At 45.7% G+C, this 288,358-nt stretch overlaps 2 protein-coding genes across 11 annotated transcripts; both read left to right on the top strand.

Moving 5' to 3' along the window:
* The first annotated feature begins 56,081 nt into the window (after nucleotides 1–56,081).
* Nucleotides 56,082–162,632, top strand: ZNF532 (zinc finger protein 532). Of its 10 annotated transcripts, none has more exons than XM_041739432.1 (11): nucleotides 56,083–56,353; nucleotides 57,980–58,061; nucleotides 58,146–58,255; nucleotides 105,273–107,635; nucleotides 120,364–120,545; nucleotides 124,678–124,854; nucleotides 131,016–131,178; nucleotides 134,777–135,058; nucleotides 156,734–156,846; nucleotides 158,915–159,062; nucleotides 160,577–162,632. In XM_041739432.1, the coding sequence occupies exons 4-11, from the start codon at nucleotides 105,290–105,292 to the stop codon at nucleotides 161,069–161,071; spliced, it is 3,906 nt and encodes a 1,301-aa protein (XP_041595366.1). In that variant the 5' UTR covers nucleotides 56,083–56,353; nucleotides 57,980–58,061; nucleotides 58,146–58,255; nucleotides 105,273–105,289; the 3' UTR covers nucleotides 161,072–162,632. The 10 variants fall into 10 exon arrangements, with proteins under 10 accessions (XP_041595368.1, XP_041595366.1, XP_041595364.1 ...); XM_041739430.1 differs by lacking the exon at nucleotides 56,083–56,353 and adding an exon at nucleotides 56,420–57,145 and having other exon boundaries at nucleotides 57,414–58,061; XM_041739429.1 differs by lacking the exon at nucleotides 56,083–56,353 and adding an exon at nucleotides 57,154–57,572.
* A 9,245-nt stretch (nucleotides 162,633–171,877) lies between these two features.
* LOC121481888 (O-acyltransferase like protein-like) lies at nucleotides 171,878–242,459 on the top strand. Its single transcript, XM_041739486.1, has 15 exons — nucleotides 171,878–171,958; nucleotides 190,733–190,872; nucleotides 192,244–192,322; nucleotides 202,481–202,622; nucleotides 203,769–203,977; nucleotides 207,999–208,178; nucleotides 209,146–209,248; nucleotides 216,096–216,197; nucleotides 222,563–222,728; nucleotides 224,330–224,409; nucleotides 231,888–232,001; nucleotides 234,376–234,508; nucleotides 237,424–237,610; nucleotides 242,077–242,219; nucleotides 242,445–242,459. Coding segments are annotated over exons 1-15 (1,794 nt in total). The 5' UTR covers nucleotides 171,878–171,957.
* The last annotated feature ends 45,899 nt before the right edge of the window (nucleotides 242,460–288,358 follow it).

Here is a 288,358-nt window from a genome sequence, read left to right on the forward strand (position 1 = left end):
CCAAACCAGAGCCTATAGTTTTTTGTTTTGTTTTGTTTTTTTACCCATTTATTTGACAGAAAGAGAGAGAGAGCACAAGCAGGGGGAGTGGCAGGCAGAGGGAGAAGCAGGTTGCCCACAGAGCAGGGAGCCTGATGTGGGGCTGGATCCCAGGACCCTGGGATCATGACCCGAACCCACGTAGCTGCTTAACCCTCCGAGCCCACCCAGGCACCCCCAGAGCCTGTACTTCAAAGCACCTTCTATATGGTCCTTACAGTCCAGAAGGTAGCGTTCCTCTGCCCCAAGTATCTCACGGCCTAGGGACCAAACCACTAGTGACAACCCCGGTGCTCCAGAGCCCATGGAAATGTTCAAACGAGCCAATCCTAAACCTGCCTACCATGCTTACAGCTGCCCTCACCGTTCCTTCCCAGAAAACCACAGTACAGGCTCTCATCCATGCTTTCCCCTGCCCTTTCTGGCTCCTGACCACCTCTGGGGCCTTCTGTGTGGCCCCATGTGGCCCCATGTGGCGTGGTATCCCTCCTACTTCTAGGGAACAGCAAGTGACATGCTGTCTCTTCAACGGCCATTGTCTCCTCATCTTCTGGCGTCATCCTCCCTAATAGTCACACAATCCACATTTTTAAAACACCAGCACTGCTCTCAGACCCATTCACACAAAGTAAGAAAGAAAGAGAAGGACAGGTAAGACCCCTAACAACCACTTCGACCCAGAAGGCCAGAGATGAGGGGAATCTGTGCAGGAGGAGAGGGAAGGTGACCAGTGTTTTCTGGCTCTGGTCATGGTCCAGGTCAGCTTCATCAAGAGCTTGTAAACTGACCGTATATCAACCTCATTTTGCTGATGGGTAACTAAGACTCAGAGAAGGTAAATAATCTGTCCAAGGCCACGAAGCCACTCTCGTAGGCAACGAGGCCATGACTAACTCATTTTTGTTTCATTAATACTCAATGCCATTGCCAACTCAACCCCGAGCTTTTTGTCTCGGGCCCTACCATTCATGCTCCCCACCTTGTGTGGGAGCTTCTTTGGGGTTCTATCCCAAATAACTTCACTGTTCACCAAATCCCCTGAAATACGAGGATGAAGATTTATGGCACCGTGCTTCCTTCTGAAGGTACTTCAAGCAACCAGCCAGGGATATTTCTGAGTATCTGCCTACCCTCTTCTCTGAGCTCTATGCAATAGAGTGAGGACAATCCTGAGCGTGATGTGATCTGCACCGGGGCAGTTTACAATCTAACCTGGGATACACAGCTAACACGAGGACAGACCAGACAGCACAGGGGATAGTCAGCTGCCAGATTGTGTGGCACACGGAGTGCAGGAGAAATCGAGGATTTCCTGAAGTGGGTAAAACTTGATTAGTACCTTGAAGGATGGGGAGCAGTTGGGTAAAGAAAAATATAAAAGGATTGTTTTTTAGACAGTATGGCAGTTCCTAGAACATTAGAAATAGCATTATCACATAGCCAGCGATCCCACCTCGGGGTATGTCCCCACAGGAATCAGAAGTAGAGACACAAAGAGATATTCATTCATAGCAGCATCGTTCACAATCACCAAGAGGTGAAAGCAACCCAGGTGTCCATGGATGGAGGAATGGTAAATGTGGCGTATACTATCACTCAGCTTTCCAAAGGGAGGAAAGTCTGACACGTGGGGGAACCTTGAGGACATTATGCCAAGTGAAATAAGCCAGTCACAAAAGGACAAATATTGTGTGATTTCATTTATATAAAATAGTCAAATTCATAAAGATTGGAAGTGGAATGCCGGGTTGCCAGGGGCAGAGGAGAGAAGAAAATGGAAATTTAGGGGCACCTGGGTGGCTCAGTTGGTTACACCTGAGCTTTCAGCTCAGGACATGATCTCAGGGTCCTGGGATCGAGCCCCATGTTGGGCTCCCTGCTCCATGGGGAGCCTGCTTCTCCCTCTCCTCCCTGCTCATCTTCTCTCCCTCTATGTCTATTGCTATCTCTGTATCTCTCAAATAAGTAAAATCTTTAAAAAAAGAAAGAAATAGAAGAAAGAAAGAAAGAAAGAAAGAAAGAAAGAAAGAAAGAAAGAAAGAAAGAAAGAAAGAAAGAAAGAAAGAAAGAAAAAGGGAGGGCAGCCCCGGTGGCACAGCGGTTTAGTGCCGCCTTCAGCCCCGGTTGTGATCCTGGACACCCGGGATCGAGTCCCATGTCGGGCTCTCTGCATGGAGCCTGCTTCTCCCTCTGCCTGTGTCTCTGCCTGTCTCTCTGTGTGTCTCTATGAGTAAATAAATAAAATCTGAAAGAAAGAAAGAAAGAAAGAAAGAAAGAAAGAAAGAAAGAAAGAAAGAAAGAAAGAAAGAAAAAGGGAAATATATTGTTTAATAGGTTCAGAGTGTCTATTTGGGGTGACAAAAAAGTTCTGAAACAGATACTGCCGATGCGTCCCCAACATTGTGAATGTACCAACTGCCACTGAACTGTACACTTAAAATGGTGAAAATGGTAAATTTCATGTTATATATATTTTACCACAATAAAAAGATTAATTTATTTTTGTTAATTTTTGAGAGAGGGAGGCGTGAGTGGGGGGTAGGATTGCAGAGGGAGAGGGAGAACCTCAAGAGGCTCCGGGCCCAGCACTGAGCCCTATGTGGGGCTCGATCCCACGACCCTGAGATCATGACCTGAGCTGAAATCAAGACTCCATGCTTCACTGACTGAGCCACTCAGTCGCCCCCAAAAAATTAATTTTAAAAAATATTTGCTCTGCCCCTTTAAGTGTCAAACCTTGAAAACATTTGTTTTCAATAAAAATTTTCTCAGACGGCACATGTCCCTGCTCTCTTAAACAGAGCAGAGCAATTGTGACCTAAACATCCCCTGAGGTTGGTCCACTGTGGGCAGGATGGACACCAGCCGATCTCCGACGTGGTTGCCCCGAGTCAGTTGGACGAGTTACGAAACTCCCTGGCACTGCCCCGCTGTCTGCTGCTCGGTCTGTTTGCCACTTTCCCCCGTCTCCTTCCAGGTAGCCTGCATCTAGCAGGTCAGCACTTCCTTTCACACTTGACTTTTTATGTTTTAGATCTACAGTGAGCTGGGAAAGCAGAGAGGCAGGTGTTTTCCAATGAAGTGCGATCTAAGCATTAGTGGGCTCCTCACCAAGTGGGTGGGAGCTCCCGTGCAGGCCCCGGACCAGCCTGGGTGCTGTGCAGGCACGACGGCTGCAAACCCACACCCCGTGACGGCACAGCACGGGTGGCTACTCACTGCCATGGAGCAAGTCCAAATTCACCTCATGGTCTGACCCCAAACTATTGAGCCAAATCACCACCTGCCCATCCGCCTGCCCTCCAAACCCTTACGTGATATTTATGGTCACTTGCGTGACCCCAATACTCCAGCATATCTCCAAGTAGCATATCTCCAAATTCTCACAAAGGTTTCTCGTTCTTTGTAGTATGTCCTTATGAAACGATGCGCTCCTCGAGACCAAATTCAAATATCACCATGGTTGGCCCTACACTAACCTCCACCCCAACCTCTCCCCCCATCCTAAAATCAATCATTCCCTCCTCGGGACCTCCAATGTATTTGTTCATATGTCAGGTGATTTTTACATTAAGAACTGGCTGCGGGACACCTGGGTGGCTCAGTGGTTGAACGTCTGCCTTTGGCCCAGGGCCTGATCCTGGGGTCCCGGGACTGAGTCCCACATCGGGCTCCCTGCATGGAGCCTGCTTCTCCCTCTGTCTGTATCTCTGCCTCTCTCTCTCTCTCTCTCTCTCTCTCTCTGTGCATGTCTCTCATGAATAAATAAATAAAATCTTATTAAAAAAATAATAACTGGCTGCTTTCTCAGAAGGAGGCTGTGGGCAGCACAGGCATATAGAGGGCCATTCTCAGAGCACTGAATTCTGGTGAACTGCCTGACTCCCCTGCTATAAGACAGTGCCTTGGTTTTGTATCCCAGAGCCTTGAAGAGGGAGACATTCATTAACTGTTTGCTAAACTGGCATGAATTACGGAGAACACATTACAGATTAAGCACCTACATCTAGATGAACAGAGAAAAGGAGATAGATAAGAGGAGATTTTATTGGAATCAATGAGAAATGTAATCAAATTCATATTTATGAACTTAGAGATCCCGTCAGTATGTGAAAGTCTAATGGAAAGATATTTTGAGGCAGAAGTAACACCCATGGCCCTTGCCTATTGTCAGGCATGCCCCTTCCCACACGTCTAAGCCCTTTGTACCCATCCCAAATAGGAACACACATGGAGTCTGTAGACTTGAAACTCCCTATCCATGAGTTTTTCCACTTTCCTATCTTCATAAAGTGCAGGGGATCCCAAGTATTTCGAAAGCAAAATATCCTGCATGTATCTCTAATGTAGCCCTCATCACCTTGGATTATTACTACTATTATTATTTTCAGTTGAAATTTCTTTCTCCCCAGCCTAACTAAACTCCTTAAGAGCAGGGCATTGTGCCTGCCACATGATAAGTGCTCAACATTTCAGTGAAGAATCACATGGATTGATGGATGGATGAATGGATGGATGGATGGATGGACAAGTATTTTATTTTCTGCCTCCCTAAGTATATCTTCCTCTTAAAAGACATCAGCCTTTGCGGGTAAAGAAAAAGGCAAGGAGGAGATCATTTTGCTCAAAGTTTCCACCTGTTCTTTCCAAAGTAGTATTTGTAAGCGTATTTCTAAAGTGTAATTTCATTTATATATTTTTAAATAGGTAATATGCTCAGAAGATATAAAATTGATTTAATAAAATTATATGTTTGAAAGACACGCAACTGAAAATTTCTACCCGGTTCCCATCCTCAACATAAACACAGACAACTCTCTTGGGTGGCCTTCTAGAGATCATCGTAGCTTATGAAAGGAAACCCTTTTTTTTTCTTCTTTAAGCAAATGGAAGTGCACCACATACCAGCTTGTCTCAACCTTGGCTGTACATTAAAATCACCTGGGTAAGCTTTTCAGAAAGCTTAAATCAGAATCTCTAGGGGAGGGACCCAGCCATCAGGATTTTAAAAATTCCCCGGGTGATTCTGATGTGCATCCTGAGTCAAGAAGTGCTACATACACATTGCTCTGCAGACTACTTTTTGTGCCCTAACAATATGTCTGTCTTCAAGATCCTTTCACACTGATACGTAAAAATGCCTTTTCTTTTCTTTTTAACTGCTATGTAGCGTTCCACTGAAAGACAAGGGCATTTATGAGGTTCAGCTTGTTTCCAATATTTTGCTCTTCCAAGTGTTATAACAAATAACATCTTACATCTGTCATTTCGCGTGTAGACCTATATGTCATATATATCGCCAGTGATGGATACCTGATATGTGTTGGATAGAGTTATGCAAGTGACATCACTGGGTAAAAAAACAAGGACATTTGCAATTTTGCTAAATATTTGTGATTTTGCTCTTCGCCATTTTACTGAACATTTTGTCCTAAAAATTTGATAGGTGTTACCAACTGCCCTGTGAGGATTAATCATTGAACCAGGTTCACAAAGAGTTTTTAAAGTGGAAAAGCGTGATTGCATTTTAGAGCCATATACACCAGGGTATACCTACTGTACTTGGGTTTCCATTTCAAAAAGTGAGTAGAGATTGAGGGAAGCAGATCATTTTGTTGTTGTAGTAGTTAGGGTTACCAGTGTCTTTCCTGAGAGGGAAGGTCGGCTGCTCAGGTTCTTGTTCTTTCTTGCCATTAAAGAGTTTTGTTCTCAGAAAGGAAACAATATGTGCTCTTTGATGTGGCTCAGAAAAAAGAGGCCAACACCACATTTTAGAATGCTTGGTGGAAGAGCATCCAGAAGCGGCTCTTCTGAAGCAGCTCACAGAGCTATGGCTCAAAGAAGAGAAGTTTTTAGAGCACTTGAAGAAGTTCTGACTCCAGAGGAATTCTCTCATTAAAAAAAAACAAAAGCAAAACAAAAACAAAACCACACACACACACACACACACACACACACACACACACCACAAAAGCCAATAACGGAAAACACAGGCACAATTATTCTCCCTCTAAAAAAAAAAATTTTTTTTTATTCTCTAACAGGAATAACTTTCCAACCCCGGTGGATCTTAACTTTGAGTTGCTGCCAGAAGCCGAAGACAGTAAATGAAGCCTTGAATCAGAAACACACTCTTATCTAAAGGCGTGTGTTCCTAGGAGCAGAGAACAGCACCCTTCTGGAACTTTCCACGGTCTCCTTCAGTTGAGGAGTCTGCCCTGTAACCTCAGTCCCTCCTGCTTCCTTCCTTAGTCTTCCTTTCTGCTTTTCCTCTGAGAGACAGACAGACAGGCACCGAGGGAGCCGGAGATAAACACAAAGAAAAGGATGTGCAGACACAGAGGGAAACAGAGAAAGATTTTCCTTCGGTTAGGACATGCTTTTATTTTATTTAATATTTTTTAGGATTTTTTATTTATTCATGATAGACACAGAGAGGAAAGCAGAGACTGAGAGGGAGAAGCAGGCTCCCTGCAGGGAGCCCAATGCTGGACTCCATCCCAGATCCCCGGGATCACGACCTGAGCCGAAGGCAGACGCTCAACCACTGAGCCACCCAGGCGCCCCAGGTCATGTTTTTAAAATGGCTAGCAGGACAGTGCTCAAAGAAATGGACCATAATAAAATAGGTCATGTTCATATCAAATTGGATTCCATGCCACTCCTATATTTCCTGAAGAAATTCAAGCATCATTAGTCTTTGAATAGTCTATCAGTTGAAGTTCTTTGATAGAAAGCACTAGAAGTTGACTCATGAACTGAAAACCAAAAGGAGAAGGTTACTTGAATGGTACTGAGCTGCTCACAGTGTTAAAAGCAGGAACCAGGACAGATCTGGGGACCACGGCAGCAGAGGCTCATAATGAGCTTCTGTTGGAGATCTTGCCATCAGATGAATTTTTCAGATTCCTAGGAACATAATCTGGCTGGCTTGGCTTCATCACCTGCCCACCTCCTGTGGTCAGGGGCTGCTTGGTCTCGTATTGGAGAGGGGGTGGGAAATTGGGGGACTATGTCAGAAGGGCTGCCAATAGCCACCCCCAAACACTCAGTCCTTTATTCCCATGAATATTTGGTCTGGGGGTAATAGCGAGTCAACACTGAATTACTATCACAGCTTATGACTTAACTCTTCCTGGAAATGCATCAGGAGTAGGACTGGACAAAACATTTCCAAATGCCCCTCATGAGGATGAGGGTGTGATAACATGCCTTAGTCTTCTGTACCATCCTGATCATTTCTTTATTTTTTTAAAGGTTTTTTATTTATTTATTCATGACACACACACACACACACACACACACACACAGAGAGAGAGAGAGAGAGAGAAAGGCAGGGACAGGGGCAGAGGGAGAAGCAGGCTCCATGCAGGGAGCCGGATGTGGGACTCGATCCCAGGATCATGGGATCATGTCCTGAGCTGAAGGCAGACGTTCAACTGCTGAGCCACCCAGGCATCCCTGATCATTTCTTTAAAAGTGGGTGCACAGTGGTGCCTGCGTGGCTCAGTTGGTCAAGTGTCCAACTCTGGATCTCAGCTCAAGTCTTAATCTCAGGGTCATGAGTTCAAGCTCCACATTGGGCTCCACACTAGGCATGGAGCCTACTTTAAAAAGATAAAGATTGCTTCTCCCTCTGCCTGTGTCTCTGCCTCTCTCTCTTTCTCTCTGTATGACTATCATAAATAAATAAAATTTAAAAAAAAAAATTATAAAAAAAAAGGGATCCCTGGGTGGCGCAGCGGTTTGGCGCCTGCCTTTGGCCCAGGGCGCGATCCTGGAGACCCGGGATCGAATCCCACATCAGGCTCCCGGCGCATGGAGCCTGCTTCTCCCTCTGCCTGTGTCTCTGCCTCTCTCTCTTTCTCTCTGTATGACTATCATAAATAAATAAAATTAAAAAAAAATTATAAAAAGATAAAGATAAAGATAAAAATAAAAATAAAAATAAAAATAAAAATAAAAATAGGGAGGAGGGAGGGGGTTGGGGGTGAATGGGTGATGGGCACTGAGGGGGGCACTTGACGGGATGAGCACTGGGTGTTATTCTGTATGTTGACAAATTGAACACCAATAAAAAATAAATTTATTATTAAAAATAATAATAATAATAATAAAATAACAGGGACACCTGGGTGGCTCAATGGTTGAGCGTCTGCCTTTGGCTCAGGGCGTGATCCTGGAGTCCCGGGATGGAGTCCCACGTCAGGCTCCCTGCGAGGAGCCTGCTTCTCCCTCTGCCTCTGCCTCTCTGTGTCTCTCATGAATGAATAAATAAAATCTTAAAAAAATAAAATAAAATAAAATAACAAGTGGGTGCATAAAAAGTAGCATGCTGATATTTGTACACCCTGTTCACAGCAGCATTCTTCACAACAGCCAAAAGGTGAAAACAACTCAAGGGCCCGTGGACGGATGAAGGGATAAACAAAGTGTGGCATTCACATACAGTAGAATATTATCCAGCCTTAAAAAAGGAAGGAAATTCTAGCAGATGCTACAACATGGATGAAACTTGAGGACATTATGCTCAGTGAAATAAGCCACTTACAAAACGACAAATATTGTCTGATTCTACTCACGTGAAGTACCTACAATGGTCAGATTTACAGAGGTGGCAAGCAGAATGGTGGTTACCAGGGATGGGAGGTCTTGATTAACACGGCCAGAGTTTCAGGTTTGCAGGGTAAAAGGAGTCCTGGAGCCGGAGGGAGGATGGTGGTGCCAGTTGCACTACAATGGAAATGCCACACGTGTGCTTCACGCCATTATCCGTGCACTTAAAGAAGATTAAAATAGGGGCGCCTGGGTGGCTTAGTAGTTGAGCATCTGCCTTCAGCTCAGGTGATGATCCCAGGACCCTGGAATCGAGCCCCATGTCGGGCCCTCTGCTTAGTGGGGAACCTACTTCTCCTGCTCCCCCTGCTTATGCTCTCTCTCTGTCAAATAAGTAAATAAAATATTTTTTTAAAAAAGAGTAAAAATAGTAAATTTTGTGTTTTATTCAGCTCACTACAATCTGAAGAAGGAAAGAAGCAGTGTCTGAAAGCCGAGATGCCAACTGCACAAGTCAGGAGGGTATAAAAGGGAGTGAAATTCAAGTCTGTTTCCAAACAGGGCTCCCTTGGGCGTGGCTTTCTGCAAGGGGTTCCCTTGGCTGCTTGCTTCCAAGTATTGTCCTTGATCATTCTTTAATTTACAGAATAAAAAATTCATGAGTTTTAAAGAAAGATTTCAAAGGCAGAAAATGACTTCTTTCTTCTATACGTTACTCGTCTAGCTGGTAATCCAAACCCCCTGCATTGACACAGGCTTTTCTCACTGGATGGCTCTGCAGAGCCCAGGAGAAAAGATTAAAACTTCATGACCAAGAGCACTATTTCATTTCCTTTCTAAAGTAAGCCCAGGGAAGGCCACCCATGCAGGCTTGTGTAGAAAGAGCAAGCATATTGCCTGCCGGAGCAACCATATTGCTACTCCTTCTATGTTGAAAAAAGCCAAAGAACAAAAGTGCAAAACAAAACTGAATACAATTTAAATACATAAAAATTGCTGGTTTCCTTTTTCTTTTTTTTTTTTTTTAACAACTGCTGGATTTCATCTTAATAATTCACAATTGATGAAATGGTGAGGTTATCAATAGCCTTTCATGTGGTTAGTTTCAAAATGTTATTTATTATGCTCTCCAGACGGTGGCCTTCTGGTTTGTTCACTGACTTCCCCACTTACTTGGCTCTTCTGCACTGAGGATCCCCCAGCTCTCAAACGCCCTCCCTGTTCTGAAAAATATTCACATCTATCAAGATCTTCTCAAAAGTCTTTCTATAAAAAAGTTATTCCTTTAAAGTCATCCTGGCCCTCGTCAGCTCCGGTGAATAGCTAGGACACTAATAACTTTTTTTTTCTCCTAGTGCATAGGACTTTGGGTTATGAAAGTATAATTTTCAAAAAGCAAAAATCAAACAAACAAAAAAGCAAAAAACCCGACTCTCAGACAAACATAGAATGAAAACATGTCAATTATTTATGTAGCTAATTCATGAGGGTGCCAGGAGGGTGGTAAAGCTGGTTCAAAGGAGAATTTGATGAACAGATGTCAGGAAAGACATCCTAAAATAAGTTTTCTAAGCTACCGACAAAACTGGTTAGTGTCCTATGGGACAAGAAAACTATAAGCTGTGGGCTTATCTGCCCTAGTCTTGGAAATCTACTAGTTAACATGTAACATCAGAGAATTTGGCCATTGGTCACTAGTACATGGCAAGACAAAAGTACACCTCCTAAAGAATTAAATAAAATTTGGGATGTCCTTGGGCTGGACAGTGCTCCCATATGATATTGAAAGGACACAAGGTCATCCTTTTGCCTATACCAAATATTTTGAATGAATTCTCCTGGCCAGGGATCCCTGGATAGCTCAGAGGTTTAGCACCTGCCTTCAGCCTAGGGTGTGGTCCTGGAGGCCCGGGATCGAGTCCCAGGTCGGGCTCCCTGCATGGAGCCTGCTTCTCCCTCTGCCTGTGTCTCTGCCTGTCTTTCTCTCTCTCTCTCTCTCTGTGTCTGTCATGAGTAAATAAATAAAATCTTAAAAAAAAAAAAAAAAGAATTTTCCTGGCCAGGTCAATCACTCTTATTTATGTATGTATGTATGTATGTATGTATGTATGTATGTATGTATTTATTTATTTATTTATTTGAGACAGAGAGAAAGAGAGAGAGAGAGAGAGAGGCAGAGACATAGGCAGAGGGAGAAGCAGGTTCCATGCAGGGAGCCCAATGCAGGACTCAATTCCAGGATCCCTGGATGACACCCTGAGCCAAAGGCAGACACTCAATCCCTGAGCCACCCAGGTGGTTCACTCCACTGTATAAGAGGAAACAGAAGTCTGGAGAGATTAGCTAACTTGTCCAAGATCACACCTAGTGAGAAGCTGAGCTGGAGCTTGAAACTAAGTCTGCTTGACCATAGCACAGCACTTCTCCCAAAGCACCACCGGTGATACACAAACAGCCAAGAGCCATAGAGCTAGTTGGTCTTCGGTGCCATTAAGCAAAGGGTTCTATGATTCTACGCTTTATTTCATCAGTTGGATTGTAGCCTCTTTGAGAGCAGGTGTTCAGCACTTATAGATATACTCAAAAAGTATTTTTTGAGCTCCACCTACATCTGTGTCAGATTATATGTTCCATAGAAAGCCACACTTCCATATTTATCCTCTTATGCTCTTCCTACAGTGGGACCATCCCTCCTTCCACCAGAGGAAGCAGGTTTCCCCCAGAACCTTTTGTCTGGATGGTGGCAGAGGCTGCTCTGACCAATGGAAGACAGCAGAAATGATGCCATTGGGACTTCTGTGGGTAGGTAGTAGAAAGTGACAGTGTCCACTTGGTTCTTTCTCTCTCTCTGCCCCTATCCCTCTCAAGATGCTTGCCCTTTGAACCCAAGCACCATTTTGTGAGGAAGCCCAAGCTATGTACAGAGACCAAGTGTGGATCTCTTGCCCCTCCAGCCCCACCACCCACCAACAGCCAGTGTCCTGGGCGTGAATGCCCAGACATGAGATGATTTTAACCCACACGCTTCCCAGTCTTCCGGCTGAGGCCCAGACACTGTGGAGCAGAGATCCATTATCCCCACTGTGCCCTGTCTGAATTCCTTACCCACAGAAACCAAGAGCAATAATAAATAACTTGTTTTGTCTTAAGCTACTGTATTTTGGACTCATTTCTTATGTAGCCATAGGTAATTAATATGTTGTCTTCTGGGGCCCCTGGGTGAATCATTACTTCTGGGGCACCTGGGTAGTAAGCGTCTTCCTTTGGCTTAGGTCAGGATGCCCAGGGTCCTGAGATCGATTCCCACATCAGGCTCCCTGCTCAACAGGGAGTCTGCTTCTCTCTCTGCCCCTGCCGCTACTCATGCTTGTGTGTGCTCTCTCTCTCTGAAATAAATAAATCTTAAAAAAAAAAATGTTGTGTTCTTGCACTATAGCACTAATAGTTTCAACTTTTGGGGATCCCTGGGTGGCTCAGCAGTTGAGTGCCTGTCTTTGGCCCAGGGTGTGATCCTGGGGTCCTGGGATCGAGTCCCGTATCGGGCTCCTTGCATGGAGCCTGCTTCTCCCTCTGCCTGTGTCTCTGCCTCTCTCTGTGTGTCTCTCATGAATAAATAAATAAAATCTTTAAAAAAAAATAATAGTTTCAACTTTTCATTGTTGGCTTGAGTGTAAATGTCGTGTGGTTCTTCCTCACTTCACTGAGCCACGAATTTGCACCTGGATCACTAAGAGCAGGTGTGCTGTGTTCCATGGCTGGTGATCAGCCTCTTAGCATCTATGTCTCCTTCAGTTTTGGTGGTTCCGAGTTGGCTTTTTTGTTTGTTTTGTCTTAATTAGGCTCCACACTGGGCATGGAGCCTAACATGGGGCTTGAACTCACTACCCTGAGACCAAGACCTGAGCTAAGATCAAGAGTCCTATGCTTGGGATTCCCTGGGTGGCTCAGCAGTTTGGCACCTGCCTTCGGCCCAGGGTGTGATCCTGGAGACCCAGGATCGAGTCCCACGTCCGGCTCCCTGTATGGAGCCTGCTTCTCCCTCTGCCTGTGTCTCTGCCTCTCTCTGTGTGTGTGTGTCTCTCATGAATAAATAAATAAAATCTTAAAAAAAAAAAAGAGTCCTATGCTTAACTCAGGCACTCTGTTGGTTCCTATTTGTAACTGGATGTACCATGACTCATGTGAAGAGAGAAATACTCAGAGCCCTGAAAAAGAAAAAAGCCAGTGTTTTTCCAGGTGGTGGAGAGAAATTGGGCATGTTTCAGGAAGTAATGATATATATGTTTTTAATATTGTATTTACTTATATGACACTGAGGGAGAGAGTACAAGCAGAGGGACTGGCAAGTCCCTGCCAAGGGTCCCCAGGACTCTGGGATCATGACCTGAGCCAAAGACAGTTGCTTAACCGGCTGAGCTACCCAGGTGCCCCAGAAGTAATGATTTCTGGCTAAAAAGAAACAGAAAGTTTGGATTAAGCTATAGAGTAAAATTCACTGGAAGTCAGGTGAGATGTGACATGGGGTTGTCCACCATGATGTTTAGATGATGATATTTCACGACACCTGGCTGGCTCAGTCCGAAGGGTATATGACTCTTGATCTCAGGGTCATGAGTTTGAGCCCCACGCTGGGTGTAGAGATTACTTAAATAAATTTTTAAAAATATTTTATTTATTTATTCATGAGAGATACAGAGAGAGAGGCAGAGACATAGGCAGAGGGAGAAGCAGGCTCCATGCAGGAAGCCTGATGTGGCTCGATCCAGGGACTCCAGGACCACACCCTGGGCTGAAGGCAGCCACACTTAACCGCTGAGCCACCCAAGGGTCCCTAAATAAATTTTTTAAAAATGATATTTCAAAAAAAAATGATATTTCAGCAAGTACACCGCCCAATGCATAAGTATATTTACTGGAGAATGTTTTGCTGGCATGAAGGTGTGCATATTTGTAGCCTTCTGAAGGTCTCTGGATGTATTCTCCCAAAACCTCAGAGGTCAGCTGTGCTTCTTGGTTTTTTCCAGCACGTAGCGTAGAAGTTCCCAAGTTGTGAGCTATGAGATTTCTCAAGTTCTCTGCCAAAGAACTCAGTTCCGGAGAAAAATAAATTAAACAGGCCTCCGATTAAAGCAGTCATTAGTGCAGGCTGACTCAGAGCGTTTGACCTCAGGGACACGGAAGCTGATGAAGTGGTTATCCCAGGAAGAGGCCTCATTTAGATAAAGTACACTTCCAGGAATATTCTTTAAGAGCATGAGCACAATAAATTACTATAAATAGTGTATTTTAAAGATTCCTTGATTTATACAATTTGCCTCCCAACCACTGGAGGCTGTATTTTAAATAGTGAAACAACAGCAGAAAGGGCAGGCAGCTAAATGTAGCCACTAGGAAGTCAGGGTCTTGTTTCTGCCATTGCCTGCCACCGTCCTTTCCCTGAGTCTCTGTTTTCCTCCTCTGTAAAATGGGGATAATAATAATCTGCCTCTGGGGTTGCTCTGAGGATTGAGTAGGAAAAAGCATGGAAAATCCTTGGCACAGTGCCCGTCACACAGTGAGATAGTGAGAACTGTTTTCATGACCATTTTCTTTTTTTTTTTTTAAGATTTATTTATTTATTTATTTATTTATTTATTTATTTATTTATGAGAGACACAGAGAAAGAGGTAGAGACACAGGCAGAGGGAGAAGCAGGCTCCATGCAGGGAGCCCGATGTGGGACCCGATCCTGGGACTCCAGGATCATGCCCTGGGCCGAAGGCAAGTGCTCAACCACTGAGCCACTCAGGGATCCCTCATGACCACTTTCCTATATCCTCCTTCCTTTTCCTTCATCCATGAGTTTCTTGCCTGATTCCCTCACCAGAATTCAAACTCCAGACCAGCAGGAACCTGTTTGGGTTTGTTTGTTGTTGTTTTTTAAAGATTTTATTTATTTATTCATGGAAGACACAGAGAGAGAGAGAATGAGAGAGAGAGAATGAGACAGAGAGAGGGGCAGAGACACAGGCAGAGGGAGAAGCAGGCTCCAGGCAGGGAGCCTGATGTGGGACTCGATCCCGGGTCCCCAGGATCACACCCTGGGCTGAAGGCGGCGCTAAACCGCTGAGCCACCTGGGCTGCCCTGTTTGGTTTTTTTTAAAGATTTCTGGGGCCCAGATTCAGTGCTGAATAAATAAATAAAGGACCCATTTTTCTTGACTTCTATATCACTATAAACAACCTGTTGTTAATAATAAGATGTATAATAATAACTGCTAAATTAATTTAACAAGGAGACCATTAGACTGAGCTGGCTCTAATGTCATGGGCCCCCCATAAGCAAACCAAAATCTTCGCCTCTAAGTGCCTCAAGCTTACAAAATTGAAACTTACAAACAACTAATCACAAACAGCCAATAGGCTATAGCCAATGAATAATTTTTTATTAGTTTTTTTGCTGATCTCTTACTGTGCCTAATTTATAGATTAAATTTTGTCATTGGTATATATATATATATATATGTTTATGTTTCATATATATTTATATATATATGAAAAAACCTTAGTATACATAGGGTTGGGTACTAACCATAGTTATAGGAATCCACTGCGGGTCTTAGATATGGAGGGGAGACTCTCTATGTTTCTTGGCTTTTTCAGCAACTTCCTGTTGATGGATTTGTGTAACTGCCAAAGTTCAGAAGATCTGAGGAGCTATTATAAAGCAGAGACTCCTAGTTTCCTGCAATATGTATTTTTTGCATCTTTCCTCCTAATAAAACCTTTATCGGAGGACATGGCCATCTGTAATGATTACATTTGCTGACCTCCCTAGCAGCCAGGTGTAGCTAAGTGACGAAGTTCTGGCCAATGGGATGGATGAAGCTATGAAGCTTGCGTGGCTCCCCACCCTTCTCTTCTCTCTTCCTCATCATCCCTTTCGTGTCCTGATGTTGGGAACACTGACGCCACCGTGTTGGCCCATAAGGATTGGTCCCTGAAGACTTCTTGAAGCAGATTGCTTTCGTCTTCAATTTGTCTATCTTGTTAAGCAACTGTTATTTGGGGTTTTCTATCACACAGACAAACTGATTCATTACTAATTCAGTGGCAAATGTTGTAAGTCAAGCACTCGAGGAGGTGGCATTTAGTGACAAAATTGATAACTACATAGCTGAGCTGAGATTGCATCCTAGGGACAAGAAAAGTGGTAATGATGACGACTTGCTTTTTATAGTGCTTTATCATTTCAAACATATTTTCCCTTTTGATCCTCATCATAAACTCCTGGGCCAGAGAAATAAAAGGACTTGCGGGGGTAGCCTCTAAATGGAAAGTCATCCTCTCCTGGCCCAGAGGGCACAGCTTTTTCTGCCGTGTCTCACCATCTGGTCTGACTCGACAATACAATGAATGGCACGTAGAGGGCTGATGTTTTACTTTTCAGTTTTTTAAAACCTCTCAAATGCATTTCAATTATTTTTATAGTGATAAGGCCCAAGCTTTGAGGGTCAGAATTGCATCTCCCACGAATTCATAGGTTGAGGCCCTAATGCTCATTGTGGCTGTATTTGGAGAAAGAGCCTTTGAAGAGGGACAATTAAATGAGGTCCTGCAGGTGGGGTCCTAATCCAATATGGCCAGTGTCCTTAGGAGAAGAGGAAGAGACACACACACAGAGGAGGAGAGGCCATGTGAAGACGACCATCGACAAACCAAGGAGAGATGGAAACCACACCTGTCAGCACCTTCATCTCAGAACTGTGAAAAAAATAAAGGTCTGGGGGCAGCCTGGGTGGCTCAGCGGTTTAGCACTGCCTTCAGCCCAGGGTGTGATCCTGGAGACCCGGGATCGAGTCCCACATCAAGCTCCCTGCATGGAGCCTGCTTCTCCCTCTGCCTGTGTCTCTGCCTCTCTCTCTCTCTCTCTCTCTCTCTCTCTCTCTCTGTGTATGTGTCTCTATCATGAATAAATAAATAAATAAATAAAGTCATGAATAAATAAATAAATATATCATGAATAAATAAATAAAATCTTTAAAAATTAAAAAAAATAAAAATGTCTGTTGCTAAAGCCACCCAGTCTATGGTATTCTGGCAACCTTGGGAAACTAATATGAGGACCCAATAGTTCTCCCAGTGTCAGAGTAAAGATGGAATCCAAGTGTGTCAACTTTGAATCCAGGATTGGAGAGTATCTGGGACTCCCAGATCCTAGCTCATCCCTGGGAAGACAGACCTGCCTAGCCCATAGCCGTGTCCTGGCATTTAGATGTTTGGGGGCTGTGAGCACAGCTGTGAGTACGCAAGGAAATGCTTTATTGTTGACGACTACTTATCAGAAACAAAATTTTCTGCATAAATGGCTGTTTTCAAGATGTTTTTGTAAGTCAGAGAAAATGTCAAATTGAATGGAAAACAAAAAGAGCATGAGGGGAAGTACTCTGAGAGATCACTTCATGCCCACTGGGATAACTACAATTAAAAAAAAAAAAAACGGAACAAGGAGTGCATCGCTGGCTCAGTTGGTTAAGTCTCAGTTGGTCTGCCTTCAGCTCGGGTCATGGTCCCTGGGGTCTTGGGATCGAGCCCCGAGTTGGGCTCTGTGCTCAGCGGGGAGTCGGCTTCCCCTTCCTCATCTGCTGCTCTGCCTACCTGTGCTTGCTCTCTCTCAGCAAATGAAGTCTTTAAAAATAAAAACAAAAATGGAACATTATAAGCATTGGCGAGAATATGGAGAAACTAGAATTTGAAGTGTGTTCTAGCTCTATAGTGGAATATGATTTACTCCTCAAAAGGGAATGAAGTCTGGATGCATGTGGCAATGCAGACAAGACTTGAAGACATACGTCAAATGAAAGTCAGGCCACATAGTGTATGATTCCACGTGTATGTGACGTCTAGAATAGGTTAATCCACCGAGATGCAGCTTCGTGGTTGCTGGAGGCCAGCAGGAGTGGGGAATGGCAGCAAACTGCTCATTGGGTACGGGGTTATCTCTCAGTGTAATAAAAATGTTTAGGAACTTGATAAACGCCGTGGTTGCACAACATTGTAAAGGTTCTCAATGCCACTGAATTGTACACTTTAAAATGGTTAATTTTATTATGTGTGTATTTTACATCAATTTCTTTAAAAAAAAAAAAAAAAAGCACGAGCTAGAAGAGAGATGTACTACAAAGCTAAGGGAACTTAGCCTTCAAAGCTCTTGATTGCCTGAACCTTCTGGGGCCCTGAGAGGAACCTTAGTAACAGGTTCCCATGGCTATATATATCCAGAATTTTCTTGAAGAGGACCCCAAATTGTTTAAGTTCCAGACCCCGCAGAACCTGGCTCTACCCCAAGGCAGGATCGGAGCCCTACAGATGGCCGAGGGAGACAAGTCAGTTTCACCTACTGTCCACTCAGATCTCTTTGGAGGCCTCAGGGAGGAGGGAAGCCCAATTCTGAGCAAAAAGACTGATCCTTGGGCCTAAAGGCTCTGAAAATAAGCCCAAGTCCCTCAGAAACATTTTTCATTGGGAAGTATCAACTCAGCTCAGTAGGAAGCCTCCTAATTCTAGCTCCCCCTAAACCTCTGGGTCAAGCTCCATTCTTTGGCAGAGCCAGCTAGCTAAGGTAGGGTGACCAGTTGTCCCAGGTTGCTTGGGCCTGAGGGATTGCCCAGGATGCAGGATTTTCAGTGCTGCATGGCAAGTCCCAGGCAACCCATAGCTTCCCCCATTATTAACATCCTTCACCAGAATGGTATTTTTTCTTTTTTTTTAAACCAAGGATGAACCTACATTGACAGATCATAGTTACTGAAAACTCATGGTTTACTTTAGGGTTTGCTCTTGTTGTATATTTATGGCTTTGGGCAAATGTATAATGGCATATACACATGACTATAATATTATACATAGTATTTTCATTGCCCTAAAACTCCTCTATGTGGGAGTTTGGGGTGTACTCACCCTCATGAAGGTGAGAAGTCTGAATACCTCAGGGGTAGACAGGATGGTAACCACCATTCATGCCCTCCAGTGGCAATTTAGTGAAGGTCTTTTAAGGGACCAGATGCTCTGCCGAGCACTGGTTCTTTTTTTTTTTTTTTTAATTTTTTTTTTTTAATTTTTATTTATTTATGATAGTCACAGAGAGAGAGACAGATAGGCAGAGACACAGGCAGAGGGAGAAGCAGGCTCCATGCACCGGGAGCCCGACATGGGATTCGATCCCGGGTCTCCAGAACCGCGCCCTGGGCCAAAGGCAGGCGCCAAACCACTGCGCCACCCAGGGATCCCTTTTTTTTTTTTTAAATTTTCGAGCACTGGTTCTTTAAAACTGAATGAAAGGGACGCCTGGGTGGCTCAGTGGTTGAGCGTCTGCCTTCGGCTCAGGGCATGATCCTGGAGTCCTGGGATCGAGTCCCGCATCGGGCTCCCTGCAGGGAGCCTGCTTCTCCTCTCTCTGCCTGTGTCTCTGCCTCTCTCTCTGTGTGTCTCATGAATAAATAAATAAAATCTTTAAAAAAAAAAAAACTGAATAAAAGTACTGTGTGATTCCATTTACATGAGGTATCTAGAGACATTCATAGAGACAGAAAGTTGAATGGTGGTTGCCACGGGCTGGGGGCAGGGCAAAAGGGCACTTGCTATTTAATAGATACAGAGTTCCAGGGGCTCCTGGGGGGCTCAGTGGTTGAGCATCTGCCTTTGGTTCAGGGCATGATCCTGGGGTCCTGGGATGGAGTCCTGCATCGGGCTCCTGCAGGGAGCCTGCTTCTCCCTCTGCCCATGTCCCTGCCTCTCTCTGTGTCTCTCATGAATAAATAAATAAAATCTTAAAAAAAATACAGAGTTCCAGTTTTGCGAAATGAAAATGTTCTGGAGTTCTGTTTCTCTACTGAACTGTACACTAAAATGATGGACACGAAGATGGTCCGTTTTATAGTATGTGTATTTAACCATGATAAAAAAAAATAGAGGAAGGAGAATGAGAGCACGACTCTGCCCTCCAGCTGGTCCTGGTTTCTTGGGGGGGTGGGGGAGACCAACGGCAGGATACTTAGCGCTCTTTACCAAGAACTTGGGTCCACAGGGTTCCAGGTGATGCTCAGAGCGGTGGGCCAGGTAGATGGCATCATCAAGTGTGTCTCAGGGATGAAGGGGGCTCCACAGGCCATGGCCGGGCTCACGCTCTGCTCTCCGGAGGGGGGCCCTGCCTTCTGCAACGTGGGGTGCTTACCTCGGTCTCCTCTCGGGGACTTCGATTCTGGAGAGTTACCTGATTCCTGTATGACTCCCATCTTCGGGGGACCCCCAGACTTGGAGCAAGCTGGCACTTAGGCACAGCGCCCCGTGGACCTGCTGGCCCGGTGCCGGGGTGACCGTGTCTCCTCATGGCCCTCTTCTCTCCTGCCCAGCGCTGGCCAGCAGCCACCCAGGAGGGCCAGGACCCGGGGAGGGGGTGGCCCGGCCAGCAGCGTTGGGCAGCTCCCAGGCCCCGACGGCCGAGCCCCCCACCAGCAAGAGCTGGGACAGAAAGGGGTTCGGGGACAGCACTCACCTGGCGACAGGAGCTCTGCCCTTAAGTAGCGGCCTAATGAAGCCGCTGGGCTGGGCTCCAGGGTCTCCGGTTTTGAGGCCCCTTGTCCTGAGCGCTTAGCTGAGGCTGTTCGGGGCTATTAACTGGTTCAGAGCTGAGTGGTTACTCATTTGGAGAAGCAGGCCCTTTCCCATGAGCGGTTCTTGGAGAAGGCCAGGCCGGCCAGGACTTTGACCGCAGCCCCTGTTAGAACCACACAGAGGGGCACCGGGGTGGCTCTGCGGGTGAGCACCTCATTCTGCTCTTTTTTGAGACTATATAATACACATAAATTCCGAATTGGAATATATGAATTTCAAAAATGCTTTTAGTCTGGAGCAGGACTGGACTGCATATAGTTTGTAAATAATCTCCAGATTCCAACATCTATTTTTATTTTCTTTTATTTTTTTAAAGATTTTATTTATTTATTTATGAGAGACACATTGAGAGAGAGAGAGGCAGAGACACAGGCAGAGGGAGAAGCAGGCCCTCTGCGAGGAGCCTGATGTGGGACTTGACCCAGGACCCCTGGGATCATGACCTGAGCTAAAGGCAGATGCTCAACCACTGAGCCACCCAGGCGCCTCTATACCAGCATTTTTCATATGCTACTCTTACTACTTGCTTCTCCTTCAAAATTGTTTCGGATTGTAGAAAATAGCAAACACATAAAAAAATATGAAGAATTTTCTGTTGAATCTTCATGTACCCATCATTGGCTTCAGAAATTATTAACACACGACAATGATGTTTTAAATACGTCCTCCACCCACTTCCGCCTTCCCTCAGGATTATTTTAGAACCAAACCCAGATATCATATCATTTCATCAGCAAATATTTAGCATATATCTCTCAAAGATAAGGATAATTTTTATAACTATCTCTTTACATCTCTCTGACCTCCACAGTTTACGAGCTCTGTGAGAGCCATTCTTCACTGTCTTCCTTGTTGCTTGCCAAGAGCCAGAGCCGGGGCTGGCTTCATGGGTGCGTGACCCATGCATTTGCACAGGACCCTGCAGCTCAGAAGGGGGGGTGGGTCCCCTACTTGGATTAATGTTCTATCACCTTGAAATTTGTAATCGTTTTTGAACAAGGGTCCCTCGTTATCATTCTGCATGGGCCCCACAAATTATGTAGCCAATTACGCCTACATATAGCTTAACGGAGCATCAAACATCAGGTGATGGAAAAGAGGCACAGTGCTAGGTTCTACAAGGAATATTAGCGTTACTTGAGGTCCACACCCTAAACCGGCCCTCCTTCAGCATCCCCAGCTCACGGGATGCCACCACTAACTTTCCTGCTCGCAGGCCTAAAGCCGAGATGTCATTGGGGTGTCTGGCTGGCCCAGTTGGTGCAGCGTGCAACTCTTGATCTTGACGAGTTCTGGATTCATGTTGAGTGTAGAGATTGCTTTAAAAATAAATAAATAAATAAATATTTTTATTTATTTTTTAAAAAATATTTTATTTATTTGAGAGAGAGAGAGTGAGTTCAGAGGGAGAGTGAGAGGGCTGAGTAGAAAGCCTGATGTGGGGCTCGATCCCAGGACCCTGAGATCAGGACCTGAGCTGAAGGCAAATGCATAACCGACTGAGCCACCCAGGCACCCATAAATAAAAATGTTTAAAAACATTTTTTTAAAATAGGGGAACCCATGTAGCTCAGTCTGTTGAGCATCCAACTCTTGATTTCAGTTCAGGTTCTGATCTAGCGGTCATGAGATCAAGCCCCACTACAGGGTCCGAGCTCAGCATGGAGTCGGCTTGTCCCTCTTCTTCCTCTAGTGCCCTCCTCCTCCTCTTGCCTGTGCTCTCTATCTAAAATAAATATAGGTAGGGACGCCTGGGTGGTTCAGCGGTTGAGCGTGTGCCTTCAGCTCAGGTCGTGATCCCAGGGTCCAGGGATCAAGTCCTGCATCAGGTTCCCTGAGAGGAGCCTGCTTCACCCTCTACCTGTGTCTCTGCCTCTTTTCTCTGTGTCTCTCATGAATTAATAAATTAGGGATGCCTGGGTGGCTCAGCAGTTGAGCGCCTGCCTTCGGCCCAGGGCGTGATCCTGGAGTCCCGGGATCGAGTCCCACATTGGGCTCCCTGCAGGGAGCCTGCTGCTCCCTCTGCCTGTGTCTCTGCCTCTCTCTCCCTCTCCATGTCTCTCATGAATAAATAAATGAAATCTTTAAAAAGATTTTAAAAAATAAAGTTGTCAGTGGAATCTGTCCAGTTTCTTTCTTCTTTCTTTCTTTCTTTCTTTCTTTCTTTCTTTCTTTCTTTCTTTCTTTCTTTCTCTTTCTTTTCTTCAGAATAGTTGACACACAATGTTATATTAGTTTTAGGTGTACAACATAGGAATGCCACAGCTCCATAGATTATGCTACGCTCACCACGGGTGTAGCTACCATCACCTGTCACCATATATCACTATTACAATATCATTGACTATATTCCCTATGCTGTGCCTTTCATCCCGTGACTTTTTCACCCATATGGAATCGGTCCATTTCTTTCCACCACCACCACCCTGGACCCAGCCACCATCTCTCTTCTCCACTTGTCAGTCTCTCATCATCCTCGTTTCCCTCTTGCAAGTTTGTTCTTCACCCCACAACCAAAGAGATCATTTCCAAATTCAAACCTATTCATACTACCTTCTTGCTTAAAATGCTAGGGTCTTCTCACGGCTCCTCCAATAAAGATCAAAACCTGGGAGACCCTACAAGGGTTGGCCCTGACCTGCCCTTCAGCTCTATTAAGCACAGGAAAAACAGCTTCCTATTTTCCGCCATGTTTCTTTGATATGTTGTGTTTCCTCTTTCCACAGGGCCTTTGCACAAACTGTCCCCTTTTCCTGGAAAGCTTTCCCCAAACCCGCAGCTTTTTCACAGTGCCTCAGCTCAGTGAGAAGTTCTTCAGAGAAGTTTTCCCTCAACTCTAAGGTTAGGTCAGCTCCAATATCCTATGTTGTCATAGCACCAGATGGCTCTGCTTGTTAGCACTTATTGCAATCATAATGTCACAGGTATTTTGCAATGAATTGTTTGTTTCCCCCATGATGGCAGAGTGTCCCTTTCATTTTTACATTCTCACCATATCCTCTGACACTGAGCTCAGAGCCTACCTGGTATACAACAGGTACTTAACAATATTTGTGGAATGAATTTGAAGACATATGTTTAAAAGGGAGGCAAAACTTAACAAAATATGATAAGCACAGAAATATAATAGCATAAGTAAACAGACATATCTTTAACTGCATGTACTATTTGTAATTTAAAAAGCTAAAAGCCTAAAATTCTATAAACATGGGAATACCTAAATAAACTATGCTATATTCATGCTATGGATACTCCACACTTCTGATATAATGACATAGAAAGATGTCACTGATAAGAGGGGCACCTGGGTGGCCAGGTTGGTTAAACTTCTGACTCTTGGTTTTGACTCAGGTTATGATCTTGCTGTCATGAGATCAAGCTCCTCATCAGGCTCCACTCGTGGTGGGGAGTCTTTTCAGATTATTTCTCCCTCTGCCCCTCCGCACTCTCATTCTCTCTCTCAAATAAATAAAAATCTTTTTAAAAACAGCACTGATGGAAATAAAATATAAAAGCAAGTAGTAGAACAGTATATATAGTGTGGGTCTGTCAAGTGGGTCAGTGTGTACACTTGTGTGCAGGCACTTGACTTGAATAGAAACTATATGAAAGGTGACCCAAGAAATAGGAGTGATCCCTGGGGAATGGGAGTGATAGGAAGGATAATTGTACCTGCTATGTTTTTAACACTTGCACAGTTTACTTTTATAATAATTATATCATGCTAGTGAGGTGAATTTTAGGCATCCATAGGGGTGATTTCCTTTTTGAATGGAGACTATTTCTCTGTGTCGGAAAAAGGCCAGTTGTGTTTACCCTCCAGGAAATGTCTTCACTTGTCAAAAACTCTCATAGGATCCAGTTATGATGCTATTAGCTATGTACCCACCAATATGGAGGAAACATCAATATTTTGAAACCTTTTGTCTTATTGAAGACTCTGGGACATTCCAATATTCCATTTCTTTTTATTAAGAAGAAAATTGCCAAAGGGCACCTGCATGGCACAGTCTGTTAGGCTCAACTTTTGATTTTGGCTCAAGTCATGATCTCAGGGTCATGATATTGAGCCCCACATAGGGCTCCATGCTGAGTGCAGAATCTGCTTAAGACTCTCTCTCTCAAAAAAAAAAAAGACTCTCTCTCTCCCTGGGCAGCCCGGGTGGCTCAGCAGTTAGTGCCGCCTTCAGCCCAGGGTGTGACCCCGGAGTCCTGGGATCAAGTCCCACGTCGGGCTTCCTGCAGGGAACCTGCTTCTCCCTCTACCTGTCTCTCTCTCTCTCTCTCTCTCTGTGTGTGTGTGTGTGTGTGTCTCTCATGGATAAATAAGTAAAAATCTAAAAAAAAAAAAAAAAAAAGACTCTCTCCCTGTCCTTCTCTCTGCCCCTATTCTCCAAGTTCTCTCTCTCATTTTTTCTCCCCTTCTCTCTAAATAAATAAATATTTTTTAAAAAATGGTCAGGAGGTTTTCCTACATTTGTTCATTTTCAAAGTAAGCACAGCATTTAGCTGGAATACTCTGCATTTAGCAGAAGACAAAAATGAGACAGTGAACCTGCTTTGGGTTGTAAAATGTTTTTCATACACTAAGTTAAAGCATCACTTTTCTGAACATCAATCACATTGCTAGATTCAGTATTTAATTTAATTCATGCTTTTTGAAAGTCAAAGCACCTATTACACTATAAAGCACATGGGGAATCAACATAGTAGAGTTGGAATTAAATCAACACATCTTGAATTAGATCAGGGTCCCTCACTTAAAAGCAGTGTGATTGATTTCTAAAAACCTAAATTTCTTTATCTGTAAAATGGGAATACCATCTATCTCATGGAATTGTCTTAAGGAGAAATATATATATTTCCACATTGAAGAAATTCAAATTGAAATCATAATGAAATACGACTTCACACCTATTATGATGGTGGACTAAATACTAATGGATGACTAAAATAAGAACAAAAAACAGAAAATAACAAGTGTTGATGAAGATACAGAGACATTGGAACACTGGGTATTGCTGGTGGGAATATAAAATGGCAACTATGGAAAACTGTATAGAAGATCCTGAATAAGTCCAACATAGAGCGACCACATGATCCAGCAATTCCACTGCTAAGTATGTATCCAAAAGAATTGAAATCAGTATCTAGGGGATCCCTGGGTGGTGTAGTGGTTTAGCACCTGCCTTTGGCCCAGGGTGCGATCCTGGAGACCTGGGATCGAGTCCCACATCAGGCTCCCTGCATGGAGCCTGCTTCTCCCTCTGCCTATGTCTCTGCCTCTCTCTCTCTCTCACTGTGTGCCAATCACAAATAAATTAAAAAAAAAAAATCAGTATCCATGTTCATAGTAGCATTATTCACAATAGCCAAAAGGTGGAAATAACACAAATATTCCACTGACAGATTAATGGATAAACAAAATATGGTGGATACATATAATGGAATATTATTCAGCCTTCAAAAGTCATAATATTCTTTTGTCATTGTTAAGACTTTTTATTTTGGGTGGGCACTTGGGTGGTTCAGTCAGTTAAGCATCTGACTCAATCTTATCTCAAGTCTTGATCTCAGGGTCGTGAGTTCAAGGCCTGCACTGGGCTCCACATTGGGTTCTGGAGACTACAGTAAAAAAAAAAAAGAATGTTTTAAAAAGATTTTATTTAGCTATTTTTAAATATTTTATTTATTTATTTGACACACGCATACACACACACACACACACACACACACACAGAGTACAAGCAGGGGGTGCAACAGGCAGAGGGAGAGGGAGAAGTAGGCTCTCCATTGAGCAGGGAGCCGGATGCAAGGCTTGATCTCAGGATGAGGGGATCAGGGTTGGGGGATATCCTCCAAAGCCTATGGAGTGCTCAACCTTTGTAAGTTGAGGACTTTTATCATCTTATCCAAAGATGACCAGATTGACCCCAGTCAGATCTTGTAAAACCAATTTTTAAAATTTAAATTCAATTTGCCAACATATAGTATAGTCCTCATCACACCAAGTGCCCTCCTTAGTGCCCATCACCCAGTTACTCCACCCCCCCCAACCACCCCCTCTTGTGACCCTCTGTTTGTTTCCCAGAGTCAAGAGTCTCTCATGGTTTATCTTCCTCTCTGATTTTTCCCCACTCAGTTTCCCTTCCTTCCCTTATGGTCCTTTCACTATTTCTTATATTCCACATATGAGTGATTCCATATGATGATTGTCTTTCTCCCATTGACTTATTTCAGTCAGCATAATACCCTCCAGTTCCATTCCCACCGATGTAAATTGTAGGTATTTGTCCTTTCTCATGGCTGAGTAATAATATTCCATTGTAAAACCAATTTTTAAACCACAATGTAATATTCGTGTCCAGTAATACCTTGAGTGGTAGTTAAGCAGACTGCCATAAACAGTCTCCTGTCAAGTCTTTAGTGTGGCTGAGTGCTAGACACATGTGGACTAAGCCATTTTTCCTTGAGACAGATCGCACAGGTATCTTTGCTGCATGCTGCCTATAAAGGGGCACCTTGGCCTGAGGATGGAATCACCTGGGCCTCCACAGGCAAAGCTGCTACCAAACCCCATGAGCATAAGAGACCTCTGCAGCTGTGTGCATCCCTCCCAGTGACTTGCACCCCACAGGATCGTTTATTTTTTTCACAGGATCGTTTAAATCCAAGTTCCAAAGGGACGTGTTTCAGACTAAAAAGATTGAGGGAGAAAGGCTCATAAAGAAGTGAAGCAGGAGCACCTGGGTGGCTGTCAGTTAAGCATCTGCCTTAGGTTCAGGTCATGATCCCGGAGCCCTACATCGGGCTCCTTGGTCAGTGGCAAGTCTGCTTCTTCTTCTCCCTCTACCCCTTTCCCCCACTTGTGCTCACTTGCTCTCTCTCTCACTCAAATAAATAAATAAAACCTTAAAAAAAAAAAAAAAGAAATGAAGCAGGCTAAGTCAGTAGGGAGTGGTGAGGACTGTGGCACCTCAGAACTCTCAGACCTCCCTAAGGAGGCAGGAGCTTGGCTCTTGCCTACTGTGGCCATACCCAGACACAGCTTCGGTGTTAAAAGACTCTCCTACTTCATACATAGAAGTCGTAAGTCCAAATTCTTATGTGAAATATCTCACTATCTAAACCTTGGTGTATTAACCACGTGTCTTATTTTCTGCATTCTGATGCTGGGGTCTTGCTGACCCTGGGAGGACCATCCTTCCCAGGGTTAGCCATTTCCCAGAGAGAGTAAGCAACTCACCCATGAGCACACTTGTCAAATACAAACCAACCTATCCAAAGTCAACCACCTCTTTTTAGGGCTCTCATGATCTGTGTTGATCTGTGTTACTATCTACCTGCCCTAACCACCCCAAGGCAGGTCCCAGGCAGCCAAGAGCACTACCTGTCCACACCACCCTGACCGTGCTGACATTACTTAAACTAGCCAATCCTGAACCTGATAACCCTGCTTCACCCATTTCTTCCTATAGAACCCACCGTAAAGCCTCTTCTTAAAAAAGATTTTGTTTATTTGTTTGTTTGTTTATTTATTTGAGACATACAGAGAGAGGCAGAGACACAGGCAGAGGGAGAAGAATGCTCCCTGTGGGGAGCCTGATGTGCAACTCAATCCCAGGACCCCGGGATCATGACCTGAGCCAAAAGCAGACTCTTCACCACTGAACCACCCAGGCGTCTCATAATGGCTCTTGCCCAGTTTTCCCCTCTATGTCTGCCTCCAGACCTGCCCTAGCTCTTCTATGTGCGTCCCGCCAACTATGGTTTGGTGTTCCCCATCTTGGGAGCTGTAACAAACTGTTTTTTTCAATGGTAATCATTTCCTGATCCGTTGACCTTACTAAACTTCAAATTTTCTCTATTGATACACTATATTTTAAGACAATGGACAGCCCTGCTTTTAGAAAATTGTTATTGTTTTTATTATTTATTTATTCTTTAATATAAATATTTATTTATCTTATTTATTTTGAGAGACAAAGAGAATGTGCACATGAATGGGGGAAGGGAGAGAGAGAATCTCAAGCAGACTCCATGGTAAAGCAAAGAGCCTGATGTGGGGCTTGATCCCATCACCGTGAGATCATGACCTAAGTGGAAACCAAGAACCAGTGCTTAACCGACTGAACATCCAGGTGCCCCCATTTATTCTTCTTTTAAAAAAGAAGTTGGGGGAGAGGCAGAGGAAGAGGGAGAGAGAGAGGATCCTCCAGCAGACTCCCTGCTTAGCCCGGAACCTGCTCAACCCCAGCACCCTGAGATCTTGACCTGAGCCTTAAGTCAAGAGTCAGCTGCTTGACTGAGAGGTTCAGTTGCCCCTTTTAAAAATTTTAGATGGCAAGAGCAGCAACATCTGGTGTAATAAAGGAAAGAGGCTAACATTTATTAAGCTTGAAGTTATTGGGCCCTGTGCCATGCTGGTTCTCAGTACTGTTTTCCACTGACTCTTCACATCCATCCTGTCTAGTTATCATTAGTTTCTTTTTTTATAGATAAGGAACCTGAGGCCCAGAGAAGTTAACTACTTGCCCGATGCCACTGAGTAAGTGGTGTATATGGAAACTGAATCTGAGTCTGAATTTGGAGAACACAGGATTAGGGGAGGAGGAGAAACAGAAACTCCTAAAACAGAGATTAGGAGTCTGTAATGTCATAGTGGCCAAGAAGAGAGACTGTCCAAATGAACTGGCTAAGTGGTAATTTCCTTTTCTTAGGACATTCAGATAAAAGAAATGTTTGGGACACCTGGCTGGCTCAGTCAATAGAGCATGTGACTCGATCTCCAGGTCATGAGTTCGAGCCCTACGTTGATTGTAGGGATTACTTAAAATGTTTGTTTGTGTTCGTTGGTGATGGTTAACAGTTGAATAATGATCTTATCTTGTTCTAAGGTATGTGTTTTACTTTGTGTGTGTGTGTTTTAAAGATTTTATTCATGTGTTCATGAGAGACACAGAGACAGAGGCAGAGACAGAGGCGGAGGGAGAGGCAGGCTCCTCTTGAGGAGCCCAATGTGGGACTCGATCCTGGGACTTCGGGATCATGCCCCATGCCGAAGGCAGATGCTAAAACACTGAACCATGCAGGGATTTTTAGATCCCTCTGTTTTACTTTGGATCTAAAAATATAAGGGCTTCACCTAATCACAAATTAGCTATGGTAGAGGAAGAGGTGTGTTGAGCCTCAAGATAGGTAAGATTCCAAGTTAATAAAACACCTGCTCGTACTGAACTAGCAGACCTGCAAGTGGCTGATGTATCTCAGACCCGAGGTCATCCCCATCAGTTAGTTCTGTGTGATATACACAGATGTGTTGAGCATACTGAACGGCACCTTCGGAGTTTTCAGATTGATGTTTTACACGCAAAAAGAATGCAGATGTACCTCTGATTTTTTTTAATGTGGTCTATGAATGTGTCATCTCAAAATAGAAGAGATTTAAGGCATCTCCTTTCTGGGATATTGCTGAATTTCCTGCCTGGTTAAAGTCCATTTTCAGCTATGTGATTCATGACACCACCACAAGCCCCAAATTGTTTGAGATGTTGGGCAGAACAGCTGTGCAGGGTCTCCAGCCATGTACTTCTAGGATCACATAAGTTTCAGGGTGTCTTTATACTGCCCAGTGAATGTGGACATTAGAGGATGCAACACATGCCAGAATCAGTGAAATGGGCACATACCTGACAAGACCAGCAGCATTTGACGGCAGGCAGCGTGACCAATAATAGGGTGTGCCGGACATCCTTAATATGTCTCCTTAGTGTGTGTCCCACCCTCTTTGCTATGAGCCAACAGTGGGAGGGTGGAGTTGGCGATGTGCCCAGCTAGTTACTCACCCCCCCTCCTCTCTCGTGGGTATGGTTGGCCATGTTACACAGGTCAGGAGAGATGAGAAAGGAGAAGTCCCCTGAGAGTTTCCAGAGAAAGCTTTGCCTTTCCTGCAGGATGAGGGCAGAGGCAACAAATCCAGCCTTCACCTCCCCGTCCCTCAAATGGCGATGTGATGTCTGTAGCGCATCAGGTATCTCAGAACCACAAGATGGACAAATTTGAGACGGAAAGCATACTTGCTAGAATTGATGGAGCAAAAAATAGAAAGCATCTGGGTCCCCATCGGCATTGATGAACAGCTGTCCCAAAGCCAGCTATTGTCTAGTCCCCACCACCGTCAATATTTCATTATGAAAAAAAAATTTTTAAAGATTTTATTTATTTATTCATGAGAGACACACAGAGAAAGAAGCAGAGACACAGGCAAAGGAACAAGCAGGCTCCCTGTGGGGAGCCTGATGCAGGACTCGATCCCGGGACCCCAGGATCATGACCTGATCCAAAGGGAGATGCTCAACCTCTGAGCCACCCAGGCACCCCTCATTATGAAAAAATTTAAACATCCAGAGAAGTTGAAGGAATTGTACAGTGAACACCTACCACCTGTCTTCATTTTATTAGATTTGCTTAATTGTGTGTGTGCCCATCACATGTCCTTCCCACCATCCCTCAGTTGTTTCTTCTAAATACAGTTTTTTTTTTAAAGATTTTATTTATTTATTTATTTATTTATTTATTTATTTATTTATTTATTTATGATAGACAGAGAGAGAGAGAGAGAGAGAGAGGCAGAGACCTAGGCAGAGGGAGAAGCAGGCTCCATGCAGGGAGCCCGACGTGGGACTCAATCCTGGGTCTCCAGGATCACGCCCTGGGCTGAAGGCAGCACTAAACTGCTGAGCCACCTGGGCTGCCCTCTAAGTACAGTTCTGAGGTCCCTTTGGATCAGGTCATGATCCTGGGGTCCTGGGATCAAATCCTGCATCGGGCTCCCCACAGGGAGCCTGCTTCTTCCTCTGCCCAGGTCTTTCATGAATAACTAAATACAATATTTATAAAAAATAAATGCGTTTGAGAATACTGCCCCCATACATTTCAGTATGTATGTCATTAAGTAGACTATTTGTTTACAATCCTTTTTTTAACTGAACGTTTTACTGAGATAATTACAGATTCGTATATAGTTGTAAGAAATAATGCAGGGAGATTCTTTTTTTTTTTTTTTTTTTTTTTATTTTATTTATTTTATTTATTTTTTTTTTAATTTTATTTATTTATGATAGGCACACAGTGAGAGAGAGAGAAGCAGAGACATAGGCAGAGGGAGAAGCGGGCTCCATGCACCGGGAGCCCGACGTGGGATTCGATCCCGGGTCTCCAGGATCGCGCCCCGGGCCAAAGGCAGGCGCCAAACCGCTGCGCCACCCAGGGATCCCTGCAGGGAGATTCTTATACACGTTGTCTCATTCCCCCTAATGATAACATTTTGCAAAACTATGGTAGATGGCCATCAGGATATGGGCATGGATACATACAATCCACTGATCTTACTCAGGTTTTCCCTATTTACTTGTATTTATTTGTGCGTGTGTGTGTGTTCGCATGTGCATCACATTTTATACAATTTAATATCTGTTCAGGTTCATGCACCCATTACTGCCGTCAAGATACTAGTTTCTGGGGATCCCTGGGTGGCGCAGCGGTTTGGCGCTTGCCTTTGGCCCAGGGCGCGATCCTGGAGACCCGGGATCGAATCCCACATCGGGCTCCCGGTGCATGGAGCCTGCTTCTCCCTCTGCCTGTGTCTCTGCCTCTCTCTCTCTCTCTCTGTGACTATCATAAATAAAAAAAATAAGAAAAATAAAACAGATCATTAAAAAAAAAAAAAAAAAAAAAAAGATACTAGTTTCTGTGCGTCATTTCTCTTAAATTGACTTTACATAACTTTAATGTTTTTTTAAAAAAATTTTTTAAATAATTTCTACACCCAATGTGGGCCTTGAGCTCAATATCCTGAGATCAAGAATAGCATGCTCTAGGGGATCCCTGGGTGGCTCAGCAGTTTAGCGCCGCCTTTGGCCCAGGGCGTGATCCCGGAGTGCCAGGATCGAGTCCCACATCGGGCTACCTGCATGGAGCCTGCTTCTCCCTCTGCCTGTGTCTCTCCCTCTCTCTGTGTGTCTTTCATGAATTAATAAATAAAATCTTAAAAAAAAAAAAAAAAGAATTGCATGCTCTATGTAATTGGGCATCCCCTCACTTCAAATTTTTATCTTAAAAATACATAAGGAAGTGCACATATCTTAAGGGTATCATTCTGTGGTCTTGGTGAATGCACACAACCTTGTAACTTAAATCCTCATCAAGATATAAAATCTTTCCATTCTTCCAGAAAGTTCCCTCATGTCACTTTCCACTGTTTTGCCCACACAGGGGCAATCACTTTTTGATTTTTTTTCTATCATAGATTAGCTTTGCCTATTCCGAAACTTCACATAAATGGAATCACATGGAAAGTGCTCTTTTGTGCAAGCTTTCTTTCCCTCAGGAAAAATGTTTTTGAGATTCAAGCGTATTGTTGAACGTACCTGTAGTATGTTCCCTTTTATTGCTGAGTAATATTCCATTCTACAGATGTAGCGTAGTTTATCCATTTTCCTGTTGATGAACATTTGGGCTGTGTCTGGGTTTTAACTGTTATAAATAAAGCTTTATGAATACAATTGTGCAAGTCTTTGTAGATATGTTTTTTTTTTAAGAATTATTTATTTATTTTATTTATTCATGAGAGACACAGAGAGAGAGAGGCAGAGACATAGGCAGAGGGAGAAGCAGGCTCCTCTCAGGAGCCCAATGTGGGACTCGATCCCGGATCCCAGGATCACGACCTGAGTCGAAGACAGATGCTCAACCGTTGAGCCACCCAGGTGTCCCCAATGTAGGTATGTTTTCCTTTTCCTTGGGTAGATAGATGGGGGCAGAAGTGTTGGGTCACAGATTAGGTGTGTGATTCATTTTCTCAGTAACATATGAGCATTTCAGGTCCTCTACATCCTCATCGATATTTGGTGTGGTAAGCCTTCTACACTGCATTTTGTTTTATTTAAAGATTTTATTCATTTATTTGAGAGAGAGAATGAGACAGTGTGCACGTGTGAGAGCCAGCACGAGGCTGGAGATGCGGAAGGGCAGAGGGAGAGGGAAAAGCAGACTCCCCACTGAGCAGGTCCTGGCATCATGACCTGAGCCAAAGGCAGACACTTGACCTACTGAGCCACCCAGGCACCCTCTCCCGCCTTTTAAATCTTAGCTCTTCTGGAGGGCATATAATGATATCTTATTGTGATTTTACCTTGCATTTCCCTGATGACTCATGGTGTTGGGCACTTTTTTCACGTGTGCAATGGCCATTTGGGTATCTTTTTTGGTCAAGATGGCAAAACCATGAGATGGGGACAGCCAGGATCCCTCTATCATGGCTTGGAGGAGAACCATCAGAGCAGCACAAGCTGTAATGTGAATGAGAAAGAAACTTTTGTTTTGTGAATCCACTGAAATGCCATCCTATTTGCTTCAAGAATTAAGCTATGGGGTGCCCAGCCAGGGTTCTGGGATCAGGCCCTGAGTCGGGCTCCCTGCTCGGTGGGGAGCCTGCTTTTCCCTCTCCCTCTACCTGCTGCTTCCCCTGCTCATGCACTCTCTCTGTCAAATAAATAAAATCTTAAAAAAAAAAAAGAGCTAAACTGTATGTTATGTTTTTTAAGATTTTATTTATTCATGAGAGACACAGAGAGAGAGGCAGAGACACAGGCAGAGGGAGAAGCAGGCTCCCTGCAGAAAGCCCGATGCGGGACTCGATCCCAGGACCGCGGGGTCATGCCCTGGGCCCAGGGCAGAAGCTCAACCACTGAGCCACCCGGGCATCCCTAAACCGTATATTAAATTATACCTCCATACACTTAATTTTAAAAAAATAAAAGGAATGGTGGAGGAGGGGTTGCTCCTGAGAAGACAGGAACTCAAAGGGTTGCTGAGCTGACCCTGGACCCTGCCCACCCAGGACTCACAGGTGGACCTGGGCCCTGAGTTTTCATGATAGGATTTAGTCCTATATCGAACATTTGTAATAGTAACGAAATTGTGCTTCTCCCCAGATGTCATCAGGCTTAAAGTGAAAATCTAGACTAGAGCGATACAGATGGGCTGGAATTACTTTACATGGTTCAAAAAACCCCAGCACCTGGACTGTAAAATTGAGAGGCCAAATCTCGGGCTTCCGTGTGGGCTCCAAAGCAGCTTACCTCTCGTGGTCTGGGAGCCCCTGATTCTGGGCCTGGCCGCCTGCAGAACTCAACTGAGACCGCCAGGAACCCCGAGAGGCACAGGTATTCCTGAACCCTCTGGACTGTCCTTGGCTGCACCTCCCTTACTCCCCCAGCCCTTCTCAGCTGCATTTGAAGTGCTTGCAATTTGAAGACGTGAAGAACCAGCAAATACATAGGGTTGAAATGAAAAACGTTTTCTCCAGGGTTCAACCAAGTCCTGGGGTTAAGACTTGTTAGTGGAGCCCACCTGCTAACCTTTTAAATAGATAAAAGACATTTCAGTCTCTGGCCATGAAAAACTATAGGCACTCCCCGCCCCCCTTTGCCTCTCCTACACCCTGCTCCCCCCACCCCAAAACCCTATAATTAAAAAGGCTCTTTTCAGGCTGGAATACAATTCAAGCACAATCATTATGAAAACCCTGCCCTGTTTCTGTGGTTACTGACAACTCCCTTTTGTGTAAATCTCATTAAATCAAACCAGGGACTCCTGATTTTTTGGGGCCATTCTCGGGAAGAAAAACCTACGTTGATTTTAGAAATCATGTGGCAAATCTCAGGTATGAGACCCCTCTGAATTCGAAGATAATATTATTTATCATTCTGAAACCACTGACAAATCAGCCATGAAAAATTGATCATGGTTTTTGTCCCTCCACGTGCTTTCTCTACCATGGCAGTGTTCTTACGGTCCTCTCTCTTGTAGAAGGCAGCTTTCTCTGACAAGCTAGCTTATTTTTAGGCCTTTGAGAAGACAAATGAAATCATTGAAAATATTGCTCGAAAATGTTCCATCCATTTTCATCCTATACATTTTCAGTGCTTAGGAGAAATTGGCTTCTCATGTGAAAAGAATGATTCCTATTCAAGCTGGAAGCGGCAGTGGGTTTTCCTTATACCTTGAAAAGCTTGCAAAGAAAAGTGGGTCTCATAGAAAATCAAAGCCAACAGTGAAATTTCCCTATATCTTACAGAGTAGCACACAACATAGAAAACTTACACTTTCTCTCTGGGCCTAGAGGTTGTGTTAGCTACGATGCGTTTCTCCCTTAATTTTCCTCTTTCTCATCCCATTCTAGAATTTCCCAAGTCCTTAGTTGTAAAAACATTCCTCTTGCCCTTTGACTTTTTCCATCAGAAGATATAAATAGCTCAGACTGCCTTACCCTCAAATGCACAGACTGTATCAGGCCTTGTTCCGGGCACCACAGCCCCCTGTTCTGCTCCCTGTGGGTTTACGTATGCAAATGCCTTTCCTCACGTGAATTACGGTTCTTCCTTGCCACTGTGCCAGGTCCCCGGGACTGGAAACCGGCTCCTCGGGGACTTCATTTATTTTTATTTTTTCAAAGATTTTATTTATTTGTTTGAGAGACACAGAGAGAGAGCATGCGGGGGGCAGGGAGCGCAGGGAGGAACAGACTCCCCGCTGAGTGTGGACCATGATGTGGGGTTTGATCACAGGACCCTGGGATCACGACCTGAGCCAAAGTCAGCTGCTCAACATACTGAGCCACCCAGGTGCCCCTTGGGGACTTCATTTAAAGGATTAACTTCCACTAATTCATGGGTCCTTTTTTTTTTTTTTTAAGATTTTATTTATTTATTCATGAGAGACAGAGAAAGAGAGAGAGAGGCAGAGACACAGGCAGAGGGAGAAGCAGGCTCCATGCAGGGAGCCTGGTGCAGGACTAGACCCCAGGACCCCGGGATCACACCCTGAGCCAAAGGCAGATGCGCAACCACTGAGCCACCCAGGCGCCCTGATTCATGAGTCTTATGTAGGGATTTTCCCCATGCTGGGCCTTGCTCCAATTCACACGTATTTGCTCACTTAGTACATGGTTGCTGCAATCAGTGACAGATGTGTCAACTCAGGAGGGACAGACACCAGGTGGGAAGAGGATAAAATATCCTGAGTGTGCCCATTCAGGTACTAGCTGGAAGAGAGACTCCAGAGGCCACACTCAGGCCTGAGCAGCCCCTCTCCGTGTCTCCAGGCTCTGCCCCCTCTACCACCACCGCCACCCCCCCCAGCTGCTCCCTGGCCAGGCCGCTGCCGGAAGTCTCCTGTGCCTATTTCATCCTGCCTGTTATTACACAGCATTGTTTCCTTTGTGTTTATCCTGCACCAGACCCCAAGGTGTTATTATTTTGGGTGGTCCTCCAGCTGGCACACTGCTCTGCCCCGGATGCCCTTTTACGAATGTGAAGAGAACCTCTCTTACCCACGGGGAATACCAAGGATGCACTGAGGCCCTTGAATCTAGACTTGTGGGGCCTTGGTCTGACATACTTTACGGAACAAAGATAACCTTCTGCTAGAATAAGCCACAGATAGAGATGAAGAAAGAAAGCTTTAGATCAGAACCAGAAATATCTTTACCCTGAATGAGATCGCAGAGACCTAGGAAGGCCTTGGGAGGTTGATGAGCGGAGGAGAGTATCAGACAAAGGGAGGAGGGAGGAGAGGGCAAAAGGGAAGAGGATTACAGAGGTACACCCTTTTGTGAGATTACATAGTGATTAGCACAGTGGAAATGAATATTTATGAAGCCCGCGTTGATTATACTGTATTACGGGAGATCATTTGAATAATCATGAATATGTTTCCATGCATTTGGACCTAATGGGATGGTTTTCCGTCTTTAATGAGGCACTGGCGCGTGTTTGAAGAGCCTGGGAGAGGGGAGTGGGAGCAGAAAGCAGGGAATGAACAAAACAGGTCACTGGGTTTCAGCCCATGGTTTTCTCACTGCATTGCTCTCTTATCATTGCAGCCCTGCCTGGATAGGTCTGAGGAAAGGATGTCGAAAATCATGAATTGGGGGCCCATTGGTGCATAAGCTAAAGGGTTAAGTGACTTTTCCAAGGTCACACAGCTATGTAATGGCTGAACCAAGGCTTCTGATACGTGTCCCACAGCACTTCCAAGTGCATGGGGTGAATTAACATCCCCGTCCAGGTTATGCCTACCATCCTGCCACAATCATTACGGGATTATGCTTTTCACTGGTAAATGTGTTAACACTTGGGATGATAAATGGTTCCTTTGGTTAAGCGGTTTGAGGAAGGCATCCATTTATTTATTCTAGGTTCCGGCCCTGGTGGGATGATGGCAAGGGCCCATGAAGGACGGTGGCAGGAGGGCAGGTGGAGAGAGACAGGAGAAGCATGGAGAGAGGGCAGCCGGGAACCCTGGGTGACGCAGCGGTTTGGCGCCTGCCTTTGGCCCAGGGCGCGATCCTGGAGACCCAGGATCGAATCCCACATCGGTCTCCCGGTGCATGGAGCCTGCTTCTCCCTCTGCCTGTGTCTCTGCCTCTCTCTCTCTCTCTGTGTGTGACTATCATAAATAAATAAAAATTAAAAAAAGAAAAGAGAGAGAGAGAGAGAGAGAGGGCAGCCCTTCTGTGTTCTCCTGAGTTGCTGGGTGGCAGGGAGGAGCAGAGGTAGAGGAAGGGCTGCCGCAGTGTAGACGGTTCAAGATCAGCATATGGAAGTGGATTTGCTTCTCAGGGAGGACACGCATGAAGCCAGCCATGCATCAAGCAGGATGCCAACTTGGTTATATTTCCAACCAAGAGAACCTGAGCAACCCTGGGTGTAGGCTTGCTCGCGTGGGCAGGGCGCCCCGGGGGAGCCTGGATGTGAACCCTGACCTGGTCCTGGCGCCCCGAGGTGACCTTGGGCCGGCCCTGGGGGCTCTCGGAGGCCTGGGCTGCGATGCGGCCAGGAGCATCCTTGAGGTGCCCGGCGCAGGCCGCAGGCGGGGACTAGTGTGCGGGAGGGAGTAGCTGACTCACTGCCAGCGGCTCCCCCACCGCGGGAGCAGACACCTGTGGCCCAGAGGCCCTGGGTGGGCGCCGTCAGAGGAGGACACCAGGACGCGAGTCTGATTTCCCCTTGGTTCTAAGCTAACCACCCCCCTTCAGTGATTGACACATTCTTTCTTTAGATATGCTAATGCCCTCAATTAGAGTACAGTCTAGTCTTGCTGCGGCAGGCTGGGTCTCTTAGACAACTTGGCCTATTTCGGGACTTTTCATACGAGATTCTTTTTAATAGTTCACCTCAAATAGTTCACTCTTAACCTTATTTCTCTGCGTTGCTTCAGGAGTATCCCCGTCTGGATAAGGCCAGAACCAAGGCCCACTGGGGCTTCCAGGTACCCATTAAACAAAGATATATGTATTTTTTTAAATCTACTGAGACCCAGATTGGTTTCTTTTTAAACGGGGAACTGTATCTCACTTTCCCAGTCCATAAACTGGATTGTCTAGTGAGTTGTTAGGAAGAGTGAGTGAAGTAATCCTTGAAGAAGGATTTAAATGAGAAAATCTTGGGTGTCATAGAGCTTGCTGTACGGTGGGTCCTCCATAACTTTGTTGACTGTATCATGGTTAAGGGTACTCTTGCCAAGTGCCAGGCACTTTGCCCCTCTTTGGGAATACAGGGGTGGAATCAGACAGGGGTCCTACCCTTACTGAGCCCGCAGTCTACAAGGGAGAAAGGCAAATAAGAACCCTGGTGATGTGGAATAAAGGCAACGACTGGGGACATAAGGGTGTTATTATTGGAGCTCCTAGCTGGAGGACCTAAGTCACTGACAGGGTCGCTAAGTTTCCCAGGAGGAAGTGGCCTCCACCCTGTGACATGAATAGTGAGTAAGAGCCCAGCAGAGGTAGAGAATTGGAGTGCCCAGGTCCAGAGCTCTCAAGGCAAGAAAGACCCTCTTCCAACATAAAGACCCCGAAGAACTACGGGAGTGTTTCTTGCTAGAGGATTTGGGCCTGAGAAGAGGCTGGGAAGGTAGGCAAGGGTTGGATTTGGGAGGAGTTGAGTAAACCACATAAAGGAGTTGGACTTTGTCCTAAGAGACGGGTTGTGTTAGGAGACAGGGTTCCACAGGCTCCACAGAAATTAAGAGTGTGGAGGGAAGGCTAAAGGAGGGCTTTGGATGACTCAGGGCTTTCAAGCTTGGACTCCATGTTGAGCAGTGATCAACAGAACATGGCGCCAGACCATCTGGGATTGAGTGCTGACTCCATTGTTGAAAGATGTGTGTTGGAGAGGCCTTGTTTGTAAACTGAGATAATAATCCCAGGTTCTCGTGAGAGAACGTGGGTTAAATGAGATAATAGGCACAGAGCAAAGGACTTTGACAGGACCTGCCATAGAGTAGGTGCCACAGAGGTGTTGGGTGTGGTCTTTGCTAAGACGCTCACACACCAAGAAGTCGGCCAGGTCAGAGGCAAGGCTGGCTCTGTAGAGCACACCTGAGGGATGCAGGGGAGGGAAGCTTACAAGCTGCCAGAAGATGGGGATCCAGGACTTGGAGCTCCTCCTCTCAGGTTAGTCCTGCTTCCTTACCAACTCAGTTACTAGGTTTCCAGAGCTGATTAGAAAAGGAAGAGCCTCCGGAAGCAGATCCCCTAGGAAAGGCTGAAGGAACCCCGGGCAGCTCAAGGAAAAATCCAAGAAGTCCTAGGAGACACGGATGCAAGAACCACTGAAGTGGAGCAAACCGGTCAATTTGAGCACAGGGGGACTCCTGTCCACCCAAAGCACACCGAAGCCTTCACTCTGTTCTAGTACAACTACTGAGAGCACAAAGGCGCCGTGCGGAATAGCGAGCGTTTGCCCGATGAGACAGGAGAACGTTTTATGAACTTCAGAAATCTTCTTGTGTGGGACAGACCGTAATAGATTCATTCACCAGAGGTCTTTTTTTTTTTTTTTTTTTAAGATTTTATTTATTTATTCATGAGAGACACAGAGAGAGAGGCAGAGACACAGGCAGAGGGAGAAGCAGGCTCCATGCAGGGACCCGGACGTGGGACTCCATCCGAGGTCTCCAGGATCACACCCTGGGCTGAAGGCGGTGCTAAACCCCTAAGCCACCGGGCTGCCCCATTCACTAGAGGTCTAACGCAAAGCAGCCCAGTGCACGATCTCTGGTGTTCCTATTCTGCACTATGGCCCCAGTGGGCCTGGCTGTCTAGGTCTAGGTCTGGTACCTGTTTAGCTTTTTCTTTCTGGGGGTTGCTTCTTGGATCTTTACAATTTCCCGGGCAGGTTTTCAATAGGATCGGTGTAGATCGCCAGCCTCCCTTTCTTCCTGTGTCCCACCGCTGTGGTCCTGGTACTTGGTCATTCATTCCCTCCAAGAGGCCCTGAGATGTATGTGCACCGCGCATGACAACCCTGGAGGGTTGAGGCCCAGCAACGCTTAGAGGAATTAGCAAGAAAAAAACATGCACGGCATTTTGTATATATAGGTTGCTGTTTTCCCGTGGGTTCTTTTTGTTTTGTTTTCTTCTCTTTTTTTCTTTTTTCTCCAGATGGGTGGGGTATGGAACAGGAGGAAGAAAACAAATCCTGGTTTCCTTCCGGTTGGAAAGTCTTCAAGTTCAAACCGTGGCCAGAGCGCTCATTTTCTGTCGCTGGGGTAGAAAAGGTGTGCTTTTGGAGCTTCCTCGGCCTCTCTGGCTTCCTGCCTCTGGAAAAGACCCATAAGAGGAATGCCACGGGTCACAAGAGTTACTTAGCTGAGTAAATACACATGAGTGATTGGGGGGGAATTACAAAGTCTCCTCTAAGTAACCGAGTCAAAGCTAACAATGCTCGGTTGTCAGAACATCAAATGAAGCTGCCCAAACTATCACCCTAGACACGTCCAGGCATTTTAAAGACTAGCTGTTGAGGACAGTATTTGATGGATGTAGTTTTGTTTTCTAGCTTATGGGAACCAGAGCTCAATGGAGGAATAACAGAGTGAATGCGGTTGGGAAGGAAATCCGGTGATTGTCGATGGTGGGGGGGATGCTTGGCAGGACAAGGAATGGATAGGGAGGGGGTATACATAAAAGAAAAAAAAGGATTGTTTTTACTGCCCCATTTATGGCTCAATTCAGATTTGTGTCAGTAGGATTTGTAAGCTGTCCTTTGCCTGGGGTTTGGCAGGTTGGTATGTACTGGTGGTCTTAATCCAGTATCTGGACCAGAAAGCAAACGTTTACATCCTTGGAATCCCCGTTACAATTGAAAATTTTCCAAGGAGACAGCGGAAGCCAGATGGGAATGTGCTGTGCATTGCCCTGTTAGCACTAAGTCCTCGGTCGGTGCCGTCCCTCCTCCATTCCATAACACTCGCGAGTGCCTACTTTGTCCTGAGCCTGAACACTAGAGGCTGGGGATTTAGAGCAGCGAATCCAACAGACCACGTCTTTGCCTCATAGAGTCTATATCGGAGTGGGCGGGAAAGATGTAATACAACTAGGGCCATTAGCTTATTTAGTAAATAAGAATATAAGACACTGGGGGGTGGGGGTGACTGGGTGACGCGCACTGAGGAGGGCACTTGATGGGATGAGTATTGGGTGTTATTCTAAATGTTGGCAAATTGAACACCAATAAGAAATAAATTTATAAAAAAAAGAATATAAGACACTCAGTTAAATTTGAATTTCTGATGATGATCTTTGAGTCTAAGTAGGTTCTGAGGATGACATGAATTTTATTTGGCAATCTTAAAAATAAAGCCAGTCGTGGTAATGCTATAGGACAAATAAAGCAGAGTAAATGGCCAGCTGGAGATGTAAGGATGCCAATGGTAGTTAGGGGGGTCAGAGAAGTCCCCTTTGAGCAGGTGACAACCGAGCAGAGAGGTAAAGGATGGAGCCAGGCAGGTAGGTGGCCTTTGGAAAGATCATCCAAGGGAGCAGGAGTTGTATGCGGAAGCCCCGTTGAGTCTAGCTTCAGGACTTGGGCTCTGGCCCAGCAGGCACTTACCTCAAGTGTGCTGGTCGACCTGGGGTCTGCTCACAGTTGGATTAACCTCTCATTGGCTAATGCTGCCATATGCTTATCAAAGTCCAAGTGGTTGAGTAGGAAAGGACAAGGAGGGAAAATGAAGCAGGATGGTGTGGGGGATTGTTGAGCATGGCCTGAGGATGGAATTCAGGCTCAAAGCTCCACACTGGGCACCGCTGGGAGGGCACCTTTGTGACCTTATGCTAGGTACGTCGCTCCATGCTGGAGAGGCCTGCTGGGGTCTCTGAAGGTAGGTCAGTCATCAGATGGAAGGACTGCTTGAAATCCCATTCTGCAGGCATCAGAGTTTGGCAGGAGTCTGAGTGCCCCCGGTGTTTCTCCACTGTCATGCATGCTTCAGCCATGTAGCATCCTTTGTTGGGAAAATGCCCTGGATGACAGATCAAGGATGGTTTTCCAAATGCTACATAGAGAGGCACAGGTCTAGAATGAAGGGAGGCCTTCTCTGGCCTTGTATTTGTTAATGGGCTTTTGCTGTTTAATTCTAAGTGCTTATTTACATCTTTGCTAGGAACAGTAATACAAAAGGAAGGTTTTTTTCCTTCTGTAATAAGCTTCCTAGCAGGAACAACAGAAATATTTTAGCACAAAATAAGGAAGTTAAGAGGGGTGTCTGGCTGGCTCAGTTGGAGGAGCTCAGTTGACTCTTGATCTCGGGTTTGTGAGTTCAAGCCCCACATTGGGTGTAGAGAGTACTTAAAAATAAAAAAATCTAAAAAAAAAAAAAAAAAAAAATCTGGGCAGCCCGGGTGGCTCAGTGGTTCAGCGCTGCCTTCGGCCCAGGGTGTGATCCTGGAGACCCAGGATCCAGTCCCATGTCAGGCTCCCTGCGTGGGGCCTGCTTCTCCCTCTGCCTGTGTCTCTGCCTCTCTCTGTCTCTGTGTGTCTCTCATGAATAAATAAAGAAAATCTTAAAAAAATAAATAAATAAGAAAATAATAAAGAGGTTAAGAGACTAAAAGTTGAAACACAATTCTTTTCCCAGATCTGCCCAACACACCCTCAGATCCTACTCACCTGATCATGCAGGAGTCCTATGATCGTCTTGGATTTACAGATAGCAAGATTTGCCCCTCTCTTATGGCAAGACACTGGATTTACTAAGGATAAAAGGATCAGACCTTTTCATTGAGATTTTTCTTATTTGTCCAAATGTTTTGTTATTTGGTAGATTCCAGAGGGGAAGGCCTGGGGAATACTGCTGCAAATGGTCCCTTTCCTCCCTGGCCACCTGGCATTCTGACCTCAGACATGAAGGATAAGACAACTGGCTACCCCAGCCCCAACCTGGTACATTGAGAATTTAAGCTACACCTACTATGTGCATTAACATTACTTTGCTATTTCTTTGTCTTAATTACCATTTCTTTCTTCTTCCAAAACTTTCTTGCGCAAGCAAGCCCTTTGATTGCTTCTTAGAGGAAATTCTTCAAAGACTCATCACTCTTTCTTTCTTTCTTTCTTCTTTCTTTCTTTATTTCTTTCTTTCTTCTTTCTTTTTTTTAGATTTTATTTATTTATTCACAAAAGACAGAGGAGAGAGAGAGAGAGAGAGAAGCAGAGACACAAGCAGAGGGAAGAGCAGGCTCCATGCAGGGAGCCCGATATGGGACTCGATCCCGGGTCTCCAGGATCCCGTGCTGGGCTGAAGGCGGCACCAAACCACTGAACCACCTAGGCTGCCCTCATCATTCTTTCAAATGGAAAGAACACAAGGGTTTGTGCTCTAAAGTTCTTCAAATCGGGATCCCTGGGTGGCGCAGTGGTTTAGCGCCTGCCTTTGGCCCAGGGCGCGATCCTGGAGGCCTGGGATCGAATCCCACGTCGGGCTCCCGGTGCATGAAGCCTGCTTCTCCCTCTGCCTGTGTCTCTGCCTCTCTCTCTCTCTCTCTGTGACTATAATAAAAAAAAAAAAAAAAAAAGTTCTTCAAATCCTTGTCTTTGTTGTTCCCAGCAATCCCAGACTCTTACACCTCTTAGCCAAGGTCCTGCATTGAGGGACCCACCTTAAGCCAGGCTTCCATTTCTCAATAAATTCTGACCTGACATCCATCCTCTCTCCATCTCCAGACACTGCCTAAGCTCTCACAGCTTTGCTCTCTTACTCACCATGGTAAACCTTGAACTTGGCTTTGCCTTGTCAACAGGTTGTGTTGGTTATGTTTGGGGAGCCAGCTTCTGACAAGAGGGACCTTTTTCTTTCCTTTTTAAAGATTTTTATTTATTTATTTATTTGAGAAAGAGTGAGAACCTGAGAGATGACAGAGGGAGAGGGAGAGGGAGAAGCAGACTCCCTGCAGAGCAGGGCGCCTGATGCCAGAGGGCTCCATCCCAGGACCCTGGGATCATGACCTGAACTGAAGGCAGACGCTTAACTGACTGAGCCACCCAGGTGCCCCAAGAGGGACCTTTTTCTTTTAGAGAGGAATAACATGGTGCTATGCATTCAGTGTAATACTCTAGTTGCTTAAGGGCGTTGGTGAGAAAAAGAGGTTGGTGATTAGTTGAGTCTCTGTAAGAGACCAGGTGACAGCTGCTTAGAACCAGGCACCAATTTAGACAGGAGCAGGGTGAGTGCTGTGAAGGCTGCAGGAAGAATTGGCCCCAATCATTTCGGGGTTGGGGAGGGACGAGTGGTAGTACAAGCGGTGGAGAAATGAATGTGGTGCCATTGAATAATATGCTGGTGGTGGAGGATGGACGAGGAGGAGATACATTTTTGAACTTCTTGAGTTGAAGACAGTTGTCAGTGATTTCTGTAATTTGCTTGACAATTCATTGTGATCTGGAGTTAGAGGAAAGATTAGTGCTAGACACATAGATTTGGGGGGAGCGTCAGAATAGATATTTGAAACTGTGAGTGCAAATGTGTTTACCCAACAGGTGCAGATTTAGAAAAGGAGAGGTTCAGGGTGCGCCTGGCTGGCTCAGTCCATAGAGCATGTGACTCTTGATTTCAGGGTCATGAGTTCAAGCCCCACTTTGGGGGTTTAGAGCTTACTTAAAAAAACTGGGGTGCCTGGGTAGTATAGTCAATTAAGTGCCTGACTCTTGGTTTTGGCTCAGGTCTTTATCTCAGGGTTATGAGCTCGCACAGTGCCAAGTCTGAGATTCTCTCTCCTTCTCCCTCTGCCCCTCTTGCTCCTGCATTTTCTCTCTCTCTCTCTCTAAAATAAATAAATCTTAACAAACAAACTCCAAAGATAAAACCTTGAGGAAATTTGTATCTAATGTAGGAATGCAGAAAAATCAGCTAAGAAGAAATCCTTTGAAGGAATGATCTTAAAAAAAAAAAAAGGAATGATCTTTATGGAAAGGAGAAAAACATCATGGAAGTTAGGGGAAGAGAGAAGTTCCAGAAGGGGCTGGTGAGAGGTGTCCCATGCAGAATTCCCAAAGTAGAGAAAATCTTTCAGACTATCCTTTCATTAAGGGAGACAGACAAAAAGGGGTCAGAGGGTTTACTTTATGCCCCGAGAGAATGTGTCATTTGTTATTCCCCTTGACTTGAGTTGTGTTTAGAAGGTAAGAGTAGGATGTGCTAGTTAAAAGAATCTAGACAGATGGGTAGCACCTGGAGGGGCATATTTATTGCTTCCTCCGCAAAGCTACTGAGCTTTGTGCACGGTTATCTAGTGCTTGACGAAGCTTCCCTGGTTGTGGTTTATGCTCTGACTTTTCCACGGCCACAGCTGAGTTGACAACACTGTGTCATGCACTGGGATGGACAAGATGGGAGAAACCATCAGGGAAGAGGCACAGCCCGAGAGAGATGGGTCAGGAACTCTCTGTGAGTGATGTAATCCAGGCAGCTTTTTACAATTTGGTGAGAGGCTGAGGTGGAAACTCAAAAAGAGTGTGATGATGTTATTTATCTGATGCTTGAAAAAGTTGAGCTTGCCCACTCAAGGGAATGTTTTGAACCCACTGGCTTTTTTTTTTTTTGAAGATTGTATTTATTTGTTCATGAGAGACACAGAAAGAGAGAGGCAGAGACACAGGCCAAGAGAGAAGCAGGCTCCATGCAGGGAGCCCCATGTGGGACTCGATCCTGGGTCTCCAGGATCACACCCTGAGCTGAAGGCAGTGCTAAATCGCTGAGCCACCCAGGGATCCCTCTGCCCACTGGCTTTTAAACTCCTGTTCAGTGACACCTATATGTTCACTCATAAATTCAAAACAGGGAGTACTATGGTAATATGTCATTACATTACAAATTATACACAAAAATAGAAGTCAGAGGAGGTTGAAATGATGATGGACTAAACAATGTCATTAAAATTTAGTTTTCTTTATGGGTGCCTGAGTGGCTCACTTGGTTAAACATCTGTCTTCGGGTCAGGTCATGATCCTAGGGTCCTGGGACAGAGTCCCCTATGGAACAGGGAGTCTGCATCTCCCTCCGCTTCTGCTCCTCACCCCAGTTCGTGTTCTGTCTCTCTCTCTCTGTCTTTCTCAAATAAATAAAATCTTTTTAAAAATTTTACTTTTCTTTAGTAGCAGTATGAAGTATTTTGCTCTCATTAAAATTCTGAATACCGAACATTCTTCTGTTTTGGAAATCTTGGAATAACACATTATGATAAAGCGATTTGAAGACCTTGTTCTAAATTCAGTTTATTTCAACTTTACTTGTTTTAAACATTGTCCTGGTGGGAAAAGATGCTTCACAAAGTTATGTACTATAGGAAGAGGTTGATTATTTTCACCTTAATGATCATGCTCATTTTGCTTTTCTTTTTTTAAAAATAGATTTTAAAGTAATCTATACCCTAAGTGGGGTTCAACCTCACAACTTCAAGATCAAGAATCGCATGCTCTTCCTACAGAGCTAGCCAGGCACCCCATAATGCTAATTTTTCAATCCCACCTACCAGCTAAGCAAAAGATTTAGTTGAAATTTAGTTGATGAATCTGTTTCCCAAAGTTAGCCCATTGCTCCTGCAATGTAAATTGCATTTGCATTTTTATATTTTAAACAAATATAGACTCAAGCACCCTGAAAGTCTTAATGTGCGAACTGTTGCTAATGGTTTAGAAAATTGTCTTTGACATTTTAAGTGTACATATCTGATGGTTGTCAAAGGTAATATTCATACATAATTTTTAGCATCAAACTATGAATGATTTCCAAACATCTGTTTCTAAAATGCTTTCTCCATAGCATGAGTTTTTTTCCTGAAAGCAATCACTTTCTTTTTCATGGCTAAAGTGTTCTCTTTACCATAAAGTGACAGATTAAACATTTTTTGTTCTAACAAATAACTTTCTGCCAGATAGCATATTATAGACAGCATTTACCAAAGAAAAGATCAGCAAATTTGAAACTCCTTTTTTTAAAAGGACAGTGAATAATTCATCTTTAAGTTCTTTGCCATGACATTGCAAAACCACTGTGTGATACAAAATATTCCAGTAGTCATGCCTTCTCTTTCAAAGGGTGGTAAAGAGTCCCTTATAAAGAGACAGTTGGAAAGTCCTTCTTACCCCCCTTTTAAAAATGAAATTGACTTCACTGATAATATACAATATACTGTAGTACAGGGCCAAGGGCAGGCCACTCCAAGATGGACCATGCTGGCTTGGACATTATTTCGAGTTAAAAGCAATCCAAACCTAGCAGATTCATAAAAAGCTCTTTGCCTCCCCCTCAACTGCCTGGCTGTACCAAGAAAGGAGGTATTCAGAGAGATTCCTCTTTACCTAAGAAATTTATCTGCATAACAGAACAAGCTTTGTTTTCCAAACATCTCCTCTCACCTTCCTGCCAATGGTCTTTTCTCCCGTTTGTGTCCTCAGACCCTACCCGTCTCTTTAGCTCCTTTTAAGTACCTCGTTGCCAAACTATTTGGAACTTCCATGTCTGCATGGATTCCTCTTACATATGCTATTAGATTTGATTTTCTCCTGTTAATCTGTCTCCAGCCTTTTTTATTCTTAGTCCAGCTAGAAGGACCTTGATCTATAAACTTCTGGCTTCAATTTCTTGGCTTCAGTAACTTATCTGTGAATGGTTCGGTGCTGAATATTGTGGGTTGGAATTTTTGTAATATAATCCCAGAACTTTTAGATTCCTGTAAGGAAGCTGCTTTTTTAGTTGTTACTGTTACACAGTTAAAAAATATATATATATAGGGAAACCTGGGTGGCTCAGTGGTTGAGCTTCTGCCTTGAGCTCAGGTCATGATCCTAGGGTCCTGGGATCAAATCCCACATCAGGCTCCCCATAGGGAACCTGCTTCTCCCTCTGCCTCTGTCTCTGGGTCTCTCATGATTAAATAAAATCTTAAAAAAAAAAAAAAAATATATATATATATATATATATATATATATATATACATACATGGGGTGCCTGCTGTCGCAGTCAGAAGGGCATGTGACTCGATCTCGGGGTTGAGTTTGAGCCCCATGCCCCATGTTGGGTTCAAGCCCCACGTTGGGTTGGAGCCCCACGTTGGGTTCGAGCCCCACGTTGGGTGTAGAGTACTAAAAACAAGCAAACAAAAAGACTTAAAAAAATTATATGCACATATTATTCTGGCTAAAGAAGTCATTTACTGTTAAGAATACACCATCCCTGCTAAACTTTTTATTGAGTGGTTCGTAAAAAAATAAGCTTTTTCGGAAATGTCCTCATGGAACAGGATCAAACATATACCCTGAGCAGCGGCATGTTAGAAATAGCTGCACTTTTCTTCAACAGTAGAGCAATCCTCCCACACTGTGTAATTTATTCTAATACGTGTTTCTTCAAATCTACAGCAATATTTTCTAAGCGTCTTCCAACTGTTTGCTGACAAATGAATGTATTTTATTTTGTAGTCATATTTTCTAGTTATTATTTTCATCTTTGAACATTTGTTTGTATTTTCTACCTTTCCAGGAATAACCAGTAGTTTCCCTAGTGAGTTGTGGCTTTGGGTCTTTTGGCATCAAATAAATGTATCATTAAGTTTAGCAAAAATTGTAAAGTACTCGATCATCTCTTATCTCTAAATGTCATTAAAAAAAAAAAAACCCAACCCCATTGGTGTTTAATCAATCTTGATGTTCTGAACTCCTGATTTTTACTTCATTATTTATTTATTTATTTGTTTGTTTGTTTGTTTGTTTATTCATGAGACACAGAGAGAGAGGCAGAGACACACGTGGAGGGAGAAGCAGGCTCCTTGTGGGGAGCCCCATGCGGGACTCGATCCTTCCTGGGACCCCGGGATTACAACCTGAGCCGAGGGCAGATGCTCAACCACTGAGCCACCCAGGCATCCCTGAACTCATAACTTAAGGGTTTAATTTAATTATTTGAGAGAGAGACAGAGAGAGTGAGAGAGAGAGCACACAAGGAGGCAGGGGGCAGAGGGAGACTGAGAAGCAGACTCCCGGCTGAGAAGGGAGCTGAGGCTGGGCTCCATCCAGGACCCCGGGATCAGGACCAGAGGGAAAGGCAGATGCTTAACCGACTGAGCCACCCAAGTGCCCTTGAACCCCTCAGTTTTACATGTCTTTCTGTGTGTGGTGGCAGTGGGGAGACCTCAGTGAGCCAAAGTTATGTGTTCCTGATCTCACAAGTTTCTTGTCTCATTAGAGAGCCAAATACACCTTAAATATGGGGTGAAACAGACAATTTAGGGACACACATCATGGGCACCCAGACTCAGCTTGTGTATGGGGAGGAGAGGTCAGGGAAAACTTCTTCAAATGAGTGACATAAGTTAGGCTTAGGCGTAAAGTTAGCTCCTGGGAGTTAGGTAGACCAAGGGGGTTGGGCAGGGTGGGAGATCTCCCAGAAAGGGGAAACAGCGGGGTGAAAGGCCTGACTGTGGGAGCCATTAGGTCTCATTCAAATCACAAAAAGTTCAAGGAGGCTGCTTCTTGGAATGGAGGAGGGAGGGGCAAGGGAGGTGGACTGGCAACTGGCAACGGGGTTGCATTATTTACTGAGCCTGCACCTTATTTATTCTAAGGATAGGATGGAGAGACGTGAAAAGTTCTGAGGAGAGGGGCGGCAAGGTGAGATCTTTAGAAAATTTCCTGGAGAATGTACTGGAAGGTGGCCAGGTTGGAGGCACGAAGATCAGTTAGGGAAAGGGAACCGAAGCTATGGGCGAGGTGTGGGGAGAAGTGACTAGAACTGAGAGATACGGGAGGTTGAATCCACAGCACACCATGATGGAGTAGATGAGAGGGAACGGTGTCATCAGAGAGTGGAGTCAATGAGTGTCATCAGAGAGTGGAGTCAGTGGGGAGCTGGGTCTGGTTTGGTGGGAGTCTGGGGCCGAGTGTCCTGGAAGCAAGCTCTGGAGATACACATGTGAGGGAGTGAGGAAGGCAGGATTAGGCTGAATGAGGAGTTGAGCCACAGTGCCATGAGACCAAGGAGCTCCTAGGGTTCACAGGGAGCTCTGGAACTGGGTTGCTTTTCAGAATCAGCCCAGATTAGGCAAGAGGGCTACTAAGCCCTTGTATCTCTCTCTTTTTTAAAGATTTTATTTATTCATGAGAGACACACAGAGAGAGGCAGAGACACAGGCAGAGGGAGAAGCAGGCTCCCTGCAGGGAGCTCAATGCGGGACTCGATCCTGGGACCCCAGGATCATGCCCTGGGCCGAAGGCAGGTGCCCAAACCGCTGAGCCACCCAGAGACCCCCCCTAAGCCCTTGTATCGGTATGTCAGCCAGACATGGGTTGCTTGCTACCTGGGACTGGGGGCTGGGGGTGGGAGGGGCTTGGGGGTCGAGGGGGTAAAGGGGGTGCAGTAATCTTAGTGGAGACACTTCCCAGGAGCTGGCACAAGTCAGTCCCAAGGCAGTTTGCAGGGAGAAACTCAGCTGTGAATGGTCGACAGCCAATATTCTTAGCAGCTAGGGGATGGGGGGGATACATCCCGAAGAGAGTTGCTGGACACTGGAGGACCCACTACAGTGGCAAAAGTTCTAACATTTACTATGGGACTTGTTTACTTTTAGGTGCCTGTGAACTTATTATCCATGCCTTAGTTCACAAGTAACTAGTTAATTCCTTTTTTAAAAAATTAATTTTTAAAAAGATTTTACTTATTTATTCACAAGAGACACACAGAGAGATAGACGCAGAGACACAGGCAGAGGGAGAAGCAGGCTCCCTGCAGGGAGCCTGACATAGGACTCGATCCTGATCCAGAGACCCCAGGATCACGTCCTGGGCCAAAGGTGGCGCTAAACCGCTGAGCCACCAGGGCTGCCCTAACTAGTTAATTCCTTCCTATCTTCCTTCCTTCCTTCCTTCCCAATCTCTACACCCCACATGGGGCTCAAACACACCAAGAGTCGCATGCTCTAGCAAGTGAGCCAGCCAGGCGCCCCAATAACTCGTTCACTTCCAACTGTGGGATGTACGTGGCATTATGCTAACTGGTGAGGATGGTGGGGATGTTGGGGATGTTGGGGATGTTGGGGGCAGAGGCAAAGATGAAGATTCAAATAGCACAGTGGCCAGGGAGCGTCTGTCTGTACCGGAGAGGACCAGTTCTTCCCTGGTGGAACCCAGTCCTCATTGCCTGCCTGTTCCCTTCTCCTCTTTAAAAGATTAATCCTGATTGCCCTTCTTTTTCTCAGATACCTTTCTCAGATAGCTTCCCTTCCCTTCTCTTAGGATCCGAGTGTAGGAAACAGGCCGAAACACCAGTTCCTTTCAAAGAATCTCAGACAATGTGAGAATTACAAAGCATAAGGAAATCTTACAAAATTTTCAGCAGGCCTTGCCCTTTGGCCCAATGTTCCTGAAGATGATTCTGTGCTGGTGTACCAAACTCCACGCGCCTGGCTTTTCTTTGATTCTCTAGAGTTCATCAAACAACACTTTCCTTTGTCTCTATCCTTCCCTTTCCTTGGGCAAGGTTGGCTTTCCAGCAGTTAGGCCCTAAAGTAGGAGATAAACCTTAGTGGATCCGTCTAGTGGCCAGGGCTCAGGAAGTCATTCAGCTATCTGGGGGCCTCCTACATAAAGCCCAACTTTGAACTGTTAAATTAATTAAACAATGAGGCCAAGAGACTGAAGTGGCTCGAATGACACGGTGGCGCCGGTGTAGGCAAATCAAAATCTAAGCCTGTAAATACCTCAAGGCTACATAGTGGAAAAGCCAAAGACGTCCAATCACAAAACAGTCCATTGGGCTGCAAGCTGTAGCCAATCAAATAATTTCTTTTCTTTGTTTCTGCACCTTCTCTGTCTCCCTAGGCTGTGGGTGGAGCGCTCCTAACCACTTCCGGTTTGGTACTGCCCAATCTGAGTTGATTTTTGCTCCAATAAACTCTTAAAATGTTTAATATGCCCCAGTTTATCTTTTTTGCAGACCGAGACCCCTCTTCCCCCACATTGAGGTCTCTGAGTGAAAGGGCTTTGCGGGCATTTCCAAACTAAGGTTCAAGAGAGGGGATGTGGCTTTGCCACAGAAAATCTATTTATAAAATCACTAACAATGGATAAGGGGAATCCTTTCCCAGACCTCCCCTCAGTCTATTTCTGGTAGGCTAGTAATAATTTAAATCTGATTATGGCTTCCGTCAAGGGTATATTTTTGGAAAATACAAAAAAAAAATCCCGATTCTATCAATATTTTGATGTTAAAAAGATGAATTTTCTTTTCTTGGCTGGTCACTCAGCTACAGATCTTTAAATTATAACGCTAGTGTTGAAGAGTGTAATCATTCCTTTAAAAACAAGCCAGCAAATGTAACCTATTAAACTCTGTAACCGCCTAGGCTGACCTTAGTTTTGAGGCAAAAAATGTGTAGCTCAGGTCAGGAGGCTGTCAGTTTAGGAGTGGTTTGCAAGGCCTTTCGATGGTGAGATAAAGAAAAGGCTTTTTCTTCTCGTTTTTTGGTCTCCCTTTCCTCAAGGAACACACCTTTTGTGTGTTGTTTAACAAAGGAATTTCCGAAATCATAGTGGAATTTGGAGGTGAAGTATTATGTGTAGACTGATATCTATATGCGCTTGCAAAGCCGGTTTCAAACCACAAAAGGATTAAAAAAAAAAAAAAAAGCCGGGATTTTGCAATATACTGATTGGAAGAAAAGCTAAGACATTGAGAGTTAGCAATAAAAACAGCAACAAACAAAATCCCGAAGGATTTGGAATTCCTTTAGTTTCTGTTTGGCATAAGAATAATATGATTTCTTTGTTCTGTTCTTTCTTATCTCCAGCACTCAAATAAGCGTTTATTTCATTCGTGCAGTCAAGTTACTTCTATTGTTGCCCAAAGCAGAATGGTGCCCAAGATAGCCTTACATATGTAGATAATAGAGCGAACCTTTGTGTTGGGTCTTTTTGGTCGTGAGGTGGTGTCATTTTTTTAAAAAAAACTTACACCAGAGAGTGTCTTTTTCTGCTGTGAAACTCAGTAGTTTTATAGAATGTGGGTGCTTTGCTTTTAACTATTGGTCTACCTGGCAAGAGGGTTTCTCTGAAATCCTCTTGGTAAAAATAGAATTGAAGACAACGTGCAAGAAATCATTATTTTATTTTATTTTTGGCTGTTTATGGTTTTTAAAAGCAGATGCAGTATTATCTGTTGCTGTTTGCGCGAATGATGAATTGTGCTTTCAAACTAATTTCCTCCAGCGAGTCTGACCCAAACGCTGGGCTTTGTAAAAAGCTCTGCTCCAAAAGTATTTGGCATTACGAAGCCACGAGGCAGTGGTACAACTGAAGACTCTTTATGATAAAAATACGAAGTCCAGACTTCAGTTTTGGCAATACAGTTCTTGTGACCATTGGAACACTGCTGTGCTGTGCTTTTTAACTCTTAGGAGAAGGAATGGGGGAGGGGCAAGAGAGTATGTTAAGTAAACAAAGATCCCAAATCTAGGGAGCCTAGGATTTACTAGGATATGTGCATTATGAAATTTCGTATATTGGAATATGTACAGTGTATCAAGGTTTCAGATAAGTAGGTCCTTGTGTGCTTTTCAATGCATGGAGTGTTTTTACATGCATGCCTAATAGAGGCCCACCTTTGGGAGAAGCAAAAAAAAAAAAAAAAGGCCTCCTTTCAAATGAAATCAAGCCCAGGTAAAGTTGAAACTCAACCCACGGAGCTCTGGCACCGTTTTCAGGCTAAAAGAAGATGAGAGTTTCAATTTCATCATCTTGTAACACTGATAAACGTGATGACCCGGCTGACAAAATTTGCAGAATTACATAGGTCTTTCTAAACACGTGTAAATATGTGTGCCAATTTACGTGCAACTCCAAACAATTTGCTGTTTGAAATGAAAGACCCAACCACTCTTCCGCGAGGCAATCATTCGGTTCATTTACATGAAAAGTCTTAAATAGCAAAAATGCTACTTTCAATTTACATCACAGTGTCCCCATAATAGAGAACAATGGCTCCCTCAATGGAAGTTCATGCAAAGGGAGAGGCATACTGAGATTCAAAAACAAAAACAAAAACAACAACTTTCCAGCATACTTTGCAAATATTAACCAATTAATCTAGTTTAAAACATAATGCACAGCCACAGCTTCCCATACAGGGAGCCTTCCGTGCTATTCGGGTAATATTCGTTATCTCTAGAGGCCGTCCATTCACACACACGTGAGCCTTTTTAAGAGCTTCTGGTGACATTTTTTTTTTCTTTCAGATCCTTCCATTTTGTCCTAGTTCCAGGGCAAGCACGATCAGCTTGACGTGGGGTTTCTCTCTCCTTTTAAAATACCTTTCAACTGAGTGCACGTCTGTGAAAGAGGCAGGACCTGGGAGACCGGGCCCGGATAAAGAGCATACCTGATGTGCTGGGGATGCACTGTCTCCTTCTTGGACGTGTGAAACGGTTTTGCACACCTCTGTGCGGGGTGTACAGATGTATCTTTCTGCTTTCTGTAGGCTATGACCACCTGCTGTATGTACAGTATGTGCTTGCTAGGTCTGTACACCGTCTCCCTTCTTGAATTTAAAGGCCTGGCTATTACATCTTGTTTACTCAGTATCATTCCATTAGGAGGAAAAAAAAAAAAAAAGAAAGCAAAAAAAACACAAAAAAACACACGAAAAAACAAAAAAAACAACAAAACCCACACAGCCCTACGAGAACTGAACATGCCATGTTCCAATCTGGCCCCAGTGGCTTTTTTCTCTGAAAGCAAAACGTGTGTCTTTTACACCAACCAGGGCTCCCCCCCACCCCACCCCAGGGGGTGTCTTCCATTCTTTTGTGGCTCCAGTTTAAGGCGAAAAGGGCTCCAAAGCGCAAGTACACAGGGAGAAGCCCCTGCTTCCATCCCACCTCCAGGGAGGAGTGCAGATGTAGTGTGCAATGAAGGTAGCGTGCTCTCTGCTTACTGGTTTGCCACCATTACGAGGATCACAAAACACCTCCTTGGCTTCAAGATCCGGGGCAGAGGCTCGCGGGCTCTCTCTACCATCTTTGGCGAGGCCTTGCATCCTTCCACTCGAGTAAGTTGCGGCTTGGGGCCACGGCAAAGGGCTGGGTGAGAGCCCGAAATGTCGTTAAAAAAAAAAAAAAGAGAGAAAGAAAGAAAAAGAAAAAAGAAAGAAGGAAAGAAGGAAAACAAAGCAAGCCCACACGCAGCCTCCGCGCACCCCCGCGGCCCGGCGCTCCGGGCCTCGCGCGCTCGCCTCCCGGGCCCCGCGCCCTCCCTTCCCCCGCCGGCCTCCCCGGCCGCCCCCTCCCCCTCCGCCGCGCTCCCTTTTGTTCGCTGCCGCTCGGGCCGCCGCCGCCGCCGCCGCCGCCGCCGCCGGCCCGCAGCGCCCCGTAGGCCCCGGCGAGGCTGCCCGCCGCCCCGCGGCCTAGAGCGCGCCGCCCGCCCGGCCGGCCGGGGAGGCGCGGGGCCCGGGCGCGCGGCGGGGCGGCGGCGGCGGCGGGGCGGCGGGGCGGCGGCGGGGCGGCCCGGGGCCGCGGCTCCGCACACGCACACGCAGCCCCCGGCGGCGGGGATGCCGCGGACACGCCCGTAGCATGGGAGCCGCCGCCGCCGCGACGACGACAGCAGCAGCCGCAGCCGCAGCAGCAGCCGCCGGCGGCGCCGCGCTCTCCGGAGGTCGTCCGCGCCGCGGCCCAGGCGCCCGGGCTTGACCGCCGCGGGCCGACCCCGGGCAGGGGGTGGGTGCGCGCCCGCGGGCCGGGGGGCGCGGGGGCGGCGGGCGGCGCGGGCGCGGGCGCGGGGGCGGCGGGGGCGGCGGCGCCGGGGCCTCGAGCGCGGCCCCGCGGGCCCCTCGGCCTGGCTGCCGGGGCCTGGCGCGCCCTGGCCGTGGGCGCCCGGGCCTCGCGCCCCGCCGGCCTCCGCGGGGGCCCCGAGGTCGCGCGGGCTGGCTAGGCCCCGCAGCTGCCCCGAGGGGCCACGTGGGCGCCCGCTCTGCCCCCAGGGCTCCCTCCAGCCCTCCGAGGCCTCTGCCTCCTGCCCCTGGACTCGCGCGGGTGCATGGGCTGGGGCGGGGGGGCTCCTCCTGTCGCCCCCACCTCCAGGCACCCGCCCTCACTACCCCGAGGTGAAGGGATTTGGACTCCCCCCTCCTCTTTCACCTCCCCCCACCCCCAGGTGCTTGAAAGAAGAGAAGGTTGGAGGAGGAGGAGGAGACTCGGGGGGGCTGCTGCTGCTGCCGGTGGTGGTGGTGGTGGTGGTGGTGGTGGTGCTGGTGGTGGTGGTGACAGGGCTGGGAGAGAGAGAGGGACGGGAGGAGGGGGCTGGGTGGGGTGGGGGTGACAGGCAGAGAGGAGCCTGGTCAACAAGCCAGCACCACTCTGCTAGCAGGCCGAGGCCGCTCCTGCAGCCGACGCATCCAGTGTGAGGAGACACACATAAGCTTGCTTTCTTGGGGGCTCTTTGTCAGCCACCAACACAGAGAACACACACTGACACACACGTACACAAAGATGGGAGCCAGGTTGTGGGAGGTAAGTGGGGGAAGGAGAAGGAGGGGGAAACAGTGTCTGCGGTGGGCTTTTGGGGTGGAGGGGCCGGGGGGGATGGGCCCTCAGGGGCTCTGGGGTGCTGGTGAGGTGAGCCTTTCCAGGGCTGTGTGCTTGTGCGCAGGGGGAGGGTGTGTGTGTGGGGGGACACACGATGACCTGCCCCTCCTCACGAAGACCTAAAAGGGAAAAAGCAACCCCCAGCGAGATCCCCTCCGTGCTGATGATTTTCAGGGACTTGTTGGCAACTCAGCGAGGGTTGCCATAGCTTTTTTATGTAGGGTGACCAGAACCGGCTGAAACTGGTTTGAGGCAGATCAGCTCCTGAACACAATGCAGTCACTGAGCTACTACAGTGGGATAGCAGCTTCCTCCCTTCATGGCAGCCAAAAGCAGAGGAGCTTGCAGGAAGGTACCATCCCAACACAGTATGTGAATGCACACTTAGACACCACACAGCACTGGTACGTGACTAATGGAGCCCTTAAAAGATTCTGTGTAGAGAAGATGGAAAAAAATGTGCAGGTTTGCAAGGTCTGAGATTACTTGGGCTTTTCCTGCCTTTTTCTTTTGCTTAAGGGATGGACAAGGAGCTGAGATTTATGACCCTTATTAAAGAAAAAATGTGCCTTGCTAGGGTGGGGACACTTGGTTTATGCAGTCTCTCTCTCTGTCTCTCTCTCTCTCTCTCTCTTTTTCTCTGTGTTTTTAACAAAACAGAACCAAAATGAACTGATGGGTTTGTGATGGTAGTTTGTTTGTTGCTGGAGAATGCTACTTTGCATGCTTTTTTTTTTTTTAAATTTTTTTCTCTTGCAGGGGATGTTCTGTTTTGTGCTTTTCCTTTTAGAAGCTACTAAAGGGTGTTGGGGATACTTCTGACTATTATGAAGGCCAAAAGGTAACAATATTGTTCTAGGAAATGAGCATAAATGCGTTCCAGTGATGCTGTAAGGCATACATGCTGTCTTTTTTTTCCTTGTAGGCCTGTTGACTGGGGCTGCTTTTAACCCTTTCATATTTGCAGAGAATGCAACCGTGTGACAGTAACTGAACATTGGGCCAAAGTCTTTCCAAAAGGTCAAGGTTCACAAGGTGAGAGATGATATTTTGAGCATGAATTTAAGTGTTTATTTGAAGATCCATGCAGAGACAGGCAGACAGTAGTGGCTTGGTACCCTGGAGATGGTTTTTGGGTTCAGAGTGGAGAAGAAAATACTCTTAATGTTATCCACATTTAATGGGATTAGAGTGACTTTATGATGGTGTTGCTATCAAGACAAAAATCAGAATGACTCCATTAACTCGCATGTGGCTGGTCCTTTAGAAGAGGCAGGCCTGGAAAGAGGCAAGTTTAGAGAATAGTAGGCACCAGGGCCTTGTGGAGAATGCACTTGTTTTGCATAAGACTGAGGCAGCACACATGTAGCATTATCCCGATGATGACAAAAAAAAAAAAAAAAAAAAAAAGGAAGGACTTGGCCAAATCGAGGCAGCCTAGCCTCCTTTTTTTAGGATTTGAGGCGTCTGAAGGTAGATCTGCCTTTTGTTCATTCATCACCTTCCTTTTTACCTTGCGCTCTGTGTTAACCTGAAAGGTTTTTCACTCCGAGTCAAGTGGTGGAATGGCTTTTATTGATTTTGGGGGCTGTTGACGGTGAGTTTGCCATTGGATTATTTGTGGCATACATTTTAATGTGGAATGCTAATGCAGTACCAGGAGGAAACCGGCTAGTCTGGCTTCATCTGTGAAAAGATGCCTGTTAACTCAGAGCTTTGTAGCAGGAGATGGTGGAAAATGTCTGATGCCTTAAGAGCTTGCAGTTAGATTCGAGCTGGCGTTTTCTGTGTACCCCCAAAGCCAGAGGTTTTCGAGGAGCAGAGAGAAGAAAGCAGTAATGAGTCTAACAAAGTGAAGAACAAAGGCTGTGAGCGCTTACAGGGGGAACACTGAACATTTTGCCTTGGGGTTCCTCGTGAAAAGAGCTGCAACTTCCCCAAACAGGAAGCCAGCAGCTCCAGAATCCTATCCAGTAGGATCTCAACAACAGAGAGAACTAGTTCTGTTGTCCTGGTTTGGTAGAAGGACAGTCAAGAGGAGCCCATAGAGGACAGGATTGAAAATACATTTGTCCCCTACTTTGAAGAGGGTATGTTGTTCCTCTTCTGATGTGCGCAGAGTAGAGCCTTTTCAGAGATGCCGAGGATCTTAGAATATGTTAAGTTGTGTGCTGGCAGTTGGTGGGCAGAGTGTCTGCAGTGAAGGGTGTCAAGTATGCAAGGGTTTTTATTGTTACGGATTTTTTTTTTTTCTTCATGGGATTGCAGAGCATCCAGTGTGTGATAAAACTGGCAAAAGGGAAACGAGTGCATGGTTAGCTCAGAATACTTTGTGTAGTATTTAATAAAGATAAATGTAATCTCGGCCCGATATACCAGTAAATAGCTCACACGATGGAACAAAATTCTTTACAAATCACTGTGCTAAAATTGGTTTTCAATTCTACATCATTTTCGACTGCCAGAGGTTCTGTGTCTGAGTGTGGTAGAAATCTGCTTGCATAGCAGATCGCAATCCACGTTGCATGATATGCTGCTCCTGCTTTTCTGGTGCCAACTAAAACTCAGATGGCTAATATGATAAACCTTAATTAGCTTAATACAATAAGCTGTTTTATAATTTAGTCCTTCACTCCTGTCTTTAGAAAGTCAGTGATTTTTAACTCTGACAGCTAACCCCTTGCAATGAATGTTTCTTGGTAGCATGTTTCAAGAGCCCTCTTTGTAAGGCATTGCATGTCACACAATGTTCTGGTTTGCTCTCTCTGTGGTTTTTAGCTTTGTTACCCCCCCCCCCCCCCCCAAGGCTCCTGGAAAATCGCATTTGTTTTGCATTTTGGCCAGTCTTTCCAGCTGCAAGTGCTGTTTAAGCTTGGAGAGCTGGTTCTCCAGGGCTGCAATCAAGGAGCTCATCTGTGGACCGAGGTTTGTCTCAGGTGGCGATCTCCTGCTGAGGTATAACAATGTAGCAGGCCCAGGTCTCTGGGCGGGGGAGACAAACCGACAGTTTTCTGGGCTTGGGAATGGGAAGTGAGTGTGGAGAATGAGCAACAGCATTCTGCTTCCTGGAAGAGCCAGGAGAGAAACAGGGTGGCACCCACACTAGGGGCCGGGCCTGTGCCCTTGCTGTCACCGTCGCCATGCGGACTCGCCACACCTGGAGCCAGCCAGAGAGCGCCTGCGGCTGTCTCCAGGAATGACAGACCCGCCATCCCCTCTGCAGGAGGAATGTGTGGGTTTGGCTGAGGAGGATACTCTGGAAAGTGTCACTGGGTGTTGAACCTTTGTTTTCATCCCTTGCTTACTTAGAATTAATTTTTCCTGTGTTGAAAAACCTTAGAGCCTGGGCTTTTAGGACTCTTGGGCCTCCTGCCTGGTCCTGGAGGGGAGGCTTATTTCCCCCCTCACCTCCCCCTCACTTCTTTTCTCCTAAAGAGATTCCCCGCCCCACCCACCTTGACCTCTCTAAAGAAGGGTTTAGGAGGGAGGCAGCCGACATGTCGATGGTATTTCCTGCCTGTACCTTTGAAGAGGATGAGGTAGAGAATTGTCGCTCCCGTGCCCCTTCAGCTCTTCCCTTGAAATGCTTTCTTGGGTCTGTCTTCTGTTGGGTTTGAGTAACCTTCCTCCTGTCCTTGCTGAGCTCCATCTAGCTGTCCACGGCTGGAGAAGAGGTCGCCCTGATGTGGGACTGCAGGACAGTGGCCAGTGCGAGGGAAACCGAAAGTACATGGAAAAGATTTGGGGTGGCTCCCTCCTCAGTCCCCCAACATCCCTTCCTAATCAGTACAGTAACCACATCCACGGTAAACATTAAGGAAACCTAGACCTGTGTGTTCATGCTCTTCGAGGGATGATCTTTAACCAAGTCGTGGTTAAATAATTAACTTTTTAAACTTTAAAACGGACATACGGTAAAATTTCCTCTGTGGTATATAGTTTTATGGGTTTGGACACAAGCGTAATGCTGTGTGTATCCACCACCACGGTCCACGGGGAATGGTTCCATCACCCCCACGACTTCCTGCCGTACATCGGTCGTCAGATACTTCCCACCCCAACCCCTGGCAACCACCGATCTGTTCTGGCCCCGTATTTGGTCTTCTCCAGAATGCCATACAACCAGCTTCTTTCACTTAGCAGAGTATTTGAGACTCATCCGTGATGTCGTGTCTATTTGTACGTGCTGCTTTTCCATTGTCAAGTCGTAGACCACTATATGGACGTACCACAGTTTGTTTATCCGCTTCCCAGGATCTGTGGGTTGTTTCCAGGTTTGGGTTGCGTTAGAATAAAGCTGCTGTAAACATTTGCATATAGGCTTTTGTCTGAATGGAAGTTTTTATGTCTCTCCCCTAAATATTTCGAGGTAGGGGCATGGCCAGGTCATATGGTAAGTATGCAAGAGTTAGAAGTCTGAATGAAGACACATTGAGCTCTTCGCTGCTCATGAGAGAGCTCTGGCCTTGTCAGCTGCAGTGAAGACTTCCCCAGTACGAGATTGCAGGGAGCCTTATCTGAAGACACACGAGAGATGATTATGATAATAGACCACTCACTAACGGGATGACATGCTTTATAACCCAGAACTAATCGGAATTAGCCAAAAGTGGAAACAAAAAACTGCCAGTGGTAAAATATCCTCTATTTCCTACAGCAATTATTTTTAATCTCTTCAGAAACATTTGGCAGTTTAATTTTTACATTTGTCTTCAGGTTTAATACCACGCCAAACAATAACAGAATCACAGTTTTGGAAAGTGGTACCGAAGATCTTTGTTGAAATCTGAATTGCGTAAACAACGTATTATTGATTCTAATTTGTCTGAGTTTCTGACTGCCAAAATACGGGGTCGCTTTATTATTTGAAGTTACTGTTCAGGTTATATCCTTTTAAGGAAGTGGAAATATTTAAGCAAAATCTAGGCAGTGAATTGGGGAGATTTGGGAAGCGTGATTTTGTTTTTTTCTTTTTTTAACTTCCTTTTTTTTTTTTTTAAAGATTTTATTTATTCATGAGAGAGAGAGAGAGAGAGAGAGAGGCAGAGACACAGGCAGAGAGAGAGGCTTCATGCAAGGAGCCTGATGTGGGTCTCGATCCCAGGTCTCTAAGATCATGCCCTGGGCTGAAGGCAGCGCTAAACCTCTGAGCCATCTGGGCTACCCTCTTTTTTTTTTTTTTTTAATTTCCAACATTTTTTAGAGGATAAAATAGCATTCAAGAATGATAAGAACAAACAGACCCAAGGTTATGGTGCTGTGGACAGAGGAGAGTCCTAGAAGTGGGACTGATCTTAATTTGGGGATTATTTTATTCCTTTTAGAGGTACTGAATGTTTACTATGCGCCAGACATTGTGCTAGGCGCCGGGAGTATGAGGGGTAAAAGAACCCAGAGAGAAAACTCTAGCAGGAAGTAGCCTAGGTATGCTATGATAGGAATGTGAATGGGCCACCTAATGTCCAGTGTCAAGAGGGAGGAGCCCCTGAAGAGGTGGCTTCTGTGCTGAACTGGGAAAGACAAGAGTAGGTATAGCAGGCAAAGACTAGGGAAGGAGTATAAGAGTCGGATGGAGCAGCTTATGGAAAGGCACTGAGCAAGCCTGGTGGTGTGTGGTGGGGGGTGGGAAGGGGGGGTGGAGAGTGGTTGAGTAGGAGATGACATTTGGAGGCAGGCAGGGGCCAGACTTCTGAAGGTCGTTCTGACAGTGCATTCCGAGTGGGAACTTCCTCATGTGGGCGGTATTAGCAGAAAGCTGGTCTCGAGGCAGTGTCCGAGGCTGGAATGGAGACTCTCTAGGCTGGAGGCAGGGAGGTCAAATGAGGGTACCACCACAGCAGATCCCAGGAGAGAGGAGAACCTGACCCAAGGCGATAACAGTGGGATGGGGCAGTAGAGGGGGCAGCTGTGTGTACCCGATGAGAAGGCGGGCCCTGGTGGAGAGGGAGGAGCAGAGGATGGCACCAGGTTTGCTCCTTGAGGCTCCTTGCTACTGGTGGCTTTTGCCTGTGAGCTGCTGTGTTCAGCAGGCAGGATAGATTTGGAGGGTGGATGTGAAGGGGCTTAATACAGTGAGTTCAAGTTGGGTTGAGTTGCCCATAGAGATGTCCTTCCTCACCAGGATCTCTTTGGGCTGGTCTGGACTGGGATGAATTGGCCTAGAACAGAGATGATAGAGAAGAAAGATGTAGAAAAGGTTGAGTTTGAGGTTCCATAAGATAAGGAGGCTTTGTATAGTCAAAGCCTGAAAGAAGGAGGAGCTGAGGAACTTACTTAATGATGCATGCTTTGGAAAATTGGAGGGTAAGGCATTTCCAGAGAGGCAGAAAGTAATCGCAGTAGCTGACTTCTGCAGACACTGCAGCCCGTCTGGTGGGCCTTCGCGCTTGTTGTCTCATGTGATATGGAAACAGTGAGAGGAGCTGGGTGCCTTTATTCCTTCCCGTGGTGTAGGTGGGAAACAGATGAAGACCTTGGCCAAGGCCTGCCATCTCAAAGGAGACTAGAGGCAGAATTTGAAGCCTGTTCCTCACCACTAGGCCGTTCTGCTTTGGGGACCAGAATTGGTGGGGATGAGGAAACCATGGAAGGTGTTTAAGGGTATGGAGGCTAGGACGTGGAGCCTGAGAGAGGGCATGGGTAGGTGCTAGACAGACACTGATAAGGTTCACATTAGAGATTGTAGTTGATGATGACTGAGGTGAGAACATGAAATGGAGAAGTTTGGGACACAGTCGAGGTTCCCTTGTAATTAGCTCTGTTTTCTCCATTGACCTCACTCATCATGGAGAGATGACAGTATGTACATCAGAGATGGTGCAAGAAATAGTGGTTGAAAAGAGTACAGTTTTACTGGGCACTATAGGGTGAAGATACAAATTGGAAGGGAGAAGGAACAGAGGTTTTTGTTGTTATTTGTTCTTTGAAAAGGATAAACTCAAAGTAGTGCTGAGAAGAATCTTTTGTTCAATAATAAACACAGTTAAAGAATTCCTTGAATCATCTGCAGACAGGAAGTTCTGAATTTTTCCTCTTTTAGAATGAGAGGGCGAGAGCAAATCCTACTTGATCTAAATCTGGAGACTGAAATAAGTAATTTTTAGACAGACTCACAGTGGCCTTTTTAGCTGTTCTGTCGTCCCTCCTAAGTAGCCCTTGGTCGATGGTCCTTAGGGACAGGAAATGCAGGTTTTTTGGTAATGTTTTCCGTGAGGTCTCAGTACAACTTTACGTAATTAGAGATTCCAGGCATCTTGCAGGACATAGAGAGGCCTGAAGATAAAATCAAGGTGTAGTTCTTGAATGTTTTCTCAACCTAGCCTTTTCTTTTTGGGACACAAAACTCTTGCTTACCAAAGGCTGACTCATTGGTCTCATTATGGGTATTGATTTTGATAATTTGCCTCCGTGAGGAGCAGATTCCTTCTAGGGATCTGAATCGTAATTAGATGGTTGAAAAACGTACCAAGTCAGAAAATTCAAAGCCCTCTGGGTTTTTTTTGGTTGGTTTGTTTTTGCATTTGTTTTTGTTTTTAAAGATCCCCGAGCTGGAAATAGTTCAAATATTTACACTTACCTCCTCCTTTTCTGGAGTGAACCCAAATTGGGCAGAGGGGAAGGGTCAGTAGGTGGAACTAGAACCCAGCACCCTGGACTCCCAGTCTAAGATAGCTTGCGTCATTACTGTCTTTCTGCCTTCCAGCGCTTATTATGTGTTGGGTGGTGTATGAGCCAGCTCAGAAGTTACAGTCCTTACATCATGCGAACCACACAGGTACTCATTGGTAAGCTGGTCTTTAGCAGTTTTGCTGATTTAACATAGCAAGAGTGGAAGAGGTAGTTTGAGGTCTTTAGTTTGAGAAGTGATCATGTCTCGTGTTCTAGTTAAATCTGGGGGCTCAGCCACGGAGATCTTCAGTGGCCTTTGCCTGGCTCTCAGTGCCCTACACCTGTCTGCTGAGCCCTTGATGACCTCAAGCTGCATCCTGCCACCGTGGGACCTTGAGCGAGTTCCTTAAGTTTTTAGGCCATACTTTTCTTGAGGGTTGTTAATGAAGATTAAGTGCATATAAAGTGCTTAGCAGAGTGCCTGGTACACGGTAAGTCCTTCCTCAAATCTTAGGTATTCTGTGTTCCTCAGCTTCCCTGGATTAGGGGAAGGGCCCTTGCTCTGACATTCTTTTTTCAGCTTGGAGGGTGTTGTTTCTTCTGTCCTGCCTTTTACCTAGTTTTTAAGTAACTTTGTTTTGGCCCATGAAAAGACACAGTGTCTCCTGCGTTGTCTGTGAGGTCTTCAGTGATAGCTGCCCTATATCTGGTTTAAAGTGGGGGAATAGAGGCATGAAGGTAGTGTCCTTGTTCTCACCGGGCTGTACGTTTATTTGTAGTTGGAACATGTTGGGTAAATTTTGTCAGTAAGGTCTCCTACTTCAACTGTCTTTGTTTCCAGAAAAATCCACCCTAGTCAGTGACGGTTATAGTCTAGTTGATGTAATTTGTGTTAACTAGAGTTACAAAGAAACAAAACCTGATTTTGAAAATATGGCAGGTTAGCCCCCACCTCTGTTCCATCCCTTTTTCCCATGGCACTTTGCTTTCCACATTGCTTGACAGCGACCAGATATTCATTATCTTGCACCGTGGGATTTGGTGGTGATAGAAGATTGAGTGTAGAAGGAATCGATGGGTAATATTTTCATGTCTAAAACTTCTCTGTCAGTATAGTGGGTGCTAGCCTCATACTGCTGCTAAGTGCTTGCAGTGTGGCTAGTCCTAACTGGGATGAACTGTAAGCATAGACTATATACCAGGTTTTGAAAACTTAACACCAAAGGATAAAAAAAAAGAATGTAAAATATTTCACTAATACTTTTTCATGTTGATTATTTGTTGAAATGAAGCTATTTTAATTTTTTTTTAAATTTTTATTTATTTATGATAGTCACACACACAGAGAGAGAGAGAGAGAGAGAGGGGCAGAGACATAGGCAGATGGAGAAGCAGGCTCCATGCACCGGGAGCCCGATGTGGGATTCGATCCCGGGCCTCCAGGATCCCGCCCGGGCCAAAGGCAGGCGCTAAACCGCTGCGCCACCCAGGGATCCCAAAATGAGGCTATTTTAGTTGAATAAAATATATTACTAAATTAAAATTAAAATTTTATCCCCTCCCCTTTTTAAGTGTGACTTAGAAAACTTAAAACTATATATGTGGCTTTCATTCTTCTTCTGTTGGACAGAGCTGGTCTGGAATGTTGGATGGACATCTAAAGAAATTTAGCAGTGAAATTTCCCTGGTGCCCTAATGTGTTCATGTTCATTGATGTTGAGTTCCCCTTTTGGCTGGAAAAGATAGTGTGAGAATGATGCAGTGTCTCCTGGTTACAGAAATTTGTGTTCCCTTGGTTTGGACTTCTTTTGTCTCCCAGATATTTGTAGTTCATCTCTCTGCATTACTGGATCTAGACAGCCATGCCAGGCTGGTGTCTGCTTCTGAATGGAGAGGGAACCAGTGTTTATCCCAAGTTTACCGTGTGTTAGATGCTTACACTTAACGTCCCCTGTGAAGTATAATTAACATTTCTGGGGGCACCTTGGGTGGCTCAGTTGGTTAAACATCTGCCTTCAACTCAGGTCATGATCCTGGGATTGAGCCCCATGTTGGGCTCCCTGCTCAGCAGGGAGTCACCTTCTCTCTCTCCCCCTGCTCCTGCTCTCTCTCTCTCTCAAATAAATAAATAAAATCTTAAAAAAAAAAAATCTCTGGTGAGACTCCAGAGACTGGCCCAAGGTGGTACCACTAGTGAGTGACTGGCCTTGGATTTGGACCAGGGATGAGCTGGCTCTGAAGTCATACCACTTTTCCAAATAAGAGTACCTGCTTGGTGCTGGTGTCTTGGACCTCTTGCTCAGAGTCCCTTACCTGTTCCTGGGTACCTTCATTTAAATAGCATTTCTCACACTTTAATTTGCATGCAAATCACCTTGGGATTTGTTAGATGATGCAGACAATGATGCAGTTGGACTGAGTGGGCCCAAGATTCTGCCTATCTAACTAGCTCACAGGTCATGGTCATCTGCTGGTCCCTGGACTACACTTTGGGTAGCAAGATCTCCACTGTTTCCCTTGGTTTTGGACCTGCTTCCTTTGCTTCCAGAGTGATCTGATTCTCCAGAACTTGGATGACTCTGCAGGGGCTCACCCTGTCTTTGCATATGATACCAGTGAGTACAAATGGTGTCAGAACTGGTTTTTGGTCATAGGTGCTGAGACTGGCATGATTTCCACGTATACATGATCTGACCAGATCAGTTTATTCCTGTTCGTACATAACTGCATCATTTCTTTATTATCTTAACTTCTTGACACCTGTGGTCTGATAAGACAGAAGATAATTTTAATATTGAGATATGTGGCAGAGGTATTTATGTTCAGTCTTTGTGATGAAGACTGGCCTTAAATTGACACTTGAGGGTGACTGTGCCATGTTTGGTTCAGAGTATCTGATGAGAGAGGAGGACTCAGCAGTTGGCCTGCCACTATTTCTGCTTTTGTGCCTGACAAGGAATCGAGGTGACTTGTGACTTTTCCTTAGAATAGGAGTTATGGTGAGCCACCTCATGCAGAAGTGTGAAGGATGGTTGTTCATCAACACCACCTGCTTCTCCAGCACATGATAAAGACAACCACCCTGGAGTCCTTGGATCAGGAGGTCTTGTGGGAAGCTCTTGATCTTTGGCCAGATAAGAAATTGAGTTTCAGGAACTAGCTTTTGGTGTATTATGTGTTTGAACTCAATTTTTTGGTGTATTATGTGTTTGACTGCAATTTTTTTTTTTTTAAAGATTTTATTTATTTATTCACGAGAGACACAGAGGGAGAGAGAGAAGCAGAGACACAGGCAGAGGGAGAAGCAGGTCTGTGCAGGGAGCCAGTGCGACTCGATCCTGGGACTCCGGGATCATACCCTGAGCTAAAGGCAGATACTCAACCAATGAGCCACCCAGGTGTCCTGAGACTGCAAAACTTGAGTGTATTTTTAATTTAAAAGTTTTTTTTAAACATTAAAAAATTTTCAATCTCTAAAAAATTATTTTTTTGAGAGAGAGCACATGAGCAGGGAAAGGGGCAAAAGGAGAGGAGGAGAATCCTCAAACAGACTCCTTGCAGAGTAGAGAGCCTGACTTGGGGCTCGATCCCAGGACCCTGAGATCATGACCTGAGCTGAGATCAAGACCTGGGCATTCAACTGACTGAGCCACCCAGGTGCCCTGTAATTTTTTAAATTAAAAAAAAAAATTTATTTAAGTAATCTCTACACCCAATGTGGGGCCTGAACTCATAACCCTGAGATCAAGAGTTGCATGTTCTTCATACTGAGCCACCCCAGGTGCCCCCAGTGTATTTTTTAGACTTGGGGATATGCACTGATTAGATAAACGAATGATAAAATGATGTGTGTTACGCGAGCTAGCTTACCATCCCTATCTCTATAAGAAAACTCCATTTCACAGAAATTCTAGTTGAATCTCAGATCTTATTGGAAATCTGGACTCCGAGTTCTATGATATACGAATCTGGCACACCGAATAGGATTTTTAGTTGTTGGCTAAATCTGTCGGCTCCCCGTTTGGCGCAAAATCATGTGCCTGGTGTGGTGGGGGTGTCTCCCTGGCCTGTGAGTGCAGCTGCTGAGGAATCACAGATTGCTGGCAGCAGCGAATGGGGTGGAGTTGGGGGAATAGCAGAAATGCCGGGTGTTCAGGATGGGCAAGGCCTTGGGGCCAGCCCTGAAGAGAGGGGTTGGCACTGTGGAAGTTCATCTGAGTTGGGGGTGAGGTTGGAATGCAGTCCAGAGCCTTCCTGGAGCATGCCACGTGTCAGGATAAGTTAGGACTCAAAAATTAGATAGAGGGCAGCCTGGGTGGCTCGGCGGTTTAGTGCTGCCTTCAGCCCAGGGCCTGACCCTGGAGACCCAGGATCGAGTGCCACGTCAGGCTCCCTGCATGGAGCCTGCTTCTCCCTCTGCCTGTGTCTCTGCCTCTCTCTCTCTCTCTGTGTCTCTCATGAATAAATGAATAAAATCTTAAAAAAAAAAAAAAGATTAGATAGATGCTCAGAGGATGTCAGAAGGCAAAGCAAAAATGGATGGTCACATGTCTAGGGGACAGGCAAGAACCAGCAGAACAAGTGAGTCTGTAAAAGTACAGGACAGCAGCAGCCAGGTGGTAGGAACTGTGTGTGCCCATGGGGAAGGCCATGGGGTGATTGTGGGGTGCATGAGCAGGTGACCCAGTGAGGGTAGTGTGAGCTACCAGTGCCCGTGATCACTGGGTATAGCTGAATCAGAACCGACCTCACACGGCAGCCTTCATGTGATGCGGTGAGTGAGGATGCTTGTTGCTGAGGTGGCCGAGGTTAGGAGAATGGATTGGGACGACAGCAACTCTTTATACACAAGATTCACATGGAAAGGCATGAAAACACATGCCAGACTGTTTGGAGTTTATGTAACCTCACAGGACACGTGATCAAGACATCACATTTCAAACTAACACCAGAAGAAAAGGAGCTGATTATAAGGCCATGGCTGCTGCCAGGAGGAGGTCCCGTGTCTTCTTGTGCTATGATTACTCCGCATTCTTTTCGGGGCCACATATTCTCTGCTGTCTCTCTCTGTCTCTCCCTTGGTAGAACTAACTGCATTGCATTCTCTTTCTGGTGTGCTTGACAAATGTGGCTGTCCCACAGCCCCTGTGTCTCCATGTCTTCATCAAAACTACTAGTAACACTGCCCGTATTTCTCAGGCCCCTTCTGATTCTTCAGGCCACAAGCTAATTGGTCCAGGTCTAATCAGGTGTAGCTTGGAGGGCGGGGTTGCTGCTAACCCTAAATGGGTGGTAGTTTTCATTGGGCTAATGAGACACCCCCAAGGGTTGGTCTTATTTTATGCCTGAGAAATTTGAGGCTAAGCTGTTGGGAGTTGGCATGCATACCTGGGTCTTTCTGACCCCAATTCTGCACCCTTTACCACTCTTCAGTATAGTAGCCAAGGTGTACGAGCTGGAATCTTTGTCAGTTTGTTGTTTACTCAAAATCACAAAAAATGATGTTTAGCTTTCAGCATTTGCTCCGTAAATGTATAGCAGCAGCCGTTGTCTGAGTTAAGCATCAGACTGAGACGCTGGAGGTAGGAAATTTGGGCAAATGGCTGGAGGAATTGTTCAAGGCTAATGTTTAGGGTCTCATGGGTACATACATGTATATTTGAGGCCTCTCCTAGGTAGGGGTATGAGTACGTGCGTGCATGCACGTATGCGTGTGCACACGTTTGGGGCCCCTCATAGGTAATATCTGTTTGGCAAAAGGCAAATCTGGTTTATCGGGCCAATGTTAATTTTGGGAAAGATGAAACACATAGTTTAGCACTTGAGTAGTAATAATTAGGCTTTGATTGTTTTGATTTAGATGATTCATAGAATTGTAAAACATTTCTGTTCCTCCCGTCTGAAGCGTTAGGACATTGTCGACCTCCGCTGGAATTTCACATGTACCTCTAACCTCTTTGGTTACACGGTGCTCTTAATTCAGGTCATGGAGGATAGGAAACATTTTTCTATGCCTGTTGTGCTTCTCACAAGACCTTGTGAGGCTGCCTATCTGCAAGAGGCACTTAAGGATGCTCATTACATCGCAGGTAGTGGTTGGGAATTCTAATGGCATCAATCTTATTATCCTCTATCTGAGAGCACTGGAGTTGTGGCTTCATTTCTTCTAGGACTTTCTCTATGCTAGACTGTCGCAGACCTTGTTTTGATGTTATGATAACTCGAAGTAATTAGTACTTAATCATATTCCAGATATTCCAGATAGGAATAAGTGCCTACCTGGATTCTTTTTTTTTTTAAGATTTTACTTATTTATTTTAGAGAGAGAGAGTGAGTGAGTGAGTAGAGTGGAGAGGAGCAGACTCCACACTGAGGACAGAGCCCAACATGGGACTCGATCTCACAACCCTGAGATTGTGGCCTGAGCCGAAACCAAGAGTCAGACGTTCAGTCGACTGAGCCACCCACGCTCCCCTGGACTCTTTATTTAACCTTCACAGTAACTGTGAAGTGGATCTTATTTTTTTCATTTTACACATGAGAAAACAGAAGCTTGAAGAGGTTAAGTAACTTGCCCAGAATCTTGTAACTTGTAAAGGGAAGAGCCAGGACTTGCTCTAATTTGTCTTACTCCAAAGCCTGTGCTTTTAACCACTGCAGCATACTGTGGTTTATAGGTGTCATTTCTACAGCCAGTCGGTGGCAGGCTCAAATATCTTTGAGGTTCAAAGCCGCTGCTTCTGGGTCAACCAGTATTTCTCCTATTGTCAAGACCCGTGAGGTATTTCTGGCTCGCTCCACGACACTGATGTGGCTCTGGCTACTGAAAGTAGATAAACATTGAGAGATACCTTGCTCCCTTGCCTTAAATTTTCTTCCTTGACCACATCTATGTGTACCTCCTTGAGTGCCTGTGCATCCTACAACACAGATAGCCTCCTTTTGGCAGTAATTGTAGACCCAGCTGAACAAGGTTTTGGTCATCACTTCTGTGGCGTTAAAGTTAAGGCAGAGCCTCTTTAGAATTACCTTTTTATTCTTCCTTCGTATTTGGAGATGTGTTCCCTTGCTAGCTCTTGAGTTGTCTTGGGGTTGATGCGGAGGTGTCCGCGGAGTGGAGCTACCTGGAGAAACACGGAGTTTTTTTTTTTCCTTTTTAAGATTTATTTATTTATTTATGCTAGACACACACAGAGAGAGAGAGAGAGAGAGAGAGAGAGAGGCACAGAGACACAGGCAGAGGGAGAAGCAGGCTCCATGCTGGAAGCCCGACGCGGGACTCGATCCTGGGACCCCAGGATCACGCCCTGGGCCAAAGGCAGGCGCCAAACCGCTGAGCCATCCAGGGATCCCGAGAAACACAGAGTTAAAAGTCGTTCTGAGAAAATGGACCGGAAGCATCTCCCCCACACTCCACTCCAGAACGTGTTCCCTTTTGCTCCTACCATCTCCCAGGGAGAACAGTTGCTTACGCCTTGTTTCCAGCGTGTCCCCATGATGGCTCGCTCAAAAGCTTATGGCCTCCAGTACTCCTTGGTGATGCTCCCAGCTTGGGTCCCCAGAGTGAAGATTCTTCTCACTGGGCATTCACAGCAGCACTTGAAAGTTCAGGGAAGAAAGCTGTGTGTGCGTGTGTCTGTGTGAAGCACACATGTGTTTAACCCAACTTTTCCCACATTCCTGGGCTGTGTAATCCCTTCTTTCTGGCAGAACATTCCTGGGTGAACATCCTTCCCGCTGTCAGTTGTCACTGATGAACTTAGTGAAAAATGGGAGGGCCTCGAGAGGAGTTAGGGCAAGAGCTTCCTCCGATCTCTTCCTTTTAATATAATGATTGGTGAAACGATGTGATTCATACTGTGTTTTTCTGCTTTCTCTCTACTCCAGGAAGAGAATTTGTGAGCGAGTTTATTTGTAAAGTCAACAGCCAGTAGGCCTGCTGCGAGTGATAACTTTGGGGCGATGCTCTCTTAGTTGTATGGCGTAGTACCTTTCATAATTCCAAACACATTTTAAGTGAAACTGGTGTCTGGTGAGAGTCGTTTGATGCTCAAGTGAGGGCCTCACTCTGGAACGTGAGAGCAGTTGTGATAAGGAGGCAGGGAGCCTTTTGTGCGCGCCCTTCCTCAGCTGGTGGAGAGGAAGGGGGGCCTGGGTGAGCTGAGCTGAGCCAGAGCAGTGACCTGCCACCATCCCCACCTAGAAGTCTGGTGTGGATGACCTGGGGGATGGGAGGAAGGCAGGTTTATGGTGATTTTAAGAGGATTAGATCTTGGTGCGAGCAGGACAGGGTCATGAAGGGAAAATCTCTTGTTTACTTGGAGCCAGATTTTTCAATTTTAGCGCTACAGACATTTGGGGATTCACAGTGCTGTGTTGTGGGGCTGCCCTGTGCTTTGCAGGATGTTTGGCAGCATCCCTGATACCGAGCGCGCACCCTTCACCCCCTGCCAAATTGTGATAACCAAGAATGTCTCAGGACCTCGCTAGAGATCAGTGTTGTCGGTGGAGGAGAAGGGGCGAAATCACCCCACTTGAGAACCATGGACTTCAAGCCTTAGAGCCAGAGCAATACTTCAGAACTTCGGGTAGTTAAGAATTCCAAAGACCTCCAAGGGAAGCAAGCAAGCATCTTGAAACTGTACAAATCCCCTGAGAAGTGCATGATAACCTGGAGCTACTGGTTTTCTCTTCTGTATTGTCTAGTGCTAGAGGCCTCAAAAACATTTGCAAATATTTTAAATTTAGTATTTAAGATGAGAAAAAAATTGCTGGTAAGATGAGTAAGAAACCACAGAAAACGGACCTGCTGGTTTGATTGTAGCATTTCAGGGACAAAGGGTTCCATGCAGGATTTAGGGTTTATGTGTGAAAACGGAGAAGGCTTATTCAGGTGACAAAGGGAAATTACTTTGAAGTTCTCCATTGTATACCCAAACTATCAATTCTGATTTAGAAAATCTATACTTTGCTTCAAGATAGAATTTGCTGAGATGCTGCTAAAAAACGTGGTATTTAAAAAATGCCAGAGGAATGCTAAAGCTTTTATGGGTTTTTCTCTTGAACGAGGAATCCTTTGTTTTAGCGCTTAAATGGACAGGTGATTTCTTAAGTTTGATATACTGGAATTCACCAAACATGTTTCATTAAAAAAAAAAAAAAGGCGCTTTACATCTAACTAGTAGTGAAGAAATTTACGATTTTTTTCCCTTTCTCACGAAACTATTTGAGCAGAGGCTGTAATGAACTTCCCTGAAGCTTATTGATGGTGACAGGTTTAGCCTAGACCCTTTCAGTATTTCTGTAAACTCATTGATGAATTAGTAAATCGCCAGCACCAGGGTCTTTTAGTTAAAAGAACACAAATCCAGTGGGAAATGGGGTTATAGCAAAAGTACCTTTCACAGAACTTACCAAGATTGATAACTTGATCCCAAAGTTCACAGGAAATAGAAACTTGGCATCCACTTCCCTGTAGGTATGAGATTTTGAAAATGCACACCTAGCCTGGCGGATGAATTTTGAAAAATATTTCCCCCCTGCCTTCCTATCCCCTGCTCTTTCTGGATTTGAGTGTCAGAGTGTTTGGTGTGCATCCTATACCTTTCTGTGAACTTGACATATCTATTCATTTTACATTTCTGTATGTATGTATATATTTCTGTATGAAAAATAAAATGCAGTATGCCTTTTTTTTAGTTTTAATGTAATTTAGTAATTTAGATACTGTTTTATGACCTGATTTTTTTTTCCCCTACTAAATGGTGTATCTTGATTGTTCTGCATCAGTACCTATGACACATCTACCTTGCTTTTTTTTTTTTTTTAAAAGATTTATTTATTTACTATAGAGAGAGAGCAAGAGTGAAATATTTTTCGAAGTCAGGGAGGGGTCGAGGAAGAGAGTCTTCAAGTGGATGCCCCACTTAGCGCAGAGCCCAGCTTGGGGCTGGATCCCACGACTGGTGAGATCATAAGCTGAGGCTGAAACCAAGAGTCAGAGGCTCAACTGACTGGGCCACCCAGGTGCTCCGCATCTACCTGACTTTAATGACTGCATAATTTTCCATAATAAAGAATATATTATAAATAATGTGAATGTACTTAACGCTATTGAACTATGTACTTGAAAATGGTTAGGATGGTACGTTTCACATTATATGTATTTTACCGCAGTTTTCTTAAGAGGACGTACCACAGTTGATTTAATCATTTCCCTGCTGATGGACATTTACATTTTTTCCAGAGTTTTGCTTCACCAGACATTTTTTAGACTGATGCCTCCCATTTGGGGAGATATATTTTTTTTGGTTTAAAACATGCCCCCGCCCCCCAGGCAGCCTGGGTGGCTCAGTGGTTTAGCACCGCCTGTAGCCCAGGGTGTGATCCTGGATTCCCCGGATCGAGTTCCACATCAGGCTCCCTGAATGGAGCCTGCTTCTCCCTTTGCCTGTGTCTCTGCCTCTCTCTCTCTCTCTCTCTATCTCTCATGAATAAATAAATAAAATCTTAAAAAAAAAAAAAAAAGCATTGCCCCCTGTGCCATAAGATCAATGACCTATCATCCAGAGACAGGAAATAGGATCCTTGCCCTTTTTTTCTTTGGGGGGGGGGGCGGGTGAAAAGAAAGGATAAGAGCAGTTTTTTTTTCTTCCTTCTTTCTGAACTTTAAGGATTTATTGGCTGTGGGTTGCGCTGCTGGGAGAGTGAGAATCCCATGGTAATCTCCTTAGCTGAAGGTTCTCTTTCATTATTCGCTAGCTCAGTGGGTGTCTGTCTGGGCAAGCCCTTGCCCCAAGCACCTTTTTATTGTCATACACTAGATATCTGCAGAGACGTCAGGTGGATTACCTGGTTTCCAGAGGGATTCCTGGAGGTGAAATGAAGGACAGCCCTGGGGAGGACGTTTCTATAGGCAGGTTTGGCTAGCCCGGCAGCCTGGGTTGTGCGGCCTGAGAACTGAGCTCACTGTTCAGGTCCCAGCAGTGGTTTGGTACTCAGCACACTCTTCTAGTGCTGGAGTTTTTCAAGCCAGAGCCATTGCTTTGAAATGCTAACCTGAGGGCAGCCCTGCCCTTTAAATTTACATTTTGCTTTCTAAAGAAAAACCTGAGACAGGTATTTTTGGAAGCTTTGTATGTTCAGTAAGTAGATATTCCACTGCTCAAGAACCTCCGTGCTCTGGGCAAGTCAGCGCAATTCTATTTTTGACTCTTGAGCAAGCAAAAGAAAAACAGTGGTCATGTGAATTGACTGGAGGTGCTGAATTTGGGTATGTTTGGTACAGGTTTCGTCACAGGGTGCTGAATCCAGCACCCTGTGTCCTGTGCCTCTTGGGTCGCTGAGATGGACTGGTGGGAGAAAAGGGGAGATAGAGAAAGGGTCTGATCAGCTGCAGCAAGCAGGGAGGGACTTGTCACCGTCCACCTGGGCCCCCATGAGAGCCACAGAGCAAAGCAGAAGCCCCCCACGTGTGAGTGTGCAGGAGCGTCTGGGTCATGTGAGACAGGCCAGTATTGCTAGAGGTGGTGAACGTGTCGTCTTCCAAATCCTAGACCCTCTCTGAATGCCGGAGACCATGCTGAGCTGTGGTCAATCCCACTTCCTGAGGAAGTGACTGAGGTGGCCAGCTTTTGAAAGCTGCTTCACCCTGCAAAACCCCCCCCCCCCCAGGGGGGAGCCAGGAGGAGTCAAATCACATGCACATTGATTTTCCTTTGAGCAGGGGCTTTGAAATGAAAGGAGCCCTCCGCAGAAGTTTCTGTTAGGTTAGCGCTTTGCTTTCAAAAATTATTTCCCTGCTCTGCTATTGTAGTTGTCTTGCTGGAGATGTCCTATATTCTGGGAAATCAGAACGTCAAGGAGGAAATCAGAACATTGAAGGAGCAGAATGTAGTCTGTAAGGATTTTCTGGATTTATGTTCTAGTCTAGGTTAAGAAACCCCACGTAAGAAAAAAAAAAAAAAAGAAGAAGAAGAAGGAGAAGAAACCCATGTATTTTATTTTATTTGTTTTTTGTTTGTTTTTAAACCCATGTATTTTAAAGGACTTTAATCATTTGAATAATAAAACACACACAAAAAACTAAAAATAAAACACAATCTTCATGGAACGTTTAATTTTATAAGGGCATACTCAGGATGGAATTCTTAGTTTTTGTTTTTTAAATACTTAAAATTTGAGAGAGAGAGAGTGTGTGTATGTGTGTGCGAGTGGGGAGGCAGGGAAAAAGGTTCCGGAGTAGACTCCGCTCTGAGCACAGAGCCCCACGTCGGGACTTGATCTCATGGTCCTGAGATCACCACCCGAGCAGAAGAGAGTCAGGGGGCTTAACTGACTGAGCCACTCAGGCACCCCTTAGATAGTTTTTTTTATAGAGGAAAATGTGGGAAACTGAGTGTTTTGGAATTTGTATGTGATTTTAGCAAAGTACGAAGGAAAACAATATTAAATCTCTTAATTCCACATGAAAGGGCCGTTTTGAACATATCCTATTGTGGCTCAACATCATGTGATTTCTAATTTTGTGAATATGAAATCTGATATTTTCATTTCGAGGTTTTTTTGTTTTGTTTTATTTATTTATATATTTTTAAAAGGTTTTATTAATTCATTCATGAGAGACACAGAGAGGGAGGCAGAGACACAGGCAGAGGGAGAAGCAGGCTCCATGCAGGGGGCCTGATATGGGACTTGATCCCGGGTCCCCAACGCCCTGGGCCAAAGGCGGCGCTAAACCGCTGAGCCACCCGGGCTGCCCTGTTTTGTTTTGTTTTTAAGTGAGAATGTATCTGAATGTTTGCCTCTCCTGGCCCCTCTTTCAGCCTAGTATGGACTATATTTTCTCTTTTCTTGATTTTCTTTGTTCTTCTCCCCACTCATTTAGGTAACATTTGTAAGAGTTAAAAGATCTGAAGTTATTTAGGTAGAGAAGCCCTGAAGTTCCTTCCCTGTTCCCAGGTAGCTGGCACAAATAAAGGGTGCTTGTTCAGGCTTTACCTGAAAGCCATCGGATTGTTTTTCTTGAGCCGTGGAACGTATATCCATATGTTATGTATTTTACTTTTTCTTTATAGTACTTTTACTTGGCTGTTCATACATATTTTACATTTTCTATAATATACAGTTATTAAGAGAATAGCAGTTACATTAACTTGAACGTTCGATTTAAAAGGACGTTTTTCCAGACATAGAGCAGGTGCTTAAGAAATATAAACTCCTAAATAAAATTAAGTACTCTTGTCAGTACTTTAACTGTTATAACCTGGGCTTATCCAAACATTTGCTTTTCTTCTACCCAGAGGGCAGTTACTGTGCCCAGGGCCCCATTTCTTCCCTGGAAGGGTGGTTATTACCTGATTAACGACTTCTAGGTATTTCTTTTTTTTTAAACTTGTAATGGTATCTGTTATCTGCTTGCTAAAATTCTCATCAGCCTCAATTGCTCTGGTAAAAGAATTCTTTTCTCTCTCTCCTCCTCTCTTTTTTGAGAAATAGAAAAAATGTAACAAAAAGTATAATATTAATTGCATTTCAAGTATGACCTGTATCATCACCAGCCACTATTTTAATTGTGTATGTCTCTCTGTACCCACACCCTATTCCTCTCCCTGTCCCTCCTCCCACCTCCTCCCTTTCCCTTCCCCCTCCTCCCCTCCCCTTTCCCTGCCTCTCTTCCTCTTCCTCATCCTTTGGATCTCTTAGGCAGATTGCTCCTTCTTTTTTAGAGGGACCTGGGACTCCCCCACCCTTTTGTTTTTTAAAGATTTAATTTATTTATTCATGATAGACACACAGAGGCAGAGACACAGGCAGAGGGAGAAGCAGGCTCCATGCAGGGAGCCAGATCTGGGGACTGTGGCAGAAGCTCAACTGCTGAGCCATTCAGGTGTCCTGGGACCTGGGACCCTTGTACTTAGGAACATTTAAAAATCAGCAGATAAATGGGTTGTGCTTTATAAATGGGGTTAAAAAGTTTTCTTATACTTGGGTTTTGGTCTGTGGTTTTGCATATGTAAGAAGCCTCTTGACTTAAAATAGGAATTTGACTTAAAAGTTTGACTCAAGGTACCTTAGAGAGTTGACTAGCTACCTTAATATGTCTTTCTGACCAGTTCTTTTTTTTTAAATTGCTGACTCATATGATTTTCTTTCGCATCCTCAACCAGTGTTTGCCTTTTCTCTTGAAGCTTGGCGAGCTTCTGGATTCATCCTCTCCTTGAACTGTGGGAAGTAGCTTATTTTGATAAGGCTTCCTTCAGGCTAAGATCCCTTCGGAAAGTGGAAGTGGAAGTGAAAGCGTACTGAGATATCAGATATGGATAAATACAGATAAATATATTGCACATTTATGAATAAATGCTTATCCACAGAGAAGCCTAGTTTACTGTGAAGTCAAGAATTTGTCATCTCTCGATGGATAGAACGACAGAAGCTAAACATAAGGGTTATGATTTAAGAGTGAGAGTAAATGACTTTAATGTCTGTTTCCTTCATCTTTCATTTTACCACATGAGTTAAAAATACATCTTCAGAATTTTAAAGCAAATGGGTGAAACTCAACACTGTATATCTTAAAGGTTATTTTTTGAAATGTTCTTATTTTTGCAAGAATTCTCCAAGAAAGGTCTCTCTCGTGGTTCCTTGCCTTGGCAAAATCTTTTTGGAAAATATCAAAATCTAAATTTAAAAGGGTATTCTTGAACAAATGTATGCACTGAATTAACATGAACATATGTCCGGCATGATGGAAACATGCATAGACACGGAAAGATATTGTTGAATGTGACAAAGCCTATTATGTTAAAAATGTATATGTGTATTTATATTTATGCATATGTATGCATTTAGAAGTCTGTATATCTCAAATGTTATCAGAGCTTACCTCTGACTAGTGGGCTTCCTAAAGACTTTTGCTTCTATTTTTGGGTTTTAGAGGATTGACGAAGAGCATATACTACTCTTACAATAAAAATGGTTTCAAAATCTAGGGATGAAAGAAAAGTATTATTTTTATTTTGAGTAAATGGCAGCCCGTTGGCTAAATAGAGCTTTTTTTCAAAGATGCTACCTTAGCATTTCGGTTAAGAGGTGCTTCTAATGGAGTGGCAGTGTTTACATGGAGATTTTTGAATCTGAGAGGTTACATTGGCTAGAACCTCCCTGGAGCTGGAGGTGATTGAGCTGTAGGCAGTGAGATGCCATTACTGTAACAATGGCATGAAAGAACTCCAGGTTCTCTGGCTGGTGGATGAGTTGGTGGGGTTCTCAATCTGTAGTTTCAGGAGCATCCAGTCAGCAGAAGGGAGGGAGGAAGATAGGGGCAGAACGATGGGAGAGGGAGAGAGAGAATCTTAAGCAGGCTCTGTGCCTAGTGTGGAGCCTGACGACATGTGGCCCGATCTCAAGACCATGAGATCATGACCTGATCTGAAACCAGGAGTCACATTAAAAAAAAAAAAAAAAAGAAACCAGGAGTCAGATGCTCACCCGACTGAGCCACCCAGGCGCGCCCCTGTGGACAGAAAGTCTTAAGGAATGCTTGTCAATAAAGACAGCAGGTTGGCTAATCCAGCTTATCAGATCAGCACTTTCTGATCTGTACTTCAAAGGTTAAAAAAAAAGAATAATTGGAAGTTTCTTTGCGTTACTTCAGACCTCAATGAATCTTTTTCTATCATAGAGTACGGATAACCCTTCGTTCTTAGAAATGAGCTAATTGGGAAGCTGTATACGTTTCTGGACCTAAGTGCTTATTACTCGATCTGTTAGAATTGTCCGAAGATCTGGCTTACCCATGAAATGGTTGGCCTTAATCTTCTCTTTCTCTCTAAATATTCCCCCCCTCTCTCATGCTTCTTGTGTGTGTAACCGAGAGAGTAGTGATTGCGTGGCGCCTTGGTAGGCTTGTTTTTACTTATAGCTGAGTGGTTCCAGAGTAGCCTGATCCTTCAGAAAAGCTCCCAACATGTTCACCAGGGTCACTGTGGCTTTTTCCTTGTCCTGTGTGGACTGTCTTTGGTTGCGAGGTGGGACAACCATTTCCTCTGGTTCTATTTTTTTTTTTTAAAGATTTTATTTATTCATGAGAGACAGAGAGAGAGAGAGGGGCAGAGACACAGGCAGAGGGCAAAGCAGGCTCCATGCAGGGAGCCCGACGTGGGACTCGATCTGGGGACCCCAGGATCACGCTCTGGGCCGAAGGCGGCACTAAACCGCTGAGCCACCCAGGGATCCCCTCCTCTGATTCTAGACTCGAGGAGGAGTGGCTCTGTGGCCCCCCTGCGTCTTGCCGGTCCCTTTGTGGCAGATTGCTTCTGTCTCGTTCTTACTGCCCATCAATGGGCAGTAATGGCCTTGTCATTCTCAGCACTTTTGCCAAGAAGCATAAATACGTGATTTTCATCACAGAAGGCCTTTCCTCTGTTTAGGAGGGGTTGAAATAATAACTGAAAATAATATTCTTACTAATCAAATCCAATAAACCATGGCTTTTTCTGGGTGTTAATTTGCGAGGCTTTAAGATTATTGACCTCCTTATCCTTCCCTAAGGAATTAATTAATCATTTGCCTTTTCTGCAGTTCTGATCCTCCTTTTACCAGCTTCATTACCATTAGACTTGGTCTTCCTCTGTGTTTAGGCACTCCTTGGCATTCTGTGAACCGAGCTGGTTTATCAGTTTTCTGTAGGTATCTTGGCAGCTTTATCTAGATTCATACTGTACCCTGCCTGGAGTATTTTAGAAGTTAACCTATATTGAGGCCTTAGGGGTAATTGGAATCATAAGAGATGTGTTCTGGGTCCTGGAGAGAAGTTGATATTCCATTCCACGGGAAAGACCAAAGGCATCTACCCAAACTTTCCCTTTCTTCCCTCAAACCCTGTGGCATAGGGCCGGTGAGCAGAGGCTCGATTTGGGCTATTCTGTATAAATTGTTCTGTAAGTTCGATCCAAATTGGCTTGCCCCACATGGATTGTCTACTAGGGTGCCCTGGTCACACCTGGTATCGGTGGCACTCTACAGAGCAGTAGGCATCTTCTGGACACCCTGCCATCTGTGCTTTGTGGAGTGGTGTCTGCTTGCGGGCTGCCAACGAGTAGACTCATTTCTTTACAGCCATGTTTCCCAAAAGACATGGGGAAATGGGGTACCTCTGAGTTGCTCTTAGAAGAAAAAGAGAGTCAAATAGATTTGGTAAACATTTCATACTCCAACACCTCTTTCTGATTCAATAATGTATATTAAAGAGGGTGCCTGGATGGCTCAGTCTGTTAAATGTCTGCCTTTGGCTTGGGTCATGATCCCACTGTCCTGGTCCTGGGATCGAGTCCCACATTGGGTTCCCTGCTCAGCAGGGAGTCTGCTTCTCCCTCTCAATCTGTCCCTCCACCTGTTTGTGCTCCCTTGAGTTCTCTCTCTCTAATAAATCTTTAAAAAAAAAAATCTCAACAGATGGTGGGGATGAAGATTTAGGGAAACCTTGTGGTAAGGAAACCAGTTTAAATGTTATTTAACCATTTTACTCCAGAATCTTCCTTCCTTCCTTTGGGGAACAGGGATGTGGCTGTGTGTTGGAGCTGCCCCTCACTGGCTCGCTCGCCCACTGCATGTACCTCCTCTTAGGCACATCAGCGATGTATTAGTAATCTGAAACACATCGTGGTGGGAGTACCTAAACACAGAAATGGATGAATGCTCAAAATCAGGGCCCTGTACCCCTCATACTGCTGTTTGCTAAGGGTTACGAGTCCTTTGCTGATATTTATCAGGCTATTTCTCTGAAGATGGTCACAAAAAGGGTACTGAACATTGGAATGCATTTCCAAAATCTTCATTTTCTTTCTTTCTGTCTGTCTGTTTTTCTATCTATCTTTCTTTCATAGTCTCTGTGCCCAGCGTGGAGCCCAATGTGGGGCTTGAACTTAGGACCTTGGGATGAGGACCTGAGCTGAGATCAAGAGTCAGACGCTTAACCAACTGAGCCAACTAGACGCCCCTCTAAAATCTTCATTTTAAAATCCATCATTACTTGTCCTCCCCGTTCCTCTCTGGTCAGTGCAGTTTTTTCTTTTTGTTTTTTGTTTTTGATAATTGTGGGTAACATCTGTGTAACATCATGGGTTTTCTTCTAACCATCCGTAAGTATACAGCCCAGTGGCATTAAATACATCACTGTCTGCAAAACCTTTTTATCACCCCCAACAAAAACTCCGTACCGGTTAAATGATAACTTTCCTTCCCACCTTCCCCCACACCGGTAGGCTCTGCTCTGCTTTGCGCCTCTGTGTATTGGCCTGTTGCAGGCACCTCCCCTGAGTGGAAATGCAGCAGTTTTTATCTGGCCTGTGTGCTGGGATCCCGTGGAGCCGTCCCTGGTGTCTGGGGTGGAAACTGAGAAAGGAAGGTTGCAGCACACGCCTTTCAGACACTGGTGTCCAAGGGGATGCCTTTCTTCCTCTGCAGAATTTTTGGTCCTTGTGTACCTCTTACTATAAACCATTTCCGGTCCCTCTTTAAAGGTGTTATATAAATAAAACAATGATGGGCGATGTCGATAAATGTTAGAAAGATCAAAACAACTGAACAGGTTGAAGCAGGTCGGGATTGCTCATTTCGAGGAGCCTTCAGGAGGCTTTGACGGGTTGAAAGTCAGATGAGGCTCAGGAATGGAGCGAACGGAGGTAAACCAGCAAGAGAACAAGCTGGGAGATGAGACCGGAGCCCCGTGTGACCTCACATTTTAAATCGGGCGGCCTGGTTAGCTAGAGACATAAAAGGCTACACGACTGCATTCTTCAAAGGGCCATGGTTTTGTTCTGGGGTCAAGTCTTAGGTTGTAAGCCTTTTTCTTTTTTCTCTCTGTTTCTCCCTCCCCAGGGCTTGAACAGAAACACACAAAAAAATTCTCCGGGTTGGAATTTCTCTTTGATACTCACCCCCGTGTAAGGGGGGATTGTCATTAACATTTCATTACATGTGCTCTTAGGTTTGGTAGGTTTGACGGAAAGGTTCAGCTGCTTCCGAATTAAACAAATACTTTTTTATGAGCTGTGTGGTTTTCTAGAATACGTGATCCAAAAGTAGTTGGAGGCTGAGCCCTCCCCCGCACCTTTCCTTCCTTCCTTCCTTCCTTCCTTCCTTTTTTTTTTTTTTTTTTTTTTTTTTAATTCTCACTGGGGAAGGGTCTTCTCAATGCACTGAGGTTGGGGGAAGAGAGACCTAAAAAAAGAAAAATACATTTAAAAATTCTTCCTGAATATTCATGAAACCTAATTTTGCAATAAAAAAATGACTATTTCTGGGTTTTCAGTTATGTAACATTTTTTCCACAAGTAATGGAATATGCCATATTTCACTGTAAACAGCTTTTAAGACCACACTAAATGCAGTCATGCCCTAAGGGTTACAATTAGTGAACTGCTTTCTAATTGTGATAGATTTGCATTTGCATTAGGTAAAGCCATGAGTAGATTTTATGCAATTTTTTTTTTTTTTTGAGAAATGCTTTGAGGAGCAGAGTGATTTTTTTTTTTAAGTTGTTTCTATTGAGGGAGGAGATGTGAAATTAAGATCATAACCTCACGATTACTAACAGTTTCAATTTTTTGTGAAAGCACGGACACAGCTTTAGAGGAATCCCAACAGTGTCTTCCAGTCCTCAGCCCTGTGGACGGTTAATTTCACCTTTTTGATCTTCTGTTAATTGACTCTCTGGTTTCTGAATAATACCTCACAGTGCTAACTTTGGACTTCATTTTAGATGTTACCTCCTGACTATCCTGATGGAGGTCACAAGCCTGGGCTATGGAGGCTGAAGGTGTGGGTTTTTGTCCATCCTCTTAACATTTACGGGCCATGTGTCCTTGAGCAAGATCCTGAAACTTTCTCTGCCTGGCCTATAAAGTAAGAATAATAATAATAATAATAGTAATAATAGGCCCCAGGCCACGCCTTGCTGTTGCAGAGCAGAGCCTGGGGCAAAACTATAGAAGACCAGCTGGCTAAATTTTTAAAAGGTATAATGAAATATTTAAAAGACATATTTAAATATTTAAAAGGTATATACCATATGTCTAAATATTTAAAAGGTTTAAATCCAGCTGTATCTGGGGCCCGGTCCCCATTCCCATCCATGGCCTGGGAGCCTGCCCCTCAGGTCCCAAAGTCTGAAGGTGCCCTCATCCTCCCAGCAGCCCTGGGAGCCGAGGGAGCAGGTGGAAGCTGGGCCGGAGCCCCTGGGACCCAGCTGCTTCCCAGGGAGCCTGGATGGGTGGAGTCTCCATCCAGCATAATTTTCTAGAACTTCTCCCACTTAACACTTGTGATTGAAAACATGCAGCCATTTGTAAACTTGGGCCTTGGTGTCCCTGGAAGTCAGGGAGCTCTGGTACCCCAGGGCGGAGGCTGTGGTCTCCATATCCACACACCCCTCCCCTACTGCCCTGTGTCTTGTGTAATTCTTATTTACCCAGCCACTTTCCAAAATTAAAGAAAAAAAAAAACAAAATGAAACTTATAAGAGACCGAAGAGAACAACAACAACAACAACAACAACTTTCTGTTTAGTACTTGAGATAAATAGCTGTCTAAAGCCCAAGCCCAGGGCAGGGCCCCCTTCTGTCTGGAGATAAGGGTGCTGAGTACTCCAGGGACCGATGGGGGAACCCGAGTAAGCCCGCGGCACAGGAAGCAGCGCACAGTTGTTTTTGTATTTCTTAAATTTTGGGGTGGTTGTTTAATTTTGCCGTGCCACAGACTGTTTGTTTGATGTGCTAGGCCATGAGAAGTAGAGGGTTTGCTAGATGTAGCAAATAGAAAATAACAAGATGCCCAGATAAACAATGGAACGTACTTCTACGAAAAGACAAATCATTGTTTATCTGAAATTCAGATTGAACTGGGCATCCTCTATTTTATCTGGCAGCCCTGTGCAGTCCCCAGCGTCCCAAGACTTGGCCCCTTTAGTCTTGGGAGATATTCCTGTATTTTCTCTTTGATAATGCTCAGTCTTTATTTTTTCTTTCTGAAACACTCTTATTAAGTCAGATGTTGGACCAACTGGATTGAACTTTTAATATTCATGCCTTTTCCCTTTCGTTGTCTGGATCTCTTTTCAAGTCTGCATTCCTTGACTTTACTTATTTATTTTTACCCATTTTATCTTTTATTTCAGTTATTTATTATTTCTAGAAGTTCTTCCTTCTTCTCTGGGTGCTTGTTTTCCATAACGTCCTATTCTGTTTCCTCTGAGGACATTATTTGTGTATACATTCTTCCACTCTTTGCAGCACTTCTGTCCTCTTTCTGTTTTTTAATTCTTTATTTATTCTGGTCTCTTTCCTGTTGGAGGCATTTCCTCAGATGTGACAGTCTTGAGTTAAGGATGAGGCCGTGAAAAGCTGATTGGAAGCTCTCGCTTCCCCATGAGACTGTCCTTCGGGGCGGCGGGGGGTGGGTTCTATGATTACTCACAGAGCTGGACCCCTCATTGCAGGATCCCACAAGTCAGCATCTGGGATCTTCTCATTGGGGCTTTCATTTCTTCGGAGATTTGTCCATACGGAAGCCCACAGGCCTGGCTTTCTGTCTGCTACTTCACACCTGCGGCTCTGAATCCCAGGCCTCTGTGGCTCAGATGACCTGCAGAATTTTCTCCTTGCCCTCCTCTGGCTGTGCTAGCTTGCAGGGGGCCAGGAAGTTGTACACAGGCTCTTTATCCACTCCTTATTTGAGCCCTAGCCTCCTCCTCTTGCCATACATGGTGTCTCCTTTGCTGAGTCCAAGACCTGAGCTTCTTTGAAGTTCCCTAGGACCAGGACACCTGGGTGGCTCAGCAGTTGAGTGTCTGCCTTCAGCTCAGATCCTGATCCCGGGGTCCTGGGATCAAGTCCCACATCGGGCTCTCTGCATGGAGCCTGCTTCTCCCTCTGCCTGTGTCTCTGCCTCTCTTCTGTGTCTCTCATGAATAAATAAATAAAGTCTTAAAAAAAAATTGATGTTCCCTAGGACCAACTGTCCCGTCTCCTTGGCAGCCTCCTGCATGACCTTGGGTTGTAACTTTGTGACCCTACTAAGCCAGCTGCCACCCCTCTGTCCTCCTCCTTTTCCTAAAACTTTGTTGGTGTCTTAAGTTGATTTGACTCCCTTCTTGCTGTCCTTGCCTTGTGTGGGTATATGATCCAGGTAGTTTTTGGTAAGGACTTTATTTAGAGATACAGTTCACCCATGTGCAGGGTACAGTGGTTCTGCATTGCACACACAGAGTTGGGTAGCTGTCTTCATGGTCACTTGGAGCACTTTTGATCCCCCAGAGAGAAGCTCTGTCCTTCCTCACTGCTCTCAGCGCCCCCAGTCCTGAGCAGTACCAGATACTTTCTGTCTGTATTTGCTATTTTTAAGCTATTTTTTAGCTTTTTAAAAATACTTTAATGTCATCTTTGTAGGATTTCAGGAGGGAAGGAAAGAAACCCATGAATTCAGTCAAAATCTTTCGCGGGAAGCTCTTGCCTGGTACAAAATATTAATACACAAAAAACGCCCTGCCTGTTTTTCTACTTCTGCATTCCAAGGATTGACTGGTGTGCCCCCGATAGACATGGCAATTTTCTTCCACATTCCCTCTCTCTCTCTCTCTCCTTTCCCTCTTTTTTATTCCCTTGTTTAATGTCTTTGCTTGACCCGAACCTGGATCTTTTGGAAGCTGGAAGCTGGAAATTGCCAAGCCTAGATCAGTTGCCTTCCTGTCTTCTTGGCTTCCAGCAGTTTTCAGGTGTCTGAGGAGTGGTTGTACAGGGGAGCTAACACGGAACTGGAGGGTTAGTCTTCGAATCCAGGTCCCCAGGTTATTTTGTGGGTGGAGGAGGTAGAGGCTGTGTGCTTGTGAAAGTAGTCTGCTTTCAGTTGCTTAATAACTTTTTTTTTAAGATTTTTTTTTTTTAAAGTAATCTCTACACCCAGCACAGGGCTCAAACTCCTGATCTCAAGATCAAGAGTTGCACGCTCCACCAACTGAGCCAGCCAGGCACCCCTCAGTCGCTTAGTAGTTTTTACTCTCATACGTCACTGCTCAGTCAACACTTGCTCTCAGGGGAGCATTGCTGTTGGCAGTTGTAGAGCATGGACTGAACGAGTTGGGGAGAGAGGACACACGCACAAATGCGCACCTGTTAGAAGTGATGACCAGCACACCCGCTAGAGTGGGGTCACAACTTAGCATGACCTCAGAGGTCATCCTGCGCAGATGTTAACCTCTTCTTGGGGTGGCTGCCAGGGAGCCCTTTCCCTGTGTCACCCTGCCTTCATAGCCGCCAGACCCCGATCTTCTTTCCCACCCCCATGGCCGCCTCCCTTCTTCTTTCCATGAAGAAAGGGCAGCCATTCAACTTTCCAGAGAACTAGGTGACTCTGGGTAGATAATTCTGCAATGTGATGGGGTCTTCTTGGCCCCCTTTGCTTTGACTTTTCTCTGAGCCCACTTTGTCCATCCCCTTCTCTGACTTTTCTTGGAGTGTTGATTCATTGGTGTGGGACTTGGGGACTGCTCTTCTGAGTGGGGCTCCTGGCTGGAGGATTATATTGAGGGCTCTTGGCCTGGCTTTCATTTGCCTTGACGTGTTGTGGCTGCTCCTGCTGGTGCTTGGCCTCTCATGGGGCCCAGTCTATGAGCCATGGCCTGCTGTTGTGTCCAGTCAGTGTGTGAATGTGGTCTAGTGGTGTGGATCGGGCCAAGGTTGGGCAAGGAGTTGTTGAGATTGCAACTAGTTCTTGGGCATGCTTGACCGGGAAGACAGACTTTTGAAATGAGGACAAAGGGTTATGGGACAGTCAGAGAGACAGACCTATTGAGGGATTTTGCTTTGTGAGTTGAAATTCTGCTGCCTTTTCAGAGGAAACTGCATTCTTTGTCCATGTACAAACTCCAGGCCACCCTAACGATGGCTGATGCTTGGACTGGGGGCACCTCTGCAGTGGGAGAGAGGCCATATACTGTGAAGTGAGATGAGACTTAGTAAGGAACCAGTGCCATCGCTCTGTAAAATGTCCTCCTTTTCCTCCAGCCAAACCATCATTACCTCCAAGCTACTTCACCTTCTTGCCTCAAAAACACATTTTTCTTTTTTTTCCTCTTTTGTTTTACTGTTCTAATAGATCAACAAAGAGAAGAAGAAAAGAGCGGGTTGATGCTGATGTGTTTGGTGCTCTCCATATATATTACTTATTTTGACTTATGCAGCAGTCCTGTGCGGTGGCTGTTTACTGTTGGTTTCCATTTTGAAGATGATGAAGTAGAGACTCTTCTGTGAGAGAAACCTGAGGAATGGGTTCCTATGCGTGGCTGATGGAGCAGGGTGTGTGTTGGGGGGATTCTGGGCCAGAAAATAGTGTGGTCTGAAAAGGAAAGGTGCATCTGTAAGAGATACTTGCTGGGCTGCCCCAGGGAAGTGTGTGGCCCTCGCCCAGCTGGATAGTCTTCGGTGTCAGGCCAAGGAGTTTGGCTGTAGTTTGGAAAGTGATTTGAGGATTTTGTATAGAGGGGATTGATTAATAGGGTTAAAATAGAATTTAGAAAGGTGAATCTGGCTGTTCTGAATGAGACAATGTTGAAATGGGTGTTGTCTTTGTCTAGGGTAAGGTGACATGGTCCACAAGTAGAGCAGGGAAGGTGTTCTAGAGAGCATGCATGTGATGGGACTGAGGAGAATGTGCAGGACTTGGTGGGAGAGAAGTAGAGGTGATATTCTTTTTTTTTTTTTTTAAAGCTTTTATTTATTCATGAGAGACACAGAGAGAGAGAGAGAGAGAGAGAGAGGCAGAGACACAGGCAGAGGGAGAAGCAGGCTCTATGCAGGGAACCTGACGTGGGACTCAATCCTGGGTCTCCAGGATCACATCCTGGGCTGAACTCGGTGCTAAACCGCTGAGCCACCAAGGCTGCCCTAGAGGTGATATTCTTAATTTGAGTGGCTGAGAGAAAAACAGTGTAGGGAGAGGGAAGTCTGATTTTGAGGAATAGATGGAGAACCCAGTGGAAGAGACCGGAAATGACATAGGATTGTAAATATCCCCCCGGGCCCTTTAACTGGATATCTCAGAAAAAAAAACAAAAAAACAAAAATTAGTTTTGAACTCTCTGAAGTGAGTGACTATTGGATGATGTGCAAGTGTTTCGTGAGTCAGTTGTATGTGAGAGAGAGGGAGAGAGAGTATATGTATCAAGTCTGAAGTCCAAACCTTGGAGAATGTGTACATTTAGAAACCGCCATGTAGAGGTTTTTAAGACATTTTTAGCCTACGTTCGGGGAAAGTTCAACTATTTGTTTTTTATTCCTCTGCAGGTCTTCAGCTAGTAATGGTAGTATTTTTTGATTTTATTATTTTTATATACTTTTCTTATAAAAAATTATATAGTTAAGGGGTGCAGGGACTCCTGGGTGGCTCAATGGTTGAGCACCTGCCTTCGGCCCAGGGTGCGATCTTGGAGTCATGGGATTGAGTTCCACTTGGGCTTCTTGCATGGAGCCTGCTTCTCTCTCTGCCTGTGTCATAAATTAATTAATTAATTAATTAATAAGTAAGTAAATGAAATATTTAAAAAAAGAGGGTGCATAGATGCCTCAGTTGGTTAGGTCTCTGATTCTTGATTTCAGCTCAGGGCTTGGTCTCAGGGTTGTGAGTTAAAGCCCTGCATTGGGCTCTACACTGAGTGTGGAGCCTACTTTAAAAAAATTATTTAGTTAAGATGGTAAATTTTGTGGTGTGTGTATTTTATCACAATTAGAAAAACTTAGATGTACACCTTGTTCTGTTTCCTGCATATGGGCTGTTAATTACATTGGCTTTGTGATATATGTGGATTTTAGTATATGATTGGGAAATTATTTTGCATATAATTTATTTAAAGGGAAGCAGCAATATCTATTTATGGCTGCTAAAGTTTGGAACAGCAGATTCCATTTACAATGCTATCATGGAAGGAAAGACTGACTTTAATAGAAGATACCTACATCATGGTGAGAGGTGTAAACAATTCATTTATTTCCATGTGACCTGCACAACCAAATCTTTATTTAGGAGGAATTTTTTTTTCAAGGTGGGTAGGGGCAGAGAGAGAGAGAGTATCTCAAGCAGGCTCCATGCCCAGGGCAGAGCCGGATGCCAGGCTGGATCCCAGCACCCTGAGATCATGACCTGAGCCGAAATCAAGAGTTGGGTGCTTAACCAACGGAGTGGAGCCCTCCAGGTGCCCCCGGAGGAACCTAATTTTTTTATAGGCTATTGTTTTATTTTATTTTATTATTATTATTTTTAAAGATTTTATTTATTCATGGAGACACACAGAGAGAGAGGGAGAGGGAGAAGCAGAGATAACAGGAAGAAGCGGGCTCCATGCAGGGAGCCTGACATGGGACTCAATCCCGGGTGTCCAGATCAGGCCCTGGGCTGAAGGTGGCGCTAAACTGCCGAGCCACCTGTGCTGCCCCCTAGGCTGTTGTTTTATTTATTAAATTTTCAGCGATCCATTTGTCATATTGTCTGCCATTAGGCAAAAAGAGACACCAAATAAGTCGTTTATCATCTTTATAGTCTGTGGCTATCTGTGGTAGCAGAAGATCATCCCAGTCATACTGGGATGCAGAAAGCATGGAATATGCAAACTTTGGGAAATTCTATTTCTTTGTTTCATTTGTCTTTTTTTTTCTTTCCTTTTCTCCGTTTGTTATGTTTTGTTTTAAAGATTTTATTTTTTAAAGTAATCTCTGCACCCAGTGTGAGACTTGAACTCACAACCCTGAGATCAAGGGTCGCACATTTCACTGGCTGCGCCAGCCAAGGTGCCCCGGGAAATTCTATTTCTGATCAACTTTGGTTTAAAAATTGTTAAGTCATTTTGATTAGTCAGTGGCTGACCTTGAGGCAGCTTATTGGTAAGAGGATAAAAGGGAAAATTAATCTCCATATATACAGAGCTGTTAGGTAAACATTTTAGTAATGCCTTGTTTGTAATGCTGTTGGCCTGAAGTCTCTGATTTCTTCAGTTTTTACCCGATGCCCTATCCTGTCCCAGCATCCCATCCAGGATGTTATATTTCGTTATCCCGTCTCCTTACTCCTCTCCTCCCTTGGCTGCGATGCTTTCTCAGAGTTCCTTTGTTTTTCATGACCCTACAGCTTTGATGAGTAGTGGGCAGGGTATTTTATAGAATGTCCAGCAACTGGGATTTGTTCTGTGCCTTTCTTGTGGTTAGGCTGAGGTTGCATGTTTCTGGGACATGGCTGTACAGGTGAGTTACCACTGTGGATGTTGACCTTGGTCATCTTGCTTGGAGAGTGGTTGTCAGACGTTTCCACTTAAAGTTACTTTTTTCCCCTCCCCTTTCTGTACTGTCCTCTTTGGATGAAAATCACTTTAAGGAGTTAGGGGTTAATTCACCTCCATAAGAGCAGGGCATCTACATAAGTTAATTGGAATTCTTCTGCACAGGAGATTTATCTGCTTTATCTCATTTATATTTTCAGTTTCATATCATAGACTCACTGGTTTTTATTTTATACTTTGGGTTATGATCCAATACTACTTTATTTGTTGCTCACATTGTACAAGCTTAGGCCACAGGGAGCTCTTTCAGCTGACCTTTGCATTCCTTTGACATGACCCTGTCAGTGTAGGTGTGTTGTTTTGGGGACACTTACTCATTTACTGGCACAACCAACATGCTCCAGGTCATTTTGTGCATTTCCTGCCTGATCCTAGAATCAGCCATTTCTCCAAGGAACCCTAGTTCCCTTTTGTGAAGAATGGTGTCAAAACCAAGATCCTTGTGCCGGCTGTCCCCATTCTTGGTCTTTGCCAGGCATCTGCACCAGATGGGCTCACCTTCTCGCATGACTCACTTTCTTCTTTCTCTCATCCAATCTTTCCATAATACTGCCCGGGTTGGTTTCTGTGTAGCTGTCAGATTTTTAGAAGACTACATCAGTACAAAATTATTATTCTAGGGTGCCTGGGTGGCTCAGTCAGCTGAGTATCCAAGTCTTGATTTTGGCTTAGGTCATGATCTTGGAGCCTGCTTGGCATTCTTTCTCCGGCTCCCCCTGCCTCTCCTCCTGATCACATGCATGCCATCTCTCTCCCTCTGTCTCAAAAAAATAAATAAAATCTTAAAAAAAATTATTATTCCTTGGATGAGGAGGTAAGCTGCTTTTTTATGTGGTCTGAGTTCCGGTATCGATACTACACAGGAATCTGGCAATAGGATTGAATCTGGGTTGATGATATTTTTGGTCTGCGATTTATATCTTTTATTACGGCTCCCAAGAATTTTTACAGATTTGTGAGCCTTAGGGAGATAGTTAAAAACTCATTAACATTAAATTTTGAGCATTTGGTTTTATGAAGGCAAAATAAATAGATGAAATAAAATGGACTTGGGAACTGGAGGTTTGCGTTTGTCTTTCCCAATTTACAGTGTAGCTTCGATGATAGGGAATGCCAAGGGTAGTGACAGAGTTAAATGAGGGAGATTAAAAGCAAAGTGTAGGCGACTGGAACAGTATGAAAATTCACATCTTCAGGATGTAATTTCTTCTATATTTATCCTTCATGGGAAACCCTATATGAGAATCACTTTGTGAGGGTGAAAATCTGAAAACGGATGGAGGTATACATTATTTTCTCTTCCTCAAATTCACATTAATTATTGATTGATTTTTTAAAAAAATTAACTAAAACTCAAAACTTAAGAGTTTTATATAAATTCTTAGAGCTCCCCTAGGAAAACCTTACTTGCAGGGGCTCTGGGGATTTGGAGAAGGCACATCTTTCAGGTATGACCTTCTCTGACGTTCCACTCATCTGCAGAGGAGAGAGCTGCTGTTTGTGGGAAGTTGTGCAAACTCTGAAGTGCTGTGTCTGTGTCAATATAGTTCTGCTGTGGTTTGGAAGCTGTAGGGATCCAGTGGAGTTAGATGAGGGTGCCACTGCGTCTCTGTCTGGGCATCTCTTCCATCCACCCCCCCTGGTTCTGACCTGGTGGGTTTGATTTGTGCCCCAGCTTTAACCCTGATTCTGACTGAGGCTCACAGCTCCGTGTAGGGACCTTCCATCCCCCGGCCCCTCAGGATCAGCCTCCCCACTTGAGAGTGCTGTCCACTTAGCTGCTTTCCTTTTCTTGCTCAAGTACAGGTGCCCTGTGACGAGGAAGGTTAATAATCCCAAACCGTTCTCCACACTGTAATCTTGAATGCTCAGCCAGGTAGGTGTCCTGGCTCTAGTTGTAGGATTCCCATTTGGTTGTGGGATGAAAAGAATAGGAACATTCCTTGAAATTTTCTGACCGGGGCCACTCCTTGTTTGACCTGGATATTTTCTGTGCTTTTTGTGCTGTGTGTTTGATTTTGACAACACTCTTTCTAAATATCTAGCTAAGTACCAGTCCTCCCCATGTCCCTGTTAACCTCATTTTTTAGGTGGAAAATTTTCTTTTTTTTTTTTTAAGATTTTATTTATTTATTCATGAGAGACACACAGGGGGAGAAGAGAGAGAGAGAGAGGCAGAGACACAGGCAGAGGGAGACACCGGCTCCATGCAGGGAGCCTGACGCAGGAGTTGATCCCGGGTCTCTAGGGCCTGATCCTGGGCTGAAGATGGCACTAAACCGCTGGGCCACCCAGGCTGTCTGAAAATTTTCTTTTTAAAAAAATTTTAAAAAGGTTTTATTTATTTAAGAGAGAGAGAGAGAGAGAGAGAGAGAGCACAAGTGGGGAGGAGAGGGAGAAGCAGGCAACCTGCTGGGGACCCTGGGATCATGACCTGAGCCTTAGACTCTTAACCAGCTGAGCCACCCAGGCGCCCCTAAGTGGAAAATTTTCTGACACAAAGAAGTCTTAGCAAAGGGAACGTTGGTGCTGGAATGGACCAGTGCTGGCAGGGCGGGTGTTTTGTCCTCCTACTTGTTGTCTTCATTTTGTGTAGCTGGGACGTTAAATGCTGTCTTCACCAGGGTTTGTCCATAGAAACGAATTTATTTTAGGGAACTGTATGGATGGGTTCTGTATGCTTTTGCTTATTACTATTAGCTAAGAGACCAGAGTGTAGGTTGGTAAGTTAGCTCATGTAGCAGCAGAAAGAAGTAAATAGGATATTCATCATCTCCCTCTGTGCGTCCATTCATTATTCAGTGAACAAATACTTCTCTTAAAACTGGTAAGCAAACCGTATGGGAAAAAGTTCAGACTTTCTAATAATCAATAATGTAGAAATTGGTATATAATAAGTTATCTTTTTGCTGCCTCAGACATTTGCTAATAAATATTTATAAAGTTGAGGGACAGGATGCACTTAAAATAGCTCTAATGCATAATGGCAGCAACAAAAATTGGTATAGCCTTTTGGGAAATCATTTTGGCATTTATATTATGGATCAGGGGAAAAAAAGGACCTTTGGTTAGCAGAATTTGGAGACTACTGCATTCCTCTTTTCAGAGATTTAGAATATTCGTTAGCATGATAATTAGTCGTCCTGCTGAAAGGAATCTGTTCAGTGTAGAAAAATCCAGCATTTACTATGTGTATTTTAGCCTTGTGTTTGTGAAAATCCTAATAAGATCCTACAGAAGTCATGTCTGTTTCATAGCATGTGAAATGCTGCCTGAGGGTTTTTAATGTTTTCGCAGAGAAGGTGAATGTCATCGGCATAACACAGACAGGACTCAGGAGAAACAGGTTGGAACGTGAGGGATTTTGGTTAACTTTGACACGTGGTTGGGGGAGCCCAAGTGGAATCTTAGACTGGCAGTTTGGAAAGGTGGCTCTTAACAGTAGAATTAGGACTGAATGTGAAATGCAGGAGTTCTGTGAATGTGCACGATGGTTGTGATCACGGGAGTTGCCTCAGCTGCCCTTGAACCAAGGTAGATACACAGTTTGATGGGACCCACTGGGGAGGAGGGAAAGGCCGAGCGTTGGGAGGAGCCTGGTGGGCTCCTGGTGGTGCTGTGGGGTCTACGGGAGGGAAGGACGGTGGGGCACGGAATTCTTGCTGCAAGACCACGGACAGTGGGAGAGGGCACAGCCCGCAGGACGGGGCTGTGGTACAGGTGTTTTCTACCTACGAGGCGCTGGCTCGATTTCATTTAGTAGCTGTACACTATTAAATGATAGCATGTATTTTCATTTAACTATATTTTGAAATGATTATAAGTTACAGAGAAGTTGCAAAAAAGCAGAGTTTCCAGGTACCCGTTTTACCCTGACCACCTGGCATCATCATAACAGTCATCAAAACAAAACAGCTATCACCGGTGTAATACTGCTAAGTAGATTACAGACCTTATTTAGATTTCAGCAGTTTTTGTACCAACTAGAGGAGAGTATGTGCAAGTTTCCTCTCTCTGCGGCCTTACAGCCTGCAGTCAGACTGTGTCTTCCTGGGACTTCAGCAGGTTCTTTTCTTCCCTCCCACTTCTGCATGCTGATATTATTGACTGTGATGTAGTTAGGTTCTTTGTTAAAGTTGCTCCTTCATTTTGGGCTTCTCACTATTCCTGGTCATCCACCCCCCCCCCCCCCATTACATACAGTAAAGTTCTCTGGGTTTTGACAAATACAATAAAGTATGTATCCACCCCCAGAATTGTGATACAGAACAGTTTCTTCATTCCCAGATTCCTTCCTACAGCCTGGATTTTAGAAGTGGCATCAGGCGAGTGGATTGCAGAGGCACTGGGAGGGAGCTAGAGATGCATAATTTGTCCCGGCGATCAAGCCCTTGAGTGAAGGCAGCATGCCCGTGATACAGGGCACTGAGGGTGGTCCAAAGGCTAAGATTAGGGGGAGGTCTCTTTGTGCCAGTAGATAGAGATGACGGGCAGGCCCGAGAGTGCAGGACAAGGCGGCAAGCTCACAGTGGATTTGGAGGATCGGCTTGCAACCGCCAGTCGTGCAGGAGTGAGAAAGGTCAGAAGGCAGGAAGGGCTCAGGGAGAGGTCTCACCTGATGCTCACTGTCTCTGAAGCTGACTGCAGGGAGAGGAAAGCACAGAGCAGCTGAGAGGGAAGGTTAGGAACAGCCTCTGACCACTGGCAGCGTGGGAGTCAACCATGTGGAAGAGAGCATTGTGGAGCCAAGTGAGACTGGGGCTCCGGGTGTGGGGGATCAAGAGCAGGGATCTGCAGTCTTCTCTAGAAGTTCTGTGGGCTGCTAGAGAGCCTTAGCGGGAAAAGCCAAGGAGTTCTTTATGGCTGAGCTTTGAGATCTTGGATCTAAGGGTGACCTTCCTTAGGGGGGGATGACACAGGATGTATGCCAAAGATCGCCATTTGAGCTTCTGGAAGGGCTGAGGTTTGTGGGGACCCTTTTTGCTCATGTGTCAGGACGTTTCCCTGGCTTCTCTGCAGGGCTGGGGAGAGTGGATGGGCCCAGGAGGGCAGGGAGGCACCTGTGTGTATTGCCTTTGTGGGCAGTGCAGAGAGCCACAGGGAAGGGCGGGTGGATTTTATTCTTGTATCTCTCAAGGTTGTGCCCTGGTTAGGTGGTGCTGTGTTTATGTTTCCAGAAGGGGTTTGAACTTTCCCATCAATTGTATTTCAAATCAGGAACACTGAGTATTGACTGAAGAAGGAAACACTAACTTGGCCAAAGTATCTGCATATTGAGAATTGATACAAGGATCCTACTGAGATGGATAGGAGGATTTAGTGAAACAAGTAAATATTCTGGATAAATAGCAGCTGTTTTTTCTTATTAATTCATACAGAATTAGCACAATGTATATCCTGTTCTTGTCACCTTGTATGTGAGATTAAAGATTTATTTATCATAGAGAAAGAGAGAGAGGATCTCCGGCAGACTCTGCTGAGTATGGAGCCCACGTGGGGCTCGATCCCACCACTCTGAGATCATGACCTGAGCTGAAATCAAGATTTGGCCGCTTAACTGACTGAGCCCTCCTTGCGCCCCTGAAGGGTCTTCTCACACACCCCATGCTACCCTGGTGTAGGCTGTGTAGAACATTAAATTCTTCTGCCCTCATTGGGCAACATGATCAGGACCCCAGCCAGTGCAGAAAAGTAGGAGGTGGTGATGCGATGTGGTAGAAAAGGAACCTGTGCACCTTCATTACTCTGTTGAATTCCTCTTTAAAAATAAGGGCTTCGGTATCCAGATAATGCTAGATTCATTCAGAGTCCGTTTAATGTGGAGGAAAAAGATAAAAAGTGAGCACTTTTTTTTAGTATTTTGTCACTTGCATGGAGCCTTCAAATGGCAAATTCTTAGGAGATTCTTGCCATAGATCCACTATCATTGCTTAGCATTCCTCAAAGCTGCGCACACTTGCAGATGTGTGCATGTATGTGTATGTGTATGCGTGTGTTTGTTACTGTTAATTTGAAACCTAAGTGTTTGCCAATTTGGGGGTCCAGTCTTGCTGACCTGGTGCCCCTTCCTAGAGAAGCACTGAGACAGAGGCTCTTCACAGCTGCTCCAGGGACAGAGCCATCAGATTATTTTTGTTCTTTTTTTGAAACTCTAATAAATGGACATCTGTTCCCAGCTGGTTTAGGAAAAGTGAAGATGCATGAGGCGGACCTGTGTAACTGAACTGGTTTGGTATTTGGAATGAAATTGCGCTGAGAAAGTATTTTTTGTCTTATAAGCAATCCAGATTGAAGCCAGAGGCAAAAGAGATGTGATTTCTTTCTTTTTTTCTTTCTCCCCCTCCCTTCCTTTTTTCCCCTGTCTCTTCTTTTCTTTTTGTGGTTGAGAGATGTAATGATGGAGAGCCCCGAGAATGCTAAAGGTGGGAGAGAGATTGGTGATAGAGGAAGAGCTGAAGGTTTGCATACTAGTATAATGGGGGAAATGTAGACAGCCAGCAGAAACCAAGGCCCCTTTATGTCTTTGAAGACTTGTAAAAACTGGGGGTGCTAGATTAATTTTTTCTGAGGAACAAATTAAATATGAAACACTGCTTAATATTAGCATGTTACAATGATTTTTTTATATCTGGGGGTACCTGGGTGGCTTGGTTCATTTAGCCTCCAACCCTTTCTTTTCTTTTTTTTTTTTTTAAATTTTTTTATTTTTATTTTTATTTATTTATGATAGTCATACAGAGAGAGAGAGAGAGAGAGGCAGAGACACAGGCAGAGGGAGAAGCAGGCTCCATGCACCGGGAGCCCGACGTGGGATTCGATCCCGGGTCTCCAGGATCGCGCCCTGGGCCAAAGGCAGGCGCCAAACCGCTGCGCCACCCAGGGATCCCTCCTTTTCTTTTTTTTTTCTTCTTCTCCTTCTCCTTTTTCTTCTTCTTCTCCTCCTCCTTCTGCTGCTTCTTCCTCTTCCTCCTCCCCTTCTCTTCCTTCTCCTCCTCCTCCTCACAGAGAGGGGGGGGGGAAACAATCTTAAGCAGACTTCATGCCCAGTGCAGAGCCCAACGCAGGGCTTGATCTCATCACCCTGAGATCATGACCTGAGCCGAAATCAAGAGTTGGACACTTAAATGACTGAGCCATGCATATACCCCAAGCCTCGTCTCTTGATTTCAGCTCAGGTCGTGATCTCAGGGTCATGAGTTCAAGCCTGCATTGGGCTCCATGCTGGGCTTAGAGCTTACTTAAAAAAAAAAGAGGGACATTTTATATTGGAAGGAAAGATAAGAAAGTTAGAAATATGAGTTAGATTCGCGACTGTGTTGAATTATTTCTTCAAAAAGGACTTCAGTGTCCAGACAGTTCTAGAAAATAGTGACAAATACAGTGCCCCCCAGAGAAGAACAGAACTTGTATCATTTACGGTTGTTTACTAAAAGTTTGTGTAAGACTGTCAAAGTGGTCAATATATATACTACGTTTTTCTTTAGGATTATTAGGATTTAGAGTGTATTGATTTTTCATGTAAGAAAATGTTAGTTTCAAAAAAAAAAAAGAAAGAAAATGTTAGTTTCTCCATTTAAATGGCGAATCTGATATGTGTTCACTACTCACATTGACCTTTGCATGTTCATTTCGGAGGCAGAACCTTGGCGGGGTCAGGCCTGGAGTTAGGCTGGTTAAGCAGGGCAGGCACGTCTGGGGGAAGATCTGAAGTTAGCATTTGCCGGGTGAGTGACACCTGAGCCCTTGATGCTGCTGGCCTCTAGTTTAAAATTGGGAAACAATCCACGAAAAGGAGTTTGTTTTATTGCAAAGTATAAGAGGTATGATTAAGGGAGGTGAATAGTTTTTTCTTAAGTTTTTCTTTGGACTCGATAACTTGACTTTTGCCAACAAAGACGAAATAGCTTTCTGTAATTTTAAGAGGCTTTGGTAAGAAAGGAAATGTTTTGTCTGTGTCATAGGAGAGAACAAAGTGATCACGTGACAGACTCGCGTTCTTTTCATTGCTGTTCTGTAAACGGGCCTAGCACCCTCCACCCCCCATATTTCCAATGTCTCTGGGTGAAAGGACCTTCTGCATTAAGCACAAATGCTGTTAGTGAATCATAGTTTATTTATGTGGGGTTTAGTTTTAAATTAAAAGACTGTTAGTGCCTTTGAAGGAAGGTATATTTTATGGAGTACAAATGAAATGGAAGACACTGTTACAACTACAGCTAATTGTGCCTGAAGATCAAGCTGTCCAGGGAAAGAGCAGCTAAAGTGAGCTCTCTATTATCTTTTTTTTTTTTATTTTTTCTATTATCTTTTAAAGAAGAAGACTGAAATTTACGTTTGTAATGTTTTCAAAACAGCACTTTGAGATTGGGGTGAAAAATGGACAGAAAACTTTCAAACGTAAACATTCCTCTCTATACTTGATATAACTGGGGAATGGGTGTTAAACACGGTCTCCCCTCCCCCCAAGAGGAGAATTTGCCCTTGCCTTCCAGAATGCGGTAAGGGAACGTGTAATAGGACAGTGTGATTGTGGGTATGAAAAACATTTCTGGAAACCAGAAAAAGAAGTGTGGAGTTACAGAGAACAGTATTCATTACATTGGTTCCACAGCCCTGCAGAGACAGGTCCACCCACCCAGTGATGCTAGGTCTCAGGCCCGGCCATACGGTGTCCTCTGCGTGGGCTTTGCACTCAGGCTTTCATGCCTGTCTTGCATCTTCCACTTTCCATTTGAATTCCTTCAGGTGAACGGGGAGGGCTGACTCATAGTTTTCAAAATCACTGCTGACCTTAACCCTCTTCAAATGTCCCATTTAAAAAATAAAAAAATATATTTTATTTATTTGAGAGAGAGTGAGTGTGTGTGCAATGGGGGAGGGGCAGAGGGAGTGGGAGAAGCAGCAGGGAACCCGATGCCCGGGCTCAATCCCAGGACTCTTGGATCATGACCTGAGCCGAAGGCAGACACTTAAGTGACTGAGCCACTCACGCGCCCAGAAATGTCCCATCATTTTACCAGCAAGTCCACCCTCTTCCCACAAGAGAAAGTGTCAACCTTAGGTTGACCCAGAGGAACAGGAGAGGGGTGTGTGTGGCCACATTACTTACTCCAGCATCGGGAATATTTTCTCAGCCCTTGGGGGCATTTGCAGGGTTGGGGTTTTCTAAGCTTTTACTCTCTGGTCTAGTTGGGCAGATTGGAAAAGATGTGGGCGGCGTGGTGGGCACTGTCCTGCCACTGCCAGTGATTTGATGCTACTGCTACAGTGCGTGAGTCCCTGTGGGTTGATAAGTCAGGCGGGTCCCTGTCGTGTCACCAGGAGAGGAAGCTGATAAGATTCATTTATTAATCTTCCACGTATTCATAAGAGTACGTGCCAGTTGGACTGCGGATCCGGGCTGTCAGTTGCTCAACAGGCTTTGTTTTATGTGAGATCTTTTATCATTTCTTGTGGTTGTGTGTCCTGGGCCTACCACCCATGAGTCTTTGAATGGCCTTTTATGTTCTTTTTGTTCCTGAACCCAGTGCCCTCTGGAATGAGTGATGTGAAACTGGATGATGTCTTTTGCTCACTCACATGGCAAGGAAAGGGCACATGACATATATCCGGTGTCACTGCAAAGAAAGGATGGATAGACTTAGGCAGAGCCCATCTTCCCCCCGGGAACATTTAGAGCCTGGGTCCAAGCTTTGGATAGGTGGGGGCTTAAACAAAATAACTTTCAGTGTTTCAACTCTTTTCAGACTTTTTCAACTCTGGTGGGAGTTGGGCAATAGTTTGTGATTCTGTGTCTTGAGCTCTCTAAAAACCACGATCTACAAACTTGGATCAACACAGTTGGTAGAGATTGACTACAGGGGCTGGATGCTTTGCAAATGGTGATTGTATTTTCTTAGTTTTTACCTATTTATTTTTTAGAATCTTATTTATTTATTTGAGAGAGAGCGAGCATGCGTGCACAAGCAGGGGCAGGAGCAGAGGGAGAGAGAAGCAGACTCCCCACTGAGCAGGGAGCCTGATGCGGGACTCGATCCCAGGACCTCGAGATCATGACCTGAGCTGAAGGCAGATGCTTAACCGACTGAGTCCCCCAGGTGCCCCTGTTAATGGTGACTTTATTGTCAGGTTTCACTTATAACTGCCATATGCTGCTTAATAGAAGTAGTGACATTCAGGGATTGTTCCTAAGGGGGTGGACTCTTGCGTGGGTACCATCTGACAGATGGATTTTTCATTCCTTATATTTTGAAGTTTAGATGTTAGATTTCATTCTAAAAAGAAAATCCTAATCAGGGACTTGGCACTGAGTATAACTCATCAGGGATATTTTCACAACAATATCCACTTCGAAGTGTTGATGTTTTCTTTGCTCCACATGTCTTTTCTGGGCTGTGGTTTGATGCTGGGGGTACGTTATTCCCTGTGGGATCCCTCAGGCACCTGGCTGAGGGAATGGTCGCCCCAGGTATAGTCTCTTGATGCTAGGCAAAATCTAGGGAAAAGCATGTGTGACTTCTGTAGTTCTATACTAACCGAGCCATAGGTGAACGGAAGGTCCTATTGAACCAAGCATGCCTATTTCATCTTTTTTTTTTTTTTTTTTAAGATTTTATTTATTCATGAGAGAGAGCGAGAGAGAGAGAGAGAGAGAGAGAGAGAGAGGCAGGCAGAGACACAGGCAGAGGGAGAAGCAGGCCCTATGCAGGGAGCCTGATGTGGGACTCAATCCCGGGTCTCCAGGATCACGCCACGGGCCGTGGCGGCACTAAAGCACTGAGCCACCCGGGCTGCCCTCGTTTCATCTTTAATGCTGGTTTTTCCCATCCAAATAATTAGAAGTGTTTGACCATGTCCTGCAGTTGGTGACCAAGCTGAGGAGGGTGTGTGAGCACCCGCTGGTGGATTGGAGTTATGTGCGTTTCCACCAGTATGCATGTTGTCGCCTCAGTAGAAACCCTTACCTTGACCCCGTATAGTTTACAGATTGTATGAAATGAAAAATCATTTTATACTTTTGTAAAATGTGGGAAATAATTTTCCAGTGATTTAAAGCAGATTTAAAGAAGGAACAGTAGTAAGTCCTGGAGATGAAAGAGTCTTAGGAATCCATATCTACAAATCAGCGAGGCTGGTTCTTGCTCTGAAAGTTGCCTAAAGTCAGCCGTAACCCTCTTGCCTTCCAACACTGATTTTTGCTTGCTGTTTTCCTTGTCTTCCTGACTGCTTGCCTCCCTCCACTGCAGAAAGAAGGAATAGGCCCCGAGAGATCCTCCCTCACCTTCTGAGGGTCCCAGAGCTAGTGAGCGACAGAGCGAGGCCTAGGCCCGTCCTTCTGAGAAGGCCAGGGTAGTGGCCCCTGACTCATGATGTGTTTGTTAGCCATGTGGCGTTTATGGCACAAAGGTGATTGAGACATTGCCATCTTCAGTCAGCTGATGGGCTAGTAGTTACAAGGAGACAGGTATACACACGTGTGGTGCTGCATTCCAGAAGATAATAGGAATGCAGGTGGCGTGCTTTGGGGTTCGTGCAGGTGAAAGATCTCCCCTGTGGTGGAGTTTCACCTGATGGCCACAATCCTGTGTCCTCTGCAGGTGGGGCGGAGGGTGCCCTCTAGAGACTCCAAGCATTTCATGTGTTTATAATCCTTCATCACAGTAATAGCTGTGACTGTCTATTTTCCCAAGACTCTCGGTCCTCCTTGGGTTTTGCCGACATTAATGGGGGCCCCTCACAAAACGTTCCCCACCCCAATCCGGCCCCGGTGCAGGGAAGCCCTGCCTTCTCCCAGGCTCTGCTGTGCCCTCAAGCCCATGTTGCTACATGCTGAGAGCTGTGTCAATGGCAGGGCCATTCTCAGCTGCCACAGCCACTTGGACAACAAGTGTGTTGGATGAGTGGCAATTAGGAAATGGCCGCGTGTCACCTTAACCACTTAAAGCACTGAACCAGGGAGGGAGAAGGAAACGATGCTGTATGTTTCTACCAGGAGAGTATTTTTTTCCCTGACATAATAGAGAAAATTAGGGTTAAATAAAAACTGATAGTGTAAGCTTCTTAGGAATTTGTTTTTTCTTTTTTTCTTTTTTAAAATCTCAGGAGGATGGGATCCCTGGGTGGCTCAGCAGTTTAGCACCTGCCCTTGGCCCAGGGTTTGGTCCTGGAGTCCCAGGATTGAATCCCATATCAGACTCCTTGCATGGAGCCTGCTTCTCCCTCTGCCTGTATCTCTGCTTCTCTCCTTCTCTCTGTGTCTCTCATGAATAAATAAATAAAAATCTAAAAAAAGAAAAAAGAAAAAAAACTCAGGTGCAACTTTACTAGCAGTAGCTACCCCGTGGTGGGTTGGGATGCTCGTTTGTGATGTGGGTGAACTGAAATCTCTCTATTGGTTTTTTGATTGTCCCATATTCCTTTTAATGTGATAGGCCGAATGTGATGGCGACCATAATAACACTAATTTTGCCAGTAGAATTGAATGCTGTAGAGGTTAAAAGAGGTTTGGGAGTTGCTTTTTGTGAAAACTGTGCGATGAATCCAGTTGATATATGACAAATGTTCTGGCCGTTACACCAAAGCCTGTTTTTCGTGCCGTGCTGGTTCCAGTCCACTTCATTCTTGTTAGAGAGGTGTCCTGCTGGGGATCCCTGGGTGGCTCAGCAGTTTAGCGCCGCTTTCGGCCCAGGGCGTGGTCCTGGAGTCCCGGGGTCGAGTCCCACGTCGGGCTCCCTGCATGGAGCCTGCTTCTCCCCCTGCCTGTGTCTACTTTTCTCTCTCTCTCTCTGTGTCTCTCATGAATAAATAAATAAAATCTTAAGAAAAAAAGAGAGGTGTCCTGCTGCTGGTGCTGTATAGCACTTGGGGGAAATTTAGCTCGAAGCTGCTATACGTGTGGCCTGGTGTGTGTGTTCGCTCAGAGTTTCCTGGTTGTAAGACGCGTACACTTACCAACCTGCTCTTTCTTGCGCGTCATCACCGTGTTCGTGTAAGTCCCAGAGGGGTGTGTATCCCATCCTGACAGAGTGCTCGTTGCTGATGGAAGTGTTTGTGTTCGTTTGACAGAACATCTGACCAAATCCATGACCATGGGGGATATGAAGACCCCGGACTTCGATGACCTCCTGGCAGCATTTGACATCCCAGATATGGTCGATCCGAAAGCAGCTATTGAGTCTGCGCACGATGAGCAGGAAAGCCACATCAAGCAGAACGCGCACGGAGACGAGGACTCCCACACGCCCTCCTCTTCCGACGTGGGCGTCAGTGTCATCGTGAAGAACGTTCGGAACATCGATTCCTCCGAGGGCGCGGAGAAGGACGGCCACAATCCCACCGGCAACGGCCTACACAACGGCTTTCTCACCGCGTCCTCTCTGGACAGTTACGGCAAAGATGGAGCCAAGTCCTCGAAAGGAGAGGCGCCTACCTCAGAGGTGACTTTGAAAGACTCCACGTTCAGCCAGTTTAGCCCCATCTCCAGCGCTGAGGAGTTTGACGACGACGAGAAGATAGAAGTGGACGACCCCCCGGACAAGGAGGACGTGCGTTCCGGCTTCCGGTCGAACGTGTTGACGGGGTCGTCCGCCCAGCAGGACTACGACAAGCCCAAGGCGCTCGGAGGGGACGGCGTGAGCAAAACTGGAATCTCTCCTGCGGGCAACCTAGAGAAAAACAGAGCTGTTAAGAGGGAAACGGAAACAAATTCCATAAATCTGAGTGTTTACGAACCCTTTAAAGCCAGAAAAGCAGAGGATAAGCTAAAGGAAAACTCTGAAAAGGTGCTTGAAAACCGGGCGCACGACGGGAAGCCGAGCTCGGAGAAGAGTGAGCCCGGCCTCGGCGGCCTCGCGCTGTCGAGGTCCAAGCCGTCGTCCAAGTTGTCCTCGTGTATAGCCGCGATCGCAGCCCTGAGTGCTAAGAAGGCTGCCTCCGACTCCTGCAAAGAACCGGTGGCCGACTCCCGGGGATCCTCTCCGTTACCTAAGGAAGCGAACGACAGTCCCAGGGCCATGGAAAAGTCTCCTGAATCCCAGAGCCTCATCGATGGGACGAAGAAGGTGACCCTGAAGCAGCCCGATAGCCCCCGGAGCATCTCCAGTGAGAACAGCAGCAAGGGATCGCCGTCCTCTCCAGCAGGGTCGACACCAGCAATCCCCAAAGTCCGCATCAAGACCATTAAAACATCTTCTGGGGAAATAAAGCGAACAGTGACGAGGGTGTTGCCAGAGGTCGATCTCGACTCTGGAAAAAAGCCCTCGGAGCAGGCAGGCTCTGTGATGGCGTCTGTGACGTCCCTCCTGTCCTCGCCGGCTTCGGCTGCCGTCCTCTCCTCCCCGCCCAGAGCACCTCTGCAGTCGGCGGTGGTCACCAACGCAGTCGCCCCTGCGGAGCTGACCCCCAAACAGGTCACCATTAAGCCCGTGGCAACTGCCTTCCTCCCGGTGTCTGCTGTCAAGACGGCGGGATCACAGGTCATCAATTTGAAGCTCGCCAACAACACGACGGTCAAAGCCACGGTCATATCTGCTGCCTCGGTTCAGAGCGCCAGCAGCGCCATCATCAAAGCCGCCAACGCCATCCAGCAGCAAACCGTTGTGGTGCCGGCATCCAGCCTGGCCAACGCCAAACTCGTGCCAAAGACTGTGCACCTCGCCAACCTTAACCTTCTGCCTCAGGGCGCCCAGGCCACCTCTGAGCTCCGCCAAGTGCTAACCAAACCTCAGCAGCAAATAAAGCAGGCAATAATCAATGCAGCAGCCTCGCAACCACCCAAAAAGGTGTCTCGAGTCCAGGTGGTGTCCTCCTTGCAGAGTTCCGTGGTGGAAGCTTTCAACAAGGTGCTGAGCAGCGTCAACCCAGTCCCAGTTTACATCCCCAACCTCAGTCCTCCTGCCAACGCAGGCATCACGTTACCAACCCGCGGGTACAAGTGCTTGGAGTGCGGGGACTCCTTTGCCCTCGAAAAGAGCCTGACCCAACACTACGACCGACGCAGCGTGCGCATCGAAGTAACGTGTAACCACTGTACAAAAAACCTCGTTTTTTACAACAAGTGCAGTCTCCTTTCCCATGCCCGCGGGCATAAGGAAAAGGGGGTTGTGATGCAGTGCTCCCACTTGATCTTAAAGCCAGTCCCAGCTGATCAAATGATTGTCTCTCCATCAAGCAATACTTCCACGTCGTCGTCTGCTCTTCCAAGCTCCGTGGGCGCCAGCACACACACTGTAACGAAAATTCAGTCTGGCATAACGGGGACAGTAATATCCGCTCCCTCCAGCACACCCATCATTCCAGCTATGCCTCTAGATGAAGACCCATCCAAGCTCTGTAGGCATAGTCTGAAATGTTTGGAGTGTAACGAAGTTTTCCAGGATGAGACGTCGCTGGCTACACACTTCCAGCAGGCTGCAGATACGAGTGGACAAGTAGAGTATCACTTACATTTTGGTGTTTCGGTGATGAATCTGTAGACATGAGTGCTCTATACAAAGCCCTCTGTTTCAGGGGTGGGAGCTCAGCTAAATGGGTGTGTGTGCATGATGTGTGAAAGAAAGGATTGTTTTCATAGACTTGAATGAATAATGTTGAAATGGGAGTCTTATTTTAAAAACAATTTTTTTGGAAGGTGATTTTTGTTTCCTTTTTCTTTTTTAGACAAACTCTATGTACCAGTTGAGTTATGGAGCCTTAGACTTAGATAAACGAGTTAGTAGGTGATTTGTCACTGGTGTCCATATGTGGGCAGTCTGAGATCTGGCTAATGCCGTTGTATTGGGTGTTCACATCAGGTCACATCACCAGTATTCCTAAGCTGTCTACAACAGTTTTGGGATTTAAAAAAAAATTCCTGTTGTTATTTAGAATGACTGTCTTGTATAGTTAAACAGTTAAACAGACTTATTTGGTACTCAGTTATGTGGTGTGCCTACTTCACGATATTGGTCTGGAAGTATGTTCAGTAATAGTCCTCAGTGCAATGAATTTACGCTACAAATGGAAAGCCACCTCCATTTGAATAGAATACCTTTGCATTTCTTTGCAGGGCTTTTTGTTTTGTTTTGTTTTTTGTTTTTTGAGTGAAGTGTAGGTTGATGCTGGTGAAGTATATGTCACAATGGGTTAATGCTGGTGAAGTTCGTGTCAGTCCTTCTATCTTCTCTCATTTGCTGTTCTCCAGGAGGCACCATTTGGCCAATAGATCAGTGTGTTTTACAGATATATGATACTTATCGTTTGGAAGAAACTGGACATGTCGAAGGAACCAGATTCAAGCTAGAGAGACCATATGAATTATTGTCTAAAGTAGATAACTCGTGAAATTGGAAGGGGGGGTTGCTAGTTTGAGCTAGTATACTCTGGTTCGAGTTTCTGTTTGTGAAGACCCAGCAGTGAGCCAATCTTTGCTTTATTTGCCTCTGTACCTTGCTAACCAGGGGGTTGATGCTGCAGTCCAGATGTCTGGTAGTTTTGCCAGGATCAGTTCCTCAAGCACGAACAGTTTTTGGTGGGATCTTGAGTTTGGGGACCGAAAGATCAAGAATACCTCGATATTTTTTTTTCTTTGGATTTTCAGTTTAGTGGCGATGGAAATGATAGTTCTGAGAGCATTCTTGCATCATTGGATGCTAAATGTTTCATTGGCTGGGACAGTGGAACACTTAGCAGAGTGGCCAGCTAGTTCAGGAAGGCGGAGATTGGCATGCTCTTCTAGTGTATCCTGGTGACAGGGCTTGGGTTCTTTCAGGTGCCCTCTTAACCTTGTCACGGCTTCATCAGAAAGGTAATATTTCTTCTCATCTCCAAAGGATGCAGTTAAAAGAAAAGCTATTTCTTCCATTCAGTTTGTTGTGTGGCCTGGTTTCACCGTCTGCTGGTGTTCCGCATGGGATGGTGGACCAGGTCCTGGCTTCGGGGCGCTCTCCCCGCCTCTGTGTCGTGTGCCCTGCTCACTAGCTGGCATTTTGAGCTGCCCGCCCATAGTCTGTTCTCTTTGGGGTCTCTTCTTGTCCAGGAAGGAGAAAGGACATGGGCACACAGGATATTTCCTTCCTCCACGGATTGCCTAGCTTTGGTTCTTTGTCGACCGTCCAGGCTCAACAGCCAAACCAGAGTCAGATTAAGGTGGAGGTTGCCCTCAGGGAAGGAGCGTAGCATCATTTCTCGTGTGTGTGGCTGCTTTGCCTTGACTTTCGCCTTTTGCTGGGACGAGTGTACAGTGTGGCTCGCCCGTTTCACCTGGCACGCTTAAGAGTGGTTCATGGCAGAGTAACGTTGACTCTAGGGCCAACTGGATGTCGAGCCAGACACCTCGCCCTGCCTCCCAGGCACGGCCGGATGGCAACACAAACGTGTCCCCTGCTGTGCCCTCCCTGTTCCCCACTTCTCCTTGTTTTACTGGAGTCCTTGCCCAGAACGCTGCCCACCACCTCCCATAATTTCCCTACTTCTCAGACTGGGCCAGAGGAGGGTTCTCTTGCAGACCAGCGGGCAGCCTGGCCCCTCGCCCAGCAGCCCAGCCTGCGTGGCTCTCAGTGGGAGGGCTGCCACTTCGCCAGCACGCACTTTAATCACGCCAACCCCAAGTCTCTCCCCCTGTCCAGGATGTTGGTAGGATCCGTGTGGCTCTTGCCCTACCAGCCTGGGGTCTCGTGGAAGCTGAGGGGGGGGCGTCCTCCCCCATTGCAGTTCCGGGTGTGGCATCAGGTAATGGTGGGTGGTGGAGGTGGGGCCGAAGACCGGGAGAGCAGAAGAGAGAAAGGAAGAATTGTTCATCTTCTCCAGTTTGCCGTTCACGTGGCCGTCACACACCTTACAGTTTGTGGACTTAAATCCAATTGGGAAGAAAATCTACCTATGTGAACTGTTCCCTCCCTGCGGGTGGCACTTAAAACCCTCCCGTCTTCCAACAAACTGTAGAAGCCGGACCCGTGGCCTCTCAAGCACCAGTCTTTCTCGGACCCATCTTTCCTCTGGTCTAGCACAGTCAGGTAGTTAAGACCTTACTTTCCATTGCTCTGTGGACTTCCCCATTCTTGGTAAGACATTGGTGAACCGAGAGAGTGGACTCCCTCCCCTTTGTCACCACCCACTGTGGCTTCCCGCTCGAGCTTTCCTGAGCTTTCCTGAGCTCTCCTCTGGCAGGGTCCCTAGGTGTGCAGAGTAGTGTTAGTTAAGTTAGGGAACCGTCCACAGTGGATGCCTGTGCGGACCCTGCTGCCACTGTTGGTTCTGAAGGTTAAAGAATGTGATGTTGGGGCCCCAGCAGGACTAACGGGCCCACCACCCCTCCCTCATTGCCTGCCAGCTTTGGACTGTACCAGGCCCAGAGAAAGGACTAGGCCTCCTGGCAATGGGCTGTTCTTCCTGCCTGCTTTCCTCCCAGCGTCCCTCCCTTCCTCCTTCCTGCCCGCCTCCACTTGGAATCACCATAATCATGTAAAAACTTTTCCTGATAATGCCTGCAGTGTTCCGGGTCCTCCTTATCAAATCACTGAATTTTTAAAATTAAAACTTTTTATTTTGACATAATTTTAGATTCATGTAAGACATAGTACAGAGATCCTGGGTACCCTTTTTTTTCATTTCCCCCAGTACTACACTTTGTAAAACTGTAGAACAGTATCATAACCAGGATATCGACACCGGTGCACTGAGTCTGCGGAATATTTCTACAACCGCAGGGATCTCTCCGATTGCTTAGCCACCCCTACCCGCTTCTGAACCCCCCAGCAGCCACTAGTCTGTTCTCCATTTTTATGGACTGTTGTTATTTCAGGAATGCTTTGTAAATGGAGCCATACCATATGTAACCTATGGGAATTGGCTTTTGTACTCCACGGGATTCCCTGGAGACTCATCCAGGCTGTGGCATGTACCAGTAGTCTGTTCTTTTAGATCACTGAGTAGTGTTCCATGTGAGCGGGTTCCACGGGGTATTTACCTTTCAGCTTTTGGAGGACAATCTGCACTGTTTCCAGCTTGGGGTAATTATGAATAAAGCTGCTCTAAACATTTGTGTACAGGTTTTTGTGTGAACCCACATTTAAGTTTGCTGGGTTAAATGCCCAAATGGAGAGTTGCTGGGTCATATGATAGTTGCATGTTTATGTTTTTAAGAAACACTTTGCTAGAGTGGCCGAACCATTTTATATTGCCCAGGCAGTGTATGGGTGACCCGGTTTCTCTGCGTCTTTGCCGGCTTTTGTTGGTGGTATTTTCCATTTAGTCATTTTGGTAGGTGTGTGGTAGCTGCAAACTTCATTTGCAGTTCTCCAGTAACAAAGGATGTAGAACATCTCTTTCCACATGTTTATGAGTCCTCTTACATCCTTTCTGGTGAAATGTCTCCTTGTGTCTTTTGCCCATTTTTCTAATTAGATCGCATGTGTGTTGTTTAACTGTTGCGTTTTAGGAGCTCTTGTATTCTAGACACTAGTCTTTTGTTGGGTGTGTGGTTGCAAGTCTTTTCTCCCAGTTGTGGCTTGTCTTTCCGGTTTTTAAAAACTTTTTTGGAAGTACTACTAAACCTCTGCATCTTTAAAATAGGTCTTTGGAAGAGCAAATGCTTTCAGTTCTGATGAAGTCCAGTGTATCTGTTTTCCCTTTTATAGCTCATACTTTTGGTGTCAAATCTGCTTTTTGCTCTAGATCCTGAAAATATTTTTCCTAAAAGTTCTGTAGTTTTAGTATTTTTATTTAAGCCCATGATCCATTTGGGTTAGTTTTTGTATAAGGTATGAGACGTATGCTGAGTTCTTTTATTGTTGTTTGTTTTCTCCATGCATGTCGTCTTCTTCTAAGACCATTTGTCTTTCCTCTGTTGAATTCCTTGGCACCTTTGTTGAGTATCAGTTGGGCATATGTATATGTTTTTAAGTAAGCTCTATGCCCAATGTGGGGCTAAAACTCAACGACCCCAAGATCAAGAGTTGTACGCTGTATGGACTAATCCAGCCAGGTGCTCCTCATTGGGCATATTTGTATGTGGCTATTTCTGGGTTCTGGGTTCTGTTCCGTTGATTTACATGTCTGTCCCTGTACCAGTTCTACACAGTCTTGATTATAGTAACTATAAAGTATCTTGAAATCCAGTACGTGATATGCCCAACTTTATTCTTTTTTCTCAAAGTAGTTATTTTTTCTAATTGAAGTATAGTTGACACTCAGACTTGTTTTTAGCTATTCTAGTTCTTTTGCTTTTCCATATAAATTTTAGAATAGTCTTGTCTATATCTACAAAATCTGGGATTTTGATAGGAATTAAATTTAAACCTGTATATGAGTTTGGGGAGAATCAATATCTCTACTATGTTGAGTCTTTCAGTTCATGAACATGGAATGTCTATTTATTTATTTATTTATTTATTTATTTGAGTTTTTAAAATTTATTTGAGAGAGAGAGGAAGTGTGCATATGATCAAGGGGAGCAGTAGAGGGAGAGGGACAAGCATACGCCATGCTCAATCCCACAACTCTGAGAGCGTGACTTGAGCCTAAATCGAGTCAGACACTCAACAGAACCCAAGCTCCTCTCTCCATTTATCTAGATCTTTGATTTTCTTTTATTATTTTGTGCTTTTCATCATACAAGTCTTCTAAATGTCTTATCCTGCTCTTTTCTTGTTTCCTTCCTAACAATTGTAAATGGTATTGTATTTTTCTGTATTCATATGTTCATTGCTGATATGAAATACAGCTAATTTTTCTATATATATCACGTACTTCCTGACTTTGTTGTACTTGTTTATTGGATTCAGTATTGGGAGGATAGCTTACATTGAGTTTTCAGGTATTGAACCAGCCTTGCATCCCTGGAATGAATCGCACTTGGTCAGGCTGTAGTGAAAATTTTTTTTAAAAGATTTTATTTATTCATTCCTGAGAGGCAGAGACACTGGCGGAGGGAGAAGCAGGCTCCCTGCATGGAGCCCGATGCGGGACTTGATCCCAGGACCCTGGGATCACAACCTGAGCAAAGGCAGATGCTCAACCACTGAGACACCCTGGTGCCCCTGATTCTTTTTACATATTGTGAAGTTTATCTATTAATATTTTATTAGTGTTTTACATGTATATTCATCAGGGTTTTTATTTTTATTTTTTGGTACTGTCTTTTATTGGTTTTGGACAGGTCAGTATTAGTTTTATATAATGCACTGAGAACTGTTCTATTTTCTGAAAGAGACTGTACAATTAGGGTTCATTCTTCTTTCAATATTTGGTAGAATTCTTCAGTGAAACTTTCTGGGTCTAGAGATTTCTTTTCGCATTTTTAAAAAATACCTTCTGGGCTGGTAGAAGGGCTCCATCACTTGGTGTAGGGATGAAAGTCCCTCTTCCCTGCTGGCTTTCTCCTATACCATCTAGGCAGAGGTGTTGGGACAATTTACTACCATTTGCAAGAGCGTAGAAGTCTGGGTTGCACCTGGACTTGGTATGGTGGGTGTGCAGCCACAGTGTTTAATGTGGTATTTGGCTGGAGTAGAGCAGTCATTGTCTAAAAAGTTTTCTAATTTTTTTTTTAAGATTTTATTTATTTATTCATGAGAGACACAGAGAGAAAGAGAGAGGCAGAGACACAGGGAGAGGGAGAAGCAGGCTCCATGCAGGGAGCCTGATGTGGAACTCAATCCCGGGACTCCAGGATCATGCCCTGGGCCGAAGACAGGCGCTAAACCGCTGAGCCACCCAGGGATCCCCAAAAGTTTTCTATTTTGTTAGCCTGACCTTTCTCTGGTCCTTTGACTCGTGAGAGGAGACTTTTTTGGGGGATTTTTTTGGGGGGGTCTTGGTGTTTCTGGGTTGCCAGTTTCTTTAGCTCCAAATGTGGGCACGTGAGGCAAAAAAGAAACTGAGAGAACTCATCACTGTGTCATTCCTAGGGTTCTGAGGTCTCTAGCCAGCCTGACTTCTTCTCTCTGTTTTTCAGAGTCTTTTAATGTCTATTTTATACATAATGCCCGGAAGTTTTACCTGTGCATGGTGGAAGGAATAGGGAAAGCTATTTCTTTCCCCCTTTACTGGAAATAGACATTTCAATCTGTTTAAATATCCTTTATCCTTTAGAGCTGGTGTGGCTTTAAAGAGAGATCCCATAATTACATCGTTAGGCTCAGCCTGAGCCTTCCAGCTTGTGATGCTCAGTTGTTTTTTGGAACTAGGTGTCCTGGAAGCAAACATCCTACTTGACTCTCCCGGATTCCTCTCTTCTCTCCAGTTCAGACATTTCCATGCATCCTTGGCTCTTAGCCCACCCATGAAAGCAATTAGGGATAAGGAGGAGAATCTCTTCTTTTCCCTTTGTTGTCTGTAGAACCCAGCGTTTCTCTTGGGAACCACGTTTTCTTGGTTGAGCACAATCACCATTACCTTTTCATTACTCAGTTTCTCCCCATTTAGATGTTGACTCCCATTGCTGTTGGAATGGGTCCTTCCAGGAGTTTCCCAGGGATGCTTGTTGGAACTCAGCAAAGGGTCTCTTTTTCTATTAACACCAATTGTGGCCACATGTGCTGGATCTCCTCCAGCCGTCTCCCCAGGCATGCGCATTTACCCTTTTGAGACCTTTTGAGAAGGTCGTGGGATGATGGAGGGTTTTGGTGGCTTGATTTCTGCTGTGCCAGTTACTCCTCCTCTCTCAAATGTTCTGTGGCCAGTCTATACAAAAGTAGCGATTGCCACAGACCATCAGAGTGCCACTTTATAAATCACTGGCCTCTTGCTCCACACACCTGCTGGTAGAGGCCTCTACTCTAGGCCTCTATCAGCAGAGTTGGAATGTAGGGTTTAGCTCAAGGCCCACCGGCCCTACATTCCCCAAGCCAGAATCCAAGTCATGGAATTCCGTCCCACTCTGCTATGTGATAGGGGCAGGGCTCCAGGCACGCTTAGCCCATGTCCTGGCTGCCCTGCCTGTGTCTGCTGATCTCCCGGAGGAGCAAGCAGCTGAAGGAGAGGGTGAGATGGCAAAGAATCTTGGGTGGGTCATTTCCCTGCCCAACAACGTGGAACCAAGCAGTGCAGTGAAAATGGAGTCCTGCGGGCCCTTGACTTTGTAACACCAGTAAATCTGCCCTGTTTGGAGGTCTTTCTGACCTATAATAATCCCTGCTCTGGGGCACATTGAGAAAAGGAGTGGGTGGAGGGGTGGAGAAGCTTCCTTATTCTCCATGAAGTATTTAAGAGCTGACAACTGTACTGTTAATAATTGATACTAAAATGTATCTGAATGGAATGTCTTTGCTTCACCTCTGGTAAAACCATGACTAAATTTAGCCAAGTACAGACTGAAAGTGCCTACTATATAACCTCTTAATTGTAGAATGGACATAGAATCAGAAAATGTTACAGGTCCTTTGGTCAACTCTTTTGTTTTACAGTTGAAGAAACAAATGCCCAGTGAGTAGCAGAATGGGGACTCAAGGCAAGATTTTTTAAATAGCCAATTCATTATTCTTTCCGCTTTGCCACGCCGATAACCTAGAATCTAGAAGCATTTTACATGGGCAGAGACCATAAGAATTATAAGAGAATGGAATCTTGGGTTCTAGCCAGGTCAGCTCCAAAAGTACAGTTAGAGGTGACTTTTCCTGCAGTGGTCCTCATTTTCAGGGATCGCTGATTCAGTTTGGTTTCTGAGCATCATTAACACAGCACGAAGCGTATATTAAATTATCATAAGTAGCCCCAGTCTGCTCTTCCGAGGCATACTCTGTCCAGGCACGTGCTCTGGAAACCCTGGAGCCCACCTCAGTGCCCTCGCCCACCCAAAATATTACTAGCCGGAGACTCTCCACTCTTGCTTGGTCCTGCTCTTCTTCTAAGTCACTCATTAAATTCTGGTCGGACCACTCCCATCCCAGTTTGCATTTCGACATCATCAACCTTTTCTCCCGTGATTATCATCTGAGTAGATTATATGTGCTGACCATACCGCTTTCTGCAAATCTGCTCTTTCAACTGTCAACTCTTATTAGAAATTTTTAGTGCAACAGAATGATTTGAGGACAAAACCACCACAACTCACCAGCTTGGAAACCAAAGTAGGTATAGTCCTTTCTGTTTGTAAATCTTGCTTTGTGTTATTTCTCACTGAAGTGCGATCTGAAATGAAATGTTTGTGTTCTCATCGTGAATAGGGATGAAAGCAAGAGCCAGAAAGCAAGCCGGGGTACTTTATTATTACTGGTATTATTTTTGGGGCAATTTTGCTGTAGCCAGAAGACCTCAAAACTGCCGTCAATGGGACAGAAGTAGTTTACGTAGCTCAGGGGCTGACTATTAAGCCGGTGGTGTTCTGACCTTCAGACCCATTGTTTCAGGCTGCTGTCAGCTTTGGTGTCTTGGTATGTAAGCCCAGTACATGGTTTATTTACTCATACTTCTCTGGCTTTTCTCACCCTTCCCAGGCAGTTTTTCTTCTTAAAACAAGAACTGAAACACATAGAATTCTTTCCCTGGTTACTCAGATAATTCCTCTTGCATGCAAGGAGGATGCCAAGCCCTAGCATCCCCGAGTCCTCAGTAGGACCGTGATGTGCCCCATTCCCCTTCCTGCCAGCTGTGTCTGCGCGCCAGCTGCCCGTGGCAGTGCCAGGACCGGGTGGAGAAGGCACAATATGAGTAATTGTCACATATGGAATGTGATTACTTTTCAGCTTTATCTTCCTGTCTCTTTCTCATGTTACTTGACTTTGGAAAAGTAGTATCTTTAAAAAGTCGCAGTTCTCTGAGCAAAGGAGTCTGCCCCAGAGTAGGAAATTTAAGTTTTTATTTAAATTTTAGTTAGCTGACATAGAGTGTAATGTTAGAATTTAGTGATTCATCATTTATGTAAAACACCCAGTGCTCATCACAAGTGTCCTCCACACCTGTCACCCATTTAGCCCATCCCCTGTCCACCTGCCCACCTAATAGCCTACTATTGAGTGGAAGCCTTCCAATAACATAAACAGTTGATTAACATATTTTGTATGTTGTGTGTATTATATATCATATCCTTATGTAAGCTAGAGAAAAAAAATGTTAAAATCACAAGGAAGATAAATTACCTTGCAGTACTGTAAAAAATCCTCATGTACGTGGACCCGTGCAGTTCAAACCATGTTGTTCAAGGGCCAATTGTATACTTTTTTCTATTCAAACAGTAAGTACTGCCCCATTAAACTGCTTTATCTTCTTGTAAATAACCTCAACTTATATAGTAGAGAATTAGAGTTTTAAGATATATTGTAGTTCCTTTGATTTACAAAAAAGGAAGGAAAGTCAGATTCTTTTATACCACAAAGAATCCTGGTCTGACCCTGTACTAGTATATCCCCCCAAATCTGGAGAATGGGTGTTATTGCCACAAATTCAAAGTGTCTCAGAGAAGCTAATGGGATATTCTCTTTAGTGCTGTGAAAATGCTGTAGCACTGTCTCAGGAAGCAGGGGGTATTCACAGCATTATAACAGGTACAGTGAAGCTAAACACCTTCAGGGAGTACAGTTAGGCACGAGTCATATGAATTTAAAACTATTGGTACCACACAAGTATCAAGGAAGAGAATATCTACAACAAAAATACCATGCTTTTTCTCAAAATGGAATAGAGGCAAGAAGTGGAAGCAGGTACCTAGAGAGAAATGTGGAAGTAAATACAGTGTATGTGTATGAACATATATACATGTGTGTGTGTTTAAGTTATAGATAAGGTCTTTACCCAGTGTGATTCCCAGTGATGGAGTCTCCCATTTCAGTAACTGCAAAATATGGATGCATTTTCACTTGGGGCAGTAGTGTGTACTAGCTCCCACTTTCTGGAACTTCTGTGTCTAGAGTGGGTGAGAAGCCCCAGCCAGGGGAAATGGGTGAGTGCAAATACTCAGAGCTAGTCAGTGGCCAGGAAGGGAGAGGGGTGGGACAGCCGCCAGCAGCCCTCACAGAGCTCCCCCAGCCGGACCTCCCCACCACACAGGTGCATCACCAAGGGAATGCTTCCCCTCTCCAGGAAACAGGTCTGAGCAAGGTCGGTATTGAAATGGTGGCATTTGTTGTTGCTGTTACTCTTACCACATTTTCCGTGGCCTTCACATTTCGAGAATTCTGTTGTAAAGAACACTCTGTAGCTCATAAAATCTCTTGAATCATTTCGATAATCTAACCTGCTAGCAACAAAGCCTTTTCATTTGCCAATATTTCCGTGACTGTTTTATATATTTTTAGAGGTATTATAAACAAGCAAATGCCCAACAGGGCAGAGTAAATAATTTATTGTGAATTTTGTGCATATCACAAAGGGTATTTGTTGATACACCTTGACAAGAGATAATGTGAAAGCTATTTTCAGTTTTTTTTCTTTCTTTTTTTTTTTTTTTTTTAGGTTTTCTTAGACTTACGTTGCTGTTTTTCCCCATTATCAAATAGCATAACAATATTGCTGTAGATAAAAGAGGGGCTATAGACGCAGCTGTAGATATCCTCGAATCCTAACATGATGGTCAGGCACTTCTGATAGGTTAAGTAGTGAGCTCCTAGGTCCAGCAATGTATGCAGCTTCCCAATGATTTCACTTACCTATGTCCTAGATTGTTATGAGAATTGAATGAGATGTTGCATTTACATGTATTTAAAGTACTCAGTTCATGACTTGGCCTATAGTAGGATGGGATCCCTATCTCAGTTGCGCGTGGAAATGCAGGTGTTACGATTCACTGCCTGGGATTAATGACCATGTGGGGAAAGCAAATAGAAGACCTGAGTTCAAAGGAACCAGTGATTACCTGTGATAGTGTAGACATCAACGGGATCTTCTAATGCATGAAGGTGCAGATGACTTTTCCTTGTTGTGGCTTGTTTTAATCCTGGCTGTATGCATTGTTAGAAGAGGAACTTTTTTTTTTTTTTTTAAATGATGCTGGCCTCATCAAAGCTGCCTGTGATGTTCTTATTTTGTGATTACAATAAACGTTTTGTGGGAAAACATTTGTATTTTTAGTCCTTTCAGAAGGAAAGTTGGACAGAATTTTCAAGCAAGTTTCTGGTTTTCCATAGTTTAGTTGCTCAGAAATTTAAAACCTTAATTTTGGGGGCTTGATTTAAATGCTAAAAGAAAAAAATGTTTTAAAAGTGTTATGCCTCTTGTTATAAAAGGTCATTTTAAATCTTAGCCAGAGTCTGTATTTTGAGAATTTCTTTAACTGACTTCAGTACAAATTAGACATTTTAGAAGGTAGTAGGTACTTGTTGCATGAATGGCTAACTAGAATTGGAATACGTTTTATCTCGTGCTGTGTTAGGTTTGCTTTGGGAGTGGACACAGTAAGTCTTCACTTTGTATTTACCTTAAGTTATCAGTTTTTGAGTTTTATATGCCACGATTACTGTTTATATCTAAGAGGATGAAAAAAAATGTGTTTTCAGTTTTAGTGTGTTTCAGGTTTTCCTGATTAGTGAAGTGTAGAGCCTTTTCCAGAGAGCATTTCTGTCTTTATATGTGACTAGATTTTAAGCTTTGTAAGGTTTCAGTTTAATATTGAAATTTATGTATCTGAATTTGAATTCATTGGTTATCTTATAAATCCTATAAACTCTAGCTCATCCATTGAAAGATGATTTCAAGGGGAAGAGAAACAACTAATTGCTGTGGTCATTCTTTTGCATTTCTGTATTTTAGATTTCAGGTAACTGAAGTGACTGGGGAAAGAAAGAAGCTGGATTAGTCTCTGATTAATTTTAATATTCTGAAGAAAGTTTTTTATGAGTTGTGGGAACTGGCTACTGTTGAGATAGATGCCTGTAAACTTGTAATTACACATTAAAGCTGACTTGCTAATGTAATTTATAAGATGACCTCCTCTAATGCCCCTCCTCTGCACTGAACAAAATGTAAAAGTAACAGAATTGGAAGTCGGCCTGAAGCCGACATTCTCTTGACCTCATGTTTTGGGATGACCCTGACAACGTAGTGGTACATACTATTTTTATTTTCCAGGGCAAGGGATTTTTACATTAAACGTTTAACTTTCAAGTTTGATGTTTCCTTGGGTTTAGAATCTGTGCTAGCAGTATTTGAAATTAGCGATGTGCAATTATTTTGGGGTTTAACCACGCTTCTTTGCATATTAGAAACAACTTCGTAGGACCAACCCTGTTTCCCCCTCTGGTTTATCTAGAAGACTTGCACTATCTGCCAGATGCTGCTTCCTAACCAGTGCAGTTATGCATCTCACCAGAGAATCCATCAGCACAAATCTCCCTACACCTGCCCCGAGTGCGGGGCCATCTGCAGGTCGGTGCACTTCCAGAGCCACGTCACCAAGAACTGTCTGCACTACACGCGGAGAGTTGGTTTTCGGTCAGTATATTGTTCGCTTAAACGTGCAAGTAAAGCCTGTTCACTCGTAAACCGCACAGCGTTTCGCGCGGTCTGTGCACACCGTTTTCAGGGTCATACAGTGATACCTCAATTAACAGATCCTTTGGGAACCGAGTTCATTTGCGGTAGAGTTGGTCTGCGTGAGCCCTTGTGGTGTTGGCCCTCTGGTCCCTACAGAGCTGAGGGTAAACGGAGCCCGTCATCCTCCAAGACTGTGCATGCAGCCACGTTCGGCTTTGATGAACCACTAGAGCCTTTTCTTTCTGCACCCTTTCCAGCACCCTTCTCTTGTCACGCTCTCTGCATTTTAACTCCTATAAGAACACCGTGCATCTCTGTACCCCTTAATATGTCTCCTCTGATCCAAACAGAAAAGGTGCATGGTCCCTTCCTTTTACTTCTTCCTGTCGAAGGATTGGGTGTTTGTCTTTTCCTAACATCGCTCTTTGTGGAAGAATCTTCCACCTCAGATAACCTTCCTCCATCCCTTCTTCCCCATTACCCAGGTCCGGGCATTTCCCTCGTCTCTGTACATCTTAGCTATGGCCCCTCTCACTGCCCACCCAAGAATCTCAGATAACGTCTTCTACAACATCTGGCGAATCTAATGTTCATTTAGCTATCATTGAGTGATAATGTATTTGAACTTGGCCTTCTACTTTGTGACCTTCTGAAATGCATTCCTGTGCCTTTTATATTTTGACTCCACGGAGGTCAGCCAAGGAAATATGTCGTTGATACACAGTGTCTTTGTTAATAGAGGTATTACTGTACTGTGTGTTTATCTTAAAATTAAGTGTTTGGTTGCCTGTAACTTGAATGTTAGCCTGTTAATACAGTGATGTCTTCTAGTTATACAGTTATGATATTTTATAAAAATGAAGTCTAGTCGGCATAATTGGATGCTTTTATTTCAGTTAAATTTAGGTTGCAGCATCATCAACTCCTTGGTGGCTCTGTCCATTTTTCTAACACTTAGACTTCATTCATATTTTTATCTCATGCCTCCAAACCTGTGATGGGCAAATGCTTAATGCGTGGGGATCCACCCTAGTAGGAAATGTTGGTTTGGAGATTAAGGAGCTAGAGTTTTTTGCCACTAGTTTTGTGGTAATTCATGTATTCTTTCCTATGCCATGGTGCCTCTGTCTGTAAAATTGGTGTGGTACCTGGGATGTTACAGAGTAAAACAGGATGATCAAAACGCATGCTCTGTGTGCAGAGGAGAGCCACACATTGAAGGTGCCCTCCTTCCACAAAACCCATATACCACCGATAACGTTGGTTCTTATCCCATGTTTTGAAACTGTTATTACTGGGTTCTTTGTTTAATAATGGAAAGCAGTTCTGCAACATTTTCTCTTGTGTTCTTCTTTTAACAGATGCCAAACTTTGCTCAAATGTTTATTTTTTGAGTATAATGAAAGTAAACTTAGGCTGGAATGAATAAAGGAAGCAGGACTTCTGCAATTCTCGCTATTCCTGGTGTCTTTCCTAAATTAAAACAAGCTCTACAGTCAAGCTAAAAGTAATCAACGCCGTTGGAAAAGCTTATCCCTTGCCCCACCCCCCCAAAGTTACTTAAATTTGGCATTTGGAATTTAAAAAATTTGTGTTTAGTATAGTTTTTTTTTTTTCTTGGAGTTGAGGCTTAAAAGAGCTGTAAAAATACTACTATGTGTGCATTCTGCTTGTTCATGTTTACCTCTTTAGGTGGGAGAAAAAAAATGTTTGACCTTAATTTTCAAATAATGACCCAGCCTAATACTTGACAGGGACTTAGCAGTCCCTTGGCCTTGTTATTTCTACCATGCTCCTTTTTGGCTCTATATTTAATCAATTTCAACTTGTTGTTTTCTTTGGCCAGAGAAGTCTCTCTAACATAGTTCCCATGCCTTACTTGTTTCTTATGACTCATCGTGCTTTGTTCTTTCTCCTCTTGATCAAGAGCATCTCCCAGATACCGAAGGGGTCACTCGTAGCTCCTGGTTGATTTGGTAAATGTCCTATGTTTCTATGAATTTTCCTACTTCTTGATCGATTAGATCTGCATTTAGAAAGGGAGGGGGGTTTATAGGGTTGCATACTATAAACATTAAAAAAATACATATTTTTTTAACATGAAGAGAAACTTGATTGGTACCCAGAACACAAAGGACCTCAGGTACACGAGATATTTATTAATTGACAGGATTTTAGTAGCATTAAGATATCATATGAACCCTTCAAATTCTGTCATCTTATATATTTATCTTGTTTCCAGTCTTTGTCGGCCTCTGTTGTCCCTGAACCTTTTTCTTCCACCTGTGAGCAGATATTTAACACTCTCTCTTTTCTTAACTGGTTTTTAAATTCTCTGCTTTCTGTCCTCAATGCTAAAGAGGGTTTTCCCTTGGCTTCCATGGTGCTCTCTGGGCCACACCTTTGCCACCTCCTCCTTCAGCTACTGTCTAAATGCTTTCACTTCCTGTTTATATTCCTTGAGATTAAATCTTCCTTCCAGTCCAGGTGACTTGAGAGAATTAGTTCTTTGTTTCTTTTTGCCCTACCTAGGTCTTTGCCCTTTGAACACCACCTTTCTGCCCTTGATGAGAAAATTTTCCTGTTGATGGTGCTGGTGGAGAGGGTCCTTCTGTTTCGTTAGTAATCCATTTTTGTTTTCTGTGATCTTCCTCTTACGGAGCAATCATAGGCCTGTGGGGTTGGGAAGGACTAAAAAGTGACTGAGTTTGGCTCTTCTCCTTTTACAAACGAGAAACTGGCCCAGGGAGGATCAGTAACGTGTTTAAGACCACACAAGTTCATATTAACCCAAAATAATTTCAGTGTGCTTGGGTGGCTTTATCACCTAAATAATAGTTCAAGTAGGTAAGATAGAAGGGCTTTCCTTATTCTGTTACTGTTTAGTGTTTTTAATGTATATGCTGCTGAACATTATGTCTTAAGTCATTTAAAAAGTTAATGCACGAATTATGATTTTTATGGAATGCTTGCAAAGCTTAACATGCATGCTCTATGGAACCCCTGCACTTTGGAGAATGCCCCTCCTGTGTGACTTTGGAAGCATCTCCATGAATTTGGAAGGGAGGTTCTAGGAACCAAAGTACCTTAAATTCATGCAGAAGTAATGGAGCACTGCCTGCTGGAAGGCAGGCCCTGTCTGCAGTGCCCCTTCCCATGTCAGCTCCCACCTTCATATCCAGGAGTATGTCTGCTTAGGTGCATGAAAGATTTACCTCCACAGACTCTTAGGCATCTACAGAGACCACCCTCAGGTAGTTTTCAGGTGTGAACAAGAAACAACAAACAAGGTCATCAAATGGATGTGTTACCAGTGTTGCTGAGAATCCCTACATGAGAAAGAGGAGATTTGGGGGAGCATTGCATTTAAGTGTCAGAGCTTGTTTCTGAAGGACTAGATTTGGTTAGCTCATGAACTAATCAAATTATTACACATTCAAGAAGTAAAGAAGTTAACTGGAAAGACTATTTAGTGATGTTGATTTTCAGAAGTTATTCATGTTATTTCTTAAATGTAAGTGTACTTGAGCTTATTTTCCGGGAGACAGTCTAGGTAGTTAACCTTCTCTACTCTCTAGGCCCCCTTAACTCCAGGTACATTGACCACATCAGTGTATCCAAGGAGACCGTGGCCATGGCTTTGAAGCCATACTTATTTGTTCTCACATGTGGATTGAGATAGGGAAGATTTCTTCCATTGAAAATGCCATTAGGTAGAGGGAGTGGTGAGGAACCTCAGAGCCTGGGGTTAGAATCCAGCACTTGGGAGTGTTCTCCAGAGTCACAAGCCATAGAGTCTTGCCGAGTTCCCTGGCCTTGACACAGCTCCCACAATCCATTGGTCTCCCCACCATCTGGAACCTGGCAGCTTTAAAGATGCCCAAGAAGTAGACCATTTTAGTTTTGTTTTTCTTCTTCATGATCTTCCTTCTTAAATATATAAAAATAATTTAATCTGTTATAAATAGAAAAAAAAAAGACCTACTTCCTAGAGGCCATTGAAACATGCTCGTTCTACGTGACTTTTACGGTTACGGTGCACGTGCGTGAGGGCCCCGTGCTGACGACCGCGTGTTTGTTTTCCTGGCAGGTGTGTCCATTGCAATGTCGTGTACTCTGACGTGGCCGCTCTGAAGTCTCACATCCAGGGCTCTCACTGTGAAGTCTTCTACAAGTGTCCTATTTGTCCCATGGCGTTTAAGTCTGCCCCAAGCACACATTCCCATGCCTACACACAGCATCCTGGCGTCAAGATAGGAGAGCCAAAGTAAGTCCTGCTGCCTTCTGACTTTTATGCCACTGCTTTGTTAGTGATTTAGAAGAGGGAGTAGTTCTGTGGAATAAAACTGAAGATAAAAAGAATTATGCCGCCACGCAGACTTTGATGTTCAATGAAGTACAGCTGCTAGCTCATCACTACCTAAACTGTTCGGATCTTTGCAGGTGAAGCCTCTGTCCAAAAATGTCACTTATTATTTATGCTCTTATCTTCAGTTTTTATGAAGCGAGTGAATATTTATCAATTTCTGTTCTTTTTCTTAAGATGATTTTAACAAAAAGTTCTAGGAGACTGTAAAATACTGTCATCTTTTTTTTTTTTTTTTTTTAAATATGGTTTCTTATAGGATACGCTTTTCGTCATAGCCTTAATACTAAGTCAGTTTAAAACACTGGTTACTGAATTTAACTTCCTAGCCAGTATAAGTCCTTGATTAGCAAGGGCAGATTCATTTTTGTCTTAATCTTGTTCTTAATTTTGTCAATTTCTCCTTTGTCGAGTCTTTAATAATGAAGTGGTACTTGAGCAGACAGGGCTGCCTGCCTGTGTTACAGGCAGCTTAGCAGAGAAGTGGGAGCATGGTCTTTGGGTTCCAAGTCCTACCATCCACCCACCGGCTGTGAGGTCTGGGACCATCATGTGCTCTGTTTCAAGATCACCCCCCCCCCCCCCAATAAAGTGAGAGTAGTCCTTATGTCCCAGGCTTTGTGAGGCTAAAGGAGGTGACATTGAAAATGTGTCTGGTGCACAGAGGGGCTCAGTACCTCTGGTCCTTTCCATACTTCCTCTTTGTTGTGTACCCAGTACGGGATTAGGTACTCGTGGTTAAGCTCATTTCATTCCCATATTATTTATGGCAATGTGGAATTTGGTTGTTGTGTGAGGTTAGATTTCCTGCCCAAAGCTATTGGTTGTTTGCCCATAATCCCATAATCAAGGAAGTATCAGAGGGAAGACGTGTAGATGGCCCATGTTATATATAATCTGGCTTTTGTGGTAACATTTAGTTTGGGGAAATAGTAATGACTGAACACTATAGGTGTGACCCTGTTTACTGTAAAAACAAGGCTAAAATGGGATTCTGTTCTAGAAAGACCTTAACTGTGAACTCTGGATCCTCAAAATGAAACACACTGCAGGTTAGGTCACCCCATATGTAACTTGGTATCTTGACCTTGAAGATGGACTTCAGTCAATTCTAAGGGCTTCACTATTCAAGGTAGTAAAACTTCTAGACACCAAAGCAGTATCTTGCCTCTAGTTAGTACAGTTTTTAATTTGGTTCTTTACTCAAATAAATAAATAAATAAATAAATCTTTACTGAAATCTGGAATAGTAGGTGTTACCTGGGAATGAATACAGGGCAGCAAATGATTAAGACCATAGCACATTATTTTCCTGGTGTGAGTAACACATAGGAAAAATTATTCCAGTATTTTCCTAAAATTATTTTTACTGCAGTGATTCTTTAATAAATACCACCTTTGAAGATACTCATCAACTACTATGTTTTAAACTATAAAACTTAAAAAAAAAATATATATATATAGGTGAAATGCAACAAAACTGCCAAACCAGTGAACTTGAACTCAACTGTACTAATTCAGTGTGATGACGGTGCTTGGCTGAAGCGAGTCCTTCCTCACCTGCAGCCTGGCTGGGACACCAGGTGCTGCTCGTCTGGCTCCATGTGTCACGACTGTACTGCAGCGTGCCTTGGGATCGCTCTTCCCACCACCTTTCCCTGTTCAGGTTCCTGTAAAGCCGGCCTTCCTGTGCCGTGCTGGCTTACACTTGATTCAGAAGCTTCCTTTTTGACTTTGCTCTATTTTATGTTAGCCCCCCAAATCAGTAGCCCCGATGACAGTGGAGACGCAGGTATAGGAATCTCCTAGCAGAATTTGGTTACTAGGTGGTTATGCAAATAAATGCCTTATCATTATGCACATGATGTGTATTGATTTTTAAAGATGAGTGGAAAAATAACCCTTTCCCATTTTCTGTAGAGACTACATGGAGGTCTAAAATTATAGCCATAAAGTCCCATAGTCCCAGCACCTCAAAATGAAAAAAAACTCAGCGCAAGATTTTACTTCCGTTTTTTTTTTTTTTTCTTGTAAAGATTTTTATTTAACATCTATGGTGTTTCTTAAGTGCCAGGCACTGTTGCAGTGCTGTGTTTCAGCATGTGGTCAGGCTTGTTACCCTGCTGTCTTAAAAGAAAATGGTGAACATTCTTTAATCTTTTCTGGGTAATCCCAGATCATTTTAAATACCCATTCCTGGATTTTGAGGTGATGGAGGTTTGTGTCTATTTTCATCTTTTCCTTGATAACTGATGAACAGCAGGTGTTTTTGCTGTTTTGTGCCTGCCTTTTATTTGCCACTCTAAATGCATATAAATGGAAAAGAGAGAACTCCAGAGTCTAGAATTATATAAGAGACAGTTTTTGAACCTGCCTCTAAGAAGTAAAGTGTGTACAGAATTACAACGGTGGCACGGTGGAGGGCTTTGGAGTCACATGAAGCTGAGGTTGAACCATGGCCCTGGGTTCTGTGCAACTTGAAGTAGAGTCTCTCGTTTCTGAGCCTGGCTGTGAAATGGTTCACCTTCTGGAGATGTGCGGCTTGTTCAGGACAGTGCTTTGCACTTAGCTGGATTCGGTCAGTGGTAATGAAGGTTTGTGGCAGTGATTTCAGAGCTTAGAATCTTTGATTCCATTCGTTTTTACGTTTGTTTCAAGGGTTGCACACTATTCTCGAGAGGTTAGGTGACTTTAAGTTGGACCTGAGTGTGGGTATTTGGTTGTAGCTTTCTTCTTTCTTTCTTTTATTATTTTTACTAAGTAGGCTCTTGTATTCAGGCTTTTAAGTTGGGCACAACATGGAGCCTAACACGGGACTTGAACTCATGATCTTGAGATCAAGACCTGAGCTGAGATCAAGAGTCAGATGCTCAACTGACTGAGCCACCCAGATACCCTGGTCTTAGCTTTCTATCCACTGCCCCCCTTTTTCTTTTTAACCTCTTCCCCTCCCCTCTTCTCTCTAGTCCCCTTCTCATCCCATTTCCCCTCTCCCCTTAGTCTGCATATCTAACCATTCCCTCAGTCTTGCAACTAGGGTAGGATTCAATCAAATGCACAGGTTTGGCTTTCAGAACTCTTTACAACTCGACAGGACCTCCCCCAGTGTTCCCATAGCCTGGGGATCCAGCCACACCGTGTTTCTCTCTGTTCCCTTGCCACACTGTGCCCGAGCCTTTCTTGCACGTCTTCCGTCCCCTGCCTGGATGCTTCCTGTGGTTTTCTTCCCTTGTAGTGAGGGACTTTGCTCCATCTTCATGTTCTATCTCTGTCTGTGAGGTTCATTTATTCGGGCTTTGTTTTCTTTGTTTTTTTAACATGAGCACCGTTTTAACATTTCTCAATAGTTTCTATCCTACAGAAAAATTGAGAGAGACTCTGACATCCCTTCACCCAGATTCCCCAGTTGTCTCTATTCCTGACATTTCCTCCCACTGTTTCTTTCTCTGTCTCTCCTTTTCTCTTTCATGTTTAGGAATCATGGGGCAGCATGACATAAATATTGGAGTGTGTTCTGTTTCTCCTCCCATAAAGGTCGCCCACGTACGTCACCCCCATTCACCCCTCCCAGGCAGAGGTTGGTGCTGATTACCTTACTGCCCAATGGGTAGGGTCCCATTAAAATTTTTCTAAGAGGTGAAAACGTGTTTTTTTTTTTTTTTTTCCTTTCGGATTCAAAATCGTATCCAGGAGCAGGTTTGCATTTAATCATCCTGTCTCATCAGGGTTCTTTCGCCTGGAACAGTTGCTGGCTCTTCCCCCGCCTCTTATGTCTTTGGCCATCCGAAAGAGGCTACCGGCCCCTCGTTCTCAGGGTGAACCCCATCCGTCACTGTTTTCTCGTAGCTGGACACAGGACATGCACTCTTGGCAGGAGGCTCCTCGTGTCCCATCAGGGACACGTGCCTACCTGAGCTTCTAATGGCAATGCTGACCTCCACCATGTAGACAGACTGGTGTCGGCCAGGCCTCTCTGCTATGAAGCCACCCCCTCCCCCTTTATATTCATTAGCAGTTGGCGGGGCGGTGTTCCAATCTCATACCAGCAAACTGTTCTCAGAAAAATGCTTGAGTAAATAGATTATCTCCTCTTTTATACTTACTTTGTTAGTCAGTGGAAAGCAAAAGGAAAAAAAAAAAGCAAACAAAACCCCTCCCCAAAGGAATGTAGCACGAATAAAATGGGCCAAGCCATTTTTCATGAAATAGTTATTTCTAAATATGTAAGAATAGAAGCCTGAGAAAAATTCTTAGCCTAGCTAGTAAATCTTTGTTGTTTTCCTGAGGCTGTTCTTTTTTTCTTATTGCTCTCTGCTAATTACAGAAAAATCAAGAACTATGGACAAGCAAAACAGTAAGAATACTTGTAGGATCATCCGGCAGTGACGATGACAGTTGTGTGAGCTTCTGTATCTTTTCTCACCTTGAAAAAAAATGTGGACGTATGGTATATGCTGTCTTTTCCCCTGTTGTTTTAATTTCCACGAGACTCTTTCCATTCATTGGTGCTTGTCTGTAGCATAATTTGTTTTAAAAAAAAAAAAGACATAGTTGCGCTTACTTATCGACTCCTATTACTGAATGTTTGGGCTATTTTCAATTTGAGCTATTTATAATAGTGAACAAATGGACATCCTTGTCACACTTGGTACAGTTAATGATGATGCATCCTCTGGGTGCCTCCTCTGAGCTAGCCATACAGGGAAGTCCTCCAAAATACCCTTCGCGCCCAAGCGTGCTTGTGATCGGTGCTACATTACCAATATGTCAAGACCTTATAAAAACACGTGCTGTTTGGTCCAATTAAACATACAAATTTTATGTGGAAAAAGGAAAAGAAAGCTAAATCTGTAACTTTTTGACCGAGAGCTACAAAGTGAGAAGTGCTTTCTTGAAAAGACTCTGGGAGGAAAGACCTGCAATTTCAGGAGGCATTCCTTTCTTTGGCTTTGCTGTGGAAATAGCAAATGGAATCTCAGCTCTGCTTTTTTCCATCTGTGACTTGTCCCTTCAGTCTGTGTTTCTCTGCCATTTTCCTGAGCTGCTCCCTAAGATTCTTTGTGTGGGTTCTTAGCCGTTCTTCAGGGGGAGGCACAGGTGTCCCTAGGCCTCCCCGGATGATAGTCACAGAAGGAAGGGGACCTACTATGGCATATTGAGTGACCAGGGAAGACCTTGTAGGTGGAGGACAGTCCCAGGGACTTTCCCTGCTGCCTGGGCTTCAATGGAAGGTGTTGATGGCTGGATAGAAGAGATTATGTGCAAAAGGCTCAGGTCTCCTGAGTTAGTTTAGGAAAGCTGCCTGGCAGCAATGGGAGGTACAAAAATGATCTGTAGTAGACAGTGTACACCCATTTTAAGCATTTTAAGCACAATAGACATTCAAGTATTTAAGCAACAGTGCTGTGGATTTTTCTTTTTTTTCTTTTCTTTCTTTTTTTTCCGGGGGGGGGGGGGTGCGTGGTGTAGAATTGTTTACTGGTGTATGGCTTTCCATATTGAGGACATGTGAGAAATACTGCAGTTTAAGTGTAAAGTCGCTCCTAACTCAGAAAACTTGGGACAAGTAAGAGGTTGTGCAGGAGTCAGAGCTGAACAGGCCCACTTAGTTCATTAGCAGATTCTTTTGCAAGTTCGGGGACCACTGTCCAGCTGCAGTCCTTGTTTGCTCTTTTAAAGAATACTTAAAAAAGAAAGAAAGAAATCAAGAGCGCTTTTGCTCTCTGTTACAGTAACCAGTGAAGATCTTGCACAAACAAGTGTCAGTGATAGATCTATAAGTGGTAAAATGGTCATTAATTTAGACTTCAATACAAATGTGGTGGAATGCATCTTTACTCAAAATGTTAAGGCGGATCGGCACTCAAGTGATGTCATTTGCCTCCCAAAGTTTATTTCAAAGCTAAACTGTTCTTATTTTTTATTATTATTTTTTTAACCATGTTTATGTGTCCTCCTTGCTTCTGCCGCCTGAATTCTTGAGATGCGATGTAAAAGTAGTGGTTCCTTTGGCTTCAGACATGAGGGCTGACTGACATTTCCACGCACTTCTTCTGTTTTAGAATAATATATAAGTGTTCCATGTGCGACACTGTATTTACCCTGCAAACCCTGCTGTATCGCCACTTTGACCAACACATCGAAAACCAGAAGGTGTCTGTTTTCAAGTGTCCAGACTGTTCTCTTTTATATGCACAGAAGCAACTCATGATGGATCATATCAAGGTGTGTGCGCATCTCTTGTGTCCTTTAAGTAAATCTCAGAGCCATTCATTGATCACAAGTCAAGGCTGAGCTGCGGATGAGGAGAAAGCATGCATGCTGTCAAGGGAAGGGATGGAAGCTGGTTGTTGGTACAGAGCAATTTACTGCCATCATATGTTCACTTGACTGGTGCTTTTTATTCCTGAGCCCTGATGTGCATACCGTGAAAATCAATGTAGAGCAACAAATGAATGCCCTTATTCCAAAAGAAAAAGAAAGTGGTAGGGTTCTCTTTTTTTGTACATGTGAAAATGATGACTATGAAGTTTACTTTTTTTGAGCAGTCCATGTTGTATAGGATTTAGAAATAGCCAGCCAATTCTGATGAATTATGTTTTAATTCCTTGTAAATATCAGTGTATTTAGAAAAATGAAGGCTTTCCCTTGAAATTATTTAAGTGGCTAAATTTACTTTATAATTGATGTCCCTAGATCTTTTTTTTCCCTCCGGTCTTTTCTTCCTATCAAGGTTGCATGTAAATTGACAGTAAAATGTGCTGGCTACAGCACAGTGTCTGGTCCCTGGCATGTGTTCAGTTAGTGAAATGAGTAAATGTCCAGTTTGGATAACCCTCGCCCTCCAGCCCCCAAAAGGAGCACCTAACTCTCTTTACAGCCTTGTAAGCTCATGAAGGACAGTGCTTAGTCCTAGCCTCCTACCTGCCCACTGTGAGAGGTTAAGCAATTTTATTCCTTTGTGATTAGGAGGTAATATCCATCAGCTCTCAGCTTAAAAAGACTTGACTTTTTTAAAAAGAGAAAGCACCAGCAGGCCCGATATCATGAACTCCATCTTTCTTTCTTGTAGTTCTTCTATTTTTTAATAAAGGATCTAAGAAAGGTCAATTTCAACAGCAAATCGACAGACTACTCTGAATTAGTCTAGTCTCATCTTAGTTAAAAATGAATAGACTGTTAATCCTTGAAATTTCCACATTAAGCATATGTGAGCTCACGTAGCACAGCTACCTATTGCAGAGTACCTGATGTCTGCTCATTGGAGGGTCTGCTCATTGGTGGCTGGGCTGAGGTAGTGGCTCTGTGGCATTACTAGGATGATCATTGCATGAGAGATACACTTCATCATTATCACTTGAAGTACAGTAAAATCCTCTTAAGATATTTTAAAGGTTTTCACTAACACTATAAAATTATCCAGACAACAAATACTTATTTAGTGAACAATCAGGAAAAAAGAAGAAAAAAACCAACCCTAAAACTGCTCATAAAAATGTAGTGACTTTGGAATTAGACCCAAATATTTTAACATATTTTATACAGGGGGGAAAAGAGAAAAGAAAGAAAAGTTACTTCTTAAGGGGCTTTTAAGGTATTTGCTTTCTGGAACTCCTCTTTACATCCGGAAGTGGGGTCATCAACCTTGTGGTTAGGGTCTTCCTTGTGTTAATAGTGAATTTGGAGGAATACAAGGTTCCAAGAATAGAGACTGAAGAGGAGTGGCAAAATCATGTGGCCACAGGACGAAAGAATTGTTTTTATTCATCTGAACCTTTATGAGACTACATGATACAAAAAACAGTGGGAATATTCACTTATGTTCTCATTTCACGTATGTTCTATACATTTAAAATTTTCTGCCTTTACGTGTTTGGGAGATGGGTTAGAGTAAAGATAACGTTTTAGGAGCACCCTATTTTTGTTTTTATTTTTAAGATCTGTACTAGTTCTTGTGAGTTTTATTTATATAACCTAATACCTGTGCTTCCCAAGGAGAAAGTTAGGATAAAGCAGGGCAAGGAACAGTGTTTCCCTCCCATACATATTCATTTAAAGGTAGATCATTATTTGTCTGATTTAATACAATTTGTATTATTTCTTCTGCCAAAATGCAGGTTTATTCACTGTGTAGGATCCCTATATGCATGTTGGCATTTACATTTAAAGCAGAGTTTCAAGTTACAAACGTTTAAATTATTTGTTGTTACAGGACCTAAGGAAAAATCAGTTCTAGAAGAATTAAGAAGAATTAAGTTGTATTTCTTTTATTTAAAAAAAGATCTTTGTTTTTAATAAACGATGTTATTTTTACTTCATGATGTGAAGATGGAACGAGCAAATTAGAAATTCCCATTTTAGCATATGTGGCCTTCTTGTCAAGGCAGAGAACTTTTTTGCTGCCTTTGTGTCACACTATAAGGTCATCCCACAGAAGAATAATCCATTACTCTCTCCTCAACTTTTTAGTTAGTAAAAATGTATTTGCTGAAAACATAGGAAAAGTTTACTAAGAGATTTTGGGTTTTGTTTTCTTTGGGTTTTAAATGGTTAAAAAGGTAAAAACTTGGCTTCTGTTTTGAAAAAGGCCATATTTGAAACCCAAAAGCCTTTGCCCTGCAACGTGGCAGAGAATCCCGCGTGTGGCCTTTTGGCTGTCACACGATCACATCTCGCCAAAGAACATTAGACATTCTCCCAGGCCCTTCTTAAAAGACCATTTTAAGGATCTTCTGGGTAGAAGTGACCGTGCCTGAGAAGGTATGATGGGGAGAGTACCATGAGGGAACCACTTCTGACTCACTTAGGAAAGAATATGGAATCGACACCTCTTCAGTGTGAATCTGTGGGATGCAGGAGACCTAGAGCCCTTGAGGAAATGTGCCTTTCCGTAGGTTGTAGGTTCAGGACTAAGCCTGAAGTCTGACCCCATGAGAAGGCTTTATTCAAAGATAAATTCTACATCGAGGCACAGACTGCCTTGCTTCCTCCCCCCCGCCCCCCTTTTTGACTCTGCTTCTAGAACACAAAGCAAAGCATGCTGACCTTTAGAATCAGATGGCACCAATTTTGCCCCAGTAGAATTTGGAATCCTGTAAGCTTAAGTGGGACAGCTATTGTGGCTGTTATGTTAATGATGATAAACGGTTGAATAGCTATAAGAGGCTTTTTGAGTATCTACTGTGTACAGTCCATAAGCCTGGGTGGCATTGGTAAGAAGGGCTACTGCAATAGGATGTAGGGATGTTGATAATTGATACCACCCCCAAAAAACCCAAACGTTTACAAGTATCCCAAGAACATGGAAGGTACAAAAGGGAGGGATAAAGCTTGGCTCTTGTGTCAGGTGTTTGTCAGGGGTGATTGGCTGGGGGTCTTGAATACCTACTTGTGCATCAGCCTAGTCACACGTTTCTGGGGAGCTGTGAAAGAAAGAATTTTCTTTCCCAGAAAGAGTCTGTTACAGAGAGGACTCACTCCTTCACTGGGGAAGGATAGACAGCCAGGAATAATTTGGACTCCACACAGAAGGCGCACCCCTCCCCCCCTTTTAAGAATTTAAAAATGGCACAAGCAAGTAAGCTTTCTGAAGTTCTTTGGAACCAGAAACAGATAATTTAGAGCAACCGTAAAGGTTAATTCCCCTCTGTCTCTTTTTAAGTGTATATTTTGCTTAGGTTTTCTTCTTGCTCTAATAAGCAATGTTTCTGAATGAAAATAAAATCATACTGGAATATCTGTAATGTGTTAAGATAGTCCACTTGTGCTTCTCTCAGTGGTAACCATTTGTGATAGATATATTTCTTTTCTTTTTGTAACATAGTCTATGCATGGAACATTGAAAAGTATTGAAGGGCCTCCCAACTTGGGTATAAACTTGCCTTTGAGCATTAAGCCTGCAACTCAAAATTCAGCAAATCAAAACAAAGAGGATACCAGATCCATGAACGGGAAAGAGAAATTGGAAAAGAAATCTCCATCACCTGTGAAAAAATCCATGGAGCCCAAGAAAGTGGCCAGTCCCGGGTGGACGTGTTGGGAGTGTGACCGCTTGTTCACGCAGAGGGATGTTTACATTTCTCACGTGAGGAAGGAGCACGGGAAGGTAAGAGCAGAGGGCCACCCTGTTAGTGCAAGGAAGAGCACAGGACTGGCGGACCTCCAGCTCTTGTGTGCTTGACTCAGCTCTGCCAGTAATTAACAAATAAGGAAGAAAGGAGGAGAAAAAAAAAAGTGATGTTTCTGGAAACTGTTAGGAGTATTTGTATGACTTAATGTGATTCTTTTCCTGAGTTTGATAGTGGGAAGGATGCCTACCTCATCCTTCCTTAAATGATCCAGGAGAAGCTCTGTAACTCAGTCACTGAAAAATCTTGAGTTGCAGTATTTATACAGACAAAAATCTTTCTCTTTTTAAAATAATAAGTACACATCAACTAATCGGGATTATTTTTTTACATGGCTATTATTAGACCTCATGAAAATAGCAAGACGATTTTGTAATATTATTTCGGCAGTCTTAAAGTTGGTTTGTTCCAGTCAGGATCCGGAAAGAATCTGCATTGCATTTGGCTTTTGTATAACTTAAATCTCTTACTCTATAGTAGCCTTCCCTCCATTTTATTTTATTTTTTAACTTGATATCATTTTGTTTGGAAATACTGGGTTACATGTCCTGTAGTTTGTCATCCACATTTCTGGATGTGGGTAATTGCTTCCTTTTGACATTATTTAATTTGCTTCTCTTTATTTCATAATTCCTAGGAGTTTGATTAGATCCAAGTTGAATTTTTAGATACGAATAGGTGATATATCCTTTTTGTATTGCATTCTGAGGCACCCAATACCAGCTGTGTCTCTTAGGGATACTTCGATCCGTCATTCAGTTCAGATACAGCATGCTTTTAGAAAGACCCTTAATTGCTTTAACTTAAGGCAATAAAACTAAGTCGTTTTTCTTGGGGAATTTGTGTATAAAATACCTAAGAATTGGCTTGTAATTAATAGACATAAGATCCTTGAAAAGTTTGTTAAGTGTTCTAAGCATTCCTTGATGATCTTGTTACTATTTTATTTGAGTAACTTGTTTTACCTCACTGCCATCCAGAAGGTATGAACTTATCGTCGAGCATTGATCCCGATGCAAAAAGATGCTTTATTTGGTCTGACAACACTTAATTCAGTGTCTCTTCATGTAAAAATTACCTACAGAACACACGTGGCTCTAGTAGCACATTGTGTATGTGATCATCTCAATTTTAGGCTCCCCAAGGGGGCCATGGCGTCTTACAGTAGTCATTGCAAATATTGGGTGGTTCTTAAGGGGCAGTACTTGGTTAATCTACTATATAAATACATTACCTGTAGTTATCTTTCCAAGCCTGATGTGGTGATTTTACAAAAAGCCTTTTTTTCTTGGCACCCAAACTGGGTTTTACAAATGCTAAAACAGGAGCAGACTTCAGTCTAGGTCCAGTGCTTTCATTTCTTACACATTTGAGGTTTTTGTAACCATCTTAGAACATATCAAAAATCTTTTTTTTCTTCATCTTCTTTTTTAACTACCTTTACCTTGCGCATCTGACAGTGATTGGTCTAGAATATAAAGATAAAGGGACAGCTCCAAGACAGATTTGGTGAAATGAAATGTAACACTCACACTATTTGCTTGAGGAGGGAAGCGTAAAGCCCCGCCCTGAGCCTGCGGAGCGTGCAGGTGGGCTGTGTGCAGCGCGTGTACTTCCATTAGAGGCGGCCATTCATCCAGAGGAAATGTTGGGCTTAGTAGGATTTTAGGATTAGCATTGAAGAAGTTGAGGCGCTGCCTTTTGGAATGAGGCAGATCAGATTAAATTGCAGTTGCAGTGCTGCTCACTCAGCCTCTGGAGGAGAACTAAAGGGAGGTGGGGAAGGGAAGGAAAGAACTCTAAAGCAGCGAAATGAACAGAGGACTGAGCGTGCACCCGAAGCCAGTGTGTGTGCCCTTCTGACCTGGACGGGCACCCTGTGCTTGCAGACCACCCACCTGCAGCCTTCTCATCTCTTCCCGTTCCTTTCTTCTTCCCTCCTGTTGAGAACTCTCTTCACCTCCTCCCTTCTGTTTAAACCCCAAACTTCGAATCTCCCACCCTCTGCCCATTTCTGTCCCTGCCTTTCTGATGGCTGAGCAGGACTTGCTGGTGGCACTTCGGGGTCGTGTCCTCCTCCCTGGGCCACCTTGGAGTGTCCGCTCATCACGCCCCCCTCCTTACTGTCGGAGCAACTGGACATTTTGCGGTCGTTACCTTGACTGACCCCTCCACCCTTCCTCCCGCAGCATTTCACACGATTGGCAGGTCTTCCTACAAAAGCATTTTCTACCCTAAGTGTTGAATATTGCTCACTATCCTCAGTTTTCTCCTGACTGCTGGAGCAGCCATTGGGCTTCTGTTCTGGGAACAGTCTGCCCCCCCCCCCCCCCCCCCCCCCCCGCTTTCTCTCTGGGAAACTTCAATTACTCTGTGGCTTCACTTCCCATATACATGTGCAGCTAACTTCCACATCTTTGTCTCTAGCTGTGGTTTCTTGACTGCATTCCAGTCCACCAAACCCAGCCCCTTCTCAAGTGTTTCAGCTTCTTGGATAACTCACAGATGCTCTGGGGCTGTGTGACAGGGAGACTGGAGCATGTCCCCAGCCTCTGCTGCCACCAAAAGCTTGGTGTCCGACCTGACTTGATGCCTCCTTCCTTCTCCTGAGCCTGCCCCCTCACCATGCATTTCATACCTTCTAGCCCACTTGTTTATCTTTGTTTAGGCAATTCTCCGTTTAGCTTGATGATTATTCTCTCATGTGCAGAGCTGCATCCCCACCAGCCTCGGTTGTTGGGCAGCTCCTGAGATTTCTCTGACCCCCCCTTCCTCCAGCTAGCTGTATCTCACGTGGGGCATGCTGCACAAACGCTGCTATACCACCTGCATGCATACATGCATTTATTTATTTATTTATTTATTTATTTATTTATTTATTAGCTTTTACTTATTTGAGAGAGAGCGAATGCACATGGGGGGGGAGGGGAGATAATTTTGAGGATAATGTAACACATTCTGCCAACCGCAATACACCAGTTTGCTTTAGTGTTATTCCTACTAGTACAGTTATTCTGGAGAAAAGATGTGGAGTTAGGAGCAAGCCCACCTGGCATGAATTAAAAATTTATGTCAGGATAATTCACTGCTTTTTCTTTTAAAATGGCCTGTTTCGGTTTCAATAATTGTTTCTGATTTTTTTTTTCTGAATGCCCATCCAAAAAATTTTTACAAAAAAATATTTTGTATGGGGTTCTTCATCCAAACAAAGATATTTTGTCTTCAATATTCAGAAACATAGTTCCAAGGACACACGGGTGGCGCAGTGGTTGAGCATTTGCCTTTGGCTCAGGGCGTGATTCTGGGGTCCTGGGATCAAGTCTCACATCAGGCTCCCTGCTTCTCCCCCTGCCTGTGCCTCTGCTTCTCTTTCTGTGTTCTCATGAGTAAATAAAATCTTTAAGACAAAAATAACAAAAACAAAACCCAAAAACATAGTTCCAGCTATGCTAGGTATTTATTTAGTAGCTTAGTGTCTTTATTTCTCTAATGAATGTATATATTTTTATGAATACAAATCCAGTATCCACTTTCAGTGGTTTTTAAGTTTTTTTTTAAGTAATTTGTTGTAATCCAATATTAAGTCAAATAATTAAAAAAATTGGGAGTAGGTAATCCACAAAAATTGATAGAGATGTAATAACTTAAAAATAATTTACCAGATCATTTTTTAGAGTAAAACCAGCTATTTATTTCTTAATATTTTATTTATTGATCTATTTGAGAGAGTGCATGCAAGTAGGGGGAGGAGCCAGGGAGAGGGACAAGCAGACCCCTCGCTGAGCGTGGAGCCTAACATGGGGCTTGATCCCATGACCCTGAAATCATGACCTGAACCAAAACCAAGAGTCGGAGGCTTAAGTGACTGAGCCACCAGGAGCCCCAGAGCAGCCACATTTAGAAAGGAATGTTAACTTCCATACAGAGAAACCAGTATAAAATTGATAATTTCTAACATTGATATTATTGTTTTGTTATGGGCAGGTTTTAGCTGTCTTTTTAAATCATAAAGCTCTTTGAGGACAAGTTCTAAATCTGTTTGTTATTGTAGCTTCCGTGGTTTGTGATGTTGCCCATTTGGAAAGAGGTATTGTGTTAGCCACGTCTAGGTTTGGGCATTAAATAGTTTTTTGACCACAGAAATCTTCTCATCTTTCCTGTGTCCCTACTCTCAAATACGAAAACAGGAAGATGAGCTTGTCAGTATCATTATCCTGACAATCACATCCCAGCGGTGAGCCCTTTCCCACATAAATGTACAAATACACAGAATTTTATGTACATTTTTATGGCTCATATATCTCCTGACATTCTTTCTCGGTTGCTTTAGGGGTCTTCTGGAACCTCAAAATAAGATCCCCTCAGTGAGATGGTATCTGAGGTCAGATCACACATTCTGTACTTTTGTAACCTGATACTATATAAAAAAGTAAAAGTTGTCAGTACTTGTTCAGATCTTGGAAATTACAAGGTCTCGTCATTGAGACTTCCTTACTACTTCTGTTGGTATATTCCTGGTTCATCCTGTGCTTTCCCCGCTCTAGCCCTAGCCAACCATTTCTTCAAAGAGACTTGGTTTCTTTTCTTTTTTTTTTATAGTAGGCTCCATACCCAACGTGGCGGTTCAACTCTTGACCCAACTGAGCCAGCCAGAGGCCTCTGGTTTCTTTACTGAGAACAAGAAGCATATATTTTCAAGAGACTATCCATATGTGTATTTTAATGATCACTTGGCATGGGAAACTATAATTGGGAAAGAGAGTTAGGGTAGAAAAAAGCGGGAAGCCTCAGAGTGGCTTCTTCGTTATTTAATGTGAGCTAATAATGTAGTTGGCAATTCGTGGATTTTTATCAAGTACTTCTGGAATTGTAATAAGCCAAAACTTGTAAAATATATCCAGTTGTTGGAGGGAATACTTAGAAGACGTTTTATAGAATACGAAGGGAAAGGACAGGTAAAGCCCACTGTTGTCTGGGAAAGTATGTTTACATTTGACCAAGAGGAAGCTCCTCTGTTTTGCTTCTTTTTTTAAAAAAAGATTTTATTTATTCATGAGAGACACAGATTGAGAGAGAGGCAGAGACACAGGCAGAGGGAGAAGCAGGTTCCATGCAGGGAGCCCGATGTGGGACTCGATCCTGGGTCTCCAGGATCACACCCTGGGCTGAAGGTGGCGCTAAACCACTGAGCCACTGGGGCTGCCCTGTTTTGCTTCTTTAGGGAAAACAGAACCAGTATCATTGAGGGAGAAATGGATGCCGAAGAAAGAACTAGGCCCTGAGGAAAGGTCTGGCTCTTGTAAACAAGCTCTGTGTGGGGTAAAGAAGCTTGCAGGTCGATTCTGAAAATGGCAGGCCATAGTTCATTCAACCTTATTGAGCCTAAGCATTTCAGAGACCAGATTGTTGCGTAGCTATGTTCTGAGCACCAGGAAAAGGAACTCGTTGACGGCTAAGAAAAGGTGATTCCAGATATATCTTACTAATTTAACTTTCCTTTTGTTCCCAGTGTACTTGGTGGAATAATCTCCACAGGGAGAGTAACCAGATTCCAGCGCAGCTTGTGAGGGTCTCTCACTTACCACTGTTTTACATAGTGTAGCACGAAAGGGCCTGGCTGAAATACTGAATTTATAGCTGACTCTAGGCTCACTGCTGTGTTGGGAGAAACCTTCTATTTCTGGATGAGATTTTACCTGGCATTCCTATCAGTGACCTGATTGTAGGGCAAGAAGCTGGGAGGGATTTTGCAAGGTAAATCCTAACAAGTAAAGAGCTCTTTATTTAGGTTTTAAAAAAATCAAGTACACGAATATTATGTGGGGCAGATAGGATTTAGCTACTGTATATGTAAAATCATTCTGGCTTTTGACTTTTTTTTTTTTTTTTTTAAGATTTATTTGAGAGAACGCATGTGGGGAAGAAGGGGCAGAGGGAGAGGGAGACAGAATCTTAAGCAGGCTCTGGGAACCAACATGGGGCTTGATCTCACAACCCAGAGATGATGACCAGAGCTGAGACAAAACCAAGAGTCTGACACTTAACTGACTATGCCACCCAGATGCCCTTTGCTTTGACTATCTTAATACAATCCATCCCTCTTTGCAGCTGCAGAGATACAGCGTTCATATTAAGGAAGGTAATGGCCTTTGATTTGGTACCATATTCTAGTTGGTGGTTCTCACTTGACTGTGCATCACAGTCTCCTAGAAGGCTTGGTAAAAGGCTGATTATTGGGCTACACCCCAATAGTTTCTGATTCAGTAGGTTTGGGATGGAACCTGATAATCTGCATCTTGTAAGTCTACCCTTTGAGAACCCCCCTAGTCTATCCTGTTATACAATAAAAATGTATTTCTTGCACATGCAGAGTTTGCTGTGAGTTCAGACGTTTCCACTTATAGTGGGGCAGCCGTCCTTCCACTGATGACTCAGTGATCAAGGCAGTTTCAGCCCCACCATCTCCACGTAGGTGTCACTGCAAGGGGTTGGGGGGGAAAGGCGGAGAATCCGATTGGCCTTTACACACCCTTGTTCTGGGTGTGTGACGCACAGTGCATCATTGGCCAAAATGAGTTGGGTGACCAGACCCAATTGTAGCAGACTGAGAAGTATGTGCTCCTTTGTGCCCCAAAGGGGAGGGAAGGACAAGTAATGTTCATCACTCCTGCACAGTGGCTGCTGGTGTGCTCAGGTGTCCACTGCACCCACTTAAGACGGATACATACTGACCTTATTTCCCTGAATGGAAAGTAAAGTCAAAGATGCAGAGAAAGAAGTAGGAGATTTGGCACTCTGAATTTAAGATGAAATGCCAAGTGGGCAACTAATTTCTATGTCTGAAATTTACTAACTGTTGCCATGAGGGACAGAAAATGAAGAAAAATAAAACATTTTTGAGGAAGATTAATAAGTTATTTGGAAAATGTGACTCAAGTAAGAATCTGTTATTCCAAATTTGGTGTATGGCCAGAAGAGATGTTTTTTCAGATTCTTAGGAAGATTTGCTTTTAGGTGTGAAATGTTTATATCTGGTCAGATGTCTGTTACAGCCATTTAGAAGGCATTTTTCTATAAACTCACGGGCAATTTCTTCAAACAAGGTTGAAGGCTGCCAATACTTACTTGTATATGCTTGCTTGTGTAGTCTAAAGAAAAAGACCCGGCCTTCTATCTTAATTTCTTTTATTGCTGCGGCGTGTGTTTTTTCTGATTATGCTGTGCACAGAGCATGTTTTTACATGTTCCATTGGATATTAAATGTAAAACCCCCAATCAAGGGGTGTACAATAAAATTAATAACGCAAAGTGGTAGGCAGATGCATAAATGTCTTAAAGTCCCAATACCCAGACCAGTGGGCTTCCTCCAAAGGTCTGTTAGGATTTAGGTGCTGGTGGGGCCAGAGCTGGAGCTGCTGGGGGCCCTGGTGGAGGGTCCCCGACAAAACCAACTGCTCCGTGATCAGAGCCCAGGAGATCAGACCCATGGGCAGATAACAGAGTTTTCGGGTGGATCTTCACACAGCTGCTGGAGCGATCTCTTAGGAGTACAGGTTCATCTGTCCTGAGTGGACTCTCCCTGTGGGTTAGAGGTAGAGTCTGGAACCTTCTCCATACCTTCTCCGCTGTGCCTTTTTGGTGGTTCCAGCAGAAGAGAGCTGCCCATGGTCCTTCACGAGCACTGTTTTCTTCCTCGACTCCTTGCCTGATTCGCTCCTGTTCGGATTCAGCTAGTCGTGGGCAGCAGAAGCGGCGCGTGCCTGCTATGCCCTCTCTGTGTGGCTCCAAACACCTGTGACCGCTGCTAATGGTCTCCTACCACCTGTCGTGGGAATCCTATCCTTTCCTTTCCTTCTCCTTTCCTTCTCCTTTCCTTCTCCTTTCCTTCTCCTTTCCTTCTCCTTTCCTTCTCCTTTCCTTCTCCTTTCCTCCTCCTTTCCTCCTCCTTTCCTCCTCCTTTCCTCCTCCTTTCCTCCTCCTTTCCTCCTCTTCTTTTTTTTCTTTTCTTTCTGCCTTCAACACACTGTGATCTCCTTGAGGGCAGGGAAATCCCAGTGAGTAAACATAGAAGCCGGGTCAGTACTGTGGCCTGAGGAGAGTGCACAGCAGGCCCACCCCTGTGCTGATTCCCTAGGCTGTTGGGATCTTCAGTGTGGTCAGTTACCCTCACTGCGTTTTGCAGCCACAGATTGCACCTTTGATGTCACCATGCCTCCTGGCAGGTGTAGGCCTTTGGCCGGAACTGCTGGCCCAAAGGGAATGGACCAGTGTGGGCTCGGTGAACAGGTGCTGGGGCATCACGTAAAGAACGGGCGCTACAGGTACCAAGTTGCATGTTTGTGCTCGCAGTCCAGCTCCTGTGAGAAGTCAGCCCCCAGCAAGGCGTGCGAACAGGAACCGTGCGAGCCGGTGCCGGTGCCGGTGCCGCCCACCAGCGCAGTGACTAAGATGTTTCCAGACCTTTGTGGTGCATTCCCGCGAGGGCTGCTCTTATTTTGGAGTCTGAGGAAGACACTTCCTCCTCGGGCTTTTCCTGTTTATCTCTTGAGGCTCAGGAGGTAAAGGCTCCCTTGATGCCCGCCGGTGCTCCTGCCAGACCTGGGGAGAAACCCGAGACTCCGGCCTGTCTGCTCTGGGGGAATGTTACCGGCCTTGCCGACTCAAGAACATCTCTTACGGAAAACATCGTCTGCAGCCAGGGACTTAATTCCCCGACTGCCACAGACCAGCAGTTTCCATTCTGTCTGCTTCCACCGCCCCAGAGCCGTGTCCCCCACAGCCTGTCCTCTAGGCATCTGCCGAAGCTAAGTCCCGTCTGGGCCCATGGGGCTGGGGGAGGACAGTGGTTTCATGTGTGACTTGTTCCCAGATTTGCTCTGGGATTAGGTTTCTTCACTGGTGCTGAACACGGGCGTTAGGCTTTAGAACATTACAGTACTGTGGCTCTGCTGCAGCACGCGGGTAGACGTTTATGTGCCTGCCCAGGAATGCAGCATGCCTGCTGTAATTTCGTTAGGAAAGTACATCCCTAAATCCAGTTGGCAGACCCAACATTTAGATTTTTAAGAACTCAGCGTAGGATTCTATCTATGTCGGTACTACCTTGAAGCCCAGAGTAATGAGCAAACAATGTCACATGCCTTAAGTGGGGATGGCAAATCCATTCTAGTCATTATTTGACTTAGTAAGGAGTCGTAAAGTAGCACTAGAAGGTAACACAACTCACGAATTCCCACTCAGCTCAGTTTATAGATGGGAAAACTTCAGACCCAGAAGGACTGCTGGACATTTGTCACCTGTGCCAAGGGCTGGAACCAAGGAGTCCTTCCCTCCACCTCAAGGTCAGGGGATGGGTTTCCAGGTTACGAGTGAGCCCAGATCCCTGTTTGGCAGAGGCACCGGAGCCCAGGGAAGCCTGGAGCAAGGAGGAAGAGTCTGTCCGGCTCTTGAGTTCATTAATTCAGCAAGTCCGCATCACTGCCCAGTGTGTGCTGTCCATGCTGCCGCAGCTGTGAACCTGGAAGCACTGTCAGGAGAGAAAGACAGACTCCACAGAGTCCTTTTTTTGTTTTGTTTTGTTTTTTTCCTTCATAGCCACTCAGAGCCTAGGAACGGCAGGCCTTGAACCAGCACCAGCCAGGCACACAGAAGGGCCTTTGAGTGGCTGCGTGTTGCTCTGTCCTCCTGTCGTGGCACAGGGTGGCTTCCCGGGACCCTGCGGCCTCAAACCTTGAGCCCTACCAGCAGGACCTCATCAATGCGGTTTAATCCGACAGCTGGACAGATTAACCTATGACGTAGGACTGTGAAACCTGTCATGGGTCAGTTTTAGTGGTACCTTTTTTTGATCTCTGTCCTTGCGTGTTTACTTTTTGAGCTTATTTACAGATGTCTTGCAGATCATCTGATAAAAACCAGCGATTATCTTTAAAAGGAATGTTGAGTTTCTTTTTTTTTTTTTTTTTTTTTTTGTGGGAATAAATAATCGTAGAAGGACCCTGCTTAAGTCTTTGGACGGTATATTTTAGTATTTCATTATGTGGTAAAATTTGTACTTTTGTAAAAGAGTGTTGGGAAAAAAAATCTTTCATAGTGACGTTTTCTCTAATTAGAGAAATCTAATTAGATTTAAAAAAAAAAGATTTTCCTTTTTCATGAGAGACAGAGGCAGAGACATGGGCAGAGGGAGAATAGGCTCCGTGCAGGGAGCCCGATGCAGGACTCGATCCCAGATCCTGGGATCAGGACTTGAGCTGAAGACAGATGCTCAATCACTGACCTACCCAGGTGCCCCTAATTAGATTGCTTTTTAATTAAAAAGGGTTGAAAGATTGTATGAAAAATGTAATTAGAAGAAGAAAACATTCCATGTATTCTTTCCCATGGTCCCCTCTTAAGGACTGGGTTCTCTGAGAACAGAAGCAATAGAGAAATAATGTGTCGTATGCAGCGGCTGAGAAGAAGGGACAGACCCTTTTATGTAGAAGAAGGGGAGCCAAGCTAGACCAGACCCAGAGGACACTGGCAGCAAAGAGTTTTCCATACTCATGTAGTCTTTGATTCCTGGATGTCTTAGCGTTGGTGAAATGTGGCTGTGCACAGTGCACAGCACCGGTCAGTACCATTTTTCTCATTGTGAGAGTCACAGGAAATAATAGGATTTTCTGTATGAGGACCTCTAATGAAATGGGTATAGCATGATGAGGTGAGCCAGTCTCCTAACGGGGAAGGGGCCCAGGTCTGTTTAGGGTCTGTACACAGGACCCCCAAAGCTCTGCTATGTGTCTCCACCGGTCGTGGAGATGGATGACAGAGGTCCCAGGCTGACACGCCCGTGGTGACACCCTCCCCCACCCCCCCGCCCCGCCCCGACACCCCAGCAGGCATTTCTGAATTTCGTTGCTGTGATCCTGGCAGCTTTGCTATAACGTCAGCCTTTCTTTCAGCAACTTCCTATCCCCTGCCCATGTGCCTGACTTGCCTCTGGACACAGAAACTGGTGGGACACGTTTCTTTCCGGTCTGCCATGGGTTTGCGGTTTGGCCTTTCTGTATTAGGTGTCAATCACAGTGCTGTGTCTTCCTTTTTTGGTTGTATGATGTCATCAGCAAACCAGATAGTCTTATAACCAGAAAGTTACAAGACTGGTTTTGTTTTAAAGATTTATCTATTTATTTTTTTAATTTATTTTTAAAATTTATTTATTTTTTTATTAAGTAAAGGTTTGCTTACTTTATTTTATTTATTTATTTATTTATTTATTTAGAGAAGATCTTAATCAGGCTCCGTGCCTAGCGCAAGCCTGAAGCAAGGCTTCATCTCTTGACCCTGAGATCATGATCTGAGCATGAGTCTCAGGCTTAACTGACTGAGCCACCCAAGTGCCCCTTGTTTGTTGTTGTTTTAAGCAAGCATAGCAACTAGCACATACTTGTCCTTAGGAACATATTTTCAAGGCTGTTACCTCAGCGATCTAGACACAGCACCGTGATCCTCGTGGTACTCAGGACATATTCTGAGTCTGTCCTCTGAAAAACAAACCCTTCTCCTTACTTCATAGCTATGACTTGTTTTTTCCTAGATTGATTACCTACTCTGTTAAATAGATTTGGTTCTGACTTATTGAGACTTGGCTCTGGTTTTTAGAAGAGTGTGAGACAGTGATCTAAGTCAGGGCTCTCAAACCATGGTTCACAGGCTGGCCACCCATTTTTGTAAACAATTTATTGAAACACAGTCACACCCACTCATTTATGTATCGTTGTGGCTGCTTTTGAACTGCAAGGCATAGTTGAGTAGTTGCAACAGACTTTATGGCCTGCAAAGCTTAAAATATTTACTGTCTGGCCCTTTACAGAAAACGTCTGCCAACCTCTGGTCTAAATTTATACTCTGTGTTTAAATATTTCCCCAAAACCACTCTGTTCCAATTTGTAGAAACTTGGATGGTTTAGTACTCAGAGCTTGTTGGTTTTTTTTTAAATGCTTTTAGACATACGCAGTCTGAGTTTCCTATGCTGTGCTCAGCTGACTACCAATTTATTTGTATATTCTTGGATGTAGTGAGACCAGATCTCGCTTGTGTCCTAGATATTAAATTCTCAGAAAGGACTTTCGCATTTATGACTCACAGTATTCCATACTTAGGGGAAGGCTACCTGTCTGTGTAAAAGCTCATTTTCTAGGAGATGTGGGTGGCTTGGGTAGGTGGGTTTGTTTCTTACGCCTTACCCTCTATAACTATAGGTGTAATTTGTACAAACAGAATGAGAGTGCCCAATTTTGTGGGCACATACTGACAATACCCCGATCTCAGATGAATAGATGAAGACCCGAAATCCTTATGAAGCGTTCGTTATATTTTATATACCCTGGTGAAAAGTTTCAGGACCTCTCAGAGTGAAAATTATACCTTTATTCATTTAATACATATGCTAAGGATATTACATATTTCTTCAGTCAATTTCTTCTTTTTTAAAATCGACTTTATTGGGTTGTAATTTATATGTAATCTCAGTACATTTCTATTCTGTAGAAAAGCTAATTTATTTTACAGGCAACATAGACTAGATTTTTGTAACCTGTTCAAATTAATCTGTACTGTTTATTTCTCTTGTTCGGTCTTTGGTTTGTCTGGGCACTTGCATATTACAGAATGATGCACAATTTTGAAACTGTTTAGAATGGGCCATTCATCTGTACTTTGGGCATGTTTAACTTTTAATCATGTTTATTCTCTGTGTACCTTTTTTTAAAAAAAATTCTATAAATATTTACCAAGTTGCACAGCATTTGTTATGGCGGAGAACAAATGATATAATTCTTGCCCTGCAGATGCTTACAGTTGGGTAGAAAAAGAAAACATAAATATTTTAAAAGCTGCAACTAATATGAGGCTTAGAGGAATCACAATGCAGTGTGTAATTAAAACTAAGCGATGGGTGCTTCCAGTTCAGATTTCTGCTCAATACTTGCTGAGGTTCTGTCAATGGAGCGAGTGATAAAATACAGTCCAGGCTTAAAAGAAATCAAAGGAGGACAGAGTGAAATTAAAAATTAAAGCTGTGTGGATACATGGAAGAGAAGAATTAGAGTCATGTCTGAGGTACAAGGACGCAGGGATTTGAGCATCCCTGTTTCCTGGGGAATTGGCAGGGTTTAGGAGATACCAGGGAAGGTGTCCCAGAAGAAATGCTACCTAAGTAGGTAACTGGAAGACACACAGGAAGAATTCAGCCAGTGTATGAGCAGCAAGCAGAGTACGTGTGGTACAAACCAGCGTGACATTCCAAGTGACTGCCAACAAGTAGTTCTGGAATGTGAGGTTCTGGAAGGTGCGGAGGGAGGTTATGATTGGCCAGGCAGGCAAGTCCAAAGACTTGAGCCCTGGAAGGTACAGAGAACAGGAGATGAGTTTTAGGCAAGAAGCGAAACATTGATATGTGTTTTCCAGTGGTTTCCTCTGGTAACTGTGTTGGGGTACGGGCGAGGGAAGGAGAGGCTTGTGGCCAGAGAGGTGAGGAAGGCCACCAGGGGCTGAGAGGTGAGCCGGCCAAAGGGGCCAAAGGGTTCGAATGCTTATCAAGGGAGAGGGAAGGCGGTCTCTGAAGGGCAAGGGAGGAATTCGTCATTGGTCTTCAGAAGATGTGAATTTGAGTGACTTTGCACCATTTATGAAATCCTGAGAGATGTAGTCAAATGGTGGGCTGAGGATTAGATTGCAGACAGTCTTGAAAGCCAAGAAGTTTGGATTTTGCCTCACACCTGAGGACAGACAGGTGATGAGAAGCCTCTTGTATCTGCATGTGCTCACTCCTCCCTGACCTGTCACCAGGGCGGCTCTGTGTCCCCTTGAGGCCCACCCCTCTGCACTGCATCCAGCCCCCTTCTTGGGCCACTGGGGGACCTCACAACCCTGCTCGTCCACTCTCCTCTGCATCTCCAGCTTTTCCTGGATCGTTCTCAAAATCCTCAATTTCGCCATGGTGCCTCTTCTGGCTGAACAGCCTTCCTCACCCACTCGCCTACTGCTGCCTTTCCTCTGCTTCCCTCTACAGCGAATGTCCCTGAGATCACTTTGTGTCCCTGTACTCCCCACGTCCTCCCCTCCTGTTTAGGCGTTCCTGTAGCTGCTCCACAGAAGCTGCTCGTCGAGTTCTGCGTGTCCAGGGACTTGTGCAGAGGGGTTTTGGCGTTCTCAGCGGAGTCATTTGATCTGAAGCAGTGGCAGGCCAGGTCCTTGTGGAAGTGCTTTCTGTGCTAGGCACTTGGTTCTCCTCCTGCCTCACTGATGGCTCCTCTCTGTCTTTCTCCTCTTCCCAGCCTATAAATGTTCGTGTGCCCTTTAGTCTCGAAAACTTCTTATACAGGTCCATGACTTTATTTTTATTTACTTTTTTAAGAGATTGTATTTACTTATTTATTTGAGAGAGAGCAAGCAAGAGAGTGAGAGAGAGCAGGAGCAGGAGGAAGGAGCAGAGGGAGAGGGAGAAGCAGACTCCTTGCTGAGCAGGGAGCCCGAGGTGGGGCTCCATCCCAGGACCCTCCATCATCTACGAGAGTGATGGGAAGACAGCAGTGGGTTTGAGCAGAGGACTAATATGATCAATGTATTTTATATGGGTCAGCCTGGCTGCCAAGTGTAGAAGCAAAGAACCAGTGTGGCTGCTGTCTGTAACAATCTAGGGGACAGAAGAAGTGCTATGGGTTTGGAAAGTAGAGGTGATGAGAAATGACTGGATCTGGTATATACCTCAAAGGTAGATCTGTGGATGGGCTGAATGTGGGTGACAAAAGAGAGAGAAAAGGGAATCTGTGTATCACTCCACAAAGTATCACTCCAAATTCCTTGGCTGGGCACTTAGTAGAATAGTTACCAGTTACCAACTGGGAAAGTAGGAGAGAAGCAGGTTTAGGGACAGAGAGGAATCAAGAATTGCATTTTGGATACATTAAGTTTAAGAAGCCAAATGGAGACCTATGTAGAGATGCTAACTAAGTGGTTAGATTCAAGTCTGCAACTTGAGGGGGAGCGGTCTAGGCCATAGACAGAACTCCATGAATCGATTGATTATAAATGCATTTAAAGTCATGCGCCTGGGATCCCTGGGTGGCTCAGTTGGTTAAGCATCCGCCTGCAGCTCAGGTCATGATCCAGGGTCCTGGGATCGAACCCCACATTGGGCTCCCTGCTTTTCGGGAAGTTGCTTCTCCCTCTGCCTGCTGCTCCCCCTGCTTGTACTCTCTCTCTCTTTGTCAAATAAATAAATAAAATCTTTAAAAAAAAAAAACAGTTACAAACTAAGATGTATAATGCAGACTCATTCTTAGAAGTGCACATGAACATGGATTCAGAGGAGAAATGGGAAACTGGAATTTGACAGTGCTTTTTGCGATCGCTGAGATTCAAGGCAGTCTGTTTTCTTGTTTATTTTACAGTAAGTTATTTTTATAATCGGAAACAGTAAGAGAAAATGAAGGCTGTATTACCTGGATGCACCACATGTACTTCACTTTGAAATGGAAGCTGCCGGCCAGGAGTTTTCTATATCCTGGTCCTTTCGCCACCTGCCCCCCTGACCATAATGAGCATTGCACCTGTCTATTGATGGCACCTTCTCTCCAGTCCCACAGGAAGACTTGTTCTTCCTTCTGTCTGAAGGACCCCTCCTGTCTGGCTCCTGTCTGGCCTCTGTCCTCAGTAGCTTCGTTTGTCCACAGGCTCTGATTATCAGTACTTAACCACGTTCACTTCTGTCCCATCTTCCAGAAACAAGCTGTGCTTTCTCTGTATTTAGCACGTAACCTGAAATTTACTAGTCTAGCATTAACTTTGTAGAACCTGCCCATATTTTTCCAGTAGATAATTGTGTTTTCAGTGATTCTTTCCTTTGTTCATTGACACAATAAACATTTGCTGAGTATTTTCTGTAGCTGAATGCCGGGGATATAAGGGTTAGTGATGTCTGGCTTCTGTTGTCAAGACATTTACAGGGCACTGAAATTCCTCCTGAAATAGAAATTAAAGACTAGAAACTTGTAGAGTTCCAGGTTTTTCTTTGGATGAAGAGGTACACTATATAAGTAGATGTCTTGTCTCCTGAAAATCTTTTACCTTATTTGTCTTGTCTCCTGAAAATCTTTTACCTTAATACCGTTAGTCATCAGAGAAATGCAAATTAAAACCACAGTGGAATACTCCTAGGCACCGTGTAGAATGGCCACAGTGAAATGGCGGTATCGGCAGAGGAGGAGCAGCGGGAGCACTCCTGCATTGCTGGCGGAAACGCAAAGTACAGCCATTCTGGGAAACAGGTTGACAGTTTATTTATTTTACATATGACTCCACAGTCTTGTTCCTGGGTATTCACCCGAGAGAAATAAGATCACATGTTCACGCCACAACTGTATGTGTGTGTTTGTAGGGGCTTTAATCCCTAGCTTCCAAAAGCTGGAAACAACCTAGATGTCCTTCATCTGGGAAGCAGATAAACGAAGCGGAGCAGATCCGTAGCACGGCATGCTGCTTCACGGTGAAAGGGGATGGGTTGCCGACGCGCTCAGCAGCGCGGATGAATGGGTGAATGGTGCAGGTACAGGCCCGTGAAAGGAGCCAGATCCCGAAAGCTACATGCTGTACCACATGGTTCCATTTATGTGACAAATGCAGGAGACAGAACAAGGGGATAGAGAAGACAGATCAGTGCTTGCCAAGATCTGGATTTAGGAGCTATAAAGGGACGTCGGCAATTTTAGGGGTGATGGAACTGGTCTTTGTCTCCACTGTATGACTTTACCAAAATTCATAGAACTGTACATGAAAGAGAGTGAATTGTACGTTTTGTAAATTCTACCTCTGTGTCCCTGATTTTTGAGGCACCAGAAGAAGGTTTTGTTTTTTTTTTAATTTGGACTATGTTCGCATTTTTTGACTTTGCAAACAATATGAAGGAATAAGGTGAAAAGCCTCATTCCTACCCTTGCCACCCATCATCGCTAAGTTCCTTATGTATCTTAAAATGTCTCTAGGCAAGTATCATCATATATGCATATAGGTTCTTTATTTTACTTCTTTCTCATGCAGAACACAGCTTATGAATATAATTATCTGCACTGATTCCTTCTCCATATAGTGTATGTTCTATTCATACCAGTACATCAAGGTCTTCCATTCTTTTCCATAGCTGCATGACAAGAATGTTGTTGTATGAGCGCATATGATTTATTTTACCAGTTCTCCCTTGATGGAGCCAGATTTTCCCCCATCTTTTCCCATTATATGCAGTGCTGCCCCAAATAACCTCGTATATACAGTCAGTTCTGCTATCATGCCTGTGTTGAAAACAGATTTGTTCACATGCAGTTGATCTATCAGGGAACAGTTGGAGCCTAACATGAATTCCGAGTTTGCTCATGTGTGATTACATCCCTGAGAAACACTAGGCGAGCACAGAAAATTGTGGAATGGAGTTGTGTAGGAATACACAAAACTCACAGCGTGCACTCACCTCAGATTGCCGTCCACGACATCAACTTCCCATTGGGTCACACCGGTCCCCACCTGGTATTACACTTTCCCTTCCATGCTCTGATCTCAGGTGACCCTCCTTCCTCCACTTCACAAAACCTTAATAAGCCTCAACCCTCCCATGCCCACTTCCACAGGTACCCTGTGTAACACTGTGCCACTGTTTTTATTAAGTTTGACACGGACAAGTTTCAAGTGTTATGTCCCTACTTCATTTTTGCCAGAAGCCCTTTGATTTTTATTGCATGATTTTGTACAGTGCAGTGATTTATGACCTGTGATATATATGAATCATGTGATTTGAACGGACTGTACCGTTTGTGGGCGTATCTGTAGATTTCCAAGTGGAAAGGTCCAGATTTTAGAGGAGTTCTATCCTGCGGGATTACTGCTGTGATAGGTTGAAGTTTATACAGGTGGCTTGGGTTTTCCTTTTACATAGAAAGTGTTTATGGTAGAGCTGAAGGGTGTGTGTCAGCATGGGAATAATTCTCCCTTTCATCTTAAATCTGGCGGTGGTTCTGGATGTATGATGGTAGTTGAGGGAGGCAGATAACCCTTTGCATGTCAGAGTGAGGCAGATAACCTCATGGAGGCAGGAATCTCAGGAAAAGGCCAGAATGGATGTCTGGCTAGATGGATGTCTAAAGTTGAGACTTTTTTCCTTCTACTTCTTTAGAATCACCTGAAACAGAAAGAAGGCTTCAAGCCAAGACAGGAGAAGGACTGGTTATCAGAATGGGACGTGTCTGGTGTATGTGCCCATGGCAATTCAGGACACATTCACCCAGTGCCCTCCAGAAAGAATGGCCTTCAGAGGCATTGCAAATCCCAGAGCTCAGACCTTGAGCCCAAGGCTAGGGCACTTAGGGCAAAGGAGTTTGTTAAGAGGAGCTGATGCTTTCTTTCCTAAAGAATGTGAAGGTAAAAGAGTCAAAAACTAGAGATTAGGGAGAAATTTTAGGAAACGTACCCAAGTGTTTGTTTTATTTGGTATTTAAAGTTTTCAAAAAACTTTCAGACCCTGCCAGCTTATTCGTTCACTCCTTCTTTCTTTCTTACTTTAAAAAATTTTTTTTTATTTTTTAATTTATTAAAAAAAAACTCTTTAAAAGATTTTATTTATTATTCCATGAGAGACACAGAGGCAGAGACACAGGGAGAGGGAGAAGTAGGCTCCCCATGGGGAGCGTGATGTGGGACTAGATCCCAGGACCCCAGTATCATGACCTGAGCCAAAGGCAGACGCTCAACCACTGAGCCACCGAGGTGTCCCCCGTTCACTATTTCCTTAGATAGTTCTATTTAGAAACAAACAGTAATTCATACTTGCATATGACTAATTATAAGGAGTCCACTCGAGGCCCCAGTTCCCGCTGTATCAGCTTGTACCACATTGGAGCCAGGAGGAAATAAATGACCTTAGCAGTCTTGAAAACAGAATGACAGCAGACCTTATGCCTTTTCAATAGTTTTTTTTTCCCCCCCCAATTTTGTTTGGTTGATAAAAAATTGCTTTCTGTGTCATAAAACAGCACTATAAACTATTATAATACTGAAGATAGAAGTTAGGAAAATAAATTAGGTAAAGCACCTTTGAATAAGTTAGTATTTAAAATTTAACAAAGAAGGAAGTCATTTGTTTTCTTAGGTAATGGGAAAACGGCAGGTCTGATCCGGAGACTGGTGTTTAAGCCTGTGATTTTCTTGTCACCAGTGATTTTGAAGCCCTGCTCCATTGTTTGGGGATTGCATGGCTCATTTCTGCATTTTTTCATAAAGACGTTGGAGAAAAAGAGTGTCTCCCACATTGTCAACTCTTTCTGAAAATACTAATTATTGATTCAGCTCAGCTGCTCTTCGTTTAATTTTTTACCTACTGAGGATTTCTTTACTGATATTTCTCTATTAAAGTTTCATTTGATATTAATATAATGACACTATAACAAGAAATGGAATTTCAAACCCTTCATCTTAATGGAGAATCCAGTCTGCATTCCTCTGAGGCCTCTTGCCCTGTTGTATGGTTAGGAAGATACATGGCAGTTCTCTACATGTTTTATAGTTATTTGCTATCACTGTCTTGCTTTTAGAAAAATGTCATGTGTTTTGACTCTCTCAGGTGATCATAACACTGTCCATCTTATAGGTACAGAATTCAAGAATTAGATATTAGTACTTAAATACCTTTTTTTTTTGAAACATAGGACTATTCATGACTGTTCTTAAATCTTTATTCTGGAGAAACTTCTTACTCATTCTCTGGCTACATAAATGTTAATCCAAGATACTAGGGATTGTCTAGGTCATGTGATCAAGATGTTTATGAAGGAATGCCTTTGGGAAAAGATTGGCTCAGAGGCATTAGTTGGTTATTTGCTTTGTTTTCTCTCTCTCGGCCCCCCAAGATTATTCTCATAATATCCCAGATTATATGCTTAGGAAAATGATAAAAGCAATAGTATGACTTTCACCTTGAGTATAGAGAAGAAACGTTCTTTTTTGCCTCTGTCTAGGTTTTTGAATACTTGCACAGCCATGTGTTTTATTTAAAAGACAGTATTTTCCACTCTTGAGACACAACTGGATATATAACTTTATTATTATTCACTAAAGAATATTTTCTGAGGATTTCTCTGTGTCCCGAGGACTGTGCTGACTCTCTCATTCCCTGCCCATCCCTCCTTCCCCCACGCCCTCTGAGGAAGGGACTGTGGTGATCCCCAACTCTCAGTTTGAGGAGTGGATGTTTATGGAGAAACTTCCCCAGGATCACACCGATCAGTTCCGTGAGCTGTAGAGACAAGGCACCAACCCATTTGTAGGTCTCTAGAGCCAGACTCCGTCACTTAAATAGCTGTGCTTACCAGTTTGAATAAGGGCATGTTTATCAGGTGATTAGTATAAAAACATTGTTTAAAAATATTTATCATTTCTTTAATCACTTTATGCACAATTGCTTACTTATCTCTTCTTATGCCAAAAATAGTAATGTTCTTTCACACGAGAACTTGTTTCTACTTAAGCCCCTATTTTTAATGAGGATTTAGCCAAAATTTATTCCATGCAGTAGGCTGACAGTTATTTCTTGATCTAATTTCCTTGTGATAGGACATTGTTTGATTCCAGGCTGCAGTGCATATTGTACCCAAAGAATGTGTTTTAAGGTGAAGCCACTAATTTTACTTCAAAGGTTCCACATGAGGATCTGTTGAATTAACATAAGTATGTCATAGCCACAGTGGAAACTTTTAAGTTTATTTTTATTTCTCTCACTCTGTCACTGTTCGCTAGCACCCATGCATACATATACTAACGGCAGCCTCCATAAAGTGGTTTCAGACTTTTGTGTTCTTGAGTAACTAAATGGTATTCTTCAAAAGGCCTTTTGAGGGATCCCTGGGTGGCGCAGCGGTTTGGCGCCTGCCTTTGGCCCAGGGCGCGATCCTGGAGACCCGGGATCGAATCCCACGTCGGGCTCCCGGTGCATGGAGCCTGCTTCTCCCTCTGCCTGTGTCTCTGCCTCTCTCTCTCTCTCTCTCTCTGTGTGACTATCATAAATAAAAAAAAAAAAAAAAAACAAAAGGCCTTTTGGAAAACTTTACTCTTATGTAAGGAATAATTAATCATCAAGGGGGAAAGTCAAAATGTCTAAAATCAGCTAGTGATTTAATTTAAAATGGCACACTAGATAAGTTCTTTCTGGATATTGCAAACTAAGTAATGGTTTTATTTGGTATTTATTGAAGAATTATGTTTTCATATAGTGTTTGCTGTATGAAAGTTTAAAAATAATGTTTCTATCTCTTTTACAAAGAAAATTTAGTATTTTCAAGTATCTGGGGGTTTGTGTTGAATTAAAACCTTAGGTGTTTTGAGAAAAAAATGTAAAAATTTTACTCTTAGGACAGTGATCCTCCCATTCTCTAGATTAGACCCTTTGTGGTTACCCCAACCCTGTCCTTCCTTTTTCTTGCATTCTAAGAAGCATCTTTTAGTTTTGTCTTTGTATTGCTTAAACAATATGGTTATATAACTTAAACTATTATGAAGATGTTCTTAGTTTTTAAAGCAATTCTGGTTTTGTTCTCTTAAGTGACTTTCTATCTCTTTTCTTCTAATAAAGCAAATGAAAAAACACCCTTGCCGCCAGTGTGACAAATCTTTCAGCTCCTCACACAGCCTGTGCCGTCACAATCGGATCAAGCACAAAGGCATCAGGAAAGTTTATACCTGCTCGTAAGTTGTAATTTCTACTGTGGGAAGTACAGTGAAAGGCTAAAAGGTGGAATCTCTCCAAGGTTTTTCATATTTTGCCATTAATTTTCCATTTCTTGGCTGCAGTTTATAGATTTCAGTTTTTAGTTATATTCTGTTGTTTTGACAATACAGCTCCTTGGCGGGTTGTAACACTTAAAAATAGTAAAATGAACAAGCCCCTTGCATACCCTGTGTACGTTCCTGGGTTCTTACCTGTTGTCCAGAAGCATATATTTTCTTTACCTGAGCATTTTGGAGAAGTGATTGATTGGCAGGCACACATTTGAATGAGATACTCCTTGGTCTCTGAACGCACAGGGAGTTGCCAGGTTTGTTGGCAGGTTGACTGGCTCTTTGCTTGGTTCAGAGCAGACCTTAGTAGGGCCTGGTCATGGTGTTAGTCCAAGGCTGGACTATTTGTCTAATGCAGGACAGCCTTTCCTCAACACTCACTTTTGGCTAAGAGACCAAATTCAGGAAATTGAGTGGACTAAGTACGCTGACGAGTTGGTGGTGCTACTCTGGACAGTCATGAGCTACTTCTTTGTATATGAGAATCAGAACTCATTATATCATTAGTGAAAGAGCTTTATCACCCACTCAACCAGAACATGCCTCAAGTGACTTGATAGAACAGGGTTACTTGCTTTGAGACACTTCTTGTAAAAGAGAGGACTAACAGACACAGAAGCCATGTAGCCAGCGTGTAGTGTGTGATCAAAGCAGGGCACAGCGTACTGTGTGGCTCAGGATGCTCATGAAGGTTGGCTGTAAATGTGGCGGGGGCTTCACTGTTCTGGGTTAGCTAGGGAGAGTTTCTCGGGCGGGAAAACTGAGACATAGACTTTCCTTCAGTGAAACAGAAGCTCGAAGTGATTTTGATGAGATGAGAACGTTCTGTGAACAAGGCCTACATGTTTGAGACTGCACTGAGAGGTTCAGAGAATGAGAAGGAAGCCCTGGCTGAGAAGAAGGTAGAAAGGGAGCTTTCTGGCCCCTGGCCTGGCTTTGTCCTTCCTCGGATAGGCTTGTGTATCTCTCTTTGGAGTCCCTGTAAGGCAGCAAGATGCTCAGATTGTCCGGCCGATTTCCTTTATTCTTTGGTGTTGGTGCTGGCTCCCAAGGCTGCCCTGGTCTCTATCACGAAATCATCAGGGTGGGGTGCCAGACAGTAACAAAATCTCCAGAAGCCTTTTTGAAGGCAGCACATTTGATTCTGCATAAGAGCAAGAGGCGTTTTTCCCTCTCACTCACTGCAGCGATATTCTTGATGTCCACCTTAAAGCATCCATAGTTACCACGGTCATTAACTTTTTTTTTTTTTTTTTGTCCATTTCATTAAGAAAATGGTGAATTCATATCTTCTAAAGGAAAAACTATTCATGATCTACAGGTTTGGAGTTTTTTTTCCCCACACAAGGTGAAGTGAAAACTTAAAAGATTGGCCTATTTGGATATCTGTTCAGTTTCTTACATTTTAATCTCCTGAATGAACACATGATTCTGAGCCCTGTGCTACTGTGTTTGTGCCTTGGTGAGGAATTTGGCAAGGCTAGACACCCTGGCTTACGACAGAGTGGGCAGGCGTAATTAACATCCACATGAAGGAATCAGGGAGGGACTTTTTTCATATTAAAATATCTCTTAAGACATAAACTCTGAGAGAACACTGAGTCATTGTAAAGAAAACTTTTGAAATTTGATACTCTATTTAAAAATTAAAGCCATCTAGAATTATAAATGAAGTAATACCTCAGCCAAACCTAGAAAATAAATCCTCCATCTGAACCGAATTAGGCTGGTCCCATAAGGGCACAAAGAGCAACAGAATGCCTTTTTACAAAAAGTACAAAAATTTTACTCGCAAATTGGAAACTGCGATTCAGAGCGAATTTGCTCTTTTGTTTCGGACCATTGGTATTCATGCAGATGGCCTTGACCCCACGGAGCGTACTGTTGGCTGGTGGAGGTCTTTCATCAGTGAGTATGCTCTTCAGCGTGGGTTACGTTCCAGCAGGCAGGTTACCTCCTTGTCTTTGCTCCACAGGCACTGCCCAGACTCCAGGCGTACCTTTACGAAACGGTTGATGCTGGAGAAACATATCCAACTCATGCACGGTATTAAGGATCCTGACTTGAAAGAAATGACAGAAGCCACCAATGAGGAGGAAACAGAAATAAAAGAAGATACCAAGGTCAAACATTGCAGATGTTCTCTTTACAGTGACGTTGTGTTGACTTGCTCTTTCCATTCATTGTCTTCATTTAAATTTTTCTAAATCCAAGACTGCACGAAGGTATAAAGTGATAGGTCATCTCCCTGTACACCCATTCTGATCTTTCATCTTGTTCCGAAAAGGTATTAAGTTCCTTCTGCATCTGTCCAGCAACAGCTTTAGGGACCCACTTACGAATAGTAACTACAGAATTTTGTGCGGACTCACATACATGGTCTCTTAGCCAGGAGGAATGTAGGGAGCTAGATTCCTTCTTGTTGGCAATCTATCGGTTGTGAAACGTACCTGGTAAGAAGGAAGAGTTTTTTTTTTTTTTTTTTTGTTTTTAGTTTTACTTTGTAATAGTAAAGGAAAAAAATCACACATCTTTGCATTGTCCTTAGTTCAGCGGATAGTGAACTTGAATCAGCATATATACTAACCTGTGCATCAGGCATGTGTGTGCCAAAGTGCTGTTCGAGGACGGAGCAGTTTGGCAGACATTAGGGAGGTTCTGCTGTCTTTGGCACTGGGCTGCGTCTGGAATGTACCTGGGTAACAGCCTGTGTGTGCGTTCAGGGAGTTAATCATTGAGTAAATCCTAATCAGAATACAAGTCAGACAAGAGTTGCATTCAGTGGTAATCTTTTCTCCCCTCAAGTGATGGGGTTGGTGGAGGTTGGGATGGAATGAATCTACGTGCAGGGACAGCTTCAGGTCAACAGTGTGTGTGAGTGGTGCCCTGTCCATACGGCAGAAAAGATGGGCCGCCGAGCAGGGAGTGGCCCTCTGGCTTGGACTTTCGGGGAGCTGGAAGTGAGGGGGTTGAATGTGGGTGGGATTTAGAAAGCCGAAAGGAAGGAGAAAAGCATGGCCTGGTGGCGAAGGTGAGCGTGCAGGGAAGGTGAGTGTGCAGGGAAGTTCGAGTGCTAGACCAGCTGGGGCCTCCAGGGCCTCTATGCCAGTCACAGAAAAGGCGAAGCCTTGATGTTTTCTCAGCCTGCCCCTGGCCTCCTCTCTGCACCTCCTGCCTCGGTTCCCCGTGCCTGGACCCTTGCCTTCAAGTGTCCCTGTCACTGGGCCACCCCTCCCGTTCCCCTGCTTCCCATCCCCATCCCATGCCCTGCTTTGTTTCCCTGGGGTCTTACACACTGTCGATCTCCTGGCTTGTGGTTTCTGTCCTGCTCTACAGGAGCCCCCGTTCCGTGGAGGCAGGGACTTGTTTGTCTGCTGCTGGGCCCAGTGGCTGGGGTGGTGCCTGGTAACATAGGAGCTCGGGTCCCCCGTGTGGAGTGGATGAAAGGCACTAAACTTGTGGGGAGCAGGAGTTGGGGAGGGGGTGCAGATACACCCGCTGTAGGAAACCCCGAATCCTGAAACCCATAGTACTAGTTGCCCTCGCAACTCGGAGGGCCTGGAGAATGGGGTATCTGTCAGAACGTGTGGGGCAGAACGATTTTCACTCGTGTCGTCCACTTTGTTTTTTCTCAAAGGTTCCCAGTCCCAAGCGGAAGTTGGAAGAGCCAGTTTTAGAGTTCAGACCTCCCAGAGGGGCCATTACCCAACCACTGAAAAAGCTAAAGATAAATGTTTTTAAGGTCCACAAATGTGCCGTGTGCGGCTTCACCACCGAAAATCTGCTGCAGTTCCACGAACACATCCCTCAGCACAAGTCGGACGGCTCCTCCTACCAGTGCCGGGAGTGCGGCCTCTGCTACACGTCGCACGTCTCCCTGTCCAGGCACCTGTTCATCGTGCACAAGCTGAAGGAACCGCAGCCCGTGTCCAAACAGAACGGGGCCGGGGAGGAGAACCAGCAGGAGAACAAGCCCAGCCACGAGGACGAGTCGCCCGACGGAGCTGTGTCAGACAGAAAGTGCAAGGTGTGCGCAAAAACGTTCGAAACTGAAGCTGCCTTAAATGCTCACATGCGGACACACGGCATGGCCTTCATTAAATCCAAAAGAGTGAATTCAGCTGAGAAATAGCCACAGCCCTTCCGTAAGGAAAATCCCTGTCCACATTGGAATAAAAGAGACATTTTTGTTACAAAAAGTTTGCAGTATAATAGAGTTAACAGTACTGTCTAGGCTGTTGCAATATATTCTCTTTGAGTGTACCTTCCTCACCTCGTCGTGTATATCCTCGATAAGTATTAAAACAGTATTTGAGTTTAAAAGAGTTTGTATATATTTAAATGAATAACTTTTTATACTCTTTGTTACATGTTTGTATCAGTATTTAGTGGAAAATGTTTTGAGGTTTTATTGTTTTCTTTTTTGTTTTCGTTTTTGTTTTTGTTCTTTTGGGTTTTTATTTTGGGTTAGAATTTTTTCTTTTTTTTTGTACTGTTCCTTTGACACAGAGTTCTTAGTAACAGGGGCAGTTCCTGAATTCAAATAAACCATTTTGTATGTTACCGATTTGAATGGGTTAACTAATTACAGGCTAAGATAAGGCCTTTTTTAGTGTTTTTAATTTTTAGAATTCACTACATAAATTGTAGGTATTGTGGGTCTCAAAAACACTAGAGACTTTTAAGTGTCTTAGCACTACCCTCAACGTGCCTGCTCTGAGTCAGCGAGTGCACCTTTTCGCGTGTAACTGCACTCTGGCGTGTGGCATCGTCTTCCAGGCCACGCCACACGGTGTCTAAAGCAGCCCTGCCGGTAGCTTCTTCCCCAGTGGCGGGTTTAAAAAAAAAAAAAAAAAAAAAACCTTGAGCCAGAACTCCCGTAAGGAGCGTGGATTTCCTTAATTCCACTGTAGAATGCAGAAGGAAGGGAGCACCAGAGGCTGGCGGTTCTCTGGGCATCTAGGTTTGCACGGCTGGCTGGAAGAGCACAAGGAGGTCACGTCACAAAAGGGCTGGACTACTGTAAAAGTTACACACATGTAGTTAGACCAATAGATTTATATAGTCGAGTTTTTTGTCGTGTAATTTATTAACTATTACAAAGACACAACTAAAAATATCAAGTATTTCTCTGGCTCTTGACAGGAAAAAAACAAATCACAGTCGACTTAACCCTTTGCTATCTAAAGAGTTGGCATTTCCTGTTCTGGGTGCTACTGCCAAACGTTCTGGTACTTGGAGTTGGGATGTACAACTTCCACCACCGACCTATCAATGCAGCGAAGTGCGTGTCGCGATTGGCCTTGCGGTTACACACCGGAGCCACTGGGCTTCAGTTCGGTCGTTTCGATAGGTATCTTTACAATATCAGCAGTTCCGCTTCATCGAAGTGCAGCAGGGGTATTCCTCTGTCCCTTCCGTTTATAGTTCTCTGGGAGAGTTCTATTTTTCAGTTTTTGTTTCTGTGTTTTCTTTTGCATTTTATATCTTGTATTTATCCCTAAACATGTTTTGTACCTTTTTTTTTTTTTAAAGAAAAGAAATGCGTTTGTGTATATATAGATACTTGCATGATATACTGTAGTCAACGTTCGGTTCCTCAAAAGGTCTTGCTGCTGTCAGGTGTTATGCACTACATCCATCATAACTGTATTAAACACATTTCATATGTAAATAAACGTGGGACATTGGCCCTTGTGCTTCTGTGAGAGAGTTATTGATGGTGGGTCTCTGACATCTTCATGAAGGTTAGGAAGTGATTAATTGCAGGGACAGACTACAGGATATTGTAGATTTCTTCCCCCTCGGAGGAGTGGCATATTCGTTCTCATTAGCAATCAGCTCTTTTGTCACTTCCTCGTTGACTCCATCAACTCATGGGTATAATGCCAGGGCGGGTTTAAGTATTCCTACACTTGAAATTCAATTGCTGTTACTTGTTATATTTATACTTGTATTGCTCTAAGTTGTATTCATAGCACTTTTCATGTGTTTCTGCATTTGAACCTTGCAATAAACCTGTGTGGTGGGCTGCACGGGTCCTAATAATCTAGTTTTACAGTTTGAGGAAGCTGAGCTCAGATTCCGTTCTTTGCCTAAGCCCTCACAGCTGGTAAGTGGCTTTGCATATTAGAACCCAGATATTCTTGCTCTAAATCTTAGTGCTCGCTCTCTGTGTTTATGTACATATTGACAAATATTCACTTATTCGACAAATAAAAAGTATGTGCAAAACACGATACTAGAATTTTTGTTTGTGGCACTATGGCTCTTATAAGACAGTGGAAGTCTCTACTCTTCACTACCCAGAAATGCTTGCAGCTGTAAAGTAAGCATCCATAAATGCCTAGTTGAGCATCCAAGAAAGTTTTTAAAAAATGCCCTGAGATCCGAAATGAAGACGAAATTGAAATCCAGAGTAGAAAAACAGCACAGAAGCCTGGAGTCTTGGGAGGGAACCCAGATGGCTCAACTGAAAAGAGAATTGGTGAACTGGAAGATCAGTCGTGATGAAATTACCTGGAATACACAGAGGTAAGGAGATGAAATCTATAGAAGAGATTAGAAATCAAGAAGGACAAAATTACATAGTTTGTAGGAGTTCCAGAAAGAGGGAACAGAATTGGGAAGGACCTGTGTGGAAAATTCTTAGCCATTAAAGACAGGAATACTTGAGTTAACACAGTGAACACTGAGCAGAAATCCACAGTGAAACTTGTGAGCTCTATCCGTTTGTCATTAGTGGCGGATTTGGATGAAGTTGTGGATGTGAGCACTTGAGAAATGGTATGTTCAGACCAAAGGCAGAAACTGAAGCGTGCTCCATGAATTCTTAGGAAGCCCATGTCCTGTTGGATGGGGAAGTGGAGCTGAGGCTTATAGCGTAGGCTCAGGCCAACATGTAAAAAGCCTTGAATGATGGACTAGAATTTGTACTCCGACAGAGATGAATTTTTTAGACAGAGGAGTGATAGAGCCAGACTAGTCAGTGGCTGCATTTAGGGTGGAAGATGGAGGAGCTTATCAATAAGGATAGGTTAGATTATGCAATAGTTAACAGTCCTAAATCTTAGTGTCTTAAAACAGCAAGGCTTGTTCTTGGTCACATTTGATGTTCATTGGTGGTTGACTAGGGACATAGCTCCAAATCCCCGGGGAATCCACGGTCACAGAAGTTGCCAGTTCCTTTGACAAAGGGAAAGTGCCAGTGTTCTGGCCCAGAAGTGAGAGGTGTCATTCTTCACAGTTCACTGGCCAAAACCGGTCCCGTGATCCTACCTCCTCACAAGGAGGCTGGAAGTACGATCCTGTGTGCCCAGAAGGCAGAAGGCTGCACACATTTGAACAGCATAAATGGCCATCACAGTAATTGGCATAGGCATGGTGCTGGCCCAGCCATGGTCCTGAGGACTTAAACCCGAGGTGGTGAGAGTAGGCCTGGAAAGAAGCTGTGGTTGCAGGCGGCATTTCGGAGGTAGTACCAAGAGGATTCCATGCTGTGGGGCACAGAGGAAGGAAAGAGAAGTCTGACTTACTTGGGTGACTTCTTAGATTTTTTTTTTTTGCAAGGTTTAGATGACATAAATAGAAATATGAAAGTTAAAATGATAGCTAGATATGGGGAAGTTGGCACTTTCGACAATACAAGATACGTTTTTGCTGAAGGTGTGGTTGGATGATTTTATTTTATCAATAATTGAGTAACAGTAATGCATAAAGAAGAACACCAACAAGGGGATGAAGATTAAGAAAATGAGAAGAAGGAAGATGTTGGCTTAGACTACATGGCGTAGACCACTTCCTCCCAGACACATTTCCTGCCAATTCTTGGCTCCTACTCCAGTAAGTATTCCAAAGAACAACTGTTCCATCCAAAGCTCCGGTGGGCGTCTCTCTGGGTCAGCGGGCTAGTGATTTATGTCCCAGGATCTTTGACCAACAGGAAAATTGACTGTTGGAATCTTTGGCCAAGATTAATATATTATTTCATGTTAATGTGTTCATCATCCTGTGAGCACTGTGTTTTTTTTTTTAAATGCCGAAGTGGAAGGGGGGAAAAGGAAAAAGTGTTTGAGGAATTTTGTAAAATAGGATTTAATGGAACCATTCGTCTATCCCAAAGAATGGTCTGAGAATGATGAGGGATGTGCTAAATGTGGAGAGCTGCTTGTGGCATTTATAAATGTTACACAAAAAACCCCACAGTCACTTGGGAAACATGATGAAAGGGTCCCCTGTTGGAGCTCTTCAGCCTAACGTACATTTCCTACACAAGGAACGTAGGTGTCGTTACCTTAAATACGTGGCTCCTAATCTATACAATTCTCTCCTTGCCTAAATGGACCCTTGACTCTTCTTTACTTTAAGTTTCTTCTTGCAGTTAACAAACCTCCTGTCCCTCCAGCGTTCATTGTAAACCTTTGGGATAGGACAGTGTGAACCTAGGTCTCTGCAAAGGAGAGACCTAGGAGCTTCTAGACTAGCCAGTTGTAATTCTATCGTTACCAATACCCCCAAACTTCTGATCTTGATTGAGTAGCCCTGCCTTGGTCCTTGGTACATGAGTCGGCTTTGAAGCTCAATCTGAAACTTGGCTACTGTCAGTCTTCCCTATAAAACAGAACATTGTCTTTTCTTTTTTTTTTTTAAACAGCCTTTTTTTTCTTTTTTTTTTTATGATAGTCATCAGAGAGAGAGAGAGAGGCAGAGACACAGGCAGAGGGAGAAGCAGGCTCCATGCACCGGGAGCCCGATGTGGGATTCGATCCCGAGTCTCCAGGATCGCGCCCTGGGCCAAAGGCAGGCGCGAAACCGCTGCGCCACCCAGGATCCCAACATTGTCTTTTCATATCCGTTTTTGCCTTCTACTGTCCCAATAGATTTTGATGAACACTTTAGTAGACTCAAAATACTGGATGATAAAAGTTTCATCATATTAGCCAGTTTTTCTAGGAATGTGTTCATTTATATTCACTGCCTTCATTGGAAAGGTAGATCTGGGAGTCCCCAGCATTAGATCCTTTATGAATTAGGGTCTTAGCAGGACACAGCCAGCACACAGAGAAAAGTTTCACTTCAAAGAAATTAAGGAAGGGACTATTACAGAAGTGCTGGCTGGAACAGGTGATAGCAAGGCAACCGGGGACTTAGCAATGGTGGGGAGCCCTCACCTCCTTCAGGCCTGCTGAGCCGGGGCGGGTCTAGAGCCATGGAACAGGGCCTCGATCAGAGCCCTGGCAAAGCTAGAAGAGTGTAGGATGGAAATTATAGGGAGGCTGTTGAGACACTTAAGGATCTGTCTTCTGCTCGCATTGGTCAAAGCCAAATAAAAGCAAGAGGACAAGCAAGGCTCCATAATCTCTCATATCAGTGTGCGGGGCACAAAGCGGGACAGAGAAGGACACATGAAGGATCTGGGTGGAGAGACCTAATAATTGGAGACACCGAGCATGTACTTTTGGAAGCACCTGCCATATACTTGTTTTATTGTCCCCATGCAGTTTATCCCCTATAGGCTTGCTGTTAGCTGCGTCAGGGTACTTTGGGTTCCACACTGGCTTTTTCTTTCTAATTACTTCTCCAGGTTTATCCTGGAATTATACCCTTTCCTTAGTGGTTATTTTTACCTAAGGAAACAGAATAGCGTTTCCCAGAAAATATTCTTTGCTAGTTTCCAATTCAATTTGCGAGGTTAGTTCTGACTCCAAACAGTACTATTTATAATGTTTCGCAGCATTTAAAGGAACTGATTATTCAATTTGCTTTGCTATTTTATTGCGAGCTGCTTATCCTGGAGCTTTTCTTATAATTGTAAATCACACTACTGTGGCAGTTCTGTTTCTAAAACAGTCCTTTGCAAGACTATGTATTTAGGGGAGCTCTATAATTACAGTCCACTATCACACCTCCAACTCAGTTCCAGAAAGTGTGGGTTTAGTCCAAGAGTAATTTTCTGACCTCCAGGTCAAGTCAAGTTGGATTGGTTATTTCTGAAGAATAAACTTTTTTTTTTTTTTTTTTTAAAGAACAAGGAAAACAGGTCTGCTGACTGGAGAGGATGGTGTGATGTTGACAAGTCGGGAGAAGGCAGAGCTGCATGTGTCTTAGGGCAGAAGAGTGTCTCTCAGTAGGGATAATGGACATCTATCCTTGCTCTTGTCAGTTCTGCATCGGACCCCTTCCCGGGGTTAGGGAATATGCCATGGCTTGAATCTCAGCAGGAGATGGGTCTTGCCTCCTCCTCCTGAAACCAGAAGGTCACTCTCTGACCCCCAGCAGCCGAACCTCAGGCATGGGATGGCCACCACTTGGCCAAAATGATGCTTCTGCTTTGACTCTCAAGTGCAAGACCTAAAAAAGATGGGACACTTTGAATTCACTCATTCCAGTGGCATGGTGGCAATGACATTGCTCAGCATCTCTATTAGCAGGCCATCGGTCGGCCTTCAAGGAACCACTGAACCGTTCGGGATCCAGACGGTGCCAACATCATGGTAGGACATTCAAAGCTTAGGCTCCCGCTTCCCTCTGTGTAAGACACCATGGAAGCAGCATGATGGTATTGGTTATTTTTTTTTTAATGATTTTTTATTTGTTCATTTGAGAGAGCACAAGCAGGGGGAGAGGCAGAGAAAGAGGGAGAACAGACTCCTCGCCAAGCAGAGAGCCTGACGTGGGGCTCGGTCCCAGGACCCTGGGAACATGACCTGAGCAGAAGGCAAATGCTTAACCATCTGAGCCACCCAGGTGCCCTGGTATTGGTTATTTTAGAAGAGACTCAACCAAGGTAAACAAATATGTGCCATCAATAGCCATGTAGACCCCAGCAGACCTGTCCCCACATCCTGCCCCCCCCAACCCAAGTTGTTCCTGTCACACCCTGTTCCCATTCCCTTCCCAGGGCCTGGCACTGGCTGTTTCCTCCGCCCAGAATGCTCTTTGCTCAGTTATTATTCCCACATGGGCCTCTTCCTTTTTTTCCGGTTGGTTCCAAAGTCACCTTCTTGGAGAGCCTTTCCAGGTCCCCTTGCGGGACCAGGTCCCCCTCTGCCAGCAGCACACACCCCTTGTGGTATTTAGCAGCCCCGGTACATGCTCACTTGTCAGCTGTCTGTCCTCTGGATACATGTGCTGAGCCTCTGCATGAGCTCTACCTGCTTTGTAATCTGCGGTTGCCATTCCCTCTCATCAGAAGAGGCACAGCCTGAGAGCAGCAGGTTGTAGAACATCTCTTTTCCCCATCAGGTTGATCCTTACTCTTGTTGGCAAAGACAAATGCTTGTTCCCTCAAAGTCAGTGCCAGAGGAAGAGCAGCTGAGTGCTCTTTCCTGGAGAGCTACTTACTTGAATAAAATGACCGTGGCATTAATAACAGCATCAGCTGATTGCTGCTGCCTCGGGAAATGATGAAGCCCTGCTTTCAGGAAGGGAACGCATAATTTATTTTCATGTCCTATTTTTATGCCCAACGCATTGCCTTGCATGAAACAGGTGCCTACAATGTCTTCGTTAAAAACCAAGTCTCCGTGAACCTTCACCGGTCATGATTTTGTTTCTCAGGGTTTGGGACAAACACTAGAAGGGTCCTGAGCTATTAATTGCCCAAAAGTAAGATTCTCTTTTTCCTTTTACATGGGTGGTATTTAAAAAATCATTTTAGATGATTTTTATTACTAATGATTAAAACGTGGATGTGTGTTCTGCTCATTATGTATTTTCCCCTAGATGACAAAAGATGGGAGTATTTAACACTGATTTCTAAGAGCTGTACCATTCCTAGTTTCAGTGACGATAGACCCATTGACAATGGAGTTGGAAATTGATGCAGGAATCAGAGGTTTTTTTGCTCATTCATTTTTTTTAAGTTTAAAAAATATTTTTTAAAGTAATCTCTACACCCAATGTGGGGCTTGAACCTACAGCCCTGAGATCAAGAGTCGCAGGCTCCATGAACTGAGCCAGCCAGGCAACCCTGTTTAGTTATTCTTAAATATGCAAATTACCTAAACCTCTAAAGTTGGGAAGCCGCCCCCCCCCCTTTTTTTTCTACATAGGAAGATAGTTAAGCCCAGGAGATACATTTGGAACTGAGAGCTCGAAAACTCTCAGTTGAATCCTATTCGTTTAGGACTCAAGAGCTCTCATTTAATCTTAAGAAACAACTGTGTGAGGAAGGATGGTTTTATAATTTCACAGATGGGGAAACTGAAGAAGTCAACCACTTAACCCTTGTTTCTGGTGCTAAATTAAATCTCCTTTTTAGTGGACATTGCTGCATTCTCTGTATAGCTCCAGGTTGGATCTTATCTTTCATTTTCTTTTTTTTGCATTGAACTTTCCATTTCTGCATCAATTTAAGAACAACTGTAGAGTGTGTGGTGACAAACTAATGCATTAATGGCAGGAAATAATTTTGAAGGAAGACTCCAAGGGTTTCAAGGTCAGAGAAGACTTTCAAGATTGTTTGTATAAGAACCATTTGATGCTGGATCTCTTCTCTAACACCCCGATCCAGTGTTCCTCCACTACTTGAGCACTTCCAAGGTTGGAGAGTTCTGTACCATTGGAAAGAGCCCAGTTCATCTTTGGGTAGTTTTGGCTACTAGAAAGTTCTTTTTTATTGTTTTAAGTCCCAGGGTGCCGAAAGGGCTCAGTCATTTAGTATCTGCCTTTGGCTCAGGTCATGATCTCAGGGTCCTGGGATCTAGCCCCTCATCGGACTCCCTGCTTACCAGGGAGTCTGCTTCTTCCTCTCTCTCCTCTGCTCATGCTCTCTCTCTCTCTCAAATAAATAAATAAAATCTTAAAAAAAAAAGACTGTCCCTTTGTAATGATGTATTAGATCTAATGATCTATTTTTTCAAGGAACTACTTGGCCTGTGTACCTGAATCCTTTTTTCTTTAGTCCAATAACAATGACAAAGAATAATAGTAAGTTGTCACAATAGTTATTGTCTATTAAGGGTCTGTCTACTATAGGTCAGCCACTGTAAAGTCCCCTTGTGTATACATTATCTGGGTGTCTGGTGTATATACTATCATCTGCCTGGTGTGCAAGGGACATTTAGAATATAAACATAATAGCTAATACATACATCTCAAGTATTCATGATAGGCCAGATGTTCACCTAGTATCTTAAATGTTTTATTTAAATCACAAAATAACTCCAGGAGGTTGAGACTATGTGATCTTAATTTTCCAGGGGAAGTAAATGAGCAGAGAGACTGCCCTGGACACAAGTGTCAACTTTGCTCTTAGCTGTGATGTAAATCCCCTCTCAGAAAGGCACAGGGGAACGAAAGGAGCGCAGTCCCTGCCTGCATGGAGCTTCCAGGCTATGGGAGAGGGGAAACACAGAGGTAGACATACTCCAGTGTGAGGGAGTGAAGGGAGTCTACAAAGGCAATGGGGGAGCACAGGGAACAGGCACCTCTCCTCACCTACGGAGAAGCCCAGGAGGACTTCCTGGAAGAGCCAACACCTTAGGAGTGGGAAGGTAATGCCTAGGAGGTAGTGGGCTTGGAGAGGCGTACCAGGGACCGAGGGCATAGCATGAGCAAAGGAATAGAGGTGAAAGAGTGGAGCATGTGTGAGGGAGAGTGCTCTGGTCTGAATGTCTGCATCTACCCCCACATCCATATGTTGAAATCCTAAGCCCCAAAGATGTTGGTATTTGGGAGTGGGGCTTTGTGGAAGGGATTAGGGTCAGAGGGTGGAGGCTTCATGAATGCAATTTGTGTCTTTATAGAAGATACTCCAGAAAGCTCCTTCCCCCGCTTCACCCTGTGAGGGCACATGGCCGTGGCCCTGGAAGAAGTTCTTCACCAGGATGTGACCAGGTTAGAGTCTTGATCTTGGACTTCCCAGCCTGGAGAACTGTGAGAGATGAATTTTTGCTGCCCAGTCTGGGGGCCACCCAGTCTGGGGTGTTTTGTTAGAATGGCCCCAACGGACTCAGACAAAGGGTAGCGGTCTGGGATGCTAGAGGCTGCCGTAAAGCCAAAGAGCTGGAAGTACAACTGAGTCACGGCCACCCACACGGGTGGATGTGTTCTGGCCGTGTAAACAAGGTTTGCATTACATTTTAAATGTAGTTAGGGAGGTTACTATTTAAAGAAAGCCTTTCTGGAAAGAGAATATTGACAGCATGAGAAATCCAGATTCACACATTTGATGTTTTCCTAAAGTAGATGAACATCATTACCATGGCCTTTTGTCAGCATCATTTCCTCCCCAGGATGTGTGTCTGAGCCCCCATGTGAGGAAGCAGGAGCTTATTTGTCCTACTGCAGGGCCGTCTCTTTCCGTGGGGGAGTTTATTCCTCCCACACCTACATCTCTTTCAAGTCCGGCAGACACATTCACAGATGCATGAGATATCCAGATGATCACGAAGAAGCCCTTCTTCGCTTATGACTTAATCTCAGTGTCTTAGAGGTCGGATTCATAATCATTCCTGGGGAAAAAAAAAACACAAATATTGCCATTTAACATCCGCCATAGATTTTTTTTTTTAAACCCAGAGACATTTACAAGAGCATCTGGCTGGGGGAAATCTGGCCTATCCATGTTAGCTGGCGGTGTTAATCTGCGTCGCTAAAGGGAGCCAGGTGGTCAGCGGCCCCCACATCCACAGCGCTGAGTTTAGTGAACAATAACAAGTTGTGTATAAATCAGTTTCCATGGTTTGTTCATCTCAGCTGCTTTGCAGGTGGCTGAGGACACACAGCTTGTCTCTGCATGTTAAGGAGTGAGCAATATGACAATGTCACATTTCCCCCCACCATATTAGAGACTGGGGTTTCATACATATAAGGCTCTTTGTCCAAGAGGGGAGTTTTATCCTGACCAGTTAAGGGACAACGATGGTCCCGACTTTATTATTTTGTCTTTTCTCTTTTCTGTTTCAATTACCTTTTGTGTTTCCTGCAGGAAACATCTCTCTCAAATGCAGGCAAGACACTGATGAATTCCTTTCTGATTTGAATTCAGTGGAGCCCAAAGAATACGCTCTAAGAAGTAAGTAGGGTTTTTTTCTGTCCTGTTGGGTAGGTGAACACAGGGCAATCTGAGGTTTGTGCTGGGAGGATTCTGGAAAAACTCTTGATAATTAAAAACACAGAACCATAGGTGGAAGGCAAGATGAGCCTCCATTTACGAATTGCTCCAGGAACCGAGGAGGGAGGCGGATTTTTTTTTATTGCATAAGGGCAATAGAGGAAGTGGTATTTAATTCTAGCCAGAAGGAATCTCATGAGGACCAGCCTCTTAATAAGATGAGAATTGTTTATGAACTGTAAGGTGCTGTTTACTAATATTGAAGTTGGTAGCATTTTACTGTCATATGAGAAACTTTGTTTTTCTAGACATTTAGTCTGTTTTTGATCATGAATTACCTCATTGCTTAGGGAACCAGTTTTGCCCATTATGTATGTGACAATTAATTCTGAGGAGCTTGTTGGTGAAGGCTGGACTGACCCATGCTGGGAGAAGATTGACTGTAGCCAAAGCTCTTTGCATGTGGTAGGGGCAGACTCAGGCCACCGTCATTTATTTTTTGTTAGTTTCTCAAAATTATTCTCACAAGTAAAGGGACACATACCTTCCTGCCAGAAAGGGGCAGGAAATCCGATTCTTTTTCAGTGGGGTCACCTCCTGGAGAATGATTCATTGTTGATGCTAAAGGAAACCACTAACAAGGAGAAACATAGAAACTCCATTCTCTCCAGAACTATCATAGCAATTTCCACTTGCATTTAAACACATGACTGATTTATTTTGTATTGGAAAACAGTAGCAAATACACATCGTAAAGATAAACAAAAGTTTTTCTCTAATATTGGGGAATTCAGAGTAGCACACGATTGGAAGCAGTTGCCATTCTACACTGGATTATATGTCCTGATATTTAATAAAACATTGGAAAATAAATAAATCTAACTAATTCAAGGACCATTTTCACATCCCATTTTAGAATTGTTACAACACTTACTGAAACCAACAGGGAACATTCTGACAAACCTGGGCCAAACACGCTCGCCAAGAAAATCCCGGAAGGTACAGAGACTGGCTGAGACCGCTGGTGATGAGGTGGTGGCACATGTTGTCATTGTTAGTCACCCAGCTGTGTTGACACTTTCTTTGTCTTACAAGTTACTTCTGGTCACGTTCCAACAATATTCCATCTGTAGGGGCCTGGAAATTCTTTCACTAAAAAAAAGTTTCCCAAGGTGAATGGTCCAAGAAAGAATTGGATGATTTGTATACATGATGATAGATAAATAACCATTACTTAATTTACTAGAGGAATACCATCTGTAGTTGTTTTAATTGATTTGCTGTCTACCGTACCAGAGAATACTTGACATTGTTGCTTTGACATTTTGCCTGAGAGTTTTGAGCACAGAGCATGGTTCTGACCTTCCTTCTCGATATGGTTTTCCTGACAGTCATGTGGATGGAAAAATGATGTGTTCAGTATGTAGAGAGCACTTTTACATGAAGGACAGTTCCCAGCCTGTGAGAGGGTTGTCCTACAGAGTCCTAGCTGCACCATCATGAGCAGGGTGTTTTCTCTGTTTTATAAATGAGAAAATGTAGCTGCAGAGATGTAAAGTATCTTGCCCGAAATAAGTGGTAGAGATAGGATTTGAGCCCAGGTCATCAGATTCCCAAGCTTCCACTTTTTTTTTTTAATTTTTTAAGATTTTATTTATTCATTTGAGAGAGAGAACAAGAGCAGAGGGGAGAGGCAGAGGGAGAGAGAGAGGGAGAAGCAGGCTCCCTGTGGAGCAGGGAGCCCAATGTGGGGCTTGATCCCAATACCCTGGGATCGTGACCTGAGCCAAAGGCAGATCCTCAACTGACTGAGCCCTCCAAGCTTGCACTTTCAATCTCTGCCTAAAATAAGCAATGAGAGAGACAAGAAAAAAACATGGCAAAAAGGAATACAGCAGAACCACATGTGAGGGGAATATGCAGAAGGAACAGCAAGAAAGAAAGTTGTAGAAGAATGAGGGGATGTAAAGGTGCCAAACATGCAAAATAAGGGGCTGTGTGGCTCAGGGAGACATGTATGTGTCAGACAGACAGTGGAAGAGACACATGAGGATGATGATCTCCAAACTGAGTTAGACGTGGCCTCGGAGTGAGAGCTGCTCAGGCCGAGGGTGTGACTGAGGTCCCCTCAGATGTCAAATGATGAGTCACGTTTCATTTCTTAACTTGGGCGGTAGGAACATAGGTGTTTCTTATTTTCGTCTTTATGCCTTTTAACATATTAAATGTCACATAATCATGTGTTAAAGCTCCATCCCCAAGCCAAAGCACTGAGATGACAGCAGCAGGATCTCTGATAATGGGCGAGGGTCTGAGGAACACAGTGAGGAGAGAGGGTTCCTGAGAGTTAGGGGAAACCCAGGCAGGAATGTTTGGTCTTGCAGGAGGGAGCTGGAGTCATGGCTGGTTGGGGCGGGGAGAGACTGACATTAGAGCCAGATACCACCCAGCTGTGTGTGGGGGGGTGTAGATCAAGGTGTGGAGGGTGAGGGGGGGTCAGGGGGAGCAGAGGGTGGGGGGTGGGGTGGAGAATGCATTAAGGAGTATAGACATGACTAGAGGGACGAGTATGGTGCTGGGACTCCAAACTGGAGTTCCATTTCTTTCTTTGCACCATCTCTTTCCAGTTGCTTTCCAACACACATCCATCATCTCAAAGGGAACAAAAGCAATCAAACACTATTTGTGTGCCTTAATTTTGCCACCCTCTCGGGTCACCATCTGGTTTTTATGCTTCCTTTGTTGCTAAAGTTCTTGTTTTTTTGTTTCTTGTTTTGCTTTTAAACTCCATGATCCACTGCAATCTACATTCAGTTTCACATCACATACAAACATGGCCCCCTCAAAGATTCTGGCCTCCTCCCTCCTGGATAATCATTTTTCTGCCTCTCAATTACCTTTTTCCATGACCACTATGGCATTATCTGCCTTCCTCCTTAAGTGCATCTATTTTTCTCTTTTCTTTTTAAAGATTTTATTTTTTTTATTCATGAGAGACACACAGAGAGAGAGGCAGAGACATAGGCCAAGGGAGAAGCAGGTTCCAAGTATGGAGCCCGATGTGGGACTCGGTCCCGGGACTCCTTCTGTGAGAATCAGTTGGTTATATGTGGAATTTATAATAAGTTTTGTTGATTTCATTATTATTTGTAATTTGTGTGGGTTATGGGCTGAATTGTGTTCCCCAAAATTCATATGTTGAGGTTCTAACCCTAGTACTTTATTTTAGAATGTGACTCTATTTGGAGGTAGGTCTTTCAGGAGATCCTAAATGAGGTAAAATGAGGTGATGAGACTGGATCCTAATACCATCTGACTGGTGCCCTTATGGGAAGAGGAGATGAGGACATAGATACTCACAAGAAGGACCAGGTGAAGACACAGGGAGATGATGGCCATCTATAACCAAGGAGAGAGGACACAGAAGAAATCAACCCTGTTGACACCTGAATCTTGGACTTCAACTCCAGGACTGGGAGAAAAATCAATCTCCGTTGTTTTAAGCCACCTTATGTGTGGTGTTTTGTCATGGCAGCCTGAGCACATTAATATAGTGTGCTATACATCTTTTACATCAGTATAACTAATGATAATCTTCCTATTTTATATATGTTATATATATTTTTTTTTCTCAATTTGGGTAGAGAGCAGCTTATGAGACATTGACCACCACTGCCAAAGCCCCATCCAGCTGCTAGCTGAGCCCTTAGGAGCTGGACTTAAGAATCTGAATTTCAATTTCAGCGTCTTGTGAATTTTGATAATTGTGATGGTTAGATGAAAATAGGGACATTTTCTGGTAATTACTGGTAAAAATATAAGTCAGACAAGTTACCAAAAGTAGACACAAAACCCAACCCCTTCATATTAGCTTGTTGGGGCTGCTGTCATAGTTGGGGGACTTAAGCAAGAGAAATTAATTTTCTCACAGTTCTGGAGGCTGAAGTTGAGGACCAAGGTGCTGGAAAGGCCGGTTTCCTCTGAGACTTCTGTCCTTGCTTGCAGATGGTTGATGACACCTTGTCCTTGGTGTCACTCTGTGTGTACAAATATCCTTGTCTATGGACACCAGTCAGAGGGGATTAGGCCCCATCCTAACAGACTTGTTTTCACTTAATCACCTTTTTAATTTTATTATGATTTTGAGAGAGAGAGAGAGAGAGAGAGAGATTGGAGGTGCAGAGGGACTCAAAGAGAGAATCTGAAGCAGGCTCCATGTTCAGCTCAGACCTTGACATGGGGCTCGATCCCATGACCTGGGATCATGACCTGAACCAAAATCAAGAGTCAAACCTTAACTGACTGAGTCACCGAGGTGGCCTTCACCTTTTTTAAAAACCCTAACTCCAAGAAGAGTCACAGGCTGAGATACTGAAGGTTAGAATACCAAATAAATATTGGAGGAAATATTCAGTTCAGCCCATAACACCCTGTAAAGCCCATGTTAGACTTCTAAACTCCAGAACTATAAGATAATAAATTTATGTTGTTCTAAGCCACAGAGTTCTGATAATTTGTTATAGCAGCTGTAGGAAACTCCTACAGATCTACCCAGGAAGCTCACTTTTATGATTTTGGCCACACAGCTCAGTGACCACATGCCTATCCTTTTGCTCTATGACCACCTTCCATTCTATGCTCCCATATCTTGTTTTTCTTGCTGTGTTTTAAATATTGGCCATAATGTGGAATGATAAATTTATAGGATTTAGTGACTATGTCCTAACTGTAGCATTTAGTGAATAAATCCTTATTAATTTATATATAAGGATGGAGATATATCCATACATCCATATATCCCATTGGGTTGTTCTATTTGGGGACTTACTCCTTTGGGCTTTGTATATGTTCTAAAATAGTGATTTCATGGGTTTTGTTCTGTCTTGTCTTTTCTCTGGAGGAAGGGCTCCTGGAAGCAAAGGCCTGTAGTTTATGCCCTTATATATAGGCATTTGGCATAAATGCAGTTATATGTTCTACCCCTGAGCTATATCTCCATAGGCACTTGGTATATATGTACATAGTTTTAAAATTTTTATTTATTTATTTATTCATGAGAGAGAGAGAGAGAGTGAGAGAGAGAGAGAGATAGTCAGAGACACAGGCAGAGGGAGAAGCAGGCTCCATGCAGGGAACCCAACATGGGACTCGATCCCCCGGACTCCAGGATCAGAAGGCAGGTGCTAAACTTCTGAGCCACCCAGGGATCCCCATATGTACATAATTTAATGAGCAGATGACCAGAATGCATGACAGAAACTCTACTAAAAGGAGACGTTGAAGTTGTGTTATGTTTCTTTGGTCCTAGGAGACACCTGATTGGCTGTTTCTGCAGATCTTTTCCCATGGCCCACCATGTTCTCCAACATCCATTATCCTGGGATCGTATCTCTTTATAAACTTATCACAACTACCCTGAGCACATGGCTGCTTCTTGCCTCCAGGCCCTCAGCATCCCCAACCAAGTCACACAAACATCTTTGGTTTGGATTAGAATACCCAACTGGGGAGTGCTGTGGGTTGAATTGTGTCCTCCAAAAAGATATGCTGATCCCCTAATCCTGGTACCCGTGAAGGTGATCCTATTTGGAAATAGGATCTTCACGGATGGGCTCAAGTGAGGATGAGATCATGCTGGGTCACGGGGTGCCCTAAGACAATGGCTGGTGTTTTTGTAAGAGGGAAATTTATACACAGAGACCCACAGGGAGAATTGCCATATAAGGATAGAGACAGAGATCAGAGTGATGCATCTACAAGCTAAGGAACGCCAACGATTGCCAGCAACCACCAGAATTTAGGGGAGAGGCATAAACAGATTCTCCCTCAGAGTCTCCAAAAGGAACCAACCCTGCTGACCTCTTGATTTCAGACTTCGATCTCCAGAACTGTGGCACAATACATTTCTCTTGTTATAAGCCACCCAGTTTGTGGAAATCAGGAGAGCACTATGAAAAACCTAGAAAACTATGGGCTCCCAAACACACCCTCCAGAGTAAAAAACATTTGCATCTATTTCTGAGATGAAAAACAAAACAAACAAAATATGCAGTCTCAGGTAGGTCCTGGAACTCATTTTCTTTGGGATGTACTGGGCTCACCCACGCCCATTTCATAAAATCCACTCGGACCATTTATACCCCCATCTGCAGTAGAGGCCTTTCAGGGGATGCTGTTTATGTGGAATTAGAACTGTGCTGAGCATAGCGAGGCCCCCTGGGTTCACATGATGTCTGCATGTTCCTGCGCTTTATTCCTCAGGGATGGAATGGGGGCGGGGGGGCCTCTGGTTCCCAAGTAGTCTGCAGGGCTTTTCATTTCCTGTTTTCTCTAATCTCATAACATCCTTGAAATCTTCCCCAAGAAGCTATTTGTGCTTTAAAAATCTTTAACCCTTTAAATCCCTGGTTCCTGTGTCAAGTTTCTCAGCCCTCCCTGACCCGGGGTGGGGGGGGGGGGAGGGTTACTGAGCTTCCTTCTTTGATAACTTACTCGCTTAGGCTTCATCTGTCTCTTTCTTTCTTTCCTTCCTTCCTTCCTTTATCTTTCATCTCTTGGAATGATTATTTCCTGTCTCCTCTCTGTGTGTCTCATCTTCTTTCCAGGAAGGGAAGGCCCATGGTTTATACCCTGTTCCAGGAGGCAAGCTGTAGGTAGGTGCTCACTGGGCTAGCTGGTCACTGATCCCAGCTGAGCCTTTGTTCTCTTGTTATCATTGGAGGACTGACCATCAACTTGGTTTGGATTCTCAGACGTTGCCTCTTTTCCCACCTGACTGTCAGTCTGGAGGCTGTTTTACTCAAGGCCAGCCCCTCCACTCATGCTGGACTTAGGAATAGAAAAAATGCTTAAACAAATAAAAATCTTTTAATAGAGAAAGGGTGACACAGTGGCATCCACTGAGATATCTGGATTAGCTGAATTTCAGACATATCCATGCTGTGGTAGGTTGAAACACAGCCACGCAACTGATTTCGACATTCTCATTCCTGAGACCTGTGAATGTTACCTCATATGGAAACAAGATTTTGCCCGTGAGATTAAGTTAAAGATCTTGAGATGGGGGAGATTATCCTGGATTATCCAGATGGGCCCTAAATGCAATCACATGTACGAAGTGGGAGGCACGGGGAGATTTGACACACAGAGGAGTAGGTGATAAACCACAGAGGCAGACATTAGAGTGATGTGGCCACAAGCCAAGGGGTGCCAGCAGCCACTAGAAGCTGGAAGGGACAGGGACGCCTGGGTGGCTCAGTGGTTGAGCATCTGCCTTCACCTCAGGGCGTTATCCTGGAGTCCCGGAATCGAGTCCCACATCAGACTCCCTGCATGGAGCCTGCTTCTCCCTCTGCCTGTGTCTCTTCCTCCCTCTCTGTGTGTCTCTTCATGAATAAATGGATAAAATCTTAAAAAAAAAAAAAAAAAGCTGGAAAGGGCAAAAAATGGGTTTTCTCAGGGATCCTCCAGAAGGAGTGTGACTCTGCTGACATCTCGATTTCTGCCCAGTGATACTGATTTTGGACTTCTGGCCTCCAAAATTGTGAGAGAACAAATACCTGTGGTTTTAAGCCACCAATTTTGTAGGAATTTGTAATAGTCACAGAAAATGAATATACCTGCTATTTGTATTCTCCAAGTTCAAGATTAATAGTTGACCAGACACAAGGGGGACTACCAGAGGGTGTTTGTAAAAAGCTGCTTTAGGAACTTTGGATATCAAATTGATTAACACCTTCAGATCTCTTTCTTACTACCAAGACTCTGTTGTCTCTGGCAACAGAGGGCTAGTATTTTATGTGTATGCCTTGTATCATCTTCTATAGCACAAAGACTATTCAATTCTAGTTTTAAAAATTCTACATTGTAAAAAAATAAATAAATAAATAAATAAATAAATAAAAAATAAAAATTCTACATTGTAACACAGTGATCTGGTGGGTGCTTAATAAATATTTGCTGTTAATGCTGTAGATGATAATTTCAGAGTTTATTTGTGGTTTGGCATTCTAGAAGCTTCTGCTGTCTTCAGCTTCATGGTATAAGTGCATTCATATTTTAAAATATAAGACCACTGGACCAGGGTCTTTCTTTCCTCCTTTCAAACTCAGAAATTAATCAGCTCTATATTTTAATATCTGCATATCATCACCACCATGTGAGAAAGCAAATCTGTCTGCCAATTAGCATTTCCATTCTGGCAGAATGGAAACGAGTTGTTTTTCATCTTTTGGAAATGAAAATTTGAAACAACTGCCATGTGATTTGAAGTAGCAGGTGGGATTAATCATTAGTTTATCCTTTGCCTCCCTCCCAAGACAATCACTTTGTGTTTTTATTTGGATGGTGCCTATGGCCCAGCATCTCAGCTTCCTGACAAAAACCAATTAAGCAGGAGGCAGGGAAAGGGCAACTTGTCCGTTTGAGTTCATAATCAGAAAGGAAGCAAATGCAATTGGAAATTTGCATAGCATCCAAAATAACCTCAGCCAGAAAGCCATAAATCCAATGAGTTTACAAAGCAGAACCCCAACAAGAAAAAAAAGGCGGAATTTGATCTTTTCAACTGAATAATTAGGTACCCCTCTCTATTAATCCTTTAGAGTTTTATGTAAGGGTAAAGTCAGGCTTGGTATCGGCATCTCTCTTGTTTTAATCTCCTTGGACTCTTATTAGTTCCAGTTCCTTAAACTTACAGCTACAGCGTTTGAGATACTCAGTGATAGAGAATGAAATCAGGGAATCATTTGGCTTATCTCTAATAAATACATCCAATATTAAAAAATTATTGCTGGTTTTCTTGACACATGGAGGACTTCAAAATATATTCACGGAGCTGGATGTTTGGCATTTAAATTTTATTTTTTGAAAGTTTAATTCATCTCAGCAAATGTTTTTTTGAACTCCTCCTCTGAGATATCCATTAGTGGAAACACAACCCTTCCCTCGCATGGGAGACAGACAGGTGAACCATTACATGCCTTTTAGTGTGATACACCAAGCAAGGGTCTAGACTCCATCCCAGGGGAGACCACCTTTCTGCCGAGACCCAAAGGATGATTCAGCATTTGCCAGGCAGACAGGAAGGAAGGGCATTCCAGGCAGAAAAACAGACAAGTGCAGGCCTGGTGAGTTCTGTATAATGGAGCAGAGGAAATGGGTGTGGGTGTGGGAGGATGAGCCTGGAGAGGCAGGTCAGGTCATGAAGGGCCTTTTAAACCACCCTGAGGAGTCTGGAATTAATCCTAAGGATCAGAGCCATCCAGCCTGGCTTCACAGAGTATCACCTGGGAAAATTTAAAAATTAATGCCCAGTTAATGCCCAAGCCACACTCTGAGCTCATTCTTTGTGAGGATGAAGCTTGGGTCTTAGTATTTTTTAAAGATACTGCAGGAGATTTCAGTGTCTACGCAGGCTTCAGAATCCCAGCTCTGGAGAAGAGGTCTGCAGTATCCCCCCTGAATGACCAGATAGTAAATATTTCCCTTTTGTGGGAAGCCTTTGTTGCAGCTACCGAACCCTGCCTGTATCTCTAGAAAGCAGTGTTAACAATGTGTAAACATGCGAGATGCTGTATTCCTATAAAAGTTTACTTACAAAAACAGGGCCACAGTGTGCCAGCTCCTAACTCTACATAATGAAATACCACTGAAGAATTAAAAAAAATATATATATATATATTAAAAAATTTAAAACATATTTTATTGTTTATATATCATATTTACTAAATAGTATATGAATCTATTCTCGCTGTAAAGGAATCAAAAAAATACAGACCACGTTTTTTTTTTAAAGGTTTTTATTTATTTATTTGAGATAGAAAGCATGAGCAGGGGGAAAGGCAGAGGGAGAAGGAGGGGGAGAAGCAAACTCCCCCCCTTAGTAGGGAGCCTGAGGTGGGGCTCAATCCCAGGACTCTAAGAAAATGGCCTGAGCCGAAGGCAGATACTTAACTGACTGAGCCACCCAGGTACCCCTAGTACAGACCAAGTTTAAGCAGTTTCTTGTTCCCTTATTTAATTCTCAGTCCCCAGCTGTTATCAATAGGTATCTATCCTTCTAGAACTTTCTAGAACCTTCTCCTTGCATTTTTGGGTCTATATATCTACTAGAAAGATATATTGTTTTGTAAAATTAAAAAGTATTTTTTAAAAGATGAGATTATTTGAGAGAGAGAGCATGCGAGCAGGGAGTGGGGCAAAGGAAGAAGGGTAGAGAGAGAATCCTCAAGCTGTCTCCATTGACAGCCCAACATGGGACTCCATCTCATGACCCTAAGATCATGACCAGAGAGAGGTGAAATCAGGAGTTGACCACTTAACCAACTAAGCCACCCAGGTGCCCCTACATTTATTGTTCCTGAACTTTTTCCCCTCAGAATAGTATCTCTTGGAGCATTTCCTATAGCAACAAATAGAGATCTATCTCATTTTAGTTGTTGCAGAGCATTATAAAATATGAAAGCACCTTTGCTTGACAGAGGCCAAACTATTTGAAATTTCTGACATTAAACAGTTCTTGTCCCACAAAATGGACTTTTCATATGGTGCAACCTAATAGTTTGTGTCTACCTTTTCTTTGCCTTTATGGGCATTACTGCCACAACCATCTTGCAGTTGCATGCTCGTATGTGTTTCCCTGGGGCAGATTCTGAGCTGCTGAATCATTTGCTGGATCAGCTTGCTGGATCACTGGGGCTTTCAGGAAGGAGTCTCTGGTTCAACCACAGATGCCAACTCTGAGAAGTGTCAGCAAAAAGGGGAGTTTATTGGCAGACCACGAGGCAGCTCACAGGATGATGAGGAAGCCCAATGACCTGCTGAGCTCAGAACTGTCCCAATACTTACCATGGCCGTGCCCAGTCTGCAGCCTCCCAGCCGACCACTGGTAGATGAACAAAGCCCAAGTTTTGCCTTGGGCCTTGACTTTACTCCACACTAGCGCCGGTTGACCTCATGTCACAGGGAATGGGAGGGTAGAGTGACAGCAGCTACCAGGGACCCCACTGGCTACTAGTGACAGGAAAGAGCACTTTGATTGTCAAGACTGTACACAGTAGGGGAGTGGTAATTGTCCAAGCACCTAGTTGCTGTTAGCGGGGAAGATAGCTTCTAGGAGGCCAAACTGATAGAACTAATTCTTCATATTATTACTAACATTTAATTCCATCAACCTTATAATTTTTTAAGCCATCGGATGGGTAGAAAAGAATGGTGTCTAATTGTGGTTTGCTGGTGAGACTGAACAACTTGCTCATGTGTTTTGGTCACTGGGATTTCCTTCTCCAAGAGTTGCCTGTTCATATCCTTTGCAGATTTTAAGTTAGCTTCTTTGACTTTTAAAAAATAATTGATTTGTAAGGGTTCTTTATATAATCTGAATACAACACTTTGTCCAAGTTATTGATACGGTAAATATGTCCTCTTTTCTGAAAGTTACCTTTTAACTTTATTCATAGTGTCTGGAAACAATTGTGAGGAGGGGAGGGACATGGTCAGTCTTGTAATTCAGACAGTTTAGCTTAAAAGATGATTGCTGGCTACAGATGTCCAGATGGATGCCAGCTCTAAAATTCGGAGTGGTAAGAAATTAGAGAGGGGGGAATAAGGGAGGGTCAGCTATTGTCATTATAGCAACAACCTGGAATAGTTAGAATCATTTAAAGAGGCCAGTGATAACAGACACCTGCTGGCTCAGCCCCAAGTGGCTTGAGCAGCAGAGCTGGCCAGAAGAGTCGGGAGCTCCTGGAGAAAGTCAGGTTATCCCGGATTACTCATCAAGGACTGTTTGCCCAGTTCTGGCTAGGAGATTTTTTTTTTTTTTTTTTTATAATAGTCACATAGAGAGAGAGAGAGAGAGGCAGAGACACAGGCAGAGGGAGAAGCAGGCTCCATGCACCGGAAGCCTGATGTGGGATTCGATCCCGGGTCTCCAGGATCGCGCCCCGGGCCAAAGGCAGGCGCCAAACCGCTGCGCCACCCAGGGATCCCAGGCTAGGAGATTTTTTAAAATAATGTATAGTTTTTTGTTTGTTTGTTTTTAAGCACAGCATGGTAAGCAAGATAGAGTTCCTTCAATTTGATTTTTAGGTTAACTCTCAGAAACCCAATTATTAGTAAAGACAAAGGCAGAAATGCAAGAAGACATGCATAATTTGCCAAGCTGTAGGTGGGGTTTTATTCCCCACTTATCCTAAGGAATATCATTATCTTTAGTTATATATAAGAACTTATATAACTGACAAAAACAGAGTATTTGGGGGTATTTCAGAGGGCAAGAGGCTATGGGTTCAGGTCAAGATGGATTTGAATACACGGCTCTGATCCTTACTAGCTAGTTTAAACACCCAGCTCTAATTCTTGTGAGCAGTTAAGAAGGGGCAGATTCATGTTGTTGTTTACATCTTTTGCCTCAGTTTATGAATCTGTAAAATGGAGAGTAAAATGATTACTCATAATCTCATTGGATTGTGTGCAGGGTAAATGAGAAAACGGACAGAAGGCATTCAAAACAGTGCCTGGCACATAATAGGCTCCATATGTTGATTGTTGCTGGCAAAATGTGAGGATTATAAAATACTAAGTAATTTTAAGGGAAAGTGATTAACTGAATCCTATTAATCAAGCTTAAAAGAAAATCCAACTATATCATATTTACTATATTCTTGAAGCTAATGACTATGAATTGAAAAAATATGAAGCTGAATTATTGGAACAGATGCGTCATCAAAGATTTAAAATAAACACAGTAGGGGCACCTGGATAGCTCAGTCAGTTGAGCATCTTACTCTTGATTTCCACTCTGGTCATGATCTCATGATCAAGAGATTGAGCCCCGCATGGAGTTCTGTGCCCAGAGGGGAGTCTGCTTGGGATTCTCTTCATCTCCTTCTCCCTCTGCCTCCCTCTTCTTTCTTTCTCAAATAAATAAATAAATCTTTAAAAAAAAACGAACACAATACATATAATCAGAGCTAATAAAGAATATTGGTAATACAAAATATGAATAAGAAATCATAAAGTCAAGGGCTGCCTGGGTGGCTCAGTTGGTTAAGTATCTGACTCTTGATTTCAGTGCAGGTCATGATCTCAGGGTGCTGGGATCGAGCCCTGCGTGGGGCTCCTTAAAGATTCTCTCCCTGGCCCTCTGCTCCTTCCCCCACTCACGGGCAAATTCTCTCTCACAAATAAATAAATAAATAAATAAATAAATAAATAAATAAACAAATCTTTTTTTTAAAAAAGGATCATAAAATCAAGAGGGACTATTAGAGTAACAATAGTTGAAATAGATAAATAGCACAATAGATGGGTTAAATAGTAAGGTACATTGAGGCCAAGAAACACGAGGAGCTGGATGATCCATTTAAGACGACTCTCAAAATGTAGCCAGAAGGGATAATGAGTTGGGAAACAAAACACTAAGAGATTTTGAGACCAGAAATGCCATCAGAAGAAGAAATGTAACAAAACAAGCAGAAGGAAGGAAATGTTTAACAAATAATAGCAATATTTTCTCCAGAATTAGAAGAAGATAAAAAATGTCAGATTGTAATGGTTTACAGATCGTCAAACCAGGCTGATAAGGAAAATTCACATCAGCGTACACATCAGGACAGACCTAGAATTAAGAACATGAGAAACAATGAGGAAATTGTGAAAATTTCCAGAAAGAAAGATAATCAGGTATCTGACTTTGAAATGACAAAAGCAGAGCTAAAAGAGAAACCCTACATGTATGGAAACCGAGTAACATGTTACTAGAGAGCCCTTGGGTCACAAAAAGACACCATAGTGGAAGATTAAAAACAAACATGTTCACAAAACACTTAGAACACTGAATGACCATGAAAACCCCAGGTTTCAAAATTAAAAATTCTGAAAAGGTAAAAGCCGCTCAACACTTACTTTTTTTTTTTAATTAATTTTTATTGGTGTTCAATTTACCAACATACAGAAAAACACCCAGTGCTCATCCCGTCAAGTGTCCCCCTCAGTGCCCGTCACCCATTCCCCTCCAACACCCGCCCTCCTCCCCTTCCACCACCCCTAGTTCGTTTCCCCGAGTTAGGAGTCTTTATGTTCTGTCTCCCTTCCTGATATTTCCCAACATTTCTTTTCCCTTCCTTTATATTCCCTTTCACTATTATTCATATTCCCCAAATGAATGAGAACATACACTGTTTGTCCTTCTCCGATTGACTTACTTCACTCAGCATAATACCCTCCAGTTCCATCCACGTTGAAGCAAATGGTGGGTATTTGTCCTTTCTAATGGCTGAGGAATATTCCATTGTATACATAAACCACATCTTCTTTATCCATCATCTTTCGATGGACACCGAGGCTCCTTCCACAGTTTGGCTATTGTGGCCATTGCTGCTAGAAACATCGGGGTGCAGGTGTCCCGACGTTTCATTGCATCTGCATCTTTGAGGTAAATCCCCAACAGTGCAATTGCTGGGTCGTAGGGCAGGTCTATTTTTAACTCTTTGAGGAACCTCCACATAGTTTTCCACAGTGGCTGCACCAGTTCACATTCCCACCAACAGTGTAAGAGGGTTCCCTTTTCTCCGCATCCTCTCCAACATTTGTTGTTTCCTGCCTTGTTATTTTCCCCATTCTCACTGGCGTGAGGTGGTATCTCATTGTGGTTTTGATTTGTATTTCCCTGATGGCAAGTGATGCAGAGCATTTTCTCATGTGCGTGTTGGCCATGTCTATGTCCTCCTCTGTGAGATTTCTCTTCATGTCTTTTGCCCATTTCATGATTGGATTGTTTGTTTCTTTGGTGTTGAGTTGAATAAGTTCTTTATAGATTTTGGAAACTAGCCCTTTATCTGATATGTCATTTGCAAATATCTTCTCCCATTCTGTAGGTTGTCTTTTAGTTTTGTTGACTGTATCCTTTGCTGTGCAAAAGCTTCTTATCTTGATGAAGTCCCAATAGTTCATTTTTGCTTTTGTTTCTTTTGCCTTTGTGGATGTATCTTGCAAGAAGTTACTGTGGCCGAGTTCAAAGAGGGTGTTGCCTGTGTTCTCTTCTATGATTTTGATGGACTCTTGTCTCACATTTAGATCTCTCATCCATTTTGAGTTTATCTTTGTGTATGGTGAAAGAGAGTGGTCCAGTTTCATTCTTCTGCATGTGGATGTCCAATTTTCCCAGCACCATTTATTGAAGAGACTGTCTTTCTTCCAATGGATAGTCTTCCCTCCTTTATCGAATATCAACACTTACTTTTTAAAATACCTTTTTATTTTTAAAGAATGATAGATTTACAGGAATTTGCAAAAATTGTATAGAAGAATATCAGTTGTGCCTTGATTTATTTTAGGCTTTAATTTATGGAGGTGACTGAGTGACAACATGAAGAGGTCAATGCCATTGGAAGATTTTTATTACTTATATTTCCCAAGGTGGGGGCATGCCATGCCGTGTCAAGGGACCATGTGGGGAAGCATTTGCTCTAAGAATTGGGTAACCCTAGGAGGGGCAGTCTCTCCCCAGCCAGGGAGGCAACAAATGTCAGAGCATCACAAATACAAAAAATAAGAAAATGTGGTTAATTCAAAAACTGGACCCGTGATAAAAGGATGCCAAGGGGAAAAATACAGAATCTAGGAAAACATGGAATAAGAGGGGCCCTGTGTCTTTCCTCCAGTTCTTCCCAATGGTTGCTTCGAACGTAATTATAGTACAATATAAAAAAAAAAAAAATTGCCACGGGAACCATGTGTGTGGACAGCTCTGTCATTTGAGCACATGTGCAGGTTGTGTGACCCACACCACAGTCAGGGCACCAAACTATCTATCACCACGAAGATCTCCTTCATGTTGCTGATGTGTGTAACCCCTCCTTCTACTATTACCAACTCTTAGCGACCAGTATTAATTACGGTTGTTCCAGAAACTAAAGTATGAAAACTGCCCAATGCACTTTATAAATTTGATTATAATTTCAATTCCAAAACTAGCAAAGGGGGGGAAAAAGTGGTATAAGAATTGACGAGGAAGAAATAAGATTGTGAAACTAATAAGAATGTTCAGCAAATATGCCAGATGCCAGAACCCATTACAAAAATCAATGGCATTTTTCCACACCAGCAACAATCGATTGGAAAATATAATTGAAAATAGAACATCAAGGAAAATAACCAACTATACACTATCTAGGAATTGTTTATACAATCTGTTTTAAGATTACCAAGGAAAGATGTAAAATTTCACGTTAGAACACAGAAGAGGACTGGAGTAAATTGCATGACACCCAATGATGCCTTAATACAAAAATGTTGTCAACTTACCCCCACATCATCTATAAATTTGAAGCAATTTCAATCAGTATTCTAGTTAGATGTTTCAAGGAGCTCAATACACTTTTTCTGATATTTTCTGAATACAAAGTTTCTGAAATTTGTATGAATGCTTAATGGCCTACAAATTAGCTCAACTTTGAAAAGAAGACTAAAGGCAGATATGTAACATACTACAAATCCATATTAACAAAAACCATATGGTTCTGGTGTTGGAACCAGGACTGGCGTCCGAGACAGGTGACCTTTGCAGTCACACAAGGCCCCACGCGTAAAAGAGTCCCATGCTTGCTTTAGGTGTAATTTGTTGTCACCATCTCGACATTCTTAATAATTTTTAATCAGGAGGCCCTGATTTTCATTTTGCATTAGCCCTAACGATTATGTAGCCAGACTGAGCAGAACAAAGATTGTTGAAAGCCTGGAACAGAGAGTGCAGACTCGGAAGAATGGATTTCTGTCCAACAGAGGACGCCATGGGTAAGGAACCCGCAGATGAGTCTGAACGTTTCAGTGACTCGTGTAGACAAGGACAAGTAGATAGAGTAGGAAGGAGCTCTTACACATCAAAGAGCAAATCTATTAAAAATGGGCCAAGGATACAAATAGTACTTCACAGAAGAGAAGACTTAAATGGGTGGCTGACAAACAAAAATATCCCAATTTCTTTATATTAGAGACATGAAAATCAAAACAACAACTGGATAGCATTTAATTTTAATTTTTTAGTTTTTTAGAAAGATTTTATTTATTTATTAGAGGGAGCATGAGTGGAGGGAGGGGCAGAGGCAGAGGGAGAAGGAGAAGCAGATTCCCTGCTGAGCAGGGAGCCCAATGTGATGCAGGAATTGATCCCAGGACCCTGAGATCATGACCTGAGATGAAATCAGATGCTTAACTGCCTGAGCCACCCAGGTACCCCCGGATAACATTTTAGCTATCTCCGCCCCCCCCCGCCAAATACACGGAAATACAGTGGAAATACACTGGATCTTTTTTTTCCCCACCCAAATACACCCCCCCCCACTCAACATGGATCTTGAACTCATGACCCTGAGATCAACAATTATATGCTCAAGGGCTAAAGCCTCTCATAGGTCTGTATGGGGACACTCTGGGTGTTTCTGTGGGTTAGAGGTCATCTCTGTGTCTGTCACCCAGGGAATAGCTAAGTCTAAGATTCTGATGAATTAGTATAGGTAGTTAGAAGGTCTGGACTAGGTGAGCACAGTAACACCATAAATATAACATGAATAATACCACAAACGTAGCACTGAGTGACTTGTATAGAAACAGATTTGAAGCACAAAATCCTTTATATGAATTATAAATTCACTTACACAAAACAAGAACACCTATGAATGAGAGGATGGATATCAAATGTATGGGGTGGGGGTAGTGATGAAGGGAGAGAGGAAGGGAGAGATGAAGAAAAATGAAAGGAAATGAATTATTTAAATCGAAGGGCACAAGGACATAAATGAGCACCAACAAACAAGAAGGGATTTGCTGGACCAGAGTGAAAAGTGCCATTAGCAGTAGAGCCCGATGACTGCTCTGCTCCTGAGGGTTTAAAAAAAAATAGGGGTGCCTGGGTGGCTCAGTTGGTTAAGTGTCTGCCTTCGGCTCAGGTCACGACCCCGGGGTCCTGGGATCGAGCCCTACATTGGGCTCCCAGCTCAGGGGGGAGTCTGCTTCTCCCTCTTCCTCTCCTGCTCCCCCTGCTTGTGCTTTCTTTCTCTCTCTCTCAAATAAATAAATAAATAAATAAATAATAAATAAATAGTCTAAAATAAGTTCCCATAAAACTGGATTAAAAAAATGTTAAAGACTCTGTATTTTCTCCTGGCTATATGGAGGAAAAAGAAAATCTACCAATTTTTATTCCTGCATCTTTTTTTTACTCCCTCAAAGCATTTATTTTTTTTTATAAATTCATTTTTTCTTTTTTAAAAAGGTTTTATTTATTTTCTTGTCAGAAAGAGAGAGACAGAGAGCATCAGGAGGGGGAGCAGCAGAGGGAGAGGGAGAAGCAGACTCCCCCATGGAGCAGGGAGCCCGATGTGGGACTTGACCCCAGGGCCCTGGGATCATGACCTGAGCCGAAGGCTGACACTTAGACCCCCTGAGCCACCCAGGTGCCCACATTTATTATTTAAAAGAATTCAAATTCCTAAGTTTTTCCCCCAGCAACAGACCATGCAACCGAATCGAGAACATACATCATCGTTCTCCCTCAGTGACGACAGGGGCTGCGGATCCAAGACGCAGCCTCGAAGGATGGCCTCTGAATGCACCTGCCTCTCTGCGGTCAGCTCAGACCGATTGCTTACGAAGGTGGAACCGAGGGCCTATAAATTCATCTGAAAGTAACACCACAAAGCTAACCTCACCTACTTCTTTTGCTTTGAAATTCAGTGTATGACTCCGCTGGGAAGCTTGGGAGCAATGTTCTTAACGGAAATGTGGACAGGCTGGGATCCTACAGCGAATGCCTCTCCAGCCGGGCTCCCTCGGGGAGTTTCCAAGGGCAGTACTGCAAGCTTCGTATCCTGCAGGTGAGCTTGGGGGTCTGCACACATGCTCTCGGAGGACAACTGAACTTCATGATAGGGAGCCCCATACAACACCTTCAGTTGCTTTTCTTAATAAAAAACCCCCCAAAACTATTAAGATGTTTTGCAGAAAGTTAAAACTAAATTGCAAACAGCTGCACTTGCATGTTCTGAGTGTGGAACGTTTTAAGGGGCAGTTGTCCACAAACCGCATAGGCCTTCAGACATTCTTCCCGCCACACTGTATGGGGCAAGACTTCTGGACAACCTTCATGCGGAATCCAAGGGCAAGTCCCAGCCCATGTCTCTGGGCATTAACTCCTGACTCACCATCTGTTTTTGGAAATACCAAAAGGAGACCGGCCTTCCCATTACCTATAATCTTGTCCCAGAAACAGAGCTCCGAGCTAGGAATTTGAGGTTATTTTAGCAAATGGGCCAGGACTTCTATGAAAACATCCCTACATCTGACTGAGGTCTGTGACTGAGGTCACAGGGCTCACCAGCTCCAAAGCACGTTAATTCTTCTGCTGCTGGAAAATAAAACCGGGAACAACATGGCCTCCTGTCAAATACAAAAATAGATTTTATGATGTCACACGACACAAACAAAAAAATAAAAGGCTGGCTAAAAACAGCCATATAAAAGAGCTATAAGAAATCCAAGCTCTCAAAAAAAAAAAAAAAAAAAAAAAAGAAATCCAAGCTCTCTAACACTAATGCTGTAGAACGGTCTTGTGCTGGTTACTCATTAGAGAGAAAGAAATTAGCACCCAGCTCCCCTTGTCCCACTGAGGGTGATGACTTGAGGGTACAAATGTCATATCTTATTTTTGAAGCAGATTAATGGTTTTGATGTCAGGCCAAAAGGTCAGGCGTAGGCAGTCATGTAAGTTACCCGTTTAGAAGAAGCATTCTGGAAATGTTTTAGTTGTGATTTGATCTTTTCTTGATTGGGACGGGCCTTCAAGTCATGGGCTTGATTGATAAACAAAATCTTTACTTGGTATGTTGTGTCCTGTCACAAAGAAACCGCAACTTGGCGATTCTGTTGAAAACTGTAGGACTGTTGGACCTTACTGTGACCTGTCCCATGGGGGACAGGTTCTCCCGGGCAGATTGTCCTATGAAGCAGGGGGTGGCTTTTTAGGTAATCAGCTGCGTACTTTGATTTAAATATGAGCGCAGCATCTGATCCTCTGTGAATTTACTCAAACCACTCTGTGATGGGAAAGCCATCTCCCAGATGTCAGCAAACTTCCTTCAGTCCCCTTCTCTCCTCACCCCAATCTTAATTCTCGGGCAGCGCTCGACAGCGGCCTTAGAGGTGACAGTGCACGTAGGCTGAGCACGTTGTGACATTGCGTTTTCCAGGATGGAACCGAATACAGCGTGGGCTTGTGTGTCCCTGATTCTTGCACTGAAGAGGATGTGACCGTGATGTCCCAGTTGGGTAGGTCTGAAAGATACCCGGGGAAACTATGGTTGCAGTATTAAAGTTTGAAAGGCACCCCCCGCCCCCCAACTCCTTGGAGCCAAAGAAGGCCATTCCTTCAGGAATGTGCCAACCTCTTATCCTGTTCAGTCCAAGAAATGGAGAATAATGGCTTTTGGGGGATTTGGGAATGGAGGTGGTGGGAGGGGAAGGGAGTAGGTAGGAAGGGGGAGAAAGAATAATGAGAAGGCAAAGGCTAAAATTTGACACAATCAAATTTTATTTGATTTTTAAAAAGATTTTCTTTATTTATTCATGAGAGACAGAGAGAGAGAGGCAGAGACACAGGCCGAGGGAGAAGCAAGGTCCATGCAGGGAGCCCGACGTGGGACTTGATCCCGGGTCTCCAGGATCACGACCTGGGCCGAAGCCAGGTGCTCAACCACTGAGCCCCCCAGGTGCCCCGACACAATGAAATTTTTAATGTAAACGATCCCCCGTCCCCCACAGCACCCGGTTGGGCCTGGTTCTCTGTGGTGAGCCTTCTGTGCCGGGGCCCAGGGGTGGGAATCTGTCCCCTGGCAGATCCAGGCCATTCCGGACCCGGACGCTGGGGAGCCACTAATGGATTAGCACTAGGAGGCCCCAGTCTGGTCCCGGGGTGGCCTCCCCAGCTGTGCGATCCGGGGCAAATCACTTAATCTCCCGGGGTTCCAGCCACTTTCTCTGCAGGGAGAAGGGAGCCAACGAAGCTCAGTGAGGCTCCATCTCGCTGCAGCCTCGCAGGCTCTTCTGGCCTTAGCCTCTCTGGATGAACATATTTCAGTTCCAACTCTTCTAGAATTTTCAAATGGAGAGTTTTAAAGCCCAGGGCTTTTATTGCTAAGGTCTTCTGTATGTATTCTGGTTTTACAAATAGGAGCTCACACAACACATTCAAAGGAAGACCCTCTTTCTCTATTCACGGAACACTTCTGACCCCAAATGCGTGTGTTCCCCCCGTCACCTTGCACAACCCTGACGCTACCTACCTGGAGACAGTGCTGACCCCACAGGTGAAGGGCTCGTTCTCTCCCACAAGACTATCCCCCCAGCTTCAGTCACCAGTGCCAAGGAGGGGGTCCCGGGGTTACCCACACTCCTGTCTGATGTGCCTACAAATCCGGGGTTCCCATGGTGCCCTCCTCAGGTTTGATCATTTGCTCTCATGGCTCAGACGCTTTACTACGACTGGCTTATTATAAAGGAATAACCAGATGGAAGAGATGCCCAAGGCAAGGCATTGGGAAAGGGGTGTGGAGCTTCCCCGCCCTCACAGGGTACCTCCCAACCCGGTACCCATGTGTTCACCAACCTTGAAGCTCTGCGAGCCCCTTTGTGTGGGGTTTTCTTGGAAGTCCCATTATGTAGGCACACTTGATTAAGTCACAGGCCATTAGTGATGAACTCAGCCTCCATCCCTCCCGGAAGTGGGAGATGGGCTGGAAGGTTCCAATCCTGTAATCACAGCCCCTTCCTCCTGGAGTCATCTTGTTAGCATCAACTCAAGTCTGGTTGAAAGGGCCTTATAATACATAAGAGCACGCACTCCTCCCACCCCTGCCGCTCAGGAAATTCCAAGGGCTTTACGAGCTCTGGGCCAGAGCATGTAGACCCGGCACGAAGACCGAATATAGATTTCTTATTATATCACAATATCGCACGCTTATTAAACATCTTCTTTTAAGTGTTCATCCTGCAGTTAGTTTTCAATGACCTGACACCGTCCTCTGAATTTATGATCATCCCTGCAGATTCAGGTCGAGTATCTGTCTATCTAGGCCAATATTTTATGTGCTGTTAAAAAGAAAACCAATTGTGAAGAATTAAATTTCAATTTCAGTTCTGGTTGGCGAGGCCATCAATATCCTAGCAACGAAGATGAATGCACAGGGGGTTGTTATTAGATTAGCATTTCAAGTGAATAAATGGCTCACTAAGTCTGAGTTAATGTTCATTATTATTTAAGAGATTTATCAATTAGCCTAGTTTTTCTGGCAAATGCTTAGCTGATTAGCTGGAGTTGACATTAGAATCAAGTGGAAGGTGAGCCGCTATTATCAATACAAAGATACCTTGATGATTACCTTTTGAGAAACTGGGCAGAGGAAGGGCCCTGCCCTGGGGTGGTTGAGGGGAGGGTGGTGGATATAATGGGGAGCTTCCTCTTACCACTGAGGGGGTCGCCAGCTTCTGCACAGAGGCAACAGGTAGAAATGGGAGCTTTTTCTGCCCAGAAAAAAAAGGTCTCTGTCCGGAAAGGATTCGTTGGCTGTCCCTGAAAGCTTTTTGCTGGAGTAGCCAATATTCCTTTTACAGATGTGGGGGCAGCCAGCTGAGCAGTGGCGCCCGTAGGTAGCTGTCTACGCAGGCCTCGCTCACCCAGAGCAGGAGAGCAGGGAGTTCACGTGTGGGGACCATATGGACAAGTCAAGAAGAAATGAGCCCGAGACTGCAGAGAGAGGGAAGAAGGTTCTGGACAGGGCACAGTGTATTGCTTCCAGGCAAAACAAAACAAAACAAAAAAAAAAACAAAACAAAAACAAAAAACTGCACAGCGTGGTTGGCGTAGGATATTCTAACATTTCAGCTAACTGACTTTGTGCGAGCTCTGGAGAAGGAAAGTATGTCACACCAGGGTGCTGAGCATGTGGACCCACAGAAGGCCAAGCCAAGTAGGTTAGCAAACCCTTTGTTCGTGGTCTCCCTGAGGACTGCGGCCCAGGTTGTCCTGAAGAGCAGCTCCGAAGCCTGTAGCTGCAGGGGAGTCTATACAGGCAGTAAAAGGGGGACCCACGCCCGCAAGCGGTTCCCCAAATATGTGTGAGTCACAAGGCATGATTTGTTTGGTCGTAAAAATAAAGGGTTTCTCATTTCCACGCAGACACGTGAAAGACCCTTAAGTCGTCTTACTCGATTCCTGGGGCACCTGGGTGGCTCAGTCGTCTGGGTGTCTGCCTTCGGCTCCGGTCATGATCTCCGGGTCCTGGTGACCCGGGAGAACTTGGCTCTGGTCTCACGAGTCGAGGAATGAATCTTGCAGACACGGGGGAGTGAGTGAAGGGTTAGAGGTTTATTAAGTCAAGGCACAGGGAAAGCTCTCAGAAGTGAGGGGGGGGGGTCCCCGCAGGGCTGCCCCTGAGGGCTTGTAGGATTGGCCTTTTATGAGAGCCTAATCGGGGAACCTAAATCCCTTTATCTGTTGGCATCACCACTGAGTAAGGACTAGTGACACCATCTTTTTTTTTTTTTTTTTTAATTTTTATTTATGATAGTCACAGAGAGAGAGAGAGGGGCAGAGACACAGGCAGAGGGAGAAGCAGGCTCCATGCACCGGGAGCCTGACGTGGGATTCGATCCCGGGTCTCCAGGATCGCGCCCTGGGCTAAAGGCAGGCGCTAAACCGCTGCGCCACCCAGGGATCCCCAGTGACACCATCTTTAATGGCTCACTTCTTCTTTGGGATCTGGGTTACTCCTTGTTGGTCGCAAGTATCTGTTCTAGCAGGGCACCCTCCCCACCCACCCCTTTGAGCAGGGTGGCCTGGCTTGTTCCTCTATCTCCAGTTTCCTTATACCTCAGCATTTTTGGGGTTTTTGTGAGCCTGCTTCTGTGGCCCCCTGCCTAGCCCTGCCTCGCCCCACTTGTCCCTAACTCACTGGGATCGAGTCCCAGGGTGGGCCCCCTGCTCAGTGGGGAGCCGGCTTCTCCCTCTCCCTCTGCTGCTCCCTCCTGCTCATGCTCGCTCACCTGCTCTCTCACTCACCTGCTCTCTCTCAAATAAATAAAATCTTAAAAAAAAAATACATTCTATTTCTATCATATCTGATTGTTCCAAAATAGAGCCTGGGTGCCTCTGCTAAACTGGCTTTCCGGTTCTGGCATCTCCTAGAAGTCGCTGGAGAGGGTCGAGGAGGCTGACAGTCACCTCCGGCACGAGGGTTCTCCCCAAGGGTGAGGAGCTCAAACCCGGTGATGGCCCAGCCCCCTGAGTGCCCCCGGCCTGGCCCGCTTGGCTCCTGGAACAAAGTGCCACAGGCCGGGTGGTGCATCCCTCCTGTCTTTACCTCCCTGGTTATATGGCTTTCCTCCCTGTTTCTCTGCTACCAAATTCCCCTCTGTGTCTAAGGGCCCAGGATTTAGGGACCACTCATATCCTAACCAGGGAGGACCACATCTTAAGTTGATGGTATCCACAAAGACCCTGTTTCCCCCAAGGCCACAGTCATAGCCCCAAGGGGTTAGGGAGCTAGAGGGGGCGGGGAGAAACACACTTCAAGCAGGACTGTTTTCAACCCAGAAGGCTTCCCAATGCCTAGTTCCTAGTTTGCCTCCATCCCTGAGGTCCCTTAAATGCCACAGGGAGTCGGGAACACAGTGACTCACAGCCACAAATCCTGGGGCCCTGCACTTAGAATGTGCTTGATAGGAGGCGGGCAAATCGGCCTGGAGTTTAATGGGGAGCACAGAGCTGGAGAAGCAGGGGCCTTGGGGAAGGGTCTGTAAGCTCCAGTTAGCAAATTTTATCCAGACTCCACTTTGAAGGGCTACATATTTCCATTCTTGGGGACTCACTCTCAGTCCCCTGTCCTCATGGAAATTTTATTTTATTTTACTTTATTTTTAAAGGTTTTGTTTATTTATTCATTAGACCCAGAGAGAGAGGCAGAGACACAGGGAGAGGGAGAAGCAGGCTCCATGCAGGGAGCCCAATGCAGGACTTGATCCCGGGTCTCCAGGATCATGCCCTGAGCTGAAGGCAGACGCTTAACCACTGAGCCGCCCAGGTGCCCCTATTTTATTATTATTTTTAAAAAGATTTTATTTATTTGCTAGAGAGCACAAGCAGGGGGAGAGGCAGGCAGAGGGAGAAGCAGGCTCCCCGCTGAGCAGGGAGCCCAATGCGGGGCCTGATCCCGGGACCCTGGGATCCTGGCCTGAGCCCAAGGCAGAGGCCTGACCCACGGAGCCACCCAGGTACCCCCTTCACGGAAACTTTATGACATTATATGGTGGCCACTGCATCTCTGTTGTCAGTGGCCCAAAGCAATGAGAACCGGGCTGCCGACCCTCAATGTGTGACCGTCCCTGACACGCATCCTCTCTCCCGTGCTCCCTTAGGCTAGTTTATCCCTCCCTGCCTCGTGTAATCAAGACTAGGAGCCTCTATAGACCACGGTGCTGGCACGTTGAGGGGTGACTTCTCCCCCTCCCCCCCCTCGTCTCTCAGGGAGTCCCTGAGCTCTGATTGAGAAAATGGAGCTATTTTAATAGCATCTCCGGCATCACCCACACGAGTGCCTCAGTAGGACTCAAAAGGCATCTGAAACGTTTCTCGGAATACCAGTTTCTCAGTTTAATCCAGAAAATATTCCTTGGCCTCTTCCCATCTGGCCTTTGTGTGCTGTCACCTGTGTGCACCGGGAGAGGGAGAATCAAAGGACTTGGGAGGCACTCATTTGGGGGACCCTACAATCTAGGTAGTAGGGGAGGTGTGTGCCTGGAGCGGAAGGCTGCGGGGCAGTCGGTGCTGGAGCTCCCACCGAGGGCTCGGGTCGGGCAGCCGAGCAGAGGGGCTCTGGGGTGCCGTGGGGCGGCCGGGAGAGAACCAGGGTGGTTAGGGTGAAGGGGCGTGTGGGCCAGAGCTGCCCTGTGTTCCTGAAGGGGCTGCAGATGGTGCGTGGAGAAACAGAGCAAACAGAGCTCTCCTGTTCCCCCTGTAGAGACCTAGAATCTGGCAGTGTAGACACTTCCACTGGACGTGCACAGGCCACCGGTTGGGTTTATTCTGGCGGCAGGATTTAGCACGGGACTTGGCGCTTCTTCTCAATGCTGCTAGGACTGAGGACGTTGACTCCGGACCCTTGGGGAGGGTGGGCGAGCCCAGGAAACCCAACTGTCCACCCACCCCGGCCCGAGTGTCCACTCATCGAGTGTAGACATGGAGCGAGTCTCCAGATTGTTGGCCAGAGCTGCCCTGACAAAATACCACAGGCCGGGGCACTCAGCAACAGAAATGTACCTCTCGGGTCCTGGGGATCTGGGGTCCAGGGCCCGGGTGTCGGCAGGGTTGGCTTCTCCTGAGGCCTCTCTGCTGGGCTCGCTGGCTGCACGTGTGCCCACGTGTGTGTGTGTGTGTGTGCGTGTGTCCAAGCTTCGTCTCATATAAGGACCCCAGCTGGACCAGATCCCTTTCACCCAGTCCCCTCTCCAGAGGCCCTACCTCCAGCCACAATCTAAGGTCCTGGTGGTTAGGGCTGCAGCAGGAATTTGGGGGCACAGGGGGGACACGATTCAGTCTGTAGCAGTCTCTTCTGGGAGTCCCTTTGATTTTAGGGTCCTTTCAATTCTGTTCTACTCACTCTCTTCCTCTCCTGACCCTTGGGCTCCCTGATGCCCTGGGATTGGCCCAAGAGGAGGGTGGGTGCCTTGGAGGCTGGGGGCGGGGGTGCTGTCTGCAGTGCAGCCCTCGGCCCTCGGCCCCACACTTTAAGGGCCACCCCTCCAGCCTTCCTCTCGCTGTGTCCTCCCCATGGGATGAGGTGTCTGCGGGGCCATGCCCACCTTCTCTCCTCTTCTAGTCACACTCTGGGCATCTGGAACCCCAGAATTCCCTGCCCAGCTGGCTTCCAGCCCCCCCTTAAGTGGGGGGGACTATGGGGGGTGGCTAGGGAGATGGGGCTTAGGTTGTCCACACTCCGCAGGTAAGGAACTTAGTGGTTTGGAATAGGGAGAAGGTGGGAAGAGAAAAGTGGTGGGGTGGGAGCTGGTGGGGGCGTCCTGCAGAGCCCCCCACTTGTGTTCTTGCCCCGTGGGAATGAGGAGGGGCCCGAGTGTCTGGAGGCCAAAGCTGATGACCATTTCAGTGCGACCGAGGTCAACCCTTTCTGCTATGTCCCCCAACACACACACACTTGCCACATTGTTCTGGCTTCTTGGGCTGGCCCAGGGCTGCCGAGTGCTCTAATGGTTGGTGTCCAACAGCCTGGAGTATGTTTGGGGTCACGGGGAGAGGGGGCAGGGTTATCCCGCTTCTGGCTGTCCGGGTCTGGACACTGTTGCTCAGCGCTTTAGATTTCATCCAGGGGCCACCGCTGACCTCCGGGAGAGATTCCCCCGGGGAGACTGAGGCAACGTGGGTTGTAAGCAGCTTTCGTGGGCCTCGGGGCCTGTGCGGACTCCCCGTGACGGGGATGCAGGGAGACCATCATCTAATGGATAAAGAAGCTGTGGTCTATGTATAAAATGGAATATTCCTCAGCCATTAGAAATGACAAATACCCACCATTTGCTTCGACGTGGATGGACCTGGAGGGTATAATGCTGAGTGAAGTAAGTCGATTGGAGAAGGACAAACATTATATGGTCTCATTCATTTGGGGAATATAAAAAATAGTGAAAGGGAATAAAGGGGAAAGGAGAAAAAATGAGTGGGAAATATCAGTGAGGGAGACAGACCATGAGAGACTCCTAACTCTGGGAAATGAACTGGGGGGGGGGGTGGTGGAAGGGGAGGTGGGCGGGGGGATGGGGTGACAGGGTGACTGGGTAATGGGCACTGAGGGGGGCACTTGATGCGATGAGCACTGGGTGTTATTCTATATGTTGGTAAGTTGAACACCAATAAAAAATAAATTTGTAAAAAAAAAAAAAAAGGAAGACCATCATCTGAGATGACGCAAGCGTGTTCCAGCCGCCCTGCAGCCTGTGCCCCTGGAGACGGGAAGCTGCAGGTCTCAGAAGAAGCAGACTTTCATTTTTTTTTAAAGATTTATTTATTTATTTATTTATTTATTTATTTATTTATTTATTTATGATAGACATAGAGAGAGAGAGAGAGGCAGAGACACAGGAGGAGGGAGAAGCAGGCTCCATGCCGGGAACCCAACGCGGGACTCGATCCCGGGACTCCAGGATCATGCCCTGGGCCAAAGGCAGGCGCTAAACTGCTGAGCCATCCAGGGATCCCCGAGAAGCAGACTTTTAAAAATAATGGAAGACGAAGGAAGGAAGTTTAGTCTGGCAGCCCAGACAGATGTACACTTTATCATTTAGTTCCTAATTCCATGGTCTTGTGGTTCTCATTATGTCCAGGGCCTCCTGGATTTAAAAAAAAATTTTTTTTTAAAGATTTTTAAGAGTATGAGCTACAAGGCTTTGTAATATCTCGGTTTTGGATTTCTCTGTGGCCTCCAGCACGTGCTGCGCAGTTCGAGCTGACAAAGGAAGGTCCTGGCTGCTGTGGCCTCCGAGGACGCTCGCTGGTCACCACAGGGATGGAGCAGGGCTTTGCTTTGTAGGTCCAGGAGGCTCCCAGTGCGTCCGGAGTCAGGCCGGAGGGCCTGCTACAGCCTCCCCAGAGGCTCCTGAGTGCTTCATGGATCGAACAGATTGCCAGTTGATTCCTTTTAAAATTAGACATAAAGCTTCCAACGGGGACAGACAGGGCGGCTGGCGCGCACGCTTGTGTGTCAGTGGAAGAGTCTGGTAAATTCAAGTACAGCCAGGCAGCAGCTGGGCGGGGGCGTGGATTCCGAGCAAATGGAATCAGATACCGAGGAGTCTGCTGCTGTGTCCCCTCTGGGGACCTGCGTGATGGAGCACCCCCCCTTGGCCAGTGCTGGGGACACCTGGACAGCTCCGCCTTCCTTCCTACCTCCACCCTTAGCAGGTTACAATTAAGAATCACGGTTAATACATATTATTAATCTTGTAGTGACCTATTGGCACAGTTCAGAAACCCTCTGGTCACACTCATGGCAACGATGGGTGTTGGAGGTAGAAGGGACATTAGAAGACAGTGTGTCCCACCTACCCTTCCTCATTACCCAGAGGGGGACACGAGACCCAGAGAGGTGAAGTAACTTACCCAGGGTCACACAGCAAGCTGGCTCAAACCCGAGCCTCCTGAGTGCCAGTCTAGGCAATGCGTTGTGGTGAAACGAGGTAGCCTGAGGACCGCGCTCTTCAGGTTCATACAGACCTGGGTGAGTTTTGTCCCGGCCACGTAGCAGCAATAAGAGACAGCTGACGTTTATTGAGCTCTGACTGTACCAGGCATTTGCTAAGTGCTTTACAGTTATTGCTACATTTGGTTTTCGCAACGACCCTGTAAGGAACTGTTATCTCTGTTTTGCAAAGGGGGAAACTGAGGCGCAGAGCAGCGAAGTAACTTGTCCATGGTCATATTATAAAGGGTAGACACAGGCTCGCAAAACTGCAGAACCTGTATTCTCAGCTACTATGCTTAAGTGCGTGAACTGAACCCGAGGAGAACTTTCCCTGTCTGTAAAATAAGGTAAATAATAGATCCTTGCAGGTTTTTGATGGATTAAAGGTAATGACCAAAACACATCTCATACCCAGTGGGCGCTTAATATTTTATTCTTTTTTTGTTGTTGTTATTTATAATCAGATTTGCTGTTTGATGAGCACAGCCACACTGTGTCCCCCCAACCTTTGCTGAAGCTTCGCAAGTTTGCTGGTCGTGCAGTTCTCAGTGTGTGCGCCCTGGTCAGCAACATGAGCACCTGGGTGTCTGCTTAGAAAATTCTCAGGCCCCACCGCAGACCTACTGCATCAGCCTACAGGGGAGGGGAGACAGGGAGCCCTTGATGGCGCGGCCCTCCAGATAATTCTGGAGCACTCGAAAGTTTGGGACCAATGCCCTCCTTTTGCCACTAATGTCCCTCCGAACTACTTGCAATGACAATTAGACGTGCCCTGGGTTGGTGCTTCTAAGCTTCAGTTTTAGGGAGCACCTTTCACCGGCCTGGGGGCTCCCATTGCATTTTTTTCATCTCATATTGCATTTCTCTCCCTTTTGTCGGAACCTGTTTACAAACAGATTTGAGCTGGCAATGGTGCCTTTTGGATCATCCTTCCCAGCGCTGTGCCGGGGGAGGATGCGGGAGTCTGGGCTAAGAGTTCTGGGGAGCTCGGGCCACACCACGTTCCTCCTTCTGTGAATCTCAGCATTTTCGTGCCTTATTTTCCCCATCTGTACATTAGATTTATGAAAAGCCAACTGCCCTTTTAATATCAAAGTTTTGTTTTGAAATAATAGACTCAAGGCTCTTGGAAAAGTCTATTTATCTTATTATTAACACGATCTCTCTTTTTCTCCTCCCTTCGTAGATATTTTAAGATTCAGAAACACTTCATTTTCGGCCCCTTCTCTCTCCCTCTTCACAAGAAAGCCTTCCTCCTCATCTGGCACCAGTGTGGCTAGATGTGCTGCTGGAATGTTCCCCCTCGACACCTTTGTTGCTGTGTGTCTGTGAGTATAGTCACGTGCATCCGAGGTACCTGGTTGGGAGGTTTGTGTCCGGGCCGTGTCATCAACTGCCACTCGCCAACTACATGGAGTCATTTACTTTTTATTCCTGATTGATGTCTGGCCACGTGCTCCATGGCAGGTCACCTTGTACCTTAACCCAGAAAATTTGGAAGTGTGGGAGGGGAAGGCTGGCCACACCCATGTGTGATTGAATTTCAGAGTCACTGAGAAATGTCTCCCGTCCCAAAATATTCCTGTTCCTGTCATGTGACCTCTGAAGATTAATTTCTTTTGTCTGAGGCAGGGCTTCTCTCACAAGCACCCCCCCCCCATCCCGCCTGTTGCTTTTTGTTTGCATCACACCTTGGTCCTCAAGATACATGGATAGAATTGGCCCGTAGCTGGAATTGTTGGTAAGAAAACCTCACTTATGTGACTGCCCCCTCCGAGACATCCACGTCTATACCACCACCCAGTCACCCACATCAAAATACCTTTAGGGGCCGCTGGAGGGCTCAGTGGCTAAGCATCTGCCTTTGGCTCAGGGTGTGATCCCGGGGTCCTGGGATCAAGTCCCGATGGGGAGCCTGCTTCTCCCTCTGCATATGTCTCTACCTCTCTCTGTGTGTCCCTCATGAATAAATAAGTAAAATTTAAAAAAAAAAAGCCACCTTTATTAAAACTGGTTACCAATTAGGTAGGTTAAATAAATTGGTTCAACTAACATTTAAAAAAATGATAACAAAGAGTTTTCTCCCCCAAGTTTATCTGATTCCTACCTTTCATTCCTGTTTCCCCGTGTGTATGAGTTGGGTTCCTACTGATTCTGAACCCATATAATGTAGATGAAAGATAGGAATCCTTAGTCCTCTCAGCTGCAAGTATCTTCCCCAGTGTTTAGGGTGCTTTGGCTTATGATCTTTCTTTACAATTATAATACGGAATTTAGTTAAAACCATTAATCTTTGACTTTATCATTTTTCATTATTTATTCTCGAACGCCACCCCCCCCCCCTTAAAACTGTTAGGTATTTATCTGTATTTTAGTAAGGGTGTAGCGGTTTAGGTCTCACTGGGCTGTTTTCTCTGCATGTTCCTTGGTGCTGGCGTGATGAGGCTTTGCTCACACGAGTCTTCTCCCTGCAGATGCCTCACCGCGCTGGGCCTGGCCCTGCCCCTGGCCGGGACTGTCTACGAGGCAGCCAGGTGGAGGGGGTCTGACGGCCGGGCCTCCCCCCTGCCTCCGGTCACCGACCAGAGTCTGCCTTTGAGAGAGATGCAGAGGACTGAACCGAGACACGGAGTGAGGTGCCTGGCCCAGCCCTCACTATCAGGAACCCCAAGCAGAGAAAAAGGTAGGCATTCTAAGAACCTAAGGCCACTCACAAGAGGTGACTCAGACGAGTTGCAGTCAGAAAATAAATCCTTCGGTGCTGGAATCTAGTGAAAGCCCAGCAGCTTCCAAATGCCAGTGTGGAGGTTGGGTCTCTGCTCTTTACAATCCCATCTTTGTTTGCTGTCAAAGTGTTGAGGCGAGGTCACTAAAAATGCTGCTTTCTTTCTCGGGTACAATTATCCAGTGTCCTTTGTGCTCCCCAACGACTAGGTCGGAACAGAGCTTGGGTTTCACTGGAGTAATCCTTTAAAGGACAATCCCATGATCCCAGTGCCTATTTGCAGTGTCACAGCTACGCAGATGACTCACAGAACCTTCCTGGCATCACTAAGGTAAAGGATTTACATGTCAAATGAAGCCAGGGGAGTCATTGTGCAACCGGTTAGAGCCTGGCAGGGGCAGCTGAGCCAGGACCAGATAACCAACCCACTTAAGGAAGGGCGAGCTGGACCCCAGTGAGCAGGTGGCCGCCTTGCATTGGGTTGCGGTTAAAAGTCAAGTGCATTTCCTTCATTTCCGCCTGCCCATATGGCAAGGCAAAGACCACACACCCCCTCTGAAATAAGAATAACGTCCCCGTGTGAACATCTTTAGAATATGGGGAATCACGTCCAGCAGAGCCCCTGGAGGGGCACGTAGCTGACCTTCCCTTACTCCAACTAAGAGGATAAAAAAGACACAACTTTAGTGACCAGGCCAATAGATTATGACTATGTGACCGAGTAGCTTCAGGCAGCATGTCCACCTGCACAATGGAGGGCACAGTGATGATTTGATCAGATCCTCTGGATCTTCAGGCAAAGACAAAAGCGAATGTTAACACCACCACAAACTCCCAACAAGGAAAGCAACACAAAGCACGCTTTGTGTCAGGATGACATAATAGAAGAGCTGAGAATGCTCACCCTCCTTCCCGTGTCCGAGGGCGCCCAGGGGCCTGGTGGGTCCCCGTCACCCATCGTCCTCAAGGGAAGTGCTCATTGTTCGGCTCCTGGACGGGGGTCAGTCCCTGGGCTGCTTCGTAATTTCTACCCACCGGCCCTCGTTCTGCCCTATTTCTACTCCATCACATCAGATACCGGGGACGGATATGATGGGCTCCCCCCACGCCTCAGAGTCCCCTGCTCATTCCTCATGTGACATGGCTCAAGAACTCGGCTCCCTGGCTGCCACCTAGAAGGTTCCATGGGCATGGCACAAACAGCACATGCTGAGTGACCGCCCCCCCCTTGGTCAAACCTGCCTTGGTTTCTAACTCTGCCCTTGGTCAGGTTTTTTGACCTCTAGGAGCTCAGTCTCCACGTGCATGAAACAGGGGCATACGCTGGGATTTGTTGAAAGAATTAAATGAGATAATGTGAGCTGTCCTCCTCCTGATTCATTGCTCATTTCTTCATTCTCTTCCCTTAAGCCAGAAGGAGGAAAGGGTAGCAGCTTTAATTGGCCAAGACCTCTCACTAACACTGACCTTGCTGAGGTCAGCTGGGTCCCGGGCACGTGCCACATGCTTCTGGTTGTCAGACTGGGGGTGAGCCTACAGTCACCAAGATTCACCCTCGGCTAACATTCGGGGGAAGGCTGAGCCTCAGAACCTGATGTTCTAAGGCCAGATCGCAGGATTTCAGGCAGGCACACCTGGTATGGTGTCAGGAATGAGCCCCTGAGACGTTAGGGTTTTAGCCCAAAATAGGACTGTCAATGATCGGGGCAGGAGGGTCATGTTAGCTTTTTCAGCAGCCACATTTAAGTGTGGCTTCAAAAAGGCATATTGGGGGGTGGTGTCTTCTGTGTTCTGTTGCTGTAGCAATTTTTTTTTTGTATTTAATACCATCAGAGTAAAATATCACATCTTGAACGGTTGGAAATAAAAATCAAGGCGGAGAGAGCCCTAGGGTCGGCATCATTTTCCCTCTCCACGTTTACACTCACCAGCGAGTCAAATCAACGTAAGACTACCGTGTCTTCTCAAAGTTCAGAGCCAAATTGGGTATTTCAGATTCCTGGTTCTTTATCCTCCAAATAATCATTGCATTCGCTTAGGGCGGTTTCCTGTTACATGAGCCTGTCCTTTCCTACTTAGATGACAAAAATATGAGTTCGTGTTTGAGGAAGTTTCCATGAAGTAAATAGCTGTGGATTTCAGCCCTTGGAACAGGGCTCTTGGTCTGTGGTCTGTTGCTTGAGGTGGGCTCACCTCAAATAATAATCACTGAGAAAATCCAAAGGGGCCACCAGGCTTCCCAAAGCACCGTCACAGCCCACGGTTCTCAAACTTTGGGGAACATCGGAAACACCTGGAGGGCTTCAGCACATCACAGCACAGATTGCTGGGCCTGGCCCTCAAAGATTCTGAGACAGTAGGTCTGGGATGAGACCTGGGACTGTGCCTTTCTAACAGGTCCCCAGGTGATGCTGAAGCTGCTGGACTGGTGAGCCCTCACTTTGAGAACCACGGACCACATCCTCCCCATGCCCCTTTGGCTCATCCTTTCCATCTACGAATGGGTACACGGGGCCCAGAGGCCGTCCTCCCCACAGGACCAGTTCTTTTCAGACGTTAGAAGCTGCTACTAGTCAAGGCCACCCACAAGTAGAATTTAGATAGAAAAAAGTCAAATGGTAGCAAAACGTATTCAGTGCTCGCTTGCCAAGGTGGGCATCAGGCCAGATGTTTGACAGACGTGCTCAAAGGCTCACAGCAGCACTGCCAAAGAGCACGCTCGGCTTAAAAGTGAGGGAAGGGGTCCTGAGAGGTGAAGAGTGAGGTGGGGCCAGGCAGAGAGAGCCCGGCCACGTCTCTCCTCTGTGGCAGGTGGCTTCTCAGGGCCCGGCCAGGTGCCGGTGAGCGCAAATGCCTCCAGCCGACGGGGCGAGCTTCGAGCCTCCGGGCAGGCCCATGGTGGGAGTGACCCCAGTGGAGAGACTCCTACGGACAGCTAGAACCTCAGAAATGGGCAGAAATGGCCAATTTCATTCTCCCATTTAAGAAATTGGCGCCCCGTGACAAGCCAGATCTCATTTGTAAAAAAGTCTCAATGCTACACCCTTGCACCTGCAATGTTTAAGCACCAAAGCTACATCCAAGAGGAAAATAGGAGTCTCTCGGAGCAGCTCGCTCAAGCCTTCCTTCGGAGGTGCTGGCTCACGATTCCAGCTATTTGGAATTGATCTAAATGCATCCAATTAATTTTTTTTAAATGAGAAGACATGAGTTAAGGAGAAAGGATTAGAGCAGCTGGGCTTAATGTAGTGAGCCGAGCAGGTGTGCTAGCATCTCGTTTGTTCTTCATGATATTCCTACGGTTGCAAGATCTACGTCGATTCCCGTTTTGTAGATGTGGAAACATAGGCTGGAGAATTTAACTCACTTGCCAGAGGTTACAGAGCATCCAACAAAAGACAGCCAGAGTCAGAGCCACGAGCAGCCAACTATAAAGCCAGCATCCTTAGCTGCTGTACCACCTGCCCCTGTTCTCACACCTGTACTTGACAGGTAGAGATGCTGTTTGCAAGTAGTTCGTTCTTGGGAGGACGGAAGAAATGCCATTGTCAAGTGAAATGCTGGCTTTATGGAGCATGTGGTTTCTGAAGGATGCCTAAGTTCTCTTCCCCACCCTCCTCCAACCCCCCACTTTTGTCCAACAGGACTGGGGTCAGGTGTTGGCATCTCGGGGGCCTGAGCTCGGTTAGCATATTCTGTGCGTGGCAGTGTGGACACCAACGTCAAATCGGGCACATTAGGGAAAAGGAGGGAGACCACACCCAAAGGTGCACAGATAGATCAAGAGGGGGCCATGGAGAATGGGGTGGAGCAGTCCAGGGTCACAGCAAAGGGGTGTCTGCGTGACAGCCAGGATCACTGGTGTGTGTGTTTTTTTTTTTTTTTTTTTTGGTGTGTGTGTTTTGACTCCTGTTTGCGGGCCAGCGTGTGGGCTGGTCTGGCTCTCAGCGTGGCCTGTAACACCTGTGCTCTTGTCCAGGGTTTTTAGGAGCCACGGGGCGTGCGCTGACATGCTTTTCTTGGCAGAAGAACACGCTGGCCATCTGGACCGCAAGGACGCCAGGAAGCACGTGCTCCGCGCTGAATGGCATCCGAGTTCTGAGCCTCCTCTGGATCATGTCGGGGCACACCAGTCAGATGACTGCGTGGCTGTCTTTGGGTGAGGAGGACTGATGGGTCTTTGTGAGCAGTCGAGGAAGAGAGACGCTTTCAAGTGAGGGGAGCACGTTGGGCCTCGGGACACGAGGCTGCAGCCTTCCCCGGTTTTAGAGATAGAGCCGTGACCGCCCACGAGTGAGTTTTCCAGGCCAACAGGCCGGTGCCCGTGGTTGCATTACCTCCTCCCGAGTGTGAACCAGGCACCTGATTACCAGGTGAGCAGTGATGCCTGAGGATTGTACGTTCGTTGTCCAGAGAGCTGGGTTCCTTCTAGAGATGATTAACGAGGCCAGAAATGAACGCTTCCTTCTCCTGGAAAAATAGGCATAAATAAGGATTGTGCGCTGGTGTTACACGAGCGTTTCTCGGCCCTCCGCCAGTTGCCTCCCTGGTGGAAGGCCGCCAGCAGCAGCAACCCTGCGTAAGCGTGGTCAGCATTGAGGGGAAGGCCAGCCTGGGGGGGCTCGAAGGACCCCCTGGGGGATCGGCACCCAGTCTGTGGGCAGGCGATGCAGCTGGGGCCCCAGAGTGGCCATGGGCACCGTGAGAGCAGGAAGCAGCTTGAAGCCTTGGTCACGGTTCCACGGTGCCCCTGTCACCACCTCCAATGCCAATCTACCTTCTCCTCTTTTTTTTTTTATAAGATTTTATTTACTTATTTGACAAGAGGGAGCACTAGTGGGGGGAGCTGCAGGCAGAGGGAGAGGGAGAAGCAGGCGACTCCCCACTGAGCAGGGAGCCCGACTCGGGCCTCGATCCCAGGACCTCGGAATCACGACCCAAGCCGAAGGCAACTGTCTAACCAACTGGCCACTCAGGTGCCCCTACCTTCTCCTCTTAAGTTGTGGGGTTGCCCAAAATCCCCTTGATGCTGTGAAAGCTGAAGGCATTCCTCTTGGTTTTTTGAAAACATAAATCACATGACTTTCTTCCGTGAAACCAAGACACTGTTTTTATGTTTGTTGCAGATAATGTGCTCGAGTGGAAGACCAGAGTGCTTAAAAACCCACTGTACCTTTATTCTCGGAGTGGCCCGTTCTATCTTGGGGTTGACACGTTTTTCCTGATCAGGTACTAGGGTGTTTTCTCTGCTACTGTACATGTCGCTGTTTGTCGGGGGACGGGTGCATGCCTGGGACGCCATTATCACTTTAGTGAGAAAAACGGAATGACTCCTATTTATTTCCTCACCTGGCCTTTGCTTCTGTCCAACTGTGGATAGTACTGCTGTCATAAGCTCCTCTCTTTTGTATCTTCAGTTTATTAAATGAGTTAGAATGGCTCTCTGAATTTTTTTTTCCAAAAGGTGGTTTTATTTGAATCAAAATTGATTATTTCAGTGGTTCTCAAATTCCGGCCCATGGACTGATGAAAATCCGTGATAAAGTTGACAGTTCTCACTAGAGTGAAATGTGAACAAATATGATGTGACATTTCATGAAGCTATCTTTATTTAATTTAACTACTAGGAGGTACATCTTCTTAATTGTGTGATAAATGTCAGGCACCGTGTTGAGGGCTGCAGCATTACCTCGCTTAATCCTAACGATGTCCCCATGCAGTGGGGACCACTGTTAAAAATCCCCATTTTCTTCTCTTTTTGTTGCTAAGGTGAAATTCACATAACAAAATTAAGCTCCTCAAGTGAACAATTCAGTGGCATCTAGTACATCTCCAGGATTGCACAACCACCCCTTCTAACTAGTTCCAACACACTTTCAACATCCCTAAAGGAAACCTCATACCCATTCAGCAGTTATTTCCTAACCCACTCCCCACCCCAGTTCCTAGAAATCTGCTCTCTGAATCCGTGCATTTACCTCTTCTAGATATTTTATACCAATGAGCCACATAATGCTTGGCCTTTCTGTGCCTGGCTTCCTTTATTTAGCATGATGTTCTGGACACTCAGGTACATCGTGGCACATATCAACACTTCATTCCTTTTCATGACCAAATAATATTCCATTGTATGGATAGACTACAAAATCTCTACCTCCAAGGTAAGACCTCTGAGACTGAGGGAGATGGTCCTGGTGTGGACCCGCTATCCAAACCCAGGCAATCTGATTCTAGAGTCCATATTCTTAGACCCCACGCTGACCTGCCTTGATCTCTTTGGGGATAAATGCCTCTTCCTTCACAGGGAGATGGTGATAGTAGGTGGCAGCTGTTTTTATCAAATGCTAAGCATTCATCCATCCAACCATGATCTACTGAGTCCCTGTTTGCGGGGCATCGTTCTAGCCGCTGAGGGAGACAACCATGGATAAAACAAACAGGGACTTCTTATGGGGTTTCCAGTAATGTGTGTGTGTGTGTGTGTGTGTGTGTGTGTGTCCAGCAATAAGCAAGCAAATAAACAAGAAAAAATGTTTTAGTAATAAATACTAGGAAAGAATACAACAGTGGTTGTAGAGAGCAAGTGGGTAACTATTTCGACTCATCAGAGAAGGGGCTACTGGATCTAAGTGGCAAGGGGAGCTGGCCACGGGAAAATCCAGGATGAGAAGGTTTCAGGCAAAGGGAGCCACTAGTGCAGAAGGGCTAAGGAAGGAGAGAGAGAGAGAACGTGTGTGTCTTGTTAAAGGAGCAGAAAGAAGGCTGAAGCATAGCGAAGGTGGGGAGAGAGGGAGGAGAGGGAAGAGCGAGCCAGGCAGGGCCAGACCCCAGGGGACCGTGTAGCGAGACTCAGGAGTTTGGGCTTCGACTTGGTGGGACAAGAAGTGGTTGGACAGTCTCCTTTGAGAAGCCGTATTATCTGACATTTGAAAAGCGATCACTCTGGCTCCTGTGTTAGTCACAGGCCTAAGGATAAAGGCCAAGATGGAAGTAGGGAGGTCAATCAGGTGACCTTGGCTGTGCTTTGGATGAGAAACAGTGAGGGGACAGAGGAGGGGTGAGGGACAGAAGAAGGTCACGGTCAAGATAGGCTTTAGAGGCAGAAGCAGGCCTGTTGCTCATCGGACGAGATGTGTCCGATGTCCTCTGTCTAGAGGGGACCGGAGAAGGATTTCTGGTGTGGCTGGGTGACCAAGGTCACAAAGGTGACACTCACTGAGTGGAGAGCCTGGAGGAGAAGCCGGGTCTGGAGGGAGACTCAGGCTTTCTGCTGGAATCGAACGATCCCGACCAAGTGAAGATAAAGGGAGCCCGTAGACGCCCACGTCGAGGTGTCGTCAGGGCTCTGCAATCTGGAGCTCAGTGGGAATGTCGAGGCCGGAGAGGGTGACCTTGGAGCCCTTGGGTTACGGGCAGCGTGGAGGCCACAGAGCTGGGCAGATTGTGCCGGATGGAGAATGGAACGGCGGGTCAGGCCTGGGTGCCAAGGCCTCGGCCACCCGGCCTGCAGGCTCCCTAGGGAGTCTGAGAAGGAGTGACCGGTGAAATGTGAGGACAAGTGCGACGCTGCAGGCACCAGGGAGCCAAGACAGGAAAGTGGTTCACGAAGGATGGGCGTCATCAACAGGCCCGCGGGACGGGCATTGACTGTGCACAGAGGCGACCTCTGTGTATGGCTCTGGGGTGGAGGCTGCTGGGGTCCCCGTCTGGGGCCCGGGGGTGGCCGCCCGGCAGGTGTAGCAAGGACGGCGTGGCGTGGAGGTGCTGACCGTGGCGGGGGTGCTATGCTGTGTGTGGGGAGGGTCCCAGGAAAGACAGGGGACCCCACCGCACACCTGCATCACATGCTGGGAAGGACCCAAGGGAAGCACCGTGCAGCTGCACAGTGCTGCTGGCCAGAGGGCCCCGCAGCCAGCTTCTGATAAGGGCCTCGTAGTTGGCTTTTTTTTTTTTAATTAAAAAATTTTTTTTTAATTTTAAAAGTCTATGATATTCTTGGGACGCCTGGGTGGCTCAGCGGTTGAGTCTCTGCCTTTGGCCCAGGGCATGATCCTGGAGTCCCAGGATCGAGTCCCATGTCGTGCTCCTTGCATGGAGCCTGCTTCTCCCTCTGCCTGTGTCTTTACCTCTGTGTGTGTGTCTCATGAATAAATAAATAAAATCTTGAAAAAAAAAAAAAGGTCTATGAAATTCCAAAGTGTACGAGCCACCAGACTAGGAGGGAGCTAGCCCACAAACAGGGCGGAGTGTCAGGAGGGGACCTACTGACCACTAGTTTCTGCAGCACTTACCTACCGGGTGGCTTGCTCCCTGTCCTCCTCCAGACGTTCGCCCAAACGTTCCCTTCCCAACGAGGCCTTGATTGTCCTCCTTGTCAGAAATGGACCCACCAGGACTCTTAGCTTCATTTTGCCTGATTTATTTTTTCTCTTTATCATACATGCTCAGGGATGCCACTTACTTATTACTTCGTATTAATCATCTGTGTCTCCCCACTGGAACATAAGGTAGGACTTTTTCCACTTTGTGTTCTGTTGACATTGGTGCCTTAAATCAGTGTCAAGTGTATTGCTCAATAAGTAGCTGTTAAAATTATTTTCTTTCTTTCCTTTTTTGTTTTGGAAATGATTTCTTAATTGTTTTAGCCCTAGATTCTGGTGTGATAGTTTCTTGGGGTTAATGGAGAAAAAGTAGGGTACAGAACGAGCTGAGACTGGGCCACCAGGGCAGCAGCTCATGCTAGGAGGTGGCCAGGGTGACAGTAGAATGGCCCACACAGGCAAGGGTCAGAGGCCACTGTCTGCAGTGATATGGGAACCACTAGGCACCAGACTTTCCAAGGGGGCACAGCTGAGTCTAACCGGGCAGGCAAAGCCCAACTGCGGGGACCTGGTGGGTGGGGAGGTCTGCCCCGGAGACAGCTTTCAAAGTCTGGACCTCTGTTCCCTGCAAGAGGACTGTAAGAACAAGGCAAAACAAGACACCAAATGCTGGATGGGACTGAGTGGCACAGCTCCAAGCCGTGGGAGGGAGGCTGGCAAGGACGGATCGGGATGGCTGGAAGCAAAGCCAAAACTCAAGCTGGAGGACTGCCACCAGGAGGGAAGAATGAAGGCCTGAGAAGCCACTGGTCGTGCCTGGACTATCGGTGCGAATCTCTGAGACGACAGGGATGCCATTGGGTCAGCCCTGAGAATCCCAAAACACAGGCCAGGACCCTGAAATTTCAGATGTTCAAGAAAATGACAAATATGCCCCCCTTTATTGTAAAGACTACATATCTGACTCCTGGCTTGCTCTGGGGCCTGGGAAGTGCTGGGCCTTTTATCGGTTCTCAGAATACAGCCCCAGTGCAGTTGTTCCAGCATCGTCTGGAAGGCTGTTAGAAATGCAGATTCTCGGGCCCCGTCCCAGACCCACTGAATCATACAGTCTGAGCTGTAAGAAGCCCTCGGGGTGCTTCTGGCTGCTGCCATCTGCTAAAGTCTGCGAACCACGGTGGGAGGAGCTGAGGAAGGCAGAGTGGAAAACAGCAGCTCCTGACCCAGCCTGAGAGATCAAGGCATCCGTCTCTTTTCCCTTTTATCTTTCTCATCGCCTGGCTCAGGAACTGTTTTTTTCCCCCTCCAGTATTCTTTTTTTTTTTTTTTTTTACTTAGAAAGTGCACATTGGAGGTGCCAGTGTGGCTCAATCGGAAGAGCAGGTGACTCTTGATCTCAGGGTTGTGAGTTCAAGGCCCACATTGGGAGGGACGGCGGGTAGAGATGACTTAAATAAATAAACTTCAACAAATAGAAAGTAAAAAAGAAAGTGCACATATTCTCTTAAATAAAATTTTCATTTGGACAATGGACATATTACTGAGTGATTCCTCGTATTGCTATCACGCTAAGAGCCTACGATTTTTTTTTTTATTCCATTTACTAAACCCAGGAGGTTGGAATGAATATCATGCCCGTTTTTACAGCTGGGAAAGTTGATGTGCAGAGATGAAATAACTTGCCCCAGTCCCCCTAGCTAGGAAAGTGAGAGTCAGAACGGAAGCATAATGTCTGTTTTGTGTCCGAAGCGTGTCTTACCCACCATGTCACTCATATGTTTACATAGTACAACTAAAGACTTCTGACTCTCCCTGGTGACAGTTGGGGGGTCCCTTTCTAGCCCTTGAGCTGACTTCGCGCATCTCTACTGCAGGATTGTACTCTTCCCCAGTGGGGTCAGGTCTCTGGGTCTTCCTGGCATCCTATAGCGACTTCTGCTCACAGCCTGTTTCCTGCCAGCCTTTCTCTTTATCCTCCGGATGAACTGAACGGCTGGATGGTGCATGCCCACAGAGAGGGACCCCGATTCATTCTTTCCTGAAATGAAGAGGAGGCCGGAATTGGAATTGGCTGTCCTACTTCCACATCCCAGTGCTCCCTTCAACATGTCTCTATCAATTGTGTTCCTATTATAGTGAACCCAACTTGCTGCGTTTCAAAAGAAAATCGTGCTGGCAGAGAACAAAAACATTCTCTCACCCTCCCTGATCCCTTCCAACACACACACACAGACTTCTTTTGCAATAGGAAATGCATTCGTTCCTTAGGGAAACACCCACAAGGATCATTGGCATGAATGTCGAAAGGTCAGAAAACTCACTCACAAACTTGCTTGTCATCAAGTTGGCACTCAAGAGACATAGCCTGTTTCTTTAGCTGAACATTCTGGGGAACACATTTGTCATCAGGATGTGTTGGTTGAGAATCTTGGGCAACCTCACTGAGTCTTTGAGCATTTATTGCCCTACAAGGTAAGCAGGGATGGTAATATCTTCCCTTTTACCAATCACTCACTCAACAAACATTTATTGCCAAGTAGTTTGGCAACACCCTAGAAGCAAAAGCAACACCATTAGTGAAAGTACTTTGAAAATGATGTGGCACTGGGACGCCTGGGTGGCTCAGTGGGTGAGCGTCTGCCTTCAGCTCAGGGCATGATCCCGGGGTCCTGGGATGGAATCCAGCATTGGGCTCCCTGCAGGGAGGCTGCTTCTCCCTCTGCCTGTGTCTCTGCCTCCCCTCTCTCTGTGTCTCTCATGAATAAATAAATAAAATCTTTAAAAAAACAAAACGAAAACAGTGTGGCACTATAGAAGTAGAGGGCTTTGGATGTTATTACTTCAAAAGGCTAATGTGGTAGCTCTTAGAGTGGTTCACCAAATATTTCTGGTTCTCTTTCTTCTAGGCCCTTGATAACAGTCTACTGCTCCCGGCCCCACTGCAGTTGGGTGGGAATGAGGTCTGGCCGATGATGGGTACCTGGTGTTGCCAGTATGCTAAAGAGCTTTAAACATGTCACTTCTGGGCTAAAACATTTATTTTTTAATTTTTATTTTTATTTTTATTTTTTTTAATATATTTTTTTAATTTTTTATTTATTTATGATAGTCACAGAGAGAGAGAGAGAGAGGCAGAGACACAGGCAGAGGGAGAAGCAGGCTCCATGCACCGGGAGCCCGATGTGGGATTCGATCCTGGGTCTCCAGGATCGCGCCCTGGGCCAAAGGCAGGCGCCAAACCGCTGCACCACCCAGGGATCCCTTATTTTTATTTTTTAAAGATTTATTTATTTATTCATGAGAGGCACACAGAGAAGCAGAGACATAGGCAGAAGGAGAAGCAAGCTCCATGTAGGGTGTCTGACATGGGACTTGATCCCAGGACCATAGGATCATGACTTGAGCTGAAGGCAGATGCTCAAGAGCTGAGCCACCCAGGTGTCCCTGGGCTAGAACCTTCCACTGCTGGTTTGAAGCCCTCCTGCACGCTCTTGTTCTCTGCCCTGGTTGCTGGTGACCTTTTGGATAGTGACTGCTCCCTCAGCCTGGGTCTCCTGGTGAGGAAGATGCTGACCTCAAGGTAACTGGCCATGGGCATGTGGCCTAAGCACAATAAAAACCTATGGTTTTAGTATTGGAGGTATCTTGTTACTACAGCATAACTTACGTAACCTGATAGAGGGCCAAGTTAACCATCCGGTGAACTGCATCACTGGTAAGTTCCTCCTGTGACTGGTCTTCTCTCTCTCTCTCAGTGGCTGGTTAAGTGCAAGGTCATTTTTAAAGATACACCAGGATTCAGACCAAGGAAGAACCCTCAGCGTCATACTCAGATATGTCCTCAGCCGCCTTACAAGGTAGGTCTCTTTGTATAATCTCTTTTTTAAAAAAAGATTATTTATTTATTTATTTATTTATTTATTTATTTGAGAGAGAGAGGGAAAGAGAGAGCATAAGCAGGGGGAGCTGCAGGCAGAGGGAGAGGGAGAAGTAGGCCCCCGAAGAGCAGGGACCCCGATGCAAGACTCAATTCCACTTGATCCCTCAGGTCAGGGGTCATGACCTGAGCCGAAGGCAGATGCTCAACTGACTGAGCCACCCAGGCACCCTGTATAATTTTTAAATTCATTATTACTGTGTAACAATTTATTACTTTTTGGTCTTTAGCCCTCTTTTGAAATAATTTTCAAAGAGAAACCAAGAGACATAGTTTTCTTCATAAAATTGATTTTTGCTGGCTTACTGGCTTTTGTCAGTGGAAGATTCCAATTTTCCTGGTATTAATCCTAAGAGAATTTGAGCTAGATTAAAACAGCCTTCTTCCTCAGCTGATGGGCAGCAGATTTCAATAAATGTACTGTCAGTTTTCCCTGGAAAGCACATTCAACAGGGGAATGTGCATGGCTCCTTTAAATTGGTAGTAATGGGTCCTGTAAGTCAGAGTACTAATGGTAATGATAAAAAATAAAGTAAGATCGAACAAGGAGAGGGGCAGGTGAAGCTTGAGACGGTGGTCCTTCTGCTCAGAGGGAGGCAGGGAGGATGTGGTCCTCTTTACCAATGTGTGGGTGGTTGGGGCGGGAGGGGATACAGTATCAGGACGGAGTATGGAGTCCGTGGGGTGGCAGGCAGGTAGTGATGCAATCAGACCCACGGAGCGTAGGGAGAAAAGGAGACGTCAACTCAACCCTTTTGTATTTTCTCTAAGTCGTGGGATGTTGCTGGCTGAGCTGGAGCCAGCTCTTGTTACTTATGGTCTATGCCTCTCCTGCTACGCTTCATTGTCATGAAACAGGAAGGGGGGATAGTCTTCTGACCTAGTAAAATGCAGTAGGTAAGATCTGACTCTGCTCAATCCCCCACCAGCTGTGTGACCTCGAGAAAGTGGCTCCACCTTTCTGTGTTGGAGTTTTCTCATCTCAAAAAATGAGAAGAATAATGGCACTCACGCCATTGGACTCTCGTGAGGATTAAATGAGAGAACGTGTGCTAAGAACTTAGAAAAAATGTGTGACACCCAGTAAGCCTTCCATAAGTACAAGCTGCCATCATTACTGTGGTTGCTACTTGCACCTTGTAACTTTTCTGGTAAATGGGGTAAGAATGAGTCTGAGCTAAGAATAGTCCTCTACTGATTTCTTTTCACTATGACCTTTGTGGTTTCTTCCAAATGCTACTAAATGCAGCCCCTTGACCTGGACACTTGGCAGAGTGCTTAGTCTTTCAATATCTTTTGGGCACTGGGTTTAGCTTATTCTACCCTGGGGTCTTCTGTAGAGGGACTGGCATTCAGACTGGAGTTTCTTAGTGGGGGATGTTGATGGGTTGTTAGGGGTGGGGCGTGGGATCCAATGGCACACTGGGTTCTGGCTGGGAACACTGCTTCAGAAGGAAAGTCCTAGAGCGGGGGACTGAAGAGTGGGAAGTGTTTTAGCCGACAGATACAGCAGTAGTAGGGGCAGAGAGAGAGAGAGAGAGAGAGAGAGAGAGAGAGAGAGTGTGTGTGTGTGTGTGTGTGTGTGTGTGTGTGTGAGGCCTCATGGGGCAAGATGCCTGTGAGGATCCCATGATTAAATTGTTGCCATATCTGGGCAGGACAGCAGATCTGGACTGGTGTTGGCATTGGGAATGGAGAGAGGGCAAGTCAGGGACACTCAAATTTTCTAGTCTGAACAACATGGTGGATGGTGGTGATGCTCTTGAGATAGGGAGCTCTGGGAAGGTGGCAGACGGGAGCCAGGAAGAAAGAGTCCAACCTAGGACAAAATTTTGTTGAAAAATTAGAGGAAGTAGGGATGCCTGGGTGTCTCAGTGGTTGAGCGTCTGCCTTTGGCTCAGGGTGTGATCCTGGAGTCCCGGGATTGGTCCTAATCGGGCTCCCTGATTGGGCCCTGTTTCTCCCTCTGCCTGTTTCTCTGCCTCTGCCTGTGTCTCTGCCTCTCTCTGTGTCTCTCATGAATAAATAAGTAAAATCTTTAAAAACCAAAAAAAGAAAAGAAAAGAAAAATTAGAAGAAGCATCACCAACTGAGTTTGAACTCACTCTCTGAGGTAAACCCAGTGAGAAAGCAGCCACGCTCCTAGCCTGTTTGATATTCTCATTCTTGTTATTATTCAGTTACGATGGATTGCTTGCCTACTTACCTCCAAGAGGACTGGAAATAAGATCATTTGTTCACTCTCTCCTCTGTATGTGAGGGCGCCCCGTGTGCCAGGCGCTGTTGTAAGCCCTGGGGACTCAGCACTCAATGACCATGCTGGTGCCTTCTGGCCTGAGGGTTACATTCTAGTGAATAGAGACAGGCAGTCAACAAATAAACAGGCAACATTAAGTTGCAATGTGCAAATACATTTATTACAGGTCAGTGATGAGAAGTGTCACAAAGTGCTAATGTGGAGAGGGAGACACGATGCGGTCTTCCTCTGGAAGGGTAGTCAGGGAAGATGACATTTGTCAAAGGAAATAAAAGAAGGTTCTATGCAAAGAGAAGGCTGTGATGGAAGAAGGGCCTATGTGAGGAGTGGGTACAGAGAAGGGAACACGGTTGGTGTCTTTGAGAGGGGACACCTGGGTGGCTCAGGGGTTGAGCGTCTGCCTTCGACCCAGGGCGTGATCCTGGAGTCCCGGGATCTAGTCCCCTGTCGGGCTCCCTGCAGGGAGCCTGCTTCTCCCTCTGCCTGTGTCTCTGCCTCTCTCTGTGTGTCTCTCATGAATAAATAAATACATAATCTTAAAAAAAACCAACAACAACCCCAGAGAGCCCACCAGAGTGGAGCGAGCAGCACTTGGAGAACAGAAGGAAGTGGGGTCAGGAAGGTGGGGCGTGGGCTCCAGGGCCCGGGTTGGGTCGTTCCGGACCTCTTAGCTGCCTTAAGGACTTTCTATTTTATTTGGAGACAACAAGGCTTTGGAGGGTTCCAGGAGGTGAGTGGCACGGTCAGATTTACATTTTCCAAGAATCATTCTGAGAATAGACAGTGAGAGGACAGAGGCAGGGAGGGGAGGCAGCTGGGAGCTTTCGCAGCTATAAGAAAATGCAAAAACCCAGCTTCCAGGGGCAAATGAGAACAAAGATTATGTAACTGGAAATGAGGGGAGTAGATGTTCCTGACCCTTAAAACTGTGTGATTATTCCAACCAGGAGCCACATTTTAAAAGTCAGGAGGTAAAAAAATAAAAAATAAATAAAAATAAATAAAAGTCAGGAGGTTCTTTTTTTTTATGTAAGTAAAAAATTTCTGATAAAAATGTCTGTAACAGAAGGTTATGCACTAAAAGTAAGGACACCCAATCCCGTCTCACTCCCCGCAGGCCACCTCTGTTAACAGCTTCTTGTGAATTCTTGCAGATGCTTTCCATGTATTTATATACATTGGGTTTTTTTTCTCATTATGTGCTGTGCTATTTTGCATGTAGCTTTTTTTTTTCACTTAATGATTGAATGTTGGTTGTTGGTATGTCTCTGCATGAGAGGATCCACAAAAAAAAAAAAAAAAAAAAAAGAAGAAGAAGAAAGAAAGGACCCACCTTACCGACTTGAAAGGTTGCCTGGGAAGGTGCAGTGTGGGTGGGCCATTGGGAGCTCCACCTGTCACTATTAATGGACATGGCGGTACTTCCAAGTTTTTTGCTATCTTAGACAATAATACAATGTCTATACATTTTTGTGCACTTTTCTGAAAGTGTTTTTTTTTAAAGATTTTATTTATTTATTCATGAGAGACACAGAGAGAAAGAGAAGCAGAGACACAAGCAGAGGGAGAAGCAGGCTCCATGCAGGGAGCCCGACATGGGACTTGATCCTGGGTCTCCAGGGTCACGCCCTGGGCCGAAGGCGGCACTAAACCGTGGAGCCACCAGGGCTGCCCCTCTGAAAGTGTTTATGGGTAAATGCCTACAAGTAGAATTGCTAGTCTGGTGCATCTAACATTTCGATGGATATTTTCCAATTTACCTTCCCACCTGTCAGGTGTGAGAATGCCTGCTTCTCGTGCTCCTTACAACAGCTGATGTACTTTTTAAACTTTGAAAACTTTGACTTTAAATCTTCCAGAAGCTTGGACAAAAATGAAGAGCACTTACACTTATATTATGCTTTTGAAGTTTCCAACTGTTTTCTTTTTTTAAAAAAGATTTTATTTATTTGTTCATGAGAGACACAGAGAGAGAGGCAGAGACAGAGAGAGAGAAGCAGGCTCCCTGTGGGGAGCCCGATGTGGGACTCGATCACACCCTGGGCCAAAGGCTGAGGCTCAACCATTGAGCTGCCCTCCAACTGTTGTCTCACCCATCTCCTTTGGTTCTCAAAAAAATCTCAGGATGTGGGAATCATGATTCTCCTTAAAACGACCTGAAAGGGGGGATCCCTGGGTGGCTCCGCGGTTTAGCGCCTGCCTTTGGCCGAGGACGTGATCCTGGAGACCCAGGATCGAGTCCCATGTCGGGCTCCCTGCAGGGAGCCTGCTTCTCCCTTTGCCTGGGTCTCTCCCTCTCTTTCCCTCTCTCTGTGTCTCTCATGAATAAATAAATAAAGTCTTAAAAGAAAAAAAAACGATCTGAAGGATTATCATTCCCCCATTTCCTCTCCAGGTGAAAGAGAGAAGTCCTGTAATTTTCTCAGTGTGAAAATTTAGACAAATCTAGAACACACATCTCTGGAGCCTTGCTCCTCAAGATGGGGCCCACCCCAGCAGCTCTCCTGCCCGCACAGGCCCCACCCCAGAGGCTGCCCGTCGGGGAGGCCGGTGCCCCTACCCTGTTCCTTCCCGAGGGCATCTGACCTGAACTCTGGCTCTGAGGGGAGCAGGGGGTTGACTTACTCTCCCCGAGGGAGGTGACAGATGGTGGGGAGAAAGGCTTGGGAAGCGGAGCCCAGGCCTGTAGGAGCAGCTGCGGGGCAGCACGGTCAGATGGCTAATGTGGCAGGGCCCAGGCCCAGGGAGGGCTCTGAGGCTGCTGTCTGAGCCGATCTGGGGAGACGCGTCTTGGCACAGTCGGTGGCCCTTTCTGTCTGACTGTGATCTGCAACTCCAGCCTGCTCCCTGCATGCCCCCAGCCCTCTGGCCTACCAGACACATGCCAGGATGTTATCGTTGTGGGGAGGACAGGAGGCCACCAGGTCTGGGGCCTGGGACTGAGCGGAGGCTGGGTGCTGCCCTATGACTCTGCTGGGGGCTGCGCCTGCAGCAGTCCTGCCCTTCCCATCTGTCACTGCCCACCCTAGGCCCTGACGCGCCCCCTGAGATGTTCGGAGATGCTGCTGGGCCACATGCTGTACTCTGAATTTTGACATGTGTTCTTTTAAAAGATGGCTGGGATCATAGCTCACCCAGAATGCCAGGACTGTGTCCCAACCTCACTTCTAAACTGGACACCAGTGTTGTCCAGTAGGTACCCACCAGACACGTGGCCCACGGTGATGTGCAGCGAGAATGCAGTTTACACACCGGATTCTTAGTCAAAGAAGAAAGGATGTAAAGCAGCTCAGTAATTTTTTAGATTGATTACTTATTGAAATGAGAATATTTTGGATTAATTGGGCCACATAAAGTATATTACTAAAATTCGTTGTAGCTATTTCTTTCCACTGACAAATGCGGCTGCTATAAAGTATAAACCAGGTGGCAGGTATGTATGGCTCTTCTGTTTCTAAAGGACACCTGTGCTTTTTTTCCCCCCCATCATCTTTGTAGCTGCTTCAAGTCCTGCTTGGAAGGGGGTAGGGTATGAAGGAAGGGAGGGAGAAATAAAGCAATGAAGGGAGAGAGGAAAAGACAGAGGGAGGGAGGAAAGGTATTGTCCTGGCGCTGGGGCAGAGAGGACTGCATGTCCCATCTCAGCTCTGCTGTATGGCCGGGCCACCTTGGCCAAGTGGCCACAGTTCTCAGAGCTCTAGTGTCCCCATCAGTAGAGCAGAGGTACTATGTCTCTGCCAGGAGCCTTCCGAGGCGTAGAGGCATCTGAGAAGCCCTAGCGCAGTGGCCAACATGCACCACTTGCTCAATGATTGAGAGTATTTTTGCATCGCGGCCCCAGAGCCGGCTCATGTGGGAGCCCACGATGCTTTACCCACGAACAGAGGAGCCTCGAGGTGTGGGTGGGTTGCTGGCCTCCTACCCGCACAATGTGCTTTGGAGCCTCTCTGTGGCTCACCCAGGGGACCGAGTGGGACCAGTGCAGAGAGTCACCCTCCCCGGCTCCCACCCCGGCTCTCCCCTGCCAGGTTACAGCCTCTGCACATGTATTCCGTGTGCTTGTTGGTTGGATTGTTCTCTCTGGCCCCCTGGGGGCCCGTCTGGGAGGTGCCCAAGTCCCACCTGGATAACTGCCGGCACGCATGGTGGACAAATCTGCTGCTGCTCAACGATTTCCTGTCCGTCGGGAATGCGGTGAGTCCCAAGTTCTTGGCTGGGGCCAGGCCGGGGGCCGTGAGCAAGCGTGGGGCCTCACTTCACCCGGTTTGGTGAGCTTTCCCAGGGCCAGCCCTAGTCTGATGCCCTTTCTTCTGGCACATTCTCTGGAGTAACAGTGAAGCCACGGGAGGGTGGGCTGTGGGCAGGGAGACTAGCCTCCCAGGATGGGTGAGCGTAACCAAACCGTCTGGGCAGGTGCAGCCGCTGTGAAAAGCAGCGGGAGGGAGGGACAGAGCAGAGCAGTGGGCATCTAGGGCCCAGGCCTCTGGGTGCACGTCCCGGATGCAGTGGCCTGGCTCCCCTGGGTTCCAGTCTGTGTCACCCCGTGGAGATAGGACACTTTCTCCACCTCTACGCAGACGGCCTGTCACTGGGACAGAACGTCGCACTGCACCTTTGCTGATGAGTTCTTTTCCGCTTCCAGCCAGATGTGGCAGGGCCACCACATCTGCGCACGTTGGTTGTGGCCTCCCCAGGGCCCTCCCATCCTCATGATGACGCTGGAGTAAACGGAAGGGAAATCATTCTGATTAGATCACGTCACTGACTTTTGCATATGCCTTGAAAGCAAGGCTGCAGAGAGAACCACTAAAGTGTGGCTAATCCCTGCATGTGACGACTTACGAAGCGGGTGGCTGCCTTCTGTGAGCAGGTGCCCAGCAGCTCAGGCAGGGCGCACATCACAGTCTAACTGCCTTCGGGTGGGTCTGCGACAGGGCCCCGGGAGGACAGGCTGGCTGTTTGCCCAGATGCACACTGGCTTGGCCCATAGGTGGGAATCGGTGGCAAGGATGTGAGCCAGTCCACTGTGGGCCCCTGAGAGCGGATGTGAGGGCCATCAGCCCTTGAGTATTCACAAATTTCCCCATCAAGGGAACTACTTCCTAACTGGGACAAGGAAAGCTGTCCCTTCCACCAGATGAGTCTGGTCTCCCTTGGAGTGGGGAGGTGGGCGTGGATTGGATGCAAAAGGAGCCTTTTATCTCTGAAGCCCTGGAGAGATTGAAGAAATACAGGTAACTGCCTCGCTTCACACAAACACAGGCAGCCAGTGGACCGATGGGGCTTCAGCCAGCCGATCACCTGTCAGGCATGCGTGGGCACCCTGGGACTTCCCGAGCCAGGCCTGCATCCTAAATGAGCATGCCCCTCCCCTGGAGTTGGGGAGGGCTGGCAAGGCCGGGAAGAGGGAGCAGCATGGACCCTTCCCACCCCGATGGCACCAAAAGAATGACTGCTCCTAACATTCGTGTCATGGGATAGCACTGAGCTCCCACAACCATCCTGGGAGCTTAGCTATTACTGCCTTTTCCAACAAGAGGGAAAACTTGTCTGCATGTCCATCCTGTAAGCTGGCAATGATCATCCCCACCACGCAGGCTTGTTAAATGAGTAAATGAGTGAGGTACGTGAAATACCTGTAACCCCAAATTCCTTTGTCTTTCCATGGAAGCACCCCATCCTCCACCCACAGGTGCCCTGTGGATTCCTCCTCCATCCAGCTCGCGACAGGTTAGACGATGTGGGGCGGCCCTGGGCGCCAGGGGCAGGAGTAACCTCGGCTCCTCTCATTTCAGTGTAATGGTTGGACTTGGTACCTCGCCAATGACTTTCAGTTCCATCTCACCACGCCGGCGATCGTCCTCATCCACAGAAAGTGAGTGTCCCTGCGACAGGTGTGTCGCCCCGTGGGATGTCTCCCATTGACCTCTCAGCGAGCGCTGCAGTAAAAGAGCAGCTTTTATGATGTAGGAGACGAACCTTTTAGAACAGTTCAGACACCGAATCCTCCTGTTTACCTTTCTCTGCGTCCTCCTCTGATCTTTGTCCTACACAACTGCCTCTGTGTTCTTGCAGAGTTATCACCAGCGGGCACTAACAGCCTCTGCTTTTCCCACTTAATGGTCCTTGTAAACATTTCCACATAGCCATCTGCCTACTTCTCAATTTTAGGAGTTCTGTGCCATTTTTGTGGTTGGCCATCGAGATTAGTTCCAATATTTCGTGACTCCAAACGACAACCCAATACTGTCTTTGAATGTGCTACTTTTCCCTCTTATTCGTTTCCTTGGGGTCCTATTTCCAAGGGGGAATTACTAGGTCAAAGGGTAGGAATGATTTTGTGGTGCTTGTTACAAATTGTGTGGTTATTCTCCAGAAAGAATGAGGTCATTTACAGCGCCCCAAGCAATGCATCAGTGTACCTATTCCCCATATCCGATATTTATTAGCTTAATTTTTGTTAGTTCTAGAAAAGCTCTAAGGCCTCAATAATACACAAGGAGACTTCTAGCTTATGAGTTATCCATGCCATATTTTAAAAGATATCTCTTTTTTTTGTTGTTCAAATACTTGTTCAATTTAAGAAACACGGGAAGATAATGGGATGAAGAGAGGGGAAAACCCTATCACCCTTGATCTGGTCCTCATGCAAGGAAAGGACTCTCTGTAAATATCTTTGTGTTTATCTTTCTGATCTTTTCCTGCACAACCTTTTTTTTTTTTTAGGGAAAAAGCGCCTTTATTTCATGGTTTAAAAAACAAAACCCCAAAAGAACTGTTTTTAAATAATTGAAATGGAGGGGTAAAAACGGACTTAACAATATGAAAATCATGGTTAGTAAGTAGTGGTCCCCAGTATTTTTAGGATATAGAAAACCAAGATCAGTATTCCAAGGGAAATACCACTAGTAGTATATAAAAAATTAATTTTAAAGAACAAGCTCTATGTGAACTTGGAGATATGCACTGGCCTCACTGTGGCAGGTCACCTCAGAAGTCCCAAGACACTGGGGTAAACTTCAATAACACTATTATTGGTTGCAATTAGGATATAGTAACTTCTTTTTTTTTAATAAATTTATTTTTTATTGATGTTCAATTTGTCAACATACAGAATAATACCCAGTGCTCATCCCGTCAAGTGCCCACCTCAGTGCCCGCCACCCAGTCACCCCCACCCCCTGCACAACTTCTTATACGTGAAAGGAATCTGTATCTCTACACTAATATCTTTCTTTTAATAGTTTTATGACATAAGCAATTTCCTAGATTATTTTACTTCTAAGTAAACATAATTTTAATGTCTGCGTAACACTCCATTCCATGAATGAACTCTAATTTAGTCAAACCTTCCCTTATCATTAAATACTTGGATTATTTCCAATTTCATGCTTTTATCAATAATAGTCTGATAAATATTTTCATGGTAACCGTTTGTCTCCAATTCTGGTATTTCTTTAGAATGCATATCTTTAAGGGGAATTACTGGGTCAAAGGAGCATGAATGGCTTCTAGGCTCTTGAAGCATAAAGACAAATCACTTCCCTTAAGGGTCTATCAATATTCAGTCCTCTGGCCATCTAATTAGTTGCCAGTGTGGAATGTGAATACTAATACAAAACAAAATACAAACCTTGCTATTTTGATATGTAAGAAACAGTCATTTTTCACATCTGACTTCCAAGTCTTCACTTAGTAGGGGTGCAGCTAAGTTCCAAATATGTGTTGACCAGCTCTGCATCACGGTTACCTGTTAATGCTCTTTGCAGGACAGACTTTTTTTTTTTTTTTTTTTTTTTAAGATTTTATTTATTTATTTCTGAGAATACACAGAGAGGAGAGAGAGAAGCAGAGACGCAGGCAGAGGGAGAAGCAGGCGCCATGCAAGGAGCCTGACGTGGGACTCGATCCCAGGTCTCCCAGATCAGGCCCTGGGCCCAAGGCAGTGCTAAACCGCTGAGCCACGGGGCTGCCCCTGCAGGACAGATTTTTAAATCACAGGCTGACCCACGATGTTGCCCATTCCAGCCACATGCAAACATTCAAGCATCCTGGGCAAGGGAAATGCATCCTAATTTTTTTTAAAGATTTATTTATTTATGGGATGCCTCGGGGGCTCAGTGGTTGAGCAGCTGCCTTTGGCCCAGGGCATGATCCTGGAGTCCTGGGATTGAGTCCCACATCAGGCTCCCTGCATGGAGCCTGCTTCTCCCTCTGCCTGTGTCTCTGCCTCTCTCTCTGTGTCTCTCATAAATAAATAAATAAAATCTTTTTTTTAAAAAAGATTTTATTTATTTTAGAGCATCCTAATTTTCATTTAATCTAAGAATTAAGCACCTAAAAAAAAAAAAGGAAAATCTGCTTCTTCACATATCTTAGACACACAATGCTTTCTAACTTTCAATGTAAAGAGGTGTTTTGTTTGTTTGTTTACTAAGTCATTAAAAAAAGTTCCATGGCTCCCACTAAGCACAAAGGCAGTTTGCTGGTATAGTGAGTTCAAGTCAGAAGACATGGGTTCCAATCATGACTGGTAAGTCACTGGCGAGGGGACCCCAGGGTAAGTTGTGAGACTCTCATCTTCAGCTTTCATGTCCATAAAACGGAGATGGTGGTGCTTCAGGTCGGGGTTGGAGGACAAAGCAAATCATACACATGGGAACCAGCACAGGGCTTGCCTGTCAGTAATGTGCAACCACATGTCACTCAGCTACCTATTATTTGAGATTCCATGTGATCACCATTGTCCCCAGCTGCTGTCCCCAAGCTGGGGCAGCCCTTTGCCCCTCCCAGTCGCACAGGGAAGTGGGGGAAGGGTGGCTGGATAAGCCACTGTGAGCATCTGCTTCACTAAACCCATTCAGGAGTGGCCATCTCCCTATTTTCTCTGCACCATCCCTATTTCACAAAGGGTCCCCTTATCTGGGCAATTGGTCCCCTTCCTTGGCTTTTTCTCAAAACACCCTTTCCAGAAGGTGCTGGTGTGGAGCAGTTCTTAATGAAGGCTTCCCAGATTGAAAGGTCTGCTTTCTTCTTCTCAGTCTCACCCCTTCCCATACACTTCCCGCTTCACCCCTTCTTCATTCCACTCCTCTGAGGTAGGTGAGCCTGTGTGGAGACCCGAACCGGTGCCCGGTGCTGGGGGGTGTCTGCCTCTGTGTGATTGCTGTGGGGAGAGCGAGGAGGTCCAAGTTCTCCCTTACCCAGTCTCCTGAAACAAAAGCATCTGAATTCAAATGGTTTATTTTCTCAGAGTGGGGGTTCAGGGGCAGGAAGTATAATTTTTGATAGCATAACAGAACTGAGAAAATCATATGAGACTGAAATAAAACCTGGTAGGGAGCCCTGGGTGGCTCAGTGGTTGAGCATCTGCCTTTGACTCAGGGTGTGATCCTGGGATCCTGGAATCGAGTCCCACATCAGGCTCCCTGTGGGGAGCCTGCTTCTCCCTCTGCCTGTGTCTCTGCCTCTTTCTCTGTGTCTCTCATGAATAAATAAATAAAATCTTAAAATAAAAGAGAGGCACTTGAGTGGCTCAGTTGGTTGTGCCTTGGGCACAGGTCATGATCTCAGGGTCCTGGGATCGAGTCTTATGGCTCCCTGCTCGGTGGAGACTCTGCTTCTCCCTTTCCCTCTGCCTCCCCCACTGCTTGTGCTCTCTCTCTCTCAAATAAATAAAATCTTTAAAAAAGAAAGAAAGAAAAGAAAAAGAAAAGGAAGGAAAGAAGAAAGAAAGAAAAAGAAAGAAAGAAAGAAAGAAAAAGAAAAAGAAAAAGAAAGGAAGAAAGAAAGAAAGAAAGAAGAAAGAAAGAAAGGAAAGAGGAGAGAAAGAAAATCTGGTAATAAGATGGAAATGAGATCTAATAATTACACTGCTATTTATTTTGGAAACAGAGATTTAAAAAAAATAGCTCTGAACATCCTTTGGTAGAAGAAAGACCTACCACTGGATGACTGCTTAAATTATACTCACACGTCCCAGGATGAAATCCCCAAGAGTGCTGGGAATTAGGGATTAGTGTGACCTCCTACCCTCACCCTCACATGGATGGACAAGGAAAGTCAAGATAGGTAGTAGAGACAGCTCTGGGATGCTGACCAACCCCCACCCCCAGGCCCCTTTGAGAGGGCAGGCTGATTCCTGGGGTGCTCCTGAGTCGCTGATCTCTCCTGCTGCTGAACAGGAGTGGAGAGGCCTCAGGCCCACAGGGGTGGATTCTCCCTCCTACAAAACAGTGAACCCTGAGAGCTCCCTAGGGGAGGGGGAGCCACTGAGCCCAGCAGAGCCAGGCGGACCAGTTCTGGGGCGCTGTCACAGGCCTCGGCTCCCTGAGGGGTACGGCTGCTCCAAGGGCTCTGGAGACCTTGGCAAGTGCCTGCGGGAACAGGTGTGTCAGGCGCAAGGCCTCAGCAGGCCCGGCAGCCCTGGCAGGGGAGGAAGGGCAAGCCTCTGCAGGCTTCCTCGGAGGTGGCGTTTGCAGCAGGACGTGCTGATTACTGCTCCAGGTATTTGTGAAGAAAGAGCGAGAGAAATCCTGTAGGGGATCCTGGCCAGGACGCTGGGCTGACAGCTTGCAAGGAAGACTGGGATCTTCTCAGACACAACTACTTTTCAGGAGACACTATGCTATTCCTTCCTCTTGGGCTATGGCCCCTTCAATGGACCTTGTTGAGGGACCAACCTCTGGAGAGAATGAGGATGGTGGTCGGCGCCTGAAGCTCTGGGGTTTTCTCCAACCCATGGTCACAGGACTAGTCCCCTCAAAAAGCCAGAAAATATAACTGCTGACCTGAGGTGGCAGGGGAGCCCTTTGGCACTGGGCCATTTGTGCTGTGGGCTCAAGGTCCCAGTAGGATGGGACTCACAGGACGTAAGGTGGGGCACAGGGCACCGTCTCCCTGTCTGTCTGTCCTGGTACCTACGTGCATTCGCTGGCTCGGGCTGCGTGACAAGGTGCCATACATGAAGGGGCTGACACAACAGAAATTCATTTCCTCATGGTTCTGGAGAGTAAATGTCTAAGATCAAGGTGTCAGTAGGTTTGGTTTCTTCTGAGGTTCTCCCCATGCCTTCACATGGTCTTCCCCATGTGGTCCTCCAAGTCTTTTTTTTTTTTTATTCATGAGAGACACAGAGAGAAAGGCAGAGAGAGAAACAGGTTCCCCACGGGGAGCCTGATGTGGGACTTGATCCCAGGCCCCCAGGATCATGCCCTGAGCCAAAGGCAGATCCTCAACCACTGAGCCACCCAGGTGCCCGGCTGTCCGAGCTTAATCTCCTCTTCTCAGGATGGTATCATTTAGATTGGATGAGGGCCCATCCCAATGAGCTCATTTCACCTTAATTATCTCTTTAAAGATGCTGTTTCTGGATAGACTCACATTTGGAGGTTCTGGATGTTAGAATTTGGGGGGTACACCATCCAGCCTTAATAGTCTGTTTAGGAGGCTTTATTAGTTTTATTATAGCAGTGGCTGGCCAGTGGAGACCCGTCGGACTCCTGAGAGGAGGTGCTGTGCATTGGGCTCAAGTCCCCTGGGGAGTTCGACAAATATTTACTTGGGTGAATGTGGGTTTTTGTTGGATGGCCTGACTGGATGGCTTACCACCCACCTGAGACAATGAGGTCTTAGTACCTCCCAACTCTAGACCTGGTGGGGACCTACTTGAGTGGCCTTGTGACTCAGGAGCCCTGGCCCCAATATCAGCATCTTCCCTGGAGGCTGTCCTGGAAGGCAGATTTCAATCCCTCGGCTAAAAACCAGCACTCTCGGGCAGCCCCAGTGGCTCAGTGGTTTAGCACTGCCTTGGGCCCAGGGTATGATCCTGGAGACTCGGGATCGAGTCCCATGTTGGGCTCCCTGTGTAGAGCCTGTTTCTCCCTCTGCCTGTGTCTCTGCTTCTCTCTCTCTCTCTCTCTGTGTCTTTCATGAATAAATAAAATCTTAAAAACAAAACAAAAAAAAACAAAAAAAACCCAGCACTCTCCAAGCTTGTGGCCGTACAACTACATTTAGCTTCTAAATGGTGGGAGGTGGGCAGCCCGGGTGGCTCAGCAGTTTAGTACTGCCTTCAGCCCAGGGCATGATCCTGGAGACCTGGGATTGAGTCCCATATGGGGCTCCGTGCATGGAGCCTGCTTCTCCCTCTGCCTGTGTCTCTGCCTCTCTTTCTCTCACCTCTGTGTCTCTCATGAATAAATAAATAAAATCTTAAAAAAATAAATGGTGGGAGGTATGAAAGGTAGGGCTTCTTTCTTTGGAGAACCCACTCGTATGGAATGCCAGTAATTCAAGGAGGGCAGCACTAGATGGTCTGGCAAAAGGCACAGTGAGTGGACAGCATAGTTGTCATAACTTCCCAGCCCACACTCACAGCAGACATGACTAATCCATCACAGCACCACCGAGCGACCACTCCTCCATTCCAAGCAGGATTGGCACTCTGGAGGAAGATGGTTTGCTCCCTGCCTCCCTCACCATATAGGGATGGTACCTTATCCCCTCTGCGTGAATAACCAAGGCAGCTTCAAGCAGCAGCATGGGATTGTCAGAGGCATCCTCCCAGCCAGGCTGTGCCTGGACAGCCTCGCACCTGTGCTTCACATTGCACCTGTGCTTGACATTGCACCTGTGCCACTGCAGATTATTTGGGTTCGGGCCCTCATGATTCCGAGCAGGTACAACCAGGCATTGCCTCGCTCTGAGCCTGTGTCTCTAAGTCTCAATTTCCTGTCCCAGAACCTCCTACAGCTGAGACTCCTTCAGGACTCCTTTTGGCCTTAGTCACAAAAGTGAGGCAGAATGAGTTTTTGTGGGGCCACCCTTGTCACGCGGGATGGATAGAAGACACTAGAAAAGGCTTCTTTCTTTCATCTCTCAAGAACAGTTTTCGGGCGCATTGCCTGAGGCTCCATAGAGCATTCTGGAAGAGCGGAGCATCAGCCACCTGGACAGCGCAGCATCCTTGTATTAGCTTGCCCTGCCTCCCGCTTCACACCCCATCCCTCATTCCCAACCCCCCATCGACTACCAGCACCCGGATATTTGTCTCAGATTGCATCCGGGTGGGGGAAGAACCCCGGGACCCCCCTCTTGCGCTGCCCCTTGTCCCCCTGTGCCTGGCAGTCACCTCTCCCCGAGGTCACCCCCCACGACGTCCCTGTAGTGCCTGGTGGGCGGCAGGGGACCTCCACGCCTGGCGTCCCTTGGGGCTGCAGCGGGAATTTCCGGGGGGAGCCAGGAGATGCAGCCTCGGGTCCCAGGGCCTGCAAAGGGCCAGGTGCGGCGGCCCGGGGCCCACGGGCGGCAGGTGCCTGGCGGGCGCGCACCTTCCCGTCCCTGTCTCCGCAGAAGCAGGCGGGTCCTCGCGCTCCTCGGGGCCGCGCTCCTCCTGGCACCTGCCGCCGCCGCGGCCCTGCTCACTCGCGCGCACAGCCTCCCGGTCGCGGCGGTCAGCGAAGCCAGGTGAGCGCGGGCAGGTGAGCGCGGGCGGGGTCCGGGCCGCCGAGGGGCGGGGCTCGCAGGGGGCGGCGGGCGGCGGCCGGGCGGAGGCGGCACCGGGCAGCCCCGGAGCGGCCCAGCCCGCAGATGGCCTTGCGGCCAAACTCGAGAGCCCTCCCACGTGCACTAGGGGGGGATGGGGATGGGGGTGGGGAGATGGGGATGGAGGATGGAGATGGGATGAGGGATGGGGATGGGGGACGGGGATGGCGGATGGGGGTGGGGGAGATGGGGATGGGGACGGGGAGGGGGGATGGAGATGAGGGTGGGGAGATGGGGATGGAGGATGGAGATGGGGATGGGGGGTGGGGATGGGGGGTTGTCCCGCCTGAAAGCGGCCTCCCGGTGCGAGTGCTTCTCGGAGGAAGGGAGCGCCCCCACGTGGCTGCCGGGGGTTCTCCTCCGCGGCCCGCTGGGGATGGAGCGGCTGCCACGCAAGGACGAGGGAGTGGAACCCGCGGCCCTACCCGCTGTGCCATTGTGCTCCCCACCGCCGGGGGGGGGGGGGGGCGGGGGACGTGCAGCCCTTCTCCCTTATAACCAGCCTGCCTGTCACATGGGGAACGTGGGACCATTCCTCACGGATCTGCTCTCCGAGCAGCCGAGTGGGGCAGATGGAGCCCCCATCTTCTCAGTCACCTGCTCCAATTCCTCCCACGGCGCGCCCGGTTGCTCTCGAAGTGGAATTCCTGCCTGACCTCACCTGTCACTCCCCCACCTGCTGGCTCTGGACCAGTCAGACTAGCCTTTTAACCTCCACACGCCAAGCATGTTCCTTCCTCGTCAGGCCTTTGCACCTGCTGTTCCCCCACACGAGAATGCTTTTCCTTTAGAATCCAGATCCTGGCAGGGCTTGCGCCTTCATTTCCTGTAGGTGTCGGTGCAAACAGCGGTTCTCAGATGGCCTTCACTGACCTCCAGATGTAAAATAGCCCTGAACCTTATTTGGCTATTTGTGCACTGGCACTGGCACTTTGTGCACAGTGTGCACTCTGTTTGTGAGGGGAAGGAAGGAAGGAAGGAAGGAAGGAAGGAAGGAAGGAAGGAAGGAAGGAAGGAAGGAAGGAAGGAAGGAAGGAAGGAGAAGAAGAAGAAGGAGGAGGAGGAGGGAGGGAAGGAAGGAAGGAAGGAAGGAAGGAGAAGGAAGAAGGAGGGAGTGAGGGAAGGAAGAAAAGAAAGAAAGAAAGAAAGAAAGAAAGAAAGAAAGAAAGAAAGAAAGAAAGAAGAGGAAGGAACGAAGGAAGGAAAGGAAGGAAGAAAGAAAGAGGAAGGAAGGAAGGAGGAAGGAAAGAAGGAGAAAAAAAAAGAAAGAAGGAGGAAGGAAAGAAGGAGAAGGAAGGAAGAAGGAGGGAGTGAGGGAAGGAAGGAAGGAAGGAAGAAAGAAAGAAAGAAAGAAAAGAAAGAAAGAGGAAGGAAGGAAGGAAGAAAGAAAGAAAGAAAGAAAAAGGAAGGAGGAAGGAGGGAAGGAAGGAGGGAAGGAAGGAAGGAAGGAGGAAGGAAAGAAGGAGAAGGAAGGAAGAAGGAGGGAGTGAGGGAAGGAAGAAAAAGAAAGAAAGAAAGAAAAGAAAGAAAGAGGAAGGAAGGAAGAAAGAAAGAAGAAAGAAAGAAAGAAAGAAAGAGGAAGGAAGGAAGAAAGGAAGGAAGGAAGGAAGGAAGGAAGAAAGAAGAAAGAAAGAAAGAAAGAAAGAAAGGAAGGAAGGAAGGAAGGAGGAAGGAGGGAAGGAAGGAGGGAAGGAGGGAAGGAAGGAAGGAAGACATCCCAGGTTTTGTGACCGGGGAGCACCATGCCCTTCTCATCACGTCACCAGCCTCTGTGGGCATTGCCAGGTGACTGAGGAAGAGGCTCATTCCCACCTGGCCCAGGGGTTCTCAACTCTGGAAGCACACGAGAGTCACCTGGGGAGATTTTAAATCCACCGCTGCTTCCAGCCAGCGCAGCCTCAGACCACCTGAATCGCAATCTCCAGGGGTGTGGCCCAAGCAACCCAATTTTGTAAGAGCTTCCATGAAGAGGTGCAGTCCTGAGAACCACGTTTCTAGAGCTAGCCTGGCATACCACCTACCAGAAACAACTCCCTAAAAAATGGATGCAGTCTTCATATTTCCTTGGGAGCCAAGGTGGGGTTGCCCAGGGAATCTGGAATTTTAGCAAGTCAGCTGTGTCTCTAAGGCAAGATCATGAGATTATTGTTTGGGGATCACTACTGAGGAAATGAACAAATGTACCCCAAATTTTCCTTTGGATTTGCTGACTGTACCAATGGACATCTGAGAGATTCCCTTTCTCAGGTCCAGATCAAAAAGAAACCTTTGCCTTCCGTTTTTGTGTTTTTTTCAGTGAAAATGCGACCATGTTGTATTTCTCGGAGTACTACACTAAGCCCTACTGCAGATATGGGCCATTCCTCGTGGGCCTCTTTCTGAGCATTTTCATGCACCAAAACCACCAGGCAAACATTCTTAAAACCAAGGTAAGCCTGTCCCCCTACCTCGCTGTAAGGCCGGGTCTGCTTGGGACCCGAGTGGCCCATTTGGCCAGGCTCGTCACAAGCCATGGGCAGGAATCAGACTGCTCAGTACTTTATTGTGCTGTGGTATGTTAGCAATGTTTCTTGGCTCTAGAGAATAAGAGAGACCTTATCTTCCTGCCGGATCCTGATTCTCTGCTTTCCTCACTGAGTTCCTTTAAGAAAGCTCCAGAATTGACCCCCTGTGGTGTTCCACCCATTGGAGCCTTAGTACAGACCTGGAGAACTCACTGCTATAGGAAACACACCTAGTGAATTTGCAATGGCAAGGCTCTCTTCTGGATGGGCATAGTTATTTTATTTTATTATTTTTTATTTTTTTAGATTTTTATTTATTTAATCATAAGAGACAGAAAGAGAGAGAGGGGCAGAGACACAGGCAGAGGGAGAAGCAGGCTCCATGCAGGGAGCCCGACGTGGGACTCGATCCCAGGTCTCCAGGATCATGCCCTGGGCCCAAGGCAGGCTCTCAACCACTGAGCCACCCAGGCATCCCTAGTTATTTTTTTTTAAGATTTTATTTATTTATTCATGAGAGACACACACACACAGAGGCACAGACATAGGCAGAGGGAGAAAGAAGCAGGCTCCATGCAGGGAGCCCGAAGTGGGACTCGATCCGGGGACTCCAGGATCAGGACCTGAGCCCAAGTCAGATGCTTAACTGCTGAGCCACCCAGGCATCCCTGGAAGGGCATGGTTACTTTTTAATAGCACAAACTCCTTGGTTTCTATAGATCTTGGTCAAATTCAATGGTTCCATCTGGGAATCAAAATGTCTAAGGGGAAACAAGCTGTTGCTTTGTCTTCCAGGTAAAATTGCTTCCCAGGTAAAAAATGGGTAATTGTTCTGGTTTGCCACTCAGGCTTATTACTCAAGCCAGAAGCCTGGGTTTATCTTGGACATGTCCTCCTCATTGACCACTCCTCCCATGCAAATGTCCACCAGGCCCCCCGTTATTGTTTCTTCTGCTGTCCTCTCTTGGCCTGTCTAACCTCGCTGAAGCTCTTCTCATCTCTTGCCTTGACTTCTCGTCTTGTCCATCTCATAATCCACCCTTGGGCCAACCTATTTAAAACTCTACTTTGGTGTTGCTCTTGAACTGTACAAAAGCTCTTCATGTGGCTTTCATTGACCCTTAAGACCTTGAGGTCTGACTTACCACTGAATTACCAACATCTGATCTTGAAATCACTGAAGGCACTTAATAAATGAATGAATGAAGGTTAATTTGCTTTTCAATGGGCAAAAGGCCAAAAATTTCTTTGCACTATTAGAGTACAGTGATAGCCCCAAATCTCCTCTGCTAGGCCCTACCTTTGTTTACCTAGGTCTTGTGGGTACCTCACCTAGATGCTCCAGAGAAGAGGCCTCTGTCCTTGGAAAATCTTGTGTTGCTCATGGCAGGAACAGGAGATAGAGCTTCACAAGACAGAATGGATACACAAAGGCTGCGTGAATTTCCTGTAGGCTGGAGTTATGCTGATCCCCTGAAGACGCATAAGCCAGTAGTAGATTAAAACAGAATGCCATTAAAGACATGCTTCAGTGTCACCCGGGCTCCATGGTACCCAGGGAGCAGTGGGGGGACCTAAGACATGGACAGAGCATTTGTGAATCTTCCAGGGGTTGAGTCAGGATCAGGGAGTATGGAGCCAGAACACAAGTCAGGCTGAGCTGGAGAAACAAGGTAGAAGGGATGGGTAGAGCAAAGTCAAACCTCTAGAAGCCAGGAAAGATGGACACAGAGACCACGCTGGAGGCAGCTGGGGCCTATGCCATATGCTAGGAATGAGATGAGACGGGGCATGCTCAGTGAAAGAGTGAAGGGGACCCTAGCCTAAAAGAGAGGGCTTGTGGAGAGCTCCTGAGAACAGACCTTTCTTCTCATGCAGCCAGAGCTTAGCGCAGGAATCTGAGGCCAAGGAGAAGAGAGCTTCTCTCTGGAGACTAGATGGTGGACTGATAAGACGCTAGTTCGGTTCAATGGAGAGGTCATCATAGCAACTTTGAAATTGGAACAAGGAAGCTAGAAAGATTCTTGGAAGACAGGTCTGGGTCTAAACAGTCAAATTAGGTGACATAAGATCTAAAATCTTGAACTGAGCCCATAATAGAATTCAACCCACGGGGCTGTTCTCTGAGCTGAAGAGTTCTCCATTCTCTCGCTCTTCCACTATTTTATGACCCCCAAGGACAAGGGTCCAGCCCAGGTAGAGACCATGTGCGTTGTTGGGAGACACAGAACCAGTCAAGGAGCTTTATTAGGTCAAGGAACAGAATGGGAGGTCAAGAGTGGATTAGAACATTATCTTTCTTTCTTCCCTTTTAACTTTCATTTCATAAGTATTCAAGGTTCATGGCAAGTTGCAATAACAGCACAGAAGGTCTTGTGTGCCCATGACCCAGGTTCTTTCGCTGGCAACATGCTACAGAACTATGGCAAATGATCACAACAGTCACAGTCACAAGAGATTGACTCTGGCACAATCCACAGGCCTCAGGTCCACTAGTTTTATGTGCACTCATTCGTGCGTGTATATAGTTTTGTGTAATTTTAGCACGTGGAGATTTGCATAACCACCACCACAAGTGAGGCACAGAGCTCTGCTGTCACAGCAAAGAGCTCCCTTGTGCTACTTCTTGTTGGCCACACTCCCCTCCTCCCCTACCCCGCCCTAACCCTAACCTCTCATAACCACTAGTCTGAACCTTCTATTTTAGTCAAACTTGGGCGCCAATTGGGGTTTACAAATCGATACCTAAAGTGACAATAGTAACACAGAAAAGTGAATTACTGTAAAAGAAAGTAGATGTCCAAAATGGGCTTGACCCCAGGTCTCTCCTCTCCCTGTAGGTGCAGGCTGTGCTGGGGTGGATTTGCTGCCTGTCTACCCTGTTCACAGTGGTCGCTCTGGCGTACGTGGTGGATGACACCTTTGCCGCCTCTTCACCTGCTGTGGCTCTGTACCAGGCTCTCCACCGGACCCTGTGGGCGGCAGGTGTGGGCTGGATCATGCTAGCGTGTCAGGAGGGCTACGGAGGTACGGCACAGCACGGGGTGCTGCTCATGGGCTCACACTGTGTCCCTTTAAGGGCAACGAATGTGAGAACACGGTGTACACAGAGGGGCTTTTTTGTTTGCTGGAGTGTTTGGTGAATGACATCAATTTGCTTCTATCTTGGGGGTGGGTGGGAACTGGCCACATATTCTGTTTAAGATTTTTACCCTGGTTTACGTACAAATGCAGGTTCTGAAAGAAAAATCTGCAGTCTCTCCAGTGAAGCTAGTTCAGAAGCTGGAGGAGAACAGGCAGGGGCTTAAGGTAAAAACAAAATACCAGTGCCAGGGACAGAAGTTCTGGTCACACTCAGCCTGGGCCTCGGTTTCCTTATCTGAGGGTATAGACCGAGTAGTTCCCAAGATCCCCTTTGGCCCTTTGATTGGGAAAACCCGTTTCTATTGAGCTGGTTTTCAGTGTGTGGAAAGGTCAAGAAAAGAGCTGAAATGGAAAGGAAGGAATTTTCTCCAGATTAGAAATGTCTATTCAAGTCACCTGACACTCTCCTTTTCTTTCCCACTTGGCATGAGGTAAGAACTGGGTACTTGAGGTGTCAAAAAATTACAGGAGAAAGCCTGGCAAGAATCATCTAGAAAAAGTTCTGGCCCCACAGTGCCCAGAAGCTCCGAAGCGATGGCTGTACAGCCAGGTGCAGCCATGACACCTTGCGACTCTAGGGAGATAATCAGGGTGAGTTTACACCTGGGCCTGTGAACGCCACCCAGGTAGCCTCAGCGAAGGTGTTTGGAAATCATGGTTTAAAGAGAAAAATGATAAAAATGATCACAATTCCTGCTGACTGAGCACAGGCTTATGCCAGGCCCCATGGAGAACTTCACCCATAGGATCCCGGGTGACAATGGCCACAGCCCCCATGGGTAGAACTATCAGGAGCTGTTTCTCCGTGAGAAAGATGGTGCCTGGAGATGAGGTAACGTGTGAAGGTCACGCAGTGCAGTAGTCACTGAGCTAGAAAATGAATCCCAGACCAAGCGCAAAGCAATGCCCAAAGCCCATGATCTTCATCTCTGTGCAACAGTACCCTTCTCAGACATTTGATTGGTAAAGTTGTTTTTGAATTTGGTGATGAATGATTTGTTCTTTAATATTTCAAATTTGTAAGCTTTTCCTTATATGGAGAAATGACATTAAGGAAGAAATGGGCTGCATTCTCTCTGACTGAGGTATTTGCGTTTCTGGGCAGCTGTTGAATCACATGACCACGCCCCAACACTGCTTCCACACGGTGACAATGACCCTAAACTGTCCCTAGAGCCTCAGAATATAAGCAGCTACTCCCCCTGGCCCTTGATGGGGTGGCAAACACCACAGTACTCCCATCTGATGTGGAGAGTCATGCTAAATGAAGAACTAACCTGCTAGAGGGAGTGACTTTGGTCATGTTAGAAGACTAATCGAATTTGCGGCATTATTGTTCCAGTGGAGCTAGTCAGTGCTATCAATCCTCAGGCTGAGTATGGATGAGACCTCTATTAATCCAGGCGACAGACCAGCCCTTTGGTTGTTCTTGAGTGATACAACTTTTCAAAATGTGTTGTCATTAGCCAATCACAATTATCTAGGTGTGACTTATGTTCTAGGTTTGCATCTCCAACACTATTTTCAGGTATCAAGATTGGGTAGTAAGTGAATGAAAGTACAAGATACAATTCTAGAAAATACATGTCTACCTGGTGACCTTTAGAAAAGTACATCTATAAAGGGACACTTGAAGAAGAAGTGTTTCATGGAGGCTCTCAGGGAGAAAAGGGATCCCCATGGCTCGAATCATCTGTTGTCATCTCAGTCGGGACCAGTGTAGACCATGTGGGTCTGGGTCTGTGCAAAGTCGTGTTCCGTTGAGTTGCCAGAGGCATCTTCGGACATGTTACTCCTCCAGTTAAAACCTTTCAGTGCTGGGCCCACTGTCCTACAGCAATCCTCAAGCTTTAATACCATATGGACCCATTCCAAAGGAATAAGAAATGTTTTAGATCTTTAGTATTATTGGCTTAAGTTAAATTTTAATTCTAATTTTACCTAAGCATGAGAAAGCATAAGCCTAGACACAAATTTTTATGTTTATAACACATGAATTTATAAAGCCAAAACAAATTCATAAAGTAACCATAAAAATGGGGCACCTGGCTGGCTCAGTCCGTAAAGCATGTGACTCTTGTTCTTGGGGTTTTGAAGTTTGAGTCCCAGGTTGGGTGTGGAGATTAGTTAAAAATACAATCTTATTTTAAATGTCACATAACATAATTTGACCTGTGGTTAAAAAAGATTGCTCTGGATTTTGCATGGGGTCTCTAGGGCGACAAGGACGAAGCAGAGAGTCCAACAGATCTGCGAGGAAGCTATGGTACAGGCCCATGGAGGAGGAACCCATGGTGGAAACAATGGGGTGGGGGGTTAGTGCAGGAGATGGGGAGAAATGGTCTGATTTGAGATAGACATTTTTAAGGATAGATTGGCAGCACGCTGTGGGATACGGGAGGAAGAACAGAATCAGGGATGGCGCCAAAGATTTTTGTCCTGAGCAACTGAAACAACATGATACCTGAGCTGGGACTCTTGGAAAGGAGAGACGGAAGTTTTTTACTTTTTTTTTTCCCTCTCTCTTTCTCTTCTTTCTTTCTTTTGTGGCTTAAGACAACAGAAATTGATTCTCTCATCATTCTGAAGAAACCCAAAATCAAAGTGTTGGCAAGGTCCTTCTAGAAGCCCTGGGGGGGATCTGTTCCGAGCTCTCTCCTGCCCACCTTCCCACCCCCACCCCGTGACTGCCAGCAAGACCCGACTTTCCTGTTTCCTGGCCTGTGGGTGCATCTCTCCAATTTCTGTCTCCGTCTCCACATGGCCTTCGTCCCGTGTGTCTCCTCCATGTGTCTGTGTCTCTTTTTCTGTCTCTTATAAGGACACTCATTTTTGGATTTGAGGCCCACTCTAACCCTGGATAATATCATCTCGAGTTCCTTACCTTCATTCCATCTGCAAAGACCCTCATTCCAAATAGAGCAGGGTTCTAGGCGGACACAGCTTTTGGGAGGCCCCTATTCCACCCACTACAGAGATCAGCAGTAAGTCCTGTGCAGAGAGGGATTTCTCACCGTGCTTTATTTTAATTAATTTTTAGTTTATTTTTAAAAGATTTTATTTATTTATTCATGAGAGACACGCACAGAGAGAGAGGCAGAGACATAGGCAGATGCAGAAGCAAGCTCCATGCAGGGAGTCTGATGTGGGACTCGATCCCAGGACTCCAGGATCATGCCCTGAGCTGAACACACTCAACTACCAAGCCACCCAGGTGCCCCCAAAACCAAATATTTCTAATAACCACGTCTTTATAAGGACTTTAAGACTATTCATGTGAATATCAGAAATCCTGTTTTGAAGGAACTTTCATCTCTGAGGCCGGGCAGAGCAGGGAAGAATGGCCTGGGGCTGCATTTTGCTTTGGATTAAGGAAAGGACAAAGTGCTGGATATTTTAGCATATGTGCAGAGCAGTGTGGGTAGATCTGTATGTTTTTATTACTAAAACTGTCAATTGAATTTTAAAAATTTATTGATTATGATTAGGAATGTATTAATATAGGCTTTCAAGTAACAATGGAATTTTTTATGTAGTATTTTGTGTTTTTTAGATCAGCTCATAAAATGTCGAATTCTGCACCTTTTGTTCTTACATTTATTAAATGAATTTTTTCTCTTTAAATTTTTTTAAAAGATTTTATTTACCTATTTGTGAGAGACAGAGACAGAGAGAAAGGCAAAGACACAGACAGAGGGAGAAGCAGGCTCCCTGCGGGGATCCCAATGTGGGACTCTATCCCAGGACCCCGGGATCACGTTCTGAGCTAAAGGCAGATGCCCAACCGCTGAGCCACCCAGGCACCCCTTTTTTCATTCATTTACATTAAACAGCCTGAAGTGGGCTGTGGCTATCATGTGGGACAGCACAGTTCTAGAAGTTACACCAAGTTACAGAATTTTTGTCCTGAAAGGTACCTAGAAGCCCCAGTGCAAGCCGGTCCCTAGCAGATGACAAGTCAGCAGCCTGGCCATGCCACCACCTCATCCCGAGGCCCAGTGAGTGGCCCCTGTGCTGCACCCAGAGCCGGAACCGCAGCTGGTGCCGGGCCTGTGCACCTGGTTTTACCTGTGGCATGTTTCGTGCTCTGGGCTTGCCATGTGCTGAGTAAACCGACCGTAAACTCCTATTAGCTTCTCTTATTTTTTCCCTACTCCTGCAAAGGGAAGCGCTTTCTGGTTTTTTTTTTTTTTTTTTTTTGGCACATTCTCTTAAAAATTAGAAGAATAAATATCTTCCTAGGGGAAGTTCACACACTTAGGCAGCGGGGCCCAGAGGCCGCAGCGATGGGCCCGGGGAGCCAGGGAGGACCCCGCGCCCCCAGGAACCACACTGCCTGTTCCCTCCAGGCCCGGTGAACCGGCTGCTATCTTGCCGCATCTGGACTTTCCCGGCCAGCATCAGTTACGCCTGCTACTTGGTACACCCCATCCTCATCCTGCTCTACAACGGGCTGCAGGAAACGCCCATTCACTACACCGACACCAACATGGTAAGTGAGTCCCCGCTCTTGGCTCTGCTGTGCCTCTATAGGCACTTCTCTGTCCCTTCTCTGCTGGAGCCACCAAGCCACCCCCCGGCCTGGCGAGAAGCTTGTTGCATTGGTGTGGCTAGGAGCCTACTGTCCTTTGCCTTATTTGAGGGAAGGCTTCGGGATAGTAGCTTTCTTTGACTTTATTTATCTTATATTTAATGTTTGGGGCTGTTGGTCTTGCAGATCGATATCCTATAGCCAAGAATCTGGTAGCAAGATCATGTCCACTCTGCCCCTGTTTCTCTCCAGTTCTATCTTTTCTTTGGACACTGTTTGCTGACCTTCATCACTGGGCTGGCCCTGACGCTGTGCATTGAGAAACCATGTCAGGAACTGAAGCGGTACCTGCTGGGACCGTTGCCTGCGGGGCCATGAAGGTTCTGGTAAAACCCGCAAGAATGGATGGGTTCGTTCTGTTGGTGATGAGTAAAAGCCAGCATGGCTTCATTTCTGTAATGAATGTTTGCTCCCCTGACAAGGGGTGTGAATCCGATTTTGTGAATGTTTAAGATACACAACTTCTGTGCTCAATATATAAGAGTGTTGAGTGTTTACTATATAAAAGAAGTCTGTGACAGCCTATTGTAGTAGCACAATAATCACCTCTGATGAACCTTTTCAGGAAAAAGAAAAACCAACCTGGATTTCTGGGGTCTCATCCTACATGTATTTTCTATACCAATGCTCATTGGAAAACATCAAACTTAGCGAACTGAATGAAATTTAGGTTACAGTGTTCACTTTTCTTGGTAAAAATCACAGCATGCAGTTTTTCACATCATAATTGTCTTTGTGTTATTATTTGTAGACCTGTAACTTTATCCTGGAGCCTAAGATCGTATGACCCATTGGCGTGTACAATTCACGGGTGCATTGTTACAGGCCTTCCAAACATTATCTGTTTTACGGTGTGATCCCTGGTAGGGGTTGAATGTGTCACTGAAAAAGATATAAAGTCCTAATCCTATAGTACCTTAGAATGTGACCTCTTTGGGGGTCAGGGTTTTACAGAGGCAATCAAGTTATTATTATTTTTAAAGACTGTATTTATTTATTTGAGAAAGAGAGCATGAGCAGGGGGAGGAGCAAAGGGAGGAGAAGCAGACCCCACACTGAGCAAGGAGCCCAATGCAGGGCTTGATCCCAGGACTCTCATGACCTGAGCTGAAGGCAGACACTTAACCCACTGAGCCACCCAGGTGCCCCAGAGGTAATCAAGTTAATGTGAGTTCATGGGGGGAGGTGGCCCTAACCCAATATGACTGGTATCCTCATAAAAAGGGAAAATCTGAACATAGAGACAGATTTGCACAGATGGAAGATGTGAAAATGTACAGGAATAAGGAAGCCACCTGCCAGCCAAGGAACACCAAGGATTGCCAGCAGACACAGAGCTAGACGAGGTGAGGAAGGACCTTTGAGTTAGGACTTCCAGCCTTCCAGAACAGTGAGATGGTGCATATCTGTGGTTGTAAATCAACTAGTTTGTGTTGCTTTGTTACAGCACCCCTGGCAAAGGAATACAGTTGGTCAACAAAACTCCCAGTGGAGAAGGATGAGACCCTAGTGAGTGGCTTCCATCCTGCCCCTTGATTTCCAGCAGCTAGGCCTAGAAACAGAGAGATTTATAAAGCCAGGCTGTCCAGGCTGTCAGGCTTGTATTCCTTCCTGGGTGTGTGATTTCACGTTAACCATCCCTACTCATGGGACTCCTGGGTGGCTCCACGGCTGAGTGGCTGCCTTCGGCCCAGGGCATGACCCCGGGGTCCTGGGATCGAGTCCCGCATCAGGCTCCCTGCATGGAGCCTGCTTCTCCCTCTGCCTGTGTCTCTGTCTCTCTCTCTCTGTCTCTTTGTGTCTCTCATGAATAAATAAATAAAATCTAAAAAAAAAAAAAATCTCTACTCACATATGCTTAACATCACTTAGAACAACACTCTCTTTGTGTACTTAAGAATCAAAGGATTTATTAACAATCAGGAGGCTACAAGGAGCTAATTAGCACGGAACGCTCCCCATCTCTTAGGCACTACTTCTCTCCAAGTGGATCTGCTAAGAGGACTACTGGGGGTGGGGGTGTGCTGCTAACCTTCAATCCTTTGAAAGAGCACTTGACAGCTAATCTTGTCCTTTTCTAGCTCGCCTTGGGGAGCCATATCTCCCAGAGGCCTGGTCTATTCTGCTGAAAGAACCTGAGGTAAGCGAGGAGGCAGGTCCCTGCTGCCAGGTTCAGTATCTGTGTTAGATAGCACACTCGGCATGGGCTCTTTGGGGAACCCCAAGGTTCGTGGAGTTCCTTGGGAGCCCCCTGGTGGCTGATGTGGCATCTGACCCCTCCGACTTCATTAGCCCTCAGAGGAGGGCCAGTGGCCTTTACAGGAGGAACACTGCAATCTGGACGGACCCCGTGGGAAATGCCTGGCCTACCAACACTGCTGGGCAGTCAAATTGCCAAGTGCTTCTAGTTATGAGGCTAGAAACCTGGGGCCCGTGGAAATAGCTTTCATAACTGCTAGCAACATCGCCTCTGTAAGTTTTCTTAATAAGGAAAAAAAAATACCCTCTCCACTACTGCAATTTCATAAAATATAAAGTAGGGACAGAGAGATCCAATTTTGCTCTGGCTTTTGTTTTGATCGGGAAATCCCTAGGAGTTTAAGATTTATAGAATAGGGGGACCTTCTTTGGATTCCAAAACAAGCTGTAAAAAAGCACATGACATTTATGAGACAGCTGGAAATTTGAACACTGCCTGTATATTTGATCATATTAAGGACTTATTAATTTTTTAATCTGATTGGTATTGTGGTCATGTTTAACAGCTCTTATGTTTTAGATGCATAGTGAAATATTTATGGACAAAATGATAAAAATTTCGTATTTACCTCAAAATAATATTGGGAGGAAGTGGGATAGATGAAACAAGACTGGGCATGTCGTGATAATTTTTGAAGTTGGGTGATGGGTACGTGGGACCTTATTATACTGTTTTTTTTTTTCTATTTTTGTATACAATAAACTCAAGCAAATAATAAACTCAAGCAAATTTATAAAGGCAGCAACATCAGCATAGAGTAAGCCTCAATTGATAGGTGCCTCCTCTAATTCTTCCTAAATTTTGAAATCCAAGTTCGTCCCCAGGTACCAACCCATGGATAAAACAGGTCACATTGACAGTATAGTCGTTCCCAGCAGATCTAAAGGAACTCCAGTCCTCGTTCAGTTCCTTCCGGCTGGTCTTGGGAGCATCTAGAGATATCTTGCTTGTCTTATAAACACCTGGACCCTCCTAGTTCCTTTTTTAATGGGGCTGGGTCTCCTCAGAGCTGTCCCCTCCCCCAGTCCTGCCCTTGGATTGCTGAGACCTGCCAGTGGGGTCAGTGCCCCCTACACCTGCTGTCCCCACTCCACTCTCCAAAGCATGCCACCTCCCCCTCTGACTTCTCTGGGCAGCTTGTGGGCTGGGCTTGTTTGGTGCTCAGGCCACTGTGTCCATTCAGAGCACAAATGATCTCCACAAATACCACAAGCTGTTAAGTCCCCTCTGTCCCCCCTTATGCCACCTGTGCTTTCTCATTCAGGCTTTGATGCAGTGCTGCTAAGTGCTCAGCTGCTCAGCACATTTTTATAGAAACTGCTCTTACAGATTTGCCTTATTCTAATAGAGATCATTCTCCCTTGGGTGCACTGTGAGTCTATGGGCGCTCAGGGTGACAATTGCTTCCTCTTTACATTTGCATCCTGTTCACCACTAGCCCTGACCACCATGGCCGGCACCCAGTAGGTGTTTGATAAATGGCAGCTGGCACAGTGATGGAATCAACTACTTCTTTTTTGGGGAGTGAATTCTTGCACAGGAGCCTTCTCATGCATACAGGCAGGCACCTCTCCACCAGGTCTTGGATGCAGTCAGTGTTTGTTTGTTTTTTTAATTTATGAGAGACACACACAGAGAGAGAGAGAGAGAGGCAGAGACATAGGGAGAGGGAGAAGCAGGCTCCCTGCAGGGAGCCCGATGTGGGACTCGATTCTGGGACTCCAGGGTCACACCCTGGCTGAAGGCAGGCGCTAAACCACTGAGCCACGGGGGCTGCCCTGATTTATTTATTTTTAAGATTTTATTTACTCCAGAGAGAGAGAGAGAAGGAGAGAGTGAGCAAGAGAGTGGAGGGAGGGGTAGAGGGAGAAGGAGAGGCAGAGAATCCCAAGCAGACTCTGTGCTGATGCAGAGCCCCAGGCGGGTTCCCATCACTCCACCCTGAGATCGTGGCCTGAGCAAAATCCAGAGCTGCACGCTTAGCTGAATGAACCACCCAGGTGCCCCTCTGTCAGCTTGTTAGCTTCTCACTCTTAACCATGAGCGGAACCAGGTTCCCACGAACCTACGAAAAGTCTTTAACATCTGGAAGACCGAGTCTAAAATGAACACACACAAAGCAAAAGAATTTGGAGGGAAGAGGTTACATAGGGAAAAAGAAAAGCTACCAGAACCATCACTGTCCTTGAAGAGATGAGAAGAGATGAGAGAAGATACTGCCTTCAGTAAAGATGTGGAGACAAAGACGTGATCCTTCTTTATTTTATTTAGTCATTCAATGACCGAATATTTCTTTTTTTTTATTTTAAGTTTTATTTATTTATTCATGAAACACACAGAGAGAGAGAGGCAGAGACACAGGCAGAGGGAGAAGCAGGCTCCATGCAGGGAGTCCGATGTGGGACTTGATCCCAGGACTCCAGGATCATGACCTGAGCTGAACACACTCAACCATCAAGCCACCCAGGTGCCCCCCAAACCAAATATTTCTAATAACCACGTCTTTATAAGGACTTTAAGACTATTCATGTGAATATCAGAAATCCTGTTTTGAAGGAACTTTCATCTCTGAGGCCGGGCAGAGCAGGGAAGAATGGCCTGGGGCTGCATTTTGCTTTGGATTAAGGAAAAGACAAAGTGCTGGATATTTTAGCATATTGTGCAGTGCAGTGTGGGTAGATCTGTATGTTTTTATTACTAAAACTGTCAATTGAATTTTAAAAATTTATTGATTATGATTATGAATGTATTAATATAGGCTTTCAAGTAACAATGGAATTTTATGTAGTATTTTGTTTTTATTAGATCAGCTCACAAAATGTCGAATTCTTCACCTTTTTGTTCCTATATTTATTAGATGAATTTTTTCTTTAAAAATTTTTTTAAAAGATTTTATTTACCTATTCGTGAGACACACACACACACACACAGAGAGGCAGAAATACAGACAGAGGGAGAAGCAGGCTCCATGCAGGGAGCCCGATGTGGGACTCGATCCCAGGACCCCAGGATCACACCCTGGGCTGAAGGCAGATGCTCAACCGCTGAGCCACCCAGGTGTCCCTCTTTTTCTTTTTTAAAATTAAAGTATGATTTATATACAATAAAATCCACTTTTTAAAAAGTGTACACTTTTCTGAGTTTTGACAAATCCATATATTGTCACCACCATAGGCAGGATATAGAATTCCATCACCTCTCAAAATTTCTGGGGCTCCTTTAGAGTCAACATCTATACTCACCCCCAGCCCTTCGCAATATCTATTTCCCATCCCTATAGTTCTGCCTTTTCCAGATATATTTATCTTTTGAAGTTTAATTTTAAAAAATAAATATTTCAAACATTCCAACAAGTCTAAAGAAGTGAAACAATTGACAGCCCACACATCCATCATCCCTAATAAACACAGGCTTAACATTTTGCCATTTTTCTTTTAAATGTGTTTCTTTTTATTTAAAAAATAAAATGCAAAAAAAAATAAAAATATAAAAAAATAAAATGCAACTGTAGACCTCCTGCATCCCATTTCCTTCCCCCCTTCTTATCCAAGTTTCATCCATGTTTTTATATTTTTACTAATAACACACATATGTCTATAAATGTTATACAGTATGTTGTTTTGAAGCACGATATAATTGGATCTATGCTTTCGAAATATGATTTTTCCCCATTAAACATGGTCCGTCTAGCTGGCAATTCATTTCTCATGTTCATAGGGTTTTACGGAGTGCACATGTGCCTTGCATATTTACATATTTATCCATTCACCAGATAGTAGGTAGGCATTTGCTATGTTTCCAGTTCTTTATTTTTGCATACAGAGTTGTAACAAACTCCTCACATGTGTTTCTTCATGGAGATATGTTAGTTGTCCAGGGTGTAGTGTCCGGAGAGTAATTGCAGGGTAAAAAGGTATATGTACATTCAACCTTTCCTGATCACACTACACAGCTTTCCAAAGTGATTTTGCCAATTTAAGCTGCCACTAGTGGAGGAGGGGAGTGGATGCCATTAGTCAAGACCCTCCCCAAGGCTCGGTTCTATCCACCTGTTAATTTACTATTAAATCCCTGAGGAATGTGAGGTGGCATCTGATTACTTCAATTTGCATTTCCCTGTCTACCAGTGGGGTTGAGTGTTTCCATGTGTGTAATGGTCCTTTGGAGCTTCTCTGTCAGAGACTGCCTGCCATATCCTTTGCCTGTTCTTCTACTGAGTGTTTTTCTTGTTATTATTGATTCTAAGATGTCCTTTATTCATCCCAGAGACTAATCTTTTGTGGATTAATTGTGCTGCAAATACTTTCTCCCAATCTGTGGCAACATTGTAAATGATAAGTACTTTACCTCTTAATGTAGGCAAAATTACCCCTCTTTTCCTTTTGTTTTTTGTTTTGTTTTTTGTTTTGTTTTTTAAAGATTTTACTTATTTATTCATGAGGGGTGGGGGGACAGACACAGGCAGAGGGAGAAGCAGGCTCCATGCAGGGAGCCTGACTTTGGACTCGATCCCGGATCTCCAGGATCATGCCCTGGACTAAAAGGTAGGCGCTAAACTGCTGAGCTACCTGGGCTGCCTCTTCTTTTCCTTTTGGCTTGTACATTTTTGGGTTTTGGTTCATGAAATCCATAGAAATGTTTTTAAAAATATTTTCTCCATGGGGAAAAAGGCTCCATGGGGATCTGAGCTCCTTGCTCAGATCTCATGCTACAAATCCTTTGATTCATTGTAAGGTTAGGTATATAATGTAATACATTTGTAAGGTTAAATAAATAAATAGTGCTTAGGGGGGCAGAGGGGATGATTTTGTCTTTCCAGGGGAGATATGGCAATGTCTGCAGACGTTCTTGTTATTTAGTGGGCAGAAGCCATGGATGTTGTTCGATATACTATAATGCAGAAGCAGCTGGTTGGCTCAGTCAGTTAAGTGTCCAATTCTTGATGTCAGCTCAGGTCTCTATCTCAGGGTTGTGAGTTCAAGCCCCACAATGGGCTTTACAATGGGTGTGGAGCCTACTTAAAAAAAAACCAAACAGACATGGAGGGGGGTGGGGATGGGGTAACTAGTTGACCAGCATTAAGGAGGGCATGTGATGTGATGAGCACTGAGTGTTATACACAACTGATGAATTATTGAAAACTACATCTGAAACTAATGATGTACTATATGTTGACAAATTGAATTTAAAAAAAAAACAAACAAAAAACCCCACAAAAAAACAAACTCCAGAAAAACCAAACATACTACAATGCATGGGATAGCTACCTCTTCCCTCATTAAAGAACTATCTGATAAAAGTCAATAGTGCACAGGTTGCAAAACTCTTGAGTTTGGAAAGATCGCTTTGATTGCTGTGTTCTCAAAACCAGCAACTCTCAGGTGCAGAGCCCCTACATGGAGGGACTTGGCATGGTGTCCGGGGCCACCAACACTTAGCCAGGTAACACTGGGTCATTCTGTGTTGAACTTGGCAAATATACCCCAGCCAAGTGTACCAAGTCTACTGGAGGAAACTTGACCGAGTCTGCCAGACAACCTGATATCCTTGCTCAGATCACAATAGGAGGGGGAAGGGGTGTTGCCCAGGCTTTCTCCTCAGGGCCTTATTGCCATGCTGATGAACTCCAACGAGCATTATTTGCATCATGCTCTGTTTCAAAAGGCACCCCATATTTTCTGGTCCCAACTAAATTATGTTTCCTTTGTAGTTCATTAAAAAAAATCATGCTATCGATCTTGGCATGGTGTCAGTGTGTCTCTGTTTCTTTCTCTGTACAGTGATGGAATTTGGCAAGATGAGAGGTTCTCAAATGCTGGTCTGTGCAGGCTGCAGAAACACCTGAGGAGCTTTGAACAAATACAGGCCCCCAGGACAAACTCTGGGGGATTTGCCGGGGTGGGGGTGGGGGGTCGGACTCAGAAATCTATACTCTCGAAAATTCCTAAAGGATTCTAGTAAGTAGCCAACTGTGTTTCTGAACCATCAGACTCAATGAGTGATGGGATTTGTTCTATGCCACAGAGTCTGAATTAAGGACACTCATGTGCAAATAGCAACTGCTCCAAGACATGCACAATCTTTGGCTCAAAGTTAGCTTTCTCGTGCCCAAGGGGACACTCTACAAGGCACCCATGGGAGTCATAGTCAATCCATCAAGCTATCAGGTATCCTTTGGCCAAAAGATGTCTTCTATAGTGAGTTTAGCAAGGGATCTGGGGCACTGGCTCCCTGAGGCAGCCTCCATTCATGCTCAGATGCAAGTGGGCACTCACTCATTCACTCACCCATTCCTTTGGGAATTATATGTTCAACAAATGTTTATTTGCTCCTGTCATGTGTCAGGCACTGTGCTAAACAGTGGGAGTACAGTGTTGACAAACACAGAAGCAACTTCCACTCTTTGATCTTATGGTATCCCAGGTGAGGGTAATAATAAACACCACCACAATTCCCTAATTACAACTTAGGTGAGACCTATGAAAGCCTGACTCTAACTGGGAGGCCACGGAAGGCATTTCTGGGAAACTAGCCGTAAGCTAGGATTTGAAAGACAATAACAACTGTGTTTCTCAAGGGCTATAACATGCCACAGACTGTTCTGGGCACTTTGTAGAAACCTCAGCGCTCTGAGGGGAGTACTATTCTCATCCTCACTTACATACAAAAACACTGAGGCACAGAATAAGTCATTTGCCCAAGGCCACAGCCAGGTGGGGCCACCAAGATATAAGCCCGAAAGATTGGAGTCCAGAGCCCACACTCTCAGCTACAACTTTCTGGGGCTTTCAGGATGAGGAGGGGAAGTTCATCCTTCTAATGTGCTGCTTCTCCACAGCCTCAGGCTCCCTACGTCTCCCTGGAAGGCTCCTTTGCTCCCTCTGCATTCTGCAGACATGCTCAGGGGCTTCACAGATCTGGGCCAGAAGCCATGAAGACCCTTCCAGAGGTTGGTGGCCTGTGATTTCCAGATACGTGCTGGGAATGGGATGGACCTGTACAAGGAGAGCCGCTAATTCTTCCCGTGGCATCAAACGAAGCTCTTGGCCTCATGAAGCCTTCTGAAACATGGAGATGCCCCTTCTTGGGAAATGTCTTAATTTCCAGAGAATGACCCGAGACAAACGTGCTTCAGGTCACACAGCAAATCAGTGTCCCACATGAGTGATCCAATCAAGTCTTATGAGGGAGCATCTTTATTCTGAATGGATGCCTACTACCATCTTTGCATTGGAAAGGAAATCACACTCCACGATTTCACTTCTTAAAACCTCTAGGAGAGATGTTACAAGGAGCCTGTGAAGTGTCTCGATATTTTACCCTTTGGTGCTTGCTCTTGGGAATGTGGGAGAAATACATCAGTCATTAGCTAAATTTTAAAAATCCCAAATATTGGGACGCCTGAGTGGCTCAGGCCCAGGGCATGATCCTGGAGACCTGGGATCGGGTCCCATATCAGGCTCCCTGCATGGAGCCTGCTTCTCTCTCCCTCTGCCTATGTCTCTGCCTCTCTCTCTCTCTGTCTCTCAGGAATAAATAAATAAATAAAATCTCTTTTTAAAAAATCCCAAATATTGTGCTCCATCACAGGCCTGATGGAGAGACACTTGGTTGGTGAAGTTAACTATCCCCAGTTCCTGAAATGTGATTCACGAGTTACTATTTGGTGCAAGGCAGGTAAGCAGGTGTAGTGATCTAATGGAGGAGGATAAAGAGGTGGAGCATATCTAGGTACAGGCAGGTATCAGCAGTTTCCTCGGGGCAGGGGGTGGGGGAAGGTGGAAGGTGGCGACAGAGGGACCAGATGGGAAGGGCGGCAGCAGCGTCTGCCTGCGTGGCTGCAGGAAGCCGTGCAGTTGGCTGAGACTGGAGGGAACAGGTGGACGCTTTCTCCACTTTGGAAGAGGGTTTGCAGTGGAGGCCTTCTCCCCGCCCCCCCCCCCACTGCGCCTTCCCGGCTGGGAGTCTAGGAGCCACGGCCCCTCTGTCTCCCCGGGGAGGAGCGCCTGCTAATACGTGATCTCCTCCAGCCTTCTGTTCCCCAGGTGCCTGCCTTCTTCATCAGCGTGATAACTTTTGGGATGATAGAGAGGATGCTCTGAGGGCACAGCCCAGTCTGTTCTTGGGACTCTTTCCCATAGGAAGCCTGAGGCCACGCTCACCTGGCATATGGCTCTCCTTGCGGCTGGTGGGGCTACCGGCCCAAAGCAGAGGTCACAGCCAGGTACCTCCACCAATGGCACCTGCTACCCGAGCCGCAGCAGGACCAAAAGCTCGAGGTTGCCTTGCTTCCACCTCTTTCTCTAGCCGCTCGGTGCTGGCTCAGCAACAAAGTCAACAGCAAGGTGGCGTGCTGGCTGCCCAGCGAGAGGCTGGCTGCCATCCACAGAATGTGCCATCTTGCTCCCCTGACTATTAAGAGCTTCATATGTGCTGTTTGGGGACAGTCACGTGGGATGCAATTATTGTCACCCTTGGACTCATTCTGGGAGGACCTTCCGTAGAACTTTTCCCCAGAAGTGTCAATAGCTCCCCTAGTCTCACTCCTTCCGAGCTTCTAGCCACCCAGCCAGATCATTAGCTCCGCCCAGGACCTAGTGGAGAGCCAGGTGTCTGGCCACATCTCCCTTCAGGAACCCAAAGTCCTGCTCATTGCAAGGATTCCTCTGCCCTATGGGCTACTCCTCAGTGGGTATAGTCTTCTGCCTCACAGACTATTGTGCAGAACCTTCTGAAAACCAGACTCAACCTCTTAGTCAGCTGGTCCAGGGGATCCCACCATTGGCCCACGAGGTCGTAGCCAAGGGTAGAAGGCAGGTCGCAATGCGGCAGAAGGTGTGCCAGCAACTTAACTCTGCCCCAGGACATCATTTATTCCATTTCTGCTCAGTGATGGGGTGCCTCTGCAGGCACCCAACCTTATGACGTGCTGGGTCAGGCACAGGCAATTCATGATGGATGGCTTAAAGCACGTGGCCACCGACGTCCCATGGCCAGGGACTCTTATCTTCACCGGTAGTGAGTTAGGAGCTGTTTCTCAAGAGGAGAAGATGCAGAGCCAGAGAGAGCTTGGCTTTGATCCCTGACCTCTGGGTCCCATGAGGGCTTGTCATGGGCTCCACAGAGCACCTTGAGCTGCCCCAGGCCCTTGGAATACCATCATGTCAGCTGGGTGACCGGCGCCAATTGGCAAGCCAGATCCCTGGAGAGCCTTCTCTTGCTCAGAACATTCAGGAATAGTTCTCAAAGACACATCTTGGCACCACGAGAGCTGCTTCCTCTCTGTGACCAGAAAGTCACCTGTCACTATTATACTCAGCCTAGCAGCTGCTAATCCCAAAGCCATGCTTCTGTCGCCATGTTTTGGAAGCCAGCGTAGCTAGGAACCTGCTGTGATCAGGAAACCAAGACATCAGAAACAGCCATGGCCAGGAAGCTTTGCAGAAGAACCAGACACGTCCAAGAGGGTTTCCAGCAGATACTACAGACTCAGCAGAGGTTTTGTGTCTACCTCCCTCTGCCTTCCAAACCTCACAGGAATGCCTATTTGACCGAATCTAAATCTCAGTCACTACCTGTGCTAGTCTGCAAGGGCTGCCATAACTAAATACCAAAGACTGGGGCAGGGGTTGGGGGTAGGGTTAACAACAGACGTTTATTTTTTACTTATTTTTTTTTAATTGAGGAATATTAGTTTCAGGTGTACCACATAGAGGTTCGATATTTGTCTATATTGTGAAATGATCACCGCGATGAACCTAGTTAACAACTATCTCTTCACATAGTTACATATTTTTTCTTGTGGTGAGAACTTGTTTTTAAAGATTGATTGATTGATTGATTGATTGATTTAGAGAACGGGAGGTGGGTGGGAAGAGGGAGAGAGAGAATTTCAAGCAGACTCCATGCCGAGCACAAAGCCGGATGCAAGGCTCGATCTCATGACCTTCGAGATTTGGACCTGAGCCGAAACCAAGAGTTGGATGCTTAACTGACTGATCCACCTGGGCGCTCCCCTGGTGGCGAGAACTTTTTATTTTAAGGATCTCCTCGCTTAACAGTTCTCAACTATTCAATACAGTAACAGGCATGTATTTTCTCACAGTTCTGGAAGCTGGAAATTGAAGATGGAAGGGCCAGCAGGTTTGCTTTCTCCCAGGGCCTCTCTCCCCCCGTGGCTTGTCAGTGGCCACCTTGCCGTGCCCACCTGGCCTTTCTCTGTGTGTGCTCCCCTCTGGGCCTCTGGCCTGTCTCCCTCTTCTGATAAGGACACTAATTCTATTGGATGGGGGCCCCGCCCTGAGGACCCCATGCAAGCTTAATTACCTCCTTAAAGCCCTGTCCCCCAATACAGTCACACTAGGGGGTTAGGGCTTCAACCTGTGAATTCTTGGGAGCATAATTCAGCCCCTACAAGGACACTAGCTGCAAATGAATCTGAGGAAGGTAACGTTTGGCTTCCTAGACTCTACAGAGCAGTGGTTGGAGGAGGAGAGGGATAATTCTGGGCCAATCCCCCGCATCCCACCTGCAGCTGCTGGCAGGAGGTGCTCTGTCGGGGGCCCTCAGCCAGAGAGCCCTGCAGTCGCACCAGGACACCTTGTGCAGCCTCGCACATGGTGCATCTTCCCCGGAGCCTCAGCTTTTTCAGGATCAGCACAGATGTAATGCAAAGCAGCCTCATTCTTCCTGGGCTCAGGGAAAGTTTAATGCGACCTAAGAAAATCCTTCTGGCTTAGAGGTGTTGAAGTCAACCTTCCTTCTCCACCCTTTGGAACTAGGTCGGTGGCTTGGTAACCACTGTTAGCCTCCCCTCACATGTGAGATCCCACTGACCGAGCTCCAGGCCCATCCCCCGTCCCAAGGTCTCTCAAACTTCTCTTCTCTTCGAAGTTGATACTATTACTCTCCTGGTTTTTGGTCTCAGGACCCCTTTACACCTTCCGAACTATTTGGGACCCCCACAGAGCCTTCGTGTGCATTCACAGTGTGAGATAAAACTGAAGGAAATTTTAAACACGTATTAATGTTCTTTTTTTAATTTTAAAAAAATTATTTATTTATTCATGAGAGACACAGAGAGAGACAGGCCAAGACACAGGCAGAGGGAGAAGCAGGCTCCATGCAGGGAGCCAGATGTGGGACTCGATTCCAGGTCTCCAGGATCACATGCCGGGCTGCAGGCGGTGCTAAACCGCTGCGCCACCAGGGCTGCCCATAAACACATATTAATGTATTTGAACATAACTAAATCTATTACATGCTAGTGTAGCATATTTTAATAGAAAATATATTTCCAAAACCAAAAAATCATAGTAAGAGGGATGTCATTGTGTTACAGTTTTGAAATCTTTTTAATGTCCAGCTTGCTATATCTGTTTCTTATATCTGCTGCTGCTTTCAGCCTGCTGCAATATTATACATCACATGGATTCTGGAAATCTCCAGCATATCACCCATGAGGGAATGAGAAGGTAAAAAAAAGGGGGGGGGGGGATAATGTCTCAGTATTATGAAAATAGTTTTGACCTTGTGGGCTCCCTGGGAGGCTCTTGGGGACTTTGGGGTATTGGGAAGGGGGGTACCCAAATTATACTTTGAGGATCACTGCCCTAAGGTAGTATGTAAATTAAAGCAAAGGCCTGGAGTATCACCTGCCTAAGGGGGAGCTCCGAGGTGAGGCCTGACCCCAGCAGCTCCTGCAGGAATTTCTAAGGAAGGGCAGGGCGCTGTGAGGCCCACATGGAAGTTTTAGGGGAGTGTGAAAAGAGGGAAGAGAAAAGCAGAGACAAGACCATCGGAATACCCTTAAGTGAGATTCAAACAAGAAAAAATGGAACTTTCCTATATAATACTGAAAATCTCAGAAAAAGGACGGCACTTAACTAAGCCAAAATGACAGCAGGAGAAGCGTGTGGCTGGGGGACGTGGGGAGAGGTGGCAAGGAAGCAAGGCAAAAGGGACACAACGCGTAACAGCTGGGGCGTCTGAACTTGAGCGAAGACCAGGGGTTTCTCTTCCATTTTCTTTTAAGTCGTTTCGGAATCTGGAAGAGGAAGGGGCTTTGGCCACTCTCCGATGGCAGCTGACAGCGAGGCGGCTGAGGCCCAGAGAGGTTGGGACCCGCCCGGTTCACACAGCAGTCATCCTGCTCTCCGTAGGAGGGACCCCGAGGGCCAGACAAACCCCTCCGTGTCTCCCTGTCTCCCTGCACCTGCTCCCCCACGGATGCACAGCAGCACACCTTCACGTCCCCCCCTACCTTGCAAATGTCCTGTTAACAAAGTCCAGGGAAATCGGTGGGTGCTGCCTGGAGGATGCTCTGGTACCTCCTTGGTGCACAAAACCTCAGGAAGCCACAGCCATGGCAACAGTTTCAGACTTCTGGAAACCGCTGTGCGTGGCAGGCTTCCTCCACCCTCTCCCCTTGGGGAGAGAAGTCAGGCCTGGTCTGGGCTCCCCCACTTGGAGGGGCCGGGCCCCAAGCCTCCGTCTTCGTGTGTCCTGGCAGCCACCAGAGGGCAGCGCCTGAACAGCTGTGCGGGTCCCTCTGCCTTGGGGGAATGAACCAGAAGCTTCCTAGAAAAACTGTAGCCTTGCCGACCGCTCCTTAGAGGGGTCAGAGGATCCATGGTCGCCTCTCAAATGGCCAGTTTACTGGGAAACTTAGACCATCATCGGAAGGGCCAGAGTAAGGTTCCCACTGAATCCTTTTGGAAATGCATCTGTCATTTCTAATCTAATCTGTTATTTTTCAACTGAAAACAACTTCTAATCTTCTCAGTGATTTCCACTGCCTTTTTTTCTGAAGAAGTTGAAATGAAGCTGATGTTTCATGTATTTTTTTTTTCAGTTGTTAAGATGAGGACGGCCTGTCACGCCTGACCTCAGAGTTCCTGGATCTTTTTTTTTTTTTTTAAGATTTTATTTATTTATTCGTGTGAGACACACACGGAGAGAGGCAGAGACACAGGTAGAGGGAGAAGCAGGCTCCCTGCAAGGAGCCTGATGCGGGACTCCATCCCAGGACCCCAGGATCACACCCTGGGCTGAAGGCAGATGCTCGACCGCTGAGCCACCCAGGCGCCACTGGAGTTCCTGGATCTCTGACACGCAGTGCATCAAACGCTCAGATCTCTCCTCTCCTGCACCCACGCTGGCTCCTTGGTGATGGAAAGGGCAGCTGGGAGGACTGCTCAGCCCCAAGCTGCTCTGAGGGTTTTAGGACCTGTGATCTCATCTGACTATGAGGCCAGCCCAGAGATAGCAGGAACCTAAGGACACACCTGGAGCCCCCTTGGGAGTGAGGGAAGGTCTGAGTGCAGACCCCAGGGGAGGCTGAGCCCAGACCAGCAGCAGCGACGGCACCTGGGAACTTACTAGAAATGCAAATTCTCAGTGTCCACCCAGACCAGCAGCATCAGAGACTTGGGGGATGGGCCTCAGCCTGCAGGGCTTTAGCAGGGCTTCCAGAGAGTTCTGATGCACACTCAACTTTGAGAGCCAGCAGAGCAGTATTTCAGTGGCGATGTTCGTGGTTGCAAAGCCAGGTGACGCTTGAAGTAAATTATGGAGGAAACCGAGAGAAAACATAGAACAAGAAGAAAAACAGAAGAGGGGATCCCTGGGTGGCTCAGCTGTTGAGCTTCTGCCTTCGGCCCAGGGCGTAATCCTGGGGTCCTGGGATCAAGTCCCATGTAGGGCTCCCTGCATGGGGCTTGCTTCTCCCTCCGCCTGTGTCTCTGCTTCTGTCTCTGTGTTTCTCATGAATAAATAAATAAAATCTTACAAAAAAAAAAAAAAGAAGAAGAAAAACAGTTCCAAGCACGCGTGGAATGGCAGGGCTTCTCCTACCCTCCGGGGTGGGTGAGGAACGCTAGTCCCACCTGCCGCAGGGTATTGTCAGGTGTCTGTGTAGAGCTTTCCACTCTACTATGTCAAACTGATGTGGCTAAAAACAACTTTTGTGGGAGTGACCTTTTATTCAGCTAATATTACTCCCCTTGCTGCCTGCAAAGCACACAGAGAAATTGCAGAAAAGATGAAAATCCTTAAAGTCTACTCAGTATTAAAGCCTCCCAAACACTGTGTGCTTTTCAGAGAGTCTCTTTTTATTGGTTTTTCGGATTATTGAAAGGTTATCTGGGTCCTGTTCCTAGAGGGATTAGACTAAGACAAAAGAGAGAAGAACACATCGTGATGTGTGTTGTGTGCTGTCGTCCCTCAGTGCGCCGCGCCCGTCCGACCACGGCGTGGGCAGCCGGGGTGAAGAATCAGATCATTCCAGAAAATATCACCATGAGCCCAGGAGGCTGAAGCTGATGCAGATGGTTGCTCAGCAGTTCTCCCCAGAATGAGAAAGGTCTCCCGCACGGAGTGATCCCTTCCAGACTTCTGCAGTTCCAGCTGCAGGAGGTACGTGTGACTTCATCGGGCCTTAGTTTCCCTTTCTGAATAATGAGAAACTCAGGGCCTCAGTTGCCTCTGCCATTCTGCTCGTCTTTGTTCCTTCTCTCTTCTCTCATCGCCCCCCTTTCTCTGTCCTGTGTCACGGTCACCTCCACTCCTTGAACTTCCTGCTCTAATCCACATGTGTTGTGTTTCACGACCTTAATTTTCAATCCAGTGAGCTACTTGCCCAGCTTGTTTGAACCCCATGAAATCTATGCCTTGAGGTACGGATTTGGAAGTCAGAAGACCCCGGTTTCAATCTCTAAGCAAGCCACCTGAGTTGAGCCTCAGTTTCCCCATCTGTAAAGTGTTTACCACCTGCTGGACAGGATTATCTCCTTAATCCTCACAACAACCCTTTGACCTAGGTAGTAGACATCCCTTTGAAGTAGACACTACTAATATCCATCCTAGTTGGTGGAAGTGAGGTTCAGAGGAGTTGAGTGAGTTCCCCAAGATCACACAGCTAGCAAATGACCGAGCTGGGGTTTCTCTCAGGCATCTGACCCCTGAGGCTGTGCCCTCAGCGAGTGTCCTTATTAACACTGGCTCTTCCCACCTTGCAGTTTCGTTATAAGAAGGACATGAGACGGCATCTGTGAGAAACTTTTGAAAAAGTTAAACCTTCTGAAAAGGGAAGGAAGCATGCTGTGTTTTTTTCAAAGCTGGTAGGAAACCTCACATCCCATCCTCCCTGTCCAGCCACTCGTACCGTTCAAGTTGTCTCATCAGATGACTGCACCAAAGTGGTCTAATAGGAGGGAACAAGAGGAAAATGATTTTTAAAAGTCTGACACACCAGCTCACAGACAGCAGCCACAGGATGAGCTGCAAGTGCAGGCTGGTGAGACAGAGCAATCGGACGGGCTGCCCCTTCCCCACTGAGTCACAGATCCCAAGACCCCAATATCAGAGCAACAACCAGAGCCCGATGCCACGCAGCGGCAACTGAACAGAACCCCACACGGGCCTCAAGGTCATGACCCTGAGATCATGGCCTGAGCCGAAATCAAGAGGCAGACGCCCAACCGACTGAGCCACCCAGGTGCCCCTATCTACACACTTTTTCCCTCCTCTTTATAAGATAGCCTGCTATTTGTCCACATCCACTTTCTCCTGGGTTCGTAATAGCAGACACTTAATAGCTAGGCACGTGGCTGCTCATGTGGAGGCCATTTCCCAGCCTCCCTTGCAGGTAGAACCGGGTGACCACGCTCCCACCAGTAGATGAGTAGAGGTGCCAAGTGCCGCCACGAGGTGTGTGTGACATCTGGTGTGCTTGTTTCCTGGGCTCTTCCTTCTTCCTGTAGCCTGGAACCTGGACTTGGCAAAGACCCACCCTTGACTATCCATGGAATGACAGGACCGTCGGAGATACAGAGGGGAGCCTTCCTGCAGCCATTCACATGAAAGCGAGAGAAACTTTTCTGTCCTTTAGAACATTCCATCACTGGGCACCCGGGTGACTCAGTGGTTGAGCAGCGTCTGCCTTTGGCTCAGGTTGTGACCCCAGGGTCCTGGGATTTAGTCCTGCACCGGGCTCCCCGCAGGGAGCTGCTTCTCCCTCTACCTCTGCGTCTCTCGTGAATAAATAAAATCTCTTAAAAAATAAAATAAAATATTCTATTGCTGAGTCTCTGCTACAGTAGCCTTGCATAGTCCTAGTGAGTACAGCTGTTCCCCTCATGGTGTCCTCTTACCTCTTCACACTCTTCTCTCTTTTCCATTTTCACCTTCCATCCCCCTGCAAGGTTCTATAACCAACTCTACTTGGGACTTCTTGACAATCACATACACACGGGGATTCTCTTTCCCTTAATTAACAGAAAGGTCAGAGACTGTGAGCCTCGTTGTTTCCCTCTCAGAAGATCATTCTCAAAGAACTGTTAAAAATAATTTTTTTCTAATTATAAAAGAAACACTGGGATTAATAAGCAATTCTTTTTTTTTTAATAAGCAATTCTAATGAGGTTGCGGGATATAAGGTTAATTTACAAAATTAAATTATTTTCCAATGTAGCGACAATGGGCAAGTGAAATTTAAAATTAAAAACACCAAACCACTTGTGTTAGCATCCAGAAAAATGAAATACTTAGGTGTAAATCTAACCAAGTATGTGCAAGATCTATATGAGGAAAACTATAAAACTCTGGTGAAGGAAATCAAAGAAGTAAATAAATGGAGAGGTATTCCATGTCTGTGCATAGGAAGATTCTGGTATTTTTGAGGTGTCAGTTCTTCCCAACTTGATCTATAGCTTCAACACAACTCCCCGAATCCCAGTAAGTTATTTTGTGGGTAGGAACACACTGACATATGTGTGTGTGTGTTGTTTGCACTATTATTTACTTATTGATTTCACCGTGCTAGAAGAGGACTATTAATGATTGCTAGTATTTACTGATCACTTACTTTAGGTCTCTCCATGCCCTGAGCCCAAATCACCTCTTTCTCTCCTGCCTTTTCTACTCCTCTTGGGCTGGGGAGTCCAGGCCTTCAGTTTGGGGGCTGGGGGCTGAGAAATCACTACCATTCACAGCTCCTCACAGACATAACTGACAGATTCTAAAGTTCACATGGAGAGGTAAAAGATCCAGAAGAGCCAGCAGTTTTATATTTAAATATTTTATTTATTTATTCATGAGAGACATAGAGAAAGAGGCAGAGACATAGGCAGAGGGAGAAGCAGGCTCCCTGCAGGGAACTCCTTGTGGGACTCATTCCCAGGTCCCCAGGGTCATGCCCTGAGCCAAAGGCAGATGCTCAACTGCTGAGCCACCCAGGCGCCCCTAACCAGCACAGTTTTGAAGGAGAACAAAGTTGGAGCATGATGCTCTCTGAGACTTTCTATAAATCTGCAGTAATCAAGACCATGATATTGGTGAAAGATTAGATAAATAGGTCATTGGAACAGAACAGAGAGCCCAGAAATAGATCCACATAAATATAGTCAACTGATGTTTGACAAAGGAGCAAAGGCACTACAATGGAGCAAAGATGGTCTCTTCAGCAAATGGTGCTGGAACACCTGGATTTCCCCTGGTAAAAAAGTGAATCTAGATAAACCTTACACCCTTTATAAAAATTATCTCAAGGTGAATCACAGACCTAAATGTAAAGTACAAAATTATAAACCTCCCAGAAGATAACATAGTAAAAAATCTAACTGACTTTAAGTTCAGTGATGACTTTTAAGATTTACTTATTTATTTTAGAGAAAGAGAGAGAGCGAGCACTGGCATGCTCACAGGAAGGGGCAGAAGGAGAGAGAATCCTCAAGCAGACTCTGAGCTGAGCATGGAGCCCAATACAGGGCTTGATCCCACAAGATCATGACCTGAGCCGAAACCAAGAGTCAGAGGCTTAACCAACTGAGCCACCCAGGTGCTCCTAGTGATGACTTTTTAGATACAACACCAAAGGCACAACCCATGAAAGAAATAGTTGATAAACTGGACTTCATTGAAATGAAAAATTCCTGCTCTATGAAAGATACTGTCAAGAGAATGAGAAGTCAAGCCACAGAAGGAGACTCAATATTTGCAAAACACACATCTGATAAAGGACTATTATCTAAATTATACAAAGAAGTCTTAAAACTCAATAAGAAGAGGGGTGCCTGAGTGGTTCAGTCAGTTAAATGTCCAACTCTTGGTTTCAGCTCAGGTCATAATCTCAGGCTTGTATGATGGAGCCCCACAGCAGGGTCCACACAAAGTCTGCTCGAGATTCTCTGCCTCTCCCTCTGCCCCTCCCCCCGCCCCAAATAAATAAATAAATAAACAAACAAAATCTTTTTAAAAACTCAATAAGAAGAAAACAATCTGATTAAAAAATAGACCAAAAAAAAAAAATAGACCAAAGACTTTAACGAGACAGCTTACCAAAGAAGATATGCAGAGAGCAAATAAGCAGAGGAAGAGATGCCCCACAGCTTATGTCACCAGGGAAATGCAAATTAAAACAACAGTGAGATACCACTACACGCCTATCAGAAGGGCTGAAATCTGGAACGCTGACAATGCCAACTGCTGGGGAGAATTTGGAGCAATAGGAACTCTCATTCATTGCAGGTGGGAAAGCAAAATGGCCTAACAGTATAACTACAATGGTTTGATAGTTTCTTATAAAACTAAACACACTCTTATCATACATTCCAGCAATTGAGCTCCTTGGTATTTACCCAAAGGAGCTGAAAACTTATGCCCACACAAAACCTGCACATGGGTGTTTATAGCCACTTTATTCATAATTGCCAAAATTTGTAAGCATGCAAGATGTCTTTCAGTGGATGAATGGATAAATTGTGGCCCATCCAGACAATGGAAATTACTCAGTGCCAAAAAGAAATGAGCTATCAAGCTATGAAACGACATGGAGAAATCTTAAATGCATGTTGCTAAGTCAAAGAAACCAATCTGAAAAGGCTACAGACTGTATGATTCCAACTATATGACATTCTGGAAAAGGCAAGGCTATGGAGACAGCAAAAAGATCAGTAGTTTCCAGGAGTTATTGGGCAGGGAGGGATGCATAGGTGGATCACAGAGGATTTTTTTTTTTTTTTGAGAGGTGAATCTACCCTATATGATGCCTTAATGGTAGAAAAATGTCATTACACATTTGTTAAACCCAGAGAATGCACAACACCAAGAGTGAACCATTATCCAAACCGTGGACTTTGGGTGCTAATGATGTGTTGCTGCAGGTTCATCAACTAACCAGTGCTCCCCCCTGGTGGGGGACATTCCTGATGGCAGAGGTTATACATGTGTAGGGGAAGAAGCACATGGGAAGTCTCTGTAGCTTCACTCAACATTGCTGTGAATCCGAAACTGCCCTCATAAAGTCCTCTAAAAGAAGCAACACACATTCTCAACTCAGAAAACCTAGACCAACAAGGGGAAAGAAAAAGAAATGAAACAAAGAAGGAAAAACATTCCAGATTCTACTTCCCCACCCAGGGAAGAAAATGTTCACATTATAGGGTATAAACTTCCAGAATTTTTTTTCCCTAAGTACACATTCACTTTTCCCTCTACACAATATTAAATATCTATTTAAATTGGCTTCCAAAGTAGCTTTATCATTTTGTGTCTCAATATATCCATGTTGTCATTGTTGATTTTTACGTTACCGATGATAACTCTGAAAGCACATGATAAAAATTTTTGCTTTGGCATTTGGGAAAAAATGCCTATGAGTTCACCTAAAAAAGAAAAACTCCCTCACTTAATGGCATGCATATAAGAAAAAGTTGCTATCTAAAAAAAGCCCTTTAATATAGTTTACTGGAAATTCATGTCTGTTTATTTAATATACGTGCCAATATCCCTATTTTGTATTCCTGACTCAACAATTAGAGACAGACATGTTTGCCCTAAAAAATCCAGGCAGATGCTCCCTGATGGCTGGCCCTGTAGGCAGAGACGAGCTGGCTGCTTATGAATTCAGCAATATTGATCTCATCTCCTCTCAGTTACTGGACTGAATTCAGATGCAAACCAGCTCTGAGAGAAGGCAAATTCCCAGTGCTTCCCCGGCTGTCGGGCTTGCTCACATTACTTCTATACCATGTACTCTTAAAGCGGACAAATGCTCTCTCTGCATACACAGGACACAAGTCACCTAATTCTGCACCCTGGAGACCTGCACCCAGGGACCTCAGATGTGGGAAGAGGGAAACACGATTTCCTTTCAGCCCCCTACTGGAGTGTGATCAAGAGCTAATGATCGGTTCCTGATGTGGCCTGCTCGGGTTCACCACTACAGATTCAGAACTCTAACTTGAGCTGTGAACAGGGAAAGTGGGGTTACTAATGCCACAGGGGGGATGTTTTCCAGAGGGGACAGGACGACGTGGTATTTTCATCAGGTGTGGAAGTGAGCCTATTAAGGAGTTAACATGGCTTCAGGACCTACCATGTACCTGAAGATGGGCTAATCGCTTTAGAGGGATTTTTTTTTTTTAAGACTTACTTATTTATTTCAGGGAGAGCAAGAGCAAGAGCGAGAGTGAGACAGAGAGAGAGAAAGAGAGAGAGCGAGTAGGTGGGGGGTGGCATAGAGAGAGGGAGACAAGCAGACTCCCTGCTGAGTGGGGATTGATCCCAGGACCCTGAGATCATGACCTGAGCTGAAATCAAGAGCTGGATACTTAACCGACTGAGCCACCCAGGCACCCCTAGATGGATTATTTTACTTGACCCAGCCCCAAGGCACTACTATCAATCCCGTAATATAGTTAAGTAAAGTGAGACTCAGAGGGGTTAATGACTTGCCCAAGGTCATACAGCTGGTCACTGACAGATGAGCGGTTGAACCAAGGCCAGCTGATTCTTGGGCTGTCACTCAGTCAGGACTCAAACAAACACTACAAGGCAGCCTTTAGGGCAGTGGACTCCAGGCCCTGAGAACAAAGATGCTCAGGGAAGCTTTGCGAGGACACGAGAGAGGCGGCAGCCCTTTGAGGAGCCCCGTTCCACTTGAGACTTGCCCCTTGGCTAAGGGAGCACCGCCCTCACTTGCCCCCTCCCGCAGTGAGTTCCCAGGGCTCCCTGAGCCCTCCTGTGGCCCTGATGCTCTACTTGCTGCTCCATGGAGAGGGCTCAGGGCCAGTGACCAGACCCCTGGGGCACCTCAACCAGCGATTACGCTAAATCCACTTGACTCTCCCTTCTCTGCAAATATCTCCAAGGAGAGAGGGCAAGAGGGGAGCCTTCCACGAGGCTCGGGGGCTCTCCAGGACCTCAGAACGCAGCACCTGGGACACTTGCCTACTGGTTTGGGGGCCAGGGGATTAAGTCCAGGTGGGGAAAAGAACTAGGAACCAAAACTGCAACACCAGACATCATCACATTAATGGTACTTTAAAAAAAAAAAAAAAAAAGACATGAGAGCTGAAATTGGTCAAGGTCCTGAGCCTTGAGTCCTAAGCGCATGTCTTATTCCTCCAGAGAGAGAACACGCTCCTGGAAGGTGAGCCACTTCCTGTCTTTCAATAACATGCTCTTACCGCCCTGCAACACCCAGAATCTCTCCAGTTCATTAGATGCCACCGGGCAGCTCCACTGCACTTGTTCTTTCTCTTTCCCCTCCATGCCAGGGCCCTTTGTGTGAGCTTCACAGGGCTGCCGTGAGCAAGCGCCACAACAAGGGGCCGAAACACCACATACTGAGTCTCTCGCAGTTCTGGGGCCAGAAGTCCAAGATCAAGGCGTTCACAAGGTTGGGTCCTCCTGAGGGCTGTGAGCGAGAATCTGTTCCATGCCGGCCTCTTTGCTTCTGGAAGTTCGTGGGCAGTCTTCGGGGCTCTTGGCTTCGGCCCTATCTCGGCTTTCACTTTCACTTTCTGACCCCGATCTCTGCTTTCACTTTCACAAGGCACGTTCTCCCCATGTGCACATCTGTGCCAAACTTCCCCAAATTTATAAGGATGCCAGTCCAATTGGATTAGGGACCCACCCAACTCCAGTGGGACATCATCTTAGCTAATTACTTTTGGAATGACCCCATTTCCTTAGAAGGCCACGTGCTCAGGTACCAGGGTCAGGATTTCAACACAGGAGTTTGCAGGGAGCAAGGGTCACGATTCAGTGTAGGACATCTTTCCAAAGTATGTTTCTAATAAGGCATTTCCAGAGGCTCTTGGGGACAGCATTTTCCCTGATGAAAATGGGGGAAGAAGACCCTAAAGGTGTCTGGGTGGCTCAGTCCATGAAGCGTCCGCCTTTGGCTCAGGTCATGTTCTCAGGGTCCTGGGATCGAGTCCCACATCGGGCTCCCTGCTTGGTGGAGGGGAGTCTACTTCTCCCTCTCCCTCTGCTGCTCCCCCTGCTTGTGAGCTCTCTCTCCCAAATAAATAAAGTCTCAAAAAAAAAAAAAGATGTGTTTTTAAACAATCAGAAAGTAACAGAAACCTTTAACACAAGTAGTGAGACTGCCATCGAAAAGGTAGCTGCCACTCGAGGCGGCCAAGGGCAAAATTGCCCAACAAGCACACCTTGCCCAGCTCGCCGCGAGCACCACAGCTGGCACGGCCAGGGACCCGGTGACCCCTGCCCTCCAAGCCTACCAGTCTGGCAGCACATTTTGAAACAGGTGGTAGAGAATTAGCTGCTGTGCTGAGAATTTGCCCCCCGCCCCAACCAACCCCCCCCCCCGCCCCCCGTCTGCTCCAAGCCAGTAGCAGGAAGGCTCCTGGCTCCTCTCCCTGCAGAGAAGCGCCTCGTCTCACCACGGGCACTGCAGAGCTGCTCAGGGTGCAGCAGGCCACAGCCGAGGGGCCTCATTCCTGTTTGGGGCCACAGCCCCTCCGGGACATCTGGCACAGGATTTCTGACACACTCGGTTGTTTGCATGGTCCCCTGAAAGGTAGCACGGCTGCAGCAGGACAGGCCTAAAGGATGGGACCTTGCTGACGTTCCCTGGCAATGCCTCTCTCTCAAAATCCCATTAATGGAGCTGTTGGGGCCCAGAGAGAGATGATCTCAAAGTGGCTGGGACCCCATGGGTAGCCGACAGGCCCCGTGCACAATAAGCCTGGAGGCTCACTTGTGCCCACGAGGCTGCTTCCAACTGCACCCAGGTGGCCTGGCTGAATGCTGAGGGGTGGAGGGGACCAAGGCTGGGGACCAGCCTCCATCGTCGTTGCCTGTGCCCTGTCTTCACGTCCAGGCGGGTGCACCTACCTACCTCCTACCTCCATCGTCTTGACCATCCCCTGACAAAGAGTTCTAGGAAAGTTCCTCTGCTGGGCTCCATGCTTGCCCCAGGGTCCAGGCTTTCTCGGTTCTCCCTTCCAGGGTCATTTGTCTTCAACAACAGTGCGTGCAATACTGCATTCGGGCTGTGGCCAGGCTTCTCCCCGGTTGCTGACCTGCTTCTCCTGAACCTCAGGGAGGGCGGGCTGGCCCACTCACCCAGGATTCCTAGTCTTTCTCAATCCCTATGGGCCTGCCTTCTGCCCCAGTGTCCATGTTCTTATCTGCCTTCTGTCTCAACGTTTTGTCTGGTTCGCCTCAGATCCCGTCATCCCGTGGAGCCCTGCTTGCTCATCTGATTTTGATCATCCCAATGCTCAGGGAAGAATCTTTCCAGAATCTGTATCCTGACCAGAAACATTGCAGCTAGGGATAGACACCAGAGCCGAGTCAGACATGAGTGGACAGATCGAGGCGTCAAGCATGGGTGAGGAAGGGCCTTGGTCAGGAAGGAAATGTCAACAATCCGTGGGGACACCTGAGCCAAAGAAATGGGAAAATCCCAAGTCTGAGAAAAAACCCAAGCTAAGAGACGGCTGGGGCTGGTGTGGGTGTAAGCCAGAAATCACACGTGTTGAATCTGGATGAAATAGGTAGAGAGCCATCTGCCGAGGTGGGGTGGTTTCTGAAGGCTTCAGGTGGTATTTGAAGCCTGGCTTCTGATCAGTATGTGCCTCTAATTCTCGATCATTCAGTGGGCTCCTGAGGACTTGGTTCCCTCTTTCCAAGGCTCTTATAGACCTGGCTTATGTGGGTCATAGTTGAAAAGGCATCTGAGGGACTCCTGGGTGGCTCAGTGGTTGAGCATCTGCCTTTGCCTCAGGGGGTGATCCTGGGGTCCTGGTTTCGAGGTCCTCATCGGGCTCCCTGCAGGGATCCTGCTTCTCCCTCTGCTGTGTCTCTGCCTCTCCCTGTGTGTCTGTCATGAATAAATAAATAAAATCTTTAAACACTGAGCACCTGCGCAATGCTAGGAGTGATGGGATGGAACAAACTTTCCTTACCTCTCCCCCCTTCCTAACACCCTCTGGAGGATGGGAGAAAACCACTCATTTCCCGAGTCCCCGTCTGCTGTTGCTCTCTGTACAACTCAGGCTGGAGACTTTTGCCCCCTGGGCTTGCTCTGTCTTTTAAATATTTCAGCTGTCTTTCTTTTCTCTCCCTAGACTAGACTGTAACAGCTTTGGAGGCTTCGGTCTATGTCTATGATTTCTTCAGTGACTAGAATGCATATATAAATATTTAACTCAGTAAATACGTTACAACTTTTTTCCCCTGATCTGTACAAGAATGTGATTTTCAGAAAGAGGGGGGATCAGGCATGGAGTTTTGTGGACTATTAATTTTTTTGGATTATTGATTATTAATTAGCATTATTGATACTAATAGAAATCCATTGCCGACCATTCTCCTGAACACGGACGGAGAACCTTTAGGCCACTCCAGGGAGCCCTGATGGGGGAGTGTGGCCACCCTAGCCCTTAGCCCGGGGCAGGCCATGGGCATTACCTCCAGCTCTGCCTGCGAGGAGCATCCATCACCATCATTAGGAGAACTCCTTCATTGCTTTTCCTTTCTAATAGATTTTTTTTTTAAGTATGCATCTTCCCCATGCAGCAAATAAGACATGAGGGGAAGTCTCCTGAGACCTCCTTGAAAAATCCTTCAGTTCTTAGAGGAACCCCTGGAACAGAGTGTGTCTCACTTCCCAAGTGCCACTTTCTCCAGATGTTGTCCTGCCAGGAGTGGTGCCCAGAATCATGGAGCATGTTATGACCAATCTGAGAAGGAAGACAACATACCAAGGACGGCAGATGTCGCACGAGGGAACAGTAACTCTTGGGGGAACAGCCAATAGGATGGAGGAATAGGAATAATAGTAGGATGGAAAGAACCTAAGAAAACTGGGTGCTTATTGATATCACTGGGTTGCACCCCAGAAAAAGTTTGCTTTATCTCTGGACTTACCTGATATGTGAGATCTTTTGTTTTTTTAAATCGCCTTCCTCATTGATTGTTTCAGCCCCATGTGTGGACCGGAGAAGTCGGGAAGGCCCCTGCAGAGCACAATGGCTATTTGCCCACTTTTGTCCTTTGGCCAAGAAAGCTCAAGGTCTCAGATACTTTGATCCAACAAATAGCACACAGTGGACCAGAGGTTTATAAGTAACCTCGTAGAAGTCGGGGGGATTTCTGGGGAGCAAGGCCAGTTAGCAGCACTGCCAGTCTCCCTGTTTGACAAACTGGCTGCACCTGTCCCTGAAAAATGGTAGAGGCCTGGGGAGGTTTCTCTTTAGGCAGCAGACAATTCTTTCTGGAACATTCTCACCCCCACTGTCTTCCTTTGTCTCTGCCTTGTGCTTCGGGCTGACTTACTCCCAGCTTTGAGGGGTCATCTCCATCTTGATGTCCAAAATATTTTGTCCAAAATATTTGGTTGCAAATGGCAGAAAACCAAACTTCACCATATACAAGAAACAGAGAGCTTAGATAATACCCAGAACTGAAGAAACTGTTTCTCCTGGAACCTTGCTGAGGGAGGGACGGGGCTGGGGCTTTCTCTCCTCTGTCTCTCTGGTCTCTGCTTCTCTCAGGACAAGTTTTCATCTCTTCCTTCTCAGTGCAGATTGGATTCCTCCACGTGCCACAGATATACCTGCTAAGAGGTCCCGAGCCTTGGCTCCCAGCTCCAGCAGCAGAGAGACTCACCCTTCTCCTAGGTGCGAATTCTGACCTCCTGGTTACAGTCAGAAGCCCAAAGACAGGAACACCTGCTCATTCAGCATCCACCCACCCCCTACCCACCAAAAAAAAAAAAAAAATTGTTCTCCTCCATTAAAGAATGATTCAGGAGAATGTTACTATTTTGGGTTGGGTTGAGTTGAGTTTTCACCAAAGGAGCTTTATATAAAAATAACCATGTGCATCACCACCATTGCCAAAGAGCGGGGTAGAAGTCATTAGAAAATTCTTTCCTTCTATTCCATCATAGTAATCTTGCTTTTACACTCTTCCCTACGTCTCTTGACTGTGTCCCTCCAAACGATGAAAGATGATCTGCACTCGGAGCGAGGATCTGGCTCCACACATGCTCTCAGTAGTTGGTGAGCAGGTCTTCCCCGGTGCCTCTCATTAGTTGGACTTTATTTTAATTCACAAAATAGTATATTTCCCATCACTTTAGCTGCCTTCCTTGCTGCCTACAGGTCTTTGCACTTGGACAGCCTTCCAGCTCTTTATCTGGCGAATAATGCCAACATAGCATCCTAGGTCTGTTTGTCTCCACGAAGCCTGAAGTGCTATTAGCAGAAGTGTTTTCCTGAATTGAAGTATGGAGGTTAATAGGGACCAACTTTTGCAAACAGTAAACAAAGTCCAGTGGGTGACAAGTGGGGATGAAATCATGTTCCATAATTACCTGTTTATCCAGAAATCGCATGGGCATCTGGGGAGGCTTCGTTTAGAGGGCCCTCCCCACTGTCTGCTGCCCTTCTTGGCATCTGTCATGAAACTTGGAGCAACTGTGCATCTTCTCACTGCCTGTGCCAGGAAAACAGAGGCATGGGAAACACAGACTGAGGGTCAATTCACCCAGCACTGCGTCTCCTCATCCCTTGTGGTTCTTCTAAAACACTCGGAAGTATGCTTTTACTGTGTTGCTTAAGACTCTGTCTTTCCAGCAGGCTGATGGCATGCCTTGTCCTCACATTCTGAAGCGGGGACATTGAAGCCCCAGCCTGGATTTGCCACCTGGCTCCCCTCCGTACCAGGTGCATTTGTTGGCCAGAGCTACCATCCCAAAGAGTGATGACAGGGGCCTCAAATGACAGAACTTTACGCGCTGCAAACAAAACTCTTCTGGAGGGACACCTGGGTGGCTCAGTCGGTTAAGTGGCCAACTCTTGATTTCAGCTCAGGTCATGATCTCAGGGCCGTGAGATCAAGCCCTGCGTCAGGCTCTACACTCAGTGGGGAGTCTGCTTGAGATTCTCTCTCCCTCTCCCCCTCCTCCTGCTCGCTCACTATATTTAAAATAAATAAATAAGTCTTATATAAATAAAATGTTCAGGAGGAATCAAAAGTTCCCGGCCTCTGCCCCACGCCCATAAAGTCAGCAAACTTCTGGAGCCTGTCATTCAATTCAGTTGTAGGTATCAGGAGACATGAGACTAGGAGGCTGAGCAGAAGGCAGAGAACAAAGTCAGGAGAAGTCAGGATCCCAAACATAAGGCTTTGGGACTCAGTTGCTCAGGAGTGGATTCTGGAGCTTGGTGGACTATTGGATTCATGACCCCCAATGATTCAAAGTCTTTTCCACCCAAAGCATCCATGTAATCTCCCAAGAAACTGCAAAGGAAGAATCCCAGTTCTAACACAAATCAACACACATGTATCAAGGAGAAGGCCAACCCAGCTATGTAGATGAGACACCTTTTCCATTCCTTTTTCTTTTTTTAAGATTTTATTTATTTATTCATGACAGACACACGGGGGGGGGGGGGCAGTGACACAGGCAGAGGGAGAAGCAGGATCCCTGCAGGGAGCCCGATGAGGACCTCAAAACCAGGACCCCAGGATCACCCCCTGAGGCAAAGGCAGATGCTCAACCACTGAGCTACCCAGGAGTCCCTCAGATGCCTTTTCAACTATGACCTACATAAGCCAGGTCTATAAGAGCCTTGGAAAGAGGGAACCAAGTCCTCAGGAGCCCACTGAATGATCGAGAATTAGAGGCACATACTGATCAGAAGCCAGGCTTCAAATACCACCTGAAGCCTTCAGAAACCACCCCACCTCGGCAGATGGCTCTCTACCTATTTCATCCAGATTCAACACGTGTGATTTCTGGCTTACACCCACACCAGCCCCAGCCGTCTCTTAGCTTGGGTTTTTTCTCAGACTTGGGATTTTCCCATTTCTTTGGCTCAGGTGTCCCCACGGATTGTTGACATTTCCTTCCTGACCAAGGCCCTTCCTCACCCATGCTTGACGCCTCGATCTGTCCACTCATGTCTGACTCGGCTCTGGTGTCTATCCCTAGCTGCAATGTTTCTGGTCAGGATACAGATTCTGGAAAGATTCTTCCCTGAGCATTGGGATGATCAAAATCAGATGAGCAAGCAGGGCTCCACGGGATGACGGGATCTGAGGTGAACGAGACAAAACGTTGAGACAGAAGGCAGATAAGAACATGGACACTGGGGCATAAGGCAGGCCCATAGGGATTGAGAAAGACTAGGAATCCTGGATGAGTGGGCCAGCCCGCCCTCCCTGAGGTTCAGGAGAAGCAGGTCAGCAACCGGGGAGAAGCCTGGCCACAGCCCGAATGCAGTATTGCACGCACTGTTGTTGAAGACAAATGACCCTGGAAGGGAGAACCGAGAAAGCCTGGACCCTGGGGCAAGCATGGAGCCCAGCAGAGGAACTTTCCTAGAACTCTTTGTCAGGGGATGGTCAAGACGATGGAGGTAGGAGGTAGGTAGGTGCACCCGCCTGGACGTGAAGACAGGGCACAGGCAACGACGATGGAGGCTGGTCCCCAGCCTTGGTCCCCTCCACCCCTCAGCATTCAGCCAGGCCACCTGGGTGCAGTTGGAAGCAGCCTCGTGGGCACAAGTGAGCCTCCAGGCTTATTGTGCACGGGGCCTGTCGGCTACCCATGGGGTCCCAGCCACTTTGAGATCATCTCTCTCTGGGCCCCAACAGCTCCATTAATGGGATTTTGAGAGAGAGGCATTGCCAGGGAACGTCAGCAAGGTCCCATCCTTTAGGCCTGTCCTGCTGCAGCCGTGCTACCTTTCAGGGGACCATGCAAACAACCGAGTGTGTCAGAAATCCTGTGCCAGACGTCCCGGAGGGGCTGTGGCCCCAAACAGGAATGAGGCCCCTCGGCTGTGGCCTGCTGCACCCTGAGCAGCTCTGCAGTGCCCGTGGTGAGACGAGGCGCTTCTCTGCAGGGAGAGGAGCCAGGAGCCTTCCTGCTACTGGCTTGGAGCAGACGGGGGGCGGGGGCGGGGGTTGGTTGGGGCGGGGGGCAAATTCTCAGCACAGCAGCTAATTCTCTACCACCTGTTTCAAAATGTGCTGCCAGACTGGTAGGCTTGGAGGGTCACCGGGTCCCTGGCCGTGCCAGCTGTGGTGCTCACGGCGAGCTGGGCAAGGTGTGCTTGTTGGGCAATTTTGCCCTTGGCCGCCTCGAGTGGCAGCTACCTTTTCGATGGCAGTCTCACTACTTGTGTTAAAGGTGTCTGTTACTTTCTGATTGTTTAAAAACACATCTTTTTTTTTTTTTTGAGACTTTATTTATTTGGGAGAGAGAGCTCACAAGCAGGGGGAGCAGCAGAGGGAGAGGGAGAAGTAGACTCCCCTCCACCAAGCAGGGAGCCTGATGTGGGACTCGATCCCAGGACCCTGAGAACATGACCTGAGCCAAAGGCGGACGCTTCATGGACTGAGCCACCCAGACACCTTTAGGGTCTTCTTCCCCCATTTTCATCAGGGAAAATGCTGTCCCCAAGAGCCTCTGGAAATGCCTTATTAGAAACATACTTTGGAAAGATGTCCTACACTGAATCGTGACCCTTGCTCCCTGCAAACTCCTGTGTTGAAATCCTGACCCTGGTACCTGAGCACGTGGCCTTCTAAGGAAATGGGGTCATTCCAAAAGTAATTAGCTAAGATGATGTCCCACTGGAGTTGGGTGGGTCCCTAATCCAATTGGACTGGCATCCTTATAAATTTGGGGAAGTTTGGCACAGATGTGCACATGGGGAGAACGTGCCTTGTGAAAGTGAAAGCAGAGATAGGGCCGAAGCCAAGAGCCCCGAAGACTGCCCACGAACTTCCAGAAGCAAAGAGGCCGGCATGGAACAGATTCTCGCTCACAGCCCTCAGGAGGACCCAACCTTGTGAACGCCTTGATCTTGGACTTCTGGCCCCAGAACTACGAGAGACTCAGTATGTGGTGTTTCGGCCCCTTGTTGTGGCGCTTGCTCACGGCAGCCCTGTGAAGCTCACACAAAGGGCCCTGGCATGGAGGGGAAAGAGAAAGAACAAGTGCAGTGGAGCTGCCCGGTGGCATCTAATGAACTGGAGAGATTCTGGGTGTTGCAGGGCGGTAAGAGCATGTTATTGAAAGACAGGAAGTGGCTCACCTTCCAGGAGCGTGTTCTCTCTCTGGAGGAATAAGACATGCGCTTAGGACTCAAGGCTCAGGACCTTGACCAATTTCAGCTCTCATGTCTTTTTTTTTTTTTTTTTTTTAAAGTACCATTAATGTGATGATGTCTGGTGTTGCAGTTTTGGTTCCTAGTTCTTTTCCCCACCTGGACTTAATCCCCTGGCCCCCAAACCAGTAGGCAAGTGTCCCAGGTGCTGCGTTCTGAGGTCCTGGAGAGCCCCCGAGCCTCGTGGAAGGCTCCCCTCTTGCCCTCTCTCCTTGGAGATATTTGCAGAGAAGGGAGAGTCAAGTGGATTTAGCGTAATCGCTGGTTGAGGTGCCCCAGGGGTCTGGTCACTGGCCCTGAGCCCTCTCCATGGAGCAGCAAGTAGAGCATCAGGGCCACAGGAGGGCTCAGGGAGCCCTGGGAACTCACTGCGGGAGGGGGCAAGTGAGGGCGGTGCTCCCTTAGCCAAGGGGCAAGTCTCAAGTGGAACGGGGCTCCTCAAAGGGCTGCCGCCTCTCTCGTGTCCTCGCAAAGCTTCCCTGAGCATCTTTGTTCTCAGGGCCTGGAGTCCACTGCCCTAAAGGCTGCCTTGTAGTGTTTGTTTGAGTCCTGACTGAGTGACAGCCCAAGAATCAGCTGGCCTTGGTTCAACCGCTCATCTGTCAGTGACCAGCTGTATGACCTTGGGCAAGTCATTAACCCCTCTGAGTCTCACTTTACTTAACTATATTACGGGATTGATAGTAGTGCCTTGGGGCTGGGTCAAGTAAAATAATCCATCTAGGGGCGCCTGGGTGGCTCAGTCGGTTAAGTATCCAGCTCTTGATTTCAGCTCAGGTCATGATCTCAGGGTCCTGGGATCAATCCCCACTCAGCAGGGAGTCTGCTTGTCTCCCTCTCTCTATGCCACCCCCACCTACTCGCTCTCTTTCTCTCTCTCTGTCTCACTCTCGCTCTTGCTCTTGCTCTCCCTGAAATAAATAAGTAAGTCTTAAAAAAAAAAAATCCCTCTAAAGCGATTAGCCCATCTTCAGGTACATGGTAGGTCCTGAAGCCATGTTAACTCCTTAATAGGCTCACTTCCACACCTGATGAAAATACCACGTCGTCCTGTCCCCTCTGGAAAACATCCCCCCTGTGGCATTAGTAACCCCACTTTCCCTGTTCACAGCTCAAGTTAGAGTTCTGAATCTGTAGTGGTGAACCCGAGCAGGCCACATCAGGAACCGATCATTAGCTCTTGATCACACTCCAGTAGGGGGCTGAAAGGAAATCGTGTTTCCCTCTTCCCACATCTGAGGTCCAGGGGCAGGTCTCCAGGGGGCAGAATTAGGTGGCTGTCCTTCCCTTAGCTGAAAGCAGTTGTTCAACTGCTGAGCTACCCAGGCGTCCCTCTCCCCAATATTTAAAGGGCTCTAGGAAGCTGTTTTGCCTCCTCACTCTGCCTCTCTTTGCTTATTTTCACACTGATTAACCTTAAATGAATATGTGTATGAAATACAACATGTCCTCAAAAGCATGTATAATGTACCCTTATTTTTATTTTTTTAAGTAGGCTGCACACCTAGTGTGGAGCCCAACTAGGGGCTTGAATTCATATCCTTGAGATCCAAACCTGAGCTGAGATCAAGAGTAGGATGCTTACCTGACTGAACAACCCAGGCGCCCATATAATGTCCCTTTTGAGTTAAAAAAATAAAATGAAATAACATGTGCCCATCAACCCACTTGAAGAAATAAAACATTGCTACCCCCTGGATCTCACAGCAACCCCACACTTTGCTCAGAGGTAACCATTCTTCTAATTACCACTCTCTTGCTTCACTGTAGAGTTTTACCACAAACATATGTATCCCGACGCAATACACTTAGGCATAATTCAATATTTGTTTATATTTAATATTTTGTTGTTTGAATATAGCATAATTGATTTGCCCCTTCTACTGTGGATGGATGTTTGGGTTGTTTGAATTTCTGTTCTTCTGGGCAGCCCTGGTGGCTCAGCGGTTTAGCGCCGCCTTCAGCCCAGGGCCTGATCCTGAAGACCCAGGATCGAGTCCCACATCGGGCTCCCTGCATGGAGCCTGCTTCTCCCTCTGCCAGTGTTTCTGCCTGCCCCCCCCCGCCGTGTCTCTCATGAATAAATAAATAAAATATTAAAAAAAAGAATTTCTGTTCTTCTGAATAATGCTGCTATGAACTTGCTTACATACGTCTCTGATGTACACATGCAAGATTTTCTCTAGGACGCATGCCAACAACTGGCATTGCTGCTTCACAAAGTGTGTGCATCTTCAACTGTACTAACTCAGGCCAATTTTCTTTCAAAATAATTGCACCAATTTAGTCTCTGACCCGCAGTGCCTGAGAGCTTCTGTTGCCCTGCATATTCAAGCATCCTTGTCTTGCAAGGCTTTTAAATTTGTTTCAGTCTGGGCCATGTGAAATTCCATTACCAAGTTGTTTTTAAAGATGTTATTTATTTTTTTATTTGGCAGAGAGAGAAAGAAAGACACAGCATAAGCTGGGGGAGGGGCAGAGGCAGAAGCAGACTCTTTGCTGAACAGGGAGCCCGATGTGGGGCTAGATCCCGGGACCCAGGATCGTGACCTGAGCCAAAGGCAGACGCTTTACCCACTGAGCCACCCAGGTGCCCCTGCGCTACTACTTTTGACTGCATTTCCTTGACAGCTGAGGAGGTTAGGAAATGTTTCATATGTTGATTAGCTATCTGTGATACTTCTCTGAATGCCACTTTTAAAAAATGCCTTTTAGCCAATTATTTTAGTCTTATGGAGTCTTCTTACATTTCATAGTTCATATACAGGTTGAACAAAAGTATGCCCTCCTTTTTTACTTTTAAACCGGAATATAGTTGGATGAATCGTGCAACCTAGCTCAAGCCTGGAGTGTTTTAGCTGAGAATCCAATGTCACTGCATCTGTATGACTTTTCACCACCAGTGAAAGTGCCTCATGTCGCTGTCATTTTAGAGCATCGCCTGACAGGCTTCCTCAAGGACATCTGTGTTTCTGGATAGGGGAATGCAACTTTGTTCCTTTTACTATTTTCTACTGATTAGGACCCACCCGGAAACCTTACAGCTCTATAAAGTAGATGTTTATTAAAGTACTTGCTGGCGAAATGCAGATTTTTATCTGGTAAAGGAGATAATTCATAACATAATAGAAGTTATGACTTGGGGCACCAGGATGGTATAGTCACTTCAGCGTCAGACTTTTAGTTTTGCCTCAGGTCATGATCTCCCGGTTGTGGGATCAAGTGCCACTTCAGGCTTCACGCTCAGCGGGGAGTCTGCTGAAGACTCTCCTTCTATCCTTCCCCTTCACCTGTGTGCTCTTTGTCAAATAAACAAATCTTTAAAAGAAATAAAGTTATGACTCTTTTTCCCCTGTAGGATATTAAGCCACTTAAAAAGCGTAATTCAAAAATCACAATCCAACCTTTTATTGATCTATCTCTAGCTAGTATCATCTATGTATCCACACAGACATGAATTTCTTGTATCTTCCCTTGAACTGGCTTTGTCGTTCTGCTGGTTCTCTTGTTAATGAGTTAAATGAAACTTTGACATGTGCTCATCATGTATTAGAATATGTGTTTTCAAAAAACATTTTGAAAAGTATACTTGGATATTTCATCCTCTGTGCATGTGCCTATGAATCAAGCTCTAGACCACCAGGGATCAAAACATAACAGCACTAGTATTGCTTGTCCTCTGAGTTTAAGCTTTATTGTCATTTCTGCTCTCTGAAGAATTTCTTCTTTTTTAAAAGATTTTATTATTCATTTATTCATGAGAGATACAGAGACAGAGGCAGACATACAGGCAGAGGGAGAAGGAGGCTCCCCACAGGTAGCCTGTTGTGGGACTTGATCCTAGGACCCCGGGATCATGCCCTAGGCCAAAGGCAGATGCTCAACCACTGAGCCACCCAGGCGCCCCTTGAAGAATTTCTTTACTTTCCTGACAGTTCAATGTGCATTAAATTTAAAAACACATTCAGGTGCACCTGGTTGGCACAGTCAGTTGAGCATCTGCTATCATTCAGGTCATGGTCTGAGGTCCTGGGATTGAGCCCTGAATCGAGGTCCACACTCAGTGTAAAGTCTGCTTGAGATTCTCTCTCTCCCTCTTCCTCTGCCCCTCCTGCTTGTGCTCTCTCTCTCACATAAATAAATAAAATCTTTAAAAAAAAAAAAAAACCAAAACACAACAAATGCAGTGTGCTGTATTGAGAGGGATCTGTGTGATGAATATCTAATCTGCCGTATTGATCAAAATGGAATTGCTTCCAACTGATTTTTTAAAAGATTTTATTTATTTATTTGTTTGAGAGAGAGAGAGAGAGAGAGAGAGAGAATCTGAAGCAGACTCTGCACTGAGAGTGGAGCCTGACATGGGGCTCGATCCCACAACCTTAAGATCAGGATCTGAGCCAAAACCAAGAGTCAGATGCTTAACTGACTGAGCCACCCAGGCACCTCTCCAACTGGTATTTTAGCAGTTTGATGTTCATTATACTTTGCTAACAGAGGCCTTCCTGGACAAGGAGAATACCTCTCTGCTTCCTGGGTTTTCCATCATCTGTACTTCCAGTTTACTCAGGCCCCTGGAGTGATGGGAGAAAGGCCCAGGTTGGAAAGGGCAGGGTGGGTTCGTTCAGAGCCTGGGCCTGGTACAGAGGGAGGGTTTGGGTAGCCACCCAAACCACCCAGGGCGGCCTGGAGGCTGCGTGCATCTAAGGCACAGGAATGAGGGAAGAGACAAAGGAAGGAGGGCAGACCATTGGCAGGCAAGGTCCTCGTCGCTGGGCCGTGGCTTCCCTGCAGGGAGACTGGGCACTGCGCAGGGACTGGAGCGACCCAAGGGGAAGGAGGAGCCTCCTGCCCAACAGCAGCAGCTGCAGCAAACACCTCCTGGGAGGTGGAGACTGCACCTGTCACTGGCTGCAGACCCTGTCCCCAGGGGTCTAACCACCGAAGTGGGGTTTGCACGGGCGCGTCCTGCTTGATCCTCGGAATGAGGGGAGCCGACTGTGCCAGGACACCGAGAGCCCTAGGAGCCGTAGGAGCGGGCTTGCCTTCCTGCTTGCACTCCTCGGAGGCCAGGAGGCCCGAGCTGGCCCCATGCACGGCACTGCCAACTCTAGCAAGGAGGCGAAGAGGGATTAAGAAGGAAGGGAAGGTAATGAAACATTGCCAGCTTGTGAGGTGCACTGCGCCTGAGCATCCACCCTATGGGAAGCACTGTTTTGAGAGTAATCGGCTCCAAAGGGAAAGGTCTAGATTTCCACAATGGCCCTGCTTTCAAATACTCTGCCTTCATGTCAAACTCGTTGTCAGAACTTTGTCTCCCTGTCTGGACTGGAGACTGTGATGCATCCAGATGATGTGGGCTCTTTCTAGCCTGAAATCTGCTATTTACGGGTTAAATAAGCACCGACAAGTCACCTAGTCTCTCAGCCTCTGCTTCCCCTTCTGCACAGAGATGCCTACAGGGTAACTGTGTGTCCTCTGGTTCTCTCTGGAGCCTCCCCTGCCTAATGGGGACAATATGCCCATTTGGAGAACAGCCCCTCTCCCACTCCGCCTCCCAATCATGGGGTTCCACAGGGCGCTACAGCTGTAGTTCCCCTTACTCCTGGCCTCGGGGGAGGGGTGGCATATATCTCCAACCAGTTAGCATCCTCTATAATTCTGCTCCCGCCCCCCCCCCGCCCCGCCCCTGGGGATTAAGTGATTCCCATTCTTTCTACCCATGAAGCTGGGCAAGTAATGCTTTCCCTCTTCCCCCAGCTGCTGGCTGCTAGATTGGGACCCCGTAGAGCATTACTGAGCCTGCTGGGCTGTCATCCATCCGTGACAAGCCATCACTGTGGCAGACCCAGCTCAGTGTGAGACAGGGAGGGGTTTGCAGCCTCCCAGGAAGCCTCCACCCGGTGGGGCCCACTATGTTCCCTCCCTGCTGTGGGCAGTGGGGTGACAATCTGCCAGGTGGCCTGTGACCCTCTCCAGGGCTCCCTGGAATCATGTTCAGTTTTAACAAACTCACAGCCCTGATGTGCTGGCCCTCCTGGCAAAAACATATTTTGGCAAATGCAAAATTGCTAATGAAATTAACTAACATTCCACGCAGCATCTGTTCTGTGACCAATTTACCGGCTTCTGAGTGAATTGGCACTTGAGCCTATCCTCAGGCACAGCCTAGGATGCTTCTTAGTTCTGGCTGCAGACAGCCTCCGTGGAGAGGAGTCAGGGAGGAGTGTTTACAGCCCATCATTTCCTTCTGTTATTGAGGCCAGCACTTCCTTCCCATTCTCCCCATTTCCAAGCGAGTCTACCCCCCATACAATTGTAAGAATGTTCTGCATTGGTTAAGACTCTGTTGGTAACCAGTGACAGAAACCTAGTTTCACCCTGGTTAAACCAAAAGGGGACTCTATTATAAAAATGCCAGTGGTATCACGGAGCCCAGGAGGGGGTGAGGGGATTTCTGGAACGTGGACCGCAAACGTGGCCGGTGCTTTCCGTCTCTCATCCTGTTCTGCCCTGTGCCTTCTACTGGGTCCTCCTCTCCTCTCTGTAAGCACGTTGTCTCATCTTGTGTGGTTCCTGAGGAAACATGACTGCATGTAGACCTAGATACTGAGGGAAAGACTTTCTGTGCAAATGCATATAGTGCCCACATGTGGACAGGACCACTAAACCCCAGCGGGACATGCACTGAAGTCAGCCCCTGGTGGCCAGGGATCTGTGCCAGGACCTGTGGCCACATCAGGATCCTGTTGGAACATAGGGGCTGCTCCTGGCCCTCTGCCTGTCTCCATACCCTGTTCTAGAAGCTGAGTGCTTGCGTGGACACTGGTCTGTGCCTATGCTGCCCTGAACTATCGCCCAGGAGCTGCTATGCCCTGAAGCTGTCCTGCCCCAGAGGGTAGACATAAAAACAGATTCTCAGTCTTCCTGAGATTTAGATGGCATGGCTGCCTCCTCATCATTCAGAGCATTATAGATGTCTAAAATCATCCTAATTATTTATATTTATTTTACTTGTTTATTGTCTCTGTCTCCCTACTACAGTGAAATGCCATGAAGCAAGATCTCTGTCATGTGCCCCTTCAAATCTGTATTTTTGTATCCTTAGGGTAAATCCCCAGTAGTGCAATCACTGGGACGTAGGGGAGCTCTATTTTTAACTTCTTGAGGACCCTCCACACTGTTTTCCAGAGTGACTGTACCAACTTGCATTCCCACCACCAGTGTAAGAGGGTTCCCCTTTCTTCGCATCCTTGCCAACCTCTGTGGCTTCCCGAGTTGTAGAATGGATAGCCATTCTATTGATGTCTTACTTCTCGATCTCTTCTTTTGTACCCCAGGGTTCTGTCTTTGCCCCAACATAACATAGACAGCCAAAGATGAGTTAGCCCCATTGGGGCATAAGGGGTCACTTTCGAATTGGAGACTAAGATGGTGAATTCTTGACTTCTAAGATCAAAGGTACCATTCAGATGTAAAAACAAAAAGATATGAATGGGGACATTATCTATTTTTAGTTTAGAATCCCTTTGAAAACTCTAAGCCTGGGCATGGAGGGGACCTGGTACAGATTACAAGAGCTCACTTAGCTCTTCCCCCTTCCAGCTGAGTCCTGAAGGTGAAGCAGGGTATAAAGATACACGCTTTTCCCCCCAAGATCGATAATCTCAGAATGCATCATCTGGACCTCTGAGCACCTTGCCAGTGTCCCCTGAGCCACAAGGGTGCAAGAGAACAAAACTGGATGGAGGATTTCAAGGCCAAATGATGCTGCGTGATGTATCAAAACTCACTTGGGAGTCAGAAAGACTCAGGAAGTTGGCCAAGAAAAGACCCAAAGAGCAGGGCTGTTAGACCCCCAAACTCTGAGCCTTGAGGTGATGTGTGTGCATCTGAAGACTATGGCCATGATAGGACCTCCAGGCACTTCATTGAAGGGACACTGAGGACAGAAGCCAGTGACCCAGCGGTGGGAGGGCTCACCTCCAAGGACCAAATACAACAAACTACCTTCTCAACGGTGCTAGAACGAAAGTGAGACAGATCAAGAGGGAGAAGCAGATGCAAACAACAGCCCCTGAACATCAGGATTTGCCTCCCCTAACTCAGTTGCCATCTGGGGTGTAAAGGGAAGGGTAGGAGAGAGTATTTAGCTACACTTAAATTGACCCAGTTTTAAAACTGAAAGTGACTATATTAAGTTGCTGCAAATCAGACAGACGGGGCTTTAGTATAACTTTTCTTTCAGATTTATTCATTTATTTGAGAGAGACGGGTGGGGGGGGATGGAGGGAGAGAATCTTTAAACAGTGAACACAGAGTCTGTTGTGGGGCTCAATCCCTTGACCCATGAGATCACGACCTGAGCCCAAACCAAGAGGCAGATGCTCAACCGACTGAGCCACCCAGGTGCCCGTTTGATATCACTTTTCTTTTTTAAAGATTTTATTTATCCATTCCTGAGAGACACAGATCGAGAGAGAGAGGCAGAGACACAGGCAGAGGGAGAAGCAGGCCCCATGAAGGGAGCCCATGCGGGATTTGATCCTGGGACCCCGGGATCAAGCCCTGAGCCGAAGGCAGACACTCAACTGCTGAGCCACCCAGGAGTCCCTAATATGACTTTTCTATAGGAAAAGATAGTTACGTTTTGCTCCCCTGAGGCCATGACTGTGAAATTTATACCTGCCACAGAACATTAGAAGTCACAATTTTGTTTCTTTCTTTCTTTTTTTAATATATTTTATTCATTTATTTGACACAGAGAGAGAGCATACAGGTGGGAAGAGTGGCAGGCAGAGACAGAGGGAGAAGCAGACCTCACCCCCAGCCACGATGTGGGGACTCGATCCTAGGACCCTGATCATGGCCTGAGCTGAAGGCAAGTACTTAATCAACTGAGCCACCCAGGTGCCCCTCACACTTTCATTTCTATAGACGAGGAAACTGAGGCCCAGGGAGAGAGATGGGTGGTTCGAGGTGATACTGCTGTGCCTGGGCACAGCAAGAACAGCAGAGATCTCCTGAATCTTGTTCCGGGGTGCCCAGCACCACGGGGCACTACCTTCCTGGATCTATCTGAGTCTTGCAGAAAGTCCGGAGTCTCATGGATGGAACAAATGTAAGAAAATGTCTCCCTAACTTTTTTTTTTTTAACTAGAGTTAAACTGATAAGCCAAGTTTTAAAAGCCTGGACTCGGGATCCCTGGGTGGCGCAGCGGTTTGGCGCCTGCCTTTGGCCCAGGGCGCGATCCTGGAGACCCGGAATCGAATCCCACATCGGGCTCCCGGTGCATGGAGCCTGCTTCTCTCTCTGCCTCTCTCTCTCTCTCTCTCTCTCTCTCTCTGTGACTATCATAAATAAATAAAAATAATAATAATAAAAGCCTGGACTCTCACATGACAGCCAAGTAGCATGGGACACAAATCGAGATGAGCATCTTTGGTTAGTGAATGTCATCTCCCTCCCCCCTCCCCTTCCCATTCCTGACACTTATCAAATCCCTCCTGGGTGCTTGTAACAACTGTAAGGCACAGGGAAGTGATCCGAAGAGCTGGGTGCCATAGAAGTGGCAGCTGGAGAAATGGCTTATTTTGACAAGAGCACTTAGGCAGCAGGTGGGAGAGGGATTGAGGAGGAGGGAGAGGCAGCCAGATTTCCACGCTCTGATGATGACATCCCTGAGGAACAGCGCAGCTCTTCTGAGGCGTATCCTTCCACGGATGCAGAAGATGGCAAAGGCACAGAGCGACTCAGAATGTCGGTGTCTGGCACCATTACCCAGGGGCTGCTGATTCACATCTGACACGAGGACACTCATTCGTGCCCAGCCAGAGGACCTCTGGTGCTCCCGCTGGGACTGACCGAATTCCAAGTCATCCATCAGATGTCTTCCCATTTGTGCTCCATTTAAGAACGAGTCCTAGCTCTCTCCATCCAGCTCGGTAGACCAGGGTCCCTGAGATTCTGCTGTGTTCATGATGATGGTTTCTAGTACCATCAGTCTGTAGGCAGTAGCTTGAACTCAGAAACTGGAAGTTGAAGTTTCCCCTCTGGAACTGTGTCTGCTCATGCAGTCCCAGGAGCTTCCATGGGCAGAAGAGAACAGAGGAGAGACGGTGTGGTGTAGGGAACGAGAAAGTAAGTTTGGATTTGGCAGACCTGGATTCAAGTTCTGGCTCTGTCTTTTCTTAGCCTTGTGACATTGGGCAAGCTGCTTATCATCTCTGAGACTTCCCTTCCAGTTTCTGTAAAATACAATTTCTGCAACTGAGAGTAAGGATAAAGAAGTATTTATGTGATGCAAAGTAACTATGGAAAAGAATGCTAGCTGGTGCTGCCTCTGTAGCAATTCCTCACTCCACTCACAAGGCATACCCAGATGTGCTAAGAGGGGTCTAAACTAGAGTGCACGCTTTTCCTTATGCCCTGCCCCGTTCACCTGTTACACCATATGATAATCATGCCTGCACATTTACAGCTTTAACTGAATTTAAGAACTATGTCTTATTCCCACCTCTGGATTCCTAGTGCTCAGTGGAGCAGACAAATCAATAAGAGAGTGAACCGACTGCGGTATAAGAGATTTATTTTTTTATTTTTTAATTATTTTTTAATTTTTTTAATTTATAAATTAATTTTTATTGGTGTTCAATTTACCAACATACAGAAAAACACCCGGTGCTCATCCCGTCAAGTGTCCCCCTCAGTGCCCGTCACCCATTCCCCCCCACCCCCTGCCCTCCTCCCCTTCCACCACCCTTAGTTCGTTTCCCAGAGTTAGGAGTCTTTATGTTCTGTGTCCCTTCCTGATATTTCCCAACATTTCTTCTCCCTTCCTTTATATTCCCTTTCACTATTATTTATATTCCCCAGACGAATGAGAACATACACTGTTTGTCCTTCTCCGATTGACTTATTTCACTCAGCATAATACCCTCCAGTTCCATCCACGTTGAAGCAAATGGTGGGTATTTGTCATTTCTAATGGCTGAGTAATATTCCATTGTATACATAGACCACATCTTCTTTATCCATCATCTTTCGATGGACACCGAGGCTCCTTCCACAGTTTGGCTATTGTGGACATTGCTGCTAGAAACATCGGGGTGCAGGTGTCCCGGCGTTTCAATGCATCTGAATCTTTGGGGTAAATCCCCAACAGTGCAATTGCTGGGTCGTAGGGCAGGTCTATTTTTAACTCTTTGAGGAACCTCCACACAGTTTTCCAGAGTGGCTGCACCAGTTCACATTCCCACCAACAGTGTAAGAGGGTTCCCTTTTCTCCGCATCCTCTCCAACATTTGTTGTTTCCTGCCTTGTTAATTTTCCCCATTCTCACTGGTGTGAGGTGGTATCTCATTGTGGTTTTGATTTGTATTTCCCTGATGGCAAGTGATGCAGAGCATTTCTTGAAGTTTCATTTCTGATTCTAGCATGTGAAGAGGGTCTGTGGCATCAGCCTGTGTTCGAGGGACTTCAATCAGAAAATTAGCATGATTATTTCTCCGTGGGAAAGGATAAATAAAGCAATGCTATGTTTTGGTTTAAGATATGTAATTTATCAAAGACAACTCCAGATTCAGCACCTAGGCAGAGGAATGGTTGATTTCTGGCACTAAACTAGATCCCCCCAGATACTGGCAGCAGGATTTACAGTAATTATATTTTGCTCCTTTTCCTAGGTCTTTGGAGGAAATCAGCCACCAGGAGCTAAGATTCTATATTTGGTATCTCAGCACTGTTGGAGGTGGTGAAAGAGGAGAGAGAACAGACAGAAAAAGACTGAGGCTGAGCCCCAGTCAAAGGGTGGGGTTGGAAACTTTCGGGTTGCTTGGTGGTATTTTGAGACCTCAGTTGACTTTAATGACTTCCTTTGTAAGAATAAGGTAAGCAGACAAGACTGGGGCCCCAGTAGCATCAAGAGTTGATTCTCCAAGATCATACCTGTCACAACCACATTGCATGGAGGGAACATGTGGATGTTGAGTGTGGACCTTGCCCTTAGCCAGGGGTAGGTTAGAAGGATGGCTGGGTGGGTGTCACAGCTTCTGTGTTGTCTCCTTCTTCAAAGAGTCTCTTTCCCTGTTTTTTTTTTTTTTCTTTCTTTCTTTCCCTGTTTTTAAGAGCCAAGTGTTAAGACGATTCCTACACCAGGCTGTCAGGGAATGACCATGAACCACATAAATATATCCATTAAACCCAAACTAAATGTATCTTCAACTCAATTTCTTCTCAGGTGGATCTTCAAAATCCAACTTGTTCCTCCAACATGAAGTATGATGGAGGGGAGGCCGGAATGCAAAGAAACAAGACTCAACCAATAGCAATTCTAATATCTTGCTCTTGAAAATTTTAGAAAACTGTATGGCCATGTTTTTCTCCAGGTCCCTGGAAGGGGCCTTTGTACATGAAGGGTCCCAATGTTTACCTTCCATCAGCTTTATAGTGAATTAGTTTCTGGGATATTTTATTTATTGATTTCTATTTATTATTTATTTTTTATTAATAATTTTATTTATTTATTGAGAGAGAGCAGGGGGAGGGGCAGAGGAAGAGGGAGAGTGAGAATCTCAAGCAGCTCCACACTGACTGAGTGCAGAGCCCTACTCCGAGGCTGGATCTCAGAACCCTGAGATTATGAGATTATAAGATTATGACCTGAGCCAAAATCAAGAGTCTAACGCTCAACTGTCTGAGCCACCCAGGTGCCCCTGGGATTGTTATAATTGCAACCTCTCAAAAAAAAAAAAAAAATTGCAACCTGCTCCCTTCCCCCAGAGCACCTCATTCCTCTTACCCCCTTTCCATAGCACCACTTTTTTCCATAGCACCACTACCCTCTAGGTGCTGTAACATTTACTCCTTTATTATATCTATTCCTGTTAGAATGTAAGCCTCACGAGGGCAGGGATCTTGTTTTGTTCACTGATGCTTCTCAAGTGCCTAGAAAAGGGCCAGGTGCTTAGTGGATATTTGTGAATAAATGAATGGAATGAATGGTCTAGCTAATCTAGGATCAAGACTGCAGTAATCCGGGATTTGGCAATTGTGAAATCTGTGTTCTATTTCAGACTCTGACCCTTAACCTTGGCCAGGTCCTTTGAACTTTCTGGGCCTCTGTTTTCTCGGGTATAAAATGAGGTGGTGACTTATTCACTCAAGTAATGTTTATTGCGACACAACTCTGGTCAAGAGGATGCAAAGATGCTCTCTTGCATCCAAACCCTGAGACTTGTTGCAGGGCCTGGAGCTGCGGGGTTCAAATCTCCCTCCTCTCGCAAGCCCCGCCCACCCGCTCGCTCGGCTCCTCCCCGATTCGGCGCCGCCGGCGGCCCGG

The sequence above is a fragment of the Vulpes lagopus genome, chromosome 24, assembly GCF_018345385.1.
Source record: "Vulpes lagopus strain Blue_001 chromosome 24, ASM1834538v1, whole genome shotgun sequence".
In the NCBI taxonomy this organism is placed as follows: domain Eukaryota; kingdom Metazoa; phylum Chordata; class Mammalia; order Carnivora; family Canidae; genus Vulpes; species Vulpes lagopus.

What these genes read in the sequence shown, in the direction of transcription:
- ZNF532 (XM_041739434.1), top strand. Translation starts at nt 105,290, where the DNA reads ATGACCATGGGGGATATGAAGACCCCGGACTTCGATGACCTCCTGGCA. An exon ending in GTCAAGATAGGAGAGCCAAA is followed by an intron (nt 124,855 to 131,015) that starts GTAAGTCCTGCT and finishes CTTCTGTTTTAG; the next exon opens with AATAATATATAAGTGTTCCA. An exon ending in TGAGGAAGGAGCACGGGAAG is followed by an intron (nt 135,059 to 156,733) that starts GTAAGAGCAGAG and finishes CTTCTAATAAAG; the next exon opens with CAAATGAAAAAACACCCTTG.
- LOC121481888 (XM_041739486.1), top strand. An exon ending in AACCCCAAGCAGAGAAAAAG is followed by an intron (nt 203,978 to 207,998) that starts GTAGGCATTCTA and finishes GCTCTTGTCCAG; the next exon opens with GGTTTTTAGGAGCCACGGGG. An exon ending in GACACGTTTTTCCTGATCAG is followed by an intron (nt 209,249 to 216,095) that starts GTACTAGGGTGT and finishes TCTCTCTCTCAG; the next exon opens with TGGCTGGTTAAGTGCAAGGT.